The sequence below is a fragment of the Leptopilina heterotoma genome, unplaced genomic scaffold, assembly GCF_015476425.1.
Source record: "Leptopilina heterotoma isolate Lh14 unplaced genomic scaffold, ASM1547642v1 Lhet_66, whole genome shotgun sequence".
NCBI lineage: Eukaryota > Metazoa > Arthropoda > Insecta > Hymenoptera > Figitidae > Leptopilina > Leptopilina heterotoma.
In genome coordinates, this window is record NW_025111153.1 from 1,277,149 (window position 1) to 1,534,852 (window position 257,704).

The following is a 257,704-nucleotide window of genomic DNA, read 5'->3' on the forward strand; positions in this document are numbered from 1 at the left end:
GACCTTCTTTGGAATTGGACTTCCCAAGACTCCTGCATCTCTTTTAAATTTTTTTAGATTTTTGAGCTTTGAGAATACATATCTACACATTTTCAGCAAACTTTGGCATGTGGGAATTTTTCCAGTAACTTTTTTGAAATTGTTCTCAAAGCTTTACCAACGTGACCGTTGATGGTATTTAGAAGTTGATCTTCTAGAGAATTCACACATCTATCGGTCCAAGCTTTCTCTGTAGAAGAGTCACTGTTTTTTTAACGATAATATTTACTTTATCAAGTCAACCAGTTTTCAAAGAGCATATTAAACATATAAATATTATAAACAAACGTTCATTTGTTTAATAGCGCTATCTCACTCATATTTTTCTCAAAAAATATATAGTATATATATATATAATATAATATAATATATATATAATATAATATAATATAATATAATATAATATAATATAATAATAATAATATATAATATATAATATAATATTATTATATTATATTATTATTTATTTATTATTTATTATTATTATTTATTTTTTTTTATTATTATATTATATAATATAATATAATATATATAGTTTGCTTATAATATTTGTATCTAAAATATGTTCTATGAAGAAAGATGAAAATGTAAAAGTGATACTCTAGATAACCAATTAACAAAATACTGGCTAATAATAATTTTATTTAACCTATACCTGATTCCAAACTTAATTATTTCTCAGACGTAATTAAAAATTACATAAATGCCCGTATAAAAAGATCGTTGACTTTTCTAGAGACAAGCTCGATTCAATGAGGGTGTCTGATTCCTTTATTAAATGATAATCACACTGGTAAAGGTTAAGAAAAATATTCAAAAAATACTGCAAATATTTTCACACTTATATACCAATGAAAAAGTTTGAGAACATAGTGTAAATATTTGATTTACAAAAAATCATTCTCAAATTTCTAATATTTTATTGAAAAATTGTACATTTCAAAAAATTAAAAAAACAGTTTTGAGATTCCTACTTTCGAAAGGTAAAAAATTTAATTGAGAGTATAGTAAACTTAGTTACAGAGTATTATAAACATGACACATTTAGTAAAATTATTGGCATATACTAATATTCTGGGCCTATGAATAGATGGTCAGAAACAGGTTATTTAGAAAAGATTTTTATTACATTTAAACCTTCTTATTGAACTGTTTAAGCATCAAAATTCTGAAATTAATTAATTATTCAAATTTGAAATTTGACTGATTTTTTGATCACTTAAATAAATTCCACGATTGAAATCGTCTGAAATAGTATTTTTTCGACTGTATTGACGAGAATATGATTTGATATTTTTTCTATAAAATTTATGCCATGATTCCAAAGCATCTTCACTGTAATAAATAATTGGAATAGGATATTTTTTGGCTATACGACATCCATGTTGCAACAATTTATAAAGTGAAGGATTTATTCTTGCCCATGGATATAACGCGTAATCTCTTTGATATGTCTCTAGACACAAGCAATGAAGTTTCTCCAAATCTAAAGGAATTTTACACTTGTAAGTAAGCAATATTGTAGACACATTTCTAACAATTTCCAGATCAATTTCTAAGGCTTCATCGAATTTTTCTGACTATGGCCTTGTAAATTTTTTTTTAGTTTTGCATGTATTCTTTCATAAATATCTTTTTGAATGAACCGCTTTCTTTCTTCATACTGATCTAAACATTAATTTTTAAGTTATTTATATAGTTTATTTTTATATATTTAATTTTTTATTTGTTTCTAAAAAGTGTTTATATAATAATAAAATTGATTCTTGACTCGGAGTGATAGTTGACTTCAATACTTAATTAATTGTTTATATAATATATTGACTTTTAATTATTTATTTTTTATTGCTAACATACCTTATTCTTTTATATATTTAGTACTTATTTAAAAGTGTATAAAGTATTTTAAATAAATAATAAAACTTATAACTTCTGTAATTATCAATTAAATTTTTTCTGACGTCTTATGTTTTCAGGTTTTTACGATACGACATATGAAGGAAATATTGAAAAGCTTTTATTTCAGCATGCAAGAGTCCTTATCCAGGTTTGAGAGTTGAAGCATTCTGGGTAAATACTCTTTTAAGTTATTAAATTGGTTAAATTAAATTGGTATTAAATTGGTTTGTTGGTTTAAAAGATTGGACAACAACTATAGCATCTTTGTTTCCCACTACTGTATTTAGGCATTTCCCATCGAATAAAGTTTCATACACATTAAATTTAATTGTTGCTTTATTACCATTACCCATTAAAAAATTGTGCAATAGAAACACTTAAATTTATCTGTTGATACGATTGCATCCCCTTATAGTTGACTCATTATCTTTTTTCTTAAAAGCTATTCATAAAGGTTAACAGAAGCGAATGCTTTGTGGGGTTGGATTCAACCAACTATGAGCGTTGTTTTTAGAGTCTGTTAATTGAATCACAATTATGTGACTAATAAACAATGACTGATGAGGACTTAAATTTTCATTCTCTAGTTCCATATTACTTTGATGTGGGTTATTGTGCCCGCTATAACAATCAAATCCTATCAATATCTCAGAAGTATTTTACATCTGGTTTAAAGATTGAAGTAAAAATAAAAAACAATGGTTACATCTCAGTAGAAAACATTAAATATTTAAGTCTTCATTATAGGCAAAATATTAAATAAAAATTGTTTCTGATTTCAGTAAATCTAAATCAAAACTTTATTAATGTAAAAACTGACATAAACATAAAATTAAATTTTTTTGAACGAAGATACCTTTTGTCGCGAAGCGTCATATATGTCCATAAAATCCAATAAATAATATTTTAAAAACATAATAAAATTTTATAAAAACGAATGTATAAAATACAAAACTTATTTTATAAAATGTATGAAAATTATAAAACATAATTTATTTCGCATTCATGAATTGATCGTCTATTAAAGATAGGTAGTAGAAAAAGTAGTTATTAAATGAGAAGATGCATAAATTCTGCATATGTAATCGATAAATAGTAAGAATCAATTAATGATCATTTATTTAAGAGGATAAAAAGTGCATTCAAAACAAAATCTCTTTGAGCAAGTTACCACATTTAGAATCAGTTTAAATAATCATTTTATTGACATTATATTTTAAGTTTATATAAATAATATTTTATCTCGTTTTATAATGTGAAAATGTTATTATTTGTTTGAATTCTAATATAGTAGAATATTACTCAGAATGTTCTAATGAAAATTTAATTAGAAAACTAATTAACCAGTGAATCAGTTTTAAAGTAATTAAAGCTGATAGCGTATTGCACTACAATTATACATATTTTACATGAATAATAATACTTAGAATAATCTTAATAACGAAACCTAAATCGATGTTGTTTATATTGTACTGTAGCACTGTACTGTAGATTTTTTATTATAAAAGGCAAAAACATCCACTTTAGTATCTTATTTTCTATTGAATCACGCGTAAACTAATACATTGTATGAGTTAATAACATCCACTTTTACACAAATGATAAACAATATACATACATCATCTATCGCATCTTTCCAATAATTATTATAATATAATATTGATAAGATTAATAGTTTACATTAAACACACTTCAGCCATGCATTGGTACAATTATACTTTTAACAGTTTTATTAAATAAATATATTTATCCTATATCTTTCTTTTCTTTTTGTTACACTCCAAAAATTTGAACTGCTAGTTACTTTCTTGGTCCTCAATATTTTTGTCACTCCTGAACGACTTTAATTGTATGTCTTTTAATAAAGTTTAAAAAAGTGACATTATTTCAATGGCGTTTTAATGCGATTGTAATTTTTAAAATACATAGTTTTACTACAAAATATTTACTGCAAAGCAAATATTCATGTTCATTTGAATTCCATCAACTATTTTTCCAATTTTCCTATAATTTATATTTAAAATAATGTACAAGCAGTATAGAGTTAGGACAACAATACACAGTAAAAAGAAAACATTAATCTAAGATTTCTCTAAAGTTTTGCACTTGTCTGCATTCATGTAAAATCCTCCAAAATCTATTGCATAAATTCAGCTTTGGCTCTCTTAAAAATGTTGTATTTTAGATTAAGACTTTCTTTCTGCCTTTAAATAAGACTTTTTTTACTGCGTATAATCATTGTTTAGAAAAATAATTTTCGTTCTTTGGCACTGTTTTTTTTATTGTAATGATTTGAAGGATTCTTCTTTGTATCTTTAAGTAATAATTTGTATCGAAATTCTAAAATTTAAAATTTCCATTTAATATGACACTGTGGGCATTGGGACATTCTTTTGTTGTCTTTAGAACATCCTAAAAACTCTCAGATTCGTTTAAAGTTTTTGTTTTAAAGATATCGGCTATTCTAATGTCTTTTAGACCTAATGTATTTTTGGTATGTTTTCTAAGAACAATATTAGTTAAATGAAAGTTTTTATTTGTATGAAAATGAACTGAGGATGTTTCCTGATATACATTTTTCAGTTTGTCATTTTGCGATAGACCTCTTCAAAAGGAGTAAGGTGATTCTTTTTAATTAAAATATAATTTTGTAAAGTTACTAGATTAAAAAGATTTTTGAATTTTAGTTTTAGCACTAAAATTTTTAGTAGAACATTCTATCACAGATCATTCTTTTTCTTCATTTATCATTCACATTAAATGGTTTAAATTGTTAATTTTACTTAACAAAGAAACTTTTTCGATGTAACATACTTTTTATTAAATTTATTTTAATAATTTTTTAATAAGAAATCTTATGCGTGATAGAGTTTAAAAGTGCTTCAGTTATTGACTGACACTTTATATTTTATTGATTTTAAAATGTAATGAGATTCCATTAATTATTGAGTTAAAAGTTTAGAAATAAATTCTTAAAATTTGGACATTTTAGTCAACATTTTTAATCAATATTTAGCGTAGTTATATAAATTTAATTCAAGTAATTTATATTTTAAGGTCGACTTTTCCCAATTCTGCGAAATGTTTATGAATTCTTTTGGAAATAATAGTTTATGAAAATAGGATTAAAGTACTGCGTAATTAAACTCATGCAAGTTGACTAAAAAATGAATATAATATATTAAACATTTTTTTGTTAGTTTAAAACAATAATCATCATGTCACCTTTTATTTGAGGCTCTCCTATGGAAGTCATAGAGATTTAAAGAAAGTAAAGGTCAAATGTATTGTTTTTGTTAATTTAAAACAATAACCATCATGTCACCTTTTATTTGAGGCTCTCCTATGGAAGTCATGGAGATTTAAAGAAAGTAAAGGTCAAATGTATTTGAAATCAGGCATGAACCTAGTTTAACCTGGACATGGCAGTGTGTACAAGCCCTTAGGCAGTACGTTGCCAACGTAACCCAGTTCTGGGTTAAAAAGAAAAAAGTATGGTTTCATTACAAGTCCTCGTATTATACACCCTGTAATGAGCATGATTTTACAAACAAAAATTACAGACCTAGGCCTTTTATAAAATCACTATCAGACTAGAAACCAGTATATATGTTTTTATAGAATTCCATACAAGGTATCTAAACTCACTCTTTTAATGCCAGAGAACTAAACAAGAACGTGGTTATTAAGGGGTTACATACCTTTTTGACCGCAAAAAATGAGTGATTTTTAAAACTATTTTTAGACTTGTCATTAAAACTTTATTCAAATAATGTTCATTGCAACAGCTAGTACATGGTTTAGTGAACTTTTAGCAACTTAGAATCTTAAAAAATATTAATATTTGTGCAAACTGTAGCTGTTGCCCAAAAAAACAAAGAAAATTTTGTTAGTTTACTATATCACCTCGTTCGCGAACGAAGGGATTTGAGAAAAGAAATTTTTTCTAGGAAAAGTAATGATTTTCATCAAAAATAGAATTTTTAGGTTTTTTAAAAATTGGTTTTTTGACCGAAAAAAATATTAATTTTGGTTCAAATTAAAATTCCTTCGTTCACAAACGAAGTGATCTAGTAAACTTACAAAATTTTCTTTGATTTTGATTTCAGTTGAGTTGTTCCCGTTTTATCGTGCAAACCGCAAGCCGCTTTTATCGCTTTTGATAATGTAATATTTCTATTAATCGTTTGATCAATTAGTATGAAAACGTATTTCCGTCAAGTGACACAAGTAATACTGTTTGCAATGAGTAAAAAAAAATAAACAAGTATCGACCTCAAAACAAAATTATTAATTTTGGATGGAGTACATCATAAAAATTTGCCAAAATCACAAATTGAAATTAAATTTGGCATTCCAAAGTCTACGCTTTCTACAATTATTAAAAATGAAGTTAAGATAAATGAAGCAGCAGCATGTAGTTCTTTTCAAAATAAAGCGAAACGAATTCGTAGTGCCAATTACGAAGACGTCGAACATTTGTTGTTAGAATGGTTTAATCATATGAGTTCTGAAAATATACCGTTAAGTGGACCATTAATTAAAGAAACAGCAAATGCAATTGCATCTGGTATTGGAATTGAAAACTTTGAGTACTCCAGTGGTTAGCTGTGGAGATTCAAAAAACGGCATCACATATCTTCTTTAGCAGTTTGTGGAGAAGCTAATAAAGTAGATGAAAACAATGCGAATGAGTGGATTAGCGATTTCGAACGTGTTTGCAATAATTACGCTGCACAAGATATTTTTAACATGGACGAGACACACTCTAGGCATAAAGGGGGAAAAGTTATATGGAGGAACTCGAAGCAAACAGAGATTGACAGTTGTTTTAATATGTAATTCTGATGGGAGTGAGAAGTTTTGACCATGGATTATAGGAAAATCTAAACATCCGTGTTGTTTAAAGAATATGAACAGAGACAAACTGTTCTACGATTATACGCATCATAATAAAGCGAGGATTGATTCCAGTGCATTTCAACAATTTTTTCTAAAATTAAAACGACGTATGATACCAGAAAATCGTCATGATTTGTTGATACTCGATCATTATTCATCGCACAGCCTAGGAGAACTTACTCTCTCAATTGTAAATGTTCAGTTCTTTCCCGCTAATACAACCAGCCGACTACAACCTTTAGATTAAGGTATAATTGAGATAATGAAAAAAGCTTATAGAACACGTTTAGTACGAGCTCTGATTCGAGTAATAGCAGAAGATGCAAAAGCTCCTGCCTAGAACGTTTTAAATGCAATTCAAGCCATCAAGTTATCATGGGATTCAGTTTCTGCTAAAGCAATTGCAAAGTGTTTTAAAAAATCTTGGAAACGTACAAATATTACAGATAATGAAGAAGTTTAGAGCATTGATCTTTAATTTAATAATTTTTGAAACAATATATTATGGTCGACCCTATTAAATGCCTTCAATATGGCAGCGTAAATAACGTCAACTTGAAAACCTTTCTCTATGAAATTAGACAAATAAATTGTAAAAATACCCAGATTGGTAATCGTTGATCTCTCCTTAACAAATCCGTGTTGTTGATTAATTATTATTTCCGAGATCGCCGGAATATTAATAAGTAATATTACCATCAGGCGGACATTTAAATATGACTGCAATATTACAGTATTTAAGGATTTTATTCCACTAATTTTCTATATTACAGTAATATTGCCTGTTAATATTATTGTAATCTTACTGTAATAGTACGTGCTACTTGGGAATTGGTTAGTACCACTTGGGTAATTTTACTTGTTAGAGAAATAAAGTCAATATAATTTCATAATTTTTCTTCCGCGTTATAAACAATACATGTTTTAAAATTCTATAAAAACCATTTCTTTCTGGTTTAAAACTGATTATTTTCTAACCTTATACAGGCCTTCCTGTTTTCAAATGAATTTGATATATAACAAAAATATTTTTCAATACCTATTCGTGACAATATTCTGGATAATTAAAATGATAGCGCCTGCTTAGAAATACCTGCCAACTTTCGGAAATTACCAATTTATTAAAGATATCCTAATTTCTGTCAGCCGGAGGACATACATAAGAAGTCTGCAAGATATAATAAAATATCACTTGTTTTGAGAGGTGTGATGTTTATATTCGAAATACATCGTTCTAAATTATAGTAGTGTACGAAAGTATTACTAATAATATCGATAAGAAAATCGCAGATTTTAAAACGAACTAGGGATCGATTACGTAAAGTGATTTGATTTGACTTTCACTACATTTCAAATTTTTACTAGATACGTCTTTTTTAGTCACAGTTTTTGTGGAAACGTCAAAACTCGGAAAAGAGTTTTTTATTAGAAATTAATGGTTAATTCTTGGTTAGACATATTATCTTATGAAAAAGTGTAAAGCGATTTTTTTATTCATTTACAGTACAAACTGTCACTGAAAAACACGTGTTTAGTGAAAAAATTAAAATGCGGTCAAAGTCAAATCAAAATCAAATAAAATAAACGTATACGTAATTGACCCCCTGATACTGTTTTTCAATAAAAAATATAATCGTGCAAAAAGCAGTCTTTCAGTATTCAAATCCTGAGAACACTTTTTTAGCAATCAATTATTATTAATCTAAATGAATAGTAATAATATTTTGCACTACTGCGATGGTCATATTGGACAGTTTATAGAAGAATCGTTAGAGCGTTTTGTAAATTTGAGTTACCAATACCGATTGTAAACAATTTGTTTTATTTTGAATGAATTCTTCTGATTATAATCATATTTGTTATTTCATTCTCCCTGTATTTTATCAACAATAAATAGTACATTTATGCAGTACCACAGCCGGATGGCTTTGATAAACAAAACAGTTGACTATCATAAGATGGTAAATGGGTTTTTTCCGTGATAATAATTATTATAAGATGGTAAGGTGTCAATTTAGCGGATATATATTTATTTTGCTTATCATCGATAAGACAGAAATCAATATTTCAAAATTAATACTTCATTAATATTTGAAAATATATTTTATTTTGTGCATGGTTTCTGAAAAAAATGAATCGTCTCTCACCGCTGGGGTATGATCCCAGAACCTTCCTATTGCCGGTAGTTCCTCTCTGTAGCTCAATTGGTAGAGCATCCTACCGGCAATAGGAAGGTTCTGGGATCATACCCCAGCGGTGAGAGACGATTCATTTTTTTCAGAAACCATGCACAAAATAAAATATATTTTCAAATATTAATGAAGTATTAATTTTGAAATATTGATTTCTGTCTTATCGATGATAAGCAAAATAAATATATATCCGCTAAATTGACACCTTACCATCTTATAATAAAACAGTTGACTGTTTTTTGTAAACTTTAATTAAAATTTTTATAATTTTAAAATTTCAACACTGATGTTTTCATTTTTTGATTAATGATGTTAACTTAACAATATAACGTTTAAAACGTAGTTGTGTCACCCTTCAAAGAAAAGTACCTAAGAAGAAAAAATTTTTGGTTATGTTTTTAATTTTTTGAGTAAAAATACAGAATAAGAATCAACTATTTATTAAAAATTATTGAACTTCGAGTCTTCATTATATCCAGAATATTCTATGAAAATTGGTTTCAAATTTATTTAATAAAAAATAAACTTTTATTCAAGATAAATCTTACACGAACAAAACCTACAATTCGTTTGCTTCTTAGGTACCTTTCTTGGGAGCGCGTCACATTTCCTTAAATAAATTGTTATACAACTTAATAAATAAAAATAAATTTATAGTCATGTTACCAGAAGAGCAGAAATTCTCACAATCACACTCTGAAGCAAACACCATTCTCACCTTTTATATCTGAAACGATATCAAATGTTGGAGTACAAATTTCCGTTGGTGTAGGACTAGCCAAAGGCGCTAATATCGAAACCTTTTTTTTTGAATTATCATCCAAAATGTAATCTGTACTAGGTCTTACTCTTCCCCTTCGGTGAGCTGAAGGCTCTAGTCTTAATATTCTACATTGTCTGTTAAGAGGTTGTTTATTGTGAAACACTGATTCTGTAGACCTACTTTGTATTTCACTTGCAGTTTTTGTTTTTCCAAAGTTCACACTAGATACTGAAGAATGGACCATTGTAACGGAAGGAACAGTTGGTTCACACGTGTATTCATCTGTTTCCTCGAAAGAAGTAAAAATATCTGAGTTAACAGCTGATGGGACTTCAAAAAAGGATTCATGCAGGGAAGAACTAAGAGCATCGGGACACCTAAAAGAACCAAGGCATGATGTAACGTCATTAAGGTCACTACCACTTGTGCAGTTCTGAAAATTATTTACTGAATAAGATGATGGGAAGTTCTGATGTTCCGAAACGTTTGATAGAATCTCCTGACTCCTGGATGATTCTGACCATTTAGAATCAGATGGTCTACGTGAACTGTACCTGGTTGAGTCATGCTCCACAAAAATCGAGTCTGTTAATTTGCTTTCTCTCCTCAATTCTGTACTCTTGAGAAGAGCTTCAGAAAGTTCAATGGGATCAAAGGTAGGAGTCGTATTAGAAGAAGTATCTGACCAGCAGTTACATATGTTTTCGTTGCTTTTAGTGGGACTGATACAACAGTCTTCGATGCTTAAAAGAACTGCAGGAATAACTGGATCCGAATGTCTCACTGGGCTTCTAATTTTTTTTGCTGCCTGTAGCCTTGGAGTAATATTTACATACCGCACTTTTTTTTCTTCAAGAGAAGTTAAAGGGATAAATTCTATGGGACTTGGAGGCTCAGAGTGTACAATAGGCACATTTAAAGAGTTTGTTATCTTGGAAGGTATTAACAATCTCGACTGTGATGTAACTTTAAAGGTCCATTCGGTACTCTTCAATCTCTCATGGCTTTTTTTAGTCAGATCTAATATCACTTTTGAATCTGTTGTATTTCCAGAAATTTTTGTTTTGGAGTCTATATAATTAGCAAGCCAGTTAGGTGTAATATTTAAACGTTTTGGTGAAATTTTCTGTCTAATAGTTGATTTGGAATTTGTTTTTGAAATTTCAGAATTTGGTAAAGAGTTGTTACTACAATCCTGTAATCTTGGATCAAAGGTTACACATGAAGTATCAATTCTATCAATCGGTTTGGAAGTAGAACGCAGTTGAGGGTGCCACGGTGAAAACTTTTTTTGGTTTTCTAAATGCCGACATTGAGCCAAACTTTTAGCAAGACTAGTTTCACATTTGTTATTAGATAAGTTTTGTACAGAATGCCCGTGGATATGAGATTTACTATTTGAGTTTGGAAGAAGCCTCAGGCAGACATTTGAATCTCTCATGGCAGTCTTTATGTTTGGATCCGAGAGAGAAGACAGATTTGAATCTCTTCTTTGGCAACGGCCGGAATCATGGCATATGGCATGGTTTGAATAAACATTTTCATTATTAGAGTTTTCTGAATTAAGAGCGGGATCTGATGTGGTATTTAATTTTTTTTTGTTCGAAATTTCACTACTTTTTAAGTTTTGAAAAGATGTGAACCTGGGCTCCTCAGACTTTTGTAAGTTTTTGTTAATAATTCTTTTTTGATTCAATCTCCTTAAGTGTCGTATTTTATTAAACGTTGGATCTAAAAGATATTTAAGATTTTTTATCTTATCTATATTATGATTAGAGTCAATAATATGATTACGATCAATAATATAGTTTGGATCAAGCATTTTAGTTAAATCATGAATATTTTCTTCTATTATATTTTCCTGGTTGCAACTGTTAGAAGAAGAATCCATATTTCCTTGTTCAGGTGATATATCTGCTAATTTTCCTGACATTTCTAGGCATCTACGACTTGTGTAAAGTTTGTAATTGTGTTGTTTAGCGGCAAAACAATCCTCGACAGGTTGGCGTTCATCACTGTTATTCAATTCGGCAAGTTCTAAATTGGTGTTTGAACCCCTTCGAATAGGAGAACATCCACATCTATTATGTTTAACACCCAAAATTGCTACTAAATCATCTGCAATTTTTCCAGCTGCAATGCGCATCTCGCCATGATGAAAAGCGTAAATCCAAGGATTCGCCCCACTGTGTGCCAGAACAGGTAGACCCAACCAGATTGTCCACTCTGATAGAATGTTAGTTCCACAGAAGATGTCCAGTAACATACAAGTCTGAAATGGTAAATTAAAATTAGTCCTCTTCTTAAATATAATTTCTTGAATAAATCATTCTTATTACTTATTAGAAAATTCAAAAGAATTGTAATTCAAGGTTTGAAAATATTAAAAATTTTTAATATTAAAATAAATATAAATATTAAATTTAAATATTAAATATATGTTCCCTGATAGAATAACATTTTTCATCAAATCCAAAATAAATTTAACTAATCAGTTAACAATTATTGGCAAAAAAATTACCAAATATTAAACCACATAGTTCAAATTATGAGCAATTCTGTAAAATATTAAAAATTATTGATCTAATTGTAAATAGTTTTACTAACATTGAAATAATGTATTTTATAAACATTTAACGTAAAAATTGTAAAAAAATATTGTCAATGGTAGCTGTACCTGAAAAGGCAACCAAAATATGAAAAATGCTCCAACCGTCACAGCCAAAGTTTGTCCATAACGAGGAAGAGTCAGAGTCTGCGTTTGATGGCGGAATGAGAGCTCCACTGTATAAATTGCACGGGCATGTGCTCGTGCCACTAAATAGACGTACATATAGCACCCAAGTAAAATGAGTGCACTCGGAGCCCAAACAGCCATTACCAGAAATATTCTTATAGGCGGTACTATTGCCACTCCAAATCGGCAGATTTCACTGCAAATTAATACATTCTATTATATTATTTCTAACATTGAAGTAAATAAAATTAAATATGAAACCGTTTTCTATGATTAAAAAGAAACTATCTTTGCAGCTTACAACTGACTGAGTCCAAATGCTGGATAATGACACAGGGGGTGACTTCCCAGTAAGAAGTGAGGAATTGAAAAGAATTAGAAATTTTTAATTCTTTTGAATTCCGTTTCTGAACAATTCGTTTTAATATTTTATACTGAAAAAAAATTTGTGGGTTCGAAGTTTTAAACCCTCAATTTTCATTGTGGGAGACAATGAGTTTTTCCGTGCAAATATATAAACCGTACTACAGATATTGAATTTTAGATATTCACTTTAGAGTGTTACAAACTTCAGGAATTTGACTTATTACCACACAGTATTTCGGAATATAAAACAATTGAAAAATTAGAGAAATATTAAAACGGAATTGATATTTTGCCGAAAGTATTATAGGCATTTTAATTAAAGGTTAGATATCGTATAGAAACATACTCATTATATGCATGCCTAAACGACTCTACAATAATATTTTTTAATTATTTATTTTTTGTATTTATTTATTAAAAGTTTTTAAGGCTAAAAAGCCCCTTAAGGTATAAAGTAATTATACAATAATTTTATAAACATAACTGAGGAAACTTTAAATTAGATAATATTAGAATAATAAAAAGAAACTTAGGAAAGAGAAAAAAATATATTGTATACAGTTTATTCCATAATCTTGCTCCTCTTATGTTAAAGGATCTTTGCATTCTATATGTTCTATGTTGCGAAATTGTTAGAGAAGATTTACTTTCTCGTAACCCACGTCGAGCTTTCTCATTGTTGTTATTAAACTTAAAAAGTTGTACAAGTAAATAGGAACTTTATTGTTGAAGATATTAACCATTTTACTGGCAAGGCATTCCAAATGGCGTTCCACGCATCGTGGCACAGACTGGCAAAAACACCGAAAACTTTTATTAAAATTATTATTAAGATATTTTATAAATTAGTAATAATAGTATATAAATATAAAAATTTATTAATAAAAATACGAATTGTACTGAGTAATGATTGAAAAAAGTAGTGCGCCATTCGTTGAAAAATGTTAAAAATAGCGGATTTCAAAAATTATGATTTATACGTTTTTGACCCGTATTTTTTAATATTATAAGAATTCCACCAACTTAATGGTGCGGTGGCATAGCATCCATCATGGCCTGAGTTTTATCAGAGTTGAGAGCAAGTCCGTTTTTTCAGGTTTAAATTATTTATTGACATGACAAACATATTATATATAAACATGTGATGTTTTAAACATAAATAAATACACTCTAAAAGTGCACGAAAAAAACTATTTAATTTTTTAAATATTATTTTTCATTTAACAATAATGAAGGAAAATATTAATAAAAAGAAAGTGGGTTTTTAGTATGGATGGTCTAAAATAAAAAATACTTTAAATGAGATAATCGAAAGATATGTCCGCAAAAGAAATTTGTTGTCATAAAAATTATTAAAACTAATAATGGAAGACGCAGAAGCAAGGTAAAAAATTGAAGTTTAAAAAAAATATTTCTAAACTCGTGTGCCTAAAAGCAATGATTCGTAGTTGTTTTTTTTTGTTTGGAATGAGGTTAAGCTTTCTGAAAGTTCACTTAAAACATTAATGCTTTCCTTCCGGTTTGACTATTCTAATGTTATACTCTGTTCCACTAGAGAATGCTTTCCGACTCGAAGATCTTTTTCTTAAAATGTGGAGAAAAAATTTGAAATGTTTTTTTCCAAAAGTCATCTGCATAATTTGTATATTACAAATTTAAATATAATACAAATTTTAATATATAAATATTTTATTGGCGAAATTATCCCATTTTATAAGTACTGCCATAAACTTGGGTCGCCGGAAAAAAGGCTTGGCCTCACTTTTTTGTTAAAATGAGCAGTCTAAAATCAAAATTTTATCGAATTGTGTTAATTTCCGTACTATCTGCTCGAACTGGACGAAAATTCATCTTTTTTCGACAGCATTCTCTCGTGGAAGAGGGTATAGAACAACTTAGGTGATAAGTGAAGTTGTGAGGTAGCATATACACAAATCTTGTGAATATACCATTGTTGTTAAGTAATTGGTAATAGGATATGGTATATCGAGGTTACAATTAAAGTCGCCCGTAATTATAATGTTGTTAAAGTTTTGAAGTATAGAGAAAATGTAGACATTTAGACTTTACCGAACGATCCATTTGGAGGCATATTTACAACACCAACTAAAGCGTGATTGATGAAGGTGTTGAAATTTACAATTGATCGATTAAATTTTTTTGAATACAGCTGGGCCGAAAGCCAAGTTTATTACCAAATAGGAATCTTGGAAGAAGCAAAATGTTTCACAAAACAGAGAATAGTTTTACGAAGCTGGAGAATTCAATGATGTAATAATAAATATATTTGTCTAGGGCTTAATTAATTTTCTATATTTTTATATATTTTATTACTCGTTAAAGTCAGTATCATGGCAAAAATGGTGTTTTATTCGAATTCAGGGTTTTCCATACAGTGTCCTTGAACCTCATCAGTTAGCAATATCACTTGACAGCAGTAAAAATTTGCCAATTCTGCATATTTAAAACTTTGCATTCACTATCAGAGTCGACGGGCAACTAGCTATTACAACACAGCCTCATTCTTTTTCGACATTTTCAAAATCGAACACAAACAATAATTCTTTAAACTCCAGACTGTTTTTATCAATGAGAATAATTTCTTTTATTTAATAGTGAATTGTTTTCAGAATATCAAGTGGCAAATTCGTGGAATTATCTGAGGCGATCGAACGTGAATTACCTGCTGAAGATAGGAATATTTATTACATTCCATTTTCCATAAATAAAGTGACAAAGCAAAAGGTTTTCGCTAAAGGAAAACTTTTTGACAAATATCACTTATTTAGAGAAAAGTTAATAAAAAATAACGTGATTAAAGGAAATCCTAGAAATAAAAGAAAAAACGTTTCAAAGGCAATTGTTTTTGGATTTCGAAGAATGTTTAGTGCTTCGACTGAGAAAGATAAGAAAAATAAATAGAATTTATAATAATTTAAGATTATTGTCTCTTCTTAAAAATTAAAATACATTGTATAATGGCAAATTTTCATACTTTATAGAAAACCAACAACGTATTGTTGAAAAATTAAATTGCTTGGAAAAGAATCTTGGTCCGTGGAAAACGGTAGAATATTACTGGGAAGCAACAGTCATTTCTAGAATTGAAGAATTGTCGACAACTGACATTACAAGTTTTCAATACTTTAACAAATTTAAAGTTTTAGGTCTACTTATAGGTAGACCTAAAAGTCTGTAACAGTGAGAGGTTTTCGAATTCTGTAAATATTAAGAAGGTCACGACTGTTATGATCTATATTTAAATGCTTAGCAATGGATTCAAAGATTGTTGCAAGATTTTCGTTCCGCGAAAAGGAAAAACCATAAATTTCGAGTGATCAAGGAATAAGTAATTCTTAGTTTCGATTCACAAATTTTTCGAGAAAAGCTACTTTTTTTAGTTTTATATTTTCATTCTTAACTCAAACAGTCTCATCATCACTTTTTCCAGAGTTAAATTAAAATTTCTCAATTCTTAATGTGTTGTTTTTGTGCACAGCTCATTTCCTCACATTCTAAAATGAATTCCGGCTAAGAAACTAAAAAATTCCAACTTTCGCAAAATAAGAGTCACCCCAATATAATATGTATATTATATATTTTATTAATTTTATTTTGAAATTTTCTTCTACATATGTTTATTTTTGTGTAAAAAAATTTTATGTAATCAAAATATATAATATCATTAAAAAAAGACATTGGAAAAAACCTTCGGAAGAACCAGACTTCCCCCCTTTTAAGGAAAAAAAATAATAGAAATCAACTTTGAGTGCTGAAGGGTCACGAGATAATTCGGTGAAAAAACCTGAGGAAAAATGTTTAGCAATGTTATTATACTGAATAATTTATTTCTCGCTGGGGATGGAAATCATAAAAATTACAAAAGAGCACGTTTATTACTCTATATGAGAGTTTTTTTCTAAAAAGGATCAAGCACGTACAATTTTGAATTATATTTATTTATTTACTTACAAAAAAGAGGATAAATTCCTGTATAATATATTTATATATATTTATTTAAAAAAGAAAGTGACAAGAAGGTCAATGGCAAGAAAATTTAAAAATTCAGTGAAGAAAGTACTTAGTACACTCGATTCGTATTAAAAGTAAGCAAACTCCAAATGCATTTTGGTATTGAAGTCGTATGTATGACGTAGTTTTGATGAATAATTTGTGCTTATCCTTGAATACTTCTCTCTTGAAACGTTGAAAAAGACATTTTAAGAGAAAAGTTCATAATATAAATTGAATGAATGGAAATAAATAAAATAAAAAAGTACGCGAGTGTAACGTGCATTAAAACAGAAAGCTTTTTTTTAATAAAATGAACATTTTTACATAAATCACAATACATATAAGAAATGTAAACTTCATTTGTCTTGTGTAAATTATGTTTTTATTCAAAAAAGTTAATCGGACATATCTTTTTAAAAAATTATTTTTAGCAGTAATATTATAATATAGTAAAATTGATTTGAATGTATAATACGCTAATTATCGATTTAATTAGAGCAAAGTTTTAATTAACTTTCGTCCTTATAAAAATTAGATTTTTGTTCTTGTTTTCTCCCCTATTATTCTGTTAGACAACTTTCTTACCCGCACAATTCTGTCACGTAATATCCGATAACAATTCGTTCGAAAATTCCTTCCATTTAAAAGAATCATTGATCCGTGAAATTGAGTTGCATTGTTCTCGTATTGAATATAGAATAGTGAGTAACTGACAATTATAAGCGTTTTATCATTTATCTAAATTTACCAGGTCTACAATCAATTTTTAAAAACAATTTTAAATTATAACTTTCGAATGCATAAAGATATTGTAAAAATCTGTGTATACAGATTTCCTTTAATTTTCCTCTCACTAAAAAAACTTCTAGTGAATCTAAAGCCCACATTTATAACGAATATAATATATTTGACATGCTGTTTAGTTCATTTTACAGCACAGTTTTTGAATCAATGAGAAATTTTTGTTTTATTATAAATGCTACAAAATCGAAATTTTTAAAGTCTGACTTGAAATTTGTAAGGAGCAACCCGAAAAACCACTAAGTACTTATTTTAAAGCAAAGTAAATAAATTTTTTAAAAAATGACCGCCACATTGGATCCGCTATTTTGATTTCTTGAAATCTCACTGCAGATTTGTAATCAGCGACCCTAGATATCAAGAAAAGAAAAATTTTTTAAAAAAATATTTTAATTTGTCCGCTATAATGGATCCGCCATTTTGAATTTTTAAAATCTTAATGCAGATTCGTAATCAGTGATCTCAAAAACTCCTGAGAAACAAGATGCAAATGAATCAAATAAATTTTTTTTTAATTTGTATGTTACATAAATTACATAAAATCTGACATTTTTTTGAGGTTAGAAAAAAATCCTGACGTGATGCAAATCTGACCTTGGACTTGTGTTCAGCGCACCAAAATACGTGGGTGTAAGATATTTTGGTCTGACGTGCAGGATCTAATAGTACATACCCACATAGCACCATATTTTGCGGGAAGCTAACGGGAAACTAACCATGTTAGCTTCTATAGCTAACATGGTTAGCTTCCCGTTAGCTTCCCTTGGCCTCAGTGGCGGATCCAGGGGGGGGTCATGACCCCCCCCCCTGGGGCGAAAAATTTACATAAAAAAAAGGTCAGCTAATTATGGTCGTTGCTCGCTGAATCTATAAATGACCCCCCCCTGGAGTAAATTCTGGATCCGCCACTGCTTGGCCTATAAATGTCCTACGCTTTTTAGTTTTCAGTGTTAGCTTGCAGAAAGTTATCTAAGAAACTTTTCTGAAAACAAGTAGAGAAAAGTTCTTTAAAACTATCTCTGGTAAGTATCTGTAAGCATTGGAAGTTAGTTTCAGGTAAGCGTCATAAGGTAAGTAATATAATATAAATTGATATTATACAAATAATCATTTACGGAATTTCCGTAATTATCTATTTAATTTGCACTTAAACTTATTTAATATTTCAGTTTACTTATAGCTAAAAAAATAGTATTTATAAATTTAATAAATAAAATAAAAAATATTTCTCTCTATAATTTATTTATTGCCGCGAACTGATTACTTATTTATTCCTCAATATCAATATTATATTATTGAAGAATAATTTTGAAAATAAATTTGGAGGGACTGGGGATAGAACCCGGGTTCACAACGCAGAAAGAAACAACCTAATCAACCATGTGTAGGGAAGAATATTTCGGGTCCTTTTAAGCTTCAAGTGATCTCATTGGTTGGCGTCACTAATGGCGGGATAATTTAAAAAAGGATTCACAAAGATATTTGAATTTTCTCATTACAATAAATAATTTAATTTCTAATATTATTTATTAATTAAATCTTCAAAAAATAAGAATAAATAAATTATTAAAAATGAAAATATTAAATTAGAAAGTTAATAGATAAGCATTAAACTAAACTTTATTTTTTTCCTTACTTAATTTGACTTCACATCTATTCGCAATTTAAAGTTAGTTGTTTCTGTTTGCATTTTGTTCTCTAGTTTTTTTATAATTAATTATTCTTTTTAATATTTTAATATTTAAAATTAATGAAAATTCTAATGTATAATAAAATGCTTTCAATATTAGAAAAGCAATTAAACAAAATTTTTGTCAATTAAAAATATTCCTAATGCGTTATTTCTTACTTAATTTTATAATTTTTAACCTGCAATAATTTAATTTTTACAAAAAAATAAATCCAAAATTTTCAAAATAATTAAATTTTTTGCGAAAAATTAAAATAAAATCTTTTAAAAAAGTTTATTCTTACGCAAAATTTAATTAGAATAATATTTAAAATATTTAAATTTTTATAAAGAGTTTTATCAAAATTTCTTATAATAATTTAATTCTTTTGTGAAATGTTATTAATTAATTATGAAACTAATTGAATTTCTGAGAAGAATAATTTTATTAAAATCTTTGAAAATCCTAATTAAATTCATTTGAATTTTTTTTCAAATAATGGAGTTTCTTTAATAATTTCAATCGAAGATTTTGAAAGTAATTGAAAATTTATGAACATTTTTATTTTGTTATTTACATAATAATAGTAAATCATTCCGTGCATAACATTTGCTGATTTATTGATAACTTTTGCAAAATAAAATTTGTAAATACCTTAAGAATATTAAAATTTGAAAAAAGAATAGCAATTTTTATTAATAAATTATTTAATATTACAGGGTTGCCACAAAAAATTAATTTACTTAAAAAATTATTAGATAAAAAAAATATTCTATTACATTTACTTACGAATTTCTTAAATTGTAAAATTATTCGCAAACATCAATAACTAAATTTTTAAATAAACATTTAATTATTATTTTCCCATAGAAATTAAAATTCTTCAAAACATTCAAATTCAAACATTTTTAAAATTCAACAACTTATAAGAATATTATTATAAAACATAAAGATATAAATCACTCCGAGTCTTCGACTCGGAATATAAAATATTTCGAAAAAGTTAAATTATTTACAAACATTAGGTATAATAAAATTCATTGCACGAATTCAATTATTTTCATAAATAATAAAATTTTTCACAGGATTTCAATTATTTTTAATACAATTTTTAATTAATTTCTCGAAAAATGAAATTATCTTCAAAAATTTTGTTGCAAGAATTTAATTACATTTCACGAATATAATGAAATACTTCGTTGAAATTCAAATATTTTTAAAATCTACTATTTTAATAAAAGTTCTCAAAAGAATGCAATTATTAAAAAAAATGTAATAAAATTCATTGCAGGAATTCAATTATTTCCCTAAATAATAAAATTCTTCGCAGGATTTTAATTATTTAAACAAAAATTTGAAATAATTCATTGCAAGAATTCAATTACTTTGATTAAATAAATAAAATTCTTCACAGGATTTCAATTATTTTTTATACAATTTTAAGTAAATTCTTCGATAAATGTAATTATTTTCAAAAATTTGATTAAAATTCTTCAAAAGAATTCAGTTATAAATTATATTTAAAAATTCATGCCATAATGCTTTTAATATTCAATTATATCTGAAATTTTAACTGATATTCATTTTTAAATCAATTTTTATTGAAAAATTCTACAAGAATTCAATTATTTAAATATAAAAATAAATAATTTATTGAATAAATGAATGTTTCTCGAAATTGAATTATCATAAAGAATTTTATCAACAAAATTGAATTTTTTGAGGAATTTTAATAAAATTTTCAAGAATAATTAATTTTTTCGAGAAATTCAATTAAAATTGTATTAAAAAATTAAAATCTATGATGAGTTTTATTATTCATTAAAATAACTGAATTATTGCGAAGAAATTTATAAAAAATTTTGTAAATAGTTGAACTCCTTTGAAATTTTTATTATTTATGAAAATAATTTAATGTTTGCTTAGAATTTTATGATTATTTTTTTATAAATATTTGAATTCTTTTTAAAAATTTTATTAAAATATTAGATACTGAAAATCATTGAATTTTATTATTTTTAAAGATAATTGAATTTTGAGGAGAATTTTTTTTAATTTTTGAATATAATTGAATTTTTGCGAAGAATTTCATTACTTTTAAAAATAATTGAATTTCTGCAATCGTTTGTAACTTCTCCAAAATTTAATTATTTCCAGTACTTTAAAAAAAATCTCTGACTTTTCCGTGATTTCCCTTGCCTCTGGCAATCCTGTAATAGAAATAATTTATTGTTTAAATTATATTTTTTTTAAAATCAATTCTTTAAATAAAAACATTTCAAATGAATAAATAAAATAAAAATGATATAAAAAAATAGTAAAGTAAATATAATTTAAAGAATAAATTATTTCTATTATTAAATAATTCATTAATAAAAACTGCTATTCTTTTTTTAAATTTTAATATTCTTAACGTATTTACAAATTTTATTTTGCAAAAGTTATCAATTGTAACGATCCAAATCGTTTTCTTACTTTTCTTTAAATATGCCATTTTCTGATTGTTTCCCCAATTCACAATTTATCGCGCTAGGTGTTAGCTTAATAGCTACTGCGACCACCGGTCGTTAAAAGAGTTATAAATTCGGGTGTCATCGGACCAAAGACGAATGGCCTTATGGTTACGATGACGATTACGTGAAAATTCTCATCAGAGAGAAGCGTGCCTTCGTACACCGAAGAGATCTACGAGATCTCTTTTTGTAAACGTAGAATAACGCGTGTATGTGTGTGTGTGCATATTGTGCTTCGACGCTTAGTTGTAACGCGCTTTACAGTTAATTAAATATCTTCTTTTTAATTATTTTGGTATTATTGTGTTTATTCCCATCATTAGGAATATTATTTATGGGACAACCTTTGCGCTGCATCATTTGGTAAGTTCGCTCAATCTTCTCTATCTCGTCTATTGGTCTCGTCTTCCATTAATGTTGCAATTGCTCATTTAATTAATACTATTGGTAAAGTCTACTTTTGATGTGTGAAGATTTCGTTCATTAACCCTTGTGTCGACTGTCGTGAGCCGAACCCTTATCCTCATTTATTTAATTTTCAAAAATATTTAAAGACTCGCGAAGTTTCGCCACACAATAAATCAGCAAATGTTATGCACGGAATGATTTACTATTATTATGGAAATAACAAAATAAAAATGTTCATAAATTTTCAATTACTTTCAAAATCTTTGATTGAAATTATTAAAGAAACTACATTATTTGAAAAAAAATTCAAATGAATTTAATTAGGATTTTCAAAGATTTTAATAAAATTATTCTTCTCAGAAATTCAATTAGTTTCATAATTAATTAATAACATTTCACAAAAGAATTAAATTATTATAAGAAATTTTGATAAAACTCTTTATAAAAATTTAAATATTTTAAATATTATTCTAATTAAATTTTGCGTAAGAATAAACTTTTTTAAAAGATTTTATTTTAATTTTTCGCAAAAAATTTAATTATTTTGAAAATTTTGGATTTATTTTTTTGTAAAAATTAAATTATTGCAGGTTAAAAATTATAAAATTAAGTAAGAAATAACGCATAAGGAATATTTTTAATTGACAAAAATTTTGTTTAATTGCTTTTCTAATATTGAAAGCATTTTATTATACATTAGAATTTTCATTAATTTTAAATATTAAAATATTAAAAAGAATAATCCTTAATAGAAAAACAGCTATTTTTTTGGCTGAAGTTTGAGAGTGACGGTCGTGATTGGTTGTGAAAATGACATGATGACGGTCGCGAGTGGTTGAAATACGGTGATGACGGTCGTGATTGGTTAAAATCCGATGATGACGGTCGCTATTGGCTAAAATTTCATGATGTTGGTCGCTGTTGGTTGAAAATATCATGGTGACGGTCGCGATTGGTTGAAAGACGATGATGACGGTCGCTATTGGCTGAAAACCGATGATGACGGTCGCTATTGGTCAGAAATCCTAGCGGAGACGCTTGCTATTAGTGTATTTTCTTTGTTTATAAGAGCTTTAACAGTAGTTACAGTTTACAGTAGTTACAGTTTATTAACAGATTTTTACAGTATATAATACAGAAAAATAAAAGTGCAAAGTTAAGAACACGTTTTTTTCTCTCTTCCAAATTAAAAAAAAATAAGACAAAAAAAATTTTGTGATTAAAAATAAGGATAAGGAGGTCAGTTTTAAAAAATTGTGTAAAATACTGCTTTTTAATTGTAAAAAATAATTTTTCTTATTTGTAATTAAGAATTGCAATTAATAAATTCACATCTTTCCCGTCTAAGTCACTAACATTATCTACTTTTTCAACAATTAAACTTGTAAAGAAATTTAAATAACTTTCTAGAATCAGTGAAAGAATCCTTGAGCTCATCCTTGAGTTTGCCTTGTTTTATTAAAAACTTAATATAATTTCAGAATAATACTTTACATGGTTTAATATTTTTTTAATGAATCTTAACAAGTACCCAGTTTTTTATTATAAAAAAATTTATGTTGTCTTAAAAAAAAGAATATTTTTTATTTCAGTTCAAAATTAGAGTCTTTAAGGTAATAAACAGGTGCCATAATAATAAGGTGCCAGTATAAAAATCATGTTTTTGACTTATTTTAGAAGTAATTTTGATTACTGATTTTTAACTTTAAATTCTTAAAAATTGGTAAAAAATTAAAGCTTAAAGTGACCATCTGTACTGTTCATTTTAAAGTATTTTTATAATAGTATTTAATGTTAAAATACTTAAATAAAACTAAAAATTACTTAACTGACTAAAATTTAAATTACTTTTAATTTATAAAAATTTTGTATTTTCTTATAAATATAAAAATAAATTAATATAATAATAAAAAACCGCTGCCAAGTTGTATAATTTTTTTTTATAATTTTGGTGCTCATTTCATGAACACTTTACTTCCTCATGGAGATAAAAATAATAGAAATATATGAATAACTTTTTATAAATATGGTAAAAGTGATTGAATTTTGGGTCAATCAATTTATTTTTAAATACCCTACAAGATAATTACAATAATTTAATAGTTAAACAAAAATTTTTAAACAAAAAAGTTGAGAAAATGTCATTTTCCACAATTTTTGGTTTTTAAAATACTAATAACTTCGAAATTTATTTTCGAATTAGGTTCAAAAATAGGTCAATCGAAGCGTTTTTTGAAGCTCTACAAGTCGGTAACGATAATTTTAAGATTACTTCTACATTTTTCAACAAAATTTTCAAAAAAGTCTTATTTTCCAAAATTTTGAATTTTTAAAAGTTTAATATCTCCGGTTAATATGAACGAAAAATGTTCAATTAGGGCTCAAAAGATGCGTCTAAAAAAACTCTACAAAATTATGGAAAAACATTTATAGGTGTCCTAACATTTTTTTAAAGTTATGGGCAAAAAACGTTTTTTTGCAAAATTAAAAATCCAAAAAAAATTTAGTTAAACTTTATTAATCTATCTCAAAGTACTCTCATTTTATGTCCGCAGGTGAGATCTACAATTTAAAAAAAATTCAACCCAAAAGCTCTTCATGATTTCGAGATATTTATGAAAATGTGATAACACACACACACACACACACATACGGAATGACATTTTTTAAAAATGTCATTTTTTAACTCCTGAGGTCAAATAACATAAAGATATGTCAAAAAATCGAACTCGAAAAATTTCGGTATTACAATACTTCCTCTATGAGGAAGTAATAATAATAAAATAATGTAACTTTTTAATTTCTAAATTTTTGAACTTTATTATAAAAATGTTTTTTGTGTAAAAAAATTAGGTAGGATAGTGTTGTATTACTATGATTACTATGAGTTAAAATAAGAAATTAAAAAAATTTTATATTGTAAATGTTTTAAAAAAGGCACAATTTTTGTTTTAGCTTGATATTTTTTTAACCAGAAATGGCCAAGCATAGAAGTTAGGTTTTTACATAAAGTTCTGTCTTGTTCGGCTTTTTTATTTACATATTTACTTGTAAATTTTAATGTTAAATACTATCTTTAAAAAACATTAATTGTATTAAAATAAACTGAATGCATATTTCAGCTTTATCCAAAGAACATAAACACGTATAAAGTATTTCTAAAATTATATTAATTTTATTAAAACAAGACAAACTCAAGTATCTTTTTAATGATTTTAGAAAGATAGTTAAATTTTACTTTTAAGATTAATTTTTAAATAATTATATTGAGTTTTAGTGCCTTAGACGGGAAAAATGTTAATTAATACCTACATTTTGCAAAATAAAAAAATTATTTATAGCACTAACATGTAGTATTTACACAATTTTCGCAGATAGTGTATAATTAATTAAAATTGATTTAATAAATGGTAATAAATCATTTGTCAGAGAATAATTTATTCCCAACAAAAAATCTTTGATGTTTTAATATAATGGAGCCAAATAAGTGAAACAATTTCAAAAAAAATTTTATTATTAAAGTAATTTGGTGTTGAAGTTCTGGATCATTTTATTTTCATGTTATTATTACTTTAAAACAAATAATGATAATAAAGTAATTTTTTTAAATAAAGCTTAATGTCTATACTTTAATGATAAAATAAAAAGATTGTTAAAAAATTAAAATTTAAAATTGTTATTAACAATTCTTATAAACAATTGCAAATTCAAGAATGTTCTTAATATTTTGAAAAAATTAAATTACCATGTATTGATGTGCAAAACTCTAAGTATTAATTTAAAAAAATTTTCGCCTGTATTTTGGCAGAAAAATCTACACAATTTCTATAATATAGAAGTTTACTGATTTTTCTTTCTTTAAATTAATCCTTGGAGTTTTGCCATAATTTTTCAAGTGGCCGGTTTCATTTATTTTGTCCCTAATATAAGTAAAAATATAATAAACTGATGGAAAATATCTGTAGCGTTTTTACTTTGTAATTTCCATATTATGAACACAATTAGTTTTGTAATATATATTATATAAATATTATTTCAATATTAAATATAAGAAAAACTCTAATAAAAATATTTTAATTTTAATAACTTTTAAAATACTGAATGCTTTTTAATGATGTTATGCTTATTTTAAATGTGATTTTCTCTAGAATGAGAATTTTTTATAGGCATTAACGTGTAATTTTTTTAGAAAATTCAATTTGTCAAACTTACATTTAAAAAATTAAAAAACTTTTAAACAATCTTATTAACAGAGAAATAATTTTTAAAATATAAACATATGTTTTTATTTAATTAAGATTTAATTTGAGGTTATATTAAGATTTTTGTTGTGGGAAAGGACCAGAAGTAGGCGCGCAACGCGCGCCCTTTTGGTTCTAGTTAATTATAAAAAAACTAGAGAACAAAATGCAAACAGAAACAACTAAATTCAAATTGCGAATAGATGTGAAGTCAAATTAAGTAAGGAAAAAAATAAAGTTTATTTTAATGCTTATCTATTAACTTTCTAATTTAATATTTTCATTTTTAATAATTTATTTATTCTTATTTTTTGAAGATTTAATTAATAAATAATATTAGAAATTAAATTATTTATTGTAATGAGAAAATTCAAATATCTTTGTGAATCCTTTTTTAAATTATCCCGCCATTAGTGACGCCAACCAATGAGATCACTTGAAGCTTAAAAGGACCCGAAATATTCTTCCCTACACATGGTTGATTAGGTTGTTTCTTTCTGCGTTGTGAACCCGGGTTCTATCCCCAGTCCCTCCAAATTTATTTTCAAAATTATTCTTCAATAATATAATATTGATATTGAGGAATAAATAAGTAATCAGTTCGCGGCAATAAATAAATTATAGAGAGAAATATTTTTTATTTTATTTATTAAATTTATAAATACTATTTTTTTAGCTATAAGTAAACTGAAATATTAAATAAGTTTAAGTGCAAATTAAATAGATAATTACGGAAATTCCGTAAATGATTATTTGTATAATATCAATTTATATTATATTACTTACCTTATGACGCTTACCTGAAACTAACTTCCAATGCTTACAGATACTTACCAGAGATAGTTTTAAAGAACTTTTCTCTACTTGTTTTCAGAAAAGTTTCTTAGATAACTTTCTGCAAGCTAACACTGAAAACTAAAAAGCGTAGGACATTTATAGGCCAAGGGAAGCTAACGGGAAGCTAACCATGTTAACTATAGAAGCTAACATGGTTAGTTTCCCGTTAGCTTCCCTCAAAATATGGTGCTATGTGGGTAAATATTATTGAATATTTTTCAAATTTTTGATAAGCTTACAAAAACAAATTTTATTTCTGTCAATGATGTGTTCATTGTATAAGAAATGCAAAAGAAAATTTTATCTTCTTCTTTCACAACAGATTTCTATTTTGCACGATGTGACTGTTTCTGATATTAAATCTATATACATTTCTCTCTTTTTCAATTTCAGTGAAAGAAATATGTTTTACCTGACAATTTTGAAACAAACATTATTTTATTAGTCATTCTTTTATTTCTATGTAAGTGTTGTGATCTTATCAATTGGTCGTCTTTAATAATGAAATGTGAATAATATAATGATCACTCCAAGTCAAGTAAGATAAAAAATGAAACACAATTCTTTTTTACGTTTTAAAAGCACAACTATCCTCTTGCTAACCTATCAATTTTACTAAAAAAATATTTAAAAAATTGTTCTTAAAATATAGGGGATATTCCACGTCAACACGGACAGAGCCCCAAACAAAAATTGCTCTGATGGATTTAAACGTTCTAGGGCTTAAAAGATTTCTACATTCACGTACTTTAAGATGCCGATGGGCGTTTTTTGAAAAGTTTCATTTCTGATACCAATAGAGCTGTCAAAAGTCAAAAGGTCAAAAAATCACAAAATACTTTTATGAATTAAAAGCAAAAAACGAGATAAATTATTCTGTTAATCATTAACAGTTTTTAGGGTCCCCAATTATAAATCTAAAGTTTTTTTAAAAAATCCAATATGGCGGACAAAATTCAAATTTGATCAGATTCGATTAAAACTTGTTACTCGGGGGTTTTTAGGGTCGCTGATTACGAATCTGAAATCACTTTTTTTAAACTTTCAAATTTGATCCGATTTCCTTAAAACGTGTTACTCAGAGGCTTATGGGGCCACAAATTACGAATATGAAGTCACTTTTTAGAAATTAAAAATGGCGGATCCAATATGGTGACAATTTTTAAATTTGATCAGATTTAATTATAACGTGTTACTTCGGGGTTTTTTAAGATATCTGATTACAAATCTGAAATCACAATTTAAAAATTTTAAATAGTGGATCTCATATGACAAAAAAATCTTCAAATTTGATACAATTTGCTTAAAGCTTGTAATAATAACAAATTGTTTACATTATAGAACAGTATGAAGCTAGAATTTCTTAAAAGTGACTTTTCAAATTCGTAATCAGATACGCTAAAAACCCCCGAGTAACAAGTTTTAATTAAATCTTATAATTTAAAAATTTGTTCACTATATTGGATCCGACATTTTTAATTTCTACAAAGTAACTTCATACTCGTAATCTGTGGCCTCATAAGCCTCCGAGTAACACGTTTTAAGGAAATCGGATCAAATTTAAAAAATTTTTCAACCATATTGGATCCGCCATTTTGAATTATTAAAAAGTGACTTCAGATTCGTAATATAACACTGGCACACAAAAAAAAATTTGGATTGCCAGGACTGCCATGTAGTAGTTTTTCTTCCTTAAGGTGTATCTAAAGAGAAAAACATTGTCCGACCTAAAAGTTAGTTCGTGTTCTCTTTATATATTCAGGCTTGGTGGGGGAGTGATGTTTGAGAAACTGATTTTTATGGGAATTTACTTAATTTTTATAAATAAAGCTGAATTTTTGCTTCTTCTGAATGTTTTTTTGGATTCAGTGACTTTAATAACATAAGAATTGAATATATAGAAGAAAATAAAAATGGCGGATCTAAAATGGTGGATTTAAAAAAAATTGTTTAGATTTCCTTGAAACTTGTTACTCGGGGGTTTTTGGGGTCGCTGATTACGAATCTGACATCAGATTTTCAAAATTCAAAATGGCGGATCCAATATGGTGGACAAAATTTTTAAAAATTCCTCGCATTTACTTGAAACTCTTTACTTGGGTGTTTTCGGGGTCGCTGATTACGAATATGATGTTAGTTTATAAAAATTATGGCGGTTCTAATATGGCGGACAAAAATGAACAGATTTCTTAATTTCTGTGACTTGAGTACCTTACCCTCTTGGTATCAAATGATCTCCGGAGAGGAGCTCTTTTTCTCTTCTTTGAAGTTTTAGTCTCAGGTATATCTCTTTTTAGCGTTTAACAATAGTCCGCTAACATATTCTTACTCCATTTGCCTTGTTAGCGTTTCTCCATATCCTTTAAATCTTGGTGAAATCTCTCGTCTTGTTCCTCGCTGAAATCACCAAGATTTTCAGGAAATTCATCTAAATGTAAATCCAAAAAGTGAATTTTATAACTTATCAAACATCTCAGCTTTTTAAAATTCTCTACCATTTTTCCTACAATTTCTCTATATCTGTGGCTTTTTTATTTCCTAGAAATTCCAAGCAAACTTCTTTAAAACTTGTCCAAGCTGCTTTTTCTTTAAGCTTCATCGTTTGTACAAATTTTTCGCCATATAACAACTTACGTATCTAAGGCCCATCTAACACGCCTTCTTTGATTTTAGCGTCAGACAGTTTCAGAAACTTCGCCAAATACTCAAAACATTTACCATTTTTGTCTAAGGCTTTTACAAATCGCCGATACTGAGATATCCCTCCTCTGCATCGTAAACTTCTTTCCTACTTTTGCCATGAAGGCATAATTTGAACCTAGAAACTTAGCCGAGAATTCGTTGCCCGCCTTCACTACGGGGAGGTGTCCTAGTCAAAAAAATAGAAAAAAAGAAAATAAATAAACAGGGAGACTAATTTTACAAAGGTCAAAAACTTTTTGAGATTGTAGTATCACAGAAATCCGATTAAATTTTAGTAAAACATTTACAGTAAACCATTTCTGAATTATGAAAAATTCAGATTTAAAATTAGCGGCTAGAGGAAACACTTAAGTACCAAGAACCAAGAAAATCTGAGAACAATTTCATCGTAAGGAGTATTGGATACACCATTTTGAATTTTTAAAATCCAACATCAGATTCGTATTCGGCGACCTCGAAAATCCCCATGGAGTAGCAAGTTTCAATCGATTTCATTCATTTAAATATATTTTGTCCGCCATATTGGAACCGCCATATTGAATTTTTATAAACTAACATCATATTCGTAATCATCGACTCCGAAAACCCCCGAGTAACGAGTTTCAAGTAAATGCGAGGAATTTTTAAAAATTTTGTCCGCCATATTGGATCCGCCATTTTGAATATCTGATGTTAGATTCGTAATCAGCGACCCCAAAAACCCCCAAGTAACAAGTTTCAAGGAAATCTGAACAATTTTTTTTAAATCCACCATTTTAGATCCGCCATTTTTATTTTTTTCTATATATTCAATTCTTATGTTATTAAAGTCACTGAATTCAAAAAAACATTCAGAAAAAGCAAAAATTTAGCTTTATTTATAGAAATTAAGTAAATTCCCATAAAAATCAGTTTCTCAAACATCGCACTCCCCCACCAAGCCTGTATAAAGAGAACACGAACTAACTTTTAGGTCGGACAATGTTTTTCTCTTTAGATACACCTTAAGGAAGAAAACCTACCACATGGCAGTCCTGGCAATCCAAATTTTTTTTTGTGTGCCGGTGTAATCAGCGACCCTAAAAACCCCCGAGTAACAAGTTTTAATCGAAACTGATCAAATTTAAATTTAGTCCACCATTTTGGATTTTTAAAAAAAAACTTTAGATTTATAATCAGGGACCCTAAAAACTGTTAAAAAATGAGTTACAGAATAATTTACCTCGTTTTTTGCTTTTAATTCATAAAAGTATTTTGAGATTTTTTGATTTTTGACAGCTCTATTGGCACCAGAAATGAAATTTTTTAAAAAACGCCCATCGGCATCTCAAAGTACATGAATGTAGAAATATTTTAAGCCCTAGAACGTTTAAATTCATCAAAGCAATTTTTGTTTGGAGCTCTGCCCGTGTTGACGTGGAATGTCCTATAGGTAAAATTAATAACAGGTTGTTGACACATATACAGGATAATTGTCACATTTGAAAAATCTTATTTCGGTCAAAACTTTTTTCAGGGCTGCTTACAACCCAACCATGTCTAATATATGAGAAAATACTAGCTCGTTTAATGGTGTTCCGCAGTGATCGCCTTTTAAAAATGGCTGGTCAAATTTATACTTGATTTGAAAATGATTTTTCTCCCAATTCGGGCAGTTATTAAGAAAATTGGAGAAAATACAAGATATCCTGAATATTTTATCTTTTATTTGCGCGCAAGAAGTAAAAGATTTATTTAGATTTACAACGACAAGAAGTAAAATAGGAAAAAGTTAAACAAATGCGCGAAACCATTGTTTGAAATTGCGCAACACCGTTAAAGTGATGTAAGAGCTTTTTAAGAAAGAAATGTAATTTTACCTACTTTTTTAAATAAAAAAATGAAAACATATAACAAGGAACAATATGAACTCACAAAACTTAATTATAAAATTTTCAGTTGGTAATTAATTAATTAATTACGCTTTAAAGATAGTTTGTTAAATTATCAAAAATTCCAATTGTTTATTTTCATGGATTATTGTGATGAATTTTTGCATGAAGTTATGAAACAAAAAAGTAAAATTATATTATTCTGCTTTTTTATGTGAAAAGTAATTTTAAAAAAATCATTCTTATAAAAATGAATAATATATATATATATATATATATATATATATATATATATATATATATATATATATATATATATATATATATATATATATATATGTATCTGTGGATGCATTTAATATCAAGTTTCAACTTTGTTTGCGATACGTGTCAAATGGTTCATTGCAGTTGTTCGACAAAGTTTACTGGGTGTTTATCCTGATGTCTCTCTTTTTGTTTGGAAAAACAGTAATGCGAAAAATTGAAAATGTTTATAAAACATTCTCAATAACACAGTTATATGCAGGATATCCGTGGGGAAGTACTAGGAATGTCTTTCAATCTTTAACGGTCTAGATACTCCTAGAATAATGTTCGCCCTGTGGAAACATTGCCTGGTAATGTTGACGTAACATATCAGATTTTGTTTAAATATAATTAGATAAAATTATATATTCATCAATTTTCGCTATCTTTACAACTCTTACAAAAACTATTAAAACATGTTGAGGCAACGTTGACAATGTTTACATGTAATATTGACACAATACTAAACTCAAATGTTGTGCTAATTGGGTGTGTTTTTGTTTTATAGTATTTTGATATTTGTTTGTTAAACTTCACCTGTATGTTCTTTAAACTAAATCAATACTTTCTGACTAAATATTTTAGGATATCTCTCACGGCAGCCGGAAAACTCTTTATTAAATATTTACCTTTTGATTTGCTCCCTCGTTGCAAACTGATCATAAATAAGAGGGGACAGTCCCACAGCAATTGCGTAGATCCAAAAAACAGCAATGTATTTTTCAATGCTGCTGTGCGTGATTATGTTTTTGTATCTTAATGGTTGAGCGAGAGATGTTAGTCTATCGACTGCAATCGCTACAGTAACAAGGACACTCACACTGCAGAGGGAAATAACGATGCAGTAAGGTAGAATGCACAAGCTTGTCACTTCATCTTCCGGTATTGTAGACAACTCCAAATGTATCCCGTAGGGCATGAAAACTCCTACCTGTTGCATAAAATTTAATTTTACTATACAGTCGAACCTGGATAAGTGGTCCCTCAATAAGTGGGAATCCTCTTTAAGTGGAACTTTCTTTGCGGTCCCTGCATAAGTAACTTGACCTTAAATGACCTGGATAAGTGGAATACCTCTATAAGTGGAACAAGAACTTTGGTCCCTTCAGGTTCCACTTATCCAGGTTCGACTGTATTTAAAAAAAATATTTTTTCCTATTACTACCCAGTTGAAAATCCCTGTACACATACATGACCAGTTGCGGAAATTGGAAAAGTGATAATGTAAATGAAATCGTACATGATCACGCACCAAAATTTTTTACTTTCAAGATCATTTACTAGTTCACGTATGTGTCCTGTATAAAAAAATTTATTTTTATAAAATTGTAAACCAATATTATAATATCGCATTGTTTTTGCATTGTAAAAGTTAAGTGCACAGTCGTAAATATTTAAGAAAACTACTGTGCAGCACTCAAAGTTTAATAAAAACTTTGTTTTAAGTAAACAGAAATTGTTTCAAGAAAATAGACGTGAACAGGTATAAGTTCCACAATAGACAAATTAATGTTCCATAAATGATCATGAACGATTTCATGTATATTTTCACTGATCCAATTCCCGCAACTGGTCATGTATAAGATCATGTATGTTTTCAAGTATTTGACCATGTACATTAAAATATACATCCCAGTAGGCACTAGGTTGTCTTATGGATGTCATAAGAATATTCTAAAGGTATACTAGATCTCAGTGTCTTAAGGACATGAAAAAGACAACCTTTTGACATCCTTAAGACATTCTACACGGAGAGAAAAAAAAGTAAGCGGCTCTACCTGTCGGTAGAGCGGTTGCGTTAAATGCGAAACAGCCGTTCAACTTGAGGTTAAGCACGCTGCTTACTCTCGAGGGGAGAACGGTTCTCCTTTTTGGGGAAAGCGGGTACACTTTTTGGAAAGTAAGCGGATCTATTTGTGTGGAGAAGAGAACCGATACTCCTCAAAAAGTATAACCTTTCAACGTTTGCGGCGCTACTGCTGCGCTTTATAAAGGGAAAACAGCGCTCTCTTGCCAAATCAAACGGCTCTCTTTTTTTTCTCTCCGTGTATGTCTGGCTTATAGATGTCTTAATAAGTGTCCCAAGAATGTCTTTTAAATGTCCCCAATATATCCTAAAAATGTTTTAATGTAAAGATTTAACGTAATGGTAAAATAATCTCAAACACAATCTAAGTGTTTTTAAACATATTTTTATACTGACCCAAGTATTTCCCGAGACTGTCCCACACATGTCCTCAATGTGTCCTGGAAATGTCCTAAATACGTTCTAAAAATGTCTTAAACATATCCTAAAAATGTCCTCAATGTGTCCTGAGAATATCCCAAATACTTCCTGAAAATATCTATGACACATTTAAACGTCTTTAGGTCAGACATAGAATTTGATTAAGACGTCTTTAATTCTACCTTTAAGACATCTTCAGGATAACTTTTTTAAGACATTGTTAAGATATCTTTAGGATATTCCAAAGATGTTTTTTACAATGTCCTAATAACGTTCTGAAAAGGATATCCCCCGGATGTATGTGCCCACTGGGATGATCTTGTACGTGTTCTTGTATCGGGGGTTTCAACTGGGTATATCATAAGGTGTAAATATAATAGTGTATAATCAATTTGCAAAACGACGTTATACCAGAAATTTGTTGACATTATATTTAAACAGCACAATGTTAAAGTTAAAAATTGGTCATATTACTATACAATATTAAGCTCAAATATTGTGCTACTTGACTAGTAAGATTTGACTGTATTTAAATAAAATTACAAAATGGAAATTTCATATTATTACTTTTACCTAATAATACCCCAAATTATGATGTAAGATTGGAGACCGGTTCTATTCATGTTGCGCATAAAATTTTATCATTAACGCTCAACTGGATTTCAAAAATTTCATTAATGGACAATTCAAGGTTTAAAGCTAAAAGTCAGACCTTTTGTACAAAAATATCCCAGCCTTACAATGAACTCTAATATTTTAGTTAATTTTTAATGCTATTTGGGAATCCCTACACTAAATAACTGAAATAGTAAATGTAAGAATATTAAATAGTTCAATTAATAATTATTTTTTAACTTACTCCAAAATCACTGATGGCTAAGGACACAAGCAAACAGTTTGATGCGGTTCTTAATCTCTTATATCTGTAGAAAGCAAAGAGAATAATCGAATTTCCACTAATAGTAATTAGTAACAAAATAAATACAATTGAGATTGCTAATGCGGTAGAAACAGGACTGACGTCCACTCGAGTGTCTAATCGTGACACGGTTGACATTAAAGTGCTACTAGTTTCCTCTGCAACAATTTCAGTTTGGAGTCCTGACATTGTCCTGATAATTTAGGTGAAATGTTCTTTGTATATCGGACCCTTCCGATAGAGAACACTGACAGTTTCTATTTCGTCTTCCACCATCATGTTGCGATTAGTTAATTCCTCTTTCTATATGTATTATCCTGCAACATTTAAAAATTTCTCTAATTAATTCTTATGAATTAGACTGAGGTCAAAATGCAATAAATATTGTACTACTGGTATTATTTGAATATTGGTTTGTAACTATCGTTATAAAATAATCCCTCTTAAATTATGTAACTTCCATACTGAAAATCCTATATGGAATTCTATGAGGGTTCTTGTACAAAAAGTAATAAATTGCCCTAAAAGCCTACAGAACTAAACAATGGCTTCTTTCCTGATTATTGGAAACTAGACAAAGTTTTTTTTTTTTGCTTAGGGAATTTTGGGAAATCTGCCTACAGATACTTTGGATTCCGCACTCCAAGGTTATTTGGGCTTGGTATAATAAAAATAAATGAAATAATAAATTTAATAAGCTGGCGACCTACTGCCAGCCCTGACCCACTAAAACCCGTAACCCTTATTTTGGAGCCCTTTACCCACCCTCGGAAATATCCCGAAAAAATTGTTGTCATAAATTTTTTAATTTTTGAAAAAAATTATTTTTTGACTTAACTTTTTTCTTTCTAGAAATTTTAATTAATTTTTGTCAAAATTATTCATTAAAAATATTATAAAAAGTTGTCACTGCAGCTTGAGTATAATTACAGTATACTACATTGATTGGTGACATGAATATTCAGAAGCTACGAATGAATAATACATTGATAATTAATTCACTTTACCGATGGTAGTACAACATATGAAACAAATTTACTTTTTGTCTTAATTATCAGAAATTTTTTTTCATTATGTTCTACAAAATAAAAAAAGGAATTCTGTATAATATGCATGTTTTATAAAATTATTAGCTCTATCAAATATTTTTACCTTTAAATAAAATTGATTTTATTATAAAAATATTGTATTTACAGTAAAAACAGGATTATTGATTAGGCGATTATCTAATCGCCTAATGAATAATCCTGTTTTTACTATCAAATCTTTCGATTTGATTTTTCGTTTGGAAAAAATTATTTATTAGCTTTATCAGTCGGTGATGTGTTGGTTGATGTCATAATCTAATTAAAAAATATTTCTGAGTTACAATTTTACTTTCGCTTCTTATTCAATTCAATATTCACCTAAAGCAAAATAATACAAAGGAAAATAACTATTGTGAATTCCATTAAATTCAGTAAAAGCATGAACTTTCAAAAATAAATTTTTCTGAACAATTCAAAGCAAATTTAAAAATAATTGTTATAAATTTTTTAAGTGAAAAAGTAAAAGTGATCATTCAATAAAGAATCACTCACCCTAGCAGCAACAGATGTTTCAGATGTATTTTAAAAGTTAATTGTACAATTGAAAAAGTAATTCAATTTTTGTAAAATAACTTTAAGCATAAAACATTAATAAAGTTATTGATAAAAAAGAGAAAAAAAATTTAAAATACAAAATGTGTCATTGAAAAAGTGCGACTCGATATTATGGATATATTTTAGTCCCTACAATCCCAATGTCTGTTACATATAAATTGGATTTTATCTACTCAGACACCTCGATTCCCCAACTTATGCTGAGAGGGTGTAATGTAGTTTTCAAATATCTCTGAAAACAATATCAAGAAAATTAACATTAAATTTAAGAGGAAAAATATATTTTTATAATAGAATAAGTATATTAAAATGCTAACTAAAGTTGTCAAAGTATTGTCACATGCCACGTGCGTGACCTTTACACGACCTTACAGGGTCACGAATGAAGATTATTTGATAGAAATAACACGACTTTTCAAAATTCCGTCATTGCGGAAGAACAGCATATTGTATGCACTTAGGTACCATTCCTGTAAACAAGCAAAGTTCGAGAAATTATAAAAGTAATGAGATAAGCAATCTTTTTACAACCCTATGACGTCGTCTCATGGACAATTTTTAAGTGTATAAGGGACTAAAATTGAAACCGAAAATTAGTAATCGAATCCAGTAACTAAATTCGCCAATAGTCAGTCGCTGTACCAAAATGAACGTAAGTACCCAGTTTAACAAAGTAATCCCTATTGAGTTTGACTTGTGTCAATTACCAGCCAATTAGAAAGGTCCTGCGGTTCCTAACATCTAAGCTGAGCTCAGAAGCATTATCTAAGATAACAGGTGTAATAAATGTAAATATTCTCAATATTATCTCAAGAAAACAATTGTAATCGAGTAAGAGTATAATTTTATTAAATAACAATTAAAAGTATAATTATTAATAGGTAGTAAGTCAGTTTTTCCTCTCCATTTTTTCCAATCCATTTATTTCACTACCAATTTTTTTCCAAAAAGTAATTGAATAATGTAACAATTTTAAAAAATTTTATATAATGTCCGATGGCTCGAAGATACTCCTCAATTTCGCCGTTGTCCTTCATAGTTTTCTACCACATTGTATAATCTCTCTTCAAATTTCAATCGAGAAATGTCTTCTGGCCTCCTGATCTTTCAACTGATATCTAATTCTTGTAGCATAGTCTCGGTATTCTATTGCTCCTTTCGAAGTTCAACTAGGAACGCGTATAGACTTGGATGATCTTTTCCCTCAAACTCAAACGCGGCACGATTTTGACATTAAACAAATTGAAGTTGATTTTAGTTTACCATTCAACAATTTGAAAAATGTAAATAATAATTAGTAAACAAAATCGTGATTGGAAAAAAATATTAGTGGGAAAAAAGGTTATTGGAAAAAAATAGTGATAAAAAAATACCTGTAAGAGCTCTCCAAAGGATTGTTACCATACGTCAAATTTTGGTCAAATTTGACGTATTTTTCAACCTGCAAATAAAAAGCTCTCCAAAAAGGCCCCATGAGGGGCTTTACGTAACGTCAAAACTTATGTTAAATTTTATTTATTATTTAACCTACAGGTTTAAAAAAGAATTTTTAACCTCATCTCCTATGAATTCTTACCCTATGTTAATATTTAGGTTAAATTTGACTTGTTTCTCAACATAAGACTATACCTAGGTCAAATTTGACCTTTTTAGGGTTTCGTGGCCAAGGGCCAAAACCCATATAGCGAGACTTCGGTGTCCGTCCGTAGTTTTTACGTCTTAAGTTTCAAGTCCTATGTATTAAGTCTTATGTCTTAAGTCTTAAGACAACATAACAACCGTTGCCATGGCAACCGTTGCTATGTTAATGATTGCCATAACAATATGATATGTTGATATGGTAATGGTTGCCATAACAACCGATGCCTCGGCAACTGTTACTATGGTAATAACAAAAAATTTCAATCTTGGGTACAAATAAAAATTCCTAAATAAATTATTATTTATTTTTTTGTCATTTTAGGAAACGAAACCCTATGATGTAGGCGCATTGCGCCTGCTTCTCTGACTGATTTTTTACAATGATAGGTCAAATAGTAGCATTATAAGGGCCCCTTATATTTTTGACAAAATTTAGTACAAATTAGACTATTTGAAAATGCGTGTCAAAAGTCGTTACGTAATGTTGAAGTTTACGTCACATTAGACCTATTTTCGACCTACAGGTAATGGTTTGTTACAATATATCAAAGTTGATGTTAAATTTGTCCTATTTTTTACCTGAAACCAACGTGTCGTTTACTCGTTTTGATAAAACGGTTTTGGACTCACAGCTGTAAAAGGTTGTCAAGTTACTACAGAATTTACCGGCCAAGGGTTGTTATGCTACAGAAAAGTTTTATGTCAAATATGAAGTTGACATTAAATTAATTATAGAATTAATTTTCAAAAGTTAAATATTATAAATTATATAATTACAACATTTTTAGTTATTCAATTTTATTACATTATAATTTTATTATAATTATGATTAAAAGGTTTAAGTTTATGTTCTTTTTTATATGTGTCGTAGGCAAATAGAAGAATCCGGCAGTAAGCCTACTTCCTAGGCAGTAAGGTTATACTGCCGGCAATTAGACGAATGCACAACGAAATCGTTTAGATTCATCTATTTGCTTAGGCAGTAAGCTTACTGATGGGCAGTAGGCCTACTTCCTGATGCGGGTTCGGCATTTAGACGACTCGCATCAGCATCCACGATGTTTAATTGACTTAGGTAAATTTCAATAATAATAATACACATAACACAGGCGTACAAAATTAAAAATTTTGTCAGACCCAGAAACGGGATACGTAATCCAAAACTAGCAGCAAAATTTCTCTATCACGTCAGGATTCTGAGATATTCTAACCTAAAAGAGTAAAAATGGCCATTTTTGGCAACATTCGACTCTCAATAAAATCTACAAAAAATTTTTTTTATCATTCGAACAAATTTTAAAATAAAGTACAATTATTCACTTTTCAAAATATTCTACACCCGATCCGATTCGACTTTTTTCACTAAGGTACAACAATTTAAAGTTTAGGTTACACGACCTAAAAACTGAAAAAATGAAGAAAAGAATAATTGGAAAGTACTTTAACTTAAGCATCTGATTCTTAATATTTTGGGATCTCTGATTACAAAACCGATGTCGGATTTTCAAAATTCAAAATGGCGGATCCAATATGGCGGCTGTCGCTTATTACGAATCTGATGGCAGATTTTCGAAACTCAAAATGGCGGATGTAATATGGCGACATATTTTTAAAAAATTTAACGGATTTGCTTGAAACTCTTCACTCGGGTGTTTTTGAAGTCCCTTATTACGAATCTGATGTCACATTTTCAAAATTTAAAATTGCGGATCTAATAAGATATTGTAAGGGAAGTGTTCCGGTTTTGGGCACCCTTTTGTTTTTGCCTCATAACATTTGTCCATGTGCATATTATACAAATGTATGTGTACGAATTTGAAGCTAGAGGTCTAAGGTGACTGTCAGTGAAGGGATTAAATTGATTCCTTTAAATAAAAAAGTTTTATTAGAAATTTAGTGAAATGGAAATTTTTTGACAAAATAATTTTTGTACCCGGTTGTGGGCACCCTTGAAAAATCCGCTAAAAATGAAAAAATATTAAAGGAAACCAACACAAATAAAGAAACAATGAAAGTTTCTTTATTTTAAGAGACTTTGCCGGGATAAAAAACAAAAATGATGACACGTTTTCACACTATGCTCATCGCTAACAAAAGCATAATGCTTGCATGTGAAGTAGCTAGTACGCATACCATAACGCACTTCTAATGCACTGAACGGCTATATTCATCGCATTTAATGGAGTTTGCGGCTGTCACTTTCCTTGGCAGAAAGTTTAGATAGATGAGACAGTAGTCCACATCATTGTCAGATGGTAGAGCCTCCTTAACATAAAGGTGCCCACAACCGGGAATGACAGTCATTTCTTAAAAAGACCAACACATTTTGTGATGCAGAATTTTGGTTAAACACGAAGGTATATCACAAAATATAATAACAATACTGCAAAAAAAAAAATTAAACCCTTTTTTTCTGAACGAATCTACACCCATATGTTGCTCTTCGAAAACAATACAAAATTACTTTTTTATTTATTTAATGCAAATTTTCTTTATTATGCTCACAGCTATTACACAAATGCATATATTTGTTTCGTTATCAATACGAAAAGTCCGTATTGTCAACGAACACGACTTGCAATACTTAGATCAGTAAAATCTGCTTGCTGTCAAAGTTTACGTAGGGGTGCCCACAACCGGCGCACTTCCCCTATGTTAGTAAAATCGAAAAACGTAAAATTCGAACATTTAGGGCATAATTTATACACTCTTTTAGTAAAGAAAATTAAAAATGTTATTTTTCTTTATGAACCTTTACACATTTTTCTTCAAAGCATCTTCGTATAGTTGGTTTCGTCTTTATAATATAATACAGAATCACTCCTTTGCTTATATCTGGACCTGTAAATACATCTTTTTTCAATTTAGATATATATATATATAGGTGTGGAAATCTTTTTTTCAAATACTCAAAATACTTCGAATTTCACGTTTTTTGATTTTACTAACATATAATACCATATTAGATCCGCAATTTTAAATTTCGAAAATATGACATCAGATTCGTAATAAGCGACCTCAAAAACACCCGAGTTAAGAGTTTCAAGCAAATCCGTTAAATTTTTTAAAAATATGTAGCCATATTACATCCGCCATTTTGAATTTCGAAAATCTGACATCAGATTCGTAATTAGCGACCTCAAAAACCCCCGAGGAAAAGTTTCAAGCAAATCCGATCAATTTTTTATTTTGACAGCTGCTATATTGGATCCGCCATTTTGAATTTTGAAAATCCGACATCGGTTTTCTAATCAACGATCCCAAAATATTAAGAATCAGATGCTTAAGTTAAAGTACTTTCCAATTATTCTTTTCTACCTTTTTTCAGTTTTTAGGTCGTGTAACCTAAACTTTAAATTGTTGTACCTTAGTGAAAAAAGGCGGATCGGATCGGGTGTAGAATATTTTACTTTCTTTTAAAATTTATTCCAATGATAAAAAAAATTTTTTGTTGATTTTATTGAGAGTCGAATGTTGACAAAAAAAGCCTTTTTTACTCTTTCAGGTTAGAATATCTCAGAATCCTGACGTGATAGAGCAATTTCGCTGCCAGTTTTCGATTCAGGGTGACAAATTACATCGGAAATGACTTATCCTGTTTCTGGGTCTGAAATTAGTAGGCCTGTGTAATGAGAAATGTAATAAAAATTAAATTTATTGATAAATAATAATAATTAATAAATTTTATTTATGTATTAAACTTCTGATACTTGAAGTGATACTTCTTCGTGCTAGATTGACACGATGCAGCTTGTCTTAGAAAAATAAAAACATCCTTTTTAACGTCTTCAAGACGTATCGCACCAGCTCCTGATTTTTCGATTTCGGTCCTAGGAAACCAGCCGTTGATTATTTCACTCCCAGTTCCCACTTGATAAACCCCATTTTTTAAGTCAGTTACAACTGCAAAGATTTTCCCAAAATCTAAAGGTCCTCAATCAACAGAAGGAATTGTCATGGTTATACAATCACCGATGGAAAGTGGTAAAAACATTTTTTGAGAAAATGTCATCATTTTATCGGCTGCTATTTTTTGCCGCTTATTGCAGTCTTCTTGAACATCGAGTAGATGTTTTCCCTTTGCACAAAGTAAACAAATAAATTTATCTGCAGCAGCTTGATTCACACATTGCAAATGAATTTCAGCATCGCAATCTGTAAAACAGACGGTCACGGTGGGTTCGAACTAACTTCAACCCAAAGGTCGAGGCACTTTAAATTAATTCGATATATTTATTTATATTAGGATAATAATTTTTACTTTTGCTCCTCGATTCAACGCCTCTAGCGGACACTCGTGAAGCTCTAGTTTTTTCTCTGTCTCTCTCTCTTGCAAACAACATTCGCCTGCCCCGACATTTGATGCACGAGCGAAGCGAGTGCTTCTGGTCGGGGGGCAGGCACGAAAAAAAATGTGAAAGATAAATTAATATTATATTTTCAAAAGAATTTTTCTGTTATTACAAAATTAATTTCATGTTTCTGAAATTCTAAACGTTCTAATGAACAAAATTTTATAATTTCTTTAAATTATAACAATTTTATTATAACATTGTGGCACGCATTAAAAAAGAAATTACGAAATTTTTAATTACTTAATTTTAGGTTTTAATGTTTATTAAAATAATTTTTGAAAATAATTATATCAGCAAAAGATTTCGTTCATTTCAATATTCAGAGCTTGTGGATAATAAATTTATAAAGTATATATAAAGTTTTCTTGATAATTTTTTTTCTCATTTTATATTGCAATAACAATTACTTCTTAAATTGTCATGGAACTCGAAATTTTCTTATTTACCGACATAGTGGTGTTTCTACTGACAAAGAGTTCTTTTACTCCTGCTGTAATAGAGGGCGTGTAAGAAAATCAACCAAAGCACAAATGTTTCACTTTCTGCTGCGAAATCGAAAAGGAAAATACGTACTTTCGACCGAGGCATAAAGAAAATTGATTTGCTAATTAAATTATTCTTTGCTAAAGACATTATTGGCGCGGTATCAACTCTACACATTTTAATTGTATACAGTGCAACTGAACACCGTTAATTCTATACAGTTCAACTCTATACATACGAATTTTAAAAAAGTTTAATTTTAACTCTACACAGTTTAATTAAATACGCGTTAGTTCTGCACAGTTCAACTCTATACAAATAAGTTTTTAAAAATTAATAACGTTTAACTGTATACGGTGCAATTGTATACAGATTAATTTGATAAATTTTTAGTTTTTAGACTTGTTTAACTCTATACAGTTTAATTAAATACACGTTAATTGTGCACAGTTCAACTCTATACAAATAAGTTTTTAAAAATTAATAATGTTTAACTCTATACAGTGCAATTGTATACAAATAATTTTGATAAATTTTAAGTATTTAGATTAATTTAACTGTATACAGTTCAACTCTATACAAACGAATTTTGAAAAAGTTTAATTTTAACTCTACACAGTTTAATTAAATACGCGTTAATTGTGCACAGTACAACTCTATACAAATAAGTTTTTCAAAATTAATAACGTTTAACTCTATACAGTGCAATTGTATGCAGATAAATTTAAGAATTTTTAATTTTTTAGATTTGTTTAATTCTATACAGTTTAATTGAATACGCGTTAATTGTGCACTGTTCAACTCTATACAAATAAATTATTAATAATTAATAACGTTTAACTCTATACAGTGCAACTGTATATTTTTTTAGGTTCGTTTAATTCCATACAGTTCAACTCTACACAGGCATTGAAAAAAAAATTAACTTTTTAATTATATACCTACAGTTTAATTAAATACACGTTAATTGTGCACAGTTCAACTCTATACAAATAAGTTTTTCAAAATTAATAACGTTTAACTGTATACGGTGCAATTGCATACAGATAAATTTAAGAATTTTTAATTTTTTAGATTTGTTTAATTCTATACAGTTCAACTCTATACATTACTGTCCATACAATAATGTATAGAGTTGAACTGTATAGAATTAAACAAATCTAAAAAATTAAAAATTCTTAAATTTATCTGTATGCAATTGCACCGTATACAGTTAAACGTTATTAATTTTGAAAAACTTATTTGTATAGAGTTGAACTGTGCACAATTAACGCGTATTTAATTAAACTGTGTAGAGTTAAAATTAAACTTTTTCAAAATTCGTATGTATAGAGTTGAACTGTATAGAATTAACGGTGTTCAGTTGCACTGTATACAATTAAAATGTGTAGAGTTGATACCGCGCCGACATTATTTTTTCAATAAATTGATATTCGAATGTAGTTTATTTTTTAGTTTGCAATAATTTTTATTATAAGTAAATAAAAGAATCAAGTTTAGGTTTTGAAAATAATTATTTATTTTCTGGTTAAACTATAGAAATTAATAAAACTTTGAAAACAATACTTAAATTAAACGTTGATTAAATTATATATTACTTTTCTAAACATGAAGACTGTTATATTCACATATTGCAACGATTTAAATAGTGTGTATTATATATTCTGATAACTGTCCAACTTATTGTTAGAAGTATGACTTTTTCATAATTAAGGGGACCCGCACCCGAAATTTCAACTATAATAGAATATAATTGGAAAAATTTTTTGTATTTTTTTCCTGACACTATTTTAATTTAGAAATAAGGTGAAAAAAACAAAAAAAATTTTCATGATTTTTTCGGAAATTTAAAAAAATTAAAAAAAAATTTTTTTTTGTAACTTTTGACAAAATTAAAATTTTACAAAATCCATGCCCTTAAATATAAAATGGAGTGTAACAAAACTCATTAAAACAAAAACCGTGAAAAAATAATAAAATTTGTGAAAGAAGAAGCATTTTTTATAAGTTTATGGTATAACATTATAAACCATAAATTTACAAAAAAATGCTTCTTCTTTCACAAATTTTATTAGTTTTTCACGGTTTTTGTTTTAATGAGTTTCTTACACTCCATTTTATATTTAAGGGCATGGATTTTGTAAAATTTTAATTTTGTCAAAAGTTACCAAAAAAATTTAAAAAAAAATTTTTTAATTTCCGAAAAAATCATGAAATTTTTTTTAAATTTTTTTACCTTATTTCTGAATCAAAATAGTGTCAGAAAAAAAATATACAAAATTTTTTCAATTATATTCTGTTATAGTTGAAATTTCGGGTGCGGGTCCCCTTAATGACAGGAGACGAAAAAATAAATAAATGAGCATTGTCAAAGTGTTCTTTTGTTTTACATTAATCAAATTTTATAGTAGATACTTTAGAAATAGACTTTTAGGAATTAAAAAAGTAAGTTATCTTGTGGAGTAGATGTGTTTAAAGCCTAAAAAATACAAATAATTGTTTTTCTCAAAAATTAGTCTAATGATTTTTTTATTTTTGGTCTCCAATTACTCAGAAGACATAATAGAATAGAAATTTACAAAAAAAACTTAAATTGACTCAACTTTTGGGTTGAACTTAGTTTGGACCCACCGTGGGTGTCTATCACATCCATTGGTGTTTCACAAAAACGGCAAAATTTTTGTACTTGATCCAGTGCTGTTGACTCAATCGCATTTTCTTCGTAGGTTTGTGAACTTGAAGGTATTGGGTCATCTTGATTAGCATGCGGTTTGTTTAAAGTAGAAAGAGCAGTTTCCAAATCCTCCTCTGTCTCTAAATTTTCTGTCACATTATTAGGTAGATTGAAACACGCTAAACCATTTCTTATCGGTCCAAGGGTAGCTTCGTATGGTACGCTGTTAATTATTCGGTGTTTTGAAGTCTTATTTTGCCACTAAAACAATTTAAAATTTTAATTTTTTAAAAAAATAATTCAAAAAAAATTCAAAAGAATTTAATTGTGAACAAAAACTCCGCGCCATAGCACCATACTGCACAAGTCGCGTAGTACGTTACCGTAGTCGGGCATTGCTGCTGCAACTATGACTATTTTTTACAAAAACTTCAATATCTCCGGAACCAGTTGAGTCTCCATAAATTTTTTTTATAAAATTAAAGGAGAATTCATAAGGAATCCAAATATGTTAATAACATTTTTTTCAGAGAGGAGTAAATAAACAAAAAATTGTTTACAAAATTTAAAAAAAAATTTTATTTAAAAATTAATTTTTTTATCAACTTTATTTGCATTTAAAAGTACATACTTTTACCTGAATAATGTGTAAATTTCATAAAAATCCATTAAAAAATATTTCGATATACACTGGAAGCCCCGAACTTTGGACTGCTATGTAATGGTGTCCAATGTTCGGAGGGGACACCTTGACGACTGAAAGTATAAATATTCAGGGCCGTACGCTTCATTAAAACGAAGATGCGCTTATTTAATATTACATATTCAATGACAATTTTGTTGTCAATTTATTAAAACATAATTGAAAAACATTGTTTTCAATTTTTTATATTTATAATTAACAACTGATTCACATGATTCAATTTATTAACAAGTTTTTAAAAAGAGCCACAAAACGGTACACTTTACGCAGACGCTACTGCTTTTAGTTCAACGTTTGTCCGTGCTTCCCGCCGACCCTTCACTCTACTTTGTCTATACTCTATGTCAAAACAATCCAAAGTGCGGGGGTTCCAGTGTATTCAAAATTTTATAAAATTAATATTAAAATTCAAAATTGGGTATCTTTAACAATTTTGAATTTTTTTTGCGCAAATCGGCATACCCTTTGCAAATCGTGATATTTCTGACGTAAAATGCCTCTATTATTATTATTATTATTGTTATTATTATTATTATATTATTATTTTAATATTTTTATTATTATTTTATTATTATTATTTTAATATTTTTATTATTATCATTATTACTATCAGGTAGTAGGCCTATTTCCTAGGCAGTAAGCTTCCCGCGTAAAAAAATGTTGGCTCGCTCAGGACTCGAGACTTGGTTGAAGCTAAAAATCCACCTAAAGCTCAAGGATCGCTAAAGGCTCGAGACTTGGTTGAAGCTAAAAATTCATCTAAATCTTAAGACTCGCTCACGGCAAATTATTCATTTTATTTTATTTATTAGTGTTTACAGGCACAAAGCCCTTTTGTACAAAGTACTTAACAATATTAAAACTAATCAACAACAAGTTACCATAAAGAATGTTTAAATGTTATTATTGTTTTCAAAGACTGCTAACTTTAAGTTCCTGCAAAATTTTCTCATTGGTGTTGAAAAAAGTGTAAATTATTAGTAAGTAAGTGTGCTGCTATATAAAACAAACATAAGATAAAAAAATATAGCCTGAAATTTAAATTTAATAACAATGTATTCTAGCAACACAACACCAGTGTTAATAATTGTAATGTTCAGGTGTGATTTTATGACTAAAAGTACTCCAAATTACTTTTAACTGAATAAAAATTTGGAATAGTGTAATCTTTGTTGTTCTTAATTGAACTTTTATGTCTAATTTTATTATCTAAAATATGTAGTTAGTTTTTAAGCTGAAAATTTCTTCACTGTTTAAGGCAGAAATTATTTTTGATTTAAAAATTAAGACTATTCTCTTAATAAAGGTACAAATTATACGTTCATTGAATATTTTTTAATTATATTTGCCTTACATAATACATTAGATAACATTAACAGATTGATTGTCTTTAGTTAATTATTTTTAATGTTCGTAAATAAATTAACGTTTTAGTCAACTTACATAAACTAGAAATTAAGAGGATTATACAATTCTATTATTTAACTTCAAGATAACGCTGGTCTGACGGGATTGTGTTAATATATATTTTACAAAGATTCATTTGATAGTAAATACTAATATTTAAAGCCAAAAATGGTATGTTTTTTAAAGAAGAAAAATTTGTCATACCCAAAGTTAAAAAAACCTAATTTGTTTATAAAAAATTTATATTTTTTTTAATAAAACATGAAAAAAATTGTTATCATTATTGAATAGTACAGAAAAAAACAAAACTTTTTTTCTCTTGTCAAAAAAAGAAAATAAACAATATTTTTTAGTTATCCGACATTAAAAATAGATCTGCATTTAATAAACGAAAATTTTAAAAATTCATAACTCAAAAATTTGTCCTAGAAAAAAATACCTATCTGTTTTTTTCAATATAGAAAAGAAAAAAGTAGGTTTTGCCGATTTTAAAGGTCGACTTAAATTTTACGTGAAATTGACCATATACAAAGAATTATGATTGTTTTCAAAAAGTTTTATAATAAATCGCGTGCATAAATGTTAATCATGAATATTAAATCAATATTTTCTATCGTTGACTCTTTAGTTTTCTTGATAATTTGGTCTATTTTAATGGTATTTAATTAAATTGTGAATTAAATATTCAGACAAGGAAATCGTGAGTATTGCCACCTAGCGTGTGTTAAGTGCGGCTACCTTTTTCTACACTCCATGTTATCGATACTTTACATTGGAAGAAAAAATTATTACTTTAATTAATGTTTTTATTGTTAATATGCAACAATTAACAAAACTATATAATGAATTAAATACATTAAATATCAAAGAATATATATTGATTGCTTTTTTTAGCATTTTATTCCTTTTTTCATTACAAATTAATAAATTTCACACACTATTTCAACTGTCACATTAACACTTTTACATATTAATATTTAATTATTTACAACATAATTTACCCTAAATGTTGGATAAATTTACACTTTAATACTCCATTTATTATTTTGAATAGTTTATTTCAACATTCTATGCTTTTTTATTGAATTTTTCGACCAATTACCGAACTTATACCGAACGTATACCCAATTCGGTATATTTTCAGGAAAACCCGACCGTCAGGGATATTAATGTGCTTGTCTTTGTAACTGGCGTCAACCGCGGCTGTCCACGTGCTTATAATCGGGTGTAAATTACCAAAGTGCAAATAAAATCCCACAGCATCGAGAATTTCTTGAAACAAGACAAGATCTCGCCCAGCGAGGTTAGAAATACTGCGTGGTAAAACTCGTGGAGAATTTGAGGTTATTAAAATGTCCGCTTATAAGGAAATATTGAATATCAAACTTGAGCAAAAAGTTTACTGAAAATAATGACTTTACATGTTTAGGTATGTATCAAAATTGTATGCAATATTCACCTAATTATTAAAATTTCGACTGCTAATATAAACTGAGCGATTTCTTGTTTAGTTTCAAAAAAATTCTCGGTGCTGTGTGATTTTCATATAAATCACGTATAATGTAAAATTTGTCTTAAAACTTTATTTAATTTTAAAGGTACTTTCCTTTATTTCACTTACTCATAAAAATTGACTTAATGAGCATTAAATTTGCCATAAATACCAATATTTAAAATTGAATACCTTTCTATACCTAACTTAAAATTGCTTTTCAATTCCTTTCTATACCTTGGTCAACGTTTATGTGGCGAAAGGAATTAAAATTTTTTTCTTTATATACTCTTATTGGAAATTCAAAACTCAGGACAATAAAGGAATTCAATTTTTTCAATACTTTCTAATGCAAGTCTTTTTACCGGGATTGTTCAAAATTTGTAAGGTTATGTTCTTTTTCTGATTAATCTTTTATTCTGTATTTTATTTATTTATTTATTTCTATTTAATTTACAACATAAGATCCCGCGATCCAAAGTGGATCATAAATGGGTAACGAGAAGTCGTACAATATATATATATATATATATATATATATATATTTTAAAAAGTTTAAACAATATAAGTATAAATATATGTATAAATTTTTCTTTTTTTTAGAAGATTAAATAACATTAGATTTTGCGTAATTCTATGATTAATTTTAAATATACAAAAGTTTATTTGACCGTCGCATAACAATTAATCGTCTATGAAATGTATGTATGTAAATAAAAGGTCAAATTTAACTTAAATATAACGTATCGGCCGATATGGAGAGCTTTATTATTATTATTTATTATTATTTTTATTATTACTATTATTCATTATTATTATTTTATTTTTATTATTATTATCCCTATTGAAAATCCCCATATGGGAAACAACATGGGTTCCTATGTCAAAAACCATGTAAAACCCTACTTCCATGAAGGAAACCACGTGGTTTACCATGTGGTTTCCCATGTCAAACCATATGGGAAATTGAGACAGGATTTTAGTTAGGAATAGACATGGGGAATTTGAACAGTTCAATAAAACCATATCAAATCCCACATGTTTTTCCCAGTCAAATCCTAAACCGAATCCCATGTGAAAAACAGTATCATTTATTTATAATTATTTTTCTAAGTCAATCCTATACTTTCACCGCTAGGTGGCGAAAGTGACTTCTCTCGCTGTTGAGACGACTCTAGAAGTATATAAAAACTGAGAACCTGTAGCAGAGAGGACGTGTTTTAAATGATCGTTTTTTTACTTTTTTGATGACTTGTAACACTAATACTATTTATTATTTAATTTTTTATTAAATAATTTTTAATCCTTTGAAAATTTCTTCATTGGATCTTTATTAAAATACTATGTTTTCAGATCAAAAATTAAATTCAAAAAATATAATTATTTACCGACAACCATATCGGAATAATTTTCTTAAGAATAACACCTGACTCTAAACCAAAGAGTTCAATTGACTTCTAATAGATGTCACTAATTGCTGATATAGTCGAAATCTTCCTTAATTAAAATTCTTCATCAGCAAATAATTTCCTACATTAACTATACAGCTCTTCGACTAGTGTATGGGCTTGATCTGAGATTATAAGAAACGTGAACGTCCAGGCTGTGTTGGCATGGTGCATTGGTAGGCGTTAGTCCCGCGAAAGGCAGCTATTAACTGGGGTTCGAGTCCTCACAGATGCACAGTGCAGTCGTTCACGCAGCTTATTTTTTCAGATCAAAAATTAAATTCAAAAAATATCATTATTTACCGACAACCATATCGGAATAATTTTCTTAAGAATAACACCTGACTCTAAACCAAAGAGTTCAATTGACTTCTAATAGATGTCACTAATTGCTGATATAGTCGAAATCTTCCTTAATTAAAATTCTTCATCAGCAAATAATTTCCTACATTAAATATTAATTTTCAGTTAAAATATTTACTAACTTGCTTCTGACAGTATTACGACCTCATAGGATATCCAATGTTTTTTCGGATCTGCACATTCCTTACTCCATTTTGGGACATTACAATAATCCTTTTTTGTAGGATATTTGCAATATTTCTTATAATTTTCATCATAGTGCACCCATCTTTTTGGAACCAAATCTACCATTAACTGTCCTTCATCATTGGAAACATTAAAATTGACGATTAGATGTGTTGTAGTTTCTTGAAACTCCATTTTAATCTAAAATAAAAAATTTAACAAATAAGATGCTATGAAAAATAAATAAACTTAATAAAAGTAAAACATACAGGTTTTTCCGTGCAGAAGAGTAAAAGCAAATGATTTTTGTTGATAGTTGAAAACTACGCATTTCCTAAATATTTCATTGAGTTGAATGACTTTTTTTTGCTTCGAAAATGAACCTAACTCCATTATGCCAATATCGCTGGATTTACATGGATTTTTAAAAACGTCAATAAGTTTTTCGCATTCATATCCTTTTATTAAAATATTTCGGTGTTCCTTTTTTATTTCAGTGATTTGGAAGATTTTTTTCCTTTCTGTCAGAACAAAATTATCTGGTTCTTTATTTCTTAATATAGAATCGTGGTAAATAATTTCAGGGAGATCAGCTTCATTTTGGTTTAAAAATTCAGCGTCCATAATAATATCTTCCTTTTTATGTAAAACAAATTTTTTTTTCGAGTCAGGACCAGATTTTAATTCTGATAATCTCGCGTTCAATTGTTCCAAAGGCTTCCTGCGCGATCGATTAAGAGATTTTAAATATCCTAAAAAGTTTTCGAAGCAATACGCCGAGTAATTTGGAAGAGGTCCTTTCATAAAATCGACGTCGTCAGCAATGTGAATTAAATTGTGATTATTCATTACTTGCGAGTCCTTTCCATAAAAAGAAGGAAGCAAGTAAAAAAACTGACGTAACAGATCTCGGGCAAAATTTGAATTTTGTGTGGCTAAATGAGAATCGCATAATACTCTAAAGGCGACAACTAATAAGCGGTAGTGCCGATAAATATTGTAGGGTAATATGTCCCGCATAACAATTACGCCACAGTAAAGAAGAAAAAACCTAAATTGCGTTCCTTTCCAATGAGAAAGTTCATCTAAATTCAAGGTTTTTCTTTGAAATTCCGCCGAAATCCCTTTTGAAACTTCAATTAAAGCTGCTTCCAATAATTTTATATTTGTTTTGCAAAGTCTGGCCTGTCGCTGTTTTTTCTTTTTAGCGGGCAACCACTGATCAAGCAGCCATTTTTGAACTCCCAAATCTCGTAAATGAAGTGATTCGATCAAAATGCACTTGATCGGATCAAAATTTGGCAAATGTGTTAGTGGTGATCGACCGACATGATGCTGACTCTGTGATTGCCTTCTAAAAGAAAATTTTGTTCTAAAGGCTGCACTTCTGGAAGGATAGACTCTCTTTTTATTAACTGTTTTTCCTTTCGTTACACAACGCTCACATGCGTAAAAGGATTGATGTCCTTTTACACATTTTATGAAAGCTCGTGCAGGAGTGTCGCAGGAGAAACCTATAATTTCCACAGAATAATCCGCATTGTGCAAATGAAGACCATCTTCCAAAAGTTCACAAGCTTCGTCAATGAAATCTTGCATATATTGTCTTACTGATATTGGCTTCAAATCTCCACAAAATGCAGCAACAACAAAGGGCCAAGATTCATAATCGTTATCAATTACTCTTGCTGAAAAAATCCAAAACTGCAGAGAAGAATTCCTAAATATTGGCACTCCATCAACATTAAATAATAATTTAATAACATTTTTATTATAATTTTCAGGAATTATCATTTTTAAATTATTTTCTATTCCATAATAAATATATTTTCCCATTTTTCCTTTTGCACTTTCCATGGGGCGAATGATTTGTAAATTATTCCTTGTTTGTAATAATGTTGCCGCAGAAATTGGAACATCGTGTCCTTCTCCTTTTAAAAGTTTTAATAATTGGGTTAAGCAATCTCTTGTTATGTTCCGAATATTATTATTTGCCCAAATTTGCAATTTTGTAGAAAAATTTTGTAGAATATTTAGTTCCTCGTCATCAAGCATTTCTTCATTATCAACTGCTTCTTCATTGTTAGACACTTCCTCATTTGATGTTGACATATTTGAAAACTCATCTGACAGTCGGTTAAAATCTCTGTTATTTTGAATTGAAGTATCACTGTCATGAAGAGATTGTTCTGACGGGGAGGATGGTGGAATAGTTTCATTTTGAAGTAATTCTTGAGCTCGCAGGCTACCCGAATTATCTAAAGAAGATGAATTATCTGTTTCGTTGGCTTCTTCCTCACTTGATGATGGACCTTCCTGTTGTTTTTTTAGTATGCGATGCTTCTTCAACCGCTCATAAGTACTCATTGTCTAAATCATTTTAAAAAGTGTCAAATGTTGCGAGAAGAGGTCAAGGTAAACAATTATTTTTATTTTGCAGTAATATAAGGGAATCAATATAATTGTATATAAAGTCTAAACATATAATATAAAAACATATTTATTTTTGCTTATACGAATTTAAACTTGTGTAATCTATAAAGTAAAACATTAATTTTCCAATACTAAATCAGAAATAATTTTTGCTAACCAACGACATACAAAATAATTAATTAAATGGTAAAGATTTGAAGAACGTGAAATGTTTGATATATTTAGAGATAATATTCTTAATTTATGAAACACATCCCTATTAGCAAGAATTTCACACTGATTAAACAACCTTGAAAGTCATGAAAGTAATTTTTCAGTATTGAATAAAAGGTTAAAATTACAATTTTGTCACAGGGAGATCGTAACATAATTAGCAAAAAATTTAATGAATGTTAATATTATTGATTATTTCTGTATAATTGCCTACACGGTAGAATTAATAACACTATTTTTAGGTTAGAAATTCAGAGATTTGAATTTCCAAACAAAAGTAAAACTTAACCTCTTAACTGTAAATATGTAAAAAAAATTATTATACATTGAAGTAAATTATTACCATAGACAATATTTATTTATTCTTTTCGTGAATAATAATAAATTTATTTGTAACTAGTATTTAGTAACAATAGCAAAAATAAAGAAAGTTTAATTTCAATTATCAAATTTCTACACACACAGATTTGTAACTTCAATTTTAATATTTGTTCTCTATAAATGTATTTTTTTAGTTTTTAAAAACTTTTAAGGAGTTTAAAAGTTGTAAGATAAAAAAACGTAGCGATTATGTATCTTATAGTATTAGTCACGTTTTTCAAGTTTTCATAAATCGAAAGAAATATACTTACACTTCACACTTATGTTCCGGCTTTAGAGATATCCTTTTATCTGCAAATTTTTGTATATATAACTTGTAATATTAATATAAATCACTTATAAAATGCACAGTGCAGAAGTTTTAATTAAACTGGCTTGAATACAATTAATATAATTTTAAAGAAAATCATTTCTTTACAACTTTATATCACCGACGCCACGGTAGCCATATTGTCGAGAGAACGCGATGTGACGCGACGCGAACAGGAAGACAAGATGACTTGCGCTTGCGCAACAGAACCACAAATTCATTTAATGGCTGCTTCAGGCGCGCTACTTTAAAATTATTTGTATACCAATACACACTAATTATTTAGTACAGCAGATAAATAAAGGACACATTAGAATAGAAAATTAATAAAAACTAATAGTAATTGATTTTTTTACACCTCGGTCGAAAGTACGTATTTTCTTTCTTCCATTTCGCAGAAGAAAGTCGAACATTTAGGCTTTAGTTGATCTACACATACACACCTACACTCCCTCTATTACAACGGAAGTAAAGAAATTCTTTACCGGTGAAATCACTACTGCGTCGGTAAATACGAAAATTACATGTTCTATGGAAGTGAATAATTTTTATTTAAAAAATAATTAATAAGAATATTTATAATCAATGAATTTAATGTACACAAGTTTTGACATTCAAACCATTCAAATGAACGAAATTTTCAACAATGTTGTAATAAAGTTTTAATTTGCAGAAATAATTAAATTTTGTTTATTTGAACGTTTAAAATTTCAAAAATACATATTGTAAGAGAGAGAGAAAGACAGACAGAGAAAAAGCCAGAACTTCACGAGTATCCAATAGAGGCGTTGAAACGGAGAGAAAAAGTAAAAGATGGCCGGCTGTCAAAATAAACATGATTGCAATTTTTTTAATAAATAAATTAGCGACTGTACTTTCAATCGGATATAAAGAAAAATATTATAATCTTACACGGGGCAAAATTATCTTATCAATTAATATAATACATAATTGGATGTGATAATGGTTATATTAAATACATAATTGGTTTGTCAGATTGTTTAATTAATAATATAATTTATACTGATTTACATTTAAATTTATAATTTGAACCAAAAACATTTTACTTAAATCAGATAGAAAGAATTAGAAAAATATGTTTATTTATTTGATAATAATCAAGTAACAGGTTATTTGAATCAAACATTTTTTCCAGTATAAACTACAAGCAATTTTTTCAATACTGAGCCAGTACTGGCTGCCCGTCCTTAGAGGCCTGGCTAAGCATTGGGGAAACAAAAATTCTGTACTGGGCAAGTCTTGACTGACAAGGCTTGTCTAGAGTATGGCTGGACAATCGGCTTAGTACTAAGCCAGTGGTAAGCATCGGCACTACACTGGCATTTCCCATTGGGTAGATGAACTGTTCAAATTTCCCATGTCAATTCCTAACTAAAATCCTGTCTCAATTTCCCATATGGTTTGACATGGGAAACCACATGGTAAACCACGTGGTTTCCTTCATGGAAGTAGGGTTTTACATGGTTTTTGACATAGGATCCCATGTTGTTTCCCATGTGGTTTCCCATATGGGGATTTTCAATAGGGATCGACGGTAGTTACAAAAATAAGTCAAAATTGGAATAGACGCAACGTAAAGGTCCTTAATATTGGGTCTCCTTTTGACGTGTAGGTAAAATAATATATTATTTTTAGAGAAAACCACATTGATCGTATGATTTGTCTTTGTCGTGAGAATCACCCCTACATTGATTTTTTGAAATTAACTAATAAAATTTTACAGTTGTTAATTTTTTTATTTAAACTGAAAGTTGTTTACTTATTTTTGTGTGCATTTATAATATTAAAGTAATTCAATGTTCCCTGAAGACCCAGATACTGATGGAATTCTATGAATTTATGATTTTTTCTTCGAGCACAAAAACATCCATCAGTTTCTTTGTTTGAAATGCGAAACAAACTGCATTCCAGCACGAGTGTTTGCCACAAGGGACTTTATACTTCACTCGTTATTTGCTTCTTGAGCGTATATTGGTTCAGGAAGTTAAATAGCTGCTCTAAAATTGGTCAATAAATCTTGAAATCGAATCGTGTGCAATTTCAAGATTAATGTGTTGTAACCAGAAAAAGTAATATATTTTTTAACCTTTTATAATATTACTTACATATATGAAAAATAAAGTACCGAATTGATGTTCGTTAGACAAAAATATTTATAAAATTGTATAAAACTAAAGAAAAATTGTACATTGTACGTCGTAGCCACTTTGTTAAAAATGGCAAAGTATGGTCACTTTGTAAAAAAAATTATTTCATAATGAGTACAGAATTTTTGTACGTTTTATGAAATACAAATGTAGTTCTCAAAATTTTTCGAAATATTTCAAAAATACGGAAAACAAGAATTATCAAAGCTCAATATACATTAAAGATGAAAACAAAAGTTCTCTTTATTTACAGTGTATTTTTAACTAAATAATCAAAATTTATTTTTAATTATTGTTATGATTATGACTGTCATTTGTTTAATGTTGTTATTTAAAAGAAAAAGCTCTTAGGGATACCTGAGGAATTATGTGAAGGAGTACAGTGTCATATTTCAGACCGTTTGGTCAAGTAGATTTTGAGTTATGACGTACACGAACTTCAAAAACAACAAGTTTCTGAAAAAAGCTTCAACCTTTGAGGCTCAGATACACAATACTTAAAGTTTGGCATTATTTTTAAATGTTAAAACGCAATTTTAAAAATTTTGCAATAGACATTTGTTGTGGCTCAGGAATCGCTCTTTTAAATAACCCAAGAAAAAATTGACAACTGGCGCAGTACTGCGCCAGTACTGCCTAGTACTGGCAGAGTACTGGCCGCCATGGTTGAACCAGTACTGGCATTTGACCGAAATGATAACGCTTTTCAGTACTGGTTTGATGTTACTGGCGCAGTACTGGCAGCCAGTACTGGTTTAGTACTGGCGCAGTACTGTTTCAGTACTGGTTTAGTACCCGTGTAGAAAAATCTTCTGGCGCTGGCCTGAATCAGACCAGACCGTCTATTTTCCAATCTAGTGGAAAATTTATTTAAATTCAATGTTAATATAATAAAAAAAATTAATTTATATTTAGGGTAATGTCACATTAAGTGGACCGCTACTTTGAGTGGACCACCTGAGTTTTTAAGTTATCTGACAGCGGAAACGTGAAATAAATAAAACGAATAGCAGCACCGCACCTAGAAACAGTAAGAATTTATGTTCCGCGATAATCATACACGTTATTGTTTGATGTAACGCATTTTTAAGAACACAAACCAAAAAAGAAGTCGCTCTTACAATGAGTAAAGTGATTCGGAAGCGTAAAAGTAGTGCAACATTTAAGTTTTAAAAGGTAACTTATTTTTTTCCTACTACTTTGGACATTGGAATTGATTGTGTTAGTTTAATTAAGTGATAATTTTGACTCAAAAAAAAATTTTGGTGTCTGCCATAAAAAGTTGCATGTCACCATGAGTGGACCACTGTTTATAACCATGATTGGACTGCCTGTTTTTTATATTTTTAATGTCAGTTTACCATTTTTATGGAAATAAATTGACAATAAATTGGTTTGAAACTGTTTTATGTTCTTTATTAATTTTTTTGTGATTTTGATGTGATATGTGCCAAAATTATTGAAAATGGTTTCACTTGTAAACATTGCGACACAAACATGGTCTGAAGCTGCATAAGCATGAATTTTGTTTTAATATATCAGAAATATTAAATACATTAAAGAATTTAGAATAACTTTTAAAATTTTTTAAGAGTGGTCCACTCAAGGTTACACTTTTTTCATTCCTTAAAAATGAGCTATTTTTTAAAAGTTAATTGTTTTTTCCAAATAAAAAAAATCAATGCTATTATGGTATAAACACTTATCTAGGGATCTAAACTAAAGCTTGAAATAGAAAACTCCGATTAATTTGCTGTCATGAAGAATTTTTTAGAAAAAAAGCTTAGGCGGTCCACTCAAGGTGACATTACCCTACAGACATGTAATAATCCCCAACTTTTGACTTTTAATCAAATTAATGTTTACAACGCAGAATAAACGCAAACCTATAACGAAATCAAATTTGACACTGCGAGGAATCGAACCCACGATCTACGGACTTTTAGCCTAACACTCTAACCACTACCCTATCGAAGCTACAGGACAATAAATTTTAATTTTTGACACCTTTTATACTTACAATTAATAAAGAGCGTTTAACTGTGTAATTTAGTTAAATTATTATTTAATTGAACTAAATTCAAAAAAATCAAATTAGTAAATTACCTAATAAATTTCCATAAATTATCTCTAAAATATCTGTAAATTACCATAAATTACCGACGTTACATTTTTTAGGTCTAATTTGTGTTTTACATATTTTAATAATTAAAGTATCGTCAAAATGTTTATAAATTATCTCATAAATTTCCATAAATTACCGATGTTAATTTTTTTAGTTCTCGTTTGTGTTTTACATAGTTTTATAAACTATCGTCAAAATGTTTATAGATTACCGCATAAATTTCCATAAATGACAGAAATCCAAAATTTTAATTATTGAGAAAATTTCTATAAATTTCCATAAATTACAGCAAAAATTTCTATAAATTGCTAAAATAAAAATTTTTAATTGTAACTTATGTGGAACATATTTTTATGAATTATTGCAAAAATTTCCATAAATTACTGCATAAATTTCCATTCATTAGTTCCTAACTGACTATTGTCAGTTTACCGTGTTAGCAATACTGGCACAGTACTGGCGTAGTACTGGTTTGCCAGTGCTGTTTCCGCAATACTGGCACAGTACTGGCATACCAGTCTTAAAGGCAGTACTGGCGTAGTACAGAAATTTTATTGAAGCCAGTACTGAACCAGTACTGGCAAGCCAACTGCTGGCAAGCCAGTACTGGTGCAATACTGCGCCTGTTGTGAATACTGGCATTTGACAGAAATTTTTGCTTGGGAATGTATCCGAAAATTTTTAAATTCAAAAATAAATAAATTACAGATGATTATTTAATAAAAAAAACATGAATCCTGGACCAACAAAAATTACTTGCTTCACGAATTTTGACTGAAATATCTATTCAAAGAAATCAGTGAGTGAAAACTTTACTTATAATAACTTATTTGTTTTAAATCTTTACACTATAATACAAAAATGTTTTTTGAAATAATTGAAGTGAAAATAATATTTCACCTTGGACGATATACTTCGACCCGATTGAGCAACATAAATTTTTTCTGGTTCTAAAGCACAAAAATTATTTAAACATAAATTTTTTTGTATAGTTTGATTACGACAAATGCCCCGCAGACTAACCAGATACAGCTCAATCGAAAGTAATTCATGCAAAAGGTCTGTGCATTAGAAATGCTCAAATATGAGTGCTAGTTTCAATGCATGTATTCACTGTCACTGTGATTCAAACTAGAACTGCCCAAATAAATAAACTTATAGAAGTGGCAAATTATTTTTATAATAAGTTGTATCAAGTGTAAAGTAAAGTCACTCATTTGTTCGACCATATGAAAATTTAATTAATAAATACAACAAAACATTGTCAACAAGAAACAAAGTTTTAATTTGGTTGAGAAGGGGCGCATGATTATTCCTCAAATTTCAATTTCCTAATGTTCAAAACATCGAAATTCTTATCATCGAAACATCATTTCGCATAATTTTCAGTTTTCGAAATTTCATTCAACATAATTTTTAATTTATCGATTTATTCTTTATCTTATTATTTAAATAGTTGAATTGTTTTTTAATATAATTTTTAATACGTCGAAAATTTTTTTGACATACATTTTGCTTTTCCGAATGACTATTTGTCATAATTATTAATCCTCCGAATTGCCATTTGACATAATTTTCAAACCTTCGAAATATTATATTACATAATTTTCATTTATCAAAATTTTATTTGTCATAATGTTCATTTACTCAAATTATCAAGTGACATAAAGCGCATTTACTCGAATTCTCATGTGACATAACCTTCAAATCTTCGAAATGTCATATTTAAGAAATTTCATTTATCGAAATTTTATTTGTCATAAAATGTTCATTACTCGAATTATCAAGTGACATAAAACGCATTTACTCGAATTCTCATGAGACATAACCTTTAAATCTCCGAAATGTCATATTTCAGAAATTTTAATTTATATAGAAATTTTATTTGTCATAATTTTCATTTATTCGAATAACCATTTAACATAAAATTTATTTGTCCGAAATTCCATTTGACATAATTTTCAAACATCCGAATTACTTTTTAACCTATAATGCAAGTCACAGAAAGTTCATTTGTCCTAAAAATAACAATAGAAATGAGAAAAATATTTGAAAATTTCATTGTTATTTTTAGGATAAATGAACTTTCTGTGACTTGCATTATAGGTTAAAAAGTAATTCGGATGTTTAAAAATTATGTCAAATGGAATTTCGGACAAATAGATTTTATGTTAAATGGTTATTCGAATAAATAAAAATTATGACAAATAAAATTTCTATAAATTAAAATTTCTGAAATATGACATTTCGTAGATTTAAAGGTTATGTGTCATGAGAATTCGAGTAAATGCGTTTTATGTCACTTGATAATTCGAGTAATGAACATTATGACAAATAAAATTTCGATAAATGAAATTTCTTAAATATGACATTTCGAAGATTTGAAGGTTATGTCACATGAAATTCGAGTAAATGCGCTTTATGTCACTTGATAATTCGAGTAAATGAACATTATGACAAATAAAATTTCGATAAATGAAAGTTATGTAATATAATATTTCGAAGGTTTGAAAATTATGTCAAATGGCAATTCGGAGGATTAATAATTATGACAAATAGTCATTCGGAAAAACAAAATGTATGTCAAAAAAGTTTTCGACATATTAAAAATTATATTAAAAAACAATTCGACTATTTAAATAATAGGATAAAGAATACATCGATAAATTTAAAATTATGTTGAATAAAATTTCGAAAACTGAAAATTATGCGAAATGATGTTTCGATGATAAGAATTTCGATGTTTTGAACATTATAATGTCTTTGGGATATTCTTTACCATCCTCTCAATTCACAACCATAGCCGAAATTTATCAGCCTCCATCTTTAAAACAAAGTTCACAAAGTCAATTCTCAGATTCATTTTCTTCACCCCCTATTCGACCAATTTCTTATCAACCATCTTATGTGCCAACTTTTTCTTCAAAATTATATCCTGTACCTAATTTTCAGGGTATCCATTCCTATATTCATCACTTTTACAATCTGCACATCTTACACCACTACAAACTGAAAATTCCACTTCAACTACAATACTTAAAGAAAGTCAACTTCCAAAAATTAAGGAAACTAAACTTTTAAATCATCGTGTGAAATTGGTAAAGGAAAAAGAGTAACAAGTTCTTAATATAAAGTACAAAAAAAATCAACATTCTGATTTGTTTTTAATGTACTAAATTTATATATACTTCAAAATTATACTAAATTGTTACTTTGACAAAATTTATTGTTACAAGTTTTGATATAGATTAGTATTATAGATTGATTTATATGAATTCAAATTATTCAATTTAATCGCATTATTTATTTTTCGCATAATTTCTTATGAATAAAATATTAGATAATGCGAATTCATTTGACTTTATAATTTATTAATATTATTTTTATTATAAAATAGAAAAGGAACTTTTAAATCCTAACCATTTTCTATGATAATAATATTAATAATATGTAATTATAATTATTCATAATATCAATAACATTTTTAATCAATTGTTAATACATGGTTCGAGTATTTCTTTTTACACTGACAGAAAAATCATTTGATTCAAATTAATTGAATATTATCAATTGATTATTTACTTGATTCAAATAATATTTATTGAAGTCAATTAAGTAGTAATTATTGAACCAATAATTTGAGTATTTCAAACAAATACCATTTAATTGACTCCAATAAATATTATTTGAATCAAATAAATTCTTTTCAGTGTAACTTGTTCTATAATTATAAAAAAATATTTTTTCTTCATACCTCGGTCGAAAGTACGTATTTTCTGCTTCGATTTCGCAGCAGAAAGTCGAAGATTTGTGCATTGGTCGATGCACAAGCTCGCCCTCTGATACAGCGGGAGCAAAAGCTGTTAGCTGTTCTGCATTACCGGCAGAGAATTTAAAGCGCGAGTGATCCAGACGTATAGGGATTGACAGTTAACCTAAAAGCTTATTTGTTTTTTTTTCTGGTGCTTTACTTTAAGAAAAAATGAATCAAAATGCAAAACTTTAGAATCTTTGAATATCGTAGAGAACATTCAATATGATCTCAATTTTGATGTAAACAAAAATTTATGTATCAAATACATAAATTGTATATTTCATAAAAAAATTATAAATAATTTTTGTACTCTATCAGATTTGAAAAATAGTTAATACAATTAATAAATAAAAAAATTAATTACATTTGTTATTTATAGTATAAGAAATAAAGAAAAGGTTTTAAAAATTGACTATTTCTTTAAAAAAAAAATTTGGCTATATATTTATCTATTTACATGGTTTTTCGATACCTGCTCCCGACATTTATTAATTTTGATGAATTAATTAATTTTTTTTAGTTGTGACAAAAACTGATATTTTATATTAGAAGGTTGTTTTTTATTACTTTCATTTATTCCTTTGGTCATTTATTGCAATTAATTATTTATTTAGTTGTTAAAATTGTAGTTATATTTGGATTTTGCTTGTCTTTTCGATGCCGGCCCCCCCGACCAGCAGCACTCGCTTCGCTCGTGCAGCAAATGTCGGGGCCGGCATCGAAAGTCAATAACGGCGTCTTTCTTTTAGAGAGAGATAGAGAAAAAGCCAGAGCTTCAGGAGTTGCCGATGGCAGCGCTGAAGCGGGGAGCAAAAGTAAAAGATGGCCGGCTGTCAAATCGAACGCGATTGCAAGATTTGTAATTAATAAATTATTAAGCGTACTTTCGGCCGGATATAAAGAAAAATAGTATACATTACACGGGCAAAAAGTTCGAAATTCCTGCATCGCGATGATGCCCTCGGCTTCGCCTCGGGCATCATTTCACGCGATGCAGGAATGTCGAACTTTCTGCCCTTATAATGTAATATACTATATTTTACGTTATACTTGACCAACTTTTGACTGTAAGTTTTTAAATAGTATATTTAGACATATATAATTATTTATATTTTTATGTAGCATATGTTTTATTATTGAAATGTATATTTAATTTTTAATATTATAACTATAAATGATATTGTTAATATAGTTATTTATGTCTTAAGATTGTTTATAGATGTATGTCCATTTTTATGTAAATTTTTCATATTTGTTTACAAACAATAAAAACGATAATATTTTTAAATAATTTAAACTTTATTTTTAACCCATACTAGTAAAAATATTAAATCAAGAAATATTGTAAATCAATACATATCAATATAGAACAATCAAAAGATATGAAAAATATGCGAGAAATTAATACAGTGATATGAGAAATAATCAGAAATCACCATAATACGACTAGAGATTTACAGAAAGCAACAAGAATAGAGCCCCGACAGAGACTTATTGCTATGCCATAAAAAAAGTCGGTGGCAGTCATAAAAGTTGTGGTGATTCTTGATTGTATTTTGAAAGGTTCTATTTCTTTCTAATGTTTTTGAGCTGCAATTGTAAGAAAAACTGCCCAAGAACACCAGAAATCCTGATTATTTTTCTGATGTTTTGTCATTATTTTTTTAGTAGGGTAGGAAATTAAAATTTAAGGAATAATCATGCGCCCTGGTTGAGAAGAATAGAAAAAAGAGATGAGTGAGATTTATTGTTCTCAGTTGTAGCGATATTGTCATAAAAATATTAATTTTAGTAAAAGTGAGGTTATGTCAGTTTGTTTACAGACTGTCATAATTTTACAAAGATGGATTAATTACACAGGACCACAAAATTTTTTTTAAAGGAAGTATTGACCGGACCATGTTTTTTATATGTTGTTTGGGTCGCTGAATTCGAATCCGAACTCAGTTTTCCAACATCACGTCAAATTTCTTTAAAATGGCGGATCCAATATGGCTGTCGAATTTTTGAAAAATTTATCAGATTTACTTGAAACTTGTTACTTGGAGGTTTTTTGGGTCTCTGAATACGAATTTTACTTTAGATTTTCAAAATTCAAAATGGCGGATCCAATATGGCTGACGTATTTTTAAAAAATTTATCACATTTATTCGAAACTTGTTATTTGGGGGTTTTCGGGGTCGCTGAATACGAATTTCAAGATCGTTTCTTGGACTGGGATTTGAAATTCACCAACTGATAAGAACAGATCATCGTATTTTCCCTGAAAACGGGAAAAAACACAAATTTGTGTTTGGAATTGAAATCGACAAACCAAGTTCTAGAAGCCATGGGCTTAATTCTACAGATTCTTATAAAATTTTAAATACATATTCATAGCTTTATTTTACATGTGCAGTTAAAATTTTATTGAATTTAACCGTACCGTTTTTAAGATATAAATTTATAAAGTTTGAAGTTTTCAATGGGAATAGTGAAAAAACATGCAAAATTAACGATAGTTTAATACAGCCTTTACTAAAATATAGAATTGATTGACCGCTGAGTTGTTAAGAAAATATTATTTAAAGTTAATAACTTTTATGAATATTTGTCGGTAACGAAAAAGAAGAGGAAAGAAGCGGCAACAGCGCCTGAAATCTCTAGAGGAAATAGATTGAATTTCGAGAAAGAGAAAGAGATAGGTTTGCGCGGAATGCATGCGCTTCTAATAATATTTGAATATATGATATACATGCAAGTTTTGTAGAATAGTAAGTTTTAATAATAATCAAAAATATTTTTACAAATATTGTTTTTTATTTTTGAACAAAAAAAATAAACATGGAGAAAATTTATAAAAATTTAAGAACAGTTATTTTTTGCTAAATTTAAGTATTTATTTTTGAAACAATATTAATCATTATTTCAATTAATAAAATAATAATATTTAATTATTAATTAAATAATAAAAAAATTTTCTAATTAAAAAAGAATAAATGACGAAAAATTAATTAAAATTAAAGAACAGAATTAGAAATAATTAGATGAAATATCTATTTTGGCATCATTATTATAAAAATATAAAAAAAATAATCGTTTCGTGATAGACGTCTCATTTAAAAAGAAAAAAATATTTTGAGTCGGGATTTTTTGGTAAATATAGAGAAATGCTCTGGGACCAGCGCTGCTCTTGAAATTTAGAAAAATTTTGATAAATAAATAATTATTGAAAAAAATTGTTTAAATATACGGAAAAAAAGTTATAAACGGTTTGGTATATAGATGTCTTATTTTGAGAGGATAAAATATTTCAGGTTCATATTTGGAGCGGCCCTCTCCGTTTTTGCAATAATTTTGCGAGGAAATTATTTTATTAACGATTGAAAGTGGAGTAATTTGAGATTAATACATTTGCTTAGTTCAAGTCGCGACCACTTCCGAGAATTAGCGCCACCTCCTTGACCACTGACACATAGATCCACTTGACTGTGTGCTCGCCGCCATATTGTCCGAAACTTTTGCCAAAAATGCCAAAAATCTAACCTTGTAATTTCGTTTTTCAATATTTATTTCAAAAATTACTTGCAATTTTCGAGAATGTTCTTTATCATCATGAACTCCCCTAATTATCAGGATAAATCGGAACTAAATATCTCCAATTATTTAGGAAAGAGACGACACGCGGAAAAACACTTTTGGGGGCGATTTTTCCCGGATGCCCTTCAAATAAAAATTTATAATTACTATATAAATCTGAAATACCGATAGGTATACAACTGATTATGTAGTTGTATACTTATCGCTGCAAATTAGTGTAATTTCGCTAATTTAGATTTAGAAAGTATACACTGTAAAAAAAGGGAGTTAAATTTTAACTCCCCAGGGGAGTCTATAAAAGTCGCACCCATTGGAGAGTTAATGCCAAGGGAGTTAAATAAAGAGAGTTAAAATTTAACACCCAAATGCTAACTCCTTATGGAAAAAATAACTCGCGCGGGTGTTGAATGAAGGGAGTTAGAAATTAACTCTCTTTTGGAGTTGATTTTTAACTCGAAAAATTTAACTCCCAACTCCCGAGTCCGTTAACTCCCTAAATTTTTTACAGTGTATTTCTTGTAAATGTTTTAAAATTTAAATAAAAGAAAAAAAATAACGAAATTTTAAAGGAAAATATAAAGGATTGGACAAATTTTAAATAAATTAAATGCAAATCAATTAAAATTATTTATTATAACAATTACAAATACTTAATTTATTTATTTAGATATACTGACCATTATCAACTTTGGTAACTTTTATTTTTTTCAAAATAGTAAGATAAATCAATTTTCTAGTTTTATATAAATTTTTCTCTTTTCAGTAAACAACATATACTATACCAATAATTATCGTAACTTATTTGAAGTCTCTGTTAAATGTTTTAAACATTAAAAAAATTAAACATTTCTATTTATTTATTTAGATATACTGATCATTTTCAACATTGTTAAATTTTGTTTTTAATATTTTAATATATAACAAAATAGTAATAGATAAATATCAATTTTTTGGTTTAATATAAATTTTTGTTTTTTCAGTGATCAACAATACTACACCAATATTTATTGTAACTTCTTTGAAGTCTTTTTTCTCATTTCATTGAAACACAAAATATACAAAAATTTATCATAATTTCTTTAAAGTCATTTTTTATCAATGAAAGAATTTAAATCTTGTCAACAATTTTACTCTGAGCCTTTTTATTGTTGGTAACTCTGGGTTTACCGTTTTATAATTTTTCCGACAATATTTGTAATAAAGCTTCCTCGCTTTTTTGTTTATAACATTCTTTTAAACTATCCATAGTTAAAGACGCCCTAGCCATTTTTTTATTGAAGATTGCAATACAACACTTTTTAGAATAACCAATTTTTCCAAGTTTTCTTTTAGTTTATTACATTCCAAATGTTCTTGTAAATAATAAGTATTATAATTTTTCCTGAAATGTAAAAGCTCATTTTCCTTGTCGATAACATTTATTATTTTTTTCAAAATTTCAACGTCAAATAATGCGTCACACAGTGGGATAGATTCCAAATCTAGGTGGACAAAATACAAAAAATGAAAGTCAATAAATTAATGTTAATGCATAAGGAACATAATCTCAACTAATCTTTTAGAAGGGTCCTGAAGTCTAGGAACCCAAAAGATTATTTTATGTAGCTATATTTATGTTTAATAAATGTGTTTTTGCGAGTATCTAATTTTTCTTTGATTCGTAGATTTCGATTGGGACGTGTTTAACATTCAATGCTTGGAAAAATTGGAGATTTTTTTGATGTTACAGTTCATTGTATAACTTAGCTATATTGTTTTGTTAATTTTCTGTTTTATAGTTTATAATATATAGTTAAAACCATTAATTGTGGTAAGTACGTACCAAATGAAATTATACATCGATTAAATAAAGTATAGAAATAAAAATTATCAAACTTTATTAATGTTATTTTTACATTTTCTGCCAACTAAATATGTAAGGTTAAAGCACAGACAGAATTATTGATTACTTTTGATTACTTTGTCTTATATTTGACTTTAAAGATTATATTACGGTTAAGGTTATATTTATTACTCTATAAGAAATTAATCAGACTAACAGTCATACTTTTTAAAATTTGTTTCTCATATTTGATTCGACATTTTAAAAATGTAAAAACTATCTTCAAATTCGTTATCTGCTACATCCGAAGCCTTTAGATACCAAATTTGAAGAAAATCTATCATATTTTTTAAAGTTCATCCGTCATTTAGAAATTTTGAAGAACTAACTTCACATTTGTAATCAGCGACCTCAAAAACCCATAAGTGCCCAGTTTCAATAAAATCTATTATGTTTTTAAAAAATTCATCCGCCATATTGGATTCACCATTTTGAATTTTGAAAAACTAACAACAGATTAGTAATAAGCGACCTCGAAAATTTTTAGTTATGAAGTTTTATGAAAATGTATTCATAAACCACTGAATAATTAATTTTGGCCACCTAGATTTGCTATCTATCCCACTGTGCGTCATGAAAACTCGTCGTATCTGATGTCAAACCAAAAAGATCATTAGCTAATGTCCCTAACTTAAACATACCCGCTCCTTTTCTTTTAGGGAAATGTTTTTTCAAAATAGCAATACTATCCGTAAATCCAATCACATTACTAAATTGCTTTTGTAAATTACAATTAACAATAGCTCGGATTAAGTGAGTAGAATCGAACTTGGCGTTATGTGCTACAAGCAATGCAGGTTTACCTGACAAACAGAGGAATTGACGAAATGATAATAAAGCATCTTTCCAATCGATGGTGGATACTTTCTTTTTGTCTTTAAATAACACAGGCACACAAAAAAATAAAAAAGTCAAAACCCAGAGGTCACACCCCCCTATCCCCATGTTTTTGGGGTCGTTGAAACCGAATATGACCATGACAAATTTTTTTCATCGGCCATTTTCCCGCTACCACCCCCTTACACCTGCTCCCGGGAGTTGGAATTTCAGTTTAAAAAGAAGTGGAGTAGGGTGTCTATTCCTATGTTTTTTGGGTCGCTAAAACCAAAAAAGACTACCAAAAACAAATTCTTCCCTCCCTTAACCCCCTACAACCCCCTTAACACCCGAAAGGTGGGGGGTCGAAATTCGAATTTTCACGAAAAGTCGATTACGGTGTCTAAACCTACGTTTTTTGGGTCGCTGAAACCAAAAACGACTACCAAAATCAAATCCTTTCCACACTCGACCCCCTACAACCCCCTGGAATAATTTTTGATAATTAATATTTAATTTTCAATTTCCCAAAAATCGGTTCGTTTTATTTGAAAAACATTAGTGTAGGGGGTTGTAGGGGGTCGGGGGTGAAAAGGATTTGATTTTAGTAGTCTTTTTTGGTTTTCAGCGACCCAAAAAACGTAGGTTTAGACACCGTAATCGACTTTTCGTGAAAATTCGAATTTCGACCCCTCACCCCGGGGTTGTTAAGGGGGTTGTAAGGGGTTAAGGGAGGGAAGAATTTGTTCTTGGTAGTCTTTTTTGGTTTTAGCGACCCAAAAAACATAGGAATAGACACCCTACTCCACTTTTTTTTAAACTGAAATTCCAACCCCCGGGAGCAGGTGCAAGGGGGTGGAAGCGGGAAAATGTCCGATGAAAAAAATTTTTTATGGTCATATTCGGTGTCAGCGACCCCAAAAACATGGGGATAGGGGGGTGTAACCTCTGGGTTTTGACTTTTTTATTTTTTTGTGTGCCTGTGAATTGACCTTCTTTTGTACTCAATCCAGTTACTTGTGATGCGGAATAGGATATGTTTTTAGTTGGTGTTATGTACTCGTTAAATTTGAATTTGTCATAAATTGCTCCTATTTGCAAAATCTCATAGGTTTTAGCTAACCCTGATGTCTCCAAATGGAAATAAACAATAGAATGCGACTTCTCGCATGTATATTTTATTTCGTTTGCATCATATTTTAAAGTAATTGCACAATTTGATCTATATTATGTTCCTTTAATTCTCTCGTTCGATTGTCTTAACTTCACGGAGAGAAAAAAAAGTGAGCCGTTTGATTTGGCAAGAGAGCGCTGTTTTCCCTTTATAAAGCGCAGCAGTTGCGCCGCAAACGTCGAACGGTTATACTTTTTGAGGAGTATCGGTTCTCTTCTCCACACAAATAGATCCGCTTACTTTCCAAAAAGTGTACCCGCTTTTCCCAAAAAGGAGAACCGTTCTCCCCTCGAGAGTAAGCAGCGTGCTTAACCTGAAGTTAAACGGCCGTTTCGCATTTAACGCAACCGCTCTACCGACAGGTAGAGCCGCTTACTTTTTTTTCTCTCCGTGTTCTCTCTTTCTTTTACTAATTCTTTTCTACGTAATTTTCGGCTCAAATCTAACACTCTCTCAACTCGCATTTTTCTAGTTCTATCAGCTCTTGAGGCATACGACTTTGTGAATGTACCAGGATTAATACTAAGATTATTAGTAACATGTAAAATACTTGGCTCTCCATCATTTTTAACAGAAACTGCACTAGCAACACGGTAATCAGCCGAAGCACTTTTGCTGTAACAAATGTTTTTTGGCAATTTATGTGTAATTATATTATTAACACTTTCATTACTTTGGCTTGATGCAGCTACGGAGAATTTACTAGAGTTACTGAAATATTTACAAAAGAGAGTCTTTAATTTTTTTTTCAGTGTTTCTCCTGTCAGTTTAATTGTCTGATCATTTGTTTTATCACTGCGTGAACACCAAGCACCACAATTCTCGTGGTCACATGATCAGGAATACTGCGTAAAACGTTGCCCAACTCTTTGCTGTGTCCTTTATTTTGTGCAACAGCATATTTTCCTTTTCTTACTGCACACATTGTATTACTATCATCATCTCCAATTACAACTCTCACTTGCAGTCCTACTTCTTGCAAAATGGAACTATTATTAATTAGTGCTGCCCCAGCATCCGATTCCATAGCTTTCGCACTGTCAACGAAATTTTTACGACAATTGTGATCTACTTTATGACCTCGATCACACATCGAACATTTCCGATTACGAGTAGCGTAATCTAAAATTCTTCCACTGAAAAAACCAATAATCGTTCCGTAACCGTTGAGACTGTCGTAGGATTTCCCGGTGCCTCTCTTGCTCCATCCCATATTGTATGATATTATTATGTTTACAATTTCTCCAACAGCTTTAGCCCAGATCCTTATATTCAAGTAGTGAATTAGAGATATCTTCTGTTATTGAGTGTAATATTTCTAGTTGTGGATAAACATCTTTTACAATCTAGGCAGGCCTACACAAAATTTTAACTAGAAATAATTCTTTAACTAAAAAATATTTTAAATGAACTAAAAGTAATTAAAGTTAATTAAATGAGTACCTCTTGATGGGATAAACCTCCTTAATTGTTTCCTTTAATAATTCTAGAGCGGCGTTAACTTTACAAAATTTTACGTAGATCAACATATCATCTGCGTACATAGCAATTCTAGTCCCTAATTGTAGTTTTGATTGAATTTTAATAAGAGCAAGATTAAACAACAAGGGCAAAAGGACTCTACCTTGGGGAACTCCTACTCCAGATGTTCTGTACCCATCGTCGATAGAGCCAAAAGACAGATTTTTTTATACCAGGAACGAAATGAAGTTTAGTATTCTATCTGAAACTGATAATTCAGTAAGTTGATCATAGATTGCCTGAGGTAGTAAATTTCTAAAGGCTCCTTTCATATCTAAAGCAAGAACCAATGTGCCCCTGTTTTTCAAAAAGCCCTCTGAAATATTTGTAACTAATGATGCAACACAGTCCAGGGAGGAATGACCTTTCATAAATCCATATTGAATGTCGGAAATCCAATTTTTACTTTCTGACAAATACTCCAATCGTCTGTGAGTCTGGTTTTGGAACAAAAATTACCTTAGTATCCCTTCACTGAGGAGGAAAAATTAATTTAAGATAAAACCTGTTAAACAAATTTAGGATGAGATTGCGAGCTTCCTTAGGTAATTTTTTAATTGTCGAGTAAGAGATATCATCAAGGCCTGGAGATGTATCCTTTTTACACAACGTAAGAGCAGTAGAAAACTTACCCTCCGAAAAAGGATAATTCAAGAGATCATTTTCATCTATTTCCTGTTTAGCCGGTAGTTTGAAACCTACTATATTTAGTTTAACTAAATCCTCTTGAAGAGTGATATATTTCAGATTTAGGGTCATTGCAAATATTAGAAGCAAGAGGTGAATTTCTAGTCAAGAAAGATCTGACAGTCTTCCAAATTTTTGTTAGTCCCATAGAAGGATCTATATTGTCACAAAACTTTTTAAAAGACTGCGACTTTTTCCTTCTCAAACACTTCTTCACCTCGATGTCCACCAATCTATAATTTTCTCTTGAAACATTGTCTTGACTTAATAAATACTCTCTTCTCGCAACACTACGCTTCTTGAGGATTTTAATACATTCTTCATCCCACCAGAGGGGCTGTGACTTTCTCTTTCCGTTAAAATCTGAAGGATAATAAGCCCCATTATCTATTAAATTTGATTTTTTTAGCAAATTTATCATACATTAATATAGATTAAACTCCCTTATTCAATTGTAAATTTAACTCATCCGCTGTTTCAGACATTTCTATTGCAAATTTACACCAGTTTACTTTAGTTAGCTTTAATCTTTTATTTATGGTTTTAACATACTTAGGGGAGACTTCAATATCTACTCTAACTAGAATGTGGTCAGAACCGAATGAATCCCCAGTGACTTCAGTGTTGGTGAGACACGACAAATTCGCTGATACCAGTACTAGATCCAAGTTATTTTGAGTTCTTCCAGTGAAATCCTCATGAGTAGGAATAGAATCATTCAAATTCAATTGCATCTGTAACAACGAAAGGATCCATCTTCCCTATATTACGACCTGGGAGCGAACTCTCAATTAAGACGACATATGGGGGGATTGAGAATTAATTATATCTTTGTTGCTCTGGAGCGGGAAGAGAACGAAACCACACCAACTCGTCTTGGGATTGGATTCTAAGTCTATTCTGAATTCTATCGGCAATTTCTGAGGCAATTTTTTCAAAAGTAGGGGATTTCGAAGATGTTTCTGACAGGAGCAAAGATGATGACTCGTCGTTTTGTTGCTTCTTTCTAGACTGATAACCCAACTGCACACCAGACAACTCATCTTGAGACGAAAAAGACCGTGATAAATCATCTCTATTTCTTTTATTATTAGCACGATTAAAGCTACTTGCGGAATTTACAACGCCATCTTCATGGTCAGTGACCAGTGGGAGAGCCCCCCAGGAACAACTAATCGTTGTCTTAAACGTTCTATAGTGTTTTAAAGTGATTTTGGAACTCGTTCATCCGGCACTATTCCCATGGGAGACGCACGATCGGCTAATCTGCCTCGACCCTGTCCCAGAATAGAGTTGGGGTACAGTCCCATGTTGAGCAGAAAACACAATGCAAAGCAGAATTTCGTGAGAGTGGAAAGGATAGTGATATCTGAATATCTCTCTTGCACTCACGAAATTCTGCTTTGCATTCTGTTTTCTGCTCAGCATGGGCCTGCACCCTTGCTCTGCCCTCTCACCTGCGGAACAGCACCCAGAGATTTCTCATTATCAGGAATCCGGTCCATTATCCTACAAAATGTTAATGCATTAGCCACTTAAAGATAAAATTAATTATATCAATCAACTCAAAATTATGTTGAATCAAAAATAACTAAAAGATACAAGAGAAGAGTATGAAGATTCAAACCACATCACACCTCCCAAATTTAAGGACCCTACTTTAAATTAACCCAGACTCTCATCTCGTTAATGGAATATGAAAGATTCATTTCCAACATTGAGTTAAACTTGTGTTAATAACCAGGACCAATTGAAAGCAGATCAGCCAATGACTAACATTATTTTATACGTTAAAAACCAGTTTAGATTTCGTCTATTTTACTGTTTAATAACTTATTAACTTATATTTGAAATATTACTATAAATCCCTATACTTGCACCCCACATAGCACCATATTTTGAGGGAAGCTAACGGGAAGCTAACCATGTTAGCTTCTATAGTTAACATGGTTAGCTTCCCGTTAGCTTCCCTCGGCCTATAAATGTCCTACGCTTTTTAGTTTTCCGTGTTAGCTTGCAGAAAGTTATCTAAGAAACTTTTCTAAAAACAAGTAGAAAAAAGTTGGTGAAATATTAAATTGTTAGTTTTGGATAATTTTGCTTGAAAATCTGCTTTAAAACTATCTCTGGTAAGTATCTGTAAGCATTAGAAGGTAGTTTCTAGTAAGCGTCATAAGGTAAGTAATATAATATAAATTGATATTATACAAATAATCATTTACGGAATTTCCGTAATTATCTATTTAATAGTTTATTTATAACTATAAAAATATTATTTATAAATTGTTTGTTTATTTACTCTCTCTGCCTCACGCAGGGTTCGAGACTCCCTAATACATAATTATCTACTTATACCCTAATCAATACATAATTCCTTAAAACTACAACGCAACGCTTAACCTAACTTATTCTAATTAAAGTAATTACAAAATAAGCAATCCGCCAAGAGCACCGGGTTTCCGTTTCCAGTTCCATAAGCCCTTTTTGGCTTCGTCAAAAAATATAATATAAAATAAAAGTAAATCCGAATCTAACAATCCAATAATAATCCCCTTTTCCCGCCGCTTTAATTCTCTTAGCATATATTCTCATATATTTCTCATTCCTCCTTCTCTCCAATTCACACATCCATCTTTCGCTCTTCCCACTCTCATTCAATATCCACATCATTCTATCCCCTAATCCTCCTTGCACTCCCCCCACATCCATTTCCCCTACACATCTCGCTAACACATGCTCCCAATCCTCCATCTCATAACCACATATTCTACACATTTTCTCCTGCTCATCCATCCAATACTTACACTCTCTTACTCCCTCACCCATTCTAAATCTGCATACCCTATTCCATCTATCAAACTTTCTCATTCTCACCAAGTACCCAGGCACCCCCACCCCCCTTACCATTCTGTACCAACTATTATATTTAGACCCCGTTATCCTATTCCACCTCTCCTGCTCATCTTTTTTCTTCCATCCTCTCATTACCTCACTAACATTCCCACCCCACCTTTTCCCCTCCTCCATCGCGTCTCTCCTTTCCTTTTCCCATTTCGATAGCCCGCCTGTTCCCTTCCCTTCCCTCTGCTTCACTAATCTCAAGCACTCCCTCGCTATATCGCTCCCTCTTCCCTGCTCCAGCTTAGCTTCCAACCCCATCGCTCTCTTTCTCTGCCTCAGCACAATCTTCTCTCTTCCCACCTCTTCCCTTAACATATACCCCGGACAATTGCGTTCCACCCCCATAGTCCATCTCAAAAACCTTTCATGCAAACTTTCAATCTTTCCAATCTCACTCCAACCCCATACTTCCACCCCATAACTTAACACGGCCCACACCAATGCATCGAACAACCACACACGCTTCTTCCAATCATTCTTAAATCTCCTCTCCCCAATCCCCCAAACCTTCCCCATCATCTTTCCCCCTTTTTCCATACGTCTCTCAACATTCAATTCCTGCCCATGTGTAGGGAAAAATATTTCGGGTCCTTTTAAGCTTCAAGTGATCTCATTGGTTGGCGTCACTAATGGCGGGATAATTTAAAAAAGAATTCACAAAGATATTTGAATTTTCTCATTACAATAAATAATTTAATTTCTAATATTATTTATTAATTAAATCTTCAAAAAATAAGAATAAATAAATTATTAAAAATGAAAATATTAAATTAGAAAGTTAATAGATAAGCATTAAACTAAACTTTATTTTTTTCCTTACTTAATTTGACTTCACATCTATTCGCAATTGGAATTTAGTTGTTTCTGTTTGCATTTTGTTTTCTAGTTTTTTTTATAATTAATTATTCTTTTTAATATTTTAATATTTAAAATTAATGGAAATTCTAATGTATAATAAAATGCTTTCAATATTAGAAAAGCAATTAAACAAAATTGTTGTCAATTAAAAATTTTTCTTATGCGTTATTTCTTACTTAATTTTATAATTTTTAACTTGCAATAACTTAATTTTTACAAAAAAATTAATCCAAAATTTTCAAAATAATTAAACTTTTTGCGAAAAATTAAAATAAAATCTTTTAAAACAGTTTATTCTTACGCAAAATTTAATTAGAATAATATTTAAAATATTTAAATTCTTATAACGAGTTTTATCAAAATTTCTAATAATAATTTAATTCTTTTGTGAAATGTTATTAATTAATTATGAAACTAATTGAATTTCTGAGAAGAATTTTATTAAAATCTTTGAAAATCCTAATTAAATTCATTTGAATTTTTTTTCAAATAATGGAGTTTCTTTAATAACTTTAATCGAAGATTTTGAAAGTAATTCAGTTATTTTCATAAATAATAACATTTTTTAAAAAAATTCAATTATTTTCATGAATAATAAAACTCATCGTAGATTTCAATTTTTTAATACAATTTTAATTGAATTTCTCGAAAAAATTAATTATTCTTGAAAATTTTATTAAAATTCCTCGAAAAAATTCAAATTTGCTGATAAAATTCTTTATGATAATTCAATTTCGAAAAACATTCATTTATTCAATAAATTATTTATTTTTGTATTTAAATAATTGAATTCTCGTAGAATTTTTCAATAAAAATTGATTTAAAAACACAGGTTTACAAATTAAAAACTTTTTTTTGCCAATCGAACAAAACAATTTTTTTTCGAATAGTAGGTGTTTTTTGAGTAAGAAAATCATAGTTTTAATTTTTTTCCCGCGTGCAGTTTTTCTGTAGCTTCAAATTTTGCATTTTCGAGGTGCGACGCCACTTAAACTTACCTGTAGGAAAATTAGCTTGTCAAAATATAATAAATAAGGTATCATTGGAAAGGTTATTAAATTACCTTTCGATCCATAGGTCACAGAATACAATTCAACAAAAATTGAGAGAGTTACAGTCGATTAAAGATGAAATTTCATGACAATTTTCATGAATTTTAGACATTTGAGTAACTTCTACTATTTTTTTCTACATCAAACAGGAAAGAATGTTTAGGTTTTAATTTTTTTATTGCTAGACTATATCATTACACAAATTTTGAGCCCTTGTGGACCTCGATTGGATTAAAAATGACAATTCTACACTAAATTTAGTGAACGAAACTACATTATCTTCATTTTTAGTATCCCTTAAACATTTGCAGCAAAAATTGAAGTAATAAAATTAAGTTAAGCTCTAAAGTTACTAAAATCACTAATAAAGGATTTCTGAAATCGTAGATTTCGAATCCAATGTTAGTTTTCTAAATTTCAAAATGGCGGATCCAATATGGCGGACAAGTTTTTAAAAATCGATTAAATTCGTCTTAAATTCGTTACTCGGGGGTTTTCGGGGTCGCTGATTACGAATCTGATGTCGGATTTCGAAAATTGAAAAGGATGGATTCATAATGGTGAACGAGTTTTTTAAAATCCATCGAATTCGCACCTATTGGATTCGCCATTTTTAATTTTTGAAATCTGACATCAGATTCGTAATCAGCGACCCCGAAAACCCCCGAGTAACGAATTTAAGACGAATTTAATCGATTTTTAAAAACTTGTCCGCCATATTGGATCCGCCATTTTGAAATTTAGAAAACTAACATTGGATTCGAAATCTACGATTTCAGAAATCCTTTATTAGTGATTTTAGTAACTTTAGCACTTAACCAAATTTTATTACTTAAATTTTTGCTGCAAATGTTTAAGGGATACTAAAAATGAAGAATGTAGTTTCGTTCACTAAATTTAGTGTAGAATTGTCATTTTTAATCCAATCGAGGTCCACAAGGGCTCAAAATTTGTGTAATGATATAGTCCATCAATGAAAAAATTAAAACCTAAACATTCTTTCCTGTTTGATGTAGAAAAAAATAGTAGAAGTTACTCAAATGTCTAAAAATCATCAAAATTGTCATGAAATTTCATCTTTAATCAACTGTAACTCTCTCAATTTTTGTTGAATTTCATTCTGTGACCTATGGATCGAAAGGTAATTTAATAACCTTACCAATGATACCTCATTTATTATATTTTGACAAGCTAATTTTCCTACAGGTAACTTTAAGTGGCGTCGCACCTCGAAAATGCAAAATTTGAAGCTACAGAAAAACTGCACGAGGGAAAAAAATTAAAACTATGATTTTCTTACTCAAAAAACACCTACTATTCGAAAAAAAATTGTTTTGTTCGATTGACAATTTCACTGTAAACCAGTGAAATGAATATCAGTTAAAATTTTAGATATAATTGAATATTAAAAGCATTATGGCATGAATTTTTAAAAACAATTTATAATTGAATTCTTTTGAAGAATTTTAATCAAATTTTTGAAAATAATTACATTTTTCGAAGAATTTACTTAAAATTGTATAAAAAATAATTGAAATCCTGTGAAGAATTTTATTTATTTAATGAAAGTAATTGAATTCTTGCAATGAATTATTTCAAATTTTTGTGTAAATAATTGAAATAATGTAAAGAATCTTATTATTTATAAAAATAATTGAATTCCTGCAACGAATTTTATTACATTTTTTTCAATAAATGAATTCTTTTGAGAACTTTTATTAAAACAGTAGATTCTGAAAATATTTGAATTATAATAATTAATTAAATTCTTTTGAGAACTTTTTTTAAAATAGTAAATTGTAAAATCTTTGAATTTTAGCGAAGAATTCTATTATTTGTGAAATGTAATTTAATTCTTACAAAAAATTTTTGATGATAATTTCATTTTTCGAGAAATTTATTTAAAATTGTATTAAAAATAATTAAAACCCTGTGAAGAATTTTATTAATTATTTATGAAAGTTATTGTAATCTTACAATGAATTTTTTAAATTTTTGTTTAAATAATTGAAATAATGTAAAGAATCTTATTATTTATGAAAATAATTGAATTCCTGCAACGAATTTTATTACATTTTTTTTCAATAAATGAATTCTTTTAAGAACTTTTATTAAAATAGTACATTCTGAAAATATTTGAATTTCAAAGAAGAATTTCATTATAATTATTCGTGAAATGTAATTAAATTCTTGCAAAAAATTTTTAAAGATAATTTCATTTTTCGAGAAATTTGTTTAAAATTGTATTAAAAATAATTGAAATCCTGTGAAGAATTTTATTATTTATGAAAATAATTGAATTCGTGCAACGAATTTTATTATAATGTTTGTAAATAATTTAACTTTTTCGAAGTATTTTATGGAAATTTTAATTTTAATAAAACACGAAGATATCAATTACCCCGACTCGAAGACTCGGAGTGATTAATATCTTTATGTTTTATAATAATATTCTTATAAGTTGTTGAATTTTAAAAATGTTTGAATTTGAATGTTTTGAAGAATTTTAATTTCTATGGGAAAATAATAATTAAATGTTTATTTAAAAATTTAGTTATTAATATTTGCGAATAATTTCACAATTTAAGAAATTCGTAAGTAAATGTAATAGAATATTTTTTTTATCTAATAATTTTTTAAGTAAATTAATTTTTTGTGGCAACCCTGTAATATTAAATAATTCATTAATAAAAATTGCTATTCTTTTTTCAAATTTTAATATTCTTGACGTATTTACAAATTTTATTGTGCAAAATTTATCAATAAATCAGCAAATGTTATGCACGGAACGATTTATTATTTTTATGCAAATAACAAAATATAAGTGTTCATAAATTTCAATTACTTTCAAAATCTTCGATTAAAATTATTAAAGAAACTCCATTATTTAAAAAAAAATTCAAATTAATTTAATTAGGATTTTCAAAGATTTTAATAAAATTCTTCTCAGAAATTCAATTAGTTTCATAATTAATTAATAACATTTTACAAAAGAATTAAATTATTATTAGAAATTTTGATAAAACTCTTTATAAGAATTTAAATATTTTAAATATTATTCTAATTAAATTTTGCGTATAAATAAACTGTTTTAAAAGATTTTATTTTAATTTTTCGCAAAAAATTTAATTATTTTGAAAATTTTGGATTAATTTTTTTGTAAAAATTAAGTTATTGCAAGTTAAAAATTATAAAATTAAGTAAGAAATAACGCATAAGGAAAATTTTTAATTGACAACAATTTTGTTTAATTGCTTTTCTATAATATTGAAAGCATTTTATTATACATTAGAATTTTTATTAATTTTAAATATTAAAATATTAAAAAGAATAATTAATTATCAAAAAAAAAACTAGAAAACAAAATGCAAACAGAAACAACTAAATTCCAATTGCGAATAGATGTGAAGTCAAATTAAGTAAGGAAAAAAATAAAGTTTAGTTTAATGCTTATCTATTAACTTTCTAATTTAATATTTTCATTTTTAATAATTTATTTATTCTTATTTTTTGAAGATTTAATTAATAAGTAATATTATAAATGAAATTATTTATTGTAATGAGAAATTTTAAATATCTTTGTGAATTCTTTTGCTTCCTCGTGAGGAAGCTTTGTAGTCGTTTAATTTACAAAATATTTAAAAATCCTTTTAACAAATTTTCTTCTATATAGGACTATGTTATATAAGACCCTGAACAATTGTCCGGATGTATGTATGTATGTATGTGTGCGTGTATGTGTATGTGTGTGTGGATCCCGATTTTTGTGCACACGATAACTTGAAGAGGTTTTAACGAATTTGGCTAAAATTTACCAGGTATATTTATCATAAAAATATCTCGAACTGGATTAATAGACTTTAAAAAATTCTCAGAAAAAAATTTTTTTTTGACTTTTTTCTAAAAAAAATTTTTTTTCAAAAAATTTTTTTTTAGTTATTTATTGAAGTTAATATATATTAAAATCTTATTCTTTGCATCAAAACGAATCGATTAGTATATAAAAAGAATAAATTGTATGAGAATTTATAGAGTTAATCACAATTAAAGCTGAAAAATTCGCATTTTTCTCAAAAAATGAGTTCTTTCCGCAAAATTATGTTGCTGTATAAGAAAATCTTACTCACTTATTTCTAAAATCTTATTTTTTGCATCAAGACGGATCGATTGGTATATATAAAGTATATATTGTATTTAAGTTTATAAAATTAAAACCAATTACAGACAAAAAATTTGCATTTTTAATAAAAATTCATTTTTTCTTAAGAATCATGTTGCTGTACAATAAAATGTTATTATTTATTGAAAAATAAATCTAAAATCTTATTCTTTGCATCGAGACGAATCGATTGATGTATATAAAATATATATTCTATTAAAAATTATAGAATGAATTACAATTAAAGATGAAAAACTTACTTTTTTATTAAAAATTTTTTTTGTTCATTTAAGCAAATGGCATTGGCAAAAAGCCAATCATCTGAATCATAATTATAATAAATATAACTAATTTTTAAAATTAATTTTCAATTAGATTTGAAGACAACAACATGGAAAATATGTCAATACGTGAAAGAAAAAATAATTTAAAAAGATTCTTGTGGTTAGTGCTTCCTCCACGAGAAAGCAAATTTTTTTGCTGATCGTATAGAGGAAGCAAAATGTTCATGTAATGAACATCTGGATTTACAACTTGTTTTAAATTATCCCGCCATTAGTGACGCCAACCAATGAGATCACTTGAAGCTTAAAAGGACCCGAAATATTCTTCCCTACACATGGTTGATTAGGTTAGTTGGTTAGGTTGTTTGTTTCTGCGTTGCGAACCCGGGTTCTATCCCCAGTCCCTCCAAATTTATTTTCAAAATTATTCTTCAATAATATTGATATTGAGGAATAAATAAGTATCAGTTCGCGGCAATAAATAAATTATAGAGAGAAATATTTTTTATTTTATTTTTATTAAATTTATAAATACTATTTTTATAGTTATAAATAAACTATTAAATAGATAATTACGGAAATTCCGTAAATGATTATTTGTATAATATCAATTTATATTATATTACTTACCTTATGACGCTTACTAGAAACTACCTTCTAATGCTTACAGATACTTACCAGAGATAGTTTTAAAGAAGATTTTCAAGCAAAATTATCTAAAACTAACAATTTAATATTTCACCAGCTTTTTTCTACTTGTTTTCAGAAAAGTTTCTTAGATAACTTTCTGCAAGCTAACACGGAAAACTAAAAAGCGTAAAACATTTATAGGCCCAGGGAAGCTAACGGGAAGCTAACCATGTTAACTATAGAAGCTAACATGGTTAGTTTCCCGTTAGCTTCCCTCAAAATATGGTGCTATGTGGGACGTTATGTTCAAAGTTGGCAACATTGAAAAATAATAAAAATGATAACTTTGTGTTGACAACACTAGAATGTGTAGCCGACTAACCTCAAAAATTATCAATTCGTGAGATTCATACGACGACGTAATTCAAAAACTTGAATTCTGAAAGTGAGAATGAATTTTAGTGCACACCACTAAATATTCGTGAAATCGATGAAAATGTAACTGTGAGTTTGCTGCCCAGTAAATGTAAAGGGTCGTACGAATCTGCCTACCCAGTAAGAAACGAGAAATTGAAAAGAGTATTAAAAAGATTCTATTCTTTTGAATGCCATTTCTGTCCAATACTTTTCTATCCAGTGAGAGCAATATGAAAAGTAACGATATCAATCCTCTTGAATACCTAGTAAGAAAGCAAAGATTAAGAAGCATTAAAAAAATTCTATCCTTTTGAATACCATTTCTGTCCTATGCTTCTGAATTCCGCGGCAGTAGTTGAAAAGTTTACAATTTCAATTCAACTTCAAAAAGTTTTCAATTTCAATTACTTTCAAATAACTGCACTCATGACTTTATTTGCTATTTTAAAAAGGAATAATTATTAAATTATCAGTTAAGAGGGTTAAAAGTGTTTAAAGGTCTCTGAAATTTTTAGGTTATGATTTATTGTCTAACAGAATAACGGCCCTGACTCGTTTAAATGACGTAAAATTGGTAAACAGTCAATTTTTCAGCAAGTTTTTCTTTGAACACAAACATTTTTTACAAAATCTGCCAATGTATGTATCTTATAAATTACAAAAATCCAGAAGATTGCTTGAATGCATGCAGAAACGCGGTTCCAATGAAAAATTGAAAAGTGATGTAATGACAGGCTGTAATAATTTCGGATGGGATTGGAAAGCATTCAGAAAAAAATTTTGTCTTTGTTAACAATTACAAACAGAATTGAATTGCATTCATTTTGAGACGAAACGTGGTCCCTATCATGGTATAGAAAAGTATTGGACAGAAATGGCATTCAAAAGTATTGGATAATTTCTACTACACCATACAGAGTTTGAATTATTTCAATCCTTTTCAATTCCTCGCTTCTTACTGGGTACAAAACATATTTGGAATGGAAACAATCCAAGGGGACAATAAATTCATTGTCGGAATCAATTTTACTGGCATTTTTTAACGAAATGGCTAAAAAATATAAGTCAACAACACTGCCGTATCTACACCTTGTAGATAGTGACTTTCTTTGTCAGTACGGCAAAACATATTATGGACGCTTTATTCAAAACTAAAAGCAACAATTAATATTAACGAAAAAATAGATATAAGTAATTATAATATTCTAACTGCTTTTATGAAAAAGAAATCTCGTGGATTTCCAGCAAATATGTGTGTATATAAGAAATAAATGAATAAAATGGAAGTAAACAATAATTAAAATGTAGAAAATGAATAAAATATGAATAAATAAAAAAACAATAAAGTTTAATAAGTAAAATGTTACAAATAAAAATACAGATAATAAATAAATCATTTATTTATTTATTTACATATGGGTCAAGCCCTATAATTAAAATCTAAGTTACAACCGGCAACTAAATTATATAAATTTGTCATTGTAACAGTTAGGCGCCCATTACAAATTTAAGTACAATTGATTTTGTCGTAATTAAAAGGTGAATTTCAAAAGATTTAAAAAAAAATTAATATCGCAAGATACATTGTTTGCCTCTCTATGAAGTTTATTAAGTATTGAAAAGTTGCCAAAATTAGTTTTATTAAAAGTTACAAAAAACGAATGATTGTTTCTGCAAAAATACTGTAATCATTCGTAGAAATACCCTTCCGAAGATCGTGAATCTTTGTACGTACGCTCTTGACGTTCTGATAGTAGGTCTGAAAAGAGGGGGCACGCCGAGAAGTGGAGATATTACGTAGAGAGATAACACATAGGGAAGTATTTATGGCAGTAGATTCTATGTGTTCGCTTTCGGTTAGGAAGACAGAGACGATACCAATGGACGAGGACGGGTTTTGACAATAGTCGGTATTCCTTAACGGATTACGAGAGATAGATTTGATTCTCCACTTTATTGACGAGTTGCTAATTCTTCCTTGACAAGTCTGATTTCCTCCTGTTGCATTCTCGTTTTGTCGATTGACATGCAAAGATCCTTTAACTCTTGAGAGGGAGACACGTTCTTTTTGGCACCGACAAATGTTTTTTTAGGCCTATTTTCTAAATATTACTAATCGATATTATTTACTAAAATTATTATGTTGTCCACATGTTGTCTTAATCTTCGGAATATTTGGTGCATTAAGAGGAGACGAACTTACAAAAGTAGAAGTACAGCATATCAAAGAACAAGGCAGTTTATTTCAAGTCGAAATCCCAAAAACTAAAACGATGAATCCGCGATCGTTCGTAATATCTGAAAATTTCGTTCATTTTGTGAAAAAGTATATTTTTCTTCGACCAGAAAAAAACACTACGACTACATCATTTTTTGTGAATTACCAACTTGGCAAATGCACAATGCCTAATAGTGCATCGTACACTGGACATTCTATTCGACATACTTCGGCTACAGTACTTGTTGTAGAAGGCGCCAATATATTGAAACGCTCAAAAGACTGTGGTGGATGGAAATCAAATGCTGTTGCCGAAGGGTACATCGCTGAATTTTTGGGTAATAAAAGGAAGATCGATGAAATCATAGAATCGTCATTGAATTTACCGTCCGTCGCAGACGATTCAGGAGCGTCAACATCCAAAATTCCCAAGAAGAACGTTTCGATATCTAGAATCGCATCTTCATCGACCGAAAATTCAAATATGGAACAACAAGTTTTCAATTGTCCGAACTGTAGTATACCAATTAATAATATAACAAAATGATAATTATCGACTAAACAAAAAACGCTCAAAGATTACAAAAAGAATATTTTTTTTATAATTAAAGAATAAGTTCATGTTAAAAATATTTCTAAATATTGTTCTTAAAACTTGGGAGTAAAGAAAATATTAATTAAATTCCTATTTGTTGTTAAAATTTATAAGACTTATTATTATTATGAATAAATATCGTTTTACAAACATTATAAAGCATAACATAAAACCGCTGCCAAGTTGTACATTTTTATAATGTTGGAGTTCATTTCATGAACACTTTGCTTCCTCATAGAAATAATAATAATTGAAATATAAGAATTAATTTTTATAAAAGAGTTAAAAATCATTAAATCTTGGTCCAAAAAATATGTTTTTATATATTCTTTAAGATGGTTATAATAGTTTAATAATTACACATAAGTTAATAAACAAGAATGTTGAAAAAATGATATTTTCCACAATTTTTGATTTTTCAAATACCAATAATTTGATAATTTTTGACCGAATTAGGTTCAAAAATAGGTTAATCAAAGCCTTTTTTAATGCTCTACAAGTTGGTAATGATACTTTAAAAGTTACTTTTATATTTTTTAACAAAATTCTCAAAAAAGTGTTATTTTCGAAAAATTTAGATTATTAAAACTTTAATATCTCTGGCTAATATAGACGAAAATTTATAAATGAAGGCAAAATGAAAAATGCAAAACAAATATAGTGAAACTTTATGAATCGGGCTGAAAATACTCTCATTTTAAGTTCCCCGGGAAGACCTACAATTTAAAAAAAAATTGAGGCCTTTAGCTCTTTCTCGTTCTGAGATATTGAGGCAAATGTAATGTTAGTACACACACACATCGGGACATTTTTTGAAAATCCGTTTTTTGTACTTCTGAGATAAAACTACATGAAAATTTTTTTTATTTATTTATAACATTTATACGGGCAATGCCCATTCGTGCATAAAGTACTAAAAGATTAGGTATAATGAAAAAAAGTTTATAAATATGTCAAAAAATCACAATCGAAAATTTTGCTAATACAATCCTTCCTCTATATGAGGAAGCAAAATAATATTTTTTCAGTCCTGCAATACTCACTCATTACTATTAATGATTTCATCAACAATGAAAATGAAAAGTAAGATTACAATTTTTTTTTAAAAACGGAGTGAGAAAAAACAAAGTGACGAGAATGAAACCTTTCTAAATTAGGGGAGACTAAGCGTGGTTGTTACAATTTTGATAAAAACAGTTACTGTGATTAGAGTTTAACTGCATAATAAGATTACAATAAAATAATATTGTGTATTGTAATTGTCTCAAAAAAATTTGGTTACAAGAATCGAGAATATAAGTTTCATTTGATTTATTTACAGTTAGATGTTTACTACATTTTGTATTAAAAATTCAATAAAATAAAATTTTTTTAGTTAAGCAACAAAATAGCTTTCTCTTTTTTTTCTTTTTTCTTTCATTCTTTCGTCGTCAAAATAAATAAATAAAATTGTTTAAACCGTATAAGGCCTCGTAAAATTTATTACAACAAAATAGCTTTCTAATTTATTTATTGTGCTTTTGGAGATTCTTGTTTTTTAAATTCTTTAAAAATTTCGAATATTATGAGAACCACTGGAAAACGATATTCGTCTGTCTACCTACACCTACAAGCAGATTTTTCCTCTCGCTTTGGAGATTTCCCTTTTTCATAGTATAAAAGAAGGAGAATCTCTCCATTTTTTCTACTAAATGATTCAATATATATCGGACTAATTTTGTTTTTGAATTATTAGATTTTTATGCAAATTAGTGTTCAGGATTTTTTGTGGGGTTACTAATTACAAATTCGTCGTCAGATTTTGAAAATTTAAAGTGGTGTATGCAACATGAAAAAAAATTTTTAAAATGTTTTGAGTTTCTCGTTCGATTATGAACATGTTTTTTGAGGTTAAAAAGTCCTGACGTGATGGAGCAAATCGGACTTCAGATTCGTATTCAGAGCATCAAAATACGTCAGAAAATCATATTTCGGTTTGCTTTAAAAAAGTTCGATTTTTTTGTGGTTTTGTGTAATTAATTTATTACTGGTGTACGGAAATTATGATGTTTTTTAATGTTTATGTCTAATTATTATAAATGCGAGTATTTTCCATATATTATTAAAATATGCTTTTTATTTAAAATTATGTTGCTGTACCCAAGCGACGAATTAGAATAATATTACCTATTTCATTTAAAATAAAATAACAAATTTTATAATAAAATTTAATTTTTTTAAACCTGCATCACGATTAGCATGTATTTTCTCTTATTTTTTAAATATCTTAAATTATTATTTAATAATGTTACAATATTATCGTTTAAAAATGAATATCTTTTTTAAAATACTAAATATAAAATTTTTCTTTCTTCATTTAACACTCTAAGAAAAGATAATTAATTTTAATTGATAAAATATTAATTCCAAATGTTCTGGGTAAAATGGAACGCCTTAATAGCAAAGTTTAGCTGGCACCTTACTCAATTTCTCATCGAGGATGAAAAGTTTACTAGCTCTCTAAAGTGAGTCTGAACTTATAGCACTGGTAGGGTAAGTGTGCGCTCTTAAATAAAATATAGTTGTTGCAATACTACAACGAAGTTAAAGTTTTCTTTCGGCTTGGAAAATTGGAAAATTATTTTAAATATTATACTTAAATATATTATAGATTTTGAATTTTGCGAGAAAGATACAAAAAAATATTTGAAAAAATTCTTTATAAAGAGTGTTTATAGTTTAGTTATAAACAGTATTTAGAAAAGTTTTACTGTATAATGTAATTTATAAATTCCAATTTCCAAAGACATTTTTATATTTTGAAATTCTGACATTTTTAATTGTTTAATTCTCGTTTTGTTGTAAAGCAAATTGATCGTCGAATTAAATCATTAAAGTGAATTGACATACCGTAAATTGTGAAATGATTTATTTAAAGAAAAGCTGATTCAACTAATTGAATCGAAGTTTTGTGAAAGAAATTGAATTAAAGAATAATAAAATCTTAACGAAATAATTTGAATCGAGTAAAAGAAATTTAATTAAATAATATCGTTGATGTTCTATATAAAAGTGTAAGCTAAAATAATATATATATATATATGAAATAATATCCGCGAAAGAAAAGTTGAAATTAAAAATTTCAACCTCCGTCTAACGGACATGAAAGTTGATCGATTAAATAATATCATCAACCAAATATTTAAATGCACTGACCCTGTAGTTTGAATATTAAAAGTTAATTTAAATTTATCAATCTATCATATACTATTGTTGGAACAAATTAAAATAGATGCTATAAAAAGGAATAAAGCTGGTTTTTATGTCTGGCTATTTAAATAAAATTACAAAAGTTTAAAGGTAGTAATAATATATAAAATTTATTAATTTTATTGGTGAGCGAGTTGGTGAGTTAAATTATCAATTAAATATTAATTATACTCAACACAATCTTACACGAATTCAACAAATTCAACAGAATCTCATTCTATTTAAATAAACACAATATTAAATTTGCAATAACAAATCCTGAATTCCCAAATAAACGCTCCACAACTTCTCGCCCAGATACCTTTTAGAGTTCCTCGTCCTGCTTCTAGAAATCTACAACCCTTTTACCTTGATCGGACCTCAAATGCAGTCGCAGAAGTCGCACCCTTGTATTTTTCGTGCAACCACATAAACTTGATGTTCACACAAATCAAGCCCGACGTTGATTTGTTTTTCTCATCTAGAAAAACTTTCCAATCTGCTCTTGATATTTATATTGACAACTGTTGTTGACAATGTCGTTCTCAAATTCTACTATCAATTTAATTTTTTGTTTTTTAGACTTAAGTATTGTTAAATAATTAATTTTATTTTTTTTCGTAACCCATGTATGGTCCATCTTGGACTGCGGAAAAGATTATGTAAATAAATAAATAAATAACTATTGCAAAATAATTATAAAATAATCATTGTAAACTAATTGTTTGAAATAACTATAATTGTCAATACATGTAAAATTATAAGATACACATATTATATTTCTAATCTCAAGGAATTTCAAGTTGAATAAACTGTTGGAATAAACTTACCTGTCAGTTGTAAAAGAGGAAAAACAATTATGGAGACAAAATATTTTTTGCTGTTTTATTAATTTTTAGTGGACAATTAGTATTAACATGAAAATAGAAAACAGGATAGAAAACTTTATCTACAAAATGAAAAATCAATTATTTAAAAAAGTTTTTTTTTTAAATTGGATATCTTTTCACAAACATTTAACCTTACAGATTCAATATAAGTTCATTGGAGATGAATGATACGCGATACAACTTCATAATTGTAGAATTGTCCTAGTTATCTAACTATGAGACATCGGTGGACCATTACAAAATTTGTAAATATGGATTTATGTATGAATAAATGTACATTGTAGAAAACTTTTTCTGAGTACAATCTACGTTTTATTGACAATCGAATTCTAATGGTGAACATTGGAAAATAATCGATACTGTACATGGCGATTTCTCGACATCAAACCTTTCCACTTGAGTCATCCCGAAAGTAGCTATAGTGGAAGTCGAGGACTGATCACCTATCTAAGTACTAATCGTACTCAAGTGAGCTTAGCAGAAATTTATCTAAAAGTTACAATCGTTGGGCCATCGATAACACAAAGTTGGATAAACCAAAAAAATTTTTAGTCTTCTAAAATTATTTTTTTCAAGATTTTTTAACCATCAGGCCAACCATGGTTAGAAATCATATTGACAGCCAAAGGCTTAAAAAAGTGATAACATCAGATTCCTATATCCTACAATAAAAATATTATTATAATATTTTAGAAATACGATCTTCAAGGTTGAAAAAGTCAGATATTGATAGAAAGTAGAAAATAACTCTATAAACATATACATATATATCCAGATTATGTAAGTGTGTGTCTAATTAAAACGATCTGCAAAAAATTTGCATACGTTTAGCGAATTAATATGTCTGCAAAAGAATTATTACGACAAAAGTCTGTAAATATCAAAATTTTTCTAGTCAAATTACACAATCAATGAAATTATCCTAGTTTGGAAATCAGAATATCATTTTTTATAATTCATACTGTTTTAAAGATTGACGAATTCATAAATATTTTTTGTTGACTACAAACTAATAAATTTCTTGGAACGTGTATTAAACATTGATTGAAAATTTAACAAAATGTTTACGATTGCATGAGTTTTGAAAAAGGTACCTCAAGGTTTAAGTTGCAAGGATTATTATAAGTAGAAATCGAGGTGAATGGCATGCGATTCTGGTTACATTTTATACTTGGGAAAACGAGACCCAGTGTCGGCACGTGGAGACAGAAAGACGCCTTACGTCGCGACGCCAACCTTGAACCCCTACGATAACCATTTTCTCGTTCTGCAGGAAGGCCAGGGTCAGTATCGAGCGTTTTTGCCTTCGATTATGAACTCCACTTTTTATTTTACTCATTAGCTGTATGGTAAATGCAATTACATATTTCAAAAACTTTTAAATACTATTTCGTATCAATCATTATGAATTTTGTATATATATTTTGTTGTATTTTGACTTACTCTTACAAGTATTTCAACGTTATGTTGTAAGTCAAACATTCCATATTGCCTGGTAATGATATTTAGTCAATATTGCAACAATAATATTTCTTCTAAGTAATTAATTTGTCATTTTTAACATTACTGTTTTTAGGATTTCGTGCTTGGAAAAAAACCTTCATCTGGAACAGCGATAAGTTTCTCTAGAATAGCAAAAGTATTGAATTGACACAATTTGGCTTATATAATGAAATTTGAAGTAACAAAGGGGTTACACGCTATAAGGGTTGAAACCCTTATATCGAGTCATGGGTGTCGTCCTTTTATTGTACCATAGCAACGGTTGTTATGAAAATGGTAACATAACATTGTTCGAAATTTCTATGTGATCACGTATGGGTTTCAATATAAGTTCTCTTGCAAGTTCCATGTATTTTCTTGCATGTTCTAATATGAATAACCCCATATATGGGAACCTTCCTGGGATCCTATACGTAAACACGACCGAGTGATAAAATCATTATTTTATATTATAAGAATATTGTTACTGTAACTTTTTCAAAATTATTTTTATCAATTTAACATTATTATTATTACATTCTGATCACATGTGAAGGTATTTTTTAGAATTTTTAACTAAAATTTTTTTTTAAATCAATGAACAATTATTTTTACATTTTATTTTCAATCCTACGAATATTCTTCTACAAAAAAGAGGAATTTTTGTTTATATTTGAAAATTTAGTTTAGTGTTTCCTTCCATTTTGCTTAAAACATGTATTGCTGATTACGAATCCGCAATCAGTTTTTTTAAATTCAAGATGGTGTATCAAGAAATTAAATTCTATTTAATTACAGTCAGGTCTCCAAAAAGTAACATTTTAAACTGCGACAAACTTCGAACTGTAACAACTAGTTGCGCCCACATGTTACCATAGCCACTGCTACTATATAAATTATTAAAATAGTTTTTCTAATAATTATCTTGACTAAAATCAGTAATTTCATTGATCGAATTCATCTTTTAACAAAATATATATACTCGGTAAGGAATTCCTATGTATCGAAAACTTTTTTATATTATACAAAAACAAACAATTAAACTACGTTGTGAAATTTTATGTAAAATTATAATTAATTAAGAATATTGTATAAATATTTACAAAACGTGGAATAATATTCCTACCAACTCAAAAACATATTGAAATAATATCCCTACTATTTTAGAAAGATACTGACCTAGGATACAACCCTTAAGGACTCAGCCTCTTAATGAGGGTTGGTTCAAGAAGGGCCAATCCTGAAACGACAGAATCAAATCTTTTTACTTTTCGCCATTTTCTCTTCTCCATTTTCTTCTAAAAACCCAATCCAATAATTTGTCAGCCTCTTTTTCCATTTCGCTAACAATATTTTCCAAAAACTTAGAATCTCCCAAAAATCCTAGTGGGGACATTACTTTAAAAACTGTTTCCTCACAAGGCAAATCAGTTAGTTTTCACTCAATCATTATCTACTAGAAAAATAAGAAGTTCTTATTCAACATTTTAATTTCCAAATTCAAAATTTAAATCTTTAAGCTCAATTCACACTCCAAGTTCAAGGTTCAATCTTTTTAGTCCAATTCACATTCCAAGTTTAAAAATTTATATGATCAACTTTTTAATTTAAATTCTTTCAAATCAGTGAATCAACATTAAACTAAATTCACTTCAACAATCGATATTATTTCACGTTCGAGGAACAGTTTTTAAACCTAATTCAATACGAATATATTCCCAAACTATTAGACGAAAGTCTAGGTTTGAAAATAATTACTTAATAATACTAAATTATTAAATTAAAATAGTTTATATTACGTTCATAGGACGTAACATATGTTATTAGTCTAACAATTAATTTCCAATAAAAACATTTAAGTTATTTATGTAAAAAAAGTAGATTATGGTAGCTCAATTTAAGTTAATTAAATTAATTAAAGTTAATTAATTTAAGTTTAAATTATATATATATATATATATATATATATATATATTTAATTAAATTTTTTTTAAGATAAGTTTACAGAACAGAAACAAATTAGAAAATCCTTATGAAATAATACAATAAAGCTGATTGAAGTAGCATGTTAATTAGTGGAAAATAAACAGTTTAGTTGATTAATTAATATAATCATGTAATAGAAATCAATTGCCCTAACAATCTATGCTATGGTCCAAGTGTAGAGAATTCTTGAGATGATCACGATATTGCCATTAATTGGTATCGACCTTTGGTCTATCAATAGAAGCTAATAATAATAAGCTTACAGCAACTATTTTATTGTATATAATAATTAAATTATAGTAGATTTTAACAAAATGAAAAAGTCAATTTTTAGTTTATATTACTGAAATACTTCAATTTTAATTACAAAATATTTTTAATTAATTTGTTTAATTAATAAAATAATGTATATTATTATTGATTTGTTTACATTATAAATATCATATTTTCCATATTTTTCACTTTTATGTCTGAATGAAATTCAAGTTCAGATTAAATGTATTGTGTAATACAAATACATGCAGATAGTTGGCAGTATGCCGGATGCACTTGACCCTGCACTTGCAGTCAACCGCATCTATAGCTATTTCTAGTAAAGGAGTGAGGTACTAGGGGTTGAAGCTAATGTATTATAAATTAGACTGTGGTATTGAGATTTACGATAAATATCTATTCAACGTTTATTAACCTTAATTATTTAAATGCAAAGTGGTTTGTTTATTTTAGAGAAATTTTATATTTTTTTCATAAAACATATCCAAGTTAAAATTTATATTTTCTAAAGTTAAGAGTAAAAATAATAATGTATTAAAAAAATACCTACCTTTTACTCGTTTAAACAAGTAATCAATTACGTTATCAAATTGTTGTAGTAAAGGTGCCAAATAGGAGACAGTCAGTTAAAATGATTAGATTATATATTTAGTTAGCTAACTTCATTATCGTTAAATTTATTCACATTGTGAACCTAGCTTAATTTTTCTTACTACACGGAGAGACCGAGATTACTAATTTTCGTATAAAATCACACTAGAATTTACTATTTTCACATTGCAATCACCGGAAATAAGGGGACTTTTTGTATTTTTTACTATTTTCTACACTAAGTCACTAATCCGACAAATGTTCACCAAATTAGCAAAGTTTCTTACTATTTCGACCAATAGTTCCAAACAACTGTAGTAAACTCAGAAGTATTGTGTACATAAAATTACTATAGTCGTTTGTAAATGCAGAAAGAAAGAGTGAAAGAAAAAATACGGATTTTTGTCGCCGGTTTCCCGTCAATTCTTGACTAATGGAGGTAAAACTGGAAGGATTTCTACATACACAGACACACACACACATATTTATTTGTTGGATAAATATTTGAAGACACACACATGTTTATTTCACTTATATGTATAGACGCGGTTAATTAATACACTAATACACAACTGCACGCACGACAACGAATTTCACTGAAAGTATACATCTTTGTTTCCTTATATATTGAATGATGAAAATTTACAGCACTTACGAGAAAGCAGTTTACTTTTAACAACTTATTATAAGACATAGTTCTTGGGACAGGAATAAATGCAAAATTTATTAATTTATAATGGTCAATTGGACCTACGTTTCACTTTATATTTAATTATTGTAGATCCGCTATTTTGAGTTTTAAAAAATTGAAACCAAATTTGTAATTAGCATCTCGAAAACCCCCGAGTGACAAGTTTAAAGCAAATACGTCAAGTTTTAAATAAGTGGGCAGCCATATTGGATCCGCCATTTTGAATTTTAAGAAATTAACACCGTATTCGTAATCAGCAACCCCAAAAACCACTAACTAACCAGGTTCAAGCCAATCTGTTATATTTTTAAAGAAATCGGCTGCCATTTTGAATTTTGGAAATCCGTCATTAGAATCATGATCAGCGACACAAAAATCCCACGAGTAACAAAGTTTCAAAGGAATTGGTTAAGTTTTTAAAATTCGTTCGCCATATTTGCGCCGACATTTTGAATTTTTGAAAAATTGATAGCAGATTCGTTATGAGCGACAACTTTAAAATTCAAAATGGCGGATCCAATATGGCTGCCAAATTTTTAAAAACATGACGGATTTGCTTGAAACTTGACACTCAGGGGTTTTTGAGAATGCTGATTACGAATTTGCTTGAAATTAACGGATTTGCTTGAAACTTGTTATTTAGGGTCTTGAAGCGTCTAGGTAATAAATTTTTTGTGTAAATAAATAAAATAAACATTTAGGGGTAGTTTTGTAATTTAGGGGTTATTTTTAAAGGGTTATTTACTTTTGTCATAAATTTTAAAGCTGTAAAGAATATTTATAAATTATTTTGGAGTTTACAGAATCTTTTATTATTTTTTAACCCTCTTAAACAAAATTTAAGCGTGGTTTCATAGGTAAGGGATGGTTTATAAGGGGTTGATCATTGTCATTATTAATATTATGTGCAAGAATGTTTTTTTTGTATGTGAAAATGAAATAAAAATTTTTCTCCAATAAGTACTGCTATTTATACTCCTAAGGGGTTGTTTTTTAAAAATAATAATAGTTTTAAGGGGTACAAAGTGTTAACAATTTTTGTTTCTTTATTAATTAAAAAATAATTAATTATAACCAATAACAGTTCTGTTTATTAAACTGCGAGATGTTACGTATGAATTCGTAACTATTTTAAATTTTTTAAACTTTATTATTTTCAATAATTCTTTATATTATATAGCTTTATTAAAAATTGAAAATTTTGTAATTAGAATTAAATACACTTAAAGCACATACACAACATATATATTATTCACGTGACATATATATTTATTATTTTGACTTTATCTAAATAGTAATTTTTATTTAGTTTTCTTTGTTCCAGAAATATTTAAAAATATACTGTTTTATAAAAATTAAGAATCGTTAAGAAAGTATGGACAACGCCCACATTTCGAAATTAAATTTAATAATTTCGAAAGAGTTATTTTCCATCGAAAAAACTCTATTTGTATTGGTATCAATACTAAAAAAAAGAACACATACAAACAAAACCACAGTGGAAGGAGGTCATTCAACTCATTTCATTCCACTTTAGGGATTTTCAAACTTGCGAAAAGCTTGCCCGGCAACAACAAAGTTCAATGAGCTGTGTGCAACAGTCTCCCCATTAACGTCATTTGGACGAAATTTCCATTACTTCTATTGATTCAACGATTGAGTTGTAATTCATTCCTCCCGCAACAAAGTTGTGTAAAAGTACTTTGTTGCTCTCGGGAATTGAGAGTTTTCTTTATTTTATTTCATATTTCTGTGAAATCGGAGATTCATATTTTGTACCCAAACTAAAGGTGTATTTATAACATTTTTCATTAAAATATTATGAATATATGATTGGTTTTCAAAAATCTCTTCAGCCCTTTCAAGATCCTCCATATTCACTTTCAAAAATCTGATTTCAGATTCGTAATCAGTGACTCCAAAACTTTCCAGTCACTATTTTTTTTATTTTACCCATGAAAATGACAAAAATATGGCAATTGTGGCAATACATTGCAATTTATATCGTTTAACCTTCGCTCTACCAACGATTTTTTATAACGCGGGCTCCGATGTGGTCACCCGGGGTTACCAAACGCTTTTTTATTTTTATTTTCCAAAATCGATTTAAATTCATCAAAGTTTTTCCATATAATTATATGTTAATACAAATACTGTATTTCAAAAATATTTTTATAGATATTGCAGATAAAAATTAAATTATTATTTAAATAATTTTTAAACAAATTATTATTTTTATTTACCAACTTTTTACTGAATGCACCAAGAAAGTTGCAGTTTTTTTCCAAATTTTGCAATTTACTAAACTCTATGTAATTACAGGTAAAGAATAAAAATTGAATTATTATTTAAACAATTTTTAAACAAATTATTGTTATTAATTACTAACTTTTTACGGAATGCACCTACAAAGTTGCAGTTTTTTCGCAATTTTGCAATTTACTAAATTCTTTATAATTACAGCTAAAGAATTAAAATTAAATTATTATTTAAATAATTTTTAAACAAATTATTATTGTTATTTACCAAATTTTCATTGAATACACCTAGAAAGTTGCAGTTTTCTTCCTAATTTTGCAATTTACTAAACTCTATATGATTCCATATAAAGAATAAAAATTCAACTATTACTTAAACAATTTTTAAACAAATTAATAACTTTTTTGTAAATTGTAATCTGTAATTATATAGAATTTAGTAAATTGCAAAATTACGAAAAAATTGCAACTTTCTAGGTGCATTCCGTAAAAAGTTGGTAATTAATAACAATAATTTGTTTAAAAATTGTTTAAATAATAATTCAATTTTTATTTTTTATCTGTAATCACATAGAGTTTAGTAAATTGCAAAATTAGAAAAAAACTGCAACTTACTAGGTGCATTCTTTAAAAAGTTGGTAAATAGCAACATTAATTTGTTTAAACAAATAAAAAATTTATTGTAAAATCATAATATATTGCATTAATTGACATAAAACAATTTAACTGTAAAACTTTGATGATTTTATTTTTTTTTGCAATATACAAAATAAGCATCCGTGAAATTTTCAGTAGTCTTGTACATACTTTTTTAATTATTATAAATAAACAAGAAATGCAAAATTCGAGATTTTCAACTTTTCTCATTGTTTGGTTACCCCGGGTGACCGCATCGGAGCGAGAAGGTTAAAGAAGAGAATAAATTAAATAGGTACAGAATATATAAAAATTAAATTTTCAAATTTGCATAAACTAGAATATTTCAAAAATTGTTCAATTAAGTTCTCTTCTCAAAGATCAAATTATCTTAAGTAGACTACCGATATATTTCAAATTAGATATTTTTAAACTTGTTCTAAATTCGATTATCCACTTGTCACGTAACTAACACTAACGAGACACCCTACAGTTACAAATGATGCGACAAATAAAACTCGTAAAATTTGTAGAAAAGTAAAGAGAAAATGTTACTTTTTTCGTATTAAGTTAAAAATATTTTTAATAATATATAATATAATAATTTCTGATAATTTTCAAACATAGTTTTATATTTTTGAATAAATTATAGTTTGAAATATTTAATTAAAAAGAGGTGTTTAGTGTCTTTCAAAGAATAAAATAACTCGAGTCAAACTTTTTGACCTAATTTCCTCTTGCAAAGTATAAATTTTAACCTAATCCTCTTCTTTGAAATACCTAGTGGCGGTTTTCATTATACAAAACAACTCTACAACTTCAACTTCTTGCTTTTTAATCCTGAATGACTCATTGTCTAATTTTACCTCTAACTTTCAGACCTGAATTTTGTCTTCTTATTAATTATTAAATATAGTAAGATATGTGTAAAGATTAATCATGATGTATCAGGAAAAACTTAAATTAATAATATTTGTGTATAATATTTTTTATGAATTATTTTTATCTACAAATAATTTAAGACAAGAAACGTAATAATTTGCTGGGCGCTTTTTAAGACAAGAGGTATTTTGTGATGAAAATAACATCATACCGCACGTATAATTTGGTTTCAAGTCCAAAGTTTCCACAGTTCATGCGGTGACTAACTTAACAACTGACGCAAAAAGCTCAATTGCTACATGTCTCATAGACCTCGAAAAAGCCTTTGAAACCGTTTGGCTAAATGGTCTCTTTTCCAAAGTAATAAGAAAAGGCTTCCCTTTCCACCTGATTCGCATTCAAACTCAAAAGATTTAAATAATAATTTTTTAAATATTTTAATGTTCATTCTTATGTTTCTAATAATTGTTAGTAGGGTAAACCAGACAGTAGTCGGACACTTAAGAAAATCTTTTTAATGCTGTTAAAAAATAGGAATTAAAATTTCTTCCACGTGTGATCCTTATGGTCTGATAAAACTATTATACCAATCATGTTTACAAAAAAAATATTTTATTCTTTAAAAGAATTTGCAGTAGTCGGCCGTTCAAAAAAGCCTTCAAAAACTGTACAAAATTTTTTTTTCTCATTTACAAAAGTTTAGATTTGTTTATGATGACGTAAGAAATTATTAGTAACAAACAAATTATTTTTATCTCATACGGGTTTATAGCTATTCAAAATTGAAAAGTGGTCGACTACTTTAGAGTGGCCGACTGCTGTCTGGTTGATAATTGAAGGAAAACAAATTTTTAATAGAACTCATAAGTATAATTTTTTCTGAAAAAAATGCAAAGTACCCGATTCTGCGTAATCGGAAGGGCAAGAGTATCAAGAAATGTAGAAAATATGGGATTATTAAAAAAGTTTATTGAATTATCATTTTATAAGAGACTGAATTTTCCAAAAGAAATAAAGTTTCTAAAGAATTAATTAAAAATACTATTTTAATCATGAAAACCATACATTCAATATTTTAACTTCAAAACTTAAGCAACTGCAATCAATTTTTTTTGTCAAACAAAAGTGTCAAATAAAATTAATAAAATTAACCAAATTGTATCTAAACTTTAAAACAAGAAACAAAACCCATATATTTAAAAATAATCAAAAATACTTAAGGTGTGACGAGTCTGACTAACTTTTCCCTATTTACTTTAATTATTATTAAAGAAGACTTTGTCTTAAATTGTTCAAAAATCGTTAGGTAATATAATTACTCAACACTGAAAAAACCTAGTCTCAAAATGAGTAGCGTACGCTACTCATTTTGAGTTGCAACAAAAATGAGACTCTTAGGTGGCGCCACGTTCTATGGCGTTTAACATAGTCTCATTTTGAGATGCAACAAAAATGAGACTGGGTTTTTTATGTGAAGAGAATTTGTTCCAAGTAAGAAGAATGATCATTGCCAGCGATTGGAGAAGTTTATGGATAAATTGTAGGATTTTAATGTTTAGTGAAACATTTGAAAATATATACATGAAATTATTTGAGAGTGCAAGTTTTAAATTTAAAAACTTTTCTTACTTACATGTTAGGTACTTTATTTTCATTACTTTGAAGAATAATAGCAACATATTCTTCACTCGCTGACGCTCGCTCAGGTGTATATGTAATTATGGGTGTGAAATGTAATCTAAAACAACATTTACATATAATAACATTTACACATAGGTAACATAAAAATAACCCTGTACATTTATCTAAAACGAACTTGTTAAGTATAAAAATACCTGTACGTCAAATAATACAAAATACAGCCTTTTAAAAGTATTAAATTCTACGTGTGTGATATAAGTGCCTGCAATATCAATTGTTTTGAGGAACTTGAAAGACAAAAACGTTACTTTCTTAGAAAACAATTTGAAGAGCAAATGTCAAAAGACGGTAGAAGATTAAACAGTGCTAAAGCAGAAAAAGGAGCTTTTATCAATAAGGCATTCTATTTCAAACCATTCAACCTTTAAAAGACGATCCCAGACAGCATTTTTCAAGAAAAGATTCTATTAAAATAAAAGTATAATATATATATTAAGTAATATAAGATTTTAAAAGAGAATCTAATGCCCTTTAAATTGTTTTCAATATCTTTTTAAATTAAAATTGACTAATTTCACAGAGAACAAAAATTTGCAACATGTTTCTTCTGTATACGTAAACGAGTTACACAAAATAGTGATATAATCATGGTGTAATAATGTATTCCGAACATTGTTCATAGAAAATCGCTTTGGCTTTAAATATTGTTTGCAAAAAGTCTACCAAGGAATATGAACATATTTGTTTCAGAATTATTTAGTTTACTGACAAGTTTTGTAATATTATGTATATTGTCATCATATTTTTCAATTTCTGTAGAATGAGCAGAGTGTGCCAACATTATATATTTCATAAAAATGAGGCAAACTCACGTTTATTTTTACAGAGCTCTGCATTCCGTTTGGTTTAGCATTTTTATGAACTTAGGACACGTGAATGGATCGAATGAGATTTATAGGGTCTTTTATTTATACTTCGACGCACATGGAAAAAAAGTTCGCCTCTAATTCGGGAACTTCGTTCTTAACTCTTGGATACGACGAGTATTTCATAGAAAATTCAAGGTTGCCTTTTTAAATATGTCATTCATTACCATTTCTCTAGAAGTTAAAATTATTTTATCACTTCTCAGCAAACTGTTTTTGAAAAATTCAGGAACTATTCAAGAAAGACGAACAGTTAGGTGAATGTAAGAAAAAATCGATTCTGTTCTCCCTCCCATTTTCCATCCTTAACACACTCGTATACTTGAAGGTCACATACAATTTTTATTAAGATTCTAAAACAGAAAAACCATATTAGAGAAAAATCGACGGTGGCTGGAATAGAACTCGTGTACCCAAGGATACAAGTCCGGCGTGTTTCCCCTGAACTGAACAGAAGCGTTAAATATCTCTGCATGAAATAAATCTAAAAGGCAAACAAGTCTTATTGGCTGTGGTTAAGACTGTTGCGCACCTACATTTCTTAACTAGTTTCCGTATTTTTCAGACACATTTGAGGCTAGTGACATTAATTTTTTAAGAAATACACAAAAACTCACTTTGTAAAAGTAATAAAAATAAAACTATTGAATCAGTTATAGCTTTTTCTAAATCAGTTCCCGAATTTCTTCCTAACATTTATTGACTACTATTGAATATACTAGATTATTTCAGAATTTTTACGACCTATCCAAGAGTTAAGAAATAGTTTCCGAAATACCGGAGTACTTTTTTTCCCGTGCATCTTATATTTCGTCTTGTTAACAATTCTTTAAATTTATAATAAAAAATTTCATTCACCACTTATAATTTTGGATATATTTGAAATTACTGTGACAATATAATTACCTATTTTTAATTTTTTAATTTCAATTTTTTTTAAAAACATTTGTTACGTCGAACTAACCCAATTATTATATTCCCAAGTGTTTCCCGATTTAATTTTAATTAGTGAAAATTAAGAGGCTTCTGTTTCCGGTACCGTTTCGGTGTACACGCGTTTGGAAAAAGTTAAAATTTTTTTTAGAAATTTAAAGGTTTTAAAAAAGGGTGGGTAGTGTAGAGTGTTGAGTGTGTATTGTAATTGGCGATAGTGTAAAGGAAAGGTATGTTTGCATAGAGTAGTGAATGTATGAGTGATAAAAAAGGTAAAAAAAAAAATTGTGTTTTGTGAGGTTAGGTTGCTTAAAGTGAGAGAGAGGAGAGAGAGACAGAGGAAAATTTTTGAGCATTGAAGTATTAAGGTAGATTTCTGGAATAGCTGAGTTTGACTCAAGTAGTGTTAGCGAGAATGAGAAAAAGGCGCGAGTATTTGAAAGGGGGATAGGAAAGAATTGAAAAAAGATGACGTGTGAGGATTGCATGGATTTGTTGGAATTAGTATGGATGTTGAACGATGCGATGGATAAAGGAGCTAAAAGAGTGAAGGGAAATTTGATGGATATCTGTGAGGATGGGGAATCAAGGGACAAAGAGATAGTGGAAATTAAAATGTGGAATGAATGGGATAGTAAGTGGAAAAAGGAAAAGGAAAGCATGTAGAGAAGAATGAATTGATTGAAAAAAATTATAAAGGAAGTGAATGAGGGGACTGAGAAAGTTAAGGGAAGTGAATATGAGAGGTTAAAGTGGAAAATGGGAGATTTGTCAAGACGAGTGGATGTAGTAGAAAAAGAAAAAAGGAAAAAGAATGTAGTGATCAGAGGTATGAATGTAGGTGTGTTGGAGGGTAAAAGAGCAGTGGAAAAAGTGTTGGCGTGGGTGGGGGTTAATGTCTCAGTGAAAAGGGTACAAGCGTTAGGAAGGGGTGAATATGCTTTACTACAGTTATGGTTGGTGGAGTTGGGTATTGAGGAAGAGAAAATGGATGTGACGAGGGTGAAAGGAAGACTGAAAGGAAGTGTAATAAGAATAGATGAGGATAGAAGTTGGAGGGAGAGAAGAATGTTATGGCTATTCAGAGAAAGAGCGTGGACGGAGAGAGTGAATGGGAAACAGGAAACAGGATGACTGGAGGGTGTAAGAGAGGTGAGAAAGGAGTAGATGGTTTTTGAAAAAGGGTGGGCGAATTGGGTCGAAGCCAGCATGGGCATAGAAGGAACTGGAAACGGAAGCCCGGCACTGGGGATAGGTTAAGAGCGTAAGGTTGAGAGCGTGGAGAGAGTTGAGTTTAGGTTAAGTTGTATTTAAAAAATGTTTAGTTGTAAGGATTTTTGTAAATATAGGTTAAGTTTATTATGTATGTATTTGGGAGTCTCGAACCCTACCTATTGTAAAGAGATTAAATAAACTAATAATAGTGAAAATAAAGATTGGGATCTGAGTCTAGTGGTCTCTTATTATCTTGGAACATCGGGTGGTCCTTCTTAGGTTGCGTCATCCAAATACTTTTTGTCTTTTCACAGGCAAATTAGCTTCTCAGTTGTTGCACTTCGACAATTATGACTTATGATCCTCGTAAATTTTCCTTGTGTTAATTATGAATTCACAAAACTCGAACAAGACTTCCGAACACAGGATTTTAGAAAAACTTGGTAAAAAGAATATTTGTACTTTTTACTGGTGTGTAGACAACACAAAAATATTAGACTGACATTTAAAAGAACCACTGTTGAAATTTTTAACTCACGTGCAGGAGACCAGTTTTTGATAGTAAAAAAATTAGACTGTCGCGTAGAGAACCACTTGTTACAGATGAAAATTTTAGACTGATTTTAATTGTAGTTTCCATTAATATTATTTTATTGATTATACATATTGTTTATTGAAAATTTTGGGACGCATGATTATTCCCCAAATGTCATTTTTCCGAAATGTCATTTTACCGAACTGCACTTTTGCGAATAGTCATTTTTGCGAAATCCATTTTTTCGAAATGTCATTTTTACGAATAGTCATTTTTGCGAAAAGCCATTTTTGCGAATAGTAATTTTAGCGAAAAGTCATTTTTACGAATATTCATTTTTGCGAATTGTCAATTATGCGAATCACCATTTTTACGAATCGTCATTTTTGCGAATAGCCATTTTTGCGAAAAATACAATAGTAAACTTGTAGGTATATATAGATTCACTATTGTATTTTTCGCAAAAATGACAATTCGCAAAAATGACTTTTCGGAAAAGTGACAATTCGCATAAATGACATTTCTCAAAAATGAAATTTCGCAAAAATGACAATTCGCAAAAATAGCTTTTCGCAAAAATGACAATTCGCAAAAACGACAATTCGTAAAAATTACTTTTCGCAAAAATGGCTATTCGCAAAAATGACATTTCGTAAAAATGTCGATTCGCAAAAGTGACAATTCGTAAAAATGTCGATTCGCAAAAGTGCAGTTCGGTAAAATGACATTTCGGAAAAATGACATTTGGGGAATAATTATGCGTCCTAAAATTTTACGATGACGCAACACATTTTTGAAAAAAATATATTTTAACAAAATTCTTTAGTTTCACTAATAATGTCAGCTTTTTATTTTTAAGCTGATGTAATAATGGTAGCTAATTATTGGCATCGGCGTGTTCATCCTACGATTCTACCTGTAGTGGTCCAGAATTGGACAATTCGTTGTCAATTATAAAAGAATAATGGTTTTGTTACTTCCCAATATTGAGCCATTATTACGCCAATGGTCTTTTTCCCACTGGGTTGTTACATCACCCTTCTGAAACAATTTTATTGGGAATTGGAAAATATAGTAATCTTGCATCACCAAAATTGTTTGTTTCCAATATTTGATTCAATATGGTTTTTGGGGTCGGTCGCTATGGATATGAATCTAGAATCTGATTTTTAAAATTCAAAATTACTTTCTCTCCCTCAATCTTGGCAATACTGGAAAGTTCTTCTGGATGATCTGAGATTAAAAATATTGTGGCGGTTCGCTTAAGGTTGTGGTAAACCAAGTCGAGATTTGTTATTTCATATTAATCTTTACGACTAGCAAAAGTAGGGGAAGGGAACGACTCGATTGAAATAACACAACACGACCAAATTACCTTAATTGAGAAATGAACATGTAGAAAAATCCTTCAGTACTGTAAAAGATAGGCCAAGGCGAGAGAACAAGAGATATGGTAAACTTACTGTTGATGTCGGTGAAGTATGCTCTGCAGAAGATTCTGACAATAATAATATGTAGATTGACTTATAATTTCGTTGATTTGGAAGTCAAGTATTAAATGTAGCGCAATGCTTGTGTCGGAGGACGGCGCTCGCAACAATCTGATATTCACACATGCTTTTGTCGTATGCTGCGTGTGACGCGCGCCACCTTGCGCATTTTTAGCGCGATAACTGGCGGGAACATTTAAATAGTTTGTGCTATAAACTTAAGGTTATTCCAAGCAGAGAAGCAGAAACGATATATTGAGATAGTGACGAATTGGTTCGTTACAAGGTTTGTCATTTCTTCGATGAGAACTCGCCTTTACGTTTTCCCCACTTTCGTTTGATAAGTAATGTGAATGAGTATGCGAGTGGTTAGTTTAGTTGAATCTGAGATTCTCGACAATCAAGACGTTTTATATAATTTCTCAGCTAAAAAATAAAGTGTCCTTAAATATAAATCTGAGTTGACAGAGTTAATTATTATTTGGTGAATTTGGGAACCAACCTCAATTTGGTAGAATTGAAACCAAATTTCCCACACTGGTGACCTGCCGACTTGAGTAGTTTTTTATTCTGTTCGAGCTACTTTTCAACAGGCATGTTATCACTCTTTTACGAATCCATGCATATCAAGTCTACATAAAGCATCTGAGCATTATTCTACCTCTTCGAGATAAAGGAATTTTTTTCATGCTCACTCCTGATTTAATTTCGGGATATTAAATATTTTTTCTGTCAATTTTGGAGTTTTTCTCATCGACCACGTTTTTTGCACGTGTGTCCGCCATCTTTGAAGAATTCAACAACTTCTCATCACATCTTCCACTGAAATTGAAGGATTGTGATTATTGCTACCTTTCGTCGAGACAACTTTCCACTCAACATCTCTGCCAGCACCACTGACAACTCTCATACAGCGGTCATCACCTGTTTGCCTGTCTTGCGGTGAAATTATTTTTTTTTCAAAAGCGCTTTTGAGTTTTACGCATTGGCTTTTAATGGAGCCTCCTACCTGTTTTGATTTTCTTTTGTTGAAACATTGTTTCACATATTCATGAATGCATCTCTTTCATGATTACGTTCAACTGAGGGATCCAACTGTCTGCTGAGTACATCCTCCAGTTTAAGTTGCTGAGGGAACATTTGCTTGGTTTCCGTAATTTTCCAAGGCATTTTCCAAAGAGGATACATCTTGCCTTTTTCTACACGGTCTTCAACATGTTCATCTGTACATTCGGCATTTGCATCTCTGGATTTATTACTACTGAAAGAAAATTCATCGCCTATTGTAATTTTATGGTAACAGTATGCTTGATCGCCTACGTTTTGTCGTGAGTTTTATGATCTTTTATATTATTTTATTTTTATTATCGACATAAATTTCATTTAGTAAAAAGTGTTAACTATTCTTATTTACTTTAAAGAAAGGCTATATTTAATCATAGACATTATTTTTCTAACTTATTTGGATAGTGTGTTTACATTTTGTCATGCGACAACTTCCGATCGATTTCAAGGTTACGCGTTAATTGTTATTATTAAATCGGGACTTTCATTGTCTTAATTACATATTAGTATCAACAAATTTCAACTTAGAGAATAATTATTTTGGAGTTTCATCATATTAAATATTTTTTTCTTGCTAATTTGTTTTTGTGTTGGTGGGAGATCGTTTCTCTTTTTCTTTTTTTTATTATGGCTCAGGACGCGAATTCGGGGGTGAATCGGAATCTTGGCGACGAACAGTTCCAGGCTTTGCAGCAGCAATTAAATAGGGTTTCCGAGAGCATGAACGATTTTCGTGATTTTCCTCGGGTTGATGCTTACCGCAATCCTAAACTGCCTCGATTTATTTCCAATGACCCTGAATTCTGGTTTATGCAGATTTCATCAGCTTTTGAAAATTATCGCATCACTACTCAATAAACCATGGCTAATCACATCATTGCTGAACTTGATCCGGAGGTTTTGATTTGTGCTCGCGATATTTTGACAATTAGCCCGGTTCCTGATGATATTTTTACTCAACTGAAAAGAAGAATCATTTCCACTTATTCAATTTCGGTCGAGTCTCGACTTCGGCAGTTTCTTAAGGGAGATATTCCCACTGATGGAAAACCATCCCTTATTTTAACCCGATTGCGGAATTTAGGTGATATTAATTACAGTGATGAGGTTGTTAGGTCCGTTTTCTTAGACCAATTACCTCCTTCAACTCGCGCTATTCTCCTTCTTGTTCCGTTGTCGATGCAGTGCCTATTTCTCGACCTAGTTCATTTTCTGAGCCTCTCTCGATTATTCAGAATCAGATTAGCGATTTATGTGCTCGGGTTGACGCACTTAGCAGCAAGTCTTTCCAATCAACCGGTCATCGTTCTCGGTCTGAATCACATGGAGCTCGAAACAACAATAGATCTCGTTCGTCATCTCGCAATGCTGGGTAAAATTGTTGGTACCATAATAAATTTGGAAATAAGGCGATTAAATGTAAGGAACCATGTTCTTTTTCGGGAAAGTCGAGTGTTGGCAACTTTTCAGAAAACTAGTCACGCCTCTTCATCTCGAGACTGTTGATTTCGGCGCATCTACCAAACGTCTCTACATTCGCGACCAAAACAACTTTAAAATACCGACATTTGGTGACAGACGTATGAAGCTCGATCTTGGACTCAGGCGGGACATCGATTGGAATTTCTGCGTGGCTGCTGTTCCTCATCCAATCATCGGGGCGGATTTGTTGGCTCGTCACAATCTTGTTGTCGATCTTGGTCAGCGGAAATTGATAGACTCTATCACATCCTTTTACCTCTTAATAGTTTTCTCTCTTCATCAAAGAAAAATGATAAAACCTTGATAATTTGGACCCCTGAAGCTGACCACGCCTTCGAACATATTAAAAGCAAAATGGCCGACTAGGTTCTTCTTTTCTATCCGGAACCTATCAATACCCGATGATTGCTGATGCTTCTGACTTCGGAATGGGCGCTGCCCTGGAGCAATTTATCTCTAACTCATGGAGACCTTTAGCCTTCTTTTCGAGAAAATTGTTTATGCGCGAGATTAAACCGGTTTCTGTCTCTCACCACCACAAACGCAAAGTTTTTGTCCACAAGGACATAACAACTTGCTCTCACGTATTTTTGAGAATTGTTAAAATTATTAAAAAACTGCTTCAGTGTCCTTACACTGGACCGCATCGTATTATTAATCGCACTTCGGATCGTGTTTTCGAGATAGACGTTGATGGAATTTCAAAACAAGTCTCTGTTGATAATCTTAAACCAGCATTTACCGCACTTGATTCCTCAGAAATTCTTGAATCAGAATTACCGTCAACTATACCTATAAATATTAATTTAAAAAAGAAAGATATGCCTTCTTCTCTCAGATCTTTCGATAATGCCAATCCTTTTGAATCTATGATTCCGCCGGGGCTTGAGGGTCCGGTTGACTTGAACGATCGATCGGGGGTTGCTGTAAATTTCGAAACACCTAGCAAGGAGTCATCGTTAAAAGTTAAATCAAAGCCAAAGAAATTTATTCCTAACATTTAAAAAAAAGAGTAACTTTCAAGAATTAATTTTTTTTTTATTTTCTTTAAGACTGAAAAGTATTATATAATCTTAATGACAAATTTCTAGTGTGATGTATGTGAGTTGAAACGTATGATAGTTTTCCTATTTTTTTCTCAAAACGAATTTTTATTGCTATTATATAGCAGTTCGCTTAAGGTTTGTCATTTCTTCGATGAGAACTCGCCTTTACGTTTTCCCCACTTTTGTTTGATAAGTAATGTGAATGAGTATGCGAGTGGTTAGTTTAGTTGAATCTGAGATTCTCGACAATCAAGACGTTTTATATAATTTCTCAGCTAAAAAATAAAATGTCCTTAAATATTAATCTGAGTTGACAGAGTTAATTATTATTTGGTTAATTTGGGAACCAACCTCAATTTGGTAGAATATTATTAAATTTCCCACAATATTATCGTACTTTTTAATAAGTACGATATTATATTAATTATATAATCGAACTCATTGAAAAGATTGTAAATTTAACTCGGACATTTTTTATTTCCAATTACCCTAAATGATCCTATAATGTAATTTTTGTGAAAAGTAGTGAATTTTTTAATTAATTAATCTGCTTGTGTGTGTGTATTATTGCTTACTCTCTAAATTGAAATCAGCGGAAAGTCGATGATTGGGTAGCGATAAGTATGCAGTTGATTGAAACAGTGTATACACTCTAATGAAACAGCGAATAATCACTGATTTTTCAGCCTATTGTGTCACGTCCTCGTGATGAATAATTTTATTTTATTAACATGTTTCAAATTAAGGAAATTTTTATTTTATCAAAAGCTTTTTACCGTTGTACCTAAAATCAATGTAATTCTGACACGTGCCTCCTTGTTACCATGTGTCTACAATCAATCGAGGGGTCAACTATTCTTATCATAATGCAATACTCTGAACAGTCACTCGCGAATTTTTTATTAGTTCTTTCCTGAAATTGTACCCTCTTCTTGAAATAATGGGGTGTTGCTCTAAAACTGGAATTTTTGGGGGTATATAAACCAACCTGTTCTACGGGAAAAGTCAGTCTTGTAGTAGTCTGAGGGAAGTTACAATCCAGTTAGTTTTACAATCCAGGAAGTTCCAGTCTAATTAAAGGAACTTCTGACTAAATGTCTCATAAACTATTGTTCCCCAACGGGGAATGTCTGAGGGTTCTTCACTATAGGATCACCATATTTCACTTTGTACATAAATTATACAATTAACGCAATTAAATGCCAATATTTACTCTTTGCAGATGATTTAAATTTTTTTCTACGTATTAATTATACTAATGACACTGAAGAACTCCAAAATGATTTAGACAATGTTTGGAAATGGTGCAATAATAATAAAATTGATTTAAATCTTTCAAAATGCAAAATAATATCCTTTCGTAGGTCTGGCACTGTTTTACAATTGCATTATAAAATTGTTAATCACGTAATTACAAAGGCTATAGTAAAAGATCTAGGTGTAACATTTTCACAAGATTTATGTTTCAAAGATCACATTACACAAATATTAGCAAGTGCATCTAAATGTTTAGGATTTTTATTGAATAAATCTAAGAACTTTGCACACCCTGAAAGTTGTAAATTACTATACATAGAAAAAAGGACATTAAAAGAAAAAACTTTTTTTTTATATTCAATTGTTGTTAAAATGTATTTTGTTTACAACAATTGTTTATAACTTAATTTTAAAATATTAGTAGGTAAATTAAAGTTTCAAGATATATTAATTCTATAGAAAAAAATAGTATAGGAAAAAACGAAATTTTTACATGTTTACTTGTTAATTTGAACTTTGTTTATAACATTGTTAAATAATAATGTTAAACAATTGAGGGGACAGATGCAATAACGGACGAGGCGCTCGGACTGATCTCCCACTAAAACCAGAAAATAAAAAAACTTATCTGAAAAATAAATTTTCTAGAAAGAAAAGAAGAAATTATATAAAGCACAAGTTTTCTCAAAATTATTCTTCTTAATTTACACAATTTTTTGCTGGAATCAGTCCGAGTGCCTCGTCCGTTATTGCATCTGTCCCCTCAATTTTTATCCTCAACATTCATTGCAACTATCAAAATAAGAGCGATATGTAAACAAACAAATTTTGTTCAATATTTGAGACTTTAAGAGCGTTTGATGGTCTCTGAAATTTATAGGTTATGTGCGACCTACACTTGTAACAAACGTCTTGCCGCCTGTCATTACATTACTTTTGTTGCTTTTGCATTTACCATTTTGCAACCACGTTTGTGCATGGATTAAAAAAATATTTTGCATTTAGGTAATTAAGAAGATTTGTGTCAATGGTTCGCATTCAGATTTTGCAAAAAGTGCTTGTGTGCAAAGAAAAACTCGTTCGAAAATCATTGTTTACCAATTTTACGTCATTTAAACTAGGCAGTGCCGTATTTGTTAGGTGACAGCAGTTTGTCGAATATAATCAAGAAATTTCAAACACCATCGAACACCATTAAAAAAATAATTTTTTTATAAAAATTCTTTAAAATATTGTTAAATTAGTAATAGTGATATAATCTTATCAGAAATGTTATTTGTATACGAATTTTAGTCATTTGTGATGAGAAAATGTGTCTAGAATTTTTTTTTCGGACTATTCAAAATTTTTGATATTTTGTTGGACATTTTTGAGCCGCCATTTTGAATTTCGAAAAATATAAAATTTCTAGTAATGCCCAAATGAAAGGTCATATATTTTGGACGCAATATTTTGTCAGTCCAAATTTTTCCTGAAGCGATTTCTAATCGAAAATATTGTTTTAATGAAACAAATACCAAAAAATGTTGTGTTTTTTTGTTTAAACAATTATAACTTTTAATTCTTAAGTAAAAAGTTAAATTTTCTTACAGATTCTGAAAGAGGACAAAAAAATACGGTAGGGGGACACTTTTCCCAATCCGCGTTTCCCAACGACTTTTTTTCCCAATGGACATTTTTCCCAATGAACATATTTCCCAATGGTCATTTTTCCCAATCCGCGTTTCCCAACGACTTTTTTTCCCCATGGACAATTGCAATCGTTTCTACGATATGGCCAACTAACTTCATAGTATTGTATAATAAATAAATCATTTGTTATTGATAACCATTAGTATAATTTTCGATCAAAATTTCAAGTGAAAGAATGGCTCAACAGACTGTAGAAGTAATCCGTACAAATAAAAGTGTAAATTTGCATATTTCTGGATTTTTATATTACAAACATTCTACAAATTATAAACAACGTCGAATATATTGGAATTGCAAAAATAAGGATGAATGTCACGCTCGAGCAATCACATCTTGTGACTTGGATAATATAATACTTTTCAAGGGGCCTACAGAATCTCCTCATACAGATGCTCCAAATCGAGACGCTGTTGAGGCTCAGCGAATTGTGAGTAGGGTTAAAAGAGTGGCTGAGGAACATGCAGAATTACTTCCTGCACAAATTATGCGTAGAGAGTTAAGAGGTGTTTCATCAGGTAAATAAAATAATTTAATAAAACTAAATGTGTTCAATTAACTGTAATTCACTGTAACTATATTTATATAGAAATCCTGGCACAGATGCCTGAACGGCCAAATCTCCGAAAACAAATTTCTCGTACACGCTTACGACAAATGCCCCGAAATCCTATTCGTATCTCCGATTTAGAAGACATTCCTGATCAATATAGGCAAACTCTCGGGGGAAATAACTTTCTTCTGTATGACTCTTATCACGAAGATGAAGACGAGGATGAAGATTGCGGGAGAATTCTAATTTTTTCTTCTTCAGAGAATTTGACGCATCTGTTTAATTGTAATGTTTGGTTTGCGGATGGAACCTTCAAAACTGCTCCTTCCGTATTCTTCCAGTTATTTTCAATCCTCGGAGCTGTAACCCAAGTTGGTATAAATCGAAAACCGCAAACTGTTGGTTTGCCTTTTGTTCATGCTCTATTAGAAAATAAACGTCAACTTTCGTACTTCAAAGTTTTCAATATTGTTTTACGGGAAGGCAAAAAACTTACACTCAGAAATTTGAAAATGCCATCATATATTTTGACTGATTTCGAAGTTGCTATAATAAATGCTGCTAAGGAAGTTCTTGGTGATGATGGGAATAGAGTAAAATGCTGTTTTTTCCATTTGTGTCAAAATGTCTATCGGCACGTACAGAAAGAAGGGCTTCAAGAACTGTACAACAGTGAAGATCGACGGTTCAAAAAAAGTGTTCATGCCCTTTGTGCTTTAGCATTTGTTCCAAGCAATATGGTAGTACAACATTTTTTGGAAATTCGAGACGATATGCCAGAAGAGCTGAATCCTATCGTAACTTATTTCGAAGCAACTTATATTCGTCGGGTAAAATTAAAAGGAAAACGAAGAGCTTCATCAGGAGTTTGTTTGCGGTTCCAATACTGTTCACCAACTTATCCACCTCCATTATGGAATCAATACAATTCCGTTTTGGAAGAAACTGCTCGAACAAACAACTTATCGGAAGGGTGGCACAATCGCTTCCAATTAGTAGTTGGTAAACATCACCCAAGTCTGTATGTTTTTTTTGATGAACTGAGAAAAGAACAAGCAGACACAGAAATTATGCTTCGCCAACTACAAATTGGACAGCGAATAAGAAAAGGGTTGGATAAGCGAAGAAGGGAAATCGAAGAAAAAATTTTGAATATTGTAGAACAGTACAACGAATATAATCAGCGTAACGACATATTTCGATACTTGAAAACAATAGGACACCACATTAAATTTTAACTTACGTTTAACCGAAGAAATTATTCAAGATATTATTTTCTAAATTCACCAGCACTTAAACCATTAACTTTGGTAAGAAAAATTTTTATTGGGAAAAATAATCATTGGGAAAAGCGACCCATTATTGGGAAATATGTCCATTGGGAAAAATGTCCATTGGGAAAAAAAGTCGTTGGGAAACGCGGATTGGGAAAAGTGTCCACCAATCAAAAATACATAAGAAACACGATGTGCAAATTCTTTTTAGTCCACCATTTTTGAAAATGGTAAGTGCAAATGTGAAGAGAGAAAAACGGACTTTTGGGACTAAATGGGTTAATATCGAACAAAAAATTGAAATATTAAAACAAAATACATATTATGAGGAAATAATGGATGACATAAAGATTCTAATATTAATAATAAAAAAAAGAATAGCACCTAAGATATAGAGTACCTACGACAGGGGATATGATACTCGATTGTAAAAGAAAACAAACAAACTCTTATTGTTATGTTTGGGGCGAAGAAGATGTTCAAGAAAAAATTGTAGAAATTGTTATTAAAATTATGAATACTTAGTTGCACAACCAACATTTGATTACAGTGATTAGATTTTAACAATAAAAGTTTAAGTTGTATTAAAAAAATGGAATATAATTAATCTAACATAATAAATATTTTATTATTGTTCTTCATGACTGTTTATTATTGTCTGTTAAACATTTTTTTGTTAAATAAATAGTTTTTTAATATGGTCAATCTTTAGCTCGAATGTCTTGAAAAAAGTATTCACTCTTAGGAGTCAATAAGTCGACTGATTCATTCAGAATAATTTTTTCCGCAACGAAGGTTATTATAGCTACACGGAGAGAAAAATCAAGCGTTTGTAGTATGGACAGTTAAGCTTATTTCGTAAAAGAATGCACATGCGCAATATGCGTAAAACTTCTGCTGTATTTGTATAAATTTCTACGTTATCAGCATAAAAGTTCTACCTTTAACGCATGGGACGTCAGTATACTACGATTGCAAGAGATCCATGCTTTTTTAGTATATGTTTCATGCAACTGAGGTATAAAAACATGCCTCTTTAGCAGGATGTTCATACAAAATTAGCATAGGAAGTCTCCATACTACAAACGCTTGATTTTTCTCTCCGTGTAGATTCCTTTTTTCACAACGAATACAGTGTTATGTTTTTAAACCTCATTTTGCATAAAAATATCGAATATCCACTTTTATCATAAAGAACGGCAGTATTATATTTAAATATAATATAGGTATTTAAATATAATAATTAGATAAGTATAATTATTATAAGTATAATATTTTTTAATATTTCAAAGCAATGTTGCCTTAATACTGTAATGCAATATTACCTCAATATTCAACTTAAATATTGTGCTATTTGAGTTTAAAGATGAATTTATAAAAATATGTGAAAAATTAAAATTATTCACAGTATTTTAAGCATTATTTGATAGAGAATTAAGTTTTATCGTAAAGTGAAAAAAGAAAATTTAAAGGCTTTTATAACAAGAGGCGTGGAGTATGGCAATTACACTTTAAAGTACTTCTCTTTCTCTCTGAAATTTTCAGCGCGTCACCTGTGAAGAAAAGTTGAGCACACTATCTTGAATGTAGTGAAAAATTTTCCCTTGTGGCAATGCATATAAGCACATCTAGCATGCCAGACATTGCTTGCATTAGAGGAGAACAACCAACCTTGTAGAGAATGTCGACAATTTGGCCCGAGTCCAAATCTTTTTCTCCTTACACCTACATTTTACACTCTCATTTTTTTTCATTGTTTTTTGCAAAATATAAGTTTCTTAATTTTTCATTGCATTTTGTAATTCATTTCTGTGTAAGAAAAATACAAAAAAGAAAAATTATATTTATTTATAATTTGCCTAAATCTAAACATATTTCTTCGTTTAGAAATAATTGTCGTTTATTAAATTTTCTAACTAGAAGAGAGCCCACGTAAAAAGTTTACCGGTAAAATCTGATGATTTTTCGTTTAATGAAAATTTCGTGGGAAACATGTAACATTATTTCCTTTAAATTCGCGGATTCCTTTTTTGTCAAAAATGAAACAATGGGAAGTCCTAAATTGAGTATCGGGTATATCGGCGAATTTAGGCCAACATCTTGAGGGAAGCTTAAATGTCAAATAGCAAAAATTTCATACCAGAATGTCACCAATTGTCCGGACAATTCAGGTCAACATTTTTATGGCAGTTTACCTCAGATTTTTGTTTTTGGACAAGAATTATTCTAGTTGAAATTTTTAATATCAGACAGATAGTTTTTGTATTTATTAAGCATGAGCTTAATATAAACTAAAATAGGAAATTTGTATGATAATAATGCCATTATTGCAGTTTTACCGGGGAAATGGCAATGAAATCATTGATATACGATTAAAAATTCCTGTCAATAAGAAGGCAGGCGTGGTGCTATTATTTATCAAAAGACAACATGATACAGTTCACAGTCACAGTGATATTATAGAAGTGCAAAATACAAGTCCTGATGGAAATTGGCTAATTATAGCCTGATCTGGGATTTTTCGGGTAAAAAATCGATTTTTGGGTTGTAACCACCCTTAAAAATTTTTTAGAGGGTGACTGATTATTCTAAAAATAATTCGAACAAGTATTAAGACTTAATGATGCATTCGATCGACACGATATAAAAAACGATCGATATTTGTTCTTATATTATGTCAAAAAAAACTATATGAGAATAAGTCTTTTGTTTTTTGAACGATATTATCGTTTTTCGAGCGAAAGTACCGAGTTTCTCGGAATTTTTTATTTGGATATTATTTTTAAAACAATAGAAACAAAATTCTTGATCAAATGCGAAATGAATTCAAATAAATAATAGTTTCTTGATAAGAAGTTTATTGATGTTTAATAAAAAAGTTGACTATATTTTTTAGTTAATTTATACAATTTTATTTTTAATCAAAAACTGATAATAATTAATGTCTACTTAATTTATTAAAATTAAAACTTACATTTAGTTAACCTCCCTACGGTTTAACCCGTGTATACTCGGGGTGTATCTTTTATTTATTTAAAAAAATTTAATTCGAGTGTCATATAAATAAAACACCAAGTGTAACTTGAAGCTTAAGAGTTGTATTTAATATCAAAGTAAAAATGAAATAATCAAAATTATTTTAAAAAAAAATTATAGGTAAATTTATTTCCTACAAAATTGAAGAATGATAAAACCGTAGGAGAGTTAATTGTATTTTAAATTAAATAGAATAACAGATTTATTAAGAGGTGATTAAATTTTTTTACATAATAAGATAATTATCAATTTGTCAGTAAAACTATAGATTTTTTAAAATAATTGTTTAATTAAAATTATAACAAATAATATTTTATGAATTTTCGAATTAAAAAAACAAGGATAATAAGTATTGCAAATTAATTAACAATGACAAAAACTTTTATAATAAGCTTTAATTTCTTATTTAAAAAAAGATGAATTTAATATTGCTAAAAATACACCAATGAAGAATAAATAATATTTTGTAACTTTAGATTCATTTTATTATTTACATTTATTACTCTTTAGTGAAAATGCAGTTTTTTAAAGAGTGACTGCGTAAAATTCTTTTTTTTTATTTTCATGAACACTTTCAAAATACTTATAAAGATCTGCAATCAAGTTTGTTTTCACTATAAAATGAGTTTGTCGTCTTCAGCGTTTAAACGTTCGCGTAAATCGAAAATAACAATTTCATAAAAATATAACGCAAAAATACCAAGCTTTAATAATAATTATTTCTATGCTTGCGGATTGTTAAAGAACATCTAGAGAAAAGGCTTTCTACAGGTACCGACGTTGTCTGAATGCTCAAAATATCTCGAGCTATTTTAGATAAGTTAGGGAATTGTTTTTCGTGACATTTCCACCATTTTTAAATGTCAGTACTTCTATCTACTCAATTTATATTTACATAAGCATCAAGTTCTTTTTGCCAATTTCCTTGTCTTTGAGATGAATTGTTATTTCTTAAGCTCGTACTTGGAATGTCGGATGAGTAAAGAGCTAACGGATCAAAATCGTCACCGGAATTATTGTCAGTTTCGTTATTAGGTTGAAATTCTCTTGTGAATGTCTCTACTTTTTCTTGGTGATATTTGTTTCTGTAAATTTCTTCGAATTTTTTGATTGACCATTTTGCCATTTCCTTCCCCCAACTGGTTGAATAAAATGTTTCTTCTTTGTGCCTGGGGTCGAGTAATAAAACTGCACAATAAACTTAATTAGTTTTTTTGTAATGCTTCATCAGTTTATCGTAAGCTGATTGAAGACCTTCTTGAATTCTTAAATCAGTTAAAGTTTTATTTAACTTACCATTAAGACTTACAATTTCATTTTTAAATTTATCGATTAACGAATTGAAGCCGACAATGACAAAAGGAAGAGTGGTAAATTTTTCGCCAAAAAGAATGTTTGATAAACTCTTAAAATATCCTAAATATTTAACAACTGATTGAAGAAGATCCCAATCAAATTCAAATATTTGTAAATTTTTAAAGAGCGGATCTCTTTCACACAATAAAATCAATGCTTTTTTCAGCTTCAAAGCTTTATCGATCATGTCATGAGTAGAGTGCCAACGGGTTTTAACATCAAGTGAAGGTGTTAACATTTTAATGCCTACAGTTACACAGCAACACTTTAATTTTTCTTGCAATTTTTCTGAATATTTCAATTTTTTGAATAACGTCTTTAATTTCGATAGTGGTGAGGAATTAGATGGTATTTCCGTTTCGATTTCGAATTCAGGATCGTTTCTTTGATCATTATCGTGATCGTTACTTTGATTGTCAAATTCTTCTTCAGCATCGCTTTCAATTTCAAAATCAGTATCTTCTTGCAAATTTAATTCCTTTAATAAATCTTGGGCCCCTAAATTCAGAATGTGTGCGAAGCATCGAAAATGCAAATCTTTGGCAGAAATGTCTATATCTAAGAGTGTTTTCAATTCAGCAATAAATGTTGTGTTAGAAGACGCATTATCCAAAGTGATCCCCTGTACTCTGTTTTCCAAGCCATACTCCTTTTAAAACTTATGAAACAAATCTGCAGTATTTTTACCAGTATTAGATCCGTATGATGGAATCAAGTCTAACGTTATGGATTGCATTTTCCAATCATCGTCAATATAGTGTCCTATAATTAAATTGAAAAAGATTATATTTAAGAACTAATACAAATCCCATTGAGAAATACAACAAATATATTTTTGATGCAATTTTTTTATGTTAATAAAATTTGTTTTAGAAGATTTTTAATAATAATAATGTCTTTATTTATATTAAATTTCATTATATTTTATTTTATGATACTACCATTTTTTAAATTTATTTATATTATTATACTATTTATTTTATTATATTTCTTGATTTACAAAGGGTTTCTACAAGTCATGAAAAACCTGGAATTCATGGGATTTCATTTTGATTCATGGAATCAAGAAAATCTCATGGAATTTCTATCCGGATCATGAAATTTTTTAGTTTTTGTTGTAAACCAGTGTGATTGAAATTCGCGCTACTTTATTACTCAGGGTAGTCACAAGTTTCAATTTATCAATTTCCTGACAATTTACTGACATTAAAATTGCTTTCCCTAACAAAATTCTTTTTACAGTTTAGGAAAATATTAATTTTTACGGAAAATAAGTAAAATTTATGAATTTTAATAATAATTATTAAAATTACAATTATAATCCTTCCTAAATTCAATTATTTTCTACAATTTTCAATAAACTTTATCTCTGAATCAATTAACCTTGATAATTTTCCAGAAGTTCTTCTAGAATTTAATTATTTGAATATATAAACTCAATTTTTTATAATAATTGTGACTCTCCATAGTTTTTTCTTGAGTTATTAAAGAATAATATTTTCAAAAAATTATAATAAAGAAATTCTTACAATTAATTTTTTTTAAATATTTAAAAATAATTTTTAAACGATAATAAATTTCTAAACAAATAAAATTTGGTAAAATCTTTTAAAATTAATTGAATCTTTGAAAAGTATAAATATAAATGATCAAATTTTTAAAGAATTTTAATTATAAACAGGGCCAAGATTTCTAGAAAATTTTAGTAAGTCCAAAAAGTAAATTTTGAATCTTAAAAAATTATTACTAAACAATTCTAATAATTAGTTTTTAAAAATATTTTATTAATGTAATTTTTCAAAAATAATTGTTTTTCTTGAAAGAATTTTTGTATAATTTAAAAAAACTAATGAATTTTTTCCAAAATGTTAAAAATAGTTCTAAAATGTTATTATTTTTGAAAATATGTAATTGAAAATATTAAAAATATTGAATTTTAAAAAATTAGAAGCTTATTTTTATTTTTAAATTTACCTTTAAAGATTCTTCATTAAAATTTTTGATAATTAAATTATTTTCAAAAATTGTAACAAAATACAAAATACAATATTTTTAAAATATTTTATAAATTAATTTTTTAAAAATAATTGTTTTTCTTGAAAAAATTTTTGTATAATTTAAAAAAACTAATGAATTTTTTGATGAATTTTAATTAAATATTTTGAACATTATTGTTTTCTCCAAAATTTTAAAAATAGTTCTAAAATGCTATTGCAATGACAGGTTTATATTTATTTATATTTCTATAATACAAACCGAGATTATCGGTCGGAGTCGATCGATATTTCAGTCCGATACGATATATAAAAAAACAAGTGAATGAACGATATTTATTTTTTTTAACATTTTTTGAAAACGATCAATATGAAGTGAGATAATTGAAAATCTCGTATCGTTATGCATCACTAATTAAGAGTAGAGGAGTTTTAGGAGTCACTGATTTCAAATTTGCTATCAGTTTTAAAAAATTAAAATTATAGATCTAATCAGGGACCGTCCCGAAAGTTTAGTTTCGTTTTAGTGTTTGAGTTGACACGAAACTAAATTAACAAAAGTGACTTTAGTTTCAAGTCGACAAGAAACTAAATTAACAAACTGAGTTTAGTTTCGTGTCGACCCGAAACTAAATTAACAAATTAGATTTAGTTTCGTGTCGACCCGAAACAAAAGATTGAAAAACATAATTATTTAGTGTCAGTCACAGAAAAATTGTTTCCCCTGACTTACTTAACTACACCAACGTAAGTAATTAATGTAAATTATGTAACCAGAGTAAATTACGTAACTATAGTAACTCACATAATTAAAGGAAGTTACGTATGTTACGTAACCAGAGTAAATAACTTAACTACAGTTACTTACGTAAATAGAATAACATACACAATTAATGAAACTTACGTAAGTTAAGCAACTACAATAACCTAAGCAATTAAATGAACTTACGTAAGTTACGTAACTTTCACAATTAATCAAACATACGTTATTAAATAAACTTACGTAAGTTACGTAACTCACGTAAATGTGATTATTTACGTAATTTAACTAAATTTGTCAATTTATGTAAGTTATTTTAGTTACGTAAGTTTGATTAATTGCGTAAGTTATTCTAGTTACGTAACTTACGTAAGTTTGATTATTTAAATTGAGTTACTGTAGTTACGTCATTTACCCTGGTTACGTAACATACGTAACTTCCTTTAATTATGTGAGTTACTATAGTTACGTAATTTACTCTGGTTACATAACTTACATTAATTACTTACGTTGGTGTAGTTAAGTAAGTCAGGGGAAACAATTTTTCTGTGATTGACACTAAATAAATATGTTTTTCAATCTTTCGTTTTGAGTCGACACGAAACTAAATCTAATTTGTTAATTTAGTTTTGGGTCGACACGAAACTAAACTCAGTTTGTTAATTTAGTTTCGTGTCAACTCATACACTAAAACGAAAGTAATTTTCTATTTAGTTTCGTTTCCGAAGCGGTCCCTGGATCTAATATCTCTTAGTTAAACTTTTACTTTTAACAAAACTAAATTTAATTTACACTTACACTTTTTCCAAAACTAAATTTAATTTTCACTTACATTCCTACTCCTACTGGGGAGTAGGAATACTTACTTTCACCAAACCAAAACTAAAATTACTTTATACTAATTTATAATGTCACTTTTACTTTTACCAAAACTTAGTTAATTTCACTGACACTCTCAATTTCATTTTACGCACAAAAGCTAAAATTAATAAATTAAATAGTAAAAGCAAAATAAAAGGGTGTTACAGAACCGACCAATCATTGTTTTGGGAAGTCCCAAAAATAAGCAAGGAATATTTTTTAAGAAATCCCAAAAATGAGCAAGGAATAATTTTTCCGCACTGCGTGGCGGAGCTTTGCGTCAGGCGAAAGCTTCTCAAGAGTTGAATCGAGAAATGATATTGCTGACCGCTGATCTAATGTGGTCAATATCACTAATGCTGCGCTTATCTTTTCCTTCTATTTTGTTCTCTCCTTTATCTTCTATATAATTCTTCCTCTTCTTCTTCAACGCACTTTAGTGAAATTTACAACGTATATAATCAACAATTTGGAAGAAAAGAATATTATTCTAGTAAAATTTATTTCTTAAAAATTTGTTTAACAATGTTTCTTGCTCGGAAGTTTAAAATAGCAAAATTTGAGAATAAAAACTAATTGTTGTTTTCTGTGTAAGAATAGGGTTTTCTCATATCGTTTATCAAAACCGTAAACTTGATTTATGTTTTTTAACAAAATCCATTTCATTACGAGTGGCATTTTGCTCGAAACACTTGTTTAAAAATAAATAATATGTACACTTGATGCATTATAGATATTTGAAATAATAAATAATATTTATTTATAATACATACTAATAGAAAGAAGAATAAATTAAAACAAACTTATAGTTTTATGTGTGAAAATATGTATAAAATTTTATAAAATTAAAAAATTCTTTTATAAAATTTTCAGTTCTGCAGAATATATATATAGCTGTGTATTTGTATATATGAGTGAGGCTGAATTTGATGCCGTAAAGCATTAAAAATCAAATTCTTCACAACACGTATAATAGGTATAATAAATCTCACTTATTCGATAAAAGTTTAAGAGTATTGTTTGGTAAATAATATATGTTACGGAGTATGAATCATTTTCAAATTTCAGCCTTCAATGTAAATATAAAATACAAATTATATTAAATCTCAATCATTTAGTTAAATTCTTATAACTTTTTTGTGCACCAAAAAAATTAAAATAAGTTTACAGACCAATATTTTCAGATGAATGAAAATAAATTGGCCTTTAAATTAAAATTCAAAAGTGTAATCAAATAAAATTACTTAATCTATGAGAAGGTATTATTTTATTGTATAATGCTTTTGTTAAATTTTGTAAGCAAATATCCAGAGGTATGGGTGTAAATCGCAAAATATAACGTACAAATTATTGGAAACGTTCTTATCCTATTGCAAAAACGTGTAAATACACGTGTATGTATTTATACGTGTTATAATACATACGAATTTAAAACAAGATTTAGATGTATAATTACAAGTGTATATAGGACACCCGTATGTTTGAAAATCTACATTAATTTTGAATTTACGAAGATAAATCTGCTTCTTCTAATTATATTTTTTTTAATTTTTGCTCTTTATTAATTCTTCAACATGTAGGTAAATATTTTTATTATTTTTTCTTTACTTTACTTTATTTTGAAACTCTCACAAAATATATCTCATTTATATTACTTCAATGAAACTCCAATCTTTACAGTTAAACAAAAGGGTCTCTCTTATCAGACCACCTACTTTACTACTTTAGGGATTGTTCACAAAGAACGTCACATTCCTAAGGTCATGCTGCGTTTTATGAACTGTGAAAAAAATATTATTTTGCATGAAAAAAATATGACGAAGGGTAAAAGGTGTTAAAATAGTCTAAATTTGTTGCCTGTAGAGGGCGCCAAAGTTTATCTAGTTTTTCTGCAGGGCAATTTGGTGGGCGATATTATAGTTAGACGATTTAATGTAAAACAAAAATGGAAAGTTTATCTAAATCTCTTATAGATATAGCTTCAGAGTACGTATAGGATATTTTAATAATATTTATTTTTGTGAATTTGGCAGCAGTTTAAAAGAAAAAGTTCATTTTTATAGGCAACAGTTTTTCAAAAAAATCAATTACCAAAAACAAACCAAAAAAATCCACTACGTACTCTAAAACATTGGTAAAGGACGAGCAGAAAAAACTTTGACCGAAGTTAATCCGATAAAAACTGCTTGAGCCAGACTGTCCACTGTTTTGAAACATACCATTTCGAGAAAAACGGATTTTAACTTTTGAAACGTGAAAACATGAAAAAATGAAAAACCTTCTGCATTAATCTTTTCTTTATTTTCATCCTTTCGAACAAGTTTAAGCTGTCTTTGATATTCTTGAGCTACTATACGATAAAAGAAAAAAAATATCCAATAGCGCTAAAAGACACTCAAAGCGTTCTTTGACACCTTTTGCAGATTCGATTTTTTTCCACATAAAATTACTTTGAAACTGGTTCTCGTATTATAATTGTTATTTTACACATTATAAAGTATCGATTAAGGAAAACCAAAAAAATGAAATAACAGATTGTTTTTCAAAGTAAAACAATATATTTATCTATATATTTCAAATATATATTTGAAACAATATATTTCTCTTTCAGCAACTCAAAAACAATGTCAGAATTAAAACATCACCCTCCAATTTTTTATTTTAAAAAACTACCTTTAAAAGGAAGAACTCAGAGTTTAGTAGAAAGAAACATTAAATAATGAATTTGCTAAACAGAACCATATACGTTTCTGTATTTTTGTTCTCACAACTAGAAAGTAGAAACAGAATTAAAGCACCACCCTCTAATTTTTCTTAAATCGAGAAATCTACTCTTATATGGATAAACGCAAACATTAAAGGAAAAAACTTTTTTAAATGAGTTTTCTAAAAGAACCATTAAAACCATATATTTTTCTGTATCTTATTTCCAAACGAGCGGTGTAGTTGATTTTGTTTTCTTTGTTCTTTATTTGTTTCCCTCTTTTAAAACAAAGTGAAGTTAAAAAAAAAATTTTAATTTTCGTATAAAAAATCTAAATTTTACCACTTTAAGGGTAGTTTTTTTCAAATTTTAACAAAAACTATTGGTGACGTTTTAATTCTGACGCTGATTTTGAGTACTGAAAAAGAAATACATATAAGGTTATAATGTTCTTAAATTAATAAAGCTTTGCAACCCTTCTTTTCACCTTTAAAAACCATTTTTATTTCATCCCTTAAAGCAAAAAATTGTAAAACAGAAAATAAACTGATATTAGTTTTTTGTGTTTTTAATCTAAGAGTTCTATTGATACAGATATATTATTTTCAGATTGATGTATCTTTTAAAACCCAAATTGAAAAATTGAATATATTTCTAAAAAAAGTTTTGAAAGAGAAGTGCATACAATCATTGTTCTGTTTTGCAATATAATATGATATTTAATTTTGTTTACTTTAAACTTTGAATTTGTATATTTAAGGGTAGTTTTTTCGATTTAAAAAAACAGAGGGTGATAGAGAAATTCTGACTCCATGTTCGTTTTCAGCGAGCAAACATACTACAAGAATGTAGGTCTGGTTTAATAAACAGACCACTTTTATTTTTGTTTGTGCCTGTGTTATGAACGTATCAGACTACATGAAAAATTAAATAACTTTTCATTTGTTATATTTTTTTTTAACTTATGTCAAAATTAATGTACGTAATATTCTTTTCATGGTTGAAATAATTTAAATTACAGAATTATAATCATACATGCCAAATTAAAATTATTATATTAATTATAAATAAATTAATATTTATTTAAAATAAATTTTGAAAAAAATGAACTATAAATAAAAGGTGAGCATAAAATTTGAAAATTTACATTTTCATAAGTTAAAATCGATCAGTACTATATAGGTTTACCCATATACATTTATTTATTTTCTTAAGTTTATAAATCCGTTTAGTAGCCTTCCCCCTTTTTTAGCGTCATAAAATCATTTTATATGATTAGCCACATTTGCATAGAGTGATTGAGCAAGCATTCCAATTGTTCTAATGTTGTGTGGACAATTGAAGAGATTGCTTGCTCAGTACCAATATACATATTCATATATCAATATTATATCTGAATATATCTAATATACAGATAACGTAGATTGCATTTTCAAAGGAAAAAATACAAATTAAACATTACATTATTGATGTTTAAGAAGAAAAAAATTCTATTTAAGATAAATATATATAATTATAAATATTTTTGAAAAAATTTATAGTCTTCACAGAAAAAGTATTTCTTTCTAAAGAAAAATTATCTGAGAAAGCTGCATTATTCAATATTCAACTCCACTTGAAAATAATCTCATTGAAACATTTGCGTATACCTACTTTGAACTGACATTCTATTGGTGACGTAACTTTTTATAAGAAAATAAATCGTTTGCTATATAATATTACGTCTGAAGGGTAAAAACTTACGTAATTTTTCATTAAAATGTGACTTTTAAACTTATTAAATATTCATAATTGCTAACTGTTATAGAAAAATTAAAAGGAAAAAATTTGTTTGAAAAGAAAATGACATTTCATTCATTTAAAATCTATCAATATGTATTTTAATATTTCTGTTGATAAATTTTGACTTATATTTAAATTTATTTTTTCTGGAAATCACTTTTCATATATTTTCCTTACATAACTGTTATAGTGTAACGAGAAATGTAATTTTCGTTTTAGCTGTTTTCTAAATTTATTTATTCACTCAAAATTTTGCAATCGATAAGGACAATAATATGGGTCATAAAAGCCAAATTACGAAACATATTATTACAGTGAATATAAATTTAAAGCAAATGATAGTAACTATTAATACTCATCCTTGTTAAGGAATTAATTTTTTCTAGTACAATAGGAAAATTTAAACTAACCAACAAATCCATCGGAGCTTAGATTATCGTTTGTAATTCGTTTTGTCATTTTCCTTTCATTTAAATTAACGCTCACACATCTAAATCATTACTTCATTATCAGTACACTCTATTCCAATCAATTCACTCGACCTTCTCCTTCATTGCCCATTCCCGCTCAAAATTGCCTCACACTATCATACCTTCCTAATTACAACCCATTGATTCATGAATCACATTTCCATCCACCTTTTTGTTCATCCTCACACAATAACTATAATCAATTATTTACACCACATAATTAGTCCTTCCAATAACACTTACACTCTGCGTTCAAAAAATTATTATTAATTATGCTGCCGAAAAAATGTATCATAATTTTACAAATTTTATATTTTTACCGCTGTAAAAATAAAGGTACTAATTTAGTACCAATTTTGGTACTAAATCGTCATTTGGTCCCAGGTGGAAAAGTTAACGTTAGCTAATGCTACTAATGTTAGACTAACATTAACTAACGTTAGACTAATGTTAGACTAACATTAACTAACGTTAGACTAACGTTAATTAACGTTAGGCTAACGTTAGTCTAACGACATTTTTTGATCACTAATATCAGATTATAACGTTAGTTAACATTAGTCTAACGTTAATCTAACGTTAGTAGCATTAGCTAACGTTAGCTAACGTTGACATTTACACCTGGGGTTTTATTTTAATACCGAAAATCAGCTATAATTTAGAACCTTTTATTTACAGTGACGTTACAAGCCGTATCACTTTAACTTTCATCGATTTGAGCTTTAATAATTCACGTCATTATAGCAATATTTTAATAATAATAATAATGATAACAATAACAATAAGTCTCAAAAAATGTAGTCATCACAAGAGTAGTCATCGGTACAGAAAGTTTTAATTCAGAGGTCAACGATTAAGCACCTTTAAAAAAAGTATTAATTCAGAAGTCAACCATAACACATCAAGAGAGAAATCAACTATTAGACATCAACAAGGTATTTATCTATTACACATTGAGAAAGTATTTAACTATTTGATATCAAGAAACTATTAGACGTCAACTCAGAAGTCCACTATTAGACTTCAAACAATTATTAGACGTCAATTCAGAAGTTCACTAGTAGACATCAATTCAGAAATCACTAGTTGACATCAATTCAGGAGTCAACTATTAGACATCAATTCAGAGGACAGTTTTTTAAACTATGGCATATTTTTTGAAAATTGCAGATAAAATTTAAAACTTATATCCAGGTATATCATATATATATATATATACTAGCTGTCGTACCCGTCTTCGACGGGTTGTAGTTTCTGATAATGCACTTAACAGTGTATCTACCAACCTAGAAAACCGGAAAATAGCCGGGAATTTGATTTGACAGGGAAAAAATAATAATTAGTTACTATTGTCTATTTCATTAGGAAAATAATACCATTTGAAACAGTGACCGACTTTTTATTATCAAATTAGTTATTTTTAACTAATTCAAATGCAGAAAACAATATTTCTCAATTTGTAGTACTTCAATCAATATAATGTATTAAAATAAATCTAAAATTTCCTCCAGTTTTTTGAGTTATAGTACAGTATAATTCGAACTAATTGTATAGCAAGTAGATCCAGTTTTTCTCGGTTACATTAAATTCCCTGATATTTTACGTCTTTTCTGGTTGGTAAACACCCTGTTAAATGTATTATTAAAAAAAACCCGTCCAGTAAACCAGGAAAAATTTGGACAAAGCCGGAAATTGTTTTAAACCAAAATAAACACCGTGTTTAACTTTTGTCTTTACATTGATCAAGATATCTCTAAAAGTTAAATCAGAGAGCCCACAAATACTACTGAATTAAGCTTCATAGCAATTGGTATCAATTATAATTTTTTCAATTTTTTGATATTCAAAACATTTTTATACTTACATCTTCGTTATAAGAAAGTATTTTTGAAAAATTATGCTAAAATGTGACTAAATAACATGTAATACTCAACTATAGAAAGTTTAGAAGCAATCCATGAAAAAATATAAAATTTAGAAATGATTTGTGTTAAATAAATTTATTTATTAGAGTCAAGTATTTATTTAATTAATCCAATTAAGATTTATTTGATTCAACTAAATAAAATTATTTAAACGAAATAAATTCTTATTAGATCGAAATAAAAACTTTTTAAATAAGATATTATTTTTCAAATAATTATAATTACTTGAATCATATAACTTTTTTTAGTGTAGCTATAGTAAACTAAAAGTTATTAATGTGAACGAACATTATCTATATTAATAAAATCAGATTACTATCTGTACATTGCTCCAAACTTGAAAATTTTTATATATTTTTTCGTTTTGAGACATTAGAATTCTAAAAATGTAAAAAAAATTTCTGTCTGTCTGTCTCTGTCTGTATGCAAAACTTTGTTCGCGCATCAATTGAAAACGGTTCAACCAATTAAAGTGAAATTTGGCAGTCTATTAGGTATTAAAGTAACTTACAATCATAGCCTTATCCGCTTAAAAAATATTAACTTGAACAAAAGTTATGACATTTTTCCAAAAAATTCAAAAAAACAAAAAAATGCAAATTTTTTACCTTTTGTAAAATGAATGAAAAAACTATCCTTAGCTAACTTTTTCAGATAAATACAACCCATTTCTACGATAAAATTTTTAAAAAAGATGTATTTTGAAATTTTTTTTCGTTTTTTTAGATCAACTTTTTTCTAAGAAAATAGTGATTTTTAATCTTTAAGCAAGCTTTTCAGGAAAAGTTATTAAAGTTTTTTATTTAAAGATCAGTATGTAAAGTAAAAAATTTGCTACATTAAACAAAAATAATTAGCTAAATGCCATAAAAAAGAAGGAAAAATGTTGAATTTTAAGAAATTCGGTTTTTTGAATTTTTGCTAATTTTCCATAATTTTAGATTTTTTACCGAAGGGTGGAGATAACAAATTAGGTAAAGTATTTTTTAAGAGCACAAAAATAATAAAGCTAAATGCTATAAAAAAGAAGGAAAAATGTTGAATTTTAAGAAATTCGGTTTTTTGAATTTTTGATAATTTTCCATAATTTTAGCTTTTTTACCGAAGGGTGGAGACTATTGAATAAGTAAAGTATTTTTTAAGAGCACAAAAATAATAAAGCTAAATGCCATAAAAAGAAGGAAAAATGTTTAATTTTAAGAAATTCATTTTTTTGCATTTTTGCTATTTTTCCATAATTTTAGATTTTTTACCAAAGGGTGGAGATAACAAATTAGGTAAAGTATTTTTGAAGAGCTCAAAAATAATGAAGCCAAAAGCCATAAAAGAGAAGAAAAAATGTTGAATTTGAATAAATTCGGTTTTATGAATTTTTGCTAATTTTCCATAATTTTAGATTTTTTACCAAAGGGTGGAGACTATTTAATAAGTAAAATCTTTTCAAAGAGCCCAAAAATAATAAAGCTAAATGATATAAAAGAGAAGAAAAAAATGTTAAATTTTAAGAAATTCGGTTTCTCGAATTTTTGATAATTTTTAATTTTTTGCTAAAGGGTGGAGACTATTCAAATAGTATAATTATACTACCGAAATAGCTAATGGTAACAAATTATTAATTAATTAATTATTAACTAATTATTAATTATTATTAATTAACTAATTATTAATTATTAATTAATTTATCCCGGGTATTTTTGATTTTCCAGATTGGTAGAAACATTGTTAAATGTATTGGTAGAAACTAAAACCCGTCGAAGACGGGTACGACATGACAGCTAGTGCTATATATTTTCAAAATTTTTAAAATTCAAAATTTATCTTTTGAAATAATTATTGTCATTAATTTTACTTAAATTTTATACAGGGTTAATTTTAGTATTTTTTATTACAATTTAGTCATCAGAATGAAATTTGAGTTTTTCATTTTTTGATCATTAATTAATAAAATATAATAGCAATTTTGAATTCTGTGCAACATACTGACAAAAGTCTCATATTAATTATATGGATTGTTACGTCACCGTAACCTATTTTCAATAATAATATGTAGAATAATAATTAATCTTAATAATTAATAATAATAATCATGTTAATTAATAATATTAATAATAATTAATAATAATAGTAATAATCATAATAAAAGTTAATAACAAAATTGTTATTTACATATTATTATAAATAATAACTATAAATATTAATAATAATCAATAATAAATTGTAATAATAAACATAAACAATAATTGTAATACATAAGTTAAATATAACAATCTTAACAACAATCTTTAAGAAATAATAATAAACAATAATAAACATAAACAATAATAACTTGTAATAATAAACGTAAACAATAATAAATTGTAATAATAAATATTAGCAAATAATAACAAAATGTAATAAATAGTTAAATATAACAAATATCAACAAGAACAAAATTGTAATAACAAATAATAACAAATTTAAATAATTATAATTAACAACAAAATTAAACAATTTTAATTAACAAATTGTAACAATTAATAACAAAATTATAAAATAATATGAGTAATAAGAGAATGTACACGTGCGATCTAATGATGAGTCACCACAAGTGTTCCTATAACAAAGGGTTTTTCAAATGCATGGTAAAATGAAACGATTCTTCAAATGCATGGCAAAATGGAACGATTCTTCAAATGCATGGCAAAGTGGAACGATTCTTCAAATACATGGCAAAATGAACAGTTTCTTCAAATACACATGGAAATTTGGGTATAAGAAGAGCCAGACCATCAACAGCAGCTCAGTCTAGAAAAGCAGTCAAGAAAATGTAGTCATCAATATTATAAGTCTCAAATTGAGAAGTGGTGCTCTGCACAAGTCAGTCTTAAATTTTTATCTATAACAAGTGGTTCTTCACGACCCAGTGCTCTAAACCCAGTTTCAGTAGTTGTCCTTTACTCTACGTATATTTCAAAAGTGCATTTTGGAAAGTCGATCTGGAAGTCAAATTTGCCATTTGAAAAGAGTGTTCCTGTTTCTCGAGACACAATACTGCATCCAATTAGTCAACCATTAAAGGACCAGTGCCATTATACCTGAACGTCTAGCATCACCCTTTGTCCCAAGGTAAACAATCAACCACTCTAAGACTCACATTAGAAAGCCTATGTCCATCTCTTATTTTCATCAATTTTATCTTATTTCATAAAATATACATACATTTGTTCAACTAAAGTAATTTCTTGTTATTTACTACCCCGTCCCTATTTTAATTAATTTTAAAATAAAATCGGGAAACATTAGGGAAATTATAATAATTAGGATCGTAACAGGATATTGTTAATATTCTGACCTAATAGAATTCTTTTAAGAAAGTAAACTTATGATTTCAACAACAAATTTTTATTGTTGACCTAAGAAATACAACCGTATAAAAATTAATTACAAAAAAATTTCAATTTTTAAACTTTTTAATTTTTCAATATTTAAATCTAACACTTTTTATTTGTTATTCAAAATTTTATTATTCTGACGATTAAATCTTCATAAGAAACACTAAAATTAACCCTGTACTAAGTTTAAGTACAATTCACTAAAGTATATGAAAAAACTAAAAATTTCGAATTTTCGAATTTTTGAAAAAATGGCATAACTTTCGTCCATATTAATATTTTTTAATCTACTATCGCTAGGATTTTAAGTTAGGCTAATGCCTAAAAGACTGCCAAGTTTCACTTCAAACGATCGAACCGTTTTTCCGTGATACGCGGTCGAAAATTTGCGGACATACATACACACATACACACATACACACATATACACATACACACATAATTTTCTTAATAGTATTTTCGCATTCCTTAGAGTGTAAAAAGAAGGAATATAATAGAAATTTTGAATTCTATGCAATGTACAGACAAAAGTCTGATTTTATTAATAAGGATATATATCTTATATTATCCTTCAAGTCTGAGCTTTAACCCTCCATCCGTCGCATGGTGAGAATTTCCCTCACCCAGTTTCTTTTTTTATTTATAACTTTTAAAATACAAAAACTTATAATTTCATATTCTCAGTACCTTTTACGGCACTCTTCTTCTTTACATTAAAACAATTTTGGTGTTTTTTTATATTTTAATTTCTTTGTTATTGAATTTGAAAGCAGCAAATGTCGGGGATTTTTGACGCGAAGTGAGGGAACTTCTCACCATGCGACTGACCGCGTATACTCGATTTCATTTGTCATTAATTTTTTATTTCAATAATTAACAGGAAATAAAAGTTAATTTTACTGCCAATAGGTTGTTTAGAAATTCTAATGAACATTCAAAAAAAAATTTGGCATTTTAGAACAAGTTTGGACTAATTTATGAGGGTGAGAATTTCCCTCACCTGCGACGGATCGCGTTACAAAAAATGGTGCGACGGATGGAGGGTTAATAAAAAGTTTAAAAATCTTATTCGGTTCGCGAGATATCATTATAAATGTCAGAGCATGTTTTTGGACAAATGCATTGAATTATTCAATTTTGTTCTGTTTTTGACTGAAAATGCAAGGATGGACAATAAAAAGGCTCGCGAGGAACAAAAAGAGGCTTATAAGGAAGCTTTCTGTCTAATTTTTTTGCATATTGTTTAAAAATATGTTCTTTAGTGGTTATACCTACAAAATTTTAAAACATAACCCTATACAGCCTAACACAATATTAAAATATAAAAAATTTTAAAAGAAAAACCCTCTTTTACTTTTTTATAAAATAGACGACGTTTCGGTGGTGTGGTTCGCCACATCATCAGGTCAATTTAATAAAAAAAAAATTTTCAAATAAATACAACACAATTTTAAAACTAAAAATTAAAACAATTTTTACCTAGTTAAAATCAATAAAATGAACATCACGTCAATAAATTAACAAAATACAACGTTCAAAAATATAAAATATTCTATCACAATCATATTAAAACAAGTATAGTCAAACTGACTGAGCCGATGACAATTTTCGCGTAAAAAACAGACGATGGGGTCAATGACCCGAAGTCGAAATATTATGAATTATAAGAATTATTTCAACTTATTAAGCAAAGGAATATAGGTATTACTAAGAAACTGTATATCTTCCTTTCTGTTAATAGTAAAATTATTGCGTTTAATGTAAATCATCTCAGAAATTAATCATTTTTTATAAGAAGTTTCATAATCTAAAATTTCTGTATATCGTCTATTGGACGAAGAGGTGCATTATCTTTATAGATTTTTGGTAAACTATAAAATTTTGCCAAAGAGGTATTGCCATAGTTATCTGATTATTATGATATTTTCGTTTAAAAAATTCATTGTCATTTAAATTTTTTAGAATTTTATAAGTTCTTGATTGTAATTTGGATAAAACTCCTTTCGTTAAAATTTCTTTAATGAGTGCGTTGATCGGAAAGTAAGTCATGGGCTTTGGTAATGTGTAGTCTGATTTTTTCATACAAACTAAAACATTTCCTTTGTCAGAATTAGTAGGAAAGATGTCAGGATTTTCTTTCAAGATTTTTTTCGCAGGATTTAACTTAATGGCAAAACTTCTGTCTTCAAATGTGATGCTGTTTTTTTGGACAGATTTGATATGACACTATTACTAACTTTTTGTCTGATCTCATTTTTGACTTCAGAATTATAATATCTAAACTCGAATTAGTACTTTCTAAATTTTTTCTAATATTTATGTATAGTTTCCTGTTTTGAAACATGTTTAATATTCTGTCTAGTACAACTGTAATTTTAACCCAAAGAAATGACATTACAAACTTCTTGAGGAAGAACAATGTTAGTTAAATTGATTAACCAATTTTGTTTTTTAGAGTAAATATTACTAACAGAGTGTTTCTTATTAAGTAATGAATTACACTTTTAAATTAGTTTCTGGTTGCAAAGTGAATGAATAGATGAAAATTTCTTCTCAGGAAACAGGAAAAAATTATTTAATATTCCTGAGTCAATAGAAGATTGTGAGAAATTGTTTTCAAAAAATATTTGTTTATAATTATCTCAAGAAAATTTATAACAATTCTATTGCAAAAAAACACACTTTTTTATGAAAAAAAAATTTTTCAATTATTATTTTGACATGGAAAACTAAAGAATATGGTCTCTAAAGAACAAAATATTGCGTCCTCGAACTCTCAGCTATAAAAATACATAATTACTTTTCATTAAATTCAAGATGGCGGATATGAAAATGGTCATTTTTCCAAAATGCAAAAGGCCGAAAAAAATTTTCGGGTAATGTTTTTCAAAAGTTATTAGATTTGATTGAAAATAGTTACTCGGGGGTTTTTGGGGTCGCTGATTACGAATCTGATGTTACTTTTTTAAAATTCAAAATGGCGGATCCAATATGGTGGACATATTTTTTAAAAAGTGATTGGATTTGCCTGAAAATAGTTACTGGGAGGTTTTTGGGGTCGCTGATTACGAATCTGATATCACTTCTTTAAAATTCAATATGGCGGATCCAATATGGCGGACAATTTTTTAAAAAGTAATTGTATTTGCTTGAAAATGGTCATTCGGGCGTTTTTGAGGATGCTAATTACGAATTTAACATCAAAACAATATTAGGTTTATCGTTGCTCTTACCACAAGGAGGTCGACGTACAAAAAAGTCTCTTTTTTTAATTCTATTTAACATTTTTTTTTGGATTTTTGCCTCGAAAAATAAAGCCACTATCATGCAAAGTGCAACAAAAGGACACAAAAATTGTGCATTTGAATGTGGCATATATATGTGCGTCACTTGTTTTCAATCAAACCACATGTTGTGTTAGTCTCTTTTTCACCATTGTATAAATAATGTCATAATTATATAAGTGTCAGAATTATCGTTGATTCAGATTTAGAAAGCAGAATTAAAATTTTATATTATTTATTGAAAAAAATTTTTAAATAAAAAAAAACAAAAAAAATTTTAAAAACAAAATTAAAAAAAGTAGCTTTTTTGCACGTCGACCTCCTTGTGGTAAGAAAGAGTTGGGCAACGTCATTAAAATTTGGTTGACGGCTAATGGACGTAGAGGATAAACATAAAATTGTTCTGAAGTCAAATTCGTAATTAACATCCTCAAAAACCGCCGAATGACCATTTTGAAGCAAATACAATTACTTTTTAAAAAATTGTCTGCCATATTGGATCCACCATTTTAGTTTTAAAAAAGTGACATCAGATTCGTAATCAGCATCCCCAAAAACCCCCATGTAACTATTTTCAAGCGAATCTAATGACTTTTTAAAAAATTGTCCGCCATATTGGATCCGCTATTTTAAATTTTAAAGAAGTGACAACAAAAAATTCTTGGAATTTATGTTTTAGACGATTTTTATGGTCTACAGAGCTCGCGCCGATTTTATGTTATAATATGTTCCCTTTTTCTGTAAAAAAAATTTTAGTTAATAAAAATAGGCATATATCATTTGAAAACACACATTTAAAAAAATTCTTGTTTTGACCAGACTTAATTAAAATCAAAACTTAATTAAAAACTAACTTAATTAAACTTAATTAAAACTCATATTCAACACTACCGTACATGTAGAAATTCGCATGAAACGGCAAAAAGCAATTTTATCGTTGTAAAATTTTCAAAAAAAAGATTGAAGGTGGATTAAAATTTGTATTCATAAAAATTCTTGAAAGAAAATAACTAGAAATTTTAGTTAAATGTAATAATAGAAATAATAATTTTAAAAAATTGCGATAAATATTATAAATATATAAAATACCTGCTTTAGGTATTAACAATAACATTTTATTCCTTTCATCAAGCCACATTGATTGACCTATATAAAGTATACATTTTACCTAGAATATAAACAGAATTAGTCGTACATCATTAATTATAAGTCAAATTTTACTGTTTAATTTTATTTAATTTCATTCAAATGTGTATTTTCAAGCACTGACCACATAAAAAGTAGTTGTTGATGTTGATTGAAATTGTGTTACTAATCAAAAATATAAAATGCAAAAAGGAATGCATTATATGAAGCCAATCATATGTATCGCATTTTATATATTTTTTATTTTATTTTGAAATGAATGTTATGCGACGTTATTGTTAATTCTAGAGATGGGAAAAGTTCAATTTTTCGAAAGCTTAGTATTTCTTAATCAGAATTTCTAAAAATTGAGACACTGAAATAATATTAATAAAAATTCCCTTTGCTTGAATCAGTGATTGGAATTAATTACCAGTAAAAAGGACTAAAAATCTGTGAAAATAAAGAACAGAAACAGTAACTTATCTGCAGATTAAAGAAAGATCGAACCCACCCAATATTCGAAGAGCCTGTTAACATTTCTAAAGCAAATTAATTTGGTTTATTTCTAAGAAGAATAATTATTTTCTTTCAATGATTAATATTTTTCTTTTTCTAAATTTGAAAATACTTCTATTAGTTTTAAATTATTTTAATTTAATAAAGTCGCGAATGGTACATTGAAAAATTTATTTTCGACTCCACAAAGTTTATATTATTGTTTGCTTATCATAATTCTATAATTAAAATATTACAAAATGAAATCTAAGATTTTATTTCCTTTGTGGCGCGTGTCAATATAACTGAATAAGTTACCTTGACATGTTATATTATATCAATGCAACTCAAAGCATCTCCTTACCTTTTGTCACTCTCTGGAATATTGTTAGTTTTCATTTATCTAAAGTTTCAATTATTTTTAAGGAAATTTTATAAAATAATATCTCACATAGTGCAATATTTTTTATAAAGTTTGCAAACGTTTTTAGAAAACTTTACATTTTACATGACAATTGGGCGCTAAACTTCTGGAGTTCTGATGTTACTATATATTCTAAATTTGAATGTTCGCTGAAGAATGCAGCAGTAATTTTCTGAATAGGTGCATTTTGGGTAATACGAACTATTTCGAGCGAAACTAAACAAAATGCGCAATACGAGTTGAATAATTTAAGCAATATTTTTTAGTAGAGTTTCAATTTTACTGTCATCTGAATCAAATTGTAATATTATCTGAAAGGAAGATTTAAATGCCATTACTAACATTGAAGCATCTTTGATTCAGCCAATATGGTACCAAATGCTCATGTTTTTAAGTCAAAAATAAACCTTTTACATGTATTAATAAGTTTCTTCGATTTACACTGTTTTAATTCATCAGCTAAATCATTATACACAACAAACAATAATCAAAATGTGAAAAAATTAACGAAGTAACAAGATTTGGTCTAAATTCCAAACAGAAAGGGGATCGCTGAATTCAAATTTCATTTCAAAATTCAAAAATTCAAAATGGCGCATTCAATATGGCGGACATGACTCAAAATTAAAAATGGAGTATCCAATATGGCGGATATGATTTTTTTATTTCATCTGGAATTTCATTAAACTTTGGATATGAGAGTTTTTGGAGTCTCTGAATTCAAATCTGACGCCAACATGCAAAATTTTAAAATGTTGGATCTAAAATGACGGACTCGATTTTTTATTTTATTTATAATTGCATAAAACTTTTGATATAATGGTATTTGAGAACGCTGAATTCAAATCTAACGTCAAAATTACAAAAAATTAAATGGCGGATCCAATTATCGTCAAGGAAAGGTACAATATCGATTAATTTTTTGGTTTCTCCATTTATTTGTTACTTAAAAAACACAAAACGACTATTCGCCATCACTAGACTCATTGTTTTCGTCATCAATAAAACAATCACTGAATTGAGCATTTTTCTCTTCAATTGTTTTGGTTTTTAAAATGCCAATAATTTCGTAATTTCTAATCAAATTAGGTTCAAAAATAGGTCAACCGAAGCGTTTTTTAAGGCTCTACAAATTAGTTATGCAAATTTTAAAGTTACTCCTATGTTTTAGTTTGGAATTATTAAAAAATAAAAGTTTAAATATTTGAGACACTTGCATTTAACAGTAGTTTATTTTATAAAAAAAAATCAATGAAGTTAACAATTATACTTCACATAAAAATCAACCTTTGCGTCCCTCGTTCTCTCACATACTGACTAAAATGGCGAACAATCTCACAAAATTTTCCTAATTTAAGGAGAAATTAATTTCGTAATACTTAAGAAGGCGTGATGCCTATTATCAGGCGTTCAAACTACAAAACTCTTAAAATTCTCAAACATCCTATATTTTTTAACAAAATTTTTAAAAAAGTCTTATTTTCCAAAATTTTAGATTTTTAAAAGTTTATTATCTCCGGCTAATATAGACGAAAAATGTTCAATGAGGGCTTTAAAAGCTTAGGATCGCACGTGAGACCTACAATTTAAAAAAAATTCATCCCTAAAGCTCTTCATAATCTCGAGATATTTATGAAATTGTAATGTTTACATACACACACATCCGGAATTACATTTTTTAAATATGTGATTTTTGAATTTCTGAGATTAAGTAACAAAGATATATTAAAAAATCGAATTTGAAAAATTTTGGTATCACAATACTTCACCACCAGGAAGCAAAATTTTACATATATGTGTTACATGTGTGTATAACGATCATTTTTATATATTAAACGTTATAATCGGTAATACTTTTAAGTTTACATATCTTTCTTTAAAATCTTTGTTTATAGGTATCACAATAAATAATTTTTATTTACTTTGGATGTTTTCATTTGTCCAAAATTGTTTATAAAAAATATTAAACAAACATTTATCCAAAAATACTTACATTCCTGAGTTAAATCCATTTTAGTCATTTAAAATTATTCACTCCATTCAAAAACAATGCGCATTAACAAAAAGAGTGTTTCTTTCTCGAAACGCTGGTTTATTGTGCGCGATTTGACATGAACGAATCAAGAAGGAAAAACTAATTATAAAAAAGGTCTACTCTTATTAATGACTTAAAACATTTCTAGGGGGCCTACTACAACTATTTAAACAGTGAAAACTATTAAATTAAATTTTCACTTTTGTCCAACTTTTCAGATTTCTGGATTACTGTGGATATGTCAAAAGATTGAAGTTTAGGGGAGAAGCGGGTAAAACGGAGCACTCGGATTTACAAAAATGGAAGGATTTTAGGAATAAAAAAATATTTCTACTTTCAATATTTATGTATTCCTTGAAAGTATGTAAAAAATCTAGACCATTTTTACTAATAATTATTTATTTTTTATGAACAGGAGTTTTTCGATGTTCCAATGCTATCAATTTCATCAACTCCAACTAAGAAAGGAGGTATGCAAAGACAACATTTCGAAATCTTAACTTCATCTCCTGTCAGAGAAATTCTCGAACAAAAAAGATTAAAACGAATAGAGAAATTGCAAAAAGCTGAGGAAGTAAAAAAGAGAAAATAATTGAGGGCTAAGAAGAAGGCCGAAGAAGCGGAAGAACTTCGTAAAAAAAGGAATTAAGGGAAGAAATTATAGCTAAAAAGGTGCTTAATTTACAAAAGAAGAAAGAATTAAAAAGTTAAAAATTAAGGAAAAATTTAAAACAGAAAAAAGAAACTAAAGCTAAAATGTGTCAAGAAGTAGGAAAGAAGAAAGAACTGAAAATTAAGAACTCCGCGCTAAAAGCTTAAAATTAAAACAAAAAGAAGAAACTAAAGGAAAGAATGCAAACAAAAAAGAAACTTTGTCAAAGATTAAAATAAAAAAAGAATTTGCAAAGAAAAAGGTGCAAAGTTCTACTAGTCTTCGTCTTTAAGCATTATTTTGAAAAGGTGCAAAGTTCTACTAGTCTTCGCCTTTAAGCATTATTATGTCATAATTAATCAGAGTTTATATAATTATTTCTAAATACATATAAATTTATGCAATCACAGCTGTGATTGTCGTTCTAATGATATCTTAAATATAGTTTAATATATAGTTTAATATACTTTTTATACTTCAGGATTGGAGTGCGCCGTATTACCCGCTTGGGTAGGGTAACTTGGCGCAGGAGCACTTTTTTTTAAAACCTATAATTAACTTTTTTAATTAATGTCAATACGATTTTCACTGCACAATAAGTTAGTTCAAAAGTTGAACTAATGATTTTTCCTTTTTTCGTCAATGATAACATTATTACTTTTATATAATTAAGTATTTACATTATGTGCGCCGTCTTAACCGCCTCTCCCCTAAAAAGTAATAAAGTATATAAAATTTTTCTAGGATGAGAATAGCACCCTGTAATTAAAATGGTTCTTCAAGCATACTGCAACCGCACACATTTCGTTTTTGCACCGACTGAAAACTAGTGTTCCTTTCGTTCTATTAATTTTTCAATACATTTTTGCTCACAGCAAATAATTTGTTCTGTTTTTCTATATCAAAAATTATTTGTTTCACTCTTACCCAAATTGCTTTTTCTAATATACTTTTACTATCAGACCCTCAAATAGTGCCAAAGAATATAAAATAAACGGAAAATCATAATTTTTTGTAACCAAGTGTAATAATCAAGTTGATGATGATTTGTAAATCTTAAAAATATCGAATATAATGTTTTGATTGAGAGTGGACATAGCAATGGGAGATACGGTGTAAAAAATAAATCGTTTTATGACTGGGTTAGTATAAAAAAAGAGAAAACTCACTGGAATAAAATTTTTCAGGCAATTGTTATGGGGATACACTGTGCTCACTTTCTCGGTTGTTATAAAAACAAGCTGAAGAGAAAATACCACCTGCTGACCTCAATAACGTGACCCTTTATTCCACAGTAGAGCTTAGGGGTTATTGCTACCTGCTGTACCGGCGACCCTGTTTCCGCTTTCTATAAAGATATAAAGTCCAGAGCTTTGATGGTTTAACTGCATCACGTAACATAATTTTTACCTTTTTGTAACTTTATTATTATACTTTACCAGCAAACCAATTACAAATATTTCATGTCATATAAAAATTATGAATTTGTAGAGAAGTTTGAAAGTTTATTAAAATATAATTTTTTAAAATTTATTTAAATTTGTAACACACTTTTACTATATAATTATCTAACTCAAAATTCTACTATAATTTTTCTTATACTTCTACAGTAACTTTTGATTTTAAAATAGACAAAGATTACGAACAAACATGAGAATCTAACATTTCACCATTTCCTGTCTTTTTAGGTCTCAACAACAGAGGAAACGAGAAAATATCCTGGGGATACTATTGCACATGCAGAGTAACTGTCACAAACACAATAGGTACTCCAACGTTAGAATATAGTTGGAATGAAATGTCTCTAAAATTTGCCATGGAATAGCAGAAGTAACATTAAAATAATTCCAAATAAATTGTACATAATTGCATTTAACTATGTTTGAATAAGAAAGTAATACGTTGACTAATTCCACTAAAAAAGAACACTTAATAGTTAATACTATGATTGTATCATAGTGTCATCAAAATGCATAATATTTTCTAATGGAAATAATTAATATTGAAAAAGAAAAAAAATAATTATTATCACTATCTGCAATTAAAGTAATATAGAGAACAAAAATTGTTCAAGTAATTAAATTTTCACTTTATAAAAGGTTAAAATTGAAATAGTTTGAAAATATATTTAATTAAAAAAAAATAGAACGCAAATAAAAATGCATTTTTTGATATACAAACCAGAGCTTTATACTGAATTTTATTTAAATTAAATTCAAGGCTGAACCCCGGATATGTTCATATAAATTTCGTGTAAAATATGTCAGCATAGGGGATAAAATGTTGGAGAAGGGGATCACTGCCTCTGTTAAAATAGCTAATTATCGTACCTCCTCGAGGCATAAGGTTATGAAAACAAAGGTTTATTAGATTCCGAGTCTCTGTACGTTGTAAGACTAAATACATATGTGTTTATGACGTCAATCCCTTTATACTCAGCACTCAATTATAACATTTTTGTTCCTTTGATCATAAAACTGTTTTAGTTATTTTTTATAAGAAAGAATTTATATTAGCCTAGTCAAAAATTTCTATTTGTAAGACAAATGTTTAGCTAAAATTTTATTAAATATTGTTTATTGATTTCACAGAAAAAACTCGGACTCATTTTTGTTTCAACACAAAATGAGTCTATGTTAAATGACATAGAACGTGGCGCCATCTGTGAGGTTCATTTTTGTTGCAGCTCATAATGAGTAACTTTTACGACTCATTTTGAGTTCAGTTTTTCTCTGTGTTGTTGTCCAAGCTACAAAATGTAACTAAAAATACAAATAATTTTGATCTGTCAATTCCCCCTTTCTTTTGTAGTTTCAATTAATTTTTTAATTCTTATTAATTAACGACGACATCTCTAGGTTTAGTTACCGTACTTATGTGAAATGACTTGCTGATGATTGACAATTGTTTCGTGAATAATTTCGGAAAAATTCAAATAGAAATAATTTTATTGTTAGTAATTATTGTTTATAATAGATGAGTATTAATATGAACAATACAATTATTTTTTTAAATTACTACAGGTTGAGGAGTTGCACTAAAAACATAACGATTAAGAGGTTGATTCCACGTTAATCTGTAAGATTCCATAAAAGATTTAATTGAAAAGTCATTTCATAAAATTTTAAAAGTTTTTGTAATTTAATAATCGTATTCGGAGATAGTTTAAAAATCACCTAATAATCAATTTCTCTTTAAAATGAACAATTTAAATTTACAGTTTGCAAATACCATAAACTAAATGAATACTTTAATTTGGGGATCACAGATAACTTGGTCACAATATTCAATCAAACAATGCAATATTTCTAATTGGTATTAATTCAAATTTAAACTTTTCAATCAATGAATTAATTTGTTCTCTTGACATGCATTTACAGTTATAGCAATATTTGATCACACTCATTCATCCTGCTTACTCACACACACGAACGATATTTTATTGTAGAAATACGATAGATCTCGGAGCTTCTAGTCCACTCAATAGGTTTCAATCTTTGAATGGAATATTTAATCAACACAAAAATGAACTTGATTTTTATTCCTCGTTGATCTCTACTACATTGACACAATACCTGTGGTTGTCGGGAATTTAATTTAACTCCAGCTACAAGTTGCTCTGTCCGCTCCTCTTTCTGTTTAACCATTGTCTTCTTAGTTTTTTTCAGAAAGTCTCGGGCTTTAAGCCTATTCTCATTTTTATCACTCATTACTATTTTATAAAGGTTTGTAAGTGAATATAATATAATCGATAAATTTTATTTTTTCTAGACTATTAAAAATAAGAAACTTTTACTATAGAAGATTTAAAGAAGCATCCCTTGAGTGAATATTGCTTTCGTGTCTTTAGTGAAAGCATCCTTAAGAAAGATAAATGAATCTCCTGTGGTAGCTTTCAGGAAGCTTTCGCCAGAGGCTCACCAATCTTTCGTGCGTCGTTTGTAATACAATAACACACACACACACCTAAATACAATAACACTTTCTTCATCGATGCAAATTGTTAACCTAAATTAAATTCTAAGAATGATGTCTTAATTATCGACATATTGCAATATTTTACAATAGGGTTAAGAGACAATATATAACATTAATTATTCTTCGAATATTTTTCCATGTAGGATTTACTCAATATTTCTAAAGAGATTTTTTAATACTAGGATTGGTACATCCAAGTTATTGAACTTGTGTGTTGTCACTGCCTAATTCTGCAAGGTGGTAAAAATCCACTTAGCAACCACCAAAGGGAATAAGCTGTATTAATAATTTCCTCACCAAATTGTAGGAAGTTGTCCAAAATTTTTTTTGTAAAAAAAATAAAATAAAGTACTGCGTTTTAAACGTTGAACTCAAAAACTTATTTATTTATTTATCACAATGGAAGTATAGAATTAACAAATATTAATTTCAATGAAATAATACTTATCAATTTTTGAATAACAGTTAACATTTATAATAAACTATTTTCTTTTTCTTTATTTATTTAATTAACGATTAACTCTTAACACATGATTCAAATATATTTATATAAGAGAAAGAGAAGGCATAGTACTTATCAATTTCTTATTTTATGAACACACATCTGGTCACCCATTCAAGTCGGGTTTCCTTTGTAGTCACCATTTACTTAGGGTATTCAATGTAGTTCTCCCCAGTTCACTTGGTCCAGAAAGGTCTCCTTCGAGTCACCTTAATCAGAAAGGTCTCCTGCAAGTCACCTTAATCAGGAAAGTCTTTTTCAGATAACCGTCTTATCGCTCTACGAATCACTCTACTACAAATTTTTTTTTCATTACTACATTACTTACTCTTCTCACACTTTGCATATTATTTCTTCTAACATTAATCTATGATTTTCCTTTAAAATCTTAAAACACCCTGATGATGGCTCTCGATCAGAGGCCGAAACGTCTGTGAATTATAAAATAAATGGAACCAGTTTTGGTAAATGAATAGAACATAAAAGAAGACTTTTTTTATGGCCTTTCTTTGAAACCAATACATTGCACTCACGGATCATGAAGGCGATAACCTGATATTGTGACATCATATTAAACGTTATTAAATCCTTCGTCCAAATATATAAAAATAAAATTATGAAGCGCATTTATTTCCGAGAATGAAAATGGCAAAGTCACATGTTGCCTAAAACCCTCGACAATTGGTACAGTTACCCTAGTAGCAAAAAATACTTAAAAGCATAGGGTAATTAATCGAACCCCATATGAAGTAGTGTTGGGACCAATAAAGTGTGGACTCTCAAGTACATCTTTACCCGTAGAAATGATGGAAAATCTATATGCTGAAGAGGATTTGGAAACAGCTCTTATTATCAAAATCGAATTTTCATTTAGTACTGTACTTCTATGAACATATATAATTACCAGATTCTATTTTATTTATTTATCCAAAAGATAAACAGTGATATTTGACTTTTCTATAATATATGGTATTCAACCATAAAATTGAATAATAATTGTATAGAGGAAGGATCCTCTACTATTTTCAATTTTAATTAATTGTCCGAAGGGCATTTTTTACGTTACTTAAAGAACATATTTTAATTAAAAGTAATTTTCAATATATTTTTAATTTTCAAAAATCATTCCTTTAACAGTTATTTTCGGCATTTGCCCAGAGTTCACTCCGGATTAATGGTGATTGGTTAGATCCAACAGAATGTTATTGATGATTGGATAATCATTAACTCGGGGTTAATTCTGGGTGAGTTTCGAAAATATCCCTGATACTTAAGAATACATACTTAATTAATGAATCCCTATTGAAAATCCCCATATGGGAAACCACATGGGAAACCACATGGGATCCTATGTCAAAAACCATGTAAAACCCTACTTCCATGAAGGAAACCACGTGGTTTACCATGTGGTTTCCCATGTCAAACCATATGGGAAATTGAGACAGGATTTTAGTTAGGAATAGACATGGGGTATTTGAACAGTTTATCTATGCATAAAACCATATCAAATCCCACATGATTTTCCCAGTCAAATCCTAAACAGAATCCCATGTGAAAAACAGTATCATTTATTTATAATTATTGTCCCAAGTCAATCCCCAAGTGAAAAACAGTATCATTTATTTATAATTATTTTCCCATGTCAAATCCTAAACCAAATCCCATATGAAAAACATTATCCGCCTTATTGAATATCCCTACATGGGAATCCACTTGGAATTTTACAAGGGATTTCACATAGGATTTTATATGGGAATTGACATAGGATTTCATGCAAGATTTCACTTAGGATTTAATGAGACATCACAAAGTATTTTATTAAAGATCCAATGAAGAAATTTTCAAAGGATTAAAAATTATTTAATAAAAAATTAAATAATAAATAGTAATATAATAGTAATAATAATATATAATATAATAATATAATAATATAATAATATATAATAAAAATATAATAATAATATAATAGTAATATAATAAATAATAATAAATAGTATTAATAATAAATAGTATATAAGTCATCAAAAAAGTAAAAAAACGATCATTTGAAACACGTCCTCTCTGCTACAGGTTCTCAGCTTTTATATACTTCCAGAATCGTCTCAACAGCGAGAGAAGTCACTTTCGCCACCTAGCGGTGAAAGTATAGGAGCGACAGTAATCTTTATCATTACTAAGGAAACCATGTGGAATACCACGTAGGATTCCATGTGGTTTCCTACGTGGGGATTTACATGGGATTTTACTTAGGGAATTTATTTCTACTTAAATTCCTAAGTAAAATCCCATGTAAATCCCCACGTAGGAAACCACATGGAATCCTACGTGGTATTCCACAATGATAAAGATTACTGTTTAAGTAGAAATAAATTCCCAAATGAATTCCTAAGTAAAATCCCATGTAAATCCCCACGTAGGAAACCACATGGAATCCTACGTGGTATTCCACATGGTTTCCTTAGTAATGATAAAGATTACTGTCGCTCCTATACTTTCACCGCTAGGTGGCGAAAGTGACTTCTCTCGCTGTTGAGACGATTCTGGAAGTATATAAAAGCTGAGAACCTGTAGCAGAGAGGACGTGTTTCAAATGATCGTTTTTTTACTTTTTTGATGACTTGTAACACTAATACTATTTATTATTTAATTTTTTATTAAATAATTTTTAATCCTTTGAAAATTTCTTCATTGGATCTTTAATAAAATACTTTGTGATGTCTCATTAAATCCTAAGTGAAATCTTGCATGAAATCCTATGTCAATTCCCATATAAAATCCTATGTGAAATCCCTTGTAAAATTCCAAGTGGATTCCCATGTAGGGATATTCAATAAGGCGGATAATGTTTTTCATATGGGATTTGGTTTAGGATTTGACATGGGAAAATAATTATAAATAAATGATACTGTTTTTCACTTGGGGATTGACTTGGGACAATAATTATAAATAAATGATACTGTTTTTCACATGGGATTCTGTTTAGGATTTGACTGGGAAAATCATGTGGGATTTGATATGGTTTTATGCATAGATAAACTGTTCAAATACCCCATGTCTATTCCTAACTAAAATCCTGTCTCAATTTCCCATATGGTTTGACATGGGAAACCACATGGTAAACCACGTGGTTTCCTTCATGGAAGTAGGGTTTTACATGGTTTTTGACATAGGATCCCATGTGGTTTCCCATATGGGGATTTTCAATAGGGATCAGTCTACGAGTGCGAAAAAATAGCAGACTTGATTGGATGTAACGGTTATAGCGTTGTAAAAAAAATTACAATTTTTTGTTAAAAATTAAGTAAGATGGATTATAGATAGCTTTTTTAGAATTGGGGATTATTGTTAAACTCTAATGTTGATGAAGTGTGTCTGGTTTGTTTAAAAGACATTATTAACAGTATTCTTCCTTCTTTTGGAATTATTAAAAAAAATTTATTTAACTCTAACGCTGATGATGTATGTTTGGTTTTTTTTAAATTAAACATTGGGTTTGATATAAATGTAGGTGCTTATAAAATTCAATACAGTAATGATTGTCAATGTGTTTTAGTGAATAATTCACTTAATCCATTTCCAATAATAAAAACAATTGTGAGAAATGAAAAAATAAACCGCTGCCAAGTTGTATAATTTTTTTATAATTTTGGTACTCATTTCATGAACACTTTGCTTCCTCATAGAGATAATAATAATAATAGAAATATATGAATAACTTTTTACAAATATGGTAAAAGTGATTTAATTTTGGGTCAATAAATGTATTTTTAAGAACCCTACAAGATAGTTATAATTGTTTAATAGTTAACCAAAAATTTTCAAATAAAAAAGTTGAGAAAATGTCATTTTCCACAATTTTTAAAATTTTAGATTTTTAAAAGTTTAATATCTCCGGATAATATGGACGAAAAATGTTCAATTAGGGCTCAAAAGATGCGTTTGAGAAAACTCTACAAAATTATGGAAAAACATTTATAGGTGTCCTAACATTTTTTTTAAGTTATAGACAAAAAACGATTTTTCGAAAAATTAAAAATCCAAAAAAAATATAGTTAAACTTTATGAATCGGGCTGAAAATACTCTTATATTATGCCCGCACGTGAGACCTACAATTTAAAAAAAATTCGTCCCTAAAGCTCTTCATAATATTGAGATATTTATGAAAATGTAATGTTTACACACACACACACACATACTTACGGAATGACTTTTTTTAAAAATGTGATTTTTGAACTCCTGAGGTCAAATAACATAAAGATATGTCAAAAAATCGAACTCGTAAAATTCTGGTACAGATTACAATACTTCCTCTATGAGGAAGTAATATAAGTCTTCGATGTGTTTTGTAAAGATTGTAAATAAATATGTACTTTATTAATTTGTATTTTTAATTATTTAATTAATCTATATTAATTATTGTATTAAGGGTTCATACCACTCTACACGCTTGAAAATAAAACTATTTTCTAGAATTTTTTTTACGATTCCTATGGATTATATTGATCTGTATCTTTTTAGTTCAATAAATACACTCTTTAACTTTATAAAAAACCTTATTTTATTAAAAACATATTATTTGTTTATTTAAAATTTAACAATACTTTTAGACCTGCTGAAAGTACCGATGCCAGCTGCGTAATATTAAGGTTTTTTTGAGTGCTGGAATCTTTCTAAAAATTTTACACTACATTTTTGACATATTTTACTTTCGAAATCCGTAATAAAAAATTTTTTGAAGTTGACAAAGTAGTATAAACCCCTAATTTATATTGAATAATATTTTTTATTTAAAAGTATGGTTTCTAAAACCAATCTATTTGTTTAACATTAACTGGTTGCTGATAACTGGGTGCAAGCTTCAGTTTCATATATAAATATTATTCTTATATTGAATGAAAAATACAAAAGATTATTTTATCAGAAAAATATATGAATATAAAATTCTAAAAATAATATTATTATAATCATAAATATAAAAATAACTGTAACTATAGTTTCCTTCTCATACAATTGTCCACATCCTCCACTGTGGCCTTTCTGACAGCAATATGGTGCGAGCTAGGCTGAAACGGTCGTATGCCACTGAACTCGTTCGAATATCGATGTCGATATTTGAAATAATATTCGTTTTTCGTAATAGGAATACAGTGATTGGAACACCGTGTAAGCTCATATTTAATTAATAGTTTATTTATATTCAATGATGAACACAGAAAAACATCGATTGAGAAGTGGACTTTTAATACTAGCTGTAAACCTGTTACGTTAAAGACAGTGAAACCTAATACTGTTATTTTGGATGAACGTGTCATCTATTTAGTCGAGCTGCTCAATTTTTGTGATGCAAATTTCGCTCTGCAGGTGGCAGTTACCTATCTACTTTAATATCGTAGAAAAAACAAATTCAAATTGGACGACATGCTCAGCCAATTTGGATTAGATGTTGATCAAAACTTGAGTAAAAAGTATATAATGTATGCACTTTAACGGCATTTGAATTCATTTCTAAATTAATTAATTACAGTTTTCTCCTATGCAGTTTAACGGTATGTAATTAAATGCCAAATAATTTTTTAAATAAAATATTAATAATAATTTAATCCGTTAACAGTTTTGTCGTATGCAGTTTAACCGTATCGATTTTAATTGTATGTAGTTTATAATTTTAATTAAAAAAAATTATTTGAAAATTAGCTTGTATACACTTTTTTGTGTGCAGTTTAGTATGTGCAGTTTTCCTGTCGGCAGTTTAATTGGAGGCAAAAACAACCGCCCTTTTTTGTAATTTAAATATTAAATACTGTCTGAAATAGTCTACAGTTGCTTTCAGTGTTTCCTTTTGAAAAGCTTCGTCTTGATCCCATTTTTCATTATTTATTTGGTACGCGTATAAAATTCTACCTTATGCTTTGACAATTCTTGATCTGCAAGAAAAAAACCTTCTCATGCTTCCACTTATACATACGTAATTGCGTACCTTTGTGCAAAGCGAAGTATGGACTTAATCTGGGAACCATTGCTTATAACCATTTCCCATACTTCAAAAAACATATACTCCATCATAGTTATAACTTTTCTCTAACCATTTTATATTAAAAATAATGTCATAAATTTTTTTTTAAAGTTATTAATAATTTTAACTTTTAACTGTACCAAATAATATATATATTTTTTCTCACATATAATTGTGTCACTCTATTATACTTTAGATATGTGGATGATAGAATTTTGACTGTAAGAAGAGAACACGTCGATCTTGTAATTGACACTTTCAATTCTTACAACCAAAAGTTACAATTTACTATGGAAATAGAAAAAAACAATTCACTTAACTTTCTTGACTTGACACTAGGGTGTCCCAAAAAAATAAAAAGTTTTTTTATTGGGTCTCATCCCCTAAAATTCTTTCAAATTGTGTAAAAATAAGAACACAATATTTGGAAATAAAAAATTTTAATATTAACCCGTGGTTCAGAGCCTTTGAACCATAAAAACGCTAAAAATGTAGTGTTTTTTCATTTTAAACATAAATATAAATGTCAAAATATAATGAATTGGGTGTCATTGTAAAGATAATTAAATTACCTTTTGATCCATATGTCATAGTTTAAGATTCAATGAAAATTAAGAGTGTTACAGTCGATTAAAGATCAAATTTTATAAAAATTTTGATGATTTTTATTTTTAGACACTTAAGTAACTTGTACTTTTTTTCACATTAAACAGTAAAAAATATTTAGGTTTTAATTTTTTTATTGAGAGTCTAACATTACGAAAATTTTTAGCCCTTGTGGACCTCGATTTGATTGAATATGACAATTATACACTAGATTTAGTGAACGAAACTATTTTTTTAATTTTTATCATTCCTTCAACATTTGCAGCAAAAATTGAAACAATAAATTTAGATATACTACTAAACGTACTAAAATCAGTGATCAAGAAATACTGAAGTCGATGATTTAGAGTCCAATGTCAGTTTTTCAAATTTCAAAATGGCGGAGGACTTCATAAAAGTCGATCGAATTCGTCTAAAAATCGGGTAACGGATTTTGAGACGAATTTAATCGACGATTAAATTACGGATTTTTGTAATGTTAGACTCTCAATAAAAAAATTAAAATCTAAATATTTTTTACTGTTCAATGTGAAAAAAGTACTATTTACTTAAGTGTCTAAAAATCATCAAAATTTCCATGAAATTTGATCTTTAATCGACTGTAACACTCTTAATTACTCGAATGAGAATAATAACAACCAAAATAGAATCAATATTTATAGTCAAATCCCCAAGGTCGCTTTGCCCTTTAATGAAAAATATTTCTTTAAGTTGTCAAATGTTCTTAGGGAATTTAATTGTACTTTTATTCCTATCGTAAATAAAAACCCTAATTCTATTATAAAATTGGGAAAAGATATAACTAAAAAGTATAAGTATATTCGGCGTACATAAGTTTGATTGTAAAGACTGCCCAGCAACTTATATTATAGGAGAGACAAAGCGATCACTACAAACTCGCATCAACGAACATGAAAAAGTTAATGATAATTCTGTGGTCTATCGACATGGTTTAAATTTGAATCACGATTTTGATTGGGAAAATACAAAAAATATTGGATAATGAACCTACACTGTGGAAAATTTAGGGAGTTAACCGACTCGGGAGTTGGGAGTGAAATTTTTCGAGTTAAAAATCAACTCCAAAAGAGAGTTAATTTCTAACTCCCTTCATTCAATACCCGCGCGAGTTATTTTTTCCTTGGCGAGTTAGCATTTGGGTGTAAAGTTTTAACTCTCTTTATTTAACTCCCCTGGCATTAACTCCCCAATGGGTGCGACTTTTATAGAATCCCCTGGGGAGTTAAAATTTAACTCCCTTTTTTTACAGTGTAATTTTAAAAAAAGACGAATATCTGAAATGATTCATATAAAAACAAATCGTTCCACTATCAACAGTAAGGAAGATATTTTCACCTTAAACAAAACATTCTTTCCTTTACTTAGACGTATGGACTCGTGTCCATAAAGAAAATAATAAAATCAATATAACTTGTACCTCATCTAAAAATGTGTTAATATTTAAGTTCATTGACTTCTCTCACGTATTTACAAGTTTGAATTTATAAGACGAATAAATTTCTTTTCAGTTGACCGTGAATTGCTGTTACGAGAATGTCTTCTCTCTATTTTAAATTTTATTCTTATAAGTGTGGAACGATTTTTTATTAAATTTTGACGAAACTTTTTAATCTTTGACGTGTTAGCATGTGTTCGATGTTCTAACAAAATTTAGGTATATCATTATTGTTAATTTATAGAAATAGTGCTTTTAGACCTTTACAAAAAATACTGATGACGTGTAATTTATCTATTTAATAAAATTTTAGCCTGATAAGGTTGGCAAACCCTAGCCAACGACACACTTTTGAATTTTTATTCAAATCTGACCTTCCCAAGATCATATACATTATCAACATTATTGTAAATTATATTATTATTTATAAATAATCTGCGCAGTTTATTAAGTATATTACTCTAAAAATAAAAATGCAAAAAATAACCTGCTTTTTAGATTATGAAACTTAATTAAAATTTTTATAAAAACTGTTTATTCAAATTTTGTTTGCTCATGAAGTTTTATAAAAGAAAATTTTTCTTTTAACCCTTTGAGAACCAGTGTTGCTTTCAGGCAACATGAACATTATTTTATTAACTCGTGCATAAATTTTTTAATTTTCAAAACTGAATATTGAAACAATAATTTTCACATAAGTCTGAAAAATTTCGTAAGACAGACACTGGTCTTCAAATAAAAAACTTCAATAACTGTCCCTGAAAAGTTTCCTTAAAAATCAAAAATCGCGATTTTTTAAGAGAGAATTTGGCCCTCAAAGGGTTAATAATTGATACTTAGAGGTGCTTCTAATAAACAGACGTTCTCTATAAAAGATTTTATTGTTTTCATAAACATTCCAATTGAAGCAATTCGGTTGTAAAGTTTATGTTAACCACCCTTGCAAAGTGCAAAAAAATTACAATTAGTAATTACAATATTATTACAATCTGTCAAGAAAGTTAATAAAATTTTATTTTATACAATTTTACATTGGTAAAACTCCATTTTCTATGATTCGATATTTTAATTAACGTTATTAACAACTTTAATTACAATAATTATCTCACTTGTCAATAAATTAAAGGTGCAATAGAACAGCGCTAAAGTTAAGTTTTAAACTTTAAAAGATCACTCTCACTTATTGTTAGTTCTTTATTCTGCGATAAAAGGTAAATTAAGTTTATAAATTTTACTATATCTGCAATGGTGTCTAGGACTTTTAAATTATATAGTGACCTACAAAATTATATCCAGGAAGTAAATACAAGAGAAAATATTATTTGTCCAACAAGCAATTACGTTAGGTTTAATTCAAACTTCTTGTCAGATTCTTCTATCTCTAAATAAGTTTCTGAGGAATTACTTTTCCTTTTCTGCTTTAAGAAGATTAAGAAATTAAGAATTTATGTATTAAAACATAATTTCTTTTGATACTTGAGAGTTTATAAGAATGTAACGTACTAAACAATTTCAAGAATTAATTTTTTTTTCTGGATTTATTCATCAATCACACAGTTACAAATCAATTGTTAAAAATTGAATAAATAACAGGATTATACTGGATCAAAAATCATATTCATTTTTTTAATAACAAATCATACGTTTCGACACCAAACGTTGGTGTCCTCTTCAGTAATATATACATTTTTAATCAAAATAGTATAGAAACAAAAAAAACAGGTTGGCATCAATGAAATTTAGTTTAATTACCTTTAAATAATTTTTAGATGAATAAGTTGCCACTATTTTATACATAAAAATATTCGCACTGTTTCATTTGATTTATACTTTTCCACCTCGCAGGACTTCAGCATTTTACTGACCTACTCTGCTTTATGCATACATTTCTATCTTCGTTGTAGCTTGCGATGTCAAGCTTAGATGCATCTTTGGGACACTGGCCACTATCCCTATTCTAAGCCTTTGACGATCGAAACCAGTGAAGGATTCAGCCGAAGTATTACCTTGCAAATACTCCTTGTTTTTACAGTTGTTCACACTTATTCTTTACTGGCCAACAAAACGTATATATTCGCTAAATATGTCTGGCGACGGCTTTTTGATTTTATCGATACCACTCTTGAATGGAAGTCGTCCTCTTATCCGCCACCATTATTATTTATTGGGAAGTGATCAGACCAGACTTTCCAACTTAATTTCTGTGTCCGTTATTCGGTTAAGAAATAATTCTGATATTAATTTGCAATCATATTTTATTTATGTTTATAAAAACGTTTTTTAAGAAGAGGTATTTTAAAATTTTTTTTAAATTATGAATTTTTTAATGTATATATACACTGCTGCGGGATCATATTCATGTTTTAAAATATTTAAGGGAAATATGCAAAATGTGTGGTTTACTTCAGATCCTTCTTTGTAATTATAAATGGCCGGAAGTGGATTAACATTGTTCATTATTAAAATAAAAGACTTTTGCTACATCCCATACTACATAAGCATAACTTTTAGAAATTTTAGTACCTACATTGTAAAAAGTTCAAAAAGGAAGTTTATCAGATTGAACGCAGGAATGTTTTTTACCAAATTTAAATGCGACTTTTTAAATAAACAAGTAAATAAACAAGTGCCATATTAAAAATAAGAATATTCCTTGGCTTAGTAAAAATAAAAGTCCCTTCTTCTGGATAATTGACATTAAACCTGGTAAGGTTACGTTCGGCGATAGAAATTTTCTTAATTACTTAATAACAGAATGTACACTAAGTAACAAATGAATTATCTTATGTGAAGCACTGAGATTTATAGTTCAAAATTTTTTTTTATTTTTGAAAACAATTAAATGGTAGGTTTTTAATTACCGTTGGTGGACACATTTCCTAATCCATTTTTTCCAATAGTTAAAATTCCCAATTTTTCTTTTTCCCATCGTCAACTTTTCCCAACCTATATTATTTTCCCAAAGTTTTGTTTTCCAAAAGTTTTCGTTTTTTCAGTCTATTGTTTTCACAATCTTCAATCTTTCAACCAACCAACTTCGTATTACACTTGTCAATCTTATTTATTTCGTCTTGTCAAACTGCGTCAAAATTGTCTAGTCTTTTTCAATTTAAATTCAATTAAGTTTCCAAATTAATAGTTATAACTATTCCCATATTTTAAAATTATAAAAAAATGGTTTCCTTTTTTCCCATGGTTTGCCATCCTTAGCCCATAGTTTCAAAATAGCAAAAAATAGTTTTTCGTCATACTTAGGCCATGGTTTGAAATTAGAGAAAAAATGGGTTTCTTTCTGTCCATAGTTCGCCATCCTTTTCCCATATTTTAAAAATAGCAAAAAATAGGATATTGGGAAAAATTTTAGCTTTGGGAAATTTAGGTATTGGGAAAAGCTTTCTTTGGGAATTATTGGTTTCACTTTTCTTTATATTTTCTGACCTTAGAAATTCAAAAATTATATTTTCAAAAATGTCATTTCGTGTGTGTGGCGTGTGTAAACAGCAGTTTTAAATAAATATCTCGAGTTCCATAAGACCTAAAGTTATAATTTTTCTTGCAAATTGTAGATCTTATTAGCGGGCACATAATCTTTTAACCTTTTTCATCAAGTTTAACTATGTTTTTTTCATATCTTCAAATTTTCCAAAAAAAGTTTTTTGCAAATATTTTTTAAAAAATGTTCCCAGAACTAAAATAAAATATTGAGCGGTATCAATTACCCCAAAATTCAACTGTATACAAGAGTCATTCCATTATATTTAAACCAAAGTCGTTGCCGAATAATTTTTAAAAATTATAATATTTTGTAGGCACACAAAAAAAACTTGATGCTCTGAGCTTCTGGTCAAACAGTGACTATACTGTATGTTTTTGGGGTCACTGAAACAGGATTTGAAGTCCATTTAACCCCATAATGTCAGGGTTTTGAGATAATCTAAAAAAAACTCAAAATTTGACCCAAAAATTTTTTAATCAAGAAAAATTTTTATTTTTAATTCTTAGTATCACTGCTTTATGCTTTTGGAGTCGCTAAACCTAAATCTGAAGTCTAATGAACCGCATCTCGCCAGGGTTTTAAGATAATCCACAAAAAAAATCCAAAAATTTGACCCCAAAATTTGTAAGTCAAGAAAAATTCTTATTTTCAAGTATTAATATAACTGCCTTATGTTTTAGGGTGTCAGGGTGTCCAACAAGGATTAAAAAAAATGCCCTGACTTTTCTTGACTTTTTCCCTAAATTTTTACTAATTTTATTTATGCTTTCTTGGGACAAAAATATGGTAACTGACATATTTAACAATAAATTAATATATAATGATAGAAACAACGGTAATAAAAATCTTTTAGGTTTTGTTAGATGAATAAAAAATTGTAATTAACAAAAAAATTTTATTTTTATATAAATTTATAGAAATTTTCCTGACTTTTCCCTGACCGATAGACACTCTGGGTGTCTGAAGCTGAATCTGAAGTTTATTTAACCCTATCACGAAAGGGTTTTGAAATAACCTCAAAGAATCCAAAAAAATTTACCCTAAAATTTTTTAATAAAAAAAATTTTTTAATGTCTGAATATCACAACCTTATGTTTTTGGGGTTGCTGAACATGAATCTGAAGTCCATTTAACCCATCACGCCTGGGTTTTGAGATAATCTCCAAAAAATCTAAAAATTTAACCCCAAAATTTGTAAATCAAGAAAAATTTTTATTTTCAAGTCGTAGTATTATTGCCTTATGTTTTTGGGTCGCTGAAGCTGAATCTGATGTCTATTCAACCCCGTTATTACGGAGTTTTGAAAAAATAAATTCCAAAATTTTTTGATATAAAAAATAGAAGGCATTTTTTTGGATTTTATTTGTGGTTATTTCAAAACTCTGGCGTAATGAGGTTAACTAACCTTCATTTTCAGCTTCAGCGACCCCAAACACATAAGGCAGTGATACAAAGACTTAATAATAAAAATTTTTCTTGATTTCAAAATTTTAGGGTCAATTTTATAATTTTTTTTTTATTTTATCTCAAAACCCTAGCGTGATAGGGTTAAATATACTTTAGATTTATCTTCAGCGACCCCAAAAACATAAGGCATTGATACTAAGACTTGAAAATAAGAATTTTTCTTAATTTACAAATTTTTGGATTTTTTTGAGATTATCTCAAAACTCTGGCGTGATGGGGTTAAATGGACTTCAGATCCTGTTTCAGCGACCCCAAAAACATAAAGTAGTCACTGTCTGACCTGAAGCTCAGAGCATCAAGTTTTTTTTTGTGTGCCAGTGTTATGTTCTGATATAGTTATAATAATTCAGGTGCAAGTATCCTTAAGATTGTTTCTATGAAAATATTTTATTTTTTGTTATTTTAAAGTTAACCGTTCAATGTTTAATTATCAATAAAAGTGTAGACAAAAATCGCTTTTTTATAATTTTTACATCACTTTAAAAAAACTATGTCCATATCCCCCGGACTTATCCTATGATTATTTTTGTTGTAAGTAGTACAAAGTCGAGAAATGTCAATAAAAAATGATGTTTGTATGTATGTGTGTATAAGGATATTTTCAGTATGTCTCTAGACCGCAGGGATAGAACCTAATATATTACGTGATTCTTGAGTGGAAATTTAATGTGTAAATATGTGCAATGTAAAATTGACAAATGCGATGAGAAACCAACATTATTTTAAATGTTAATAATTATAAAAATATAAGATAAACGAAGGTAACAATAATTTATTAATTATTTTGTATTATTTAAAATACCTTTGAGTGTAGTTTTGTTGCCGACTTAGAATGTGAAGAAATGTAATTTCATTATTTTAATGATATTTTCATTAGTCATCTTGTCGTAAAATAGTTACCTTGATGGCCATCTGCACTCTTACGTCTTAATTTATTTAGGACCATATGCCGCATGAACAATATTTTACTTACGCAATTTAACTTTATGTCGTGCGCGGATTACACATTTATGTTGACACATATACATGCTGCCATCCTGATTGAAAAAATGAGCATCTACGGTCGGAATGAAACTGAGATTTATATATCAAGAATTATTTTTTGTTATTTTTCCTAACACAAGTGTTCGAATCTTTTTAAATTATTAGTTAATATATAATAATAAATAAAAAATAAATTATTAATAATTGATTGAAATAAGTAATGTAAAATTGATATTAATTTTACTTTAACTGATGGTTAAAATTTATTTTCTACACTTTCCATCTCTTCTAGCGAGGAAGCCCAATTAGACGGATGGTCCAACCTTTACTTTATAGAAAATTAATTATAATTGAAATATAATTAAATTTATTTATTTATACACTTATCTTTTGCCTTAATACTAGCGTTACATATGTGTCACCTGGGGAATTTTTCTTCTTCAGTTTGAGTTAGATTTTTAATTGTAATAATTGTAATTGGTAGGGGAGAATGGGCTAGCCCCGAACACTTAAGCTTTTTGGTGAATAATTTATGTTCATATTTTTGGAATATTAATTAAATTTTTTTATATCAAACAGAAAGCTCCTTTAACCGGGAATTTCTCGATCTCGTTCCCGGGAACTTTTTCACGAAGGTTACATTGATATTAATCACTTAAATAATAATTCATCATAACTTCCCAATTTTGTTTATACCCGATACCGAATTCAGCTTAAGTTACTCCTAATTATTTTGGCCTTTTGCCAATAATTTTTTTACTAGGTAAGGTAAACTAGATAGAAGTCAATTTTTTTCTTTAAATCTTTACAGCACTGCATGATTTATTTATCGTAACATTGCATAATATTTATGTTTTATGAGTCTCTGGTTCCCAATCTGATAGATTTTCAAAATTCAAAATGACCTTCAAAGACTTAAAACAATTTTTTTTTACTTACGAAGGCTTAGACTTGTTTATGAAGATACTAAGAATATTTAGCAACAAAAAAAAATGTCTGTATTTCATTTGGTTTTCTTATAATAAAAAAATAAGTAATAAACTATTCTAAAGGAAGTATGTAAGAAATTATCGTTTTTTCCCATTGATTTGACCATTTTCTGTTCTTATAACATTTCACATCCAATATCGTAAATAACAAGGATTCGAATGTTTTTATTGTAGCAAGATGTGTACTTACCAGATTCTATCAAAAAGTTCGCATTTTATTCAAAAATTTTATCAATAACCACTCAAAACTGTTAAGTGGCTGATTACTGTTTGGTTTTTACCATAAATTTACTTTTGAGAGATTTTTTATTTTAAAATGTTTACGATGTAATTTTTGCAGTAATATGGCTTTTGTAATTTTTTACTTACATTACAGTTGAACGTTGCTTATTAGTTTTCTGTGCATGTGTCTTGTAATTGCTTCTGGGACGACCACCAACCATCTGAGATAAGTAGCAGCGTTTCAGTTGCTTAGGCATGTACTGAATCTACCGAACTAACAGGAGGACTAAAATTTGGCCGCAAAGTAGTAAATCTATAAAAATTTAAAAAAATAAATTTGAATTAGGTAATTGAGTTATACTTGAAGTCAATACATTTTATATACTGTCTCTTACAGTTTTATATTTTTAGAAACACTAGTTATGTTTTGATTTTATTAATTTTTTCATAAAAGCAATAAACAGCGGGGGTGGATAATATTCCTGCATTTTTATTGAATTTTTGTCCTTTTATTTGTGAATCCTTATGTAGAATGTAAAATAAAATTTTACTAACTGGTTATTTTCCTGATAGTTGGAAAACAACAGAAGTCGTTCCAGTTAATAATTTGGGAAATGTCAACAATGTTTGTAATTACCGTCCTATATCGATTATAACAAATTTTGTTAAGGTTTTTGAAAAATCGGTTACTTCATAAATAAAATTGGGGTTATCAACTCCAATTAAAAAAGTTGGAAAAATAAAAAAAATTCAAATTTTTTAATTTAAATAAATCATATTCAGTAACGAAGTTAAAAATTTGATCATTTCTTCTTCTATTTTTGTTGCATTTTTTCTAATTTTCTGACCTAGTTATATTTGTCGCAACATTGTTTCCGTATCCTTTTCTTTCTTTGCCAATTTCGTAAGAAAACAATACAAAATATAGGAAGTTTTTTCCCTGCAACCAATTCGAACCTATTATAACAACCCTCTGACGCATTATTGGTTCGAGTGCTTCTTTGTTGATCTAAATCATATTGAGACCATAATTTTGTCGGATATTGTAGAGCCACAGCATTAGCACGTGGGCAAATGTTTATAACTCGGTAACTAAACTTCTCATCCATTTCGTGTTCAATTACTAAAATTATAATTATATTTCTAAACCACGAAATTTTCCAACTATTCGAATTATTTTAATTCATTATTTTTCCTTCTTTTAATCAAAAAATTATGCAATTAATTTTTCAAACTAAATTCAAATATATTATATATTATACATATAATGATAAAATTTTTTAGTAAAAAAATATTAAGTGAACCAGTAAACGAATTGACACCAGTAGAAGAATTACAATTTTTCGCATTGTAAAAAGTACATTTTCTTACAAATATATTTAAAGATGAAGCATTAGATTCAAAACGTAAATTACTTTCAAGAATAATTTTTAAATCTTTTAGTATATTATGTACATTACAAATGAAAAAAACATAAAATAGAAAATAGATAAAAAATTATTATACACTTAAATAATATTATTGGATGCATAATGAAGAAAATATTGATAAAAGTAAAGTTATATAAAATTGTTTTAGAATATTTATGCTTCAATAGTTAATTTCATGATTGAAAAATATTTGCTCCTATCATATCACCATCTATCATTTTTTTAAAATATGAAGTGTTTTTTAAAAATATATATATTATAAATAACTTGTGGTCTGAAGTAATAAGAAAGTAGTAATCAGAGCCAAAAACTTTTTTCCTTTCTAAAATTTTGCTACAAAGGCTGACTAAAGTATTATTAAAGGAACAATTTTACCTCTTATTATCTATTGAAGAGTAACCATTATCGTATCATGTATCAGGCTAGAATGATGAGAGAGAAAATGTTACGTAAACCAATTAAACAACCAGTAACCAATAATGACCTGTTTCCCTCTTTTTAATTCGTTTTTCTTTTTGCTGCAAAAAATAATATTATACTTTTTTCATTTAATACTTCATTTAAGAATATTAGAATATAGTGAATACTTTAAAGCTATAATAATTGAATTATTTTATTCTAAACTTTCTTTGATAAACTTAATTTCTATGTATTTTTAAATTGATCCTAACAGCAACTGATATTACACAGATTGCCTAGGAATTATCTTAGAAATTAGGACATTCTTGAGATTTTCACAGAATGTCTATAGACATCCTAGGCATATCTCTAGTGAAAATAATCACGTGAATTTACACGTATTGATTTGGACATGTGAAATACGCATTCTTTTTCAAAACTAAACACATCCTTTCTAAAAAAAAACCTACTAAATACTGAGATTGATGATATTCATTTACATGTAAAATTTTTAAAACAGCGTCTAAATTGTTAAAAACAAAACATTATAAATTCCAACTTCGATAATGCGTTTTGTGATAGATTTTTTGAGCTTTCACGAAAAAAGTTCATTCGTATCTTATACGCTAACAAAACTATTCATAAAAAGAAACTTACAAGATTAATAAAAAGACAATTTGTTAAAACCCAAATTAACCAACTTAATTGGTTTAAAAATTTAACTGATACTGTTTTCCCGTTCTGACCATTTTTCACTCCTGCTGACAAAGGTAATGCGACAGTTCTTTTAAAAAACATGAACGAAATATTTGCCAAAAATACATAAAGAAAATGTTCTATTCCGCCCTATTATTTCCTTAATAAATAGCCCTATTAATTTTCTTTCTAAAATACTGTATAATTCTTTAAAAAATTGTATTACTTTATACCTTGGTCACACATTAACAATAGTTTAGAACCCATTAGGGGGAGGGTAGACTTTATCGACTTTGAAAGACAGGTACTTTAAAAAACGTTTTTGTATGTACTCAATGTCATCGATGTGTTTATTAAAAAGGGAAACCATAGTAAGGAAATATATTTAATACGTTTTTTTATTTGTGAGTTGAAGAGAAGGGTTAATGTTTCAATGTTAGTGAAATGTTTTGTAGATTTTGTTAAAAACCCCAGAACTCTTGATACGTTTGATATTGTTTGCATAATATGATTAGAAAAATTTAAGTTGTAGTTAAAGGATACCCCGAAGGTCGCAAGATGATATAACTCTCTCCAAAGTGTGATTGTTAATTTTATAAGAAAAAAGATTTGGGATACTACCCTTTTTAAATGTCTAGACATTATACTTGTTTAAATTTAAAATTAGTTTGTTTGTTAAACTCCATGTTTGAAAGTTATTAAGGTCATTTTGAAGTGATTCAGCGTCGGCAATGTTTTTGACATGTCGAAAAAATTTCAAGTCATCAGCGAAAATTAAAATTTGTGATTCTATCAATTCCGATATATGGTGGATTCCACGTCAGTTCAACACACTTATTTTCATGACTTGTTGGGATTTGGCTGTACTTTTGTAAATTTATTACTTTTATAGTGATAAACAACTCCACCAAATATTTTTTCAAAATTTTAAAAATTACCAAAATTATGGTATTTTTAAAATTTTTGTCTTTTTTTTTGAAAGTGCTATAACTTTATTTCTAATTAACCGATTTTGGATTTTATAAAAAGGATTTCTTTGGGTTTAAGTATATTTTAAGTTAAAATTAATATAAAAAAAAAATTCAAAAAGTTTTTTTTTTGAAATTTTGAAAAATTAAAAATCCGGTTTTGAAAAAACATTATCTTCGATTTTTTTTAAAATTTTACTAAATGTTAGGGCAAATGTGCTTTACATGTCCTGTAAGTTTCATCTTGGGATCTCAAAGGGATTCGGAGTAAAAAAATAAAACGTAACCACAAATTACGAACATATGGGGCAAAATTCCTCAACTGCCCAGGTAAAAAAATGAATTTTCTCTAAACTTTGCTAAAATGTTACTATTATTAGTAGAAGTGTAAATATTAATTTGTTTTGAATTTGATAAAATATTTTTTGAGTTATGGAGTTTCAAAATTTTGATTTTTTTGAAAATATCTTTTTTTCGATTTAATATATTGATAAGTAAAATTAATCAAATTTAAAGTATGAATAGTGATTTTTAAAGGGGTTTTCACGGGCTATAAGCTGGTGATGAAAAAAAAGTGAATTTCAAGGTCAAATTCTTAATTTCAATATGCAGTACAACCCGGTTAATATACGATCCCGTTTAATACGATTTCCTGCTTAAGACGCTCATTTATGGTGGTCCCTGCAATTAAAGACATACATTTTATATCCCACCTAATACGTTTTCCCGCATAAGACGCATTCTTAGTGCTGTCCCTACAGAATCGTATTAACCAAGTTCTACAAATCTCAAAATCGGTGTTTTTTATTTTTTTGTAACCTATCCCAATCGAAAGCTTACCTTTTTTCATATGAGCCATGTAAAAATCAGAGTGGGGCCATGGAACTTTTTGAAGAAATTAATTATAAATCATCATTTTCTATGTAAAATAATGATAAATTATTATTTTCCTCAAAAATTCTCATGGTCCCACTTTGATTTTTACTTGGCTCATAGAAAAAAGGTCACCAGCTTATAGCCCGTGAAAACCCCTTTAAAAATCACTATTCATATGTTCGTAATTTGTGCTTACGTTTTATTTTTTTACTCCGAATCCCTTTAAGTTCCCAAGATGAAACTTACAGGACATGTAAAGCACATTTGCCCTAACAATTAGTAAAATTTTGAAAAAAATCGAAGATTATGTTTTTTCAAAAACGGATTTTTAATTTTTCAAAAAAAAATTTTTTTTGAATTCTTTTTTTTATATTAATTTTAACTTAAAATATACTTAAAACCAAAGAAATTCTTTTTTTAAAATCCAAAATCGGTTAATTAGAACCAAAGTTATAGCACTTTAAAAAAAAGACAAAAATTTTGAAAATGCCATATTTTTTGTAATTTTCAAAATTTTGAAAAAATATTTGGTGGCGTTGTTTATCACTATAAAAGTAATAAATTTACAAAAGTACAGCCAAATCCTAACAAGTCATGAAAATAAGTGTTTTGAACTGACGTGGAATCCACCATATCATTTATATATAGACGTTGAAAAGGGGTGATCCTAGGCATGAGTCTTGTAGAACACCTTGTGAGATAAAGTCTTGAGAAGTGAAACCACCCATGTGCACTTGATGTGATTTATTTGATAAATAATTAATAATAATACGTGTTTCAACACAAATGAAATATCCAAAGATAATACTTTAAAGATTTTATAACTTAATTTAAAAAATGGTAAACTCGTGCTGTATTTTGTATTGCTAGACGAAGTCAGGTGATGGAAGCATACTAAAATTGTTTTTAAAATATTTAAATCTACGAATTGTGTGTCTTTCGGGGAATTAGAATCGGCAAAATGTACGGTAATCTTATTTTATTTGTTTATACACCTGTCTTCAGCCGACATAACTTGGCTATACAAGTTGTGTGACTTATTTATAAAGGCTTAAGTAAACGTTTTGCTAAGCCAAATATAGAAATGGGAAGCCACAGCGACAACAATGATCTAACTCTACCATCAGGAAAGCGTTGCGCTTAAAATTTACATAAGAAACTACTGGTTAAGACGAATTATTAAGACGAGTGTTCCCATTTCCGTCACGTATAGTGCTTTGCGCCAGCGAATTGACTCACTTCGCAAACAAAGGTGACAGACAATGTTTACTCGCAATTGATGAGGTGAGCATACTAGGAGGACGTATTTTTGATTCTTAAACAAAACATTTTTTTGGAAACATTACACTTACATTTTCAGCTGAAGGTATGGTAAAGCATGCTCTAGTTTTTGTTTTAACTGGTACTTAAACAAGATGGAAACAAATAGAACGTTATGAATTTACGAGTGGTGAATTTTATGGTACATTACTAAAACTCATTATTTTGCAGATCATTGCAAAAGCTGAAAACGTCGGTTTGAAGGTAAACAGTGTAACATGCGATATGGGACCTTCGAATATTCCTTGCTGGGATTTATTTGACATTATACCTGGAGAAAAATTGGAAATCAAAAATTCTATTTCTCTTCCTCTTGACGACGTAAATCGAAAACTTTTTTTCTGTTAGGTATTATTTACCAACCAATGTCATTAGCGCAGACTATTTAATTGAATTGTTAGAAGATAAGGAATACTAAGTCTATACATTAACACCAAATTTAAAAAAAAGAAGACCTTACTCTTACAACCATCAAAAATTTTCAAAAAGTGAAAGTGAGCAAGGTTGGTAAGGCAGGAATATTTTAACCGATTCAGAAAGGTTCCATACAGGCCACCTGGTAACCAAATCCGCCATCGAGCTGTGTGAGTATCTAATAGAAAGTGTTAGTTTTAAATTCGTTTTAACAGGTAGATTTACATAAGATGCGGTTGAGAATTTATTTAGTATCATAAAATTTAAGCATGTTACTCCGAACGTATTACAATTAATATACAACTTGAGGTTATATTACTTCAATATGTAGACCAACATTTGTAATACCTACTACTAAAATTTGATAAGTTCGTTGCATTTAATGAATTTAATGAAAACCTTTTCTTTTATGTATGCGAGGATAACTTTAATTTTCTTCAAGACGCTGATCAAACCTATCCTGATTGGAAACCAATGATAAAAAATATTAGAAAAATTACGATTTGGAATTTCTTTTATGTTGCTTGGAAGCCACCGACAGTGTTCACATTTTAGAATATTACAATTTGCGTGATAAAATTTTCCTACGATTTGTACTGTTCTGAATAAAAATTAAGATTCAAGCGAGAAAGGAACAAAGAAACTAAAAACAAATTAACAGCAAAAGCATGGCTATACATACAGTATTTCAATAACACGGAATGTTATATCGAAAAAATTCTTATAGTACATTTAAAAAATAATTTATTCTTTATATTTCTTTACATCACAGATATTTCACTTTACGAGAAATAGGAACCTTTGCGAGCTTTTATACAAGTTCTTCTTTTGATCCGAAGTCAATTTTGCTCCATCACGTCAGGATTTTTTCCTAACCTCCAAAAATGTGTCGATTTGAATAGTACTCAATTTAAATTTGTTTAACTTTTGATGTCTAATAGGAACATTATACAAATGTATGTAAGTTAACATTTTGAGACAGACGTCTACTTGTGCTTTTTAGATGCGAACACTTTTGATACTTATTTACATACACTCTCCTGAGCATTAGCGATCCATCAAAAGTTCTAATTAAAGACATATCAACTGATGAGATCTGACGAATTATTTTCGAGGCTTTTAGTGTTAAACCATCAATAAATATCAAAGTGTCTTCATAACAGATCATTGGCCTTTTTTCAGACAAATAAATTAGACGATATTCACTATCGAGAAAATAATAAAATTTACAAATTATTTATAATTTATTTAAAAAAATGGAAGATAAATAAGAACAACATTATTATATTTTAGCTAATAAAATTAATCGTTCACTAAAAACAAAGAATTGGATAATATTTATATGTTACATTTAATTCATTATGTTTCATGAAAAATTATTTTTGAAATATGTAAAAAAAGTTATTTATTGTAACGAGCACATGTGATAGAAAGTAATTTCAAGAATTGACCTTGCTCAAATTACTAGGATATCGACTTTTTATAAATTTCCTTCCAAACAAGAATTTTGCTTGCGTGTCTATAATTTGAAAAGTTGGGGTGACGTTTTTAAATTATTCAGACCTCGTTATCTACTCATTTTTGTCTTCATTACAAAAAAAATTTCAAAATCCCATTACAACATAAACTTAACTATGTTTAAAGAAATGTATTAAATTATTTAAACTAAATGTTCTTGATTTATAATTTTTTCATATAAAGATTGAACCTGTACAAATAAGAGGATTTTTCCTTTGTATTTTATTTGACAATTATGGTTATGAACTGATAGGAAAAAGCAATTCAAATTTGCCAAATTAAATGTTTTTAATAAAATTAATAAAATTAATATAATTAATGATTAATAATTTATTACTAACAGTAATAAATTTATTTAAATTTATTTATTTACGTAACTTGAATTCAATGTTTTTGACATCAGAATCTCAAAAAATTGTTTTATTTTATTTCTAACCACCAGAAAATAAATATATTTGGGGTATATGATTGTGTAAAATTTATTGTAATATATATTTATAATATTCAAGAAGTCTACAAATAAAATTCGATTTAAAAAAATTGTAACGAATATATATATATTCTCAATATTGTAATAATGTTAACATTAAATTATAGACACCTGCCTATTGAGTAAACGATGATTATAAAGTTTAAATTTTCATTAAATAACAATTGTAAAGATTATAATTTGAGAGCAATCATGCTCCACAAATATTCTACATACAAGTGGAATACTCTTGTTATGAGAGGAAAAATTTAGAGGATTTTTCCTCTAAGTATGAAATTACTATTTTTAAGGTGTATATTTATATTTTTTTGCTTTTAAAATTAAATAAAGTGACAAAAATTGTCCTTAGTATATTATAACTTACAGCTTCTATTCTTCAATTATTATATATTTGCTTCTGCTCTTTCTGGCTTCCTTCCAATTAACACCCACTCCTTTTAACCATTATTTCGTTTCCTTCTCTTTAAATCTTTCAATCAACAATAACTTCCATTTTATAACCTCATTCACTCGAATCATAAAGCAATGGCTTTTTACACTTCACCACTAAAAACTCATAATCTCTTAATGTTTTATGACTTATGATCAGAAGAAATTTCCCCGTGTAGAAACTGTCGTAAATAGCCCTATTGATATTACAACTTTTTTAAGGTCCTTATAAGGTTGTCTTATCAACGAATTTCTTTGTCTAACCCTTTTAGGACCCAATACTTTCCCTACCAAGTTGTCTTATTTATTAATCATGCAAAATAATTTGGTCCCTTTTTACGTTCCTGATTGGGTTCGTACATGTAATCTAAATCTATTCTTTGATGAAAAGAAAATCGTCGTTAAAAATGAAAAAACTTCACCATTTTGGATTTTTTCATTAAACAAATTTGATTGTGCTTCACATGATAGCGACAACTATGACAGCAAGATAAACCATGAAAGCTGCGTAAATTATTGTTTCTTTTAAATAAAGTGAATTTATACCGCGAAAACTGTGAAGTGATTTATATAAAGAAAAGTTGATAAAAATATTTCATTAAAGTTTTGTGAAAGAAATTGAAATAAAGAATAATAAAATCTTAACGAAATAATTTGAATCGAGCAAAAGAAATTAAATTAAATACGATCGTTGATGTTCTATATAGAAGAGCAAGCTGAAATAATATATATATTAAAGTGAAATAATATCCGCGAAAGAAAAGTTGAAATTAAAAATATCAATCTCCGTCTCACGGACTTGAAAATTGATTGATTGAATAATATCATGAACAAAACATTTAAATGCAGTGACCCTGTAGCTTGAAAATTGAAAGTTGATTTGAAATTATTAATGTATCATACACTACTGTTGGAAAAAATTAAATTAGATTCTTTAAAAATCAATAAGAGAAAAGAAACGGCAAGGGATTTTTATGGCAGTGTTATTTTTCAATGCATAAACAAGTGACATAAGTCTGGCTATTCAAGGAAAACTGGAAAATCACAAAAGTTAATTATTGTTGAGTTAAATTGTCAGTTAACTACTATTATTCACACACACACTTAGACTCATATACAGCACTATCTTACATGAATTAAACAAATCCCTATGCTAAAAGAGTAAATATCTATCCTCAAGTGAAAGCACTACGTGACATGGAAAAACGGCGTTGATTTAGCAAGCCTCTTCAATGCAATTGCGCCAGAAGGGAGCAGAGATGAAAAAATGCCGTTGTGAACTGAAGAAGCTCCACTTCAAGAAGAGAGGCTGCAAGTGAGAGCTTTAACCAGCATCTAAAATGATTTTAATATTGGTGTACAGAACCCGCCATTTCAGTTAAAGTGCAAGTTAACGTTTATAGTCAACTTACAAAAGTAAGTTAATAATTCTATAGTCTATCGACCTAGTGTTAATTTTGGACATGTTTTTGATTGGGGGAACACAAAAATATTGGATAGTGAGTCTAATCTTGATAAAAGGAGAATATCAGAAATTATTCGCATAAAAACTGATCAATTTACTATCAATAGAAAAGAAAATATTTTAACTTTCAACAAAACATTCTTTCCTCTCCTCAGACGTCTTGACTCGTGTTCATGAGATGATTAGACAAATATTTTTAGTTTTCCTAGAATATATTGTTTTGGTCTTCGGTCATTGACTTCGTTCGTATTATTGTCGATTTTATTTTCTTGTACTTTGTTTTTCTTAATCACTTTCATTTAATTTCAATTGTCACCGAACTAGTGACTGAAAATATACGCGTTTAATTTGTATTGCGTATTTATATTTTGTGTATTAACAAATACAAATTTATTTATTCTTTAACATGTTAAAATAATTTATGTTTCAACTAATGAGGTATAAATTTACTTTTAATTTCTTTTTGTATTAACAGTGTTTATAGATCTTTACATTGAAGTGTTTCAGTTTTTTAATAAATTTAGCCTGATAAGGTCGGTATATATCTTGTCCGACAAAACGTTGCATTTTAACAACAATTTCTTGAATTTTATTCAATTTACCTTCCCAAGATCATTTACACTATACACATTAATCATAGAAGGATATAATTATACTCATTTAAAAATAATTGTTAAAGAAACAAAATTAATTAAAAGAAGGTGAGAAGAATTGCCGCGAAGAATATTTTATCCTCTAATAAATGAATTTTTATTAGCCTTTTCAGAGTGTTCATAATGTTTGATAAAAGGAAGGTACACAAGAGAAAATGTACGCTAGGTGGTAAAGAGTGAAATCATACGAATTCCTCCTCAAAGGATAATACCTATAAGTATTTCAATGTTTGTTATTAAATGAAAATTAAATTTCAGTAGTATTTATATGAAATTAAAAAAATTTTCAAATCTAATAACAACTAAAATTATACGGTCTAATAAGTAGAAGAAATATTTATTTAACAAATTTATTCCTCGATTTATTCAAAAAACAAAGACGCCAATAGAATACCGCATTTATAAAAAAAATGAATGCAAATAAAATTAGAATTTCATTACGATTGGATTTATTGAAAAAGTTTAAATTATTTAAATTTATTTTTACTTCAAAACACTAGTAAACATATGAAACAAAAATCTCCAAATTTTCAGAATAGAGATAGTTTTCAAGGGCAATCTAAATGTTAGAGAAAAATATTTTCCTTATAATGATAGTAACAGTTAGCTGCGACACTCAGATTTATAAGCATGTCCTGTGAAACTTAAAACTTTCCACTGTAATTTTGTTTTTATTTTCATTTAAAGTATTTTATGATTGTACTTTGACTACGCTTAAAAATTTTTACAAAAGCATCGAAGAACTATTTTAAAAAAAGATTTATATAATACAATAAGAATCGTAAATACTTTATGTATAAGTACTCAACACTTTTTTTGTACTTGGGGACTTTTGGAAAATCTGCTTACAGTCACCTTGAAATCCGTATTCCAATAATATGTTGTGGTTGGTTTACAAACAAGTATGTTAGAAGTAAACAAGAATTAAAAGTAATATAAAATACATCCTGTCACTTAGTTCATAACATAAATTATTAAAAAAGGTTTCTATAGTATGTATGATGCAATATGTTAAAATTTTTAATTCAGATGATTGTTAACTATATTAAAAAAGTCTAACTGATGTTTTTTCTTGTAGTTCCTGACGAGCTGCATGGTGAAAATGCATTAGAGCTATGTATATGTTTTTTCTTGAATAAAAAAATCTCATATTTTCAAAAAATCAAATAGGTTTGTAGGTTTGTACTATTTTTTACACTTACGGCTACAAATCATTCTCAACTTTGTATTTAAAAATAAAGATCATAAAAAACAAAAATTTATTAATATAAAATAACAATATATTTAGAATAGTTGGTAACCTACATCCAGTCTCAAACCACTAAAACTCGTAACCCTTTATTTAGAAGTCCTTTATCTACCCTTGAAATCGTCCCTAGACTTCTGCCTTCAAGGTGACGCTTTTTCACAAATGGGAAGCCTTCACAAATTACGTAACATTAAACAGGGGAAGATGGGTTAGTAATTATGTTACGACCTGTTACGTGAGGGCAGGGGGCTATTTTTGTTATACATAACATTTGTAATACTTATTAGATATAATTAATTGAAAAATGTTAACTATTACGGGTGATATTACATTTTTACAAAAAATATAAAATTTTTAAATTTTATATTGTTTATTGGAATGCTTTTAAACTTTCTATAATAGAGTATTACATGTTATTGCATGTTATTTAGTCTCACTTTAGCATAATTTTGCAAAAAATTCTACCCTATAACTGAAATATAAATAAAAAATTGTTTTCGGTATCAAAAAATGGAAAAAGATATAATTTTTTATACCAATTACTATCAAGATTAATTCAATGATATTTTTGTGAACTCTGATAAAGAATTTAACGTATGAATAATGCAATTCAGAATTGTAAATTCAAAATTTTTAGATTTAAATGAGCAGCAAGTTTTCAAAACCTGATAAATCCAGTTAAAGTGATTTTGAGGTAAACCAACAAACGTTGGATTTTTAAAACTAGTAGAGGTAAAATGAAAGTAAAAACGATTATGTACACAGACGACCATCCATATTCATTCACAGTGTTAAAAAAATTGTTATGTTATTAGTTTTTGATGACATTTAAAAAATAAAAATGGATTTATTTAGTTTTGTTTCAAGACACTGGATTTATCCAGTTTTTGTTATTTTTAAATTCAACCTTAAAGTGAAATATCATTTTTCCAATCGTCAAATGAAACGTTGATCCATTTTTTCACGCTAATAAAAACGAAAAAGATTAATGATAATATTAGTGTTTTAAAAATTATATAAAATCAAAATGACTTTCCTCTTCATCAGGAAGTGTCGCAGTAGGATTTCTGTTATGACAATTTAAAAGAGTACGATACCACTGTAAATTCGATAATTTTATTTATTTATTTATTTATTTAAGAAAAAATAAGCCCTTCAAGGAACAATTACATAAATCGATACAGCGCAATGAGTATGTGTATTAAATTAATTTTATCCAACTCTATATCTGCATCAGATTTTCCGCGTTTTAATAAGATCTTCGTTACTTCAGTTTCGCTTAAAAATTTGTAATACTGATGGCACGTTACTTTAAACCGAATGTTTCCCTCCTTTGTGGGGAATTTTCGAATTACAATCCTCTTAATGTTTAAGATTTCTTTAACTTTTTTGTAGAATGTTTCAAAAGATTTTATGTCATAATGTTCCAGTTTAACAAAACATGAGCTACGTAAGAGTTTTTATTCTGTCCAGGACAGCCATCACAGAAAAGACGAAGATGTTTTATTTCTTCTAAATCAAGTTATAAGTTATTAGCATAATGTTAAAAGAAAGTCAATGAAATTTTCAAAGATGTGCAGAGGAGTTTTAAAAATACTTTCTATTCAAAAATACTGTCACTCACAAACTTCCAGATTGCGGTATCCGCCAAAGGCAAGCCCGTAAGCTAGTGTGATATGTTTCGAAAACTTGAAACACGTTTTCCTCGTAATCATATTTTTGAAACTAGGAAGACACTTTCCTTCGAAATCTACAGAATCAATTTTATAGAAATCAAAGAACTCTTGAAACTTTATCTGCAAAACTAATCAATAGTTATTTTAGATTTTCAAAAGTTTAATGTATCCAGCTAATATGAATGAAACATGTTCAATAGGGGGTCAAAAGATGAGTCTGAAAAAGCACTAAAAAATCAAAGAAAAATAGTTATAGGTTTTCTAACATTTTTTAAAGTTATGGGCAAAAAACAATTTTTTAAAAACTTAAAAATGCAAGAGATAGTTTAACTTTATGAAATGGGTTGAAAATACTTTCATTTCTCGTCTCCCGGGGATATCTAAAATTGTTAAAAATTGAAGCCTACAGCTCTTTGTGGTTCTGTAAGATTAAGACTAATGTAATATTAGTAAACACACACACATTCAAATATACGGATATTTTTTCGAAGCACGTTTTTTGACTCATGAGTCATTTTACCGATTTTGCTTCCTCGTGGAAATTTTTTTTTTCAATAAATTAATTTTATTTTTTAAAATTTGTTATGTTGGATATTAAAGTTAATATTTGTAATAAAATTGTATTCTTTTACATAAAGAGGATTTAGTAAGTTTATACAAAGTGTCTATTGTATTGATGACATTCGGAGAATTAATCACAATTAAAATTGAAAGATTTGATTTCTTACTAAAAATTTTTTTCGTTATTCAAAAATATGTTGCTATACAATAAAATGTTATTCTTAACATGAAAACAAATAAAAAATATTATCCTCTGCATCAATTCGAAATAGATTGGTCTATATAAAGTAGGGGAGCGTAGGGTGTAATGAAAGAGCGCGGAGTAATGGGGAGCTTTTAAATTTGAAGTATACTTAGAGGCTTTGAAATTAGCGGCAACACCTCGAAAAACTTCGATAACCCTTGTTTATTATGTCATAAGAAGGCAAACGATCACATTTTTGACAAATTTTTATTAACGGAAATGTAAAATGCATTATTTATGTTTTCGTTGTTTAATGTAAAATATTTACAACAACAATTAATTTATTTATGTAGTCTTGAAGTTAGTGACCGTTTATTAATAAAATATTTTTGAGTAGAAGGCTTATGGTAGTGTTTTTTTCAAAAAAGTACATAAGAATTCACTATTTTATAAAAATTTATTTATTTATTAACAAAAGTGTCGACGTATCGGGTCATTATTTATTGACTTAATTAATTTACTATATCACTTCAAGTAAACTAAATTATTTAATTCAAATAATGAATTATTTAATGCAAATATATTACTTAATAGAAAGAAATAAAAAATATTTGGATCAAATAAATAACTTATTGAAACTAAAATAATGAATTATTTGAAAAATTTAATTATAGGTAGGTATGAAAATGGAAAAAGATTAATTTATTTAATACAAATTGAGATTTATTTGAATCCAAAATTTAGTTACTTCAAAAAAATTATTTAATTGATGCAAATGAATATTTATTTGATTTATAAACCATGCATTATTGAATCAAGTAATTTTCATAATTTAAACTAAAAGTAGATATTTCGATCCATGGAAGGAATAAACATTAACATAATGGTTTTATGTCATATTTTTATTAATATACAAAATTTAAGCAACGTTTCGATTACTTGGTTTGTCGTCATCATCAGGCAAAGCCTAATTAAATAAACACTAATTTACAACATAAATAAAAAACGAAGAAAGGACAAAAATAAAAAGTTATAAATTAAGAAAAAATAATTTATCACAGCACAATTAAAAGCGTTACATATTAGATAAATAAAAAACGAATAAATAATGACAAAAATAAAAAGTTATAAATTAAAAAAAAATTATTTATCACATCACATTAAGTCGACTTTTAGAGAGCGTTTCGTCAAGTCTAAAATCGGTGTACAGAAAAATAAGACACACTAGATAAATTTGAGAAGTCAATGAACTGAGATGTAAACAAGACGTGCTAATGACAAAATTTTTGAAAAAAAATTCAATCATGAATTTAGTTTGCTCATCAGGGGGAAATAAATTTTAAGTATAAAATATCTTCTTTTTTTTATTAATTGTATGTTTATTATTTTTTATGTGAAGCATTTCAGAAAAACAACGTTTATTAAAATGTGGTTTACGATCCAGAATTGTAGCATTATCCCAGTCAAATTCATGATTGAATTCAGATTGGTGCGCTTTGACTATAGATTTTGTGTTGTTTTTATTATTTTTGTGTTAATTAATACGTGTTTTTTAGAGAACGTTTCGCAGGACAATTTTTAAAATTAAAACTTATAAACAATATTCCTTTCTCTCCATTTTTTTAAATTGTCTTTACCTAATCTGACAATAGATCTTAAAGATTTGACAACAATGGGGATAGTAAAAATATTATAAGATTTTAAGATTTTTGACAATCTAATGAAATCATGATCATTATAAGGTAAACAAACCTTAGGAATTTGTTTATATAACCGATTTTTAGTATCAACAATGTTGTAGTTTATATTTTTGTTACGATATTTTAAATGGTTTAAGCGAGTTTTTACATGTTTTTGGATGAATTCAAATGGATAATCATTGTTGATTGAAATTTTATTAATTTTCATTAGATTGTCTTTGTGAAAAGAATTGCACCATTTATAAATAATTTTATTATTTTTGTTAATTATAGAAATGTTCAGATAATTAATTAGATTGTTTTCTTGAATTTCATATATGTGAATTTTAATTTTTGGTGATAAGAATTAAATATGTCGACTACAACATTAATGTGATCTTTAGGTATACACAACATGGTATTATCGACATAACGGAAATGGAAAATCGGTTCACAAATATGTTCTAATTTAATATTTTTAAGACAATCGCTTTCCAAATCATCCTTAACAATATCAGCAAAAACGCAGAAATCAGACTTATCCTGATGATGATGACAAACCAAGTCATCGAAACGTTGCTCAAATTTTAATTATTGACATCAATATAAAATATTACATAAAACTGTTAAAAACAAAAATGTTTATTCCTTCCATGGATCGAAATATTTACTTACTTCAAATATTCAAATTTCGGAAGGGAATATCATCATTATATTAAATTAATTTTCCTAATTGATTTAAAGGAATATTTGTTAGATCCAATTATTCCATTTATTTGACTTAAGTAATTCGTATTTGGTACAAATGACTATTTATTTGATAATATAATATAAATAATATAAATAAATTAAAATATTTATGCCCAGTTAATATTTACTTAACTCAAATAAATATTTAGTGGATAATAGACAGTTAAACCATTTAATTGACTCAAATAATTTTTATTTGATTCAAATAATTTTTTTTAGTCCATAAACAACAAAGTAGACTTAAACTATTCGATAAAGTGTAATTGAAAAATTTGTAGCGTTATTTCGTGTTTCGATTACACGATATTGTCGTCTACGTGATGCGACGCCAAACAGCGCGTGTAGTCAAGGTCAGAAAATTATGAGCTCATCGTGTTTTCTTTTTTCGCGAACATGTTATGAGAGCTATCTGAAACAAGTTTCCCTTAAAATTTTAAAAGACAAATATATTATTAACACCTTTTGTTATCCAATATAAAGAACATGTCCAAATTTTTATTAATACCTTCAATGCAATAGCCGATAAAAAATAAAATTAATTTACGATGAATATGGAAATTGGTATAAAAACCAATCAAATCCTAGGTAGACTGATCAACTTTTTCTCAGCTCATCCAAAATGTGAATAGTATACTAAAACAACAGATTGAGAATTTTAAATTAAATTATATTAAGTCCTAGGTATGTTCACTGAATTAATATAACTTCCGAAATAATAAAGTTCCAAAAAGTATTTAAGAAATGTGGAATTTAATCCTTAAAACATTCAACAAGAACATTTAAATTGAAAATAGTTTAAGGGAAGTCCAGAATGTGAGTTGGAAACATCGATAGCGACGCGTCTTCCTAATTATTCCTTAAGGACATCACGTGACGGACGCACGTCAATATAGGTCTATCCTATGGACTGTCCTTTACAACTATGCAAGAAAATGAAAAATTCGGCCCACAACAGAAGTTAGAGACAAATGACAAAATCCAACCTAGACGACATCCCCCTATGATTTAATAATATAAAGCTTCACAATTTGCGACAAATCAATAATTTAGTGTTTATTGCACGTTGCCTTAACACTTATTGCTTTCATTGAAAATAATGAAACATAAAATGTAACAGAGATCCGAACTGTTATACTTTATTTTAATAAAGCACGTTTTTGTATCACTATTGGTAAGATATAACTCTCAATTAGTATTATAAATTTGCCTTCGAAGATTAAACATTGTTGACATTAATGTGACGTTACTGGTCTTTGATAACGATTTATTTTTGATCATTTGACAGCAAAAGTATTTTTTGCTGACATATAGCATAAATAATTAAATATTAATAATTTGTACCGAAAACTATTTAACGACCTTTTGTAGATGAGGTAGTGTTAAAATATTGTTAATTTATTTACATCCATCGAACTCCAAATTAAGCTCAAACATCAACTGTTTACTGTTTCCCCTTGTTTATACATTTACCGCAAATGCGATTCTAATTAGACAAATTTCATATGAAATATTTATTATTTTGAAACACAATATTGTTAGATTAAAAAGTAAGTTTTAATTTATTTAAAAATAATTAGTTATAAATTTCCCATTTCATGTATAGAAAATATGTCAGACTTAACATATTCTAATAGTTGTATTGCATGTAAGTTTTGTTTAGAATTATTTATAGAAACAACATTCTGCTCATATAGTAGTAGCAAAATATATATTTATGAAATTTTTATCTTTATCAAAAGTATAATTAATTTTTTGTTATAGAACAAGAATTTAAAAGTATTTAACAGTTTTTAAAGTAGAAAAATAATAAAAAATTCTATTTCATTAATAAGCTAAAGGAATGAATAAATAAAGTCAGAAAATTACAAACTAAAAGAAGTTTGGAATTCTTTTTAGAAAAAATAGTGGTTTTTAAATAGTATTTAAAAATACGGACTTTACTATTACTTTACTTTAAATAATTGATCAAATAATTGAATTCTATAAACGAATTTCAATAAAATTTTTAGGAATATTTACATTTTTCGAGAAATTCGATTAAAATTGTATTAAAAATAATTGGAATTCTACAAATGAGTTTTATTATTTGTGAAAATAATTAAATTCCTAAGATTTTTTGCAATAATTTGTAACTTTTACAAAAATTGAATTTTTTTTTCGTGTAACTAAACATCTTCTATAAATCCATTATTTTAAATAATTTTTGTAAAACTTCTTTAAGAATTTTCAAATTTATTTGTTTACAATTTAATTTTACAAAATTTCAATTATTCGTAAATTCTTCAATTAAATATATATTAGAAAATGAAAACTTTAAATAATTTTTTAAAAAAATCCGCAATTAAAGTTTCTCAAAAAAAATTAATTCCACAGAATTGTTATATTTAAAAATATGAAAAATTCAAATTTTCAAATTAAAATCTAAAATTTTAACTGAAATTCATTTTTAAATCAATGTTTATGAGAAAATTCTACTAGAATTCAATTATTTAAATACAAAAATAACAATTTATTGAATAATTTATTTATTTATTTAAGTCTAAGCCCTCAATCACAAGGATCATTAATGGGCAATACAAACAAAATAATAAACTATAATAATTATAAAACACAATTATAATGTTGAATAATGAAACAAAAATAAAGTTTTTGAAAGTACGAAGTTTGAGATACAGTAAAATTATGGTGTGTCCGAATGTAAACGTGTTAGTTGATTAACAATTACTGAAATCGCAGATGTAAAGATATCTATATCAATAGAAGAGTTTCTAAAAAAAAAGTTAATAGTCTCTGTGACATTATACATAGGCGCATGAAAACTTGTATACGAAGAAGGTAGAACATTAAAAGAAAAGGTTGATAGTGTCTACTATTAAATCTCGGAATTTTAAAGTTTAAAAAAGATAACAATTCTGGACAGTCAATAGAGTTATTTATAAGATTAGTTATAAACTTGTTGGTCAAGTGTAAGAATATTATGTTCTTTACAAAGTAAAGGATAATCAGAGCCTTGAGGAGGATAATTATTAGTTTTAAGTAAAGTACAATATTTAAGAAAACGTTTTTGAATTTTTTCTAAGAGAAGCAAATCTTTTTTAAAATGTGGTTCCCAAACGAGCCAAGCATATTCAATTTTACTTCTAACAAAAAGGTTGAATAAAATATTCAAAACTTTAATATTTTTGAAATTGCGAGTGTTTCTAAAAAGATTGCTTAAGGCCCTAGATGCAGAGCTGTAAACATCCAAAATATGATCGTTAAAATTTAAATTATGTTAGAAAATTACCCCAAGGTCTCGAATTGAATGTTTGCGAGGTATTGTCGTCCCTTGAATTGTGTAGTCAGAAATTATTGGTGATAAATTTGATTTAAAATAAGATATAACATAACATTTAAGTGGATTAACTAAAATCTTATTGTATGTGCACCAATTTGACAAAGTGTCAAGATTTTTTTGCAAAAGTGCAACATCACTTAATGCATGTCATGCATTAATAATTGCATGTTTCTTAAAATTGAATTCTCATAAAGAATTTTATCTATAAATTTTAAATAACTGAATTCTTTTGACAAATTTTAATAAAATTTTTAAGAATTTTTTCGAGAAATTCGATTAAAAATTGTATTAAAAATAATTAAAATTCTGCAATGAGTTTTATTATTTATGAAAATAATTGAATGATTGGGAAGAAATTTATAAAAAAATTTGTAAATAAATAATGAAATTCCTGTGAAATTTTTATTATTTTTTGAAAATAATTAAAAGTTTGTGCGTAGAATTTTATTAAATTTTTTTTTAAATAACTGAATTCTTTTGGAAAATTTTATGAGAATAGTAGATATTGAAAATCATTGAATTGAGGAAAATTTTTTAAAATAATTGAATTTCAGAGAAGAATTTAATTATTTCTAAAAATAATTGAAATTTTGATGAGAATTTAAAAAAAAATTTTGAACATAATTAAATTTCTGCGAAGAATTTTATTACTTTTGGAAAATAATTGAATTTCTACAATTATTTGTAATTTAGGAAGTTGAATTCCACAACTATCAATAAAAAAAATTTGTTTAATATGCAATCAAACATTATTTTTAATGTAATATTTAATTGTACAACAATTATCATCAAAACATAAACATCAATATTTTTGTGTCAATATTGATGGATTATGTATTTTTATTTAATTTATTTAGTAAACTTTCTTTTTCGTTGATCAACTTTGTGGACTTCAACTTGGTTGTAATTTCTATAAAATTATCCAAATTATATCGTACAATTTACGAACTTTTTATCCTTTTTGAATCAAACTACGGACTTTAGTTTAATTTTATATAAAAGTAATAGATATTTTTCTTTTTTAAGTAATTTCAAGAAGTTTATATATAGCTTCATAAGTGAAAATAATTTTCATTTAAAATTTATCTTAATGGAGAAAAATCAGTCTATTAAAAAATATATTGTCATCCTCATTTTGTCAAAAAATTAAAAAATAATGGAAAATTTGCTATTACCGAGAATAACCACTCTAAGTATATAAAAATTTTTTATTTTTCTATAAACAAAAAGACGAACTGACTCTTGGAGTCACGTGACCAAAAATTTTTTTTTGTATAATTTTATGGGCAACAACTTTGTCTTTGATAAATAAAATAATTTACGTTTCATTTAGTTGTTATTATAACTTTATTAATGCATATGTAATGTAATCTTAACGAGAGATATAGCGTGCTTTTAATGTCAATAAAATGTCAAAAATAATTTGTGATCAATAACGCATAAATGAATAAATAATAACAAAAGAATATTCATCACTTTATATTGAACACACAGAATTATAGGAAAAACTTTTTTCTAGATTAGGAAAAGAAAATGTATACGAGTAATAAAATAAAAATTTTATGACCAGGAAGTCAATTGAAGAGTGGAAGTGTCCAAACGTCCTTAACCGTGACACAAAGTACAAAGTCATGGGAACTGATAGAATGAAAATTTTACTTCATAAAAGTATTTTATTGATTCTCTTTTTTTATTGGCGAAAATAAATTATTATTAGTATAGGAAGTGAAAAAATCTCATCACTGTCAGCCACAGTAGTAAAGATTGATCGTGGCTTTTAAGTAGAAAAATGCGGTTTTGGCCAGACGGCATATGTGTGTGTATACTATAGAAAAAATAAATTAACTTTCTTCGAAATTGTATAATTCATTATTTTAGATTGAAGCAATCAATTCTTATAAATTGTAATTCAGTAGAACTTTATTTTATAGTAGTCACTAAATAAATTAATTTAGTTGTTACCAATAAAATTTTTATTAGTCTTTCTTAATTCCCTCAAGATCTAATGAAAAAAAGAACACAGTGGATAATTATTTTTATAATTAAATAATTATCAAACTCGCACATACATACACTTGTTTACAATATTAGTTATATGAGACATGGGTTAAGCATAAGGGTAAAGTATTTTTTTTGTAATTTATAATTAGAATTACAATCAGTATGAAATTAAGAAAAAGGATAAAATTATTTAAAGAAGCAAATTGAAAGTAATTTTTCACAATTTACTCACCGATAGATACGCCTTTAAAAAGTTAATTTTTTTTTTCCAAACATAAGGGTTAAGGCACGCAAAAATAAAATAAATAAAAAAAAATTAATTTTTTAATTGTGAAACACTGTATTTATAAATAGAATAATTTACATAAACAAACAAATGATAAAACTCACATAAATTAAATTTTCCTGCATTTCACATAAATATCTTATTGAAAAAAAAGTTTTTCGGGAAAAGTGTATTCGCAGAATAACACGCCTTGCGTCGCGGTGCCGCGAGCCGACTGGTAGAACGTCGGTCTTTCTCTCCTGCATTGGCGTCTCGACGCTATTCCTCTTTCTCTATCAACATTTCTTTCCCTCTCTCTCCTCCCCCTATTCGAGAATCCTTGTCATGATGTTTTCGAATCCACGTGGTGCGCATACGTACGTGGTTCGTAACTAAATAAGCCGGTGATGTTTTTTTAAAATTTTGAATTCCAATAGTGAACATATGTGGAAAAATTAATTAAATCTAAATGAAAATTGATTAAATCTAAAAACATACTAAATATGAAAATTTATAGAAAAAATTTATAGATTACAATTAGAAAAGTATTTTCTCAATACAAGTAAATAATTACTTAAACTATCGCCCCCTTACCCCCATCCCACCATGTGTAATTCTTAGGTCAAAATTTTTATCATTTAATTAATTAAATTTAGATATTTTATTATTTAAATAATTATTATTTTACATATATACCTAAATAACAATACTTTTCCCATTTAATTAACATGGGATTTTTGCACTTTTTAGAAAATAATTTTTATTTCGTTTAAAATACTCTTTGACTAACTAACAATGCTTGATTTTGCTTCTATTATGATTCCTTTAGATAGAGAAATTTTCATATTATCGCGAAAAATTTATTACACAAGTTTTAAAAAGGTCAATTTCATTTTTATTGATTTTTCTGATTATTTTGCTAAATCTACTTATTAATTAATTGTTTTATTCCTCCCAATGGACCATAACAATAATTTCAATTCATAAACTATCCAAGAATAACACAGTAGACTAAATCCATTTCAAATCAGGCAGGTCGACTAAACTTCATGTTATAGAAAAAAAAATTGTTTTACTTGTCATTTTTTTTCTCTTGTATAATTTAATTTTCTTTCTTGGGTCTTGTAGATGGTCTTCTCCTCTTCACAATACAGTTTGAAATTTGAAAAAATATTTTAAAGTTTAAAAATAGGGGATGATTTTCTGAAAATAAATAAGATCAATTTTTTCAAAAACACCACATTTTTTTGTTATCAAATTTTTACTACAAATTTTTAAAATAATTATGAACATTTCCTAATAATTTCAAGCGGGCTAAGCCATTCTGTCAATAAAGAGAATTGTTTTTTAAATATTTATTTTTGCAAATTTTCAAATTGTTAACTTGCATTTTTTAAAACAAATGAATCGTTATAACATTGTTGACGTTAACGTTAACAATTTGAAAATTTGTAAAAATAAATTTTTCAGAAAAAATACTCCTAATTGCCAGAATGGTTTAGCCCGCTTGAAATTCATAGGAAATGTTCATAATTATTTTAAGAATTTGTAGTAAAAATTTGATAACAAAAAAATGTGGTGTTTTTGAGAAAATTGATCTCATTTATTTTCAGAAAATCATCCCCTATTTTTGTCATTTTTAATTTTTTTCAAATTTCAAACTAGATTGTGAAGAGGACAAGACCATCTAGAAGACCCAAGAAAAAAAATTAAATTATACTCAAAAGAACAATAATGACAAGCAAAACAATTTTTTTTCTATATTATAGAAAAAAAATTGTTATATAACAAAGGTTTTTTTTTGTTTTTTCATGTTATATAACATGAAGTTTAGTCGACCTGCCTGATTTGAAATGGATTTAGTCTACTGTGTGATTCTTGGATAGTTTATGAATTGAATTTATTGTTATGGTCCAATTGGATGCATAAAACAAGAAACTTTCAATGAAATACCGAATAAAAATTAATTAATAAGTAGATTTAGCAAAATAACCAAAAAAGTCAATAAAAATGGAATTGACCTTTTTAAAACTTGTGTAATAAATTTTTCGCGATAATATGAAGATTTCTCTATTTAAAGACATCATAATAGAAGCAAAATCAAGCATTGTTGGTTAGTCAAAGAGTATTATAAATTAAATAAAAATTATTTTCTAAAAAGTGAAAAAATCCCATGTTAATTAAATGGAAAAAGTATTGTTATTTAGGCAGGGTTAAACGGCATCGTAAAATTTTTTTCTAGTTTCTAGAATTGTTTTTAGGTCAAAAAGAAACGATTTTGACGATACTTAAATGAAAAATTGAAAAATTGAAAAAAAATTGAAAACGGACACCCTAATATTGATGCCATAGTAGACTCAAGGGACAGTTCTCAAAAACTCGGATTTAAGATTCATAACCATTATCATAAAATAATATTTTTTAATTTCTCTTTCAATTCAATACTATATTATTTTCATGAAATTTAGGAAGAGAAATTATCGGTTAAAGTTCTTAAAAAAACATTTGTATCAAAATTAAATTCGACAAAAAAATTCTTAAAAAAGAATCCGAAGTTTTCTTTACATTCATTAGCAAAATTTTACAGTCTACCTAAGATCCACAAGCACAATGTCTACTTTGACCTATTATTTCTATCAAAAATAATCCTACCTATTTTTTAGCAAAAATCATATATGAAGAGCTTAAACCGATAATTTCTCTTCCTAAATTTCATGTAAATAATAGTTTTGAATTGAAAGAGAAATTAAGAAATATTATCTTACCAAACAATTCTGTCTTGCTTTCTCTTGATGTAACTCCACTTTTTACCAATGTTACTTGCGATTTTGTTGTGCAAAGTCTAGATAGAAGATACAACACTATAAAAAATAATTGTAAAATTTCTTTTTATGACATTGTCCATTGTACTAAGTTTCTTTTTGATAATACATTTTTTTCATTTAATAAAAAAATTTATCAACAAATAGAAGGTACACCTATGGAATCACTAATATCACCATTTTTCACAGATATTGTAATGGATAATATGGAGTCAGATTGTTTATATTTACTTCAAAAGAATTTTAATTGTAATCCTCATTTTTACTTTAGATACATATGTTGATGACACTCTCTTATGTTTTTACGAAGATCATGTTCAACTTGTTATTGATACTTTTAGTTCCTTTAATATTCATCTTAATTTCTCTCATGAATAAGAAGATAATAATAAAGTAAATTTCTTAGACATGACTCTAATTAAAAATAATAACCATCTTATTCCTGCTATGCAACAAGCCATGTAACCAACAAAAAAAACCATCTTATTATTAATTGGTACCAAAAACCAACTTCATCCAACAGATTAATAAATTGTGACTGCAATCATCTAATCCAATAAAAAAAGAATATTGTATACAATTTGTATGACAAGGCTATTTTGTTGTCTCACGAATCTTTTCACAAAGAAAATATTAAGAAAGTTAATGAAATTTTAAAAAACAATAATTATTCATAAGAATTTACCAAAAAATATATTTAAAAATCCGATCTTTCATTGTAAATTAAAAAATATGTAATAATATACAATCTAACAATACTTCTTCGATTTATCGTCGATTACTAAAAAATTTGTATTCCTTATGATAATAATTACTTTAAGTTATCTAATATTTTGAAAAAAAAATATAACTTATTATCTATTCCTATTGTTCAAAAGGTTTATATAATGTAAAGTTTGTCGTCTAAACAGTCAGTCTGACTAATCACTCATTGAAAAAATGTTCGTGATTTTTAATTTTTCGTCTGGTTTTATTTATTTTTATAATTAATTTTTTTTGAGTTTGACCAAGTGTTTATGTAATTTTATTATTCTGTAAATATCTTTGAATTTGTTAAAAAATTTATTTTTATATTATTTTCTTAAATTTTTACCGATGTACTATGTAAATTCATATATTCTATTATGTTAGCCCATATATTTTTCTCTTCGGAACAATGCATGTCATACTCCAGAAAGAAAGACAATGTTTCAAAAAATGTAAAAAAGCGAAAGTGACAACGCTTACGCATCAATTCGTCGAATAGTAAAAAAGGACACATGTGCAAAAGGGAAAAAACAGTTTTTTATCCAAATAATACCGAACCTTCGGATAATAAAGACCACCTGAGTTACTGTGAAACAAAAAAAAATATCCTGGAACACGTCAGCTAGTGCATAAAAAAGTCAACCCCAACACACAATGGTTCAACCCGAGAGTATTCATTTGGAAACCGACCGAAGTTGATTGTCCAGTAAATTAAAGTCAGAGAGTATTAATTTGGAAGCTGACCCAAGTACATCGTATTGTAAAGTAAAATAGTTGAGAGTATTCATTGGAAATCAAGTTTCAAACAGTAGAACTAACTTCGAAACAACGTGAGACACGGAATTCTCCAAAGAAACAATAAACTAGACCTCATTAGTGTAAACAATCGGCTCTACCCTTAAGAAGACCTACCAGCGACGTGACGCAAGCTTATCAATAACGTCCAGGAGTTCAACACCAGTTCAATCGTTATCTCTTTTTAAGTAAGATTTTTATAACTCATTCTGTTATTGTCAAGTCTTTCTTTCTTGGCTGATTTTCAAATAAATATCCTCTCACAAATTTAGTAGGCTCAATTACTTATCCTCATCCCAAATTAGATTCATTCATGAAACTAATTTAAAACGAGAAAACTAGGTCCTCAATCTACTTGATCAATCACATTTAAAACTGCAGAAATCAAACGCAAATGCATAGTATTGACTGTAGTTAACGGTCGCAAAATTTCAAAGAAACTACAACGCACTTAATTATTCAATTCATAAATAATAATGAAGAAGGATGTAGATCCGTTGAATACGTACCGAGATCTTGGCTGAAAAAAGTAAATGACAAATGGTATTGTTTCTTTCCCGATAAAAGAAATTATCGATTTATCGAAGAATTGTGTGAGCAGAGTAAAGAGCCAGAAGTAGAAAAATGGACAGAATATGAAGTAATGGTCTTAAAAGAAGCCCGTAAGTTGAAATATTTAAAAATACATGATATAATGATATTATTACAGCTCTTCGAACAGAGGATATTGCAAGTAGTACTCACAATCCAACTCACATTTTATCCAAATTTAAACGAGACAATAAAGAAACCAGCTATTTTACTATTTTCAAAATAATAACTACTTTTAAACATGTTTTTAACACTTTTTCGCTGTAACTTGTATCTAACTTGTAAATGAACGTTGGTACCTATATTTCTTTAATTGTAATCTAATTAACCCACAACTATGTTTTCATTTCGTCAGCATTATACAAGTCACATAAAAAAGTTCTTAAGATTGACATTTATAATTAAAAAATAAAAATTTTCATTCCTATTGAGGGACTTTAAAGACCCCGAAAGCACCAAGATACTTATTTTTAGAAAAAAATCAGAAAATTATGTACAAATTCATCAGCTATTTTTAATTATAAGTTTATATTCGTGATCAGCGACTACAATAGCTATAGACGGGTAAATTAGAAAATTTTATTAAAATTGTTGTTTGCAAAATATGATTGGCTTTTTTGAATTTTTACTTCAGATTCGAAATCTGTGACCTTAAAAACCCATAGATAGCAATAAAATATATAATTGGAAATTTTTTTTAAATTGTCGTCCGCAATATTGGACCTGAAAAACCCCTAGATAGCGATAGAGGGGTCGATAAATTTTTTTAAAATTGTCATCCGCCATTTTGAATTTTGGAATTCTGACTCCAATTTCGTAATCGGAAACCTAAAAACACCCCTAGATAGCGATAAATTTTTTTTTAATTGTCATCCCTTTCTTTTACTTTTTATAATTATAATAAATTTATCAAAATTTCAGAAAAAAATCTTAATTTTTTTTTCTTTTTATCTCGAACTTTTTTGCTAAAAATAGTAGGTATTAGAAAAAGAATATAATTTTTTTTTTCTTTTGCACTTGATTTTTGACTGAAAATAGTGTTAAAAAAATTTTTTTTTTAAATATGTATATTTCCAGATAGTTGAAAATTTAGGTGCGAGGTCCCCTTAATAAAACGTTTACAATGTTTCTTGAACAAGAAGTTAAGAAAGAAAATTTTGTAAACGTAAAATATTTGTTTCTGAGTAAAAACAGTTTTTTTCAAATTGTTTATGACAAACGTTGTGAACTTTACCTAGGTCATTTATAATGTGTTTTCGCTGTTAAATGCAAAATATTTCCAGACATCACAATAGTTAAAATTTTATTATTCACTTATGTTTTGTCATTATATTATTATGTAGGTTTTAATTAAATGAGTTCTTTTCAGGATTTTTCTTTTATTAAAATTAATTAAAATCAATTCAATCAGTCCTTTTCAGGACTTTTCTTTTATTAACAAGATTAAAAAATATTTTCAATAAGTCCTTTTCAGGAATTTTCTTTTATTGAAAATAATTAAAATAAATTTTAATGACAACTTTTAAAACGCTATTTTGAATTTTAAATTATAATCTTGAATTCGTATCAGCGACCTCAAAAACAACCAAGTAACAATATTCTGCTAAATAAAACGATTTATAAAAAAAAATTAATTAAAAAATAATGTTTTATGGAAAAAAATATATAGTTAAAATTTATTTCAACAAATTTTTATTCAATTGTACAATTTAAGAAAGAATATAATTTAAGTCTAAGGTTTTCGCTTGATTGCAAGGATTAACGTTTTTTTGTAATAAAAAACAAAAATAGAAATTAAATAAAATGTATTTGAATTTCAAGTGAAGGCTTCCAATACTTTTGGTAAATTTACTTGTTTTTTAAAATTTTTAATTAAACTCAATTAAATATAAATAACGAAAAGAGTAAAAAATTATCATAACAATAATTATATTATTATTAAGATTAGTTGTTTTTTAATATAATTTTCCATAAGAAGATTCAATTCCCTCACATTTTTCTAATTAATTAGTATTTCTATAATAATTAAATTTCAAATGTATTTTAAATATTGAAATAATTGTTTTTTATTATCAACTTCACGACGGACGAGTTTCAATTGTTATCGTTTAACTACGTGATTGTCAAAATCAGATACGCTGGCAACAAAAATTTTTATTTGTTTAAAATTAAAAATTCTAATAACTTCCTCAAAATATGCCAGCATTTAAAGGACAGGGGAAGACGCGCATTTCGAATTCGAAGAAACAAGACGAATCAGAAGAGAAGAAATCTTTAAGTCCTCGTCATAATCGTAAGCGTACGAGCATTTTACATCGCGTACAGTCACAAAATACAAATGAAGTAAACGATATTATTTATGGATTTCTAGGTAAGAAGCATTTTTTCAAAATATTAGTTTTTTCATCCATTAAAATTTAATCCAAAAAATGTAATAAAAAAATAAATTGTACATTAAATTAGGAAATTTAGCAGCAGTTCGTAACAATCAGCGTAACTCAAAATCAAAGCGATTTAAAGTTCCAGGAGTGAAAATTAAAAGGTTTTTATTTTTATCTAATACAGTTTTCTAAATTATTTTTCTCCATTAATGGAAAATTCTATGAAGCTAGATATTTTGAGAAATGGCAAAAAGGGTTATAAATAAAATATTTTAATTTTAAAAATAGACAAGGTCGAGTTCGGAAAAATACTAAATCAAAAAGTAACCAAAAAATAAGAAAACTCTCTTTTGCTCCTTCTGAATCGCATTCAAGATTAACTGATGACAGTTTCGTGACAGAGACAAGAAATTCAGAGACATCAAAATCAAGCTCGGTTTACAATGACAACGATTCGACGGCGAATGATTCTGATTTCGAAGAACCCGCAGATTCGAAAAAGGGAATCAAGAATCTAATGAGAAGAAAATCATTAGTGGAAATAATTAATAATTACATTAAAAATGGCATAAAAGAAGGTAATAATTTTATTCAACTTTTTTTTAATACAATTTTATTTATATTTAAACAATTTCTAACTACTTTTAAATTTTGGATGATTTAAATTTTAGATTTTTGATGAATAAATCGCATAAAAATATTTAAAATGTTTTTTGTAAATAAAACGATTTAGTTTATAAAATCAGTCATATTAAAAATTATAAATTAAAAATTTTATAATGCAATTAACTAATGGACAACTTTTAATTATTATCCACTTTTCTTGTATAAAAACATAAAACAATATTTTAAAGAACAGAAATATTATTTTTTTTAAATATTAAATATTAAAGAAATTAAAAAGAGATTTAAAAACTGTTCTAGATATGAAAAAGGAGAAACGCTACATAAAGGAAGCACTTTCTTTTGGAGTAAATGCAGGTTACCTCAGACCTCTTGATAACTCGGGTCATTTACTTGAAGTTTCGTCGGAATTGCCGGGCATTATGTTAAATGACATGAAAGATACTGTAACTGAACGGAGGCGTCGAAAGAATATGAGACGAGGCATTGTAAGTTTCGACGATTATATCATGAAATCGTCGAAGAAACGAGCATCCAAGAAAGAAACTGAAAAACGTCACAAGGAAACAAATACCAATGTTTTAAAAAAAAGGTCCATTTCAAATGTGAATCAATCGACTTCAAAAGTTGAAAACAAAAAAATTGAAAAAAAACCGCCACCAAAAAAGAGAGCTAAAATCGCTAGGCAATCAAGAAAACCGATGTAAGTTTAAAGTATATTTAAAATTTTCAAATCTTTAATAAACAATAAAAAAAAACTTTAGAAATATTTTAACAAAAAACAAAATCAATAAAATTAAATTAAAGTAATAAATTCAAATAAAGAATATTTAAAATGATATAATATAAAATAATAAGGTTGTTTACTATTTTCGTTCAACAAAATTTCCGGTTCTTTCCAGGCTTTGTCCTAATTTTTCCCGGTTTTTCTACACATCAAATTTTTTATTTGATTTCGAACATAAATAAATCTACAAATGGCTTCAAAATTTTCATTACAGTTTTTATGAATAATAAAATTCTTTTGGCGAGTTTCTTTAAATTTTTTAAAAATAATGTTTTTTTTAAATAATTTTAATTAAAATTTTGGAAAATAATTGAATTAAACGAAGAATTTTTTCAAATTTAAAAAAAACAATCTTATCTGTTCATAATTATAATTAAAAATTTGAATAATTCAATTTTAATTAAATGTATTGATACTAATTGAATTTATGCAAAGAATTTTACTATTTACAAAAATAATTGAATCCTTCCAAAGAATGTTATTATAAGAAAATAATTAAATGTTTGCGAAGAATTTTATTAAAATTTTAAAAAATAATTAAATTGTGGAGAACAATTTAATTATTTATAAAGATAATTGAAACTTTGAGAAGAATTTAAAAAAAATTTTAAACATAATTGAATTTCTGCGAAGAATTTTATTACTTTTGAAAATAATTAAATTGTTTCTTAGAATTTTATGTAAATTTATGAAAATAATTGAATTCTTATGAAGCATTGTTTTAAAAAATATTATTCAAAAGAATTTAGTAAATTTGACGATTTTTGCTATATATGGAAATAATTGAATTCTTGAGAAGAAATTTTTTACAGTTTCTAGAAATAATTGAATTCTTTCGACAAATTTTTTTTTTATTTTAATAAAATTTTTAAGAATAATTACATTTTTCGATGAATTCGATTAAAATTGTATTAAAAATAATTAAAGTTCTGCAATAAGTTTTACTATTTATGAAAATAATTGAATATATTGCGAAGAAATTTTTAAAAATAAAATTATAATTACGGTGACTAACATTCCTTGATTATTTTCGAAAAATTGAAATAAAATTCTTTGAAAGAATTTTATTATTTTTAATAGAATGTAAGGAAATTTCAATTATTTGAAAAAAATTCAATCACTTGTTTATAAAAATTCAATTATCTTGAAGCAACAGAATTGAAAAATTTCAAAAATCTTATTTTTCAGAATTTTCAAAAAAAAAAACTTCGCAAAAATTTAATTTTATGGAAAAATTTAAAGTGTGTATTTTTTTTTTAATTTTAACTAATAGAAATTTTAATTATTAATCTTCGCACTAAAAAACACGAATACATTAGAATGTGACTGCTTATAAAATTCAATATTATTTATCAATTATTAAATTAACTATATTTGAATCAGTTACTGATTTTTTACTATCAAATTAATTATTTTTAACTAACTCAAATTTAGAGAACAATATAAATATCTATAAAAATTGAAATAAAAAGCGATTTTTTAAAAACAAATTAAAATATTAAATCTTTTTTTAATTTGGTAAAAAATTCCCGGATTAGCATAAAATTCCTGGCTTATTCCCGGTATTTCCCAGTTAGTAGACACCCTGAATAATTATTAAAAATACACTCTGAAAAAATTATGTTTGAATCAAATACTCTATTGTGTTGAATAAATTTAATTTTTAGATTATTCTAAATAAAATTAGTTTAATCTAAATAAATATTTGTTTGATTATATTATTCAACAAAAATTTGGTTATTTCAAATAAATTTTTCTCTGAGTGTAATAGGAAAATAAAATAATTATTTAAAAAAAAATTTTTTTAAAAATTTTTAAATTATTTAAAAAATGTTTGTTGTATAATTATACAACAAACATTTTTTTATTAATATAAACATTTTTATATTATACCTAGAAAAATGGTGGCTACTGTACTTTTAATTCACAATTTATTTCAGGCGAAATTCAAAAAAAATGCGAAGACATCGAAGTCCAACACCATGGAGAAACTCGAATTTATGTGAAAAAGATGAGGAGTCACCAGTCGATAATGGAGAAAATGATCATGGTAATGGAGAAAATGATGATGAGAAAGAAAATGACAATAAAAATGATAACGATTCGAATAATTCTACAACAGATACAATTGAAAATAGAAAATCAGCTACAACGATTTTTAGAAAAGATGATTCAAAAAAGTATCATGAGAACCATAGCGAAAATGGCAGTAGAGATAATTTCTCAACGGAATTGCAGCATTCTAACGAAAGTAATCAAGAAGGACATAAGCAATAAAAATTTTCTTTACAAATTTTATATTATTTATTTAATTATTAAATTTTTGTAGTATTTTTATGTTTTTTATGGAATTTTAATAAATTATATTTTTAAATTCAAGTTTTTATTACTGTTTTGGAATTACGTTCTTCGCCTTTTCTTTGTCTTGATATTCTTTGTACGGTTCTACTTTTTCAGTTTTAAGTAGAAATTTTAATTGCTTCTTCAAAAAGTATTCACAATACTTTGGAGGCTTTAGTTTCTAACATACGGTACCTACTTTTGAAGTCTAATAAAGTTCCTTTTTATATTGATAAATAATCATTTTTAATTTTTTTTATAAATTTTGAAGTCCTTTGTTATGTACAATAATTGGTTAACCAACTATAAAATATACCATTTCCGTTGAAAATAAACAAATAAATTTTTCAATGACTAATATACTTTTTAAAACTAGAAATATTTATTCATTTGAAAGGTGGCATAACAAAAAGGATCAAAAGTAAATTTTATGATTTTACAGGAAGGCTATAAGCCAATTTTATAATTTTATAGTTAAGGAAAAATGTTGTCCAAAGTGAAATATACGAATTTTGAATTTTTTTAAATAAATTTCGCACGTAATTTTTGCTGTAAACTTTCTTTCAAAATTTGACCATTTTTCTGTACAAATTTTGTATAATATTCGTGTGAATTACTAACGAATTCTTTTAGTAGATTTTCTTAAATATGCTGCTAGGAATTCCAAAACAATTCTGCACGTAAATTTTGCTATACATTTTTTTCTTAAAAATTGAATTACTTTTCCAAACAAATATTGTGCAATATTCGTGTCAAATTAATGAATAATTTTTTTAGTTATTTTTTTAAAAATTCGAAAGAAATTCTGCACGTAAATTTTGCTGTAAATTTTTTTTGGAAATTGGAATATTTTTCTGTACGAGACTCAAAGAGTATTCGCGCGAATTGCTATCTAATCTTTTTAAAAAATCCCCCGGGAATTCGAAAGGAATTCCGCAAGTAAGTTCGAAAAAAATATCAAAAGTAACTTGTGCAGTAATTCAAGTAATGTTTGCTCTAAGCTTTTAAAAAAAATTTTTTATTACTTTTCTGTACGAATATTGTAAGGTTAAAAATTTTTGATAAGAATTCGAAAAGAATCCCTCACGTAATGTTTGCTCTGAATTGTTTTTTTAAATAGACCACTGGAGGAATTCTTTCTTAATACTTAGCGTAATTTTTTAAGAATTTATTTTAAAAAATTCGTTATTTTTAGCTCCGTTTGAAGCTTTGTAAAATAAAAACGCAATATGATAAAAATCTTTAAAAGGGCTCAAATGAAAGATTAAATAATCAACTTTAAGGCCTAGAATTGAAAGATAATTAATAATCAAGGAAAACCTATTTTTATAATGAGAACCTCAATGAGAACGTCAATGAGCTACCTCAAATATTTAAAATAGCTGGGATAGTGATATCATAGTAAAAATCGATTTGCATAATTGGATTTGCTTGGAATTTGTTATTTGGGGGTTTCTGAAGACGTTAACAACATATCAAAATTATATTTAAAAAATTAAAAATGGCGAATTTAATATGGCGTCTAAAGTGTAAAAAAATTACTAATTTTGAAAATTTTAAATCTGCTATTTTGAAATACTTAAATCTAACACTACATCAACATTTTTTTGTAACCCAGTTTAATTCCTCCTAATCCCCTCCAATCTTGTTTGTAATGTTTTTAATTCGAATTTACTTTACCAGTCCACCCAAGCATAGGTCAGCCTAGAGAGAAGAATTGCTTCATAGATCCACAATAGTGTATCCGGTTTAAGACCCCAGTTGCCACCAATGGCCCTTCTACATTGCTAAAGTGCAACTGTAAGTTTTTTGCACTTCTCCCCTAAGTGCTTTTCCAAAACAGTTTACTATCCAGGATTGCCACTAGATATTTTGGCTGCTCTGTAAATTAAAGCTCTTGTCTGGACAGCTTAAGGGGTCACAAGACTTTCTGCTTATACCATCTGGTATAGATTACTGCTTCTGTGTTTCCAGGATTTACAGAAAGTTCTACCTTCTTACACTATCTATTTAATACCTCTTGCGCCACCTCGAGTATCACATCAAGGTGGGGACCACGAAAAATTAACAAAATATCGTCTGCGTAGCCAATTGCATTGTACTTTGCCTCAATGAAGAGTCACAGTAGTTCATCCACTACCAAAGAGTAGCATCCCGCTCTTTACACATATTGACTTTTGTATAGCGGGTAACGCTTCAAGATCTCACTGCGGTTATATGTATTTATCACCTGTCTTTCAACTAATTTTAGGATATACGATGTAAGGCTAATAGGATAGAAATCATTTGGTAAGGTGTACCTGTTTTTGCCCGCTTTAAGTATAAATACAACTTTCGTACCCCTCCACGCTTTTGCGACATTTTCCAGAGACAGACTCGCCCTGGAAAACCTCACCAATGGTCCCACATCGTTTTCTATCTATAGCCCTTTGTAAAAGGAGAGGAAAAACCGGGAGACTTGTAAGGGCTGAAAGATTCCATGACCGATCTGACCCTATCGGCAGTCACGATCCTATTAGCCAACTGCCTTCGAAACCGATATTCAGCCTGTGGAAAGTTAATCCCACTGACTTTTAACTTTGCTTCTTATTAGGGCCTAAGCTCTGCTACGCATTGCATGATCTATGTATCAATTGGGTAAGACGCAATAAAGTTAAAGACTTCTCCTCTGCAGAAAGAGGCCTCAAACTTCGACCACCGATCAACCGGCTCCTTACAATGGCTTTCCTAAGAAGTAGGGCTTGCAATCCCACACTAACGTCAATCCCGCGGGACTAGAATGCGGGATAACTCTCAATCCTGCGGGATCCCGCAAAATTTTATGTTATTAGCTATATTCTAATTTTTTAATAATTATTAGAAAAAATTTTATTGAAACGTTTTATTTATTCAATTGAATACATTGTTACAATGACTTAGAACCAATTTGAAATCTAAATTTTTATTTAAAAATTTTTTTAAACTATTGAAATCCTATTTTCGAAGAAATTGTTATATAAGTTTGGCTATGTCTATAAAGAAATTTTTTATTATTCCACAATTTCACTTGTTAAACTAAGTTTGAATGTAAATTAAGTATTTTTAAATTAACATAAATTTTTCCATTAAATGGAAGTTTCTAATTTTCATTCTGAAAATAAGATTTTAACCCCTTGGTTGTCAACGAAAGAGGAACCGCAAAAAATGCCTGTTTTTTGCCCGTTTTTTGTACATCGACAATTATCACAAAACGTAAGTAAAAAAATTCGACCAAAAATCTTCTTAATCTGCGTGAAAATTGTAGTTGATCATAATTTTTGGTTTTTATTTAAGGGTAGCCAAACTCGTAATTCAACCCTCTAAAAATTGACAAATTATGAAATTCATACCACCATAAATTCAACAAAAATAATTAATTATTAACGGTAAAACTGATAAATAACGAAAATAAAAAATCCATTTCATAAAAAAACATTCTAAATTACCTAAACATCCTCAAAATGCTTTTCAACCCCCAAAAAACTACCCCTATTTGAAAAATTGACCAAAATAAACACAAAAAAATTATTACTCCGCAAAATCTTCACGAAAATTATAAATAAAATCAACTAACTAGTCAGACTTTAATTCCATGCTAGAGTTAATCAATCAACCCCAAAAAACTACCCCTTATTAAAAATTTTATTATATTCCACATTTAAAAAATTATTACTCCGCAAAATCTTGACGAAAATTATAAATAAAATCAACTAACCAGCAAGACTTTAATTCCATGGTAGAATTAATCAATCAACCCCCAAAAACTACCCCTAATTGAAAATTTTACTATATTATACATTTAAAAAATTTTTACTTCGCAAAATCTTAACAAAAATTATAAATAAAATCAACTAACTAGCCAGACTTTTATTCCATGGTAGAATTAATCAATCAACCCCCAAAAACTACCCCTAATTGAAATTTTACCATATAACACATTAAAAAAATTATTACTGCGCAAAATCTTGACGAAAATTATAAATAAAATCAACTGATCAGCCAGACTTTAATTCCATGGTACAATTAATCAATCAACCCCCAAAAACTACCCTTAATTGAAATTTTACCATATTACACATTTTAAAAATTATTACTGCGCAAGATCTTCACGAAAATTAGGAATAAAATCAACTAACTAGCCAAACTTTAATTCCATGCTACAGTTAATTAATCAACATCCAAAAACTACCCCTAATTGAAAATTTTACCATATTACACATTTAAAAAAATTTTACTCCGTAAAATCTTCACAAAAATAATAAATAAAATCAACTAACTAGCCAGAATTTAATTCCATGCTATAGAAGATCAATCAACCCCCAAAAACTACCCCTAATTGATAAATTGACCAAAATAAACAAAAAAAAATTATTACTTTCCAAAATCTTCATCAAAAATATAAATAAAATCAATTAACTAGTGAGACTTTTTTTTTTTTTTTTTTTTTTTTTTTTTTTTTTTTTTTTTTTTTTGCTTAGGGACTTTTGGGAAATCTGCCTACAGATACCTTGGATTCCGCACTCCAAGGTTATGTGGGGTTGGTACAATGAAACAAAAGGAAATATTAAAAAAAAAGATAAATACATAAATGTTATAATAAATTTAATAAACTGGCGACCTACTACCAGCCCGACCCACTAAAACCCGTAACCCTTCTTCTGGAGCCCTTTACCCTCCCTCGGAACTGTCGTAAGACTTTAGCCTTCGAGGGTGGCGCTCCAACTCTGTCGCTAATGCGACCTTCTCCCTTTCTCTGCGGTCCTCCTGCGTTCGTAGTTAAAAAAATGATTAAAACTATTACAAAGTCCAAGCGGAATTCACAGCACAAAAATAATAAAAAAACAAATATTTTAAGAAGTGTAAAAAGTCAAAAGATAAAATTGTAAACGGATATAAAAAAGAAAAGAAAAAAAAGTAAACACGTATATAATGTTGAAAAGATAAAACTGTTTAAAGACGAATAAAAAACACAAAACAAATTAAACAAAAAAATGTATAAGGACAAATAAATCACAAAATAAATTAATAAAAAACAAACAAGCAAATTAAAAGCTGTTTAAATCACGCTTTTTGGCTCCTTTTAATACTTCTTATTTGCTTTTAGTTCTTGCGAGAGTCTTCTTCGCCTCCTCAAGGGCCGTCCTGAAGACTCCGCATCCTCCGCTGCCTGCAATATGGGTGGTTGACACCTTATTGCCAATCTTTTCCTTGCACAAAAAGCAACTTGAGTTGTTTTTACAGTTGGAGAACCTGTGACCGGCCTCACCGCACTTAAAGCACGCAGCCGATCTGTCCTCCTTCTGGCATTTGGCTGCAATATGGCCGTATCCCAGGCATCGATGACACCGGACGACCATTACTCTTCTTTTGATTGGGCAACACATAAAACCAATTTTTACGTGTCCCAATTTCTCCAGCCTGTTCGCCTCTTCCAGGTTGGTGACTACAACCGCGAGCTTCATCCCTCGGCGGTTGGGTCCTAAGACCGTCACTCTCCTGTTTACTGGCTTACCCATTGCTTCAGACAACACTTGTTGCACCTCAGCTTCTTGGGTAAGGCAATCCAAATCACGGATCTCGAGTGTAACTCTTCGATCCAATGACTGCACCTTACCCATGCTTCCAACCGCCTTGGTGACCTCAGCGGTGAAAGCGTCCTTATCGGAGTCTCCTCTGAACTTAATCAGAAGGTCCCCCTTGTTTGTAGCTTTTGCTGCTACTATTCTCGTATGGCTGTCCTCTGGGTTGACCTCTTTGCGAAGCTTACCCAGAACGTCAGCATACGTCAATCCTTCACCGACTCGGATTAGAACTGTGGATCTTTTTGACCCAATTCTTTCCAATTGAGGAATCTTTGGATCTGGTACTTCCGTTTCCATAGGAGGAGCTTCCTCCTTCTTCCTCTTATCGGTTTTGGTTCGAGTCTCTTCTGGACTGTCACCCTCTCTCTTCCGTTTCTGAGCATCTCTTAAGACGCTTTTGAGATTACGCCTATAGAAACGCTCTCTCTCTTTCTTACGGTCCTTGCGGTTGCATTCCGCACCGCTCAGAACGCATGCCAAATCGAAGTCCGACTCATCGGCCGCGGCATGCTTTGCCCTTGCCTCCTTTAGCAGGACGTCGATGATCTTGAGTCCATCCTTTACCGTCCTATTGACGGTCTTCTGAATGTCGCAAGATTTTATCATCTTTGCGACCTCCAACTCCATTTTTTCGAGACAAGTCGCCTCCTCCTTTCTGAGCCGCAAGCATATCTCGCGAGTCTCTTCTATCGCCTCGTCGTCTACTTCTGAGTGGATAGCGCTATGAACGGTTTTTCCGCTACTGCAGCTTGACACACTCAGAAGGCTCGACGTGCTTCCTTTCCTCGTTTTTTTATTTTCTACGATGTTCTGTGGATCTACCCTTTCCACGATCACTCGTGGCACTGCAAGAAATTGTGCGCCCCCACAATCCGCGCGCACTTGAGCATCGGTCCTGGGACCGATGGTGAGATTTCCCGTTTCCGGCCTGCTCACATGGGGTACCTTCTCAGAATTTTTTGAATTCATTTTTTCTTGCTGTTTAGTTGTCCTTTAGTTGAAAGCCCCGCCACCACGACAAGGTCTACCGAACATATCCATGATGTCAATCATGGTACAATTAATCAATCAACCCCCAAAAACTACCCTTAATTGAAATTTTACCATATTACACATTTTAAAAATTATTACTGCGCAAGATCTTCACGAAAATTAGGAATAAAATCAACTAACTAGCCAAACTTTAATTCCATGCTACAGTTAATTAATCAACATCCAAAAACTACCCCTAATTGAAAATTTTACCATATTACACATTTAAAAAAATTTTACTCCGTAAAATCTTCACAAAAATAATAAATAAAATCAACTAACTAGCCAGAATTTAATTCCATGCTATAGAAGATCAATCAACCCCCAAAAACTACCCCTAATTGATAAATTGACCAAAATAAACAAAAAAAAATTATTACTTTCCAAAATCTTCATCAAAAATATAAATAAAATCAATTAACTAGTGAGACTTAATTTTCTTGCTAAAGTAGATAAATCCACCCCTTAAAAACTACCCCTAATTGAAAAAAATACCACAATACATATTAAAAAAATTATTACTCCGCAAAATCTTTACCAAAATTATAAATAAAATCAACTAACTAGCCAGACTTTAATTCCATGCTACAGTTAATCAATCAACCCCCAGAAACTACCCCTAATTGAAAATTTTACCATATTACACATATAAAAATCTTTATTCCGCTAAATCTTCACGAATATCATAAATAAAATCTATAACTAGCCATACTTAATTAACTTGGAAAAGTAGATTAAGCAACTCTTTAAAAACTACCCCTAATTAAAAAATTTACCATATTACACATTTAAAAAAATTTTACTCCGCAAAATCTTCACGAGAATTATAAAGAAAATCAACTAATTCGCCAGACTTAAATTACTTGCTAAAGTAGATTAATCAACCCTCCAAAAACTACCACTAATTGAAATTTTACCATATTACACATTTAAAAAATCATTACTCATCAATCTTTTCACAAAAATTATAAATTTTATCGACTAACTAGTGAATATTTTTCAGAGTAATTATTTTTTAAATGTGAAGATTTTGCGGAGTAAAATTTTTTAAATGTGTAATATGGTAAAATTTCAATTAGGGGTAGTTTTTGGGGGGTTGATTAATTCACTTTAGCAAGTAAATCAAGTCAGGCTAGTTAGTTGATTTTATTCATAATTTTCGTGAAGATTTTGCGGAGTAAAAAGTTTCTAAATGTGTAATATGGTAGAATTTTTAATAAGGGGTAGTTTTTTGGGGTTGATTGATTAACTCTAGCAGGGAATTAAAGTCTGGCTAGTTACTTGATTCTATTTATAATTTTCGTGAAGATTTTGTGTAAAAGAAATTTTTTAAATGTGTAATATGGTGAATTATTTAATTAGGGGTAGTTTTTGAGGGGCTGATTAATCTACTTTAGCAAGTAAATCAAGTCAGGCTAGTTAGTTGATTTTATTCATAATTTTTGTGAACATTTTGCGGAGGAAAAAGTTTTTAAATGTGTGATATGGTAAAATTTTTAATAAGGGGTAGTTTTTTGGGGTTGATTGATTAACTCTAACATGGAATTAAAGTCTGGCTAGTTAGTTAATTTTATTTATAATTTTCGTGAAGATTTTGAAGAGTAAAATTTTTCTTAATGTGTAAAATGGTTAAATTTCAATTAGGGGTAGTTTTTAGAGGATGATTGATTAATTCTACCATAGAATTAAAGTCTGGCTTTCCAGTTGATTTTATTTATAATTTTTGTGAAGATTTTGAGAAGTAAAATTTTTTTAAATGTGTAATATGGTAAATTTTTTAATTAAGGGTAGTTTTTAAGGGGTTAATTAATATACTTTAGCAAGTAAATTAAGTCTGGCTAGTTAGTTGATTCTATTCTTAATTTTCGTGAAGATTTTGCGCATTAATAATTTTTTAAATGTGTAATATGGTAAAATTTTCAATTAGGGGTAGTTTTTGGGGGTTTATTGCTTAATTCTACAATGGAATTAAAGTCTGGCTTGTCAGTTGATTTTATTTATAATTTTAGTGAAGATTTTGCGCATTAATAATTTTTTAAATGTGTATTATGGTAAAATTTCAATTAGGGGTAGTTTTTGGGGGTTGATTGATTAATTCTACCATGGAATAAAAGTCTGGCTGATCAGTTGATTTTATTTATAATTTTCGTCAAGATTTTGCGGAGTATTAATTTTTTAAATGTGGAATATAATAAAATTTTCAATAAGGGGTAGTTTTTTGGGGTTGATTGATTAACTCTAGCCTGGAATTAAAGTCTGACTAGTTAGTTGATTTTATTTATAATTTTCGTGAAGATTTTGCGGAGTAATAATTTTTTAAATGTGTAATGTGGTAAATTTTTTTAATTAGGGGTAGTTTTTGAAGGGTGGATTAATCTACATTAGCAAGGAAATTAAGTCTCACTAGTTAATTAATTTTATTTATAATTTTGATGAAGATTTTGGAGAGTAATAATTTTTTTTGTGTTTATTTTGGTCAATTTTTCAAATAGGGGTAGTTTTTTGGGGGTTGAAAAGCATTTTGAGGATCTTAAGGTAATTGAGATTGTTTTTTTATAAAATGGATTTTTTATTTTAGTTATTTATCAGTTTTACCGTTGATAATTAATTATTTTTGTTGAATTTATGGTGGTATGAATTTCATAATTTGTAAATATTTAGAGGGTTGAATTAGGAGTTTGGCTACCCTTAAATAAAAACCAAGAATTATGATCAACTACAATTTTCACGCAGATTAAGAAGATTTTTGGCCGAATTTTTTTACTTACGTTTTGTGATAATTGTCGATGTACAAAAAACGGGCACTTTTTGCGGTCCCTCTTTCCACTGTTTGGGCCAAAAGTGTATTGAAAAAATTTTTAATGGATTTTTATGAAACTTGGTACCCTAAGGTTTCTGGGGTCGCTGATTACGAATCTGACATCAGTTTTTTAAAATTCAAAATGGCGGATCCAAGATGGCGGAAATTGTTTCAAAATTCGTCGAATTTGCTTGAAACTTGTTACTCGAGGGTTTTAAGGGTCGCTGATTACGAATCTGACATTAGTTTTCCAAAATTCAAAATGGCGGATCTAATATGGCGGACAATGAAATAAAAAATTGATCAGGTTAGCTCAAAACTGAATACTTGGGGGTTTTCAGGGTCGCTGATTACGAATCTGAAATTAGTTTTTTATAATTCAAAATATCTGGTTCAATATGGCGGAAATTTTTTAAAATTTATTGAATTTGTTTGAAACTTGTTAATCTGACATCAGTATGATAATTTTTGGTAAAATCAAATTTCGTTAAATACCCTGAAAAACTAATATCAGATTCGTAATCAGCGACCCTAAAAGCCCCGAGTATTCAGTTTCAAGCAAATTCGACGAATTTAGAAAAGATTTCCGCCATCTTGGATCCACCATTTTGAATTTCGAAAAACTGATGTCAAATTCGTAATCAGCGACCCCAAAAACTTCTGAGTATTACGTTCCAAGTCAATCTGATCAATTTTTTTATTTTGTTGTCGGCCATATTGAATCCACCATTTTGAATTTTCGAAAACTAATGTCATATTCGTAATCAGCGACCTCGAAAACCCCCGAGTAACCGGTGTCAGGAACATTTAAGAAGTTTTTAATCACCTTTTTTAAGTTGCGCATATATGCGTCATGATCACTTTTGTCCAGTTTAGTTTTGCGCATATATGCGTCAGCGACAGTCAACGGGTTAAGAAACAAAGAGTATCGATGGTTTTATCTGCTAAACTACTTCTAAGTTTATTACAAAGATATCCTGCGGCAGAAAATGCTCGTTCAGATTCCACATTAGTTGGTGTAATAGTCATTAACCGTTTGAAGCATACATTTTTCTAGTCAAGGAATTTAAAAACCAAGTACACTTTAGGTATGTACACTGGTTAGGTTTTCAGGTACACTGATTAAGAATCTGAAGTCCGATTTTTCATATTTTCAAAATTCAAAATGGCGAATCCAATATGGCGGACGACTTTTTTTAAAATTGATCAAATTCACTTGAAACTTGTTACTCGGGGGTTTTTGGGGTCGCTGATGACTAATATGAAGTCAGATTTTCAAAATTCAAAATGGCGGATCTAATATGGCGGACTTATTTTTTCAAATTAATCAAATTCACTTGAAAGTTCTTAGTCAGGACTTTTGGGGTCTTTAATTACAAATCTCAAGTCAGATATTTAAAATTAACAATAGCGGATCCAATATGGCGTAAATTTGTTTAAATTGATGAAATTCACTTAAAACTTTTTACTCGGGAGTTTTTGGGGTCGCTGATCACAAATCTGAAGTCAGATTTTTAAAATTCACAAAGGCGGATCCAACATGGCGGAAATTTTTTAAAATAATGATGGAATTCGATTTAAACGTGTTATTCAGGGTTTTTTTTGGGGGTTTTTCGTTAATGACGAATATGAAGTCAGACTTTTAAAATAGGAAATTTATTAATATATAAATACATATAATATAAAATACATATTGGGCATTCTTTGTAAGACGAACATTCCCTGACTTTTCCCTGACCGTTAGAAATCCCGCGGGATTCCGCTCCTTTTTTATAAGTATGTTGGATTCAATAAATAGTGTGGGATCCCGCTCTGAGGGATTGCGAGCTCTACTAAGAAGTCTAAACTGCTCTCGTAAGCACCATATCAGGATAGCCGTCGCTGTAGGCCACCGTCGCGTAGTCAGAGGATTCGTCCTTTGAGCCATTGTTAACCCAACATTGTAACCATCTTTCCTGGTGCCCTGTTGGACCGACTTTGGCCATTTTACAACTTCTTTTTCCAAGGGTGACGCATCCAGACCGCTCTTTCTCTTCGACCCAGTAACAACACTCGAGGAATTCGAGGTTTGGGGACTTTGCTTCAGCTCCTGAATCCTCACTCTCACCCAAGACCGTATTAAAATCAGATCCCGAAAGAACGGATGGGACAGCCACTGGGATAGACTGACCTGATGCTTCAGAGTTTTAGGCCCTCGAATCCGCAGCCTCCGAGGAGGTTGTAGACGCCGTCACCGTACCTGTTTGGCCGCCCAAATTTAATTTATTGAACACATGGACATAAGAAATATAGGGACAGGCCTCAAAGTCAAAGTATGGGCGAGGGGGGTACGTTGGCAGATCGGAAGGGAAAACGCTACGTTGGTCGATTCCCTATTGGTAGACTTAATGCGCAGGCGCCAATTGCCATATAACACGTACATTTTCTTAACCAATTAGCAATTCGCCAACGCCTCCCCTTACGGACTGCAAAGTATCCCCCCGCATCTATATGCCATGTCCCTATATTTCTTACGTCCATGATTGAACAGGCTCTCCATATGAAGACTCACGAGTAGCTAGGGAAATATAAGTCAGCTCGTGCAGAGCCCCGCTCGCAGGAATAAGGCTACTCGAAGTCAAACTTTAAAACAAATAAAGGACCCCGCACAATTATATGGAAAATCCGGACCCGGTCAGAATTGTCTGTAACTTTAAAAATAATTACTTTTTAATATCCTGATCAAAAATTATTTCAGACAATTCTGACCAGGGCCAGATTTCTCATATGATTGTGCGGGGTCCTTTGTAAATTAATTTTGAATCTTAAAAATCTCTAAATGGAGAATAGCGAATTCTAATATCGACACTATTAACCCATTTAGTCCCAAAAGTCCATTTTTTCCCTTCACATTTGCACTTACCATTTTCAAAGATGGTCGGATAAAAAAAAATTGCACGTTGTGTTTCTGTATTTTATCGTCCTCTTTCAGAATCTGCAAGAAAATTTAACTTTTGACTTACGGATTAAAAGTTATGATTGTTTAAACAAAAAAAACACAAAATTTTTTGGTTTTTCTTTCATTAAAACTATATTTTTCATTGGAAATCGCTTCAGGAAAAATTTTGACTGACAAAATATCGCGTCCCTTCATTTAAGCATTGCTAGAAATTTTAATTCTTTCGAAATTCAGAATGGCGGCTCAAAAATGTCCGACATGTAAGGATGGTCGTGGGCATAAAATAAATTAAACACCAAAGTTAACAAAAACACATTTAGGTATATTCGAAACAAAGCAATACAATTATTATTCAGTAATCGCGAGACCTGTTGGTAAAGCTCTAACGCTATCTTTTATAATTAGTCATGAAGACCATTAATTAATAGAAGGGGGGAGGAACTAGTCCCCACTTAAGGTATAGCCCTATCCAAATCTATTACAGACAAAATATCTAAAATTTTGAATAGTCAGAAAAATAAATTCTAGACACATTTTCTCACCACAAATGACTAAAATTAGTATACAAATAACATTTATGATAAAATTATATCACTATAACTAATTTAACCCTCCGTCACACACATGAGAAAAAATTACGACTTTACACACGTTTAGAGGGAATCCCTCACAACATTGTAAAATAAGCAACATTCCAACATAAACAAAGGAATCAACAAAAATTTAGTTTTAACACAAACTTACAAATATATAGTAAATTATTCTAAATTACATATAAAATTAATAAAATTAATTTTCTGTCTCAAAAATAAAAATTAATTACACGAATGCACATCTTCGAAGGAATTCCACTTGACATGTAAAAATAATGTAACATTAACAAATAAGCAAAAAAATCATTAAACAATTCATATTTTAATTATATTTATAATATAATTTTGTCATTAACCAACAGTGGAACAAAAATGTTTTGAAAACTTGATTTTTTTATTTAACATAACCTCACTTTTTCCAGTTTTTTCTGGCTTTGAAGCTTCATAATTAAATATTAATTATGTTTAAACTAAATGTTTTATTAGAAATTTGCTGAGGAATAAATTGTCGAAAGGTATAGAAACTGATTTTATTTTGCAATGAGGAAAACAAAAGTTATTTAAAAAATACTGAAACCGTAGAGGGAATCCCTCCCTAGGTGTGTGACGGAGGGTTAACAATATTTTAAACAATTTTTATAAAGAAATTATTTTTTTAAAGTCACAAATATTGAAAAAAAAAATTTTTTTATATATCGCTCTTATTTTGATAGTTGCAATTAATGTTGAGGATGAAAATTGTTTAACATTATTATTTAACAGTGTTATAAACAATTATATAAACATATTAAGAATTGACAATCATTGAAGCTGAAAAATAGTGTCTTCTTCCACCGACTTTTCTACTGTTCTTTTAATGAATCTTGGAGGTAAAAATGATTAACCACAATTATTTAACAGCTTTATAAACAATTATTATAAACAAATTTCAAATTAACAACAAGTAAACATGTAAAAACTTCGTTTTTTCCTGTACTATTTTTTTCTATAGAATTAATGAATCTTGAAACTTTAACTTACCTACTAATATTTTTCAATTAAATTATAAACAATTGTTGTAAACAAATTACATTTTAACAGCAATTGAATATAAAAAAACAGTTTTTTCTTTTAATATCGTTTTTTTATTAGGTTCATGTATCTTGAAACTTAAATTTAATTCTAAGTATTTTTAACAAAGTTATAAACAATTCTTGTAAACAAATTATTTATTTACAATAACTTAAGGTAAAGTGCTGGTATTAACATTACTCTCACATAGAAATGACATAGACTATGAACATATTCTGTTAATAGCAGAAAACCAAAAATTTTTATTCTTTGACAAAACACAAAAATCATAAATTTTTTTTTATAAAATTATTACTATTAACAGCTTTTTGTCCACTTTTTAATGTCTTAAAGTGTCCCTGAACAAACAATTATCTCTTAGTAGTATATTAATTTTGATAACAATTATTTTAAAAAATATTTGAATTTCATTTACATTTTTAAATTTTGTACAAAATTCCTGCAAAATTCTAAGAAATTTTTATAATTTTTCGTAAAAATTCCGCTAGAATTTAGATAGTAATTCTGCATGTAATATTGGCTGTAAGTTTTTTTAAAAATAATTTCCAACCACATTTCCAAAAGAATTTTGTACAAAATTTATTCAAAAAAGTGGTCAGAAATTATTTTTAAAAAATGTAGAACAAACATTGCGTGCAGAATTACTATCGTATACCTAGCGAAATTTCTAAAAAAAATTATTTAAAAATTCGATACGAATTCGTGTAAATATTGTTTAGTTTAAAAAAGAATCAAGAATCTTATTTTTAATTCTTTACATTTTCACGATTCTCAGCTTAAAAATTGTTGTTAAAAAATTGAAATATAAAATACTTAAAAAACTAAATATAAATTAATATAATAATAATAAATAAAGAATTATTATAAAGTTTTATTGTTATTAATTGTAATTGAAAATAAGTCTGTCAATCACTCATTGTTGGAGTATTGAATAAAATTATGTTTTATACGTTCAATTTTATATACAAAAAAATAATTGTGAGTCTCTAACTTATGAAGAATTAATAAAATGTTTTTTGTTTCACCCTTTTTAAATTAAAAATTTAAACAATAAATTCCTTATAGATTTTTGAATTTAATTTTCAAGCTCAATCTGAAGTTAAAATTTGTCAGTCATTTTTTTGAGATCGAGCTCAGATTACATGAAGTCGTTAGAATAATTAAAAATATTTCAATTGTTTTGACATACACAACATGACATCTGTATAATATGATTTCGGAAAATTTCTTATATTATTTCGAATATTAAAATAACAAAATTAAGTGACGTAATCACATTCAAATTTTAAATTCCAAGTGCAAAATTTCTTAAATTCTCTGTGAAAAATTAAAATTATAAATTAAAGTAAAATTAAAACTAAAAATGGCTCCACATTGTTCCGGATGTGCCAAACAATCATCGAATGAGAAAAGTAAGGCTAGAAAATTAAATCAATGAGTATTAAAATTATTTTTAATAACTAGTTAATTCACAATATTTTTTCTGAAATTAATAAAAAAATACTCTTCCGTAAATTTTATTTATTTATAATTTTTAAAATTGTTTTGGATACATAAATGAAATAAAAAATATTTAAATCAATAATTAACATTAATAATATGTATTAAAGAATACTGCAAGAATTATAAATCGAGCTATTCTAATTCTACTACAAATACCTATAATAATTAATTGCAATAAATAATATAATGTTTATAAACAATTAATAAAATAATAAATAAACAGTAATAAAACAATAAATAAATAATTATAAAAAATTATAAATTAAAATTTCATATTTCTAGAACGAAAAGCATTATCCAATGATGCAGAAAGTAAATCTAAAAATTTGGAACGAAAAGGTGATGCAAAGTCAAATGCAAATGAAAATTTAAATCGAAAGCAAAGGAATTTAGGTTCAGAAAGACATGCAGAGAAATCACGGAATGCAGAATCGAATCACTCAATGGAAGAATGTGACTCCCAAGATGAAGATTCTGATAATGAAGAATATGAAGATGTTTCCGAAAGCAGCAGCGTTATCAGCACAGCATCTAAAAATGAATCCCAATCTGATTCAATTGGTAAATAAATTAAACTTTAAATGCTTATTGTTCTAATATTTATTTTGGTTTACATTACTTATTTTTATAACTATATTTTCAAATAAATATAACAAATGGATATTGCTTGTCATAATATATTTAAAAATTAATATTATAATAAATTCTATAAAATATTTCACTTCTAAAATAATAATTCAAATAAATTAATTAATTAAAAATTATTTTTTAATGCTAATAATAACTTTAATAAATGTCAGTAATGTATTTAAATATTTAAATAATTAAATAAAAGTAATTGAACAATGAAATATATTTCACAAAGAATACAATATTTTTTTAACAATTACATTAAGTTATTAAATTTTAAAAAACTATTTTTGATTAACAGGAAAAAGTGAACAAAACATTCGAGTTGCTACTGATGTCGTAGAAATTGCAGGAAGAAAACGAAAACATAAATCTTCAGATTCTCAAAGTGAATTAAAAAACGATAAAGTTCAAGACAGTAAAAGGCAAAAACTTTCCAAGGATCGCAAAAGAAGAAGTCAGAAGAGAAGTGGAAACAGTAGAAATTCCAAGTAATTAATAATTAAAAATAGAATCTTTTAAAAAATTAAATAATTTAATATTTTAAATTAAATTATTTTAAGTCTTATAATATGAGAGGGTGTACTAAATTTTTTTTTAGGTTTAAATACAATATTTTTCTTTAAAAAATAGAAGATATACATTTTTTCTCTTTTACGTTATTTTAAATTGACATATGACAAAAGCTAATATTTAGAGAAACGTAGATGTAACTTTTTATTTATCAGATTATTTGTTGATAGCAATATAGACTCAGAGGAAATTGAAGACGGTAAATATGAAAACAAAAACGACAATAAGGATAATAAAAAAAGTACACAGAAGAAGAGAAAAATTGATGAAATGGATAAAAAAACTTCGAGCCACACTTGTTCAGTAGCATCCAGTAACGAACAAAAAGAAACACCGAAAGAGAATCTCATTGACTACGAATCTTCAGATGATGACGATTCAAAAAACTGAATTTCATTTAAAATTATATCTTCGAAAATTTTCCATTACTTTTCTAAATTTATTGTTCGTTTATCGTTATTGTTTCAAAATTAAAAATATTTCAATTGTAATTTAAAATTATTTTTATCCTGTTAAAGTGGATTTATTGTCAATTGGTATTAATAATAATTCAGTCAAGTAAGAAAATAAAAATTTGTTCGTATTAAAAATTACTAATTATTTTCAATTCTTATTCTTTTTATAAATATGATAAAAAATTATTAATCATTGTGGTATTTACTAAAATTTATTTCAGTTTATACTTTGAATTTTATTGTTTAAAATAATAATAAAATAATGCTTGTTTAATTAATATTTCTTTAAAATTTAATTTAAATTTTCTGATTTGGTCAATTAAAAAAGCTTAAGTTACATAAAATAATTATTTATTACTTTTAAATAATGTTTCCATTATTTTTTAAATATTCTTTCTCTTCGATTTTGAAAAGATAATTAACCTCTCCCTTTCTCAAATGATTCCAATTTACGCTTCTTCTATTTCTCTTATCTCCTTCTACGATAATCTGTACATCTAATCTTTCCACGATGACCTATAAAACTGCAAGAAATTTTGAGTAGTAGAACTAGTGGTGAGATTTCCCATTTTTAGCCTGCTTATATGGAGTTTTTCACATTGAAAAGGTTTTCACAATTAATTGATTGCTGTTTAGATGTACTTTCTGTTAATAAATAAGATGATAAACAACTTTGTCCAAACATGACTACTGTGCAGTGTCTACAATAGCCGGCCATTGTCAACAATGCTCGATGACTTATGAATCTTAATCAGACACCCCGAAAATACTTAGGTACCACCCACACAGCACCAAAACTTTCCTGAAAATTTATTAAAGATTTATTTGCAAACTTCGAAAAATTTACTTGCAAAGTTTAGTGAAAATTGTGTAAAGATTTAAATGTCCCACTTAAATAAATGTTTATAGTCAAATTTTCCTAAAAATTTAACTTAAAACTTTCCTGAAAATTTAAATTAAATTTTCGCCTATACATATACAGTAGGCGAAATTTTTTTTTAAATTTTCAGGAAAGTTTCACGCTAAACATTTATTGAAGTGGGACATTTAAATCTTTACAAAATTTTCACTAAACTTTTCAAGTAAATACTTCGAAGTTTGCAAGTAAATCTTTAATAAATTTTTAGGAAAGTTTCGGTGCTGTGTGGGCAAGTTCTATAAACAAAACGGACTTCAGACTAGAATTTAGGACATCAAAAAACGTGGGGGGATAGTTTTATGAGTTTAATTGTTATTATTACTTCTGTTATTACCTGCAATAAAAAAACCCATGTTTTGAAAATCCTGGTATATGCTTTAACCTCTTAATGGAAACTTAATATAAGAATTGTATCACATTTTCCGTTTCAGACTTACCTACAATTCAATGTCAGATGTGCAGAAATTTTTGTGTATGTTTGAAATAAAAAATTTATTTCTCAGTCTTTTGCTTTATTTTTGTTATTATAATAAATATTGTTATTATTGTTTTTCATAAAAGGAAATAATATTAAAGTATTTACACATATATATAACAAAAGATTTTTTGAGGACACATTTTCAGAACCAGCTTTAATTTTCCAGTAGTCGCACGATTGTGTTAAGGGCGTTTGAACCATTATGACGTCACAGTTTGTGCACAGAATGTATTCTAGAACTCTGATGTCATAATAGTTAAATTGCCCTTAAGTAAATAAATAATTACAGTTTTACTACATAAAATATAATATAAATATGTTTTGAATAATATAGAACTTTTGATATGTTAAATGAAGTTCAGGTATTATCAATTCCTTAGATGTCAAGCTCACTTGTGGTATAAAAGAAAGTATTTTTACGTATTGGCACTAATATATTATAAACTTTCTGTTTTCTCTATTGTGACTCGAGGTAATAAATAGAATGAAAACACATAAGGTCAATGCATTTTTTGTTTTCAATTTTTTTAGCCTTATACGTTTTTTGAACATAAAAATTTTCCCATATTTATATTACTATATATAAACGGAGAAATGAATATCATAGTAAAAGTGACAATTTTAGTTTAGTGTTACATTTCGCATAGACCCAACAGTAATGTTCTTTGTTGATTTCGTTTTATATTACAATTATAGTAAATCTTACTATTTGTTTCATAAATTATCAATTAGGGTTAACATATTCAACTTTTAAAATAGTGAGATTTATTCTTTCTCCAAACAAACTTTAGCTTTAAATAAAACAAGGAAATAATAACATTACATTTTCTTTAGAAGACGCTCTCTCTTTAAACAGAAAGATTTACTAAAACTCCTAATAACACAAGTTCGTAATTTTAGTAAAGTTGATCAACTACTGGTGAAGCTTCTTTATTTGTATCTAATCTTTAGGAATATTTTGCATCTTCAACTTGATTCTATGAATTTTTATATAAGGAGGTATTCTATCGTAACACATTTATTTTTATAGTTTTTAAAGTTCTTATTTTTACCTATTATTGCTGTTAAATTTCATTAATTAAAAACATAAATAATGACAGAAACTTAAAAATGTCTTTTTCAATTGTATTATTAAAAGCAAAAGTGCATAATAAAAAAAGAATTTGATTATTTTAAATCTTGCACACTGGAATACCTCCTATAGTGCATGTTGTATCAGTTAATGCAAATTATTGGATTAATTTTTTTTCAGGTGAAGACGCTTAATAAACATAGAATACATAAACTTAATGCCTCGCGCAACTATTTCTGGATTAATAACAAACTTCCATGATAATTCCTCATTAATAATTTCCTATACAAATATTCTTATTTCATTGTATACAATATTCTTACAAAATTATGATCATTTTAATTCATTTCTAAATATTTTTCGCTTTGTATTTAAATTTACAAGACGAAAAAATCCGGATCGTTCCGAATTTCTTAATAATGAATTTATTACTTTCCAAGGTTCTAAAGTTCAGCACTAAAATTTACACACATCACAGCTAATAATTTGGGTGTGACTCTGATTTTGCGAAGTTTTAATTTTTTTAAGTTACCTGTTAAATTCACTTTAGAATATGCAAAAATTATCTGTGCACAAAGGATGTTTATTTGATGACCAACAGTCTCTACCAGGAAACAGTTAAAGTTTAAACGCAAATTTGTTGGAGGTAAAAAAATTGACTGTAGCCAAATACCGAAAAAGTTTTCTACGTTCTACAAATAAGAGTTAAAATATTTATAGCACGTAAAATGTTAAGGGTGTAGTAAACATGTTTTAAACCCGATCTAAAATTGAGGCCTTGGATCCAATAACTCGCCCGACGCTCGAAGGCACGCGCTAATACTAGTTGGATAGCAGTGAGTGGCCCAGAGGCGCTCACTGCTCACTGACTGGCAGCTGCGCGTTCCTCCGAGCGTCGGGCGAGTTATTGGATCCAAGGCCTCAATTGAATCCATTAATGGATTAGAAATTCTTATTTGTAGGTAACAATAAGTTTTGTTATATTCTAAAGAAAATTTCAACTAGCGGCTTAAGAAATGTCACCTTTTGCAAAATAAAGAACACTTTGCAGTTTATACACAGTTACATATTTGGAATCTTATCGACTATACATTATTATTTTCTTTTTCATCAATTATTTTCGATATCTGTACATAATTTATAACACCTTTCAACCATTTTCAGTTTAGATTTTGTTTTGGAAAACTTGCTTTGAACAATTTAGTTCTGTTCCATAGTCTAAGAGAAGTTCCAAATTTTTTTTTACAGACAATCACTTTCAAGTTCTGTTTATTTCATATGTAGGTATATTTCAAATATAATTAACGACGTGAACACATCTCGTCGATTTAATTTTACTATAAGAAATTAATATAATGAAGTAGAGTCAGGAACATTTTGCCATACGTTATAGAGATTTATGCTAAAAAATTAGGATTATCTTTCTAGAAATTATGTTACAAATAATTTCTCAGCAATCTACGCTTTTTTTAGTTACCGAACACAAGTTTATTGTCCTCTACTAAAGCAATAATCAATTATCACATAAATTAAATAGTAAAAAAATACAAAATTATAAAAATATTTGAATATTTAGTTAATAGTTACAAAATTATGACTCGAAATTTCAAGTTATGCATCATATATGTAATGTCACTAACTTTGAAAACGTTCGTTTTGCTTCTCTAGAATGGCAGATACTTTTTTTATTTAAAATAAGAAAACAATTATAAAAATACTTGAGCATAAGTTCCTGTCTCTAATAAAGCATTAGTTTAAGAGATTCTGATGATCTTCATTGCAGTGATTATTATTTATATTATATGAAATATAACTTCTTTTAATCATGTGTAGTTTTCATAACGTTCAAAGCACAAATTCAAGCAATAAATGCATGAGAGCAGACTTATATTGTCAGATTTTTCTCTGTGTGTCTCTGTTCAAAATAACTGATATGATGAAATAAAAAAAATGATTGATACACATACTCGAAAAAAGTAATTAAACATCAATCCCAAGAAGTTCACGACTATCAACTCTGGAAAGTCGGTGACGCAAACTGCGCCTTCGAAACTCCTTCCATCAGACGGATGCTCGTTTTACTCGAAGACTGGCAGGAATTGAAGGGGGTCTATAACCCTGATATCCAGAGGAATCAAAAAATTCGGAATTAGTTCCACCCAAACATGTACAAGAGCAAACACTCACGCAATCATCTGTATCATGAATCATCGGTACGTGACCGGCCAAAATTTTTCCATTTACAGCAACAACTTCCCCGTCTAAAGTTAATACGTGATGAGAAGCTGATTGCAATTCATTATCCTCTCGACGTACTTCTTCTGCATTCCTGTTAAACAAAAAATACTTTTGAATACGATGCAATAATTATTTTTTTAAAAAGTATTTTATACTGAGAATTCAAAGCTCTAAATTAAAAAAGATATTTCTTAAATTGGAACAAATTTGCAGAATCAGAAAACTTTTGCGATTTTATCTTTTTTGATCTACCTAATGAATATTTGAACATTCAATTCATTCAAAAATACTGATTCAAATTTACTTACATTGTCATGAACCGCAGGACCAATAAATTGATACTAGCAGCAACAACAGCGAGACCAAATAGAATAAATACCAAACTTAGAGCCACATAACCCGGCTTATTCGAAAGGGCATGGTCATTCTGCAAAATTGAATTTTAATTAATAAACCTAAATTATTATTTATTTAATAATTTCTGTACAATTACTTTTTTATTTACTACCTCATCATGAAAGCATTGTTTAACTAAAAATGTTTAATTTAGATTTTTCATTTTTCTTTACGTTTTCTAACACAGGAATTTTATTTCAGAAAATGTTAAAAACTATTATGTGTTGTATGATAATTTATTAATTAATAAGGTAAAGCTAACCTGCAGAGCAACATAGTCTCCAAAGCCTATAGTAGTAAGCGTCACAAAGCAATAGTAGAAGCTGTCAAAGTAACTCCAGCCCTCGTATCGAGAAAATACAGCAGCACCAGTAGTGATGATAATGCTTGACAACATTCCTGTTGCCAACATAAGATTCATTTCCGTCGCTTCAGTTCGCTGACACTTTAAATAAGTTTTTGCTTTCCGAATAACTACTGAGGCAAATTTATTTAAACGTTCACCTATGCTTTGAAACATAACCAAACCCAGAGGAATTCCCACCATTGCATAGGCCATGCAGAATGCTTTTCCTCCTATCGTAACTGGCGTTGAGTGTCCATATCCTTAAAAAGAATGCAAACTATTATTTCATGTTTAATTTGATAAACAATAATGAGAGAAAGGAGAGTTTTCAGATATTGTTTATGCTTAAACCATTAAGATTTATAAGTTTAAAGTTTTGCGGAGTATTGCCAAGTCTGATATACAAAAATGTTCGTTATACGCACATTTAAAATGTGTGTGAATATTAGTTGCCAATGTGAACAAACACGAATCACAAAAAACGAAGAAAATTTCCTAAAAGTGAAAAGTTTGTAAAGTCCGATCCCATCCCAATAATTTCAACGCGAAAAGGAAGAGCAAACATTTGTCAACAGAAGCACTTCCTTTATTAACCCGTTGATTGTTAAACTATAAAAATTAAATTTACCAGCTAATGTCAGGATATTTAACTAAATTTTATTTTACCAAAAATTATCATACTGATGTCGGAATCGTAATCAGCCACCCTAGAAACCCCCAAGTAACCAATTTCAAACAAATTTAATAAATTAAAAAAAAATTTCCGTCATATTGGATCCGCCATTTTTTTTTGAAAAATAATATCAAATTCGAAATCAGATACCTCAAAAACCCACTAGCACCAATTTCTATAAAAATTAAATTATTTCTTGTACTTCATGTCTGCCATATTGGATCCACCATTTTGTTTTTTTGATAAATAATATTAAATTCAAAGTCAGAGACCTCAAAAACCCCCTAGCACAAATTTCTATAAAAATTAAATTATTTCTTGTACTTTATGTCCGCCATTTTGTTTTTTTGAAAAATAATATCAAATTCGAAATCAGAGTACACCCGAGTAACGAATTTTAGAAAGATTTATTCATTTCTTCGACTTTTGTCCAGGTTTCTGTCAATCTGGACCACTGTGCATCATCATCAGAAAGATAAATGAGATGTTCCTTGATTTTTCTTCCTGAAGAGGCAAAGAACGCTCACTTAGGTTGCCCTCAAAACAGTGGTGGAAGTCATAATCACCGCCTCCTGTTCTACTCGACTCTTATATTTAGTTCACTGAATTCAGTCGGTTCAAAACTGACAGTATTTTTAACGTTAGAAAAGCGTTAGCAGCACAGAAAACAATTGAACTAATTTTTGTTGCAACTCCAAATGAGTCTATGTTAAATGACATAAAATTTGGCGTCATCTATGAGGTTCATTTTTGTTGCAGCTCATAATGAGTCACTTTTCTGATTCATTTTGAGTTCAGTTTTGTTCTGTGAGTCTAATGATTCTCTGGGGTTCCACAGGTAAGCAAAATAGTTGCAATTGTACCCCTACCATTCCATCTAATGAATTTTGCAATTTTATACAAAAATACAAAAGTTTTTGTACATAATAAATGATGCTTCTCAGGAAAAGTGATAATAATGCTGCTGCAGTCTTATTCCTGAATTTCTTTATACAATAAAAAATATACAATGCAGAAAATAATTATTAATTATTACCAATCATTGCTAAAACGACAGTAGCAAAATAGAAAGCACCGGCGAATTTCCATTGCGGGCCAGCTTTGTGTGGTTTATTTTCAATCATAACAATTTCAACCATCAGATAATCTTCTGCAGTAATATTATACTTCTTAATCATGTTGTTTTTTACTTCTGCAAAAAAAAAATGAATAATGTAAATTACAAACTTTTATCAAAGTAACTTTTAAACAATAAATATTATATTACAACATCAAAAATACGCCTTCGTTAAAATTTAACACCCATGTTGATACTGTGGTTGGTGAAGCTGGTAGAATCCTATAGGCTTCTTGTTCAGAGCGGGTTTTAGGTTTAAAAATGTATTGGCTATTAAGGGCCGGTTCCACAACTGTAATAACCAGAGTTTATGTCGAGGAACTCAGTCTAATTAAACTACTAAACAAAGTTCATCTACTAAAACTCCCATTAAAAAATGTTGTGTAACCGGCTCTTAGTTATTTTATTCTTTAGATAGATCAACATTTACTTATTGTTGTGTTGTTTGGAAGAATGATGTAGCATACTTATCTGACGCTCTTGATAAATGACCAAAAAGATTATTGAAATTTATTCACTTTAAAAAATACGGTACATTTTTACCCCAGGACTCTGACTATTCACAATTATGCTTGCGATTTAATGAGATGTAGTTAGAAAATAAAAGAACCATTGATGTGATGATGTTTCTCTCCAAGATCATTAGGGGACTCATCTAAAGTTCGTATTTATTGTCTGAGATTCCTATTTCAGTTTCTCAGTTTTATTCCAGAGAATTGTTACCTTTTTAGACAGTGGGATCAAGTAGGACAACACCTATTTCACTGTCCCCTTATTGCAAATTTTTTTAATTCAGTTTTTTAATGCTAATTTAATAAAACAAAGATTATTTTACCAATGACACAAAAACTGAAGTACCCTTTTTAGAATATTATATCTTTTATAGTTTTTCATTTAAGTTTGTTTACGGAATTCTTAAGATATTTTTAAATATAGTTTACCAGAGTAAAAACTTTGTTTTACAAAAAGAATCTTATTTAAAAAGTTAAAATACTTTTAAAAAAGTGAAATTGACACTTACAAAATAATGGTATTGTAAACTTCAATAAAGCAAAACATAGAAAAAATAAATTAAATAATTTATATCAATGGTTAAATCGTGATCCTTATTTTCTTCTCAAAAATAAATTTAAATATTTAAAAATCATTAGTTTTGATATTTAGGCTGTTTTAGGGGAAATAATCTGAAAGATATAAATGTTAAAAGTTCCAGAGATAAGTTTAGGAACTTAAAGAAATTGTAGAATGTTATTACATATATTTAACAATTTTTTCAAATTTTAAAAGGTATCAAAATTTGTTACTACCCTCATTCGACTGAAACCAATGAATTTCTTATATTGTTAAATCTCAATTAGAGCTCATATCATAATATATTATATTAAAAAAATATTTTAAAAAAATCAAATTAAAATAATTCATTTTAAAGATTTTATTCATTAAAAACCTCACGTGTACAAAAAATCCCCAGTTGAAGATATAAATTTTTGTTTATTTATCAATAAAATTGACATTCAATACAAAAAAAATTCCTTAATTAACAATTAGACTATTTAAAAAAAATTAATCCGATCAAGTCCAAGTTTTGTACACTTATTAAGGATCCCAAGATCAGTGAATTCACAGACTTTCAGATTGATTAAATAAAGATTAATTAAATTATGAAACATTGAAAAACAGTTTAATTTTAATCGTTTTATTTCCATAACTCGTAAACAAATTTTATTAAAACATATCGTTCGACCTATTATTTTTTTGTATCTTTTTGAGCTCCACAAATTATAATAACAACCTTTTGTTGGCCTACTAACTAGACTATCAAATGGCGCTATTCCCATTTGGATAGGATTTATGTCCTACTTTGGACAAGGTGCCTGGACTAAAATCTATACTATACTAACTTACCGGCTAAATAAATAAATTAAAAAATAAATAGGTACTAAATCTTTTATTAAATGTTAATAATTAAAATAGTGGCATACTGCAAAGCGCCTACTAATTTATTTAATGAACTGAGTTTTCTTTTTGTTCTATAAAAACGAACATGTGCTTTCAAATAATCGTTTTGTACCTGTTCGTTGTTAATATTTTAGTAAAAATTCTTACCACACATCTAAAAATTATTTTTAAAACTTAATAATTCTTTGTAATTGTGGAACTGACTCATGTGGTAAATAAATTTAAAAAATAATAAGTAATGTTTAATTTAAATTATTTAAGAAAAATCCTATATTTTTCTTGACAATTCTTAAAGTTTGTTTGTAATATTCATATATATGTAATTTATAGCAGAAATTACTTAAAATATAAAAGGTAAAGTTTAATGTTTACTTACCAGTAAGAAATTCTCCACGCCGGCGTTCTGTATCGGATTCCAATGCATCAAAAACAGCAGCACCAATGAGTAAATACGTAAAAGTACATACAACCAAGGACAGTGTTCTAACATTTTGCCTTTTCATTTTGTTTTATATCTTCTTTTATTATCCAAAATCATTAAATAGTTTCCCTTTGTGTTTCTAAGAACTATTTCATGTTTTCACAAGGCATTTTCTTACCAACAATTATCTTCTGACTAATATAAAATCACTTTTGAATTTCACTCAATTTAGAAAGAATTTAAAAATAATCACAAATATTTTTCATATTTTTTTCTTATTAAGAATATAAATTTGAAATTTTTATAAAATTCTTTTGAATGCTTATTGCATTATATTTGTTTTAGTATTTCAACATTTTTGTCGTTTGTAACCTTTTTTAACTACAAATTTAAGGTGACAAATAATAAGTAGTTTCTGGGTTGTGACAGCGCCCACAATGAATACTGTGTGAGTAAGCAGATGAGGTATTGATCTGGCGAGGTTTGATGAGATAGGGTGCAAGGAAGCTGTAAAGTCGATAACGTAGAGAATAAGGGATAAAAACCAACGTTAGATCCAACAACGAAACTTCCACTATCCTTTTCAGTAGTCGTACTCATTGCTGGTCAGGTGAAAAATGATTTTCTCTTTCATCAATGTATAGGAATATATTTAACGTTACTAACGTAAATTTTAGTAAACATTTTTTCTGTTGTAATATATGTAGGTATTAGTAGTAGAAAATTTCTTTCATTTATGTAGTAAAAGATCAGAAATTATTTTCAAATATATTTTTTCACCAATACTGGTAAACAATGTATAAAAATTTAATTGATGAACTGTAAGAAAAAAGTCTTATACTAAATCAGAAAATAATTTTAAGGAAGGTAAGGGTAAATTGCAATAATCTGAAGTAAATTTATTAAAAAAAACAATTTCTTTTAGGCTTAACTGCGCCTACATTATAATTGTTTATTTAATTTGTTTATAACAATTTGTAATCTTAGAAACAATTTCTTTACTACTTATACACTCCCAGACATAAAATGTATGCAATATTGAGTATGAAAAAAATTTTTTGTTTAAAATATATTGAAAAGTATAAAAATAATTTTTTTGCTTCCTCGTGAGGAAGCTCTGTAGTCGTTTAATTTACAAAATTTTTAAAAATCCTTTTAACAAAATTTCTTCTATATAGGACTATGTTATATAAGACCCTGAACAATTGTCCGGATGTATGTATGTGTGTGTATGTGTGTGTGTGGATCCCGATTTTTGTGAACACGATAACTCGAAGAGGTTTTAACGAATTTGGCTAAAATTTGCCAGGTATATTTATCATAAAAATATCTCGAAATGGATTGATAGACTTTAAAAAATTCTCAGAAAAAATTTTTTTTTTTGACTTTTCTAAAAAAAAATTTTTTAAAAAAAATTTTTTTTAAGTTGGTTATTGAAGTTAATATATAATAAAATCTTATTCTTAGCATCAAGACGAATCGATTGGTATATACAAAGTATAAATTGTATGAGAATTTATAGAGTTAATCACAATTAAAGCTGAAAAATTCGCATTTTTATCAAAAAATGAGTTCTTTCCGCAAAATTATGTTGCTGTATAAGAAAATCTTACTCATTTATTTCTAAAATCTTATTCTTTGTACCAAGACGGATCGATTGGAATATATAAAGTATATATTGTATTTAAATTTATAGAATTAAAACCAATTATTATAGACACAAAATTTGCACTTTTGGAAAAATTATTTTTTTCTTAAAAATCATATTGCTGTACAATAAAATGTTATTATTTATTAAAAAATAAATCAAAAATCTTATTCTTTGCATCAAGACGAATCGATTGATGTATATAAAGTATATATTCTATTGAAAATTATAGAATTAATTACAATTGAAGTTAAAAAATTCACTTTTTTACTAAAATTTTTTTTGTTTATTTAGATTCATATTACTGTATAATAAGAAAATTTTATTCTTTCTGTTAAGATGAATGAACTTTATTTTATAAATGTTAAATTGTATTAAAAATGATTTAAAAATGAAATATACTTATCGTAAATGTTTCCTTCACTAGGAAGCAAATTTTTTTTGCTGATCGTAAAGAGGAAGCAAAATGTACATGTAATGAACGTCTGGATTTACAACTTGTTTACACTTTACATTATTAGCATTATAAAAATTTATAAAACAAAATTTTAAAAATCGACTTTCACAGATCTATTTAAAATTTATTTCTGAGTTAGGAAAAAAAAATTTTTTTTAATGTTGTTAAAAATTGTAGTCTAAAAATTAATTTGAACTAAATTTTGTCTTTTTATCCCACTGTGGAGCGCAGCAAACGCGGTCACAAAAATATTAATATACTGACTTTTCTTTATTTTTAAATACTCGTGATAAAACAGGGAGTCATTATTGACCAGAAAAAATACGAAATTAGGCGGAGAAGTTTATTTTATTTCTATTTGTTTATAATAATTGTCGCTACAGTACAGGCCAAAATTGTGAGTCCACCCATTTTTAAAGAGAATGAAAAAAATATTTTAACACAAAATTTATGAAAACTATAATACTTTTAGTGAGATCTTATTTTGTTTTTTTTAAATCCATTCATATAATTAAATAAAAAATAATAATAATTAATAAAAAAAAAATTAAAAAATAAATAATAATAATAATAATAATAATAATAATAATAATAATAATAATAATAATAATAATAATAATAATAATAATTCAATATTTTTTGGAAGCCATAAAATTATTTAAATAAAAGATGTTTTGATTCTTCTGTTTGGCCTAATGGCTTAACCATTAGGCCAAACAGAAGAATCAAAACATCTTTTATTTAAATAATAATAATAATAATAATAATATAATAATATAATAATTTAATTTTAATTAATTAATTTAATTTAAAAAAAAATTTTTTTTAATTTTTTAATTTTTTAATAATAATAATAATGTTTAATTAATAATTTATTAATTAAATTAATTATTATAATTTTTCGATATATTTTTTTCACTAATGATTATGTAATTTCAGCTTAAAATTATCTGAGGATGCCTGTCGTCGACGGGCAAAAGCTAATAAATAATTACAAAATTATATGAATAGATTTTTTTTTAAACAAAATAAGATCTTACTAAAATTACAAATCCAAACAAAATAACATCGTAATATCTATAATATTTTTGTCGGTATGTGTTTTGAAAGATGATAACATAGTGAAACAATTTTAGAAAAATTTTTTTGGGTTAAGGCTTGACTATAATAGGATGAAAGTACTACCCCAGCAGACTAAAACCCCTAAAGAGTTTTTAAAAATTAGCAGCCGTTTGATTTTCATTGTAATTTTAAGTTTTGATAATTCAGTAATTCATTGAATAATCGCTCTAATCAGCTTTTGATCAGTAAATCGTTAATTTTTGATAATTTTTCTATTTTAGTTAAGATGCGCGCATATTTTAAATATATTTTGTAAGAAATATTTACAAATAAATGTAGTATGTTTAAAATAATTGTAATCTACAACTAAATAATAAAAAAAGTGATACTTCTTACTTTTGTACTGCTTTCGTTGATAAAAACCACGTAATCGAATCAGCTTCGAAATAATGTCACTTAAATTATATACTACATTAAAATAAATAGTTGACATATTCATTTTAAGTGAGAAAGTTAAAAAAAATATATAGTGCTATTTTTCTCCAAATAGACCAAAAACCTTAAAACATTGAAATTTTAGTTTCCAAAACGGAATTTATCGACACAAATCTGACTTGAGTGTTCCACTGTGTAATATTTTAAAAAGATTAAGAAAAAATGAATCGTCATTTTCAATGTTTTACAAAAATTTGAATAACTTCTAAAATAATGAACGCTTTTTGATCATCGTAAGCGCTTTTTCACCGTCCAACACGATTTTGAACACATGAAAGAACCAAGGATTTTCGGAAACTATTAGAGCCAAAAAAAGATACTCCTGTCTGGCCCTTTTTCAAGATCAAGTCGTTTACGGTTTTTAGGGGTAAAACCAACCCTTAAATAGAAGGTAGCCAATTTTCTTGCAAAAAAATCTAGAAAAATAAAAAAAATATAATGCAGACATTATATTGTTTTAACCCCTTTAACGCCCAAATGTGCTGATTTTTAACTTCGGTTTCAAGCTCATAATATTAATAGAAAAACATTATTAAATATTTTACAATGACATATCCATACGTTTTTGGGGTCGCTCTTTCGAATGGCATGGTCAAAATTTCCAAAAAGTGACGTTAAACCCTTATTTTTTCAAAAATACTCAAAAAATACAAGATTTTGGAAAGTAATTTTTTTTTCATATCCAATTTTAGTTCTCATATCGATTTTTCCCAATCATCTAAGGTATAAAAAACGTATTCCCGATAGTTTTAGTTTGAAAATATGCTTTGCGTTTTAAGATTTTTGGTATTTTTTAATTCAAAATGGCGCCTGAAAATAAACAATTTTCCAAAATTTAACACAGGATGGATACAATTTTCAAAAGTTCATGAAATCGATTGAAATTTGTTACTTGGGGGTATTCGGGGTCACTGATTACGAACTTAAGTATGTCGGACGACATATTAAAATTATTATTAAAAAATCATTATTATTTATTAGAAATTCATTGTATTAGCTTCAAATTTATTACTCGGGGGTTTTTGGGGTCGCTGATTACGAATCTAAAGTCATATTTTCAAAATTCAAAATGGCGGATCTAATATGGCGGACGACAACATTAAAACTTCAGATATTGGCTTCAAATTTGTTACACAGAGGTTTTCGGGGTCACTGATTACAAATTTAAAGTCAAATTTAAAAAATTCAAAATGGCGGATCCAATATGGCGGACGACAATATTAAAAATTTATCGTATTGACTTCAAATTTGTTACTCAGGAGTTTTTGGGGTCGCTGATTACGAATCTGAAGTCAGATTTTAAAAATTCAAAACGTCAGTTCGCTTAGGTACCAATTTATCGAAAACCACTTAACGGATATGGTTTTTTTAAATACTTGTACATTAATGGACTGCAATTTGGTTTTCTGGTTTTACAAATAAATTAATTTATTTAAAGTTGTTTGCTTCTTTAACAAAAAATCAAGAAAACGGGTAATTATTTTTTCAAAATGGCACAGAAAATTTAAAAATAAATATTTGTCTTTATCGAACGATCAGATTTTAGTCCTTTGTATATAAAATCATCAGAACAAAGTGTGCTAAAAAAATTATTTGGAGTTGAGAAAATGGTACTTAAAAATAGTCTTTTTTCAATGGAATTTTACAACTGCTCATGCGCCCTTAACAAGGAATTAAAATTATGATCTGCCTCAGAAAAAATATCATCGGACCTACACTCAGATTCAGCATCGCCATCATGCAAATAAGATTCGCCAGAATTATTAGCGGATGAAATTATGTTAGCATTAATATATTTTGTCGTCCGCCATATTAGATCCGTCATTTTGAATTTTGACAATATGTCGTCCGCCATATTGGATCCGCCTTTTTTGAATTTTTTAAATTTGACTTCAGATTCGTAATCAGCGACCCCGAAAACCTTCAAGTAACAAATTTCAATCGATTTCATGAACTGTGACACGGACAGTTAAAAGGGACCTACGGTCCGAAAAAATCGATTTTCATTTTTTTATTGATTTTCATAGTAAATAGGCCGCTTTTTCCAACGCATTAAACCGCAGCTTTCTAGCCGCATTAGTTTTTTCACAATTTCACTTCAAAGTTAGGCACTTTGACAAAGAAAATACAACAAAATCAAATTTGACAAACTTTTCTGCAATCATTCAAATTCACTTGAAACTCGTTACTCGGGGGTTTTCGGGGTCGCTGATTACGAATCCGTTGTTAGTTTTTGAAAATTTAAAATGGCGGATCCAATATGGCGGATGACTTTTTTAAGAATTGATCGAATTCGCTTGAATGAGTTATTTACATATTATACGGATTTGCTTTTCAGAATTTTTAAATGCATGGTTTTAATACAAATATGTATATGGTCTTTTAAATGAGCAAACAGAATATTCATAACTTTATTATTTATTTTACAAATTTACTTTAATGAAGAACACAATAACTAAAAAGACGTGAGACAAAGAAAAACACGATAGAGAACTTAAGATTAAGAATTTAAAAGATTATAAACTTAAAAAATTCACAAATTTAGAATGATTAAAAACTTTGTTTTTTAAAATTAATTTTGCTTCTTACATATTTTTTTCGTTGATTTAACTTTTGCATCTGATATATCAGTTTTACTTTTTTGCCACGGTACCGTGTAGAAAAATTGTTGGGTTCTAGTGTGGTGCCAGAAAGACAGTCTATTCTCTAACTGGGCGCTGAAAAGACTGTCAGACCATGGGCTAATCAGACCAGTGACGATCGAACCACGCGTTGGTCCAGACTGGACGAGCTAATCAGGGCTAATGAGCAGTACTAATATTTCAAATTTTAGGTTCGATTTCAATATTTCAGTTTTTTAATTTTAAATAATTTACCCAAATTTACTCGGTTCTCACGTTTATTCAATGTATTGTGAAAATATAAATTATTAATAATAAATAAATAGTATTGTTATTCATATATATGTGTGTATATGTATTTAATGACAATAACTTATTATTATAATAATTATATTATTTTCAAATAAATAATATACTGCACTAGCAGTAAATATTATTTAAAAGAGTAATATTGAAAGATAATTTTAATAAAAAAACAATTTGCGTTAATTGGTACATTTGTTAAATTCATTCTTTAACAGGCCTTTAACATTATTTACAAACATGTTTACAATTTTAATTTATAACACTTATACAGATTAAATACAGTAATTTTATTATTTTATATAACACTTACAATGAAAAATATCCGCTCGCATGTGGCATCGAACTCACGCCCCCCACCCTTGACGACCCGACTCGAAGCATTTAAACCGCACGGCCACTGAAGTCTGGGTGTGAACTCTCCTAATTTACTATATCAATGCCAGTGTCATATATTCTGTTGCTTATAAGGACGAAGTGAAAACTATGACTAAAATTATTACACATAATAATTCCGAATTATTTTAATTATTATATGTGAATATTTAAATAAATAATTCTTACTACAATTAGAATCATTAACCATTTTTTAATGAATTACTTTCAGTTTTATCAAAATTTTTTTAAATAATTGAATTCTTATGGCGAATTTCAATAGAATTCTCAAGTATAATTATACACTTTTCGAAGAATTCGATTAAAATTGTATTAAAAATAATTAAGAAATTCTGAGATTAACTAAGAAATTTTGAATAATAAAAAAATTTTGAGAATTTTATTATTTATAAAAATAATTGACTTATTGAGAAGAAACTTATAAAAAATTTGTAAATCCTTATTGAATTTTTGTGAAAGGTTTTTTATTTATGAAAGTAATTAAATTATTGCTTACATTTTATTTTGCCAAGAATCTTGTTAAAAATTTGGAAAATAATTGAATTTCAGAGAACGATTTTATTATTTATAAAGATAATTGAAATTTTGATGAGAATTTAAACAAATTTTTGAACATAATTGAATTTCTGTGTAGAATTTTGTTACTTTTGAAAATAATTACATTTCTACAATAATCTGTAACTTCTCCAACACTCAATTGTTTATAGTGTTTTTAACTAAAATTCTTCTACAGATAAATTATTTTTAATAATTAATCAAATACAATATGTTAAAAAATTTATCTAATTTCAGGAGAATTTGAATTATTAGGCATTTTTCAAAAATCTAAGATCTTTAGAATTTTTAATTAAACTCATTGAAAATTTTATTTATAATAATTCATATAAACCTACAATATTTATTTTTGAACGATTTTTTAGATACTAAATTATTCCATTGAATTTTGAAGTGACAATCCATGTATAAATTCAAAGAAGACCGACAAATCGGGCACTAAAGTCTTGATTGTACTTTGATTTGTACTTTAAAAATTTTGAATTCTAGTGATGCCAATGAAGTCCCATATAGCATACAGTTAGAAAGTCTAAATTAGACCGTCCAGAAAAATCCCATGTAGCATACAGTTAGAAAGTCTAAATTAGACCGTCCAGAAAAATCCCATATAGCACACAGTTAGACCGTCCAGATTAGACCGTCCAGATGCGTCTAGTTGGGTCAATCTCTGGACTCCAGACTGCCCCGAAATTTTTCTACACGGGGTAACCAAACTCTTTTCTTTTATTTACGCGCAGTAAACATAAGCTAATACTTCAGTTTTTACACTAATGACAAAATGTTAACTTTGTCCCACCACCGATGGTGTTTGTTACATAATAAATTAATAAATGCTTCCTTTGAAGCTACTGCATTAAGAAAAATGCTTGAAATAAAATAACTACAAGAACAAAATAACTATGGCATTCGTAAGAACAATTAAACACATCATTAATACAAATAAATACTAATTTCCATAGAGATCCAGAAACCCATCTGTTTCCTAATCATCGACCCCAAAGTACTCCTAAAGTATAAATTAATATGAGAATCCAAACATTTTTTTAAACTACGTCCACTATATTGAACCCGACATTTTGAATTTCGGAAAACGAACATCGGATTCACATCGGATTTATAATAAGCGACCCCAAAAACCCGCGAGTAACGATTTTAAAGCTAATCCGATCAATTTTTAAAAAGGTCATCTGCCATATTGGATCCGCCATTTTGAATTTTTAAAACTAACATCGGATTCGTAATCAGCGACCCTAAAAACCCCCGAGTAACGACTTTCAAGCAAATCCGATCAATTTTGCTTCCTCATGAGGAAGCTTTGCATTGGTGACGATTTTCAATTTTTCAAAATAAGGTTATATGGACTCATTTTTATCTAAAACATATGTATATTCAATTATGAGCAAATGTCCAGATGTATGTGTGTATATGTGTGTATGTATGTGTGTATGTGTGTGCGTATGTCACAAAAATTGTGTACAAATTATCTCAGACAAATTTTGATGGATTGTCCTGAAATTTTGCAGGTTTATTGCAGTCATTAATACCTAAAATCTGACACAAGGATTTTCGAAAATATCTACAAAAAATTTTTTTATCCAATTTTTTTAAAATTTAGAAAAAATTTTTTTTTGTATTTTTTTAAATAATTTTTTTATTTGTTAATATTTTTATTAATTATTCTCAAAATTACATTCCTGACAAGAAAACGAATCGATTGATGTATACAAAGTATATATTTTATCAAAATTTATCAAATTAATAAATATTTTTCTCTAAAAAAAAATTCAAATTTTGTATTTTTTTCATAATTTATTTAATATTAATAATAATATTTTGAAACTGTAAGAAATTAAGTTTTGCGTTAAACATATACGTTATCGTTTGATGTAAACACAACCAAAAAAAAGTAGCGCTTACAATGAGTAAAAAGATTCGGAAGTATAAAAGTAGTGTAAAATTTAAGTTTTTAAAATAAACTTATTTTTCTCCTACTACTTTGGACATTGAAATTGATTGTCTTAGTTTAATTAAGTGATAATTTTGACTAAAAAAAATTGTGGTGGCTGCCATAAAAAGTTGCATGTCACCATGAGTGGACCACTGTTTATAACCTTGAGTGGACTGCCTGTTTTTTATATTTTTAATGTCAGTTTACTATGCTTATAAAAATAAATTGACAATGAATTGGTTTGAAACTATGTTTTATGTTCTTTATTAATCTTTTTGTGATATTGATGTGATATGAGCCAAAATTATTAAAAATGGTTTCACTTGTAAACATTGCGACACATAAATGGTCTGAAGCTGCATAAGCATAAATTTTGTTTCAATATATGGGCGAATCTCTGGAACTTTTAACCTTTAAGTCCCTCACATTATTTTCACTTAAACAGCCTAAATATAAAAACTAATGATTTTTAAATATTTACATGTTTTAAAAAAGAAAATAAGGATTACGATTTAACCATTGATATAAATTATTTTGTTTTTTTCTATGTTTTTCTTTATTAAAGTTCACAATACCATGATTTTGCAAGTGTCACTTTCACTTTTTCTAAAGGTATTTTAACTGTTTAAATAAAGTTTTTTTGGAAAACACGTTTTTTACTGTTATAAACTATTTAAAAAATCTTAAGAATTCCATAAACAAACTTAAAAAAAATAAAAAGTAAAAATTAGAAAAGATATAATCTTCTAAAAAGTGTCCCTCAGTTTTTGTGTCGCTGGTCAAATTAAAATGGTTTTATAAAATAAACATTAAAAAACTAAATGAAAAAATTTGAAATAATAAGAGGCACAATTGAATTGTAATTCAAGTTTTATGTGCGTGATTTTTATTTTTATTTTCAACTATATTTTAAGCAAAATAATTGTTGGATACTTGTGATACTGGTATAGTACGGAAAATATGTCGCTGGTCAAATCATTAATTTCTCCAAAGTTTCTTATTTAATTTGCTCAAAAATTGGGGCACATATTACTTTAGATGTATTTAAAAATGTGCATATGTTTTTATTTATTCTAATTCTTATTTAATTATTTTTTTACGTGGTTATTCAAATTGTCGCTCGTCAAATATGTCGCTTGGTCAAATCAATCGTTTTCCAATCAATCTGAAGTTTCGCATTTATTTGTTCCATGTTATATTTATCACGAAGTAACCAAAAATGTAATAAAAAGTGGCAAAATGAAAGAAAATCAAAGAAAAGAAAATAAAAATCGAGAAAAAGGAAACGCGGAATGAAAAATTTATCAACGGAAGGCACTTAAGTAATATTTATTTATTATTTATTAAACGTTCATAAAACTGTTAGTGTTTTTCAAGGTTATATTAAGATCCTCGATATTTCTTCAAAACAATTCAGCCAATCAAATAATTAGAAAAGTTCATGTTACTAATTCAAATAATTATACGTCAAAAATTTTCATTAATTTTTTTTATTGTAATTTTGTCCTTATTAGTTGCATTAGACGTTTATTATATTTATTTTCATGTTTAATTATGTTTTTGTGATACTGAGAAATAACTTACCTAAGTGTAGGAGATAAAATGTTTATGTATATCTTGTTACAGATTTAGATAACCTAACATTATTTTCTTTCCAAAAATTTATATTTTAAAATAAAAAGCAACCAAATAATGGTTGTACAGTAATAAAAATGAAATTTATTTTGGTCGAAGATGTAATACTAAAAATATCAAAATTGTGCTCACAAGAATTTTTTTAAAAAAATTCAAATTCAAATATTAAAGTTTTCAGAGATTTGCCCATATCAGAAATATTAAATAGGGGAGACGGGAGCTAAACCGGACGGATTTGGTCTTTGACCAGAAAACTCATAGAAAAAAATATTTTCTGCTAAAAAGTAATATACCGTTTTGAAGCTTGTTCCTTCACCTACAAATCGCACTTGTTCGTTTTTAAAAAACTACAATAGCTTTAGAGATATATTGCTTTAAAGGTGACTATCTCAAAAACGAAAATCTAAAAATTAGTGGGGCTAAATCGGACACGGCTAATAAATTAAAGATAGAGACACAAATTTTCGTTTTTTTGTAGAAAAGTCAAATCAATTCTTTGTTTATTTATTTGTAGGTAGTTATATGCAAAGAATATAATATAAAATGTAAAATATGTAATTAATATAATAAAAAATGAACTATAGTTTTCAGGCTTGTTTGTTTTCAGCAGCTCGCTTGCTAATTCGTGTTTTAAAATAAATTCTTTATTTATTTATTGATAAAATGGTTCTATGCAAAGAATACAATATAAAATAGGTCATTAATATGAAATAAACTATAGTATTCGCAAAATTGATTGTTTTTTATCACGACGTCCGTAGCCCCACACCGTCATCTAATAATTAACCTGCAATAAATTTTTTCTTCTTAACGTTTTCCATTAAACTTTTTTTCTTTTAAACTCAGTACACCTTCAGCTAATAAAAAAATTGCCCTATGATATGTGCACTTTAATTATAACGATAAAAACCCAAAAAAATGAAAATTTTTTTTTTTACTTCTTCTACGAAAAACGATATTTTTATATATTAACGGTGTTAGATATGAATTTTAATTATTTAATAATAATTTAATAAATCTTTATCACAAAAAAAAATCCACTTTATTTAATTGGAAAAATTACTTTTATCAATTAAACAAAGAATTGAAATTATATTCAATTATCCTCAGGAAACGTATTTGCACTTCGGAAATAAAATATTTTAAAGGTAGTGGATCCCTTTCTTAAGTCCACTATTATTCAGCGGCTCCGGTTAGACGGTATTTACTCGAGTATAAAGGAAGAAAAGATATATCGTAATAGGTGTAAAATTTCAATAAAACACTTTTCTATACAGTTAAAATAATATATGGTTTATTATTAATAATTGTGTATCTGTTTTAAACAAACTGACATTCACGATTTTATATGTTTGTTATTAATTACAAATTAATAATGATAATTTATTTTTATGCGCAATATTATGCAAATCAAGAAATCTGTGTATTTGTATAGAATGTGTAGTATGTTTGGACAATATTAAGTCAACTCACCAGAACAATTTTATTACCTTTAAACTTATTTCAGAAAAGTATCAGATTACTTCCTCCGACGAAGCATTTAATATACACCTGTTTGAGATTAATATTCCAGTATCCCAATTTATTTCCTTTGTCGCCTTCTTATTCAGATGTCACTTTTATATATTTATATTATTTAAAAATTCCACAATGAAAATAAATTCCTTTTTTTTTATTCACTGATTTTATATGATTGAACAAATATTTAAAAATCGGGGTCACCGAACTTAAATTTTTATTCAATTGATTTATTTTAACTTCACTTTACTTTTTAAATAATTACTTTTATATCAACTTAATCACGCCAAATAATATAGAAACCGAACTCAAATATCTTAATTCAAGAAAATACAATATTCTTAAAAAACCTTATGAAAAATATATATAGATATATATATATATATATATGATTGAAAATAAAACTCTCAATTCCCGAGAGCAACAAAGTAAATATACACAACTTTGTTGCGGGAGGAACCAAGTCAAACTCAATCGTTAAATCAGTCTAAATCATGGACGCACCTTAAAATTTCATAAAAATGTTAATAGTGGGGAGGCTGTTGCACACAGCTCATTGAACTTCTTGTTGCGAGGCAAGCTTTTTGCAAGCTTGCAAATTCCTTTAATGGCATGGCATGAGTTCAATGATTTCTCACCACAGTAGTTTCACTTGTATGTGTCTTTTATTAAAAATATTTGACATCAATACATCTGAGTTTTTCGATGAAAAACAAGCTCTTTGGAAACTGTAATGAAATTCATTTTGAAATATGGGTATTGTCCGTGACTTTCGCAATAATTTTATAAAATTGACATATCCAAATAATAATGAAACCAAGGAAGTTTAATGAGAGTTACTAATTTAATAGAATTGAAATTAATAATCTTGCGACGATGATAGGTTGTTTTGTCTGCCCTTTTAGTGTTTGTTGTATATGTGTACTTAACCTAATTACAAGATTCCCAATTTTAATGAGGCTATATAATATAAATAATTTTTAATTAATAAAAAAATTAAAAATAGTTACGAAGTCATACGTAACAAATACATCTATTCAGGCATTTCTTTCAATGTTTATATCCACCGCTGCCACCATTTTTGTTACAGAATGAATCGATAAATATTAATTAATTGACAAAATTATTAATTAAACAAAATTTAATTATACTATTTTAAAATTTACATTGACTGGCTCAACAAAGACAGAACTTTAACTGATTCATTCGAGAATAACTTAAGTACTCTTCGTGAAAATTTAATAAAATAATTCATTAATTTAAAATAAGGGTAGTGGATACTTTTCTTGAGTACGCTCTTATTCAGCGGCTCCGATTAGACGGTATTTATGATAAAAAAATAGGAAACAAAAGGAAAATTGTACTCGTAAAAATAACACTTTTAGTATACAATTATAATGATATTAGTTTTATTCAAAATCAATTATTTTTGTCGAAGTTCAACAATATTTATCAGTATTACCATATTTCTATTTGAAATCCCTCGTTATATTGAGTTAAGTTTATAATAAAAATATTATCCTTAGAAAAATATTTATGTCCCTTAGAAAACATTTACTTCTCAAAAACAGAAATAACAATTATTATATATATAATATTCAGTTAATACTCCTTCTGACAAATCTTCTTTTCTCTTTAATTTATGTGTGTGTGTGTGTATATATTTTAGATAATAAAAATTCGACTCACCAAGTCTTATTTATCTATATTTTAGATAGCACAAGTAAAACGCTGATTCAGGTGTCAAATGACCCACACCTGTGAGAACAAATTACAATTTCCTTACTTCTGAATTTCGTTTCCTATTTATTTCTCTTTTTGTTTTATTATTCCTCAGTAATTTATTTTCTTTTTAAAACATGTGATAATCCTTGATCAAAGTTGTAGTTCCTTCTTTCAACTTTAATTGTATTAATCTCAAAATTTAAATTTCGGGGTCACCGAACTTAAATTTGTATTAAACCAAATCAAACTGTACTACAAAACTCTAATAAATATTTCGAAATTGATTTTCTTTAACACTGTTTAATATTTCACTTTCAATTATTCAATTTGTAAAACTTATTTGACATTACTCGAAAATAATTAAACAGTCTTTATGCTTCAATTAATTACGGAAAAACTCCACACTTGGAGTACAAAATAATATCGATCAAAATTGAATCGACCGTCTCGCAGGAGACGCCAATTAATACTCATTCTTTAATTGAATTGAAATTAATGGTCACACCTTGAAATCATGTAGAATTCCAATAGAGGAAAGCTGTTGCACACAGCTCATTGAACTTTATAGTTGCCAGGTAAGCTTTTTGCAAGCTTGCAAATTTACGAGGTGGCGTGATATGAGTTCAATGCTCTCTTTTTCCTTTAATTTATGTTGGTGTATGATGTTTACCAATAATTGGACACATACATCCACAGTCTTTTATTAAAATAAATGACCCTTTTTAAATCACTAGAATTAATTTTGAAACATAAATGTTGTTCAATATTTTTCAAATAATTCTACCAGTTACTACAATATTGTGTATTGTTAAAAAAAATGAATTCAGAAAAAAAATGGTTATTCAATTAGAATTTTAAAAGGAACAATTTATTGTGTTTGTTTCTTGGTGAATCGACTTTTTTTACCTTTTAAAATTCTCTAGTGTTCTTAATTCTAATTACAAATTTATAGTTTATTTTCTTGACGTTATATAATATAACCCACTATATAAAATAAAAAAAATAAAATGGTTACGATTTTATACGTAAAAAATACCCCCCTTTTTTTCTGGCTGACGTCCCTTGGCAGCTTTATGGTGATCATATGATTTTTGTAAAATTACATATAAATCCTTCTTTCAATTGTTTTACATCGTTTAGATTGCTGATTTTTCTGAAAATAATGGTTTTTAAACAGAGGCAAACTTTTGGTTGTAATTTTATTAAAAAAAATCGTTTCCTCTTTTTTTTCTTTTAGGAAGATTTTTAGGTCTAAAAAGTTTGCGTTTGTTTTATTAATATAAACAACTGTAAAAAATTCTATAGCTATTTAATGAAAAGTCATTTTTGTATTTCAAATTAATAAGATCGAGCTTGGTAAAAAAAAATTTTTTTTTTTTTATTAAAATAATTAATCAACTTATTAAAAGCATAAAATTTCTTATTGTTTATGTAGTATTTTAATTTTTACCAGGCTAGATATTATTTGTCTTATTTTTTCGGTGTACAATAATATTTCTTTTTGCAAGACAAAATTCGAACAATTTATTTGCTGACGTTTATATTTTTATAATTTTAACAGATATTATATAAATTATTATTAATAATGCGAATAATTAAGAAATGAAACGTAGAGTTCATCGAATAGATCTTTTAGAATGGAATGATTCTATGTCGATAATTGCATTTACTGTAACAATTTGTCTTAAAAGAATTTTTATTCGTCTTTTGATTATAAAGAAATGTTCATTTTCTGAGAATATTTCTTTATGTTGAACGGTTTTTTAGAAAATGTGATACGTCGATTACAGTATTTATTTATTGTTGAATAATTATTTTGTTATAATATTTAGAATATAATCTGCTTCATACATCTTTGCCTTTAAGAATTATCTCTTTTTTTTATATATTATATAATCTGGAATTTGATATGTCGGATGAAATAGCTGTTACCGAACAAAATGTGTGTCGCGTATGATTTTTTTTTACTGTTGTAATAATGGTAATAGATTTCTTTTTTATTTTTAATTTTTTTTTTATCAAAATTTTGTTTGACAGGAACTTATACTAAATTTATGAAACTTATAGTTGTGAAATTTTTAAATAATTTCAAATTGTAAAAAAAATTGTGCAAAATTTTAAAGAAATAATGTTAATTTTATTTTTGTTTGTTGGCTGACATTGTTTCTTTAATATCAAAATTTTTTTTGCACAAGATCAGTAAAAGAGATGCTGTTAAAGGAAAAAAAATACAGAAGAAAATTTTGAGATTTACATATAAAAAAAAATTGGACAATATCAGATTTTCTACCCCCAAACCCCCCTTTTTTTTGCGCTGTCGTGTCTTGACAGCTTGCCTCGAATTATGTGTATCTTTATTTAAAAGGAAAATATTTAAAAAAAAATAAAATACCTTTATATATTTATAAAATATAAAATTATTTTATTTTATATATATATATAGTAAAAAAAATATTTGAATTTGTTACTTGATCGTCTACGTCCGGTTATTTCTGTTCATCATTTCTCACGGTTAAGAAATGCAAACTTGCGAATGTGTTTTACTAAAAGGATTTGTTCTCTATGATTTTAATTAGTTGTCGTTTGTCATTCGGTGTACATTGTTTCTTTGATTTTGAGTTTATAAAGTTATGTCAAATATGGCTGGTGTTGCGTACAATATGGATGTGTTAAGTGCTGCTTTAGATATTATCAGTCATAATATTACTGATAATAATGGTCTTTTGCAATTTTTGAAAAATAAATATTTGGCAGAGGAAAGGAAGAAAATTAGGTCTGGTGTGTTGGGGTAAGTTTTTCTAATTAATTTGTGAGTGTATATTTGTGTGTGTTTCTTTTTTTTTATAATTTTTTTTATATATATTTTTAAACTTGTAGGCGTGGAGTATTCTTTTCTGCTTGGATCAATGCTACTGTGCGGGATAATCCTGTGGGTTTGTGGGATATTGAGAGGAATTTAGCCGATGCCGAAAATTACGAATGCGATAATGCTCAATGGGTACAGGAGTATCTATGGTCTTGGGATGAGCGCCGTTATAAGTTTCGTTGCTACTGGTGCCCGGAAGATTTTCTGATGCCTTCTCTATGTGATAAACCGGAAAACGAACTTGTGGAGGGGATTATTGGTCTTCTGGGTGTCAATTTGAGTTCTCGGTAGGTAAAAAAATTTAATAATTTACGGAAATGTATTTACAAAAGTTTAAAAAGAAAACTAAAAAAATTTTGTCTCTTTTCTTTTTTTTTTAATCCTTTTACAACTTTGCCTGCTTTTCCTACTAATAGAGGATTCCGGCCTAAAAACTCGATTTTTGAATTGGTGTTTATTCAACGCTACAGAAAAGATTGGGAGGATCTTGTCCTATCTTTTTCAGGATGGGAACTGGTAAGTGTTTCTTTTTGTAATTTTAATTTCTTGTTCAATATACTTGTTTTAATTTGTTTTATTAAATGTAGATAATCAAAAAAAAAAAATTTAAAAAAAAAAAAATACAAGTTTTATAGAGAAAACGTCTTTTTTAATTTTTTTTTTAAAAAATGAGAATTATTTATGGTTTTGTTTTATGTTTCAGCGTTGGAAATTGGATGCGTAATCTGTTTGGGTTTCTCAGTGAATTCAGCTCGAATTGTATGCTAGTGTATAAGTAAAAAAATGTTCTTTTAAAAAATTTGAGAATTAATATTTAGAAATGTTTTTGTTAATTGAATTGATTTTTTTTTAAAGATGAAATTAGACTATATATTTTTTTTTAATTTTGATCATTAAATTTTAATTGACACAATGTTTTATTTATTTATTTTTTTTTTATGGTGTTTAATTACTTTTTTATATATTGTTTTGTAATGAAACGTACATAAATATATATATATATATATATATATATTTAAAAAAAAGGTGTTCATATATTCTTTATTATTTTCCTTTTTATTAATAAAAAAAATTTATTTCGGAGAAAAAAAATATTTTAGCTTTGTTGAAATAAAAGGAAAATTGTAATTAATTAAATAATTAAAGTTTCAGAAAAAAAACAATCCATAATTGATTAATTAATAATTTTGTAGTTAATGAATTTTGTTGAATTTTGTAATTATTATATTTTTTTTTATTATATGTTAATATTAAAATATTTTTGAATAAAGAATAATATGAAATTTTTACTTGTGTTCTACTTTTATGTTGTTGTTATTATTTGATTTGCTCATTTGCTGTTAAATTCTATTTAATAAAATTATTATTATTTTAAAGAGAAAGAAAAAATTATTATAACAAAAAATGCTTTACATTATTTGTATGCATTAATTGTTATCAAATGTTAGTTAGTATATCTATATACTAGCTACTATATATAGATATACCAACTGTTTGATTCCTTTCGTTCAATTTTTTTTTCGTTCCTCATATTCGTAGGTGCTCCGTTTGTTTCGCTTTTATCACGAGACAATGCTTTGCTCCGCACACCTTTACTCCACTTCCTCACCCTCTGTAGTCTCCTCGGCGTTTCACCACTACCTACGAGTACCTACACAGGGCGTCTACTGGTCCTTGAAGTCATGGACTTTCTGGAAATGTTCTGGATTTTGAACCTTTGTCCTTGAATTTTCCATACTTTGTTTTTTAATATTCAGTAATTTAAAAATTTTACTCAAATTAAAAAAAATGATTTTAATTTGTCATTTTATTAAAGAAACTGGTATATACAATATTGATTTTTAACTTTTTTTTTATATAATAAAATAAATATTTTTGTTTCAAGTAGGTTAATTTAAATTATGTTAATCGTAATATGAAATATTTTTTTTTTTAATTGAATTTTTATAAAGATTTATCAAAAAATTTTTAGAAATAATTGAATTCTCAAGAAGAGAGAAAAAAAAATTGATTTCTAGAGAAAAATTTTATAGAAACTCCTTTGAATAATTGAATTCCCATAAAATGTATTATTTGTGAAAATAATATAATTCTTAAAGAGAAATGTATTTTTTTAAAAAGAAATTGAATTGTATAGGATAAGTTTATTAAAATTGCAATTTAATGAACTGAATCTTGCAAAGAATTTTATCAAAAATTTTTTTTTTTATTAAAAAAAATTTTAATAATTGAATTGATATGAAGAAATTGGTAAGTAATTGAATTCCTGTAAAGTTTTATTAAAATTTTGTTTAAATAATAGAATTTCTTTTTGGAAAAATTTTATTAAAATAGTAGATATCAAAAATAATTGAAATGAGGAAAAATTTTTTTTTCTTTTTTTTTTAATAAAATTTTAAACAAATTGAGATTCATGTAATGATATCTTTAATTATATTTTAATGTTTTAAAATATTTGAAATTTTGTAATAAAATGATTTAAAATTAAAATTTGATTTTCATTTTATAATTTAAGTTTTATGAATAAAAATATAATACTTTTGAATGTTAATTTTTTTTTTATCCAGATTAATTATTGTTTAGTTTTTTTTTATTATTGAACAAGATTGTTATTGCATTATGGAGAATTTGTTAATATTGTTATTTTGTTATAATTAGTCACGGTAATTTGGATAATTTATAACACGTAATTACTGAAATTGCGTATAGTTCCATGGTAGAAATAGACACACACAAAAAAAATAATAAGTCTTAATTGTTAGATTGTGGTACATGGTAGTTGTAAAAAAAATAAAAAGACCCTTTTTAGTTAAAAAAAATGTAATGAAAAGACCCCAAAAAGGAATTTGATGAAATTGTCTTATGGTACTTCTACTGTTTGAGAGGCGATGTATGTTGGTTTCATGTAATCTGGTGTAGTTGGTAATTCTGTTTGTTCTTCAGTTTGTGATTGCTTATTAGTTTCGTTTTCTGTTGTTGGGTTTTGTTCCTCATTTATTGTTGTTACATTTTGGTTAGTGTAAATTATTTTTTCTTTGTTAATTTTTTGTTTTATTTTTTTTTTCTTTTGGGTTTAATCGTTTAGTATTTTTGTATTTTTTTATGCAGTTATATGTTATGTAACCCACAGTTATTAAAATGATAATGCTAGTTGTCCCTAATATCGAATGAGTATAATGATTTTGTCTGTTCTGTCTTAAATAATGCTCGCTTTGAGTTTTTAATTCGTTTTCTAACTTTTCTAATTTCATATCTCCTTCCATCTTTTTCCACGGAGGTCTTATTTTTTCTGATATTGTTTTATCTTGTATTTTAGGGTATTCCTTTAATATGGGTGCTAGATCTTCTAAACATAGAGTTAATTTTGGTTCATATATGTACTCCTGTTTGTTTACTTTTATTTGGAGAGCAGGTAGTTCAATTGTATCTGTTGTTAACTTACACCCTGAAGCTATTTGTACCATTCCTATGCCTGTTAATTTTAAAGGTTGCGTTGGTTGATTTGGGCATGATATATAAGCTGTTTCTTCTTCAGTTAATGAATATATCCAACTTCCGGTGGTGACTATGGGGCTCCAATGGGGTTGTTGATTATCGGTGATCCTTATATCGCAACTTTTTAGTGTATCCATGTTAATTTCTCTTAGTAATTCTGATTCGCAGCTAGGTACTAACACCGAGTCATATATTACTTGATTTGGGTGACAAATGTATTTGTTTTCTATGTTGTGACATACGTTAAGTTCTTCTTCTTCTAGATAAAAATATTTTCTAATTGCTGCACTCGTGGCCATATATTTGGCATGTGGTGAAATGTAGGCTCTATTTCCGTGTGATGTTGGCTTTTGTGGGGTTGGTAACTCGTGCATTTTGTACAAAAGGTATTTCTCTCTTTCTAGTAAGGGTATATCTAAAGTCATAATTAATTTTTCGCCCTTTATTTGTGAGTTTACTATTGATATTCTTCCTAAAGTGGCTACATTAATTCTATTTAAATTAACTGGAAAGACTAATTCTCCTAATTGTTCTTGAGCTTCTTTAGCTATTGTTAAAAGCTGACTATTAGTTAACATTCTGGGATGTAATTTTCCTTCCTTAGCGCTGTACATTACTTGTAATGTCTGTTCCAAAGCGTGTTCGTAGATGTCTAGTTGTTCTTCCCAATTATGAGCTGTGGCCTGCATCCAGATGGTATAATTTATGTTGTCTAAACGTCCGTCAAATTTCTTTACCCTGCTTTGTATAGTATCTAATTTTTCTTGCCATTGTTCCGAGATTTTTTTCTGTTGTTCTGCCATATTGTATAAATTGTGTAGTTCTGCTCTGACTAAATGTGTTTGTTCCCCAACTAATTTTGAAATATTTCTTTGGGCTTCGTCTAATTCTAATAACGATTGTTCATAACGTTCACCATCTTCGAAATTTAATATTCCTATGGTGGGGCCTGCTAATTTTCCTATGAATCCAAACCATGGTGTACTTCGTTTTCGGATTGTTTTTGTAATGGGTGCTTGTGATTTGTAGTAATCTTGTTCTCTTAATTCTTCTATTGTTTCTTGTAATTGTTCCCATTGCATTCTAATTATTGATATTCTCCTATTTATTCCGTGAAAATTCATTACTTCTTCACAGCTTGTTGGTAAAAGACGTCGGCATGGGATTTCTGCTTGCCTAACTTTTTCTTCTAAATTTGGTAAATGATTTTTGAAACTTCCGGTGTCTAAAATAATTACTGTACGCCATGTTCCTAATTAATATTAATATTAATATTCCTAATGACCTCATAGTTTCTGTAAGCAAAAAAAAATAAACTAAAAGGATGTTGTTATTCATTTATTTATTTTTTTTGTTTATTTATTTATTTTTATTATTATTATTTTTTTTAAAAATTTATTCTATTGCTTTTCTTGCTAATTTGTCAGCTTCTTCATTCCCTATTATGCCCTTATGTCCTGGTTCATATATTAATTCTACTTGTAAACCCGATATTCTATTTTTTAGTTGTTGAAAAAGTTCCTTACTTTCCACCTCACGTTTTCTATTTGTTTTCCATCCATTTTCTTCCCATTTTGGTAACCATCTCTGGTAACCATCTATCGTAAATCTAGAGTCAGTATGTATCCTAATTTTTTTATAACCTAATGATCTTAATATATCTAACGTTTTTAATATAGCTTCTAATTCTGCTCCGTTATTGGTTTGTTTTATTATTGCCTTTGAACTGATATTTGAAGGGTGGTTGTGATTGAACCAAATACCTATCCCTGCCGTGGCTTTAGATTTACCGTTGGCCGTACATGCTCCATCTGTATAGACGTGTATATATCCTTCGGTGTCCGTTTTAAATCCTGCTTCGTTTTCTAGTCATAAATAGGCCTTTTTAACTTGGTCCTTGTGCTTTCTAAATCTTTTCCCTTCCGCGTCGCAGAGTATTAAATTGTTATTTTCTGTAATAGTGACTACTTCATAGGGTCCGTGATAATAAGGTTCGAATTTTCCGGTTCTTACTTCTTCTTTAACATCTACTACGTCTCCTACTTGTATATTTAGAGGTCTAGATTTTGTATCATAATGATCCTTCGAAGTTTGTTTTGAGTTTATTAAGTTGCTAGCTGCTATTCTTCTTATTTCTATTAGGCGTGTTATCAATTCTTAAATATAAGATTCATAAGTTGCTAATTTTTCTTGATCCGGAAATGCTGTGGGTGCCCTAGCTAACTTTCCGAAAACTAACTCATAGGGCGTAAATTTTGTGGCTTCATGTACAGAAGTGTTATATGCGAACATTGCATATGGTAATAATCGATCCCAATCGTCTTTCGATTTAGCATAATGTCTAATGAATTCTGCTAAAACTGCGTGGCTTCTTTCTAATGCACCGTTTGTTTGCGGCCTGTAAGCTGTAGTTGTCACTTGGCTAACTTTGAATAGTTTGGCTAATTTTCTTAATAAATTGCTTGTAAACATTTTTCCTCTATCTGTCAATATGGTTTTAGGGGCCCCATATAAGGAGAATAAATTAGTAGCTATCGCGTGTGCAATTGTAGTGGCGCTAATATCCGGGACTGCGACAAATATACAGTATTTGCTCAGTTGATCCTGCATAGTCAAAACATGACAATTTCCGTTTACTGTTGTTGGTAATTTACCTACACTCTCGAGTTACACTTTATCGAATACGTCTAGGGGCGTGTCAGTAATTAACATTGGTTCCCTATTTTTTGTTCTGACTATTTTCCTTTGAGCGCAACTACGACATTTTCTAATATATTCCGTGATATTCTGTCTTAATCCTGGCCAGGTATATTTTTCCCTAATTCGTCTGTATGTTTTATTAACTCCTTTGTGTCCGGCTATCAAACTATCATGATATTCTGATACTATTTTGGATCTAATTTCCTCTGGTGGGATAGTGATTTTTCCGTGACACAATTTCATTGTGATATCGGTGTCGCAGAATGTTTTTGCCAGCTTGTTTATCCAAATGGTCCCTAAAGGTTCTAATAGATCCCCATATCTTGATATCCTAAGATGGGTTATTTTGTCCTTAAATAGTACATATCTAAGATTACTAAATATTTCTTCTAAGTTTTCTAAATGTATTCTATCATCATAATTATTTGCTACGATAACGGTATAAATGTTATATTTTCCCCTAGGTGTGATTAGTATTTGTCCTATTTTAGGTTTTTTTGTTTTAATATCTATTAAATCTATACCTCCTATTGCTACCATTAGTTTGGAAATAGAGGTGCTAGGTTCGATGTCTCTTGACATAAAATGTACGTAGTTATCTCTTTTACTAGTAATGGCTTCGCGGTCATAAGTTATCACTTTCGAACTATCAAACATAAATTCTTCATTTGTCCTTCTTGGTTTTTCTTGGGAATTACAGATGTCATTTATTAAAGGAATTGCTAAACCTAATCCTATGTCATTTTGGGTTTTCTGATGGTTTTCTTCCGTTACCTACATCGTATTTTTGTTTTCGATTAGTTTTCTAGGTATTTTACGCTCTTTATTATGTTCATTTTCTGTGGTTTTTGTGGTTTCCTCTAGAATGGAATTGGGTACGAAAGAAGTTGATTGGGCTTTGGGTTTGTTAAAAGATAAAGGAGTGTCGAACGTAACTGCTTGTCTGTTTTCTGTTACTTTAGCTTCCTTTTCATTTATCGTTACCGCTTCGGTGGGAAACTGAGAGGAGTCTGGAGGATAATATGAAGGATTTTCGATTTCTTTGGTTATTTCTCGTAATTCAGAAATAATGTTGTCCATTGCTATACCTTCCTCTTCTAATCCGTTTTTAAGTTCGCTTCTTTCTAAACTTGGGTTATGTATAGTGTCTTCGTTACTCGTTTCGTTGCGCTCAAACATTTCATTATCCCAAAAATAACTTTGGTGCTCTAATAAGGACGCATCGAATTTTTTAATTGAATTTTTAATATCATCTACCATTTCCTTGTCGGGGGTTTTTTTTATGTTATTCAATTCGCTGATTGTGATGTCATTTTCATCGTCTTCGTCATCTGTTGTGCCTATTGTAGGGCTCATGTATATTCCTATTTCATTTTCTGTCAAGGGGCTACCTATATCGTGAAAAACATCATCTTCGCTTGACTCTTCACTTTCTGTATCTAAACGAGTTTCGTTTAACGAGGGTAAAACGCTATAGTCTTGTTTAGGTATAGGTATTTCATGAGGTCCTACATAGGATTCTTCTTCTACGCTAGTCTCATCACTACTTGAGATTGTTAGTTCGGAGGGGAATTCTGTAGTTTCTACGCTAGCTACTGGTGTTTGTTTATTTATTCTCGGTCTAAGCCTAGTTGCTATTGGTCCGTCGTCTATAATGGGGGCTGTTTGTTTGGGTTTGGTTTTCCCTGGTGGCCTACCTCTTTTTGGTTTTATTAAAATATCTTTAGCGGGCCCTTTAATTGCCGAAGAGTCTGATGATGCTCTAATTCTACTCGATGCTGAAACATTCTTTTTTGATTTTTGTTCCTTTATTAGACTTTCAACTCTCTGTTTTTCTTTATTTTTGTCTAAAAGTTTGTTTAAAACCTGACTTGCCCTTAATTTTGAGCCACTAGCTCCGCTACTTATTGGGAAAACTTTAGTTTCTTTCGTTTCTACTTTTTCTTTCGTTTCCGTATTTTCTAACATAACCTCACTGTCACTACTTTCGCTGGTGGTAGAAATTCCCTTATTTTGTTTTTCTAAATCGCTTAATGTTGGATTTTCCGATAGACCCCTTAACCAACGATTTATTTTGCCTGGTTTACACTCGAAGTCGTACTGATAATCCTGTAGCCTTAATAACCATTATGTCATTCTGGCCGTGGGTTTCCTAGCGTCGTTTATGATTTTTAAGGGTTCATGATCGCAAGATAATATGAATTTTCTTCCATACAAGAATGGTCTAAAATTTTCTAACGAATTTATTACTGCTAAACACTTTTTTTCTGTGGTATCATAATTATTTTCAGCTCCTACTAGTGTTTTCGAGAAATAGGCTATTGGTAGATCCATTTTGTCTATTTCTTGTGTTATCACTGCACTAATTGCATGTTCAGAAGCATCTGTTGTTAGTTTGAAAATTTTGGAAAAGTCTGGATGTTGTAAAATAGGATTCCTACACAAAGCTCGTTTAAGTTGTTTTAAGCTACGTTTTTGTTCGGTTCCCCATTTGAAAGTTATGTCTTTTTTTAACAAGTTATATAGCGGCAACGCTATTTTAGCGTAGTTAGCTATAAATTTTCTATAGTAACCGGTAATTCCTAGAAATTCTTTGATAGATTTCTGATTTTTTGGAGTGGGAAAGTCTTTTATAGCTGCTAATTTTTTAGGGTCTGCCCTAATTCCGTTTTCTCCTACAATATGTCCTAGGTACGCGACTTCTTTACATAAAAATTCGCATTTCTCTGGTTGCATGGCTAATTTTGCGAACCGCAATTTTTCTATCATTCGACTAATAGTTTTGTCATGTTCTTCTAAAGTATTTGAAAAAACTATTAGGTCGTCTAAATACACGAATAACTCTGCCCCTTGTAGACCTGAGAGCACATTATCCATTAATCGCTGAAAGGTGGGGGCTGCATTTTTTATACCCATGGGCATTCTTTTGTATTGGTAATGGCCCCGACTATATGAAAATGCGGTTTTATGCTGATCCTCTTCGGCTGTCCCTATTTGGTGATAACCCATAGCTAGATCAAAAACGGAAAAATATTTAGCACCTCCTAAACGCTCAAGTATAGTACTAATTAGAGGCATGGGGTAACTGTCCCCTCCATTTTTTCGTTAAGGGCCCTAAAATCTATCACTAGACGCCATTTTTTATTCCCCTGCGCGTCCGCTTTCTTGGGAACTATGAGGACTGGTGAGTTATAACTCGAATTTGATTTTACTAATAAATGATCAGCATACATTTTATTTACTAATTTTACCCCTTCTTGTTCGCACTCGGGAGATTGCCTATACTGTTTGCATCTAATTGGTTTTTCGTCCGCGAGAGGAATATGATGCTGTACTAGTGGTGTAACCGGTAATTTGTCGCCTGGCAATAGAAATCTATCTTGACCTATTCTCACCCATTTTTTTACATAATTTAATTCTTCAATATTAAGATGTTCTAACTTTATTTTACCTAGAATTTGAGTTATTCTCATTTCCTCCTGTTTTTTCTGATTTTCTTGAGTTGCGAAATTTTCTATATTTTCTAAATTTACATACTCAAAAGGTAGAAGTTCTTGTGGCGTAACAGAAATAGTTATATCTCTTTCTGTAGGATTAATGGCCATGACTTTACAATTACCCTTACGTTGTTTAACTAAAGCTTCCCCTAATAATAAGCCCTTATCTGTTTCTATTCTGGGTAAATATCCCTCTTTTAGATCATAATTACTAACGGGTATGTTTACTACTTGTCTACTTCTAGCTTTTATTCTTAATATACGTGGAACTGGCTTTACCTTTTTTTTTAATTTTACGCTTTCTTGTTTCGACTCTAAATCTACAAATGGAATTGGATTAGTTGGTTGAGAAGATGTTATCAAAGTGTTATAAAAAAAATTGACAATTGCTCTTTCTTGTCGTAGATACGGTTTTCCTATTATTCCCTGTGCCGAAATCGGAAAACTCGGTTCAACTACATGGAATAGATGTTCCATATCATTGATACTTATTTCTACAGTACCTAACGTATATACCTTGGTCATAGTGACTCCTGTAAAAAAAATTGTTTCCGATGTTTAGATAGGGGCATCTCCTTTTAAAGCTGTACTTTTAATAATGTTTATGTCCGATCCTGAATCTACAAAAAAATAGCCTTATTTTCAAAAATATAATTTCCCTCTAATTTTACCATAGGTGATTCGGAAGTTATTTCATTTATTTTAAATGTAGCTACTGATCGCTGAACCTGACTATTGTCGGACGCGTCAAATTGTTTGAGCTCGTCGTCGCGCCGTTCCGACGAACTGTCTCCCAGTTTAAATTGTTGGATGAGCTTTGTCTAGCGGGCGATACCGAACTATTGGATCTTTGAATATTACCTAGATTATTGCCTTGATTTGTGAAATTCTGGGTTCTTTGATTGCTGTCATTGGTAGAGTCATTGGGATTATATAATCTTTTATCCGAATAACCCCCTTCTTGTCTTCTATTTTGCTCTATGTTGTAACTACGATAATGTTCCCTATTTGGGGACCGGTTACTATCCTGTTTATATCTATTTTGCTGATCCCTCTGATTATAATAATTGTCCCTTCTAGAGCGATTGTAGTCCATTGTATGTTCTACATCCCTATCTCTCGATTGATTTCTCCAATTTTCTCTATATATTTTAGGGTGTGATTCTATACTGTTAGACCGATAAGGAGACGCTTCTCGAAAGTTGGGACGAATTTTCCTTTCTGCTGCCTTTTTGGCACACTTACGGGCGTCCTCTAAATTGTCTGGATCTTGAAAAGCAACTGCTTGAGAAATGTCGTCAGGTAATGCATTAATGAATGACTTTAATGCTGTATCTTGAAAAATGGGCATTGATGTTGATATAACTGCGGTGGCATAATCGCCAGATAGGGCTGCTTTAATACCTCTTACATAGGATTGTACTCTATCAAAAAGTGCATTGATATCCTCATCTCTTTGCATTTTCAACTCAATAATTTTTAAAAAATAAGTCTCATAGGGGAATCCAGAAGCAAATCTGTCTTTTAAAAGATCTAATAACTCATCTAAATTCGGAAAAAGTTTTCCTTTCGTACAGTTCCTAGCACTTTCTCTTATCTTGCTCAAAACGTCGGTAATTAAATCTGGTTCGCAAATCGCAGGGACTTGGGAAGATGCATGTATCACATCTTGAATAAAATCAGCTACAGATATGTTGTAACCGTCAAATTCTGGTATTTGCCTAACTGCCCTTTGCAAAAGTTGTGTATTTTTAAACGATTGCGCTATTATAATGTTCGCATTTTCAGCATTTACTGCTTGAGGTGGTCCTGGATTTGCTATTGCCGGTGGAAATCCTATATCTGTACGAGTAGAATATAATTGTGCTAGCATAGTATTGTTTAAATCTATTTCAAGCCTATTAGGGGGACCCCCTCCTGGTGGCCCTTGTGGTGGTCCTCCTGGTGGCGCGTTACCTCTTTGTTGCCCTGGTGGCGCGCCATTATCTCCTAAATTCATTTTTGTGTTTTGTGTTTTTTTTTGTTTTATTATTATTATATTTTTTTTTTGAATGTCGTTTGAGATTAATAACTTTTTAAAAAAAAATTTTATTTAATCCAATTACCTGGCAGCTAGTCTTATAAATGGTGTTCTATCCAACCCGAACTAATTGCTTGTTTCCAACCTATAATAGCTAATTCTTTGTCTATTGTTGTAGTTAGTGTTGTCTCAACAACTTGAAAATAAATTTCTTGTTCTTCTATAATTATTATTCCTCCCACTATTCTGTATTCTTTTCCGAATAACGTAACTATTTCTGTAGTACAAGGCCAATATTCGTCTTCTAATAATTCTACTGAGATAAAGTTCTGTTTTATTCCGGTTGTTATAGTAAAATAAGCTGCACCCCCTATCAAGTCAGGACTATTTAATTCTATTTCGTAACTTCCCTGGGTTGTTGTGGGTATACATCCGTCTATAAGTACATAAGGCATGGGTAAAGCAAAATTAAGATTTATTTAAACAATCATAATAATAGTTATTTGAATGTTAACGTATGACTTCGTAACTATTTTTAATTTTTTTATTAATTAAAAATTATTTATATTATATAGCCTCATTAAAATTGGGAATCTTGTAATTAGGTTAAGTACACATATACAACAAACACTAAAAGGGCAGACAAAACAACCTATCATCGTCGCAAGATTATTAATTTCAATTCTATTAAATTAGTAACTCTCATTAAACTTCCTTGGTTTCATTATTATTTGGATATGCTACAAGAAGTTTAATGAGCTGTGTGCAACAGCCTCCCCACTATTAACATTTTTATGAAATTTTAAGGTGCGTCCATGATTTAGACTGATTTAACGATTGAGTTTGACTTGGTTCCTCCCGCAACAAAGTTGTGTATATTTACTTTGTTGCTCTCGGGAATTGAGAGTTTTATTTTCAATCATATATATATATATATATATATATATATAGGGTAAAGGTTAATAAAGGTTATGTATAATAAAGGTTTTTTAAGAATATTGTATTTTCTTGAATTAAGATATTTGAGTTCGGTTTCTATATTATTTGGCGTGATTAAGTTGATATAAAAGTAATTATTTAAAAAGTAAAGTGAAGTTAAAATAAATCAATTGAATAAAAATTTAAGTTCGGTGACCCCGATTTTTAAATATTTGTTCAATCATATAAAATCAGTGAATAAAAAAAAAGGAATTTATTTTCATTGTGGAATTTTCAAATAATATAAATATATAAAAGTGACATCTGAATAAGAAGGCGACCAAGGAAATAAATTGGGATACTGGAATATTAATCTCAAACAGGTGTATATTAAATGCTTCGTCGGAGGAAGTAATCTGATACTTTTCTGAAATAAGTTTAAAGGTAATAAAATTGTTCTGGTGAGTTGACTTAATATTGTCCAAACATACTACACATTCTATACAAATACACAGATTTCTTGATTTGCATAATATTGCGCATAAAAATAGATTATCATTATTAATTTGTAATTAATAACAAACATATAAAATCGTGAATGTCAGTTTGTTTAAAACAGTTACACAATTATTAATAATAAACCATATATTATTTTAACTGTATAAAAAAGTGTTTTATTGAAATTTTACACCTATTACGATATATCTTTTCTTCCTTTATACTCGAGTAAATACCGTCTAACCGGAGCCGCTGAATAATAGTGGACTTAAGAAAGGGATCCACTACCTTTAAAATATTTTATTTCTGAAGTGCAAATACGTTTCCTGAGGATAATTGAATATAATTTCAATTCTTTGTTTAATTGATAAAAGTAATTTTTCCAATTAAATAAAGTGGATTTTTTTGTGATAAAGATTTATTAAATTATTATTAAATAATTAAAATTCATATCTAACAAAATTGGTGGCAGCGGTGGGATTTCTTTCTTTTATTTATAAAAATATAAAAAAGGAAAAATAAAAAAAAAAAATTTAAAATAAATTATATCACATACATACTAATACACTTACACATATTATACAAAATTGAAATATTGAATTAATTCATTATATGCAGTGTACTATAATTATAAAATATTTTCTTGTGTTTAATCTATTTCAGGAAAACTACATTTTTGGGTTTCTAGTAAGGTGCGGGTAGTTAGAATTTTTTTTAACTCGCTAACGTCGAGTTTAGGGAACGGTAACTATCCTTGCAGTCGACAAGCTCTGGTTTCCTTAATAAATCGGTTTTATTTCCTCGAATAAAAAACAACCTTGTCGGAAGTGTGTAGCCACTTGGACAAGTGAGAGGATTAAAATTTGTCGAATACTGATAATGATTAAATAGGGATTTCGTTAGAAAAATCAAAAGTGAATTTTCATTATTTTGAAATAATAATTGTTTGTCATTTAAAAGTTGCTTGGTTTATAAACTTTAATTCAAAAAATGAATAAAAATGAATTGTTAATGTAAAACGGGATTTTTTTATTATAACAAACATTCGAGTTTAAAATAAAAATAAAGAAAAATACATTTTTTTTAATGTAATAATAGATTTACTAAATATTGATAAATAAATCATAATTTGACATGAATTGAGATGTGTTAATAAATAACACATAAAAATAATTTCAAGATTGAGGAAGAAAACGTGCTGACTAGTAAAACGTAGTAGAATTTCCAAGTCAAGGCCGGTCACAACGAATAAAGAATTAAAGAGAACAATGTGTAGAATCTCAAATAAAATTTGTGTCATTTTTCATAAATACAGCAAACTATAAATTAGAACTTATTTGCTATTATTTTGTTAAAAAATTAAGAAATTTTTTTTTTAGTTAAATGTTTATTTAATTTAAAAAAAAAAGATTAATTACAGAAATAATGCATTGACACAGTAAAAATGCAAGGTTTTTCTTTTCATCAAGTATTTAGAGCATTAAGCAATTTTGTAAAAAAAAAAAAAAACAAACAAATTATATCAGAATTATGCAACAATGGGCTAATATAAAACTATCGTGTTATTGCATTATGTTTAAAAAAATTTTTTTTATTAAAGTTTTCTGAGTTAAAGTTAAATCAATTACTTATATTTGAATTATATTAAAATTAAAATGGAAACAGTTTATGACGTGCTGTTACACACGGTGGTCTTCAAGCACTTTTAGGTTTACCTAAAATGAGTCAAAATTGTGCTAACGCAGTTTTATCTGTAATCGTCCCAAGATTCCAAATTTTCATTTCCGAAAATCGTAGCTGATTCTTTTTTCGAAAAAAACATATACAGTACCGTCCGCAATTGTCAGTCCACCCATTTTTAAAGGAATGACAAAAATTTTTTAACATAAAATTCATGAAAACTAAAATTTTTTTTGGTTTATATTTTGAAAGACGATAAAATTTTAAAAAGAATAAGACCTTACAGAAGTCATTTGGCCAAAATTTGTAGAAGATATTCCTAAAAATCGTCATTTTCAATGTTTTACAAAAATTTAAATAACTTCTAAAATAAGGAACGCTTTTTAATAATCTTAGGCTTATTTTAAAGGTCTTTTTCTACGGAATAAGAATTACTTATAGGCATTAACCTGTAATTTTTAATTTGGAACAAGCATGACGTCAAAATTAGACAAAAAAATTGTAGAAATTTGAAATCAATTTTTTGTACTAAAAACTATTCTAGAACATATATAAAACATGATATGGTGTAGATTTTTCAAGAAAATTTAATAAAAATATATGTTTGAATTTCAAAAATTATTTTTCTTTTAATAATATTATTTCAAATTTTTTGAATTTTTTTGTCCAACTTTGACGTCATGCTTATTCCAAGTTAAAAATTACAGGTTAATGCCTATAAGTAATTCTTATTCTGTAGAAAATGGTCTTTAAAATAAGCCTAAGATTATTAAAAAGCGTTCATTATTTTAGAAGTTATTCAAATTTTTGTAAAACATTGAAAATGACGATTTTTAAGAATATCTTCTACAAATTTTGGCCAAATGACTTCTGTAAGGTCTTATTCTTTTCAAAATTTTATCGTCTTTCAAAATATAAACCAAAAAAAATTTTACTTTTCATGAATTTTATGTTAAAAAATGTTTGTCATTCCTTTGAAAATGGGTGGACTGACAATTTCGGACGTTACTGTATATGGGCAATTCCACGTGATATTTAAGTCCACATCTTAAAATCGGCCAAAAAATATATTTTTTCTATTCTGTATCGAAAAAACAGATACGTATTTTTTTATTTTTGTTTAATTGTACAAATTTTCGAGTTATGAATTTTCGAAATTTTTGACTTGTAATTGTAGACTTATATTCAGTAGCTATAATTCCGAAAATATTGAGTTTAGGAAAAAGTTGTCAAAGAATGAAAGTTTTAGTTTTCTTTCGAGTTTTAAGAAATGTAAACAAAAATTTTTTTTATAAACAAATTAATTGTCTTTAACTTTGGGTCAGATTTAAAAAAATTTTTTTTAAATTTATTTATACCTTATAATATAGAGGAGAGTTTCCAAAAGTCCTAAAATGGGCCTTATGTGTTAAATGAGTTTTAAAACATTTTCAAAAATCACTTGCAAGCATCACATGGGATATTTTTACAATTAACTTTTTAGAACTGTCTGCAGCGTATAAATTTTAATCTATTTGTGTTCTTTGTTTTAAATTAAAGGGTCTACGCTGTAGACAGTTTTAAAAAGTTAATTGTAAAAAAATCCCACTGTCGACTAAAATCTCACGTGGAATTTCCCATAGGGATAATGTCACCTTGAGTGGACCGCCTGAGCTTTTAAGTTATCTGACAGCGGAAACGTGAAATAAATAGTGCGAATAGCAGCACCGCACCTAGAAACCGTAAGAAATTAAGTTCCGCAATAATCATATACGTTACCGTTTGATGTAACGCATTTTTGAGAACACAAACCAAAAGAGAAGTCGCTATTTCAATGAGTAAAGTGATTTGGAAGTGTAAAAGTAGTGTAAAATTTAAGTTTTAAAAGGTAACTTATTTTTTTCCTACTACTTTGGACATTGAAATTGATTGTCTTAGTTTAATTAAGTGATAATTTTGACTAAAAAAAAAATTTTGGTGTCTGCCATAAAAAGTTGTTTGTCACCATGAGTGGACTGCCTGTTTTTTCCATTTTTAATTTCAGTTTAACATTTTTTAGATATAAATTGACAATAAATTAGTTTGAAACTATGATTTATGTTCTTTATTAATTTTTTTGTGATATGTGACAAAATTATTAAAAATGGTTTCACTTGTAAACATTGCGACACATACATGGTCTGAAGCTGCATAAGCATAAATTTTGTTTCAATATATCAGAAATATTAAATACATTAAAGAATTTAGAATAACTTTTACAATTTTTTAGGAGTGGACCACTCAAGGTTACACTTTTTTCATTCCTTAAAAATTAGCTTTTTTTAAAAGTAAATTGTTTTTTCCAATAAAAAAAATCAAAGCTATTATGGCATAAACACTTTTCTAGGGATTTAAACTAAAGCTTGAAATAGAAACCTCCGATTAATTTGCTTTCATAAAGAATTTTTTAGAAAAAAAGCGTAGGCGGCCTACTCAAGGTGACATTACTCTATATCTGTTTTTTTCGAAAAAAGAATCAGCTACGATTTTCGGAAATGAAAATTTGGAATCTTGGGATGATTCCAGATAAAACTGCTTTAGCACAATTTTGACTCATTTTAGGTAAACCTAAAAGTGCTTGAAGACCACCGTGTACAAAGAGGACACATAGAAAGATGGAAAACGGAGGGATATTATTCTGAAGCAGAAGATCGAAAAAATAATTTTACAGATCAATGGCATCCAAATCAATGTCAAGATAATTATAACATTAAGCAAGATACACACAGGATGGAAGACAATAATTATGATCGAGATACTGATTATTTTGATGATGATGTTCATTATGAAGATCAATACAACTACCAGAATGCAAGTAACCAATTTAACATGTATGAACCACATTCACCGAATTATTATCTTGAACCAAATGACTAACAATGGCAAATACAGAACCATCAACAAGGTGAACAATTTGATGAAAGGACATATGACCGTAATGAATTTAATAACCAAAATAGGAACATGCATTTTGAAGAACATTGGAAAAATTTAGACATGACATCACAAGGCTATGAAAGAAACAATTTTAACGACAGGGATCGGTACTTTCAAGATTATAACACTAATTACAGAAAGTACACACATGCAAACGATGAACAGAACTTTCATCTCAGTGAAAGAGATAGAAGATACAACGAACAACAGGAAATTTACAGAAGATTATGCAATCGACAGCTACCATCTTTCAACAATGATTGTTATAGAAGAGATTATTCTATAAACAAACGCAAATTTAATAGAGAACGTGTTGATGATTTCATAATACCACCCGTTATATTCAGCGATTCGCAACCAAACAGGAACCTTGAAAAGGATAAAGAACAATGGGATCATAACATCTCACCTTCTATAAGTGAACTACGACTTGCAACAGAAAGTGAAGAATCCACCGACAAAATTACCACTCACAGTATAAAAAAGACAGTGGAAGAAGAACAAATAGCGGTGTATACGAATCCTATTATAAATAATTCCGATGACGAAGAAGATATTAACATCATTGAAGAACTTTCTGAGAAAGAAATAACAATTGTTTGGGACAATGAAATGTTTGAAGACGATGGAAAAATGGAGGAGGACACTTTACAAAATCTTGGTTCGGAAGATAGCAACTTTACAATAGATTTAAAGGAAGAAGACGAATTAGAAAACTATACTTGTGCTATTAACGACATTTTAAAAGAAGACAATGATATTTCAAAATCTAAAATTAACCGTGGACTAAATGAGATAAAATCAGATCAGGAAAGTAACGAAAAAATTATTAAGAAAAGTAAAAAACTTTTAGATAATACACAGACTAATAATGAGGATATCGCAATCGTGGAGAATTCATATTCACTAATAGAACGTATGAATTCGGACAGCCCAATGACAGAACTAAGAAAAGGAAAACCCCCTGGAAAGATCAAATTTATATCTCCGGAACAATTAAGTATGGAAAATAAAGAAGAAAAAAAAGACGAATGGAATGATCAAGTATCAAATGCGGACGTAATCATTTCGACAAATACTTACGCTGAAGTTAAAGAATTCGTCACAAATACGAATTTTTCATTTAAAAGCCTAAATCAAGAAATTTCAGAAATGGTGAAATATTATATCTCAATACACAAGAAATTATTAGGAACACATCAAAAATACTTTTGGATTAAATTTTTACTCGACACAAATTGGAAAAAGGAAGCAGTTTGCAGATTCCAAGAAAATGAGTTACTACAATGTACAATACCTAAAATAGTAGGAACAAAAGTTCTTTTCAATAGGTTGGGTATTGGTTAAGTGTAGGAAAGCTTTTTTTTTGCTGGCCTTTAAATATCATAAACGAACTATATAATAAACATGGGTAAATCATTTAATTTAAAATATGGGTACAGTAAATAATAATAAAAAAAATACATAATAGCTTATTATACTTATTACTTAATTAAATGAGATAGAAAAATTAAATAGAATTTTGTGAACATTATAAGGGGTTAATTATTATAATTATTATTAATTATTATAAGGGTTATATGAGTTAATTTATTTGAATTTCGCTTGTTAGGAAGTAATCACCATAACAAAAAATTAACAATATAAATAAAATTTTTGATATATATTCTATTAGATAGGCATAAATTAAAATTCATTAGGAATAAGAATACTCAGCTTGTAGGTACTCTGAAGTAGTGGTGAAACGCCGGAGAGCCGAGAAAAGTAAAATAGAAAGAGACAGAAGCATAGGTTCATGCATTGCTTCATGGCGGTAGCTGACTAGCGGGGAGCCAAACGAATAGAAGGAAGTGGAGTAAAGGTGTACGGAGCAAAGCATTGTCTCGTGATAAAAACGAAACAAGCGGAGCACCTACAAATATGATGAACGAGAGAAAGAAAAACGAAAGGAATCAAACAGTTGGTATATCTAGATATATAGTAGCCAGTATATAGATATACTAACAATTTTTTTTAAACAATAAATGCATACAATTAATGTAAAGCATTTTTTGTTATAATAGTTTTTTTTTCTCTTTAAAATAATAATAATTTTATTAAATAGAATTTAAACAGCAAAAAAACAAATCAAATAATAACAACATAAAAAATAACACAAACAAAAAATTTCATATTATTTTTACATTCAAAAAAAATTTTAATACATAACATATAATATAAAATAATATATAATAATAAAAAAAAAATTCAAAAATTTGTTAATTACAAAATTATTAATCAAACAATTATTGATCGTTTTTTTTAAATTATTTAATTGATTACAATTGTTACTTTTATTTCAAGAAAACTAAACTACATTTTCCTTCCAGAATAATTTTTTTTCATTGAAAAAAGGAGGATAATAAAGAAAACATAAACACCATTTTTTTATATATACATATATTTTTTTGTTGTTGTAC

General features: G+C 28.2%; 3 protein-coding genes across 5 annotated transcripts; 1 reads left to right on the plus strand and 2 right to left on the minus strand.

The window, feature by feature from the left end:
• Positions 1-2,770: 2,770 nt before the first annotated feature.
• On the minus strand, positions 2,771-182,621 carry LOC122510054. Of its 3 annotated transcripts, XM_043624449.1 has the most exons (7): positions 55,040-55,443; positions 51,719-51,962; positions 35,328-35,704; positions 32,871-33,172; positions 12,473-12,728; positions 10,244-12,067; positions 10,031-10,172 (listed from the first exon to the last, which is right to left on the minus strand). In XM_043624449.1, exons 3-7 carry the CDS (start codon positions 35,574-35,576, stop codon positions 10,155-10,157), a joined length of 2,649 nt encoding a protein of 882 aa, XP_043480384.1. In that variant the 5' UTR covers positions 35,577-35,704; positions 51,719-51,962; positions 55,040-55,443; the 3' UTR covers positions 10,031-10,154. The 3 variants fall into 3 exon arrangements, with proteins under 3 accessions (XP_043480383.1, XP_043480382.1, XP_043480384.1); XM_043624448.1 differs by lacking the exons at positions 51,719-51,962; positions 55,040-55,443 and adding exons at positions 160,140-160,305; positions 182,478-182,621 and having other exon boundaries at positions 2,771-12,067; XM_043624447.1 differs by having other exon boundaries at positions 2,771-12,067.
• Positions 182,622-189,452: 6,831 nt separating this feature from the next.
• LOC122510055 (uncharacterized protein MAL13P1.304-like) lies at positions 189,453-210,675 on the plus strand. Its single transcript, XM_043624450.1, has 8 exons — positions 189,453-189,678; positions 189,771-189,849; positions 189,977-190,266; positions 190,613-191,015; positions 193,040-193,350; positions 209,259-209,537; positions 209,908-210,097; positions 210,350-210,675. The coding sequence occupies exons 1-8, from the start codon at positions 189,504-189,506 to the stop codon at positions 210,567-210,569; spliced, it is 1,947 nt and encodes a 648-aa protein (XP_043480385.1). The 5' UTR covers positions 189,453-189,503; the 3' UTR covers positions 210,570-210,675.
• A 3,360-nt stretch (positions 210,676-214,035) lies between these two features.
• On the minus strand, positions 214,036-220,675 carry LOC122510061 (two pore potassium channel protein sup-9). Its single transcript, XM_043624457.1, has 5 exons — positions 220,209-220,675; positions 217,793-217,948; positions 216,000-216,343; positions 215,650-215,768; positions 214,036-215,432 (listed from the first exon to the last, which is right to left on the minus strand). Exons 1-5 carry the CDS (start codon positions 220,333-220,335, stop codon positions 215,165-215,167), a joined length of 1,014 nt encoding a protein of 337 aa, XP_043480392.1. The 5' UTR covers positions 220,336-220,675; the 3' UTR covers positions 214,036-215,164.
• Between the last annotated feature and the right edge of the window lie 37,029 nt (positions 220,676-257,704).

Bases quoted from the DNA above. Each gene is read 5' to 3' on its own strand.
- LOC122510054 (XM_043624448.1), bottom strand. From the start codon at position 35,576: ATGTCAGGACTCCAAACTGAAATTGTTGCAGAGGAAACTAGTAGCACT. The intron at 33,173-35,327 runs GTAAGTTAAAAA...TTTATGCAACAG, and splicing joins TAGCCATCAGTGATTTTGGA to GTAGGAGTTTTCATGCCCTA. The intron at 12,068-12,472 runs GTACAGCTACCA...TTACCATTTCAG, and splicing joins TATTTTGGTTGCCTTTTCAG to ACTTGTATGTTACTGGACAT.
- LOC122510055 (XM_043624450.1), top strand. From the start codon at position 189,504: ATGCCAGCATTTAAAGGACAGGGGAAGACGCGCATTTCGAATTCGAAG. The intron at 190,267-190,612 runs GTAATAATTTTA...AAACTGTTCTAG, and splicing joins TAAAAATGGCATAAAAGAAG to ATATGAAAAAGGAGAAACGC. The intron at 191,016-193,039 runs GTAAGTTTAAAG...AATTTATTTCAG, and splicing joins AGGCAATCAAGAAAACCGAT to GCGAAATTCAAAAAAAATGC.
- LOC122510061 (XM_043624457.1), bottom strand. From the start codon at position 220,335: ATGAAAAGGCAAAATGTTAGAACACTGTCCTTGGTTGTATGTACTTTT. The intron at 217,949-220,208 runs GTAAGTAAACAT...TTTTTTTTGCAG, and splicing joins GCGTGGAGAATTTCTTACTG to AAGTAAAAAACAACATGATT. The intron at 216,344-217,792 runs GTAATAATTAAT...ATTCTTTTTAAG, and splicing joins TGTCGTTTTAGCAATGATTG to GATATGGACACTCAACGCCA.